The 288,358-nt window shown below is 47.0% G+C and overlaps 5 protein-coding genes, 1 long non-coding RNA gene and 2 pseudogenes across 9 annotated transcripts in view; 2 read left to right on the forward strand and 6 right to left on the reverse strand.

Moving 5' to 3' along the window:
* Positions 1 to 34,689: 34,689 nt before the first annotated feature.
* On the reverse strand, positions 34,690 to 39,297 carry LOC127233813 (uncharacterized). Its single transcript, XR_007835519.1, has 3 exons — positions 38,496 to 39,297; positions 36,877 to 37,641; positions 34,690 to 35,479 (listed from the first exon to the last, which is right to left on the reverse strand). It is a non-coding gene; the product is annotated as an uncharacterized LOC127233813 (long non-coding RNA).
* Positions 39,298 to 41,894: 2,597 nt separating this feature from the next.
* Positions 41,895 to 80,165, forward strand: Morc2 (MORC family CW-type zinc finger 2). The gene is made up of 26 exons (XM_051200430.1): positions 41,895 to 42,426; positions 49,247 to 49,300; positions 52,272 to 52,306; positions 56,464 to 56,532; positions 57,007 to 57,097; positions 62,824 to 62,932; positions 65,440 to 65,599; positions 65,709 to 65,820; positions 66,285 to 66,410; positions 66,912 to 66,991; positions 67,785 to 67,867; positions 68,058 to 68,143; positions 69,196 to 69,336; positions 69,423 to 69,577; positions 69,713 to 69,841; positions 70,438 to 70,543; positions 71,181 to 71,313; positions 72,945 to 73,019; positions 73,106 to 73,486; positions 74,016 to 74,147; positions 74,525 to 74,579; positions 75,096 to 75,237; positions 75,365 to 75,601; positions 75,697 to 75,790; positions 77,716 to 77,904; positions 78,651 to 80,165. Exons 1-26 carry the CDS (start codon positions 42,359 to 42,361, stop codon positions 78,717 to 78,719), a joined length of 3,111 nt encoding a protein of 1,036 aa, XP_051056387.1. The 5' UTR covers positions 41,895 to 42,358; the 3' UTR covers positions 78,720 to 80,165.
* A 5,609-nt stretch (positions 80,166 to 85,774) lies between these two features.
* Positions 85,775 to 91,016, reverse strand: LOC127233675 (nucleolar and spindle-associated protein 1-like; annotated as a pseudogene).
* A 1,252-nt stretch (positions 91,017 to 92,268) lies between these two features.
* Osbp2 (oxysterol binding protein 2) lies at positions 92,269 to 231,288 on the reverse strand. 4 transcript variants are annotated; one of them, XM_051200438.1, is made up of 14 exons: positions 230,632 to 231,288; positions 199,032 to 199,240; positions 115,093 to 115,349; positions 105,235 to 105,427; positions 104,554 to 104,671; positions 103,722 to 103,776; positions 103,411 to 103,557; positions 101,996 to 102,241; positions 99,652 to 99,772; positions 99,294 to 99,397; positions 99,127 to 99,222; positions 98,866 to 99,050; positions 92,904 to 93,130; positions 92,269 to 92,791 (listed from the first exon to the last, which is right to left on the reverse strand). In XM_051200438.1, the coding sequence occupies exons 1-14, from the start codon at positions 231,261 to 231,263 to the stop codon at positions 92,649 to 92,651; spliced, it is 2,733 nt and encodes a 910-aa protein (XP_051056395.1). In that variant the 5' UTR covers positions 231,264 to 231,288; the 3' UTR covers positions 92,269 to 92,648. The 4 variants fall into 4 exon arrangements, with proteins under 4 accessions (XP_051056395.1, XP_051056398.1, XP_051056397.1 ...); XM_051200441.1 differs by lacking the exons at positions 199,032 to 199,240; positions 230,632 to 231,288 and adding exons at positions 150,604 to 150,700; positions 187,418 to 187,545; XM_051200440.1 differs by lacking the exons at positions 199,032 to 199,240; positions 230,632 to 231,288 and adding an exon at positions 155,493 to 155,568.
* Positions 231,289 to 254,923: 23,635 nt separating this feature from the next.
* On the reverse strand, positions 254,924 to 261,075 carry LOC127233676 (uncharacterized protein C5orf52 homolog; annotated as a pseudogene).
* Positions 261,076 to 261,409: 334 nt separating this feature from the next.
* Dusp18 (dual specificity phosphatase 18) lies at positions 261,410 to 264,000 on the forward strand. The gene is made up of 2 exons (XM_051200327.1): positions 261,410 to 261,566; positions 263,058 to 264,000. The coding sequence occupies exon 2, from the start codon at positions 263,127 to 263,129 to the stop codon at positions 263,691 to 263,693; it is 567 nt and encodes a 188-aa protein (XP_051056284.1). The 5' UTR covers positions 261,410 to 261,566; positions 263,058 to 263,126; the 3' UTR covers positions 263,694 to 264,000.
* A 10,212-nt stretch (positions 264,001 to 274,212) lies between these two features.
* On the reverse strand, positions 274,213 to 280,692 carry Slc35e4 (solute carrier family 35 member E4). The gene is given in 3 exon segments (XM_051200263.1): positions 274,213 to 275,144; positions 279,481 to 279,825; positions 279,828 to 280,692. Coding segments are annotated over 3 exon segments (1,050 nt in total). The 5' UTR covers positions 280,099 to 280,692; the 3' UTR covers positions 274,213 to 274,710.
* Positions 280,693 to 283,583: 2,891 nt separating this feature from the next.
* The window catches only part of Tcn2 (transcobalamin 2), a 15,921-nt gene continuing 11,146 nt past the window's right edge, over positions 283,584 to 288,358 (reverse strand). The window contains exons 8-9 of the mRNA XM_051200193.1: positions 286,205 to 286,321; positions 283,584 to 283,930 (exon numbers count right to left, since the gene is read on the reverse strand). Of these exons, the coding sequence (XP_051056150.1) occupies positions 286,222 to 286,321 (100 nt within the window). The 3' untranslated portion in view covers positions 283,584 to 283,930; positions 286,205 to 286,221. The remainder of the gene's footprint in view (positions 283,931 to 286,204; positions 286,322 to 288,358) is intronic.

The raw sequence follows: 288,358 nt of genomic DNA on the forward strand, positions 1-288,358 counted from the left end.
ATATCTGTGTGTCATGTGTGTGCCTAATGACCTCAGAGGTCAGAAGAGGGCATTAGGTCCCCTCGAACTGGAATTACAGGCATTTGCATACTGCCCTGTGGATACTGGGAATTGAACCTGAGCCCTCTGCAAGAATGGTGAATGCTCTGAACTGCTGAGTCCCCTCTCCAAGTCCCGTTTTTCTTTTTCTTTTCTATTCTTCTTTTCCTTTAAGGAATGTCTCTCTACATATCCCTGGCTGTACTGGAACTCTGTAGACCAGGCTAGCTTCAAACTCACAGAGATTCACCTGCCTCTGCCTCCCTGGTGCTGGGGTTAAAGGTGTGCGCCACCATGCCTGGCCAGCTCCCCCGCCCCTCTCTGTTCGTTCAAGGCGTTTTCTTACTTCTTGTACCCTCAGTTGCTTCAGCCATTTCTCCAGGAAGTTGTGATTCTCTTCCCTAGAGAACAGCACCAGAGACCACCAGGAATTGTCGTGACTACTGGGGTGCTTTTTCTTTTAAGCCCCCTCAGTTTACAAATGAAAATAAAATGTCCCACTGACCCCTGCACAAACATGTACCTGAAAATATTTCTCTGTGTAGCCATCTACACCCGTGTTAGCTAGAAATGTGCTCATATTGGTCTAAACTGATTTATCAACTCTAGGTCACCTTGGCAACGCTGAACGTCTCCTCCAACAGAGAGAAAGCTCACTCCCACACATGCCACACGTTTACTTAATTATTCCACTCCATTGTACATGCATAGCTGAGTCTGAACCCACATAGCAAACAATTCCATCACCTCCAGTGGGCTGTGTGTGTCATCAGGACTTCCCAGAGTCTACTCATTCAAAGATAATTTTCCTTAGGTCAGCACACTGCCCTCATCCCAGTCTCCTCTAGTGAAGGGATTGCACACATTGATAAAAATTCTCTTGTTGCTATTTGAGTGCTTCATAGGATCCCCCAACCCATAGATGACTCTTGAATTTTTTTTTCTGAGACAGGATTTCTCTGTGCCTTTGGAGGCTGGTCTTCAACTCATGGAGATCCACCTGCCTCTGCCTCCCTGGTGCTAGGATTAAAGGTGTGTGCCACCATTGCCTGGCAACTCTTGAAATTTTTGTATATGATTAAGGTTGACTCTTCTTCATCGTATAGCTTTGAGAGTTTTAACAAGTACAATATCATACAGAATACTTTGCTGCCCCACACACCTCCCATACCTAATCCTTGAATCCCTGGCACCTATTAACCATTCTATTATCTCTGTAGTTTTGTGTTCAATTTTTTTTTATATTGGCTTCTCTTACTTAGCAATGAGACTTTTAGCTTCTCCCTTTTCTTATTATGATTAAATAGTTCATTTTTTTCTATTACTGAATCACATTCTACAGTTTGGTTCTGCTGTCTTAGTTCTCTTAGTCAGACCCAAAGATTGAGCATTCAAATATATGAGCCTCCAAGGGCCATTCTTAGTCAAACCACCACAGCCCCTGATAATTACTATTCCTTTTCTTCCAACTCTGCACTCATTGTCTCCTCCCCCAGACCTAGATCCTTTTCTTTTTATTTATGTGCAGCTGTATGAGTGTGAGCTTGCGTACCTGCATGTAGTGCCCACAGATACCAGGAGAGGGCATCGGATGCCCCATAACGAGAGTTACATACAGCTGTGACTCATCTGATGAGGAAGCTGGGAATCCAGCTCTGGTTGTCTGCAAGAACAGTTGGTGTTCCTAACCATAGAGCCAGCTCTCCAACCCTAGCACTCGACCCTTTATTTACTTGTTTGTTGAGGGCCATGACGTCATGTCCACCCTCCTACATGACATCACGTCAGTCACATAGTCTGGACTCACCTACATTCTCCACCTTTCCTACCCATTATCACAGAGGCTCCCCAAGAAAAGTCTCCCCTGCTCTTTGAAGTAGGTGCTTCAGACATATCGGGTGGCTTCATGTTTCCGGATCTTTGCATAAGCTAGAACACACCCCTCCTCTCACTAATTACCTAGGAAATGAAAAATTATCACCTGGAAGTGCAAAGCGTTCTGTGAGTTTTGTTTACTTCGGTCTACACTCTTGTTACTCAGAGTGTGGCCCACCGTCTGGAAGCTGATAGGAATGCAGACTCCTCACATGTATCTGCATTGTGTTGATTAATCAACTAATTAGAAATAGGGTCTCATGTAGCCCAGGCTGGCCTTGTATTCACTGTGTAGCTGAGCCTGGCTTTGAACCCTTGACCCTCCTGCCTGTACCTCCTGGGTGCTGGGATTATGGGGCTGTGTTGCTGGGCTCTAGACCTTTATTTTAAAAGGTTCCCCAGGAGATTCCTGTGCAGTTCAAGTTTGAGACGTCTTTCAACTGTAACACGAACAGATTGTGGTTCGTGTCTGTGTGTTCAAGACTGTCCCTGAGGTCAGGATCATGATGCATGCTAAAGGCTTGTGGAACAGAACAGAATTCAGCTGCTCATTCCACCCCAGGGTCCATCAGTCCTGGGGCCAACGGCAAGAACTAGGAGAAAAGTCACAGAAGGAAAAGCCCTTCCTCCCTTTTCTTTTACACCCCCAACCCACCCCATCCCAGCTTTGTTTGGTGTTTGCTTCCTTTCATTCCTTTTGTGTGTTTGTTGTTTTGAGACAGGGTTTCTCTGTGTAGCTTTGGGTGAGGCTGGCTTTGGGCTCAGAGTCTCATCACAGCCCAGCTTGAGACGGTCTCATTATGTGGAAAAGGCTGGCCTTGGACTCACAGAAAGTCACTTGTTTCTGCTTCTCAGATTCAGATTCTAGGGTTAAAGGTGTGTGTCACCATACATGGAAATTTTTTTTTTTTTTTTAAACCAAAGTCTCTTGTCAGTCCAGGCTGGCCTTGAATTCTGTGTGCTCTTGACTCAGCTTTCTGAGTACTCAAATTACAGGCAGCATCACTCTGTCTGGCTCAGGGAGGTTCTTTACAGATCTTTTACTTTAACCTTACAGAAATCATGTTTTGTTTTTTAAAACATTTTTCAAAATTAATTTTTATTTATTTTACTGTGGGGGGCATACACGGCGGGGGGGTGAGGGAGGGGAGAAGGGGGGAGTGCCACAGTGTGTGTGTGGAGGTTGGAGGACAGCTTGTGAGAGTTGGTTCTCTCTTTCCACCCTGTGAGTTTCTGATCAAACTTCCAATTCTGATCAAACACCAAGCCTGTTGACCAGGTGACAAGTGCCTCTACCTTCTGAGCACCCTCACCACCCGAGATTCTGTTACATAGTGTACACATCTCTGTTTCACTCAGGGTAAATGCTGATAAGAATCAAAATGAGAAAACGTTACATTGGTGTTGTTGTTGTTTTGTTTCTCAAGACAGGGTTGTGGCTCCTACAGTCAGTTCATAATGGAAACTTATTTTCTTGTCAAAATTACTTTTTTTAAATTGGTAATTAGCCTTTCTAGCTTTTTGAATGGTTTTTTTGGTCCCGTTTCCATGAATGGTTAATACCAAGGGGAAAGTGAAGGATGGTTCAGGGAGAGTCATTTCCACAACATGCCATTTACAGGAACAGGAGGGACACAGAGAGTGGGGTGCCATTAAAATCACACACAAGCAGTTATGGTGGTGAATGCCTTTACTCTCAGCAGGCAAAAGTAGATGCTACCTAGTGAGACCCTGCCTTAAAGAGCCAAAACAAACAAAGCAAATTTATACAGCCCCAGACCCAAACTGGACATGTTGTGTGGCTCTGTTCTTGGGGAACCATAAACAAACATCTCTTCAGCCAGATATAGAACTGTTGACAGACCCAAGTATGACTAGCACAAGACCGTCCTCCTGGGTGGACCAATGAGTCTTACTGGGGTCACAGGACAGGAATATTGGGGAGGGATAGCGAAAATAACCAAAGCCCACGCCCAGATGGGTGGCCGCTCACAAAAGCTGGAAGCCTGGGGCACATTGTGAGGCCTTGCAGTGTCCTTCACGGGTGGCTCAACCGGTTTGAGCATCCTTCAGGCAGCTCAGCTGGTCTGTTTTATCCGTGTGGTTCAGCCAGTCTCCACTTCTAGGCGGTTTGGCTGGCCTCTACTTTTTCCAGGCAGCTCAGGCTAAGACAGACTCTTAGTCCCTGTTGCTTATATGGACTTAAAGGAGGGGGAAGGGAAAGAGGGAGGGGGACTATGTGGCGATATTTTGTTTATGATCTAATAAAGCTTTCCTGAAGATCAGAGTACGAAGCTAGCCACAGCCATAGAGGCCAGGCAGTGGTGGTGTACATCCTTAATCCCAGCACTCAGGAGACAAGAGGCAGATGGATCTCTGTGAGTTCAAAGCCACTCTGGGCTATATGAGAGTGAACCAGTCTAAGAGAGAAACAGCTCATGCCTTTCATAGCAGCAATAGGGAGACAGGAGTGACATGGTTGGGCAGAGAGAGGAATATAAGGTGGGAGAGTATACAGGAACGCATTGCAGTCTGCACAGTCTGAGGAGCAGTGCAGTTTGGAGATGCAATCTGAGGACATGGTCACCCTTCTGTCTGAGCATTGGTAGAGGCCAGAACTCTATAAAAAGGTGGATTATTGAATCTACTTTTAAAAAGCAACTACTAGTTTCAAATATATTACATTGGATTGGACTTTTGTATATTGTATACAAATTTTGTATATTGATACAAATCTGAGATTGATTTTGTTAAAACATACTGTACATATATATGTGTCTAATCTTGTTCAAGGTATTGCACCTATACAGCTCATTTAACAATGTAATGCAAGTTTCTAGTCCTTGAAAGTCATTCTTACCAACTATATAGGATAATAAGGAAATGCAGGTTAGTAATTAGTTACCTATTACAATAGAATTTGTAGTCATACTAGGTATTTTCACAAGGTCAAACAGAGATATATTTTAGAAAGACAGATCATTTTCAAATACTTCAGAGAATATGGCTTTTAAGATGCTTTAATTAACATAGTTTTCTTTTCTTTCCTTCTTTTTTTTTTTTTTTTTAATGACAGTGAGACATGTTTGCTCCTGGCAGCACCAGTCTGCTTCAGAGAAGATGATGGACACTGAAGAAACTCCACATGGAGTTTACTTTATTTGTGGCAAAAGTAAGCCACTGGGTAAGAAAGTGCCCTTGCCTCAACTGCTGACAGTGTGCTGTCCAAACTGGACAAGCAGGACACAAAAGAGAGTGACTTCCAAACATTGTCAAGACAAGGGGGGGACAGTCCTTCAAAAATCCTGCTTCACAGAAAAGTCTGTCAGATATGCTAGGCCTATAGGTTGAAGATGGATGCCTCAACTTTGCAGAGGAACCTTGGGTGACTGTTCAGGCAGCCAGCTATCTCTGTCATTTCTCTCGTTTTTTGGAAGTCACTTGCTCACACTTCCTGCTTACTTGGCTAATGTTATTTCCTTCTCAGGTGTCTGAGGGAGTTGAAGACTAGATAGAGTTATAGTTTTTCTTGTTTACCAGATGCAGAAAAGAAACTCACTAAAGTGTAAAAGGTTGAAAGACATTAAAAGATAATTTGATAATGCAAATTAGAATAGGAAGTGAATTAGGTACAAACTTTTGGACTCACCAAGATAGGGTAGATATGGAATATTTTCTCAGAATTTGTCAAATGCAAATGGACTAGACATTGTTGATGTACTTATTGCTTGCATATATTGTATATAGTTATTGTGCTTATTGTATATAGTTTTTCTTATGTTAGTTATAACCTTTTTTATTTTAGACAAAGAAGGGGAAATGTGGGGATATTTAGTTTATGCTATAACAAATAAAACTTGTCTGAAGTGGCTGGCTGCTTTACTTCTCTGATCATGAGCTTTAACCCCAATATCTGCCTCTGAGTCTTTATTATCCATGCTACAGGGGCATCTTTGTTAGGTAGGGTTTCTATCGCTGTAAAGAAACACCATGATCCAAATCAAGTTAGGGAGGAGAAGGTTTGTTTGCCTTACTCTTCTTCCATATCACAGTTCATCATCAAAGGAAGTCAGGACAGGAACTCTAGCAGGGCAGGACTGCTGAAGTTCATAACCAAGAAGATACTAAAGCAAACTGTTATCAATGTCTAACACAGCATTAAAAGGTTTTGTTCATTTGTATTGATTTTCTGGTTGTCTCATCCTGGGGCACTTTAAGAAGGGCTCTGTATTTCCCTCACCCTTGATGAATTAGGGAACAGGGATGACCTGTAGCTGACAAGTCTAGCCGAAGGCCAATGAGAGAATAGTTGCTTGCCTCCTTGGCTAGGTAAAGGGACAGCTACACATCCCTCAGTCACACTTAATCCCTTTAATTTACCTTGTGTCATATCTATGCTTATCATCTATGCTTGTCACCCTTGATACTCCTGGGGGCCACCAGGAATTGAGGCTGCACGGCTTGTAGCATCTACCAAAGCCCACACATTTTCTGACATTAATATAGCACCGATACATCTACAACTCAACATGGGACTTTCTGCATAATGACTCTGCATAATTTTTACTTGCAGGTGCCCTGGCCACTCTGTTAGGGAAGTTGCTAAGACGGTTCCCATCTCTGAGGACCTCGTTTCTCCCGGGTGGGGATGGTAGGAATTAATTATCTCTCTCTTTCTCTCTTTCACTCTTTGTTTGTTTGTTTGTTTTTGAGACAGGGTTTCTCTGTGTAACAATCACAGCTGTCCTACTCACTCTGTAGACCATGCTGGCTTCGAACTCATAGACTTCTGCCTGCTCTGTCTCCCAAGTGCTGTTAAAGGTGCTGGAATCACCTCCTGGCTCTCCCTGCTACTTTCTACCATTGTGCTGAACTGCTGGTGAGTCCTCAAGGACTTCTAAAGCATCACCAGGACTGCATTTGATCTTCTTCCAATTTCCCCCCAGGGATTCCAGTTTAATATAAATCTACCAATATTTGTTTTCATGCAACGCAGACAGGACTCAGTTTACATTTTGGTCTAGGACATTTTACTTCATTAAAATCTCACTTTACAAAATTGTATCCCATGATGGCAAGACACACCAAAGTCACTGAGTCCCAGTCCTGAGGTTAGAGAATGTACTTTGATATTTCCCTGAACTCTCTTTTTTAAAAATGTATTTATTTTTTTATTTTATGTGCATTGATATTTTGCCTGCATGTATGTCTGTGTGAGGGTGTCAGATTTTGGAGTTAAGACAGTCATGAGCTGCCGTGCGGGTTTTGGGAATTGAACCCGGATCCAGCCCCCTTTTTCTCAACTCCTGAAGGAGCAGTTCCATCTGCTTCAGTGAACTGAGCACTAAACATTGATCTCAAGTGTCTTTAGTAATAGTTTTGACTGTTACTTCTATATTCATTTTCTTATTATTTGCAACCCAAATGTTCCCATGGGTTCCAAGTGTTTTGGATCCCAGGAAGGGTTCTTCAGCAGACCTAACTTTATTCTTGTTTCCTTGTATTCTATCAACCATAAAATTAGTAAGACATCATCTCTATCTCATGATCTCATACACAAGCCAATTCCCAACCAACAGTCATCTCCCCCTGAAACGTATTTTATAGTACAGATAATAGTGACTCTGTGGTAACCTAACACTCTTATTTTCTCTCCATATTACTCTCACAGGCCATAAAATCTGTTCTAACCTCCAGCCTTTAAAAAAAATTTTCAAATTTTATGTATATGAGTGTTTTACTTGTGTGTATTCCTCCATGACAGAAGAGAGCATCTGATTCTATTATAGATGGTTGTGAGCTACCATGTAGTTGCTGGAACTTGAACTCAGGACCTCTAGAGGAGGCTGGAAGCTTGTCATGGAGATAAAGCTCAACTGTGGACTCTGTCTAGTTCATTGAATCAGCTTCCCCAGTTGGTTTCTGCTTGTAAATCCTGATCAGATAATGTAATCTCTCTGCGTTGTTTCTTTGATTTGAAAGCCTAACCCTAGGGGATGCTTCACTGCCAGAACCTACACTGGCTGCCTATCAGGGCTTTCCCGGTCTACTCCCATGGGTGCCTGTGAGCCTCCATTTGATGATGGTTTTCTGTCATCTATTCCATCTGTGTACCTCCTCCTCTATCATTTGCTGCTTGTTCTTTTAGTTTAACTTGTTATATACTCAATAAACTCACTCATTTAAACCCAGTGTGTGGCTATTATAAATCACTCTTTGGCTGGGAGGTGGTGGAACACGCCTTGAATCCCAGCACTCCGGAGGCAGAAGCAGGCAGATCTCTGTGAGTTAGAGGCCAGCCTGATCTACAGAGTTCCAAGACAGCCAGAACTACAAAGAGAAACTTTGCATCAAAAAGACAAAAAACCAACCAAAAAACAAACAAAAAAACCCGAAACCAATCTCTGGATCAAATAGAACAGTCCTAATTTTCAAACATTAAAAAGAAATTGTGAACTAGTAAAAATATTAACATTTTTTGGTAATAGGTATATATTTAAATTTTTATGTAATAAAATCTTATCACCTGCCAAATGAAAGCCAGACACTTAAACAACCAAGCAGAGAACACCACACTCAACATACACACACATCCTCATACACACTGTCACACACATTCATACATACAGACATACACTCATACCCACACTCCCAGACTCATACACAGACTCACACACTCATCTCCCTACACTCACACCCATACTCACACACCCATATACACACACACATGCCTACACACTCTCATATGCACTCACACTCATACACACACCCATACACTCACACAATCACTCCTCTGAGAAGGGTTTGAGGACTGGTGATGGGCTTAGAGGCAGAGTGCTTACAAGCATGTATGAGCCCAGGCTTCAGTCTTCCCATTATACAAACAAATCAAAATAAACTAAGCCAAGCCCCAAGGCCCAACCTGGCTCTACTCTCCCAGGAGAAAGTGATAGAAAAAGGCTGATCGCCAATACAAATGTCTCACAAAACTGGCAGATTGCTTAGAGCAAAGAAAAAGATCCTAAGAAAACAAACCTATTTTTTTTATATAAATTTAGTGAAATTAGAATAATAATGGTTTTCCTTTTAAACTTTTTTGGTCCCTTAGGGACAGGGCACCATTTCATATTGAAAACTTAGAACGTGCATACTCCATCACTTCTGCTAAGACCTGAGGTCTGGTGAATTCTTTAGCCCTCATCAGGGACCCTGTGTAAGGGACACAGATCTGGAGACTGCTCTGGGAGTTCCCCAGGCACCACAATCAGGCCTGGGTCTGTATGCTGCTTTGCCCTCTATCAGCCTTTATCTACCGACTTTAATTTCTGTCCGGACACAGCTCTCCCTTGCCAAGAAGACAGTGTGGCAGCTTTGTTTTAGATTGCTCCATGGCTGTTTTTGCTTCTTATTCCCAGCTGTCTCACTCAAATCATGTGCATATCAGTTTGACCCTGACTTTCTATCAAAATTTTTTCATGGAGACTTTGCAACTTTGCTCTTTTCTGGTAGCAAAAGTTCCATCTTCTTGTCTTTAAGAATGGCTCGATGGGGAGTTGAAGAGATGGTTTAGCACTTAAGAGCACTGCCTACTCTTCCAGAGGTCCTGAATTCAATTCCCAGCAACCATATGGTGGCTCACAACCATCCATAGTGAGTTCTGGCAGGGAGAACATTGCATATGTAATAAAGAAATAAAAAAAAAAGAATGGCTCAATGTAAACTGAATTTGTATAATCCTATTTACCGCCTTGAGGCTTTTGTCCTAGACCCTTCTAATTTCCAGTTGTAGTTTTGATAGATGTTAGTTTGCGCCTGATGTACCACTGTCAGGATTTGTAGTTTAACAAAGGATGTCACTGTCCTGCCCGGTTAGCCTTGAACTCTTGCATCTCCCTTCCCAGATTCCTGAGGTTGTAAGCAGACACCACTGAGCCATCTATCCTCATCCTCACTGATTTAGTTTCGATGCTTTATATTTCCCGCATCTTTTTTTCTGACTGCTTTTTATCAGTTTGTTGGAGTACACATACCTCCCCCCTTTTGTTAGAGAAAATGCAGAGAGAAAGTTCTAGGGTCCCTGTTTACCTTTAAAATTCTTCTTTTACCCCCATAGCTGCTTGGCAGTATTTCTGGAGATGGAATTTTTATTCAAACCCACTTTGTCTGTAAAAAAAGTTTATGTGACTGTTCAAAACTAGGGAATTGTGTAAAGGATGAGGAGAGTGCATGGGCTTGCTCCCCTGGGCAGAGCAGCAGGAAGGAGATCAAGGGGGTGGGCTGGGGGAATCACATGGTTGAAGGAATAGAGGACTAGAAAAATAGATATTGTTCTACAAGAAGTAGATTATGTTGTTTTAAGTGTTTAAAAAAGTTCCCAAATTCTCTAACACTACTCTTCAAATTAGAGCTGAATTCCTCATTGTTTTGACTTAGACTTAGTGACCTATTTCTAATGAACAGAACAAAGCAGAATTAAAATGTGTGGTTTTGGTACAAAGGTACCATGGCTTCCCTCTTGGTTGCCTTTAAGAGGACTAATGGATAGTTTTATGTCAACTTGACAGAAACTAAAGTCAGCTAAGAAGAGGAAAGCTCATAAGAAAATATCTCCATTAGATGGGCTGCAGGCATGCCTGGAGGGCTTTTCTTAATAGTGATTGATGGAGTAGGATCCAGCCCATTGTGGGTGGTGCCAGCCTTGGGCTGGTGGTCCTGGGTTCATAAGAAAGCAGGCTGACTAAGCCACAGAAAGCAAGCCAGTAAGCAGCACCTTCCCATGTCCTCTTCATCAGCTCCTGCCTCCAAGCTCTTGCCCTGCTTGAGTTCCTGTCCTTACTTCTTTTGATGATGAAGTGTGATGTAGAAGCATAAATTGGATGAACCCTTTTTTCTCCAAGTTGCTTTGGTGTTTCATCGCAGCAATAGAAACCCTAACTAAGACAAGTTGGTACCAGGAGTGGGGTATTGCTATGACAGACCTGACTTTGTGTTTGAGGGTTGGGAAAGGTCTCTGGAACTTTGGGCTTTGGAACTTTGGAACTTTGAGTGTTGAGAGCTCAGCGGCTGTTCTGTAGGAATTTGAAAGATACCGCTGTTGAGGGCAATACAGATGATGGCAATTCTGACTTATGAAGTTTCAGAAGGAAATTAAAAATCATTTATTTTGAATTAAGATTCTCTGGTTCCGGCCAGCTGAGACTGAAGAATCAGCTATGATTAATAAGATACCAGAACTACTAAAGTGAACCGTGCTTTGTTGGGATACTTGACACTGGTCATAGATATCAGTTTCTATCTAGAGATACTAGCCAAGTGGGGGGTTCCAAAGACTTGTGGGACAGGTGGACAGGGAGTAGGTCAGATTATAATTATGCTATAAAAAAGACAGTTAAAGGAAATATCACAGAGCTCCAGACAGACACTGCGAAGCTGAGAAATTAGCAGTGATTTAGAAAAGACTAGTATCACGGAGGTGAAATCTTCCGGAAGTGTTTCCTGAGGGTACAGGGAAGCTGTGTTCCAGGGGCAACCAAGCTTGTGCCTCATGCTGGCAGCTGGACTTGGTAGCGTGTAATCGTCACCCAGATGTTACTGTTTTGAAGGCATGAAGGGGTCATAGAGAGCAGCTGATGCTTGGCATTGTGAGAGGCCAGGGGGTATCATTGGTGCAGGCGCAGCCTTAGTGGCAGTTGAGAATCCAGAATTGATGGGGACGGGAAGAGAAGTTGAGGCTTGGCACCATGAGGAGAGCCTAGGTGTGGCTGTTGGTGAAAGTGCAGCCCAGTTGCAGCAGAGGACCCCAGTATTTTGGAGAAGCCAGTACCACGGGACAATGGCTGAGAACTGCAGCAGCAGCAGCAGCAGCAGCAGCAGCAGCCGCGGAGAACACTCTACCCAGCTAAGAAGAGGGCAGAGCCAGAGAAGTGACCCTTTGCAATAGCGCAGAAGATTGTACATGAATCCTTGGTATTGGACATAGAGTTATTCACACTGTTGAAGTTTGGTTTTACTTTGTTCAGTTTGTGGCTGTATGGTGGTTTCCTCCTATAGAAGTAAGAAAATATTTAACTTAATTTTGACTTTTATGAGAGCCCACAGAGGAGAGACATTGAATTTGTAAGAGATTTTAAATTTTTAAATATATTTTTAAAAGACTAAACTTTTTTTTCTTAATTTTTTGTTTGTTGGTTTGTTTATGTTTTTTTTTTTTTTTGTGACAGGGTTTCTCTGTATTGTTTTGGAGCCTGTCCTGGAACTCAGTCTATAGACCAGGATGGCCTTGAACTCACAGAGATCCACGTGCCTCTGTCTCCCAAGTGCTGGAACTAAAAGTGTGTGCCAACAACTCCCAGCTTTTTGTTTTTATTTTTGTTTTGTTTTGTTTGAGACAGGGTTTCACTGTGTAGCTGTCTGTCCTAGAACTCTCTCTGTAGACTAGAACTCACAGAGATCCTCTTGCCTCTGCCTCCCAAGTGCTGGGATTGAACACATGCACCCCACCCCCAGCCAGGCTTGCAGGGCATTTTCTTAATTAGTGATTTATGAGGAAGGCTCAGCTCATCGTGAATGCTGCCATCCCTGGGCTGGAGGTCCTGGGAAGAAAGCAGACTGAGCAAGCCATGGAAAGCAAGCCAGTAAGCAGCACCCCTCCATGGCCTCTGCATCAGCTCCTGCCTCCAGGTCCCACCCTGCTTGAGTTCCTGTCCTGACTTCCTGTGATGATGAACTGCGATGTAGAAGCATGGGCTGAAGAAACCCTTTCCTCCCCAACCTGCTTTGGTCACAGTGTTTCATCACAGCTGTACTAACCCTAAGACAAAATGACGGCTTTGAGGGACAGTGCCTTATAGAAGTCTGACTTTTTATTTTCAACTGAAAAACAAAATAATTGTGTGTGTACAAGCATGGATATTGGCACTTGAGTGCAGTTGCTGTGGGACCCAAAGAGGGCATTGGATCTCCTAGAGCAGGGGTTAAGCTGGCTATGAGCTGTTTGGTGTGGGTGCTCAAACCAAGCCCACTCAGGTCATCTGTAAGAGCAACACAGACTCAAACACTGAGCCATCTCTCTAGCTCCAAAGTCTGGCTTTTTCGAAGAGATGGTGTTTACTAGGAAGCCCAAGCCAGCCATGTGGAAAAACAGAATCAGGCACACTCAGCCTGCATCTGTAAACAACAATACTAACTCTTCAGAGACGAGGTGCCAGACAAAGGCGTGAAGGAACTATCTTGGTCAGTCTGTCCCAGGATTCATACTGGGGAGACATACGGCTCTGGAGATGCTCCCCTCATCACTCTGATTGATGCCTTAATTGTCTAAGCATGGAGATGAGTAATCCACACTGTGCTGTAACCAATGTCTGACTCACAGAATCCTAAGTATACGCTACAGTTTTCATCTTGACTATCATCAAACGCTTGTGTTAAAGGCTTAGTACCTAACATGGCAATATAGGGAGGGGAGGAAATCCTTAAGAGATGGGGCCAGTGGGAGAACTTGGGCCAACTGTGGGATATGCCCTAGAAGTGGATAGTGGGGCTCTAGCCCCTCTCCCTTCCCTATTCCCTTTTATGAGGTGGACAGACCTCTGTTGCCCATTGCTCTTGCTGTGGTACACTATGCCACCATAGACCCAAGAAACAGAACCTTTAAGCTATGGACTGAAACCGTTAGAATGGTGAGCCAAACAGAACCTTTCCCGTGTGTAAGGTGATTTATCTCAGGTATCATCTGTTACAGTAAAGAAAGCTTACACAGTACACTAAATGGTTGTTACTTTATGCTAAGTTTTTTTGGAGTAGCTCTTTATGTAACTGTAAACCACTGTAACATACACACAGTTAAATGTTTAACTCAAACATCTTTATTGGTTTTATTTTAAAATCTTTATTAGCATGTACCTGCATATGTACACATGCATGTGCACGTACTATGGTGTTGTATATGGAGGTCAGAGGACAACTTTTGGAAGTTGGTTCTCTTCTTCTACCGTAGGTACTGGGGATTGAACTCAGTTGTAAAAAGCCCTTTGACATGCTGAACCATCTCTCCAACCCTCGAATATCTTTCAAAGGTCTTTGTTAGACATTTTTTTTTCATTGCAAAAATAACATCTGTATATTGTGTCTTATTCAGCATAGAAGTGTTGTCGGAATGTTTGAACTGGGGCCTTCCCTCCCTCTCTATGTCTGCCTGTCTCTCTTCTGAGACAAGGTTTCTCTGTGTAGCCCTCGCTGTCCTGGAACTCACTGCGGCCTCAAACTCAGAGATCTTCCTGCCTCTTGAGTCCTGAGATTAGAGGTGTATGCCACCACCACCTAGCACCACCCTTCCCTTTCTTTTTCCCCTTCTCCTCTCCTCTCCCCTACTCCCCGCCATGTGCCTGTCTCTCTCGTCTCACCCCATAGCCCACAGTAGCCTTGAACTCATGGCATTCCTTCTGCCTCAGCCTCAGAGTGCTGATTGTGAGCCAGCTATGCCCTGCTTATCTTTTGCTGCAGCTTCCTTAACAAGCAAGGCTGTTCACAGGCTTAGTGAGAATGCATTGAGTGATTCCTGCTGCCTTTCTTCCGTCTCTTCCCTGATTACCTATCCATTCACATTTCAACCCTAAAAGCGCTGGTATGATGCCGGAAGCCAGCAAACTTCTACTTCTCTGGAGGCCAGGGAGAACAGGGACTTGTGAATGGAGGGCTTGGCAGGTCTCAGGAAAAAGGTCACTGGCTTCCTCTGACCTCAAGGCCCTGGTTGAAATAAGGCTGTGGCTTAATAAAAACCAAACCCAGAGAATAGCTCCAAGGTCAACAGCTTCAGGGCACTGTGTGGGCTTTGGGAAAACAGCAGGTAAGCTACACTGTTAGGAGGAATTTGGAGAGGAAGAGATCTCTGGGTGCCAACAGGTTATCTAGCCTTATGCAAGTCCTCCCCCCTTCTTGCTCAGTGTCCTTATGAGTCTCCTTAGCCAAAGCCCAAAGTGGGAAAACCTGAGGTCATCAAAAGTGAGGTCTGGCAATGCCTCAAAATGTCAGGAGTAAATGTGGGCTGACATTATGGAAAGAGCAAGCTACAAAACAATCAGTACAGAGTGTTCCCTATGTAACCTTATCCTGCCTCTCTGCATGGAACCAAGTTGGGGAAGGCTACTTGCCAATGTGTTATCTGTGGTTATCTGAGGGGGCAGGAAGAAATTATTCCCAGTAATTTTAATTTTCTTTCTGGTATGTTTCCAAAGTTTCTACATTGAACAGCTATTACTTTTTATGAGCAAGAAATGAAGAAACCCTTTTTAAAAACAGGCAGTTTGACACATGCCCCTTGTCACGCTTGGTAAGCATGTAAGTTATTTCTAGAAAGTTTAAAAATCAGAACTCATCCATGCAGCTCTGTGAATGGTGGCTGTAGGGTTGTAGAACAAATCATAATTTATTAGCTTAAACGAGCAACTCATTATCTCACAGACTTAGTGCAATCTTCTGATTAGAATCTCACAGGGTACATCAAGGTGTTGGCCAGAATGTATTCACATCTGGATTTCTAATTGTGTTTTTGTTTCTGCGGTGTTTTGAATGGCCCCCATCTGCTTATACATTTGAGTGCTTAGTCACCAGGAGTGAGTGGCACTACTTGAGGAGGGTTTGGAGGTGTGGTCTTGTTGGAGTAAGCGTGTCCCTGAGACAGGCTTTGAGGTTTCAAAAGCCTAAGCCAAGCCCAGTGTTTCTCTTTTCCTCCTGCCTGCAGATCTAGATGTAGAACTCAGCTACGGTTCCAGCCTGGGTGCCACCATGCTCCCTGCCATGATGATAATGGAGTAAACCTCTTTAACTGTAAGCACGTCCCCACTAAATGCCTTCTTTAATGAGAGTTGCTGTCGTTCGTCATGGTGTCTTTCACATTAATAGAACAGTGACTAAGACAGAAGTTGGTTATCAGGGGTAGGGTATTGCTTTGACAGGCCTAACCATACCACTTGTGGCAGAATGTAGACTTTGGGATTTTGGGTTAGGAAATCAGTCGAACGTTTTAAGTGGGGTTTAATGGAGCATACTAGTAAGAGTGTGGAAGACAGTTCTGAGAGAAACATTGATGATGATGGCCCAGCTCAAGGTATTTCAGGCAGGAGGAATATTAGTATATCCTTCCTGTCTGGCCTAGGAACCATTCTTGTGATATTTTGGCAAAGAACGTGGCTGCCTTTTACCACTGTCTAAAAAAAAAAAAAAAAAAAAAAAAAAAAAAAAAAATGTCTACTTTAGGCTAAACTGAAGAGTTTTAGAATGATGGCATTGGCAGAGGGTATTTCAGAACAGCCTAGTGTTGACAATGTCTTGTGGTTATTAGTGGTCACTGTTATTCAGATGTATAATGAGAAGGAGCAAGCTGAGCAAAGAAAAATACAAAATGTACAGTTTGAGGAAGAAGAGAATGTCAGGAAATGTAAAGGAGCTAAACATGTGTTCAAGGAGATAAAAACCTTTACAGAAAAGCCTGATGCTAAATGGAAAAAAGGGAGTGGTGATTTCAGCTAAGCTTCCAACTTGTGAAAAGGAATAAAAGAAAGGCGTAAGCCATGAAAAAATCATCTAGAACAGAAAGCTGATATAAATGTTTTTGAACAAGGGGCCAAGTTTCAGTCTCAGCAAAGAGCAGAACCTTGTAGTTTGGCCATGTGGTTCTGGCTTTAGACTCAAGGATTCAAGAGAGGGGTTGTGGAATTTTTCTCAGTGGCTAAGGGAGGCCACTGAAGCCAGGTGTGTGTCGGGGTGTCCCTACATGGAGGTCTGGAGAGGTCATTGTGTGAAGCTGTGTTGTGGAAGCCTGGATTTCAGTGGAGATCCCAAAACATTGCAGATGCCTAAGCCACGAGACACCTGCTAAGAAGAGCTGCAGACAAGGTCAACAAAGCTAAAAGGAGTTGGCTTGGCCATCTGGAGTGCTTTGACAGCAGACATGGAGATTCAGAATTTGGAGTTTGCGCAGCTAGCTTTCAGTCTTGTTTTAATCTAGTATTTCCTCACTCTGCTCCCTGTCCTCCCCCTTTGGAATGGTAACGTATTTCCTGTGCCATTGTATGTTGAAGTATGTGATCTGTTTATTTTGATTTTGCAGAGGGTTGTAGTTAAGAGCACCCGGATGCTCAGAAGAGACTTTGAACTTTGGGCTTTTAAGAAGTGTTAAGATTGCTACAGACTATGTGGACATTGGAAGTTGAACTAAATATTTTGCATTGTAATATGGTTTACAATATGTAACGTGGAGGAATGTGGTGGCTTGAATAAGAATGGCCCCCATATTGGGGGCTGGAGAGATGGCTCAGCAGTTAAGAGCACTGACTGCTCTCCCAGAGGTCCTGGGTTCAATTCACAGAACCCACATGGCAGATCACAGCTGTCTTTAACTCCAGTTCCAGGGGAGTCAATACCCATGGCAAAACACTAATGCACATGCAATAAATAAATAAATAAATAAATAAATAAAGGCACCCACAGCCTCATGCTTAGTCATCAGGGAGTGACACTACTTAGAAAGATTAGGAAGTATGGCCTTGTTGGAATACTTGTGGCGTTGTGGATTAGGTGTGGCCTTGTAGGAGGAAGTATGTCACTGGGAGTGGGCTTTGAGGTTTCAGATGCTCAGTCTAGGGCCAGTATCTCTTTGTCTTCCTATTGCCTGCAGACCTGAATGTAGAACTCGCAGCTCCTCTCTACCACGTCTGCCTGTGTGCTGCCATGCTTCCTGCAATGATGATAATGAACTAAAAACCTCTGAAACTGTAAGCCAGTCCCCATTAAATGCTTTATTTTATAAGATTTGTCATGGTCACGGTGTCTCTTCACAGCAATAGGACACTAACTAATACAGTTTCCATGCACCCCTCAAAACAGCACACATTGGAAATTTGATTCACTAAGTCACAGGTTATTTAGAGATCATGCCTTTATAATGCAACTAAAATTATATGAGGTGGGGACCCTATGGTGTATTAGTGATTTTATGATCTGAGACAGTATGCTGTCCATGTAATATCCCCTGCTATATTATGATACATCCATTAGGTGCTGGCATGCTGCTCTTGGACTGTACAGCCTCAAGAACTACAAGAAATCTATTTTTTCTTATAGATTACCTAGTCTTAGGTGTTTTGTTATAGTCTATAGGCTAAGACAAATGGGGAAGAATCCACTTCCATGTTCAGTCATGCTGTTGGCAGAATTCAGTTCCCTGGCTGTAGGAGACTGCTCCACTTTCTTGATGTCCTTTGGTTGGTACTGTAAGCTTCTTGAAGCCACCCATTTCTTTTCCAACATGGCCACTTTCTTCAATAAACCATCAAAGAAAACTTCTAGAGCAAGTATGCTAGTAAGACATATGATTGCATGATTCACAAGAATGAACGGTTTATATAATCTGGCATACTCATAGGGTGACATCTGATCACCTTTGCCAGACATTATTGGGTAAGATCTTTTATCTCTGGCACAGAGCCTGCACCTGAATTCACTGCTGTTTTAGTCAGCAATTGTGGCTCCGTGGTCACTGGCCCACTTCTTCAGTAGTGACCCAGTAGGACTTTTATGACCTGCCAGATCTGCCTCCTGCCCTTGCCTCCAAATGTAGGTATAACTAAACCTCTATTGTTCTATTTATCAATAAGACTCAGGAGTGGCTAGTCGGTGGTGGCACAAACCTTTAATCCCAGCATTCAGGGAGGCAGAGATCAGGTGAATCTCTGTGAGTTTGAGGCCAGCCTGGTCTACAGAGTGAGTTCCAGGACAACCAGAGCTACACAGAGAAACCCTGTCTCAAAAACAAAACATAACAAAAAAAAAAAAAAAACAAACAAGCAAACAAACAAACAAAAGACTCAGTAGTCAGAGGCTGGGGTGAAACCCTGCTAGCTCAGAGAGGCTGAGGAGGAACTGGCTGACCTTCCCTCTTAGAGAGAGTGTCCTTCTGTTCTGCCAAACCAAAAATGACCACCACACTCCAAGTCCCTCCCTACTACTTCCTGTGTGTCTCTCTCTCTCTGCCTTCCAGACTCCCTCTGACTCTCTATGATTAGTTTCTGTCAACTAGTTGCTGGCTCCAACTCCTGGCCCAAAGTTGATTTTATTTAAAGCAAACACAAACTTAGGGTTCACAGTGTTATATATCCTGTAACATACCACTTCAACAGTACAAGGATATTGTAAACTGCATGATTCTTCACATTCATGTTGAAGGTCTAATCCAGACTGACTGGATTTGAGGATGGCGCTTCAAGGAAGTAATAAAGGTTAACTGAGGAAGCAAGAGTGAGGTCCTGATCCAATAAGATTAGTGTCACTTTAAAGAAAAGATGCCAAACAAGTTTTTCTTCATTTACATATACCAAGGAACATCACATTGAGATGGCAGTCATCCACAAGCCAGGAAAAACATTTCACCAGAAAGCCAAAATGGCTTGGTCATCATCATCACAGGAGTCCAGGCTCCAGAAATGTGAGAAATGATTTTCTGTTGTTTACACCACCCCGTGTGTATAATCTGTACCATGACAAATATGAACAACAGAAGACACAGATGACTGGAGAGGAGACAGAGCCTGTCTGCCACACTCAGTATTATGAGGTTGTTGGAGTTCCACACAGAAATTCTAGGAGCTTTTGTGTAACACGTACAATATTTGAAGTACACAGATGCTCTATCATTCTGTAGGTCAGTGTAGGCCTGGGAATTGTTAAATGTATTACCCAAAGTGATCCCAAAAATGGTGTCTGATATACATGGGGGAGGGCCTAGACCCTGCTCCAAATGGTGACAGACTTTGAAGATTCCCTATGGAAGGCCTCACTCTCCCTGGGGTGTAGAAAGGGGATAGGATGGGGGTTGATGAGGGGCAGGGGAGGAAGGAAGAAAGAGGGAACTGGGATTGATATGTAAAACAAGCTTGTTTCTAATTTAAATTAAAAAAGAAAAAAGAAAAAAAATGGTGTCTGATGGCCCATGAGAGAAGAATATGAGGTTAGACCAGGCAAATCTGAATCCTAACCTGGCCACTTCCTAGCTAGAAGACTTTAGGTTAGTGCCTCCTTTTTCCAGCCAGAATTTATTTAATGTAACAGAGCAAAGTATTAAAAGAAAATATAAGCCAGGAATGGTGGTATGTGCTTTTAATTCCAGTACTCAGAGGCAGGTGGATCTTTTTTTAGTTCAAGGCCAGCTAGCTCCAAGCCAGTCTTGGCTGGCTACACAGTGAGACCATGTGTCAATAAATAAATAAATAAATAAATAAACAAATAAACAAATAAATAAATACCCTCTGGCATTGGCAGCTTCTGTTTCCAGCCCCAGCAGAAGGAGGTCAATGCTGCTTACCATCCAGCCCAAGTCTTGAAGTGTTTAGTGTTTTAAGGCTGTGGAAAAGCCTTAGATAAGAAGGGGGTAGAGATTGGAAGATATTGAATATAAAGAGATTTGGGTCATGATTGTCTTTATGGCAAGAGAAGATGAGGGTTCAGGTATAGATCTCAGGTCAGTTGTAAGACTGAGGGAAGGGGACAGTAGCATTACATGACCTATAAATATAAATAGGAAGCTATGAGAAACTACCTATGAGGTGGAAGAAATCCACTCCAGAGACACAAGAATCAGTTGATGCATGGAAATTGCAGAGCACAGAGTGTGCACTGGAAAGATGCTCATCAGAATCTCCTACTCTGAGGGGCTAAAATTCCTTGTTCACTCATATTGGTGGGTCCATCAACTTCTAGGCTGAAAGAGATCAGTGGCTCATTGAGAAATTTTGGTTAGAATCCTGGGTGGACAAAACATAAGTCAAGGGACTCCTTGCTTTTTTTCCAGAAATACATTATTTTCATTTATATTTCCCCCCTCCAAACTCTCCCATATATTCCTCCTTACTCTACTTCAATTTCAACGCCTCTTTTTACATTAATAGTAAGAATAATTATTTTTTTGCTATTATTTTGGTTTTTAAAACAGAGTTTCTCTATGTAGCTCTGACTGTCCTGGAACTTGCTCTGTAGACCAGCCTGGCCTTGAACCCACAGAGATCCACCTGCCCCTGCTTCCCAAGAGTTAGAATTAAAGACATGCCACCACTGCCTGGTTCATCAATAATTATTACATGTAGTGTATATACATATACTCCTAAATATAACCTGCTCAGTCTGTATAATGGTACCTGTGTGTATGTTTTCAGGGCTGATCATTTGGAATCGAATAACCAATTGTGTGCTCTTCCTCAAGAAGGCTATTTCTCCTACTCTCAGCATTCTTAAGTTGCCTGTAGTTCTTTGGGCAGAGTTAGGCCTCATTGGGCTTCTGCCGTACACTTCCGCACATTTACTGGAATCACTCTTGTTAAGCTCATGGGTAGGCTGTCATGTTGCCGAGACTTTATGGGTGTAGCCTCTGACATAATTACAAGACAGTCTCACAGAAAACTACCTGATCTGGCTTTTACAATCTTTCTGCCACCTCTTCCACAGTGTTCCCTGAGCCTTAGGCAAAGGAATGTTTTGTAGATGGGACTTGGGGACTAATTTTCTCCCTCTAGAGTACTCTGAGTATTATGGGAGGTTAGCACACAGCCTTTGCCTAACTTCAACGAGGCTTATCTTATGACAGCAAATGCTGGCCAGAACCAAAAGACTGAACCTTATGAAGTTTCTAACCTTCAAGGGGTATCACAGCAAAACACATAACTAGGGTTTATTCCTGGCCATTGGACCTGTGCACCTAGACACAAGCCTTGTGTCTAGAAAGCACTTACATTTGGCTTAGTTAATAATTTTTGAACAAAAAAACTCTTAAGTTTTCAGTGGGCTTCCAAGTTTATGTATATGTCCAATACAGCTTATTTTTATTTCAATTCTTAGTAGCAATCTGCAAGTGAAGCCTTCAAATTCTTACAACCCTTTATCTTGTCTTTTCTTATTTTAATGTGTGTGTGTGTGTGTGTGTGTGTGTGTGTGTGTGTGTGTGTGTGTGCGTGTATACAGGTGAATGAGAGCTAGGACATATATGTGGAAGTCAGAGGACAACTTTTGGGGGTTCATCTTGTTGAAGCAAGGTCTCTCTTGTTATTGTTGTAGTGCATATTCCCAGCTGGCAAGAGATTCTCCTGTTTCTACCTCCCACCCTGCAATAGGGATGCAAGAGTGCTGATGTGTGCCCCACATTCAGCTTTTTATATGGTCCCAGTAGTCAATCTCAGGCGCTTTTATCTGCTGAGCCATATTACTGGCTTGTCTTTGGAGTTTTGATGGACCTTGAATGCTTTTCCTTCGTATGAAATTTCACTGGGCATGGGTATGGAGCAGTGGACACTATAGGATTTGAGAAAAGAGCCAACACAGGAGTACCCCCTCTGTGTAGACCTAGTACACAGACACATAGAAGTAGTTTCTTGTGCCATGTAGGAGGCACATGGATGCTTCGCCTCAGTTTTCTAAATGGAAGAAATAGAAGGGAATGAGAGGGGCAAACATTGTGGTATGGACAGAAATGGGCCCCAAAGCTTAAATCAGAAGACTGGTCCCCAGCTAATGATGCTTTTGAGAGGTATTGGCTCATCAATATTGCAACACCACTGATGAGCTCATAGCTCATGGGCTAATAGGAGATGGAGCTTAGCAGAAAGACACTCAGGGGTCTTCAGGCTCAGTATGAGGGGGGGGGCGTCAAGGGACTGTAGACTAAGACAATCATTTCTTCCTTTCAGATTGTTTTTCTCATATTTTGTCACAGGGACAGAGAGCTAACACAGAAGCCCAGGTGGATTCTGTCTGTCTCCTGCTTTCTCTTACTGGAAGTACAGTGTGTATCAGACACAGGTTCTCACATATGCTAGATTTTGCATATGCTCGGAAGTGTTCTCCTGAGCTGTATCCTTACTCTTTTATAACTCCTATTTTGTGACAGGGTCTCTCTAAGTTACCTGCCCAAGCTGGCCTTGAACTCATGATCCTCCAGCCTCAGCCTCCCTAGTCATGGGGTTTCAGGTCTGTCCTATTAGACTCTGCTTCTGAAAGTGAAGCAAGGGTATCCTGTTATCATGGAATAAACAGGTGCACACAGGTGAGATGAGGCTCTGGGAGGCTGTTGGACAGAATGCTATTTGACTGGAGTTTGCCGTAAAAGATGGATCTGGGAGAGGTCTCTAGTTTCCAGGCAGAGATAGAAACACAGCCTGAGTCCTTTTCCCTTTTTGGGTGCCCCAGGCATGAGGAAATAGCAGTGCATTTGGCAAGGAGCTAAGAACAACTTGGTATCAATTTACTTTTCAGCAGAAGCTGAAGTCACCCGCTATTACAGACTTGAGGTTTTGTGAGGCCTTTTCACATTCGTTTTGTATCATTGTAAGTTTCCCATAGTTAGATAGAATCCCAAAGTGCCTGGGGATTGTGGGTGGGAGTGAACACCACAAGCCAGGAAAAACTGAGAGGCCATGTGACTCAACCCATTTTCTCTGGAGTGTGTGCATGGTCTCTTCCTCTTACCATAGGCTGCCTCCTTCAAAACCCCAAGCTGATCCTGCAGCTGCATTAGATTAACGGTTTGTGACACGTGCATGCACGCATGCGCATATTTATACAGCACACCTTAAATGATCACATTGGAAAATGAATTATGTAGAGTCTACAGAGAATGTGCAGAAGTGTAATTATGCTCGTCACATGGCAATCTGATTGTAAATGCTAATTCAGTGTACCTCAGATGTGGGTCTAAAGACCATCATCATCTTTTGAGCATGTCAGCGAGTACTTGCAACTGAAGTCAATTTCCTCAGCATGGAGAAAATGAGCCTATATCTCTGTCCCCTCAATGTTTGACACTTGATGAGACCAATGGTGTGTCATCATCCCTTTTCCTGGTTCAATGGCTAGATCTAATTTCACCTACTGTAGTGGTTCTCAACTTGTGGACTGTAACCCCTCAACAAACCTCTGTCTTCAAAAAAAATTACATTATGATTCATAACAGTAGCAAAATTACAGTTATGAAGTAGCAACAAAAATAATTTTTATGGTTGGGGGTCACAACATGAAAAGCTGTAGTAAAGGGTCACAGCATTAGGAAGGTTGAAAACCACTGATCTGTGTCTAAAATGTGAGGCCTGATGGATCAGGATGACAAGTAGAGTTAAAGCTGTAGGTCTAGTGGGCTATTCTAATAGTTTAGAATTATAACTAAGCAATATATATATATATTTATACATATATATACATATAGACATATAGACATATATACATATATACATATATATATATATAGACAGGGTGTTGTGGGAACTCATTTAGCCAGTAGTCTTTGAGGACCCCTTTGGGGTCTCAGTTGCTACATGTGGACTGGAAACAAGCTCTCTCTCTGGTGATGGTCTTGGAGCAGATGGCAGCTTCCAGCACCAAAAGGCAGAAGACCTTGGTGGTTGTCTACTTTGCTTTGTCATTTGTGAGTGAGTCTCCAATAAATACCTGACTTCCTTTTATCTGGGCTTTTGTGGACTCTATTATAATCATCCATTACAACAGGGTTTCTCTGTTGTTATCCCTGGCTGTCTTGGAACTTGCTTTGTAGATCAGGCTGACAGAGAACTTAGAGATCCACCTGCCTCTGCCTTCCATATGCTAGGATCAAAGGTGTGTGCCACCAACACCCTGAAAAGATTTCCCCCCCTAACTTTATGTGCTTTGGTGTAAAGATGCCAGATCCCCTGGAACTGGAGTTACAGATAGGTGTGAGCTGCCATGTGGGTGCTGGGAATAGAACCCAAGGCCTCTGGAAGAGCAGCCAGTGCTCTTAACCACTGAGCCATCTCTCCAGCCCCCACTTAGTCTAGCTTTTAACTCAGAATCCTCTTTTAACTTTTTTCGTTTGTTTTGTTTTATTTGGTTTTGTTTTTTCCAGACAGGGTTTCTCTGCTTTGGATCTTTTAACTTTTTGAAACAAGCTTTATGTGCATGACTGTTTTACCTGCATGCATGTATGTGCACATGTGTGTGTGCCTGGTGTCATGGAGGTCAAAAGAGGGCCTACAAGGGTGCCAGGAACCGAACGTGCCAGTCCTCTGCAAGAACAACTAGTGCTCTTAATTTCTGAGCCCTATCTTCTTCACAATCCTCTTGCCTTAGTCTCCCAAGTACCTGGGATCACAGGTGTGTGCCAATGCAACAGATTCTACCTGTGGCTTTTTTTTTTTTTATTTGATAAGTCAGAGAAACTGGGAGTCATTTTTGTGTGGCATATGCCAGGCTGTTCTGATATAGAAGGGCACTGGGTCTCCTTAATCAAGGCCTCTTACCCCATTCACTAAAAGGTTAATAGCATTCCTGAGGGTAGCAGGGAGTTTAAACGATATCGAATGTGAAAGTGGGTGCATGTCACAGATCTTAATGATTGAGGTTAAAAAGGCAGCAAGGAGGGACTCGAGAGAGGGCTCAGTGTTGAAGAATGCTTGCTGCTCTGGCAGAGCACCCAGGTTCAGTTCCAGTACCCACAAGATTCACTTCGATAATTCCAGTTCCAGAAAACTTGATGTGCTTTTCTGGACTTTGCAAACACCAGGTATGAATGGGGTGCACATGCATATATGCAGGTGAAACACACACACACACACACACATACACACACACACACAAAACCTTAAACCAAAGACAAATAGCTACTGGCTATCCTGAGCCTTACACGATGTCACCTTAGTGACATTACCAACAGTTGCCATTTGCTTAATGCTTACTATGTACCAGTCACGGCATGTGCGTCCTCTATTCTGTTTTCTAACTGGCAGTGTTTGAGGGAGGGACCTGTTGGCTTTCAGGCATGGCTGGAACTAAGCTTAGCGCTCTGTCCATTTTCAGATGGACACTCTCTGTGTGGTGGCAAGATAATGGTCAGTAGTGTTAGATCTACTACCTGCTAATTCTAAACTCAAGGTATTAAAAAAAAGGAAATGGCCTTATTCACCCCCGGGAATAGCTCTATTTGTATAAAAATAGTTTGGCTTAGATATTATAGTCACCCCTTATCCAATTATCCTAATCAAGTTTCCCAAATGTTCGATTAGTCAGAGGTCTACCCTTATTTCTGGGGCCAGAGATAGATAGCATATGTTCAGATAGTGGAGAATTGGGAATAACCAAGCAACTGACATGTCCTGACTAAAACGGAGGCATGGATGGTGGGCAGATGGAAGCAGCAGATATCCATTTCCAGGGGTCTCTTGGAATAGAAAAGGGTCACCCAGATAATAAACAAAGGGACCAATGTGTTAATTTTCAATGGGAGATCAGTGCTTAATTCATGACTCAACTGGTCATCTACTTAGGGTGCAGTCCTGTCTTGTCTGTGAGTCTAGCTAAGGGCAGGTTGATTCTGTAGTACAACATTAGAACAAATGGAATGAGACGTTCCTAAGAAATATTTCCTTCAAACTATTTGTGGGCAGATTAAAGTTCACTCTGAGGGAGAGAAAAATATCAAATAGGAAAAGGACCGACAGTTCTCCCTTGTTGCTCTACCATCATTCACACAGAGGCCTCTCTTCCTCACTGTCCGGGAACAACATGGCTCAAGACTCAGGCACCGGATCCACCTTTCAACTGGCAAGTGGATGAAGAGGGGATGGGCACACTTTAAGTTGCTCCTTTCTGGCTACTTAGACCTAGTAATTAACCCAGTATGGGTTAATTTTGTGTCATCTGTACCAGATTGGGGAGAAAAAAGAAAAAAAGAAAAAAAAAAAAAAAACCAAAACAAAAACAAAAAAAACAAAGCAATGTTTTAGTGTCAAGATTAGTATCAGAGGGCCAAGTAGAGGAAGATCTACTTCCAGTGTGTGGAGTCCAGTTAGAACAAACACAGAGGTTATCAGACCTTTGTATCTGTAGTGAATTGCTCTCCCAGCAACCCAGCTTGTTGCTGGTCTACTGTGAGAATTTGGAGCCTCCATAATACATTCAATTTCAAGTCCCCACCACATATCTGTACCAGTATCTTATACAATCATACATATGAAGGCAGGTGATAATGAATTCAATAGACCCAAGATAAATGATAAATGGGTGTTTTATTGGGGAACAACATATACAGATAATAGTAAAGAATCGCCACAGCCTTTCTCTGTCTTTCTGATCCAATCTGCGACTGCAGAGAGAGAGCGCGTGCGAGAGGTCCTTCTGCACCTAAAGCCATGCCCAAAGGGGTGTGGCCACTAACAAATACGCTGGCAAGGATAGATGCTGATACATACATACATGCATATATACATGCATCCTGTTGGGTTTGCCTCTTTGGAGAACCTGATCTTAGTGGGGTTATTCTTGCCAAACAGTGGCTCTCACTATTCCTAATGCCGTGACTCTTAAATACAGTTAGTTCTTCATGTTGTGCTGACCCCAACCATAAAATTATTTCATTGTTACTTCATAACTGTAATTTTGCTTCTGTTATGAACCATAAATATCTGACATGTGACCCCTTTGGGGGTCATCACCCCCAGGTTGGGAACCAGTCTTCTGCTAGAATCTGGCACTCTAATGGTTAGCCCTTTCTTTGCTGTAGGAAAAGGTCTAGCAAAGGTTGAACATCTGCCATCAGGACTGCTAGCATCCTCAGAGACAGCTATGAAAGACTTCATCCTTATGCGGTTCTTTCTTTTAGAGATGGGGATGCAATCCAAGCCTTCAATATATAAGGCAGGTGCTCTACCATTACCTTCAGCTTGTTGCTTTTTTTCCTCCTTTAAAAAAGAAAAAAAAAAAAAAATCCCGAAACTAGCTGTGTGCCGGGCTGGCTTCAAACACACAGCAATCTTCCTGCCTCTGCCTCGCCAACACTGTGCTGCCTGTTTGGTCATTACATTCTGATTTGAAACAGTCTTAATTTAGAACCAGCATTCTTTTTGATATAAAGGGTATCTGCTTTGCATAACCACAAATCCATTCTAATAAATGTATTAAATACTGAGTTTCACTAAACTCAATTTTCAGTAATTGTTTCATTCATCTTCTGATTTTAATTGATCAAACCACCTTTGTGGTGATATTTTGTTTGTACTCTAACAAACAAAGCTTTCTTGACGATCAGAGGGCAGAGCTAGTCCCTAGCTAACCATCGAGGTCTGGAGGTCTGTACAGACAGACAGGAAGTGAGGTGGCTGGGTAGAGAGAGGAATATAGGTGGGAGGAGGCAGGAACTCAGTTTCCTTTTGGCTGGGAAGTTGAGGTAAGGTGTGTGTGGCTGTGGTTTGTTCCTTTATCTCTCTGATATTTCAGCATTTAACCCTATATCTAACTCATGGCTTCTATTATTAAGACCTATTAGAACTTGTGCTACATACCTCCTAGAAAGACTGGAACAATATACAACCCCACCAATAATATAAAACACAAACAAACAAATGTTCTCATTGATCCTAATTTTTACTACCACTATAGATAATTGATATTTTTGATTTTGTATCCTGCTTCTTTTCTGTAAAGTGTGAGCGTTTGCCTGCATGTATGTATACATGGGGTACTTGAGGTCAGAATAAGGCATCAGACCCACTGGAGTTAGGGATGAGTGTGAGCTGCCATGTGGGTACTGAAAACTGAACCTGGGTCCTCTACAAGAAAGAGCAACAAGTGCTCTTAACCTCTAAGACGGCTCTCTAACCTCCTTTTCTTTCATTTTCACTAGACACTTTTTTTCTTGTGTTCATCTAAGTGGCTGTTATAACTTTTTGTACTTTTTTTTTTTTTTTTTTTTGCTTAAAAAGTCCATTATGAACACAACAGAGTTGAATAAGAGATCTGACTTCTATGTTTAACTTTAACAATTTTTTTTTTTTTTTTACTTTTGAGTCAGGGTTTCTCTGTGTAATCCTGGCTGTCCTGGAATTTATTCTTTAAGAGTATGTTGGCCTCAAACTCACAGAGATCCACCTGCCTCTGTTTCCTGAGTGTTGGGATTAAAAGCAATGTGACAATACTGCCTAGTGTAAGTAAACTTCTTATACCAGTATCTTTATGTCTTACTATTTTTAGCTTTTTGAGTCAGTCTTCAAAGGGTTACTGCCTAAAAAAAACATACATTTCAAACTTTAATTTTGTCAAGTTACCTTTAAAAAGACAGATGCAATCTACATTCCAACCAAGAATATTAAAAAAAATAATTATGTATTCAAATTTCTGGTAGCACTGTAGGCAACTGCTGTTTTGCATTTGATCGATATGAATGGTACCTTCAGAGGATGCAAATGGTGCCTTTTTTGGCTGATTTATGTTTTACCAACTACTTTGGATACTGTCATGTTTACAGAGATACAGAAGAACAAATTCTCTCAAGCAGATTGAATTGGGCTCCTTGAGGGAGTCACAGCTCTATTAGCCTGTGACATGGGCAAGTTACTTTATTCTTTTAAAAGCTGTCTCTCTTGCAAGAGTATTTGCTTCTTAAGGCAGACTGTGAAGGCTTGAAGCAATACCTAGCATAAAACAGCACCAGATGACTAACAATTACCTGCATGTGCCACATTTTGACCAACAATGAATCCACCTATCCTACAGTGGTGCCTTGACAGATTCTGCCGTAGTGGCATTGTGTGTTTTAGTTTGTGTTAACTATACTGATGTTCACATAACAAAACCACCTAAATGGACTTCTCAGGATACATGCCTGTAGTTATGATACACAACTGTTAGTGTAAAATATAGGAATTCTGTGTATCTGAGATAGTAATCCTAAATTTGTTACTTATGTTGGAGATACTTTAGTCTAAAATATCTTTATACATTTGTCTTATATAGAAAAAACACATCTATCATTCTCTTTATGGCTTCTAGGGTCTGTTTTATGAGTATTTGTTTCTCTTTGGTCAATCATGTTATTTTTAGGAGATTTTAGTAATACTATAATTTTATCTCACCCTTCTATCTTAGCAATTTAGTGCTGGTTTGGACTCAAGCATTAATGACCAGAATTTTATTTCTTGCCTAAAGGTAAGCCTGAGGCTGTTCAACTTACTCTTGAACAAGTAACTATCTCTGTCTAGTAGTTTTGGTCTTGGACCCCCAATATTTGCTCTTATTATACATGATTCCAAACATCAAGGGAGGATACTGTTATTAATCCCCCTCCTTGCTGTGGAATATTCCTTTACACTGTATGAATATATGTCATTGTGATTGGTTTAATAAAGAAGTCGGCTGGCCAATAGCTAAACAGACTAAGGTTAGTCAGAAGAGCCAGAAAGAGAATGCTTCAAAAATGGAGTTTGGAGTCATCAAGCTAGACACAGAGGAAGCAGATGAATGTGCCATGCTAATAAGAGTACTTCTATGTGGCAGTGTAAATAAAGGAATATGATTTAATTAAAAAAATGTAAGAACTAGTTAGTAATAAGCCTGACCTATTTATTGGCTGAGCATTTGGAATTAACATAAGCCTCAGTGTCAGTTACTTGGCTACTGGCAGATAGGACAGAAACTTCCAACCACAACAGCAGGGAAAGGCGGGGGTTGGGAAGAGGCTTTCCCTCCAGGACTTTTGTTACCACTACCTTTTAACTCAGTTTCATGGGAATAATCTTTTCTTTTTCTTTCTTTCTTTCTTTTTTTTTCCCCCCATGAGGGTCTGAGGTTTACTATTTTATTCTCTGGTTCCTTCAAGTCACTTGGTTACCACCAATAGAAACCCATTTTAAGATTCCATTTATTTTTATGTATGTATCAGCACAAATGTTGATGGAGGTCAGAGGACAATTTACTGGAACTGGTTCTCTTCTAGTATGTGTACAGGGAACCTAAAACAGGTTGTCAGGCTTGGCAGCAAGTACATTCACTAACTAAGCCATTTTGCCAATCTGAGAATTTCATTTTTTTCCTTACAAAAGGTAAACTTGTACAGAGGATGCATGATAGTCTATAGTTAAAGGAAAAAAATGGCTAATAGGCCTTGAAACAGGTATGAGGATTCTTTAGGGTATTTTGTATCATTGCTTGTTTTGTTTCTTTGGGACACTTGCATCAGAATGATTCAACTTCTGACACTTCATTTTGCCTCTGTTCTCTTTAAAAACCAAAGTCCTGGTGGAAAAGAAATTTTGACAAGATATGATTGGATTGTTCAAATTTTGGCCAGGTGTATGAGGTCAGTGTATTGCCATGCACTGTTCTACAAAAACAACACAGAAAGGCAAGGAGTAGCTTTTCAAAGAGTGGAGGTGTTAAGTGAAGGAAGTGATTTGGGGCAGGCCAAAGCAATGGATGTCCATTATATCAATAGTTAGTGAAGAATCTTCAGTGGACCAGTAGCCAGGATGCAAATGTCACATTGTCATCACTCATGAGTGCTTCAAGACACTCATGGGAGTTTGTCTAAGCTGAAAATCCAAGGTGTATGTATAGTAGATTTAGTACTCTACTAAAGTGACTCATTTCCTTCTCTTTGCCTAATGTGAGCAATTCAATCAGGATTTAGTAGTTTAGCCATCACTTTCAAATCTGGAATCTTTCATGTAGAATGAAGAAGCTATCAAGTTATGGTAATTTTGATGACTCAAGATGTTTTAAAGGATGCTTTAAAAACTAAGGAACAATTACCAAACTCTAAGCTTCTTGAAGTGTAGCAGTCTGGCAGCTTGCATAATGTTAGAATGTGTGTTAGATTTGATATAGTGTTAGATTTTAATCATTTGACAACTAGGCTCAAGGTTAAGTAATTTGTCAAGGTCTAACAGTAGGCACTTAAAGTTCTTTAGTTTTTAAGTAAAGTTTAAAAGTAATGTGGTAGTGTAAAATAGTCAGATAAAGAAGGTAAATCTCATGTAATCTACACTGCTTAAAGAAAGCCAGTGATACACTTTGAATGAGTTCACACTATGCATTTCTATCAACTTGTTTCACAAGGCCTCATGACTATTTTTTGATATCCACTCATAATAAATTACCTTACTTATGTTAACAACTATGTAGACTTTCTTTTGTGGCTCAACCACATTGAATTCAACCAATCTTTGAAGTTTCTACCAGTAACTTTTATGTTTCTGTGAGTATATTGTTTTTCTTTTAGAAAATAATTTCAGTGTGGCCTTGATCTCTAGCTTAATAACTAATCTGAACGTGTCAAGTTTCATTGCTGGTAACTAGTAATTAGTCAGGACTCAATTTCAAGTAATAGAAACCCAACTCCAAAGTAACTTCAACAAAAAAGGTTATTTATTGGTTCACATAACTGCAAAGTCCAGGGGATATACCACTAGCTTCAGGCACGCTTGGATCCAGGGGCACAAATGTTGCCATCAGAACTCCAAGTCTTTTGGCTCTGTTTCCCTCTGCACTGGCTTCATTTTTCTGCCTGACTAATTCAACATAGTAGGCCCTGTTGGGTTGAGTTTTTCTCCTACAACGCTAAAGCATTTAAGTAAAGAGAACTTCTCCACAACTGAGTAAAACACCTAGGGTTGATTATCATTGGACAAACTTGAATCATGCATCCATTCTGGAACCAATCACTAGAGTCTTCGATGGACTGCTGATTGACGAGGTTGAAATAACATGTCCAGCACAAGATTCAACAAGACTGTCTAAATCACATGGGCTAAAAATTGGAAGAGACAGCTCCAAAAAACTTCTGGAAGTTGTTACAGTGAGATGGAATGGACATTGGGGGGAAAATCCAGGATAAGACCAGGTATAAAGAGCTTAATCTCTGCCCATAAATTTGATTTATAGTAGCTGGTATGTCTTCCTTGGCAATCAAATTCTAAAAATCACTAGGAGTAATGTCTGTCCTGTCATCAGGAAACCCACAATTCACTTGAATGAATAATAATCTCCATTAACATCATACTCTGGGATTCACCACAGCGTTTGTATTCAAGTCAGATTTATCAGCGCCTCACTATATTGGTGATGTGAAACAGGCAAACCAGCCTCCCAGTTGGCAAACAGGTCTGTGAGGCTATTTGAGTTAGTGTCAAATTAAGTTCAGTGGTAAATTTCTGATGTTGCTTAATGTCTTGTCAAGGTGAACTTATAATTTCTGAGTCCTGGTCAATCATATTCATTTCTGAGTTATCACAGGAGAAAAAAAAAAAAAAAAAAGCAACGTGCTTTGCTTTCAACCTGCTATACTCCTGTTAGAACAGATGATTTAGGTGTCGGAAATAAGCAGGTTATTCTCTACTTAAAGTTGCTGGTCTAGGAGTATGCAGCATGGTCCTTCCTTTTGGAATATTAAGTCCTGGCGGGGTAAGGTACAGGCTCCTTCTATTCAAAATTCCTTGGTGGAACTGGGCACGGGAGGCTGAAACTGTAGTCTTCCCAGGGACAGTTAGTGTGATTGCAGTAGCATGTCAAAATAGGCAGTTTAAGAGCTGAAGACAGGTAAATAGACGAGCAGGGCCAGCCATACCAATAGTTAAGCTATAAACTGGAAGAACAGGCAGATTAATAATGAAGCTCTATAAATTGTCTTGGGTACTCCAGAGTTAATCCACAGGGTTTACTCCAGACATAATTTTTTGGATCTTAAAGGGCTAGTTGGGTATAGCAGCTTTCATTTTCTTGCTCATATGTGCAAGAACTGTCAGCTTAGGTGGCTATATCCTCAATGCAGACTTGAGATTAGAGTTTATGCTACATCTAGGAGCAACAGGATTGTAGAGCCAGGTTTGTTGTAGTTGGCTCTACTTTCTTTGGTAATCAAGTCTTCAACTTCTGTAATACAGCCCATCTCCAAGAATCATCTTAAAGGCAAGTCAAGGCCTCAGACTACGTGGGTAGCACTGTTGTAAGATTTAGATGAGCTCCAAGGCAAGAAGACAGTAGACAAGGCCCGAGATTAAGGCATTTGCCTTAAGTTTTAGTTTTTTCTACTTAACCAATTACTTATTAGATTCTTGATTCCTCATTTTAACTGAGTATGGCAGGATCATAGGGAATGACTGGCAGTGTAGATTTTTAATTTTTTTTTCTGCAAATACAGTAAAAAGAAAAAGCTAATGTAGAGGTAATAGGAAAGTGAATCTGTAATTTCTTCTTTACAAATAAGTTGCATTTACAAGCAGAAGTCATCCAAATTGAATTGCTGTCTGTGAGCAGTTTAGAATAACCAGATCTGAATCTGATTTGCTGATTTGTGTTGAGAAGCACAAAATCATGATTAGAGGATAAGAAACAAGGATATAAAGAAGGCAGTTCCAACATTTACCCAATGCACTCAAGAGTAGCTGATGATAGTTGGCCCTTAAATTGACTATACTGTAGAGGGATCAAATTTTCTCACGCCACAAATTAAAGTCTTGTTCACTATATGATTTCAATATTCATGAATTTTATCCTTTCTGCAAAAAAAAAATTAATAATCTTAATGTCTTAAGAATACTTCATAGTAAGGAATAAAGTCAGCCATTCTGAACTAGTGTGAAGTGATAGTATGAGAAAGATGACAAAATATTCACAAGGACAGAAACTCAAGAACACTGAGAAAAATCCTTAGCTGCCATTTATAGATTTTTTTCCCCCCAAGTTAATCTACTTTTCCAACAAAAAGATTGATAATATGCCTAGCTAGCTATCATGGCCTAGAGTCAAAGAATTTGTGTCCATCTATGCCCATCACATACAGCTGATGGTACCAGGCATGAAGAATAACCATTAAAGAATAGCTCAATGAGTAGAGCTATTTTTTAAGTCACATATATGATAAAGGATGTTCAGAATGTGTCTTCAGGGTCATCTGTTCCATGTAGAGGTGAGTAGTTCAATTAATTTTGAAATAGGCAGAAATACAAGTGTTGGAGGAATTTAATATTTGTTTTTAACCCTTGGAAACAGTAGTTGTTACATAAAACCATGGTGCAGTTTAATTACTAGCTCAATCACATGACTTGGAATTTGAGACAATGAATGATAACCAGGTTGCAAGCCCCTTTAGGAAAAACTGTATTTGGATTTTGCTTCATAGTTAATGGTTATCCTTTATACATGGAGTACCATAGTTAATGAGGAGAGGCGAAACGAACAACTTGGTCTAAGATGGCCTTGATGAGGCATCAGCTTCAATACCAGCTTTCAGGCAATTCGCATATCCATGTTCCAAGATTTCTAAATCACATACTTTCACAGTTAATGATACATGAATTGTTCTCTGGCTATATCCAACTCCAGGAAGTCTACCTTGGATGGAATGCTATTAATAAAATTTCACTTGACAACGCTGTTTGATTGTTCTCTGGACAAAAGGCATACCCATCTCCAAACGTTCATCAGCATCAACTGAATATGTAGAGTTGAAAGTACATAAAAGGTCAGAATGTCCTCCAGATCAAACGTTGTCTAGGGCAGTGGTTTCAAGCAGTATTTTATGAAGAATTTTACATAAGGAAGTCCCTTTAGATGTTACCATGATGGTAAAGGAAGATAGCTGTGGCAGGCTGCAGACTCCCTACTTCTGCTTCACTACTTCATCCAGAGCAGCTTCACTTTACTCTGGACATCCACATAGCTTTCCTTCAAAGGCCTTTGTCAACATAAAGCCTTTGGAAAACCAGTGATAGGGTAAGTTGTTCACATAATGCTGAAATACAAAAAAATAGGTCATGGGAACCAGGATATAGGTAAACAAGTGCCATGCTAAGACAAAATAAACAAAGTGCTTATCCTTTCCCTAATGTGGACCATGTTACTGATTGATGGAATTAAAACTTTATTGTAAATTTTAATTACTTAAAAGTTAAGCTTTTAGTGAGTAAAATGACTAAAAAGATAGACCACACACTAGTGAATGGCCCCATGAGTATCTGGGCAGGGGATGAGGTGGGGAGACATGAAGTTGAAAGAGGGTAGGTAGTAGTTTTTGGGAAGTTGGAGTAAATAAATATGATGAAAATACATGACATTCCCAAAGAATTGATAAAAATAATTGTATTAAAAATGACTACTGGGGAATAAGACTATTGATTTTAAGTTGTAATAGCACTGGGAATTTGCAAGCATTATTTTTGAGAAGTCAAAGGTTGGATGACTTCACTTAAGCAGTAAGATCTCACTGGGCCACAACTCTAATTCTAAGAATACCTTTTCCTTTGTTAGTTAAAAACAAAATATGAGAAAGGGCAGTTTCAAAGACAGTGATTTATTATGGGGGTCTTCAGGCCAACCTGCTGATAATTAGCACTGGTAAGACAGCTCTTAACAGTTTCCCATTCTGCTAAAAAGAATACTGGAAAAACAAACAGAAACAAAACCCCCACAGCTATCTGCTTGGAATGATGTATAGCACGTTGGGCTAAAACAACTAAATAAAGCTTTGGTACATATTTTGAGACCCTAATCCAGTACACTGCACTGTTTGTGTGGGGACACATATTACATACAAAAATCTACCTAATAATTTGGGGACAGACCATAGGTAAGTTTCCTGTGTCCAGGAACACTGATAAAACTTAAAGTAGAAACAAAAACAAATACAGATCTGTAATTAATTAGGCTATTCTTGGGAAGACCATAAAAATGAGTAAGAAAAATCTAAAACTATTTGTTTTATATTGCATAGCCTTGTTTGCTAACAATTTCTCTTCCTTCCTTCCTAAAGCAAATCACCAACCACCATGGAGACTGTGTGTTCTTACACTTTAAGGACATCATTAAGGAATTCTGGTCTAAATACAGTTACCATGATTAAACTTCAAATATCTTGCTATAATAAGGGCCATATAAATTAGAAACATGAACATTTTCAGTCCCCAGCCATTTTAATACTGTAAATAAAGTGAAGGCTGAGATAATGCCAAGGCTAATACTGGACTGGGAGTCAGAAGGACTACCTTCTATTACTGTCACCTTGGAGAATTACTTAAATTCTTAAAAATTCTGTTCCTTCATTTCAAAAGGGACATCACTGTTTGTAATTAACATAAATGTACATGAAAGTGCTCTGAACCTGTAAAGTGCTATATAAACAGAGGAGATTACCATATAGTTTCTATCTTGATGTGTCAAGAGGTCTTTTCCGGAATCTGGTTGAAGCCTTATCAGATGGTTAGGTAAAGGGATTCCTTAGTAGAATTTCTTAAATTGGCATGAAAAGTTTTGGTTCCTGAGTAACCCAAAGATGGTACTATGCGGAATTCAATGTGCCTTGGTTTTGATCCCAGTGAGTCAGAATATCTGTTTTCTCATTCAGTAGACAGCTACAAATTTGAAGTAGGAAAAAAAACAAGAGTCCAGTGACCTTGACAGGATCCTAGGCAGTTCATTAAACTTCAGTCATTTGAGATTGTGGAGTATATGTTCCAATGCTGTTCTCAGAGATGATGCCATTTTCAGACAGTGTTGACAATTTAAGAACAAAACACAAAATCCCCCAGTCCAAGTTTACTATGTGTCTCTGAAGACTTTTAACTGCAGAAATGAACTGTACATATTTATGGAATAAACTTGGCCTTTGTTGTGATAAAATAGCTTCAGTTATTTGGCTTGAAGACTCTTGACTGCACTATAAAGGGCCGTGCTGAATCTGAGCAGAGTAGAACTGGAGTGGAGGTTAAAGGTCACATCATGATGGCTAAATGCTTCTTGGGTCACAGTGGTCCAATGGAATGGTGTCTTCTTCAGTAGTAAGGTGGTAGGAATCACCATGGACAAAAATCCAGGTACCAGGTCTGCAGGCTGATGGACTAGCCGAAGGAAGGTCATCAGAGGGTCCAGGTGAGCACTCAGCAATCAGGAGGCACAGGACTAGAAGGGGCAGGGAAAAACAGGTAAGGTAACAAGCACACAGAACTATAAATACAGGAGGCTAACACTGGGGTGTGGGGGCTACTGTCAGCACATCAACTGTCTGATAAGTAAGTATTCACAAGCCTGGCTTAGATGGTGATAGAGAAATTACTAGAGACAGGGTCAGCAAAATAAAAAAGCTAGATGCACAGATGCTGCTAGTTCTCCAACAAAGACATTTTTCTGACTGACTCAGGGATCAACAAATAGGAAGTGCCTTAAAACTCCTATTCTGGGGCAATAATTTGTTTCCAGGCTGCTGGGCATTAGGTGATAGGGAAGAAAAGTGGTTTCACAATTCGCACAAAATGAAATGAGAGTTTAGGTAACACACCAATTTTACCCCTACTTTTTCAGTATTGTCCCAATGTTGTCTTATGCTCCTGTCCTTTAAAATATGAAAGAAGTATGAAAGTATTCATTGTATCTAATAAACTCCTTAGTAGAATTAGATATAATAAACTCTTTTTATCAAGAGTAATGTTAGTTATAATGTAACAATTCCCTGCTTTTAAAAAAAGGTTTCATTTGAAGCGGTGGTATGTTTGGGCAAACATGCATAAAACTAAGGCTTTTACTTTCAGCATTTGTTATATGGAAAAAAGAACAAATGCATGCAAATACTTTTTATCAGATTTTACACATAATATTCAAGTTATCCTAAAGATACGCTCTAAGAGTCACAGGGAAGAGAGCATGTTAGTTGTAAATGAGGAAATGGCAGAGCTGTGCCAGGTGATGGACCACGTAATATGAACAACAAAACAAGTGTAGAGATGGAAAGTAAAAGCATTTTGGAAAATGGCAAGTACCGTAGTTCACTTTGGATGGAGTGTTGTCAGTTTGCACTGAGGGTCTGGACAGAAACTCAGGTCTTCAAGTTCCCCATAACAGTGCTGGTGGCAGTGCTTGGTGACTTGTTGCCTCTTTACTCACAGCAAGATCAACAGTTCCAAAACTGAAAACAAAAAACGTCTACCTCCAGAGTTGCTGCCACATCTTGACAAGCTCTTCCGGGTCACAGATCCAGTTCTTGAAAATCTGGAAACCTGGAGTCCACAGTGGCAGCTACACAGAAAAGTGTATCTGCTCCAACTACTGCAAACACTTCACGAACCTTCAATCCTGGACATCTGTGTTTTGTTGTGGAATTTCAAGCTTTTAAGTTCCAGTTGATTTTTTTTCTTCTCCTTTCTCCTCCTTTCTCCAGAGGAAAGCCTTTAACACCACAGTCTTAAAGAGTCTTTTGAGGTACATCCAGATTTAATTACAAAAGAACTAAGACCAACACATTTTTTCTCCAAACAGTCACTTCTCTTGAAAGGAAAGCATTGTCTCTGGCCCTTTGGTAAAGGGAATAGTCAACTTATTTTTTTTTTTTTTAGGCTTTTGAATAAAATATCAGAGTTGGTAACCTCTAATCATACAAAATACACTTAAATATGTATGTGTTCACTTGCTTCGAGAGCTGTACCACTTGATAAGCACCACTCCACAAAACGAAAATGTTTGAAATGCAAATGTCCAAACATTTTTATAGTGTTTGCTGGATAATGGCCTGGAATTTGAGAAAAGCAGCTGACAATGAACAGAGAAATAAACAAAAACAAAAACCAAAAACAAACAAACAAACAAAAAAAAAGGCATTTTGGCCATTTCAGTCTCACACTTGCAAGGAATTAGAATACAAGGTTAGCCAGGAAAACGTAAAACTCCAAATTACTTTCAAATATATCGATTTTGTGGTTCAGCCAGAGTCCAACAAAACTTTTCAGAGAATGTTAACCTTCAATTAATAATAAGAACCAAACCAAAAAATAACCCCAAACATCTTCAGGAATCCAATGCCTGGTTCAGTCTGTTCCAGGGAGCCCGCTTACTAAAAATTCACCCGCACCATTAGCTGGGTTTGGCAGCACCATTTAAAAATATGCCTGTTCCCTATTAACCTCGCAAACCAGGGATACAAAATAGGAGCAAACGATGGATGTCAATCACAGTCGGAGAAAATAGTCAATAAAGAAAAGTAGTCAGGCACCAGTACAAGCAGCAGGAAAACAATTGCTGGGCCAAAGATTACATTTCTTGATACTACAGAACACATTCACTCCTAATTGTAGCTGCTTTAGTTTATACTGGGTGCCATTGTACCATACGTATCAGCCACCCTTCAGGCACCCTATGGTGAAAGGAAAGGGCTTCGAATAGACGCCAAGCAGTGAAATGATGTTACCCAAAATAGCCATTATGCATTAAAAAGCAGCTCACATATACCAGGGACTCAGATGGGGGCTTCAAATAGGTTGTGAAGGGTCCCAAATGACATGTAGGCCTCAGTTTCCTCCCGGAGGCATAAAATTGTTTTAAACTCTTTCAGGTCATAGCCCCCCTTTGAAAACTTTGCTATCGATGGATACGCTCATTTCCCTAGAATGCACTTTCCCACATGTTTCTGCACACAAATTCAAGGAGCCCGCCGATCTCCAACGCCAATAAAGGTTCCCGGATTTAATTTCAGGGAATGAGCAATTGCTAAGTCTTCTTGCAACTCAAAGAAAAAAAATACAAACAATAATCACCCTTTATATAAACCGACGCTTTTGTAAAGCGATTTCAATCCCATACACACACTGATAGGCAGAGGAGGAAACTGAGGCGCAGATAAATTACAGAGTGACTTGCCTAAGGTCACTCACCAGCGGGTGGCTAGGCCCGGAAGCAAACCCAGATCTTCCGACTCCGGAGCTCGAATCCCCACCCCGGAGCTGCCGCCAGAGCTCCCGTCCCCCGACTAAGGAGGCATGAGTAGAAAAAGGCAAAGGAGAAAGCCCACCACCAACCATCCTCCAGCTCCCTCCTGCCCCTCCAACTGGGTCCTAGCAGGCCCGGAAGGGTGGCGCCAGGCCTCCAGGCCGGCCCCGGCCACCCCAGCCTCCCCCGCCGCCTCCCCGGGAGCGGGGCGGAGAAGCTGCCCGCCGCCGCCAACCACCCGGACGACTCCTCGTCGAATCGCAAAAGCATAGGCCGCCGCCCGAGTTCTGCGTACGAGAAGAAAGACGCGGCGCGAGCGCCAACGGCCACCGGGCGCGCGCCGCGGCGGCCGGGCCTGCGCCCCAAGAGCTGGATGCCAGAGCAGGAGAAAGAGCCGCCAACCGATCGCTCGATCGACCGCACGCCCGCTCCTTCGCCCTACCAGACCGGGGAGGGGGGGAGGGCGCGCCAGGGCTTCTTCGAGTTAGGGGCCTGACTCCCCGGCGACAAGACAAGATGGCTCCTCCGCTCTGCGCTGCAGCTACCGTCCCGGCTGCGTCGCTCGGCCCGCCCCCGGTACTGTTTCTTTAAATGGCGGAGAGGGTCAGGAAAGCAGGAAGAGAGGCGCGCGCCCTCACGTGACGGGGGCGGGCCGGCCCGAGCGAGATCCGGTCACGTGGGCCGGCGTCGGCCGCCAATCACAAGCTGGGGTCTCAGGGCGGGGGGCGGGAAGACTTGCGGCCCTGTGATTGGCCGAAGGCGCGGCGGAGGCCTTGGAGGCTCGGGCCGTCGGGACTGAGCGAGGTGACTCGCGCTGCGTGCGCTGACGGAGACAAAGCAGTGGCCGAGGCGGCGGCGGCGGCGGCGGCGGCGGTGGCGGCTGCGGCGGCGGCGAAGCCCCCAGCGCTGAGTTTCGTGACGCTAGCCCTGTCGTCATCTGCTCGGCACGGCGTGTCGCGCGCGGGCGGCGGCGGCAGCGGCAGCACATGGTTCCAAGAGCGCGCTGCGGTGGTTGAGTTCCAATTCCGCGGGGAGGGACAAAGGCATCTGCGAGCTGCAGGCAACGCCCGGTCGGGTCTGGCGGCGCGCTCGCCACTGTCCCCTGTTATCTGCCTTGGATCTAGGACTCGCCCGTCCGTCAGGAGCCAGGAGGCGGCCACAGGATCCGGGCCCGCGAAGGCCTGAGGGCCCGAGGCTGCCTGCTGACGGGAGTGGGGGAAGGGCGCGCCTGAGGCGCTTCGGGAGAGGGTGTGCTCCGAGGGGCTTGTGTGGGCCGCTGTGAGCGCCGTCACTCCCCCCCCCCCTGTGCTGATTGCGGCTTGCTAGCCAGCTGCGCTGGGACGGGGCGAGGGGAGAGAAATCGGTCAGCACCAAGGACCTCGTCTCTCAGTGGGGAAGCGGCGAAGCGGGGAAACAGCATCCCCCCTCCACCGCCCTGCCCACGGCAGCACCTGCTTGAGAAGCCTGCTGTCTTCGGTGCTGATGAAGTCCCCGGTGGTAATGACGTAGCTGAACCGTCAGCAGGCCCATTTCCGGATTCTTTTCAGGACATGTAGGAGAACAGAAAAGGACTCGAAGAACGGGAAGATGAAGCTGCAGTGAACTGCCACCTTTGAAGACCATTCGGAACCATTGGCTTCTGACGCTTCGGAATTGCATGAAGGAAGCTTGACCCTCTCCGCTCTCAAGGACTGTAGCTTTAGGATGTAGTTCTTTCCAAAATATTACACATAGTCATTGAAATATTTAAATCACTTCCAGTATCAAATATCTGACTATATTTTGGATAGCTACTAGGGCAGTTTTGTTTTATGTGTCACTAAGAAGCACAAATTGACCCATTACTGGACAGAACCCTGGGGAAATCTATTCTGATATATGTACTTCCCTGTTAACGGGTAAAGAGTGAAGACTCATTGCAGTCATGGCCTTCACCAATTACAGCAGTCTCAACCGAGCTCAACTAACCTTTGAATATCTGCACACAAATTCGTAAGTATCCTGTAGGTGCCACTGGGGCAACCAGTAACTCCTCCTTGATGTTAATAAGGAAATCCTTTCTCCAGAAACTTTTGCTTTTTTATTCTTTGGCATGTGTCATTCGAGTGAGATGCATCACTGGATGACTTGAGTGCTATTGAAGAACTGAGATCAGTGAAATAGTGAAATATTTGTTGCTAATCTAGAAGAAAATGATTTTCATTTACTGGATCAAAATTTTCTAGATGCAAACTTTATATGGAGCCAGTTTATAGAGTTGCTTCATCCAAGTGTTTAATAGGAATCCAACAAGGGATCGCCAAAATTTGGACCATCTGGTATCAACGGTTGCACATCTTTAGTGACAGCCTAGACAATTGGGTTTATAACAAGTGTTTCTAACAAGAAGAAGAAGATGATGATGACATGTAAATGACCAACTTGGAAGAAGAAAGCTGTTATTTTTTTCAGAAAACAATTGGCTTTATATTTTTGGCAAATTGTTAGTCTATCCAATAGTTTGCATATGCTAAGCAGGAGTAGAGATTTCTTTAAAGCCCTTGATTTAGGCGGTCTTTCTCCAAAATACGTGAAATCACAGAAACATGCTGTGTTCGTGGTTCATGAATAAGTGAAGAGATTAACATACTACAATTTAGGGCTGCTTTGTTTGTTAATTTATTTTGAAGACAGGGTCTCTCTACATAGCCCTGGCTATCCTGAAACTGACTGTTTAGACTACGTTGGCCTGGAACTCAACAGAGATCTGCCTGTCTGCCTCCCAAGTGCTGGGACTAAAGGGGTACTCCACCACACCCAGCTAGGGTCAATTCTTAAAACCCTTAATTAAATTACCTTGTGGAGCAAAAAATCTAGTCAAAAACATTCACCTGTCACTTTTGAGCTCAAAGTTAAGTATACTATTGGAGTATTGGGATGGGGAGTTAAAGAAGTCCTAAATGAATGAAGAGCAACCATCTGCAGGTTAGACAGCAGACTTCAGTTATCCTATAATATCGCAGTGATTTTAAACCTTTTGTGATTCCATAGAACTTTAAAAAAATCTTTTCTGAGCAGGGTGGTGGTGGTGCCTGCTTGTAGACCCAGCACTGGGGAGGCAGAGACAGAAGGATCTCTGAGTAAAAAGCCAGCCCAGTCTACAGCCTGAGTTCCAAAACACCCAAGGCTACAGCCTTGTCTCAAAAAACCAAAACCATCCCCCACCCCGGCGATCAACCAACCAAACCAAAACAAAACAGAAAAAGCAAAAAAAAAAAAACACTTCAGAAAAGGAAGTAATTTCTTTTTCTGAACAGTGATTTGTCTAATGCTGAGAGGTTTGATTTTGCGTTATTTAGGAAGTGTTTTTTTTTTGTTGTTGTTGTTATTTATTTTTTGTTGTTTTTTTATCGGAGTAGATCAGTTTACAGATAGAAATTACCTTGGACACAGATTGTGAATCTGGAACCTAGGCCACTAATCAAAGATGGAAGCACAGCCTTTGGCTATACCTTCATCGTTTTTTTTTTTTTTTTTTTTGTTTTGTTTTTTGTATTTGAGTTACATACTAAGAACAAACAGGTGGCTGGCACTTAAATTGTTCATGGCTGATTGTAAATGTTGGCACACATGTCAGATTTGAATTTTGAACTGACAAGGCAAATTTGGAATTACAGATTTTCTGAAACTTGAAGACTGCTTCAAAATCTTTCTTCCTGTTCCAAAATCACTACAGACTTATGCAGTAACAGTAGTATCAGCAATTCATTGCTTAAGCCTATACACTGACAGTTATGCATTTGAGAAAATTGAGGCTCTAAGAAATTAAATTGTTTTAAGGCTTACATTGAGGCTGCAAAGGCAAATTAGAGGTACTCAGATTTGGCTACAGTGCTTAGTATTTTTAACCATTACGAAATGCTGACTGTTGCCTTGAAGGGTTTATTTTTCTTGTCTGAAAGGCAGAGGACATAACTTCCTAATTTATAAGTCTTCCATTTTGGTTTATTTTATTAAGCGTCTGCAGATTATGGATTATTTCTCCTTTTGTTATTGTATGCGTTATTAACACTTTGTGGATACTGACAAAGCAAAGAAGTAAACCGAGTTGAATAAGGTGATGTTGGAGAATTTCCTATGAATTTTATCTGTGTTAAATTGGACCTTTGTGCTTGCTTGAGCATAGGATTGGCATATCATTTGGAAACTCTGGGATTTCTTATCTGGATACAGATAAGATCTTTGAAATGATTCTCCTTTGAATGTGTCAAGTCTTACCAGAAGAAAATATTAACTGTATAACACCATGCACGATGAAGATGTTTTTCCTTTTACTTAGGCCTTTACTGTGTAGCCCAGGCTGGCCTTTATCCTCATGCCTCAGCCTCTTGCGTGCTGGGATATCTGGTGTGAACCGCCACCATGCTGGGTCCTCAACTTCAGTTTTTTGTTTGTAACTAATTTTAAGAGGTTGGTTTTTTTCTCTTCTTTTTTTTGTCATTATGACTTGATTGGAAGTTCATTAGAGAAATTTAAAAAATTTTTACATGTAATAGTAGACTGGAGTGGTTCAATAAATCAACTTCAGAGAAGAAAAATTGATATTTGGTGCCTTCTGTTTAAATCTTAAAAAATGCCAATTTCAGATGTTATACTCAAAATAGTAGCTATATTTTGAATTGTGAAATAAATAACATTTTATTTATTTTTCTTTTTATGTAGACTTGCAAGCAGTGCCCAGCTAGAGGGGTAGAAATTTTTGTGGTTTTGTGAAAACCCTGTACTTAGAAACTCAAAAACTCTTATTTGAATGCTTCTTTCCTGTGTCCATGCACAGGGCAGCTTTTTTGAGCCTCAGTTTCTTCATTTGTAAGATGGAGCTAATACCATAGTGTTTAAAGATTATGCCAAATAACAGTCAAGTGATGTTTATTATTTTCTTTATACTGTTTTATCTAGACTAACACCTAATGCAGCCTGCTCATTGGTGTTAGACATTAGAGAAATTTTTAAAAATATTTTTTATATGTGTGAGTGTTTTACTGTATGCATGCTTATGTACCATGTGCATATTCCCTGGAACTGGAGATAGTGATGGTTGTGAGCCACCTTGTGGTAGCCGGTAATTGAACCTGAGTCCTCTGCAAAAGCAACATGTGCTCTAAACCGCAGAGCCAACTTCAGTCCCTAGGCAGATACATTCAGTATATGTTGGAAAGGGTAAATAGGTCTTAATTTTTGTGAGAATTAAATCCTATGATACTTACTATTGATGTATATTCTTGGTTATATCTACATCAAGGCTGGAAGCAAGCTTGCAAATTCTCATGATAACCTAAAAAAAAAAAAAAAACTAGTTTGTTTTAATAGTATATGTTGATTTTTATGGGTTTATACAGATTAGGGTTTTCACATTAAAGGAATTTTAAGTACTTTGGTGGTTAGTTTTGTGACTGCTATTGTTAGAGTGGTGGTTCTTTGGCATAAGATACATTTTTTTTTTTAAGATTTGTATCTTAAGTCACTTTATTTGTTATACTTTTATGTAGTCAGGTGATCATAATGTACCCTTGGAACATTCTGTGACTTATCTTTGGCATATGGTTATTTCTGGGTGGTTTTCTCCATATGAGAAATGAATGAATAGTGACCTATCAAGTCAGAAATTTGTGTTTCATGTCTTATAAGCCTGCTGAAATGTAGGGCGACCATATAATGTATATATGTTTGAATATGTATGTTCACACGTACTATTTGAGTGTAAAATGATTCCACAATTTCTCAGCTTTCTTTTTAACTCACAGAGATCCCTGTCTGCCTCTGCCTCCCCAATGCTAAGATTAAAGGCTTGTGCTGCTAGCTTTATTTTCTACCAATTATGGCAATTAACTATTGTCAGCATATTAAAAACTCAGCAAAGGCTTTCATCGCTGAGATTGTGGACAATTTTTTGGCTTAAATTCGGTTGGCTAAATAGAGAAACCATTTTCTTTACATAACAAGTAAATTTACATGTGATTTTGTTGCTGGAAATGCCAAACTACTAAACTGTTCTGGGTCATGTAGTAAAATCATGATTGAAAGTGTCAAAGTTTATAAAAAGCCTTTGTGTTTTACCGATTGATTGACTTTGGATAATGTGCAAATGATATTTAGGTCTGTGAAGAGTTTTTTGTTTTTTATTTTATTTTGAGACAGGGTCTTTCTCTATGTAATTCTGGCTGTCATAGAACTCACTATATAGAACAGGTTGGATTCAAACTTGGAGATCTACCTGCCTCTGCCTCCTGAGTGCCAGTATTAAAGGTGTACACCACCATGCCTTACTCAAGGAATATTTTTTTTAATATATCTCAAATGCTAGCCAGCAACAAGTGTAATATTTACCAAAAAAGGAACCTCATGCATTTTTTTTGAGTTTTTATGATTTTTAAGAAATATTTAGGACAATGATGTCAACATTTATAAGCCCCATCTATCATATGAGATCCTGAGTATTTTTTCTGACCTTACCAAGAACACAAAAGTCCCTTTAATGCGTGCTACCATACAAAAAGGCTCTCTAGTTACATTTAAATATCTACTGTCTGAAATAAGTATGATAAAATACTGCTAGCAATGAGATTTTTTTGCTTAGATGTTATATTTACAAAGCATATTCCTAAACCGTGCATAGAGTACAGTGAAATTTTAGCTAGAAGTGATTTGTGCTTGCCTTTTTAATAGCCTTTTAATAAATTCTAAATATTTTTTTATATGAAACAGTTGGAAGGACATGGTGATTTTGATAATTTTTTTTGTTCTTGTGGCAAAGGATGTTGTTATTGTCACCATAATTCTTATTCCAGACAGGGTTTCTTTATAACAGCTCTGACTGTCCTGGAACTCAGAGATCTGCCTGCCTCTGCCTCCCAAGTACAAGGATGAAAGGTGTTTGTCAACACTGTCTAGATTGACTTTTAATTCACATTATCTTTAACGGTTCACCTTAATTTTCCAACCTGTCTCTCACTATCTCTCTGTCTCCGGTGAGGATTAATCTAAGGCTATGTGTGCTAGACAAACTGTGCCACACACCTATACCAGTAGTTCTCAACTTTCCTAATGCTACGACTCTTTTATACAGTTCTTTGTGTTGTGATAACCCTCAACCATAAAATTATTTTTATTGCTATTCATAATTGTAATTTTGCTACTGTTTGGAATTATAACATAAATATTTTTGGAGATAGAGAGGCTTACCAAAGGAGTCGTGACCCACGGATTAAGAACCACTGCCCTATACAAATAGGGTGTGGAATACACAGGGCATTTTTTTATCCAACTGATAGTTTGGCAAATTTAAAGTAATAGTTTTGAAATTATTTTATTTTTATTTATTTATTTTTTTGATAGTATCTTGCTCCAGGCAGGGCTTGAGTTCTTCATCTTACTCCCTTTTGAATGATATCATTACAGGCTCCTGGAATTACAGGCATTGCTGCCATAATTGTGAACACTTAAATATTTATAATAAAGAGATGACTTTTTAAGGCAAGGTTTCTCTTAGAAGTTTGATTCTTCTATGTGTACTTAACATTTGGATTTTAGCCCAAAGAATTTAAGCTCCATTCCTTAAGTGAATTACATCTTGCTGCAACATATTTCTTGGTCCTACTGCCTTTGGATTAGCAACAGATATATTCACTGATCTCATGGGAGGAGAACATTTCTTCCTAAAATTCTAGGAAGAGTTTTATTAAAAGTAAAAAGAATTTTTTTTTTATGAGTAACTTTGAGGGAAATCTGTTTTCTTGGACAGTTCAGTTAGGAGTTTTTATAAACAAATGATTTACAGTTTGTTTAAAACAATATGGTAAGTGTCAGAGATCTATTTCAATCTAAATGTTTAGAAAATGTCCTTTTGATTATTGACTAAAACTGAAAAAGCAAGAATAATTTATGAAAGTTGTATAGTTTGTGTCTGTAACTTTGTATTTCCTTTAAAAAGTCAAACTGGTTTTCTGGATGGTTCTGTGTGGACCTATTCTACTTTATATTTAATGAAGACTGTTAAAGAAAATTGTGCAAATTAAGGTGTAAATTGAGCACACCTTGGCATTTTGCCTGTGTGTGATCTGTACCAGTGAAAAGAGGAAACTCAGGCTTTTGTGTAGCTCATAAACTACGTATTTTTAAAGACAGAGATATTACAGATAATTTTAACTTTTTCAGATGTTGCCTAAAACCGGGTCTTCGTCTAGGATCCTGTTTTAAAAGTCAAATTTTCCTGCAAGGTTAAGAATTTGTATGGTCTTCTAGGAATACAGGGCAAATTAACTTTTTAAGTAGAGGCTTCAGTGGTTATCTCCCAGAAGCTTCTGAAAGTTTGGGTTTAGTTAACATACCTGTTATATTATTTAGAACTCAAGATCTTTACTTGTTAAGATGTATGTTTAGTTCCTCCGGTGTAGAAACTAACAGCTGGTTAAATCAATGAATGAAAAATATAGGCATTACAACCCCCCCCACCCCATTCCCACCCCTGCTCCCCACCCCTCCCCGCAGGCAGGCTATCACTACTTTTAATAGTACATGTTATAGAAATTTAAAGATTCTTTAAGGTGGATTTTTCAATTACAAATAGGAAGAATAAACATTTCTGAGTAGGCCTTGATTTGTGGGGAATTAGCTCTAGAACAACTTGTGTTATGAAAACATTTACATTTAGTAGTCACATCAGTAATACGCATGAGGATTTTAGATGTTTTCTAAACCTCTTAATGTTTATAATCTTAAAACTCATAGTTCAGTTTATAATTCTTTTGTTGACTCTTAAAATTTATTATTTCAGAACTACTCATGAATTCTTGTTTGGTGCTCTTGCTGAACTGGTTGATAATGCAAGGTATGTAGTCTTCCAGTCTGTAATTGCTTGGAGTGTGAACTTTATGGATCATCATGACCTTTGCTCTCTGATGACTTGAGAGAAAGATGTTTTTGTTGCATTTGTTGCAACTCCTAAGAGACTTGTTAGCCAGAAATATTTTTTATTATCACAGTAATTGACACTTTTCTTGACTACCTTAAATTCATTCATTGCTCTTTGTGTTCCAGCCTAAAAATAGAAAACTTACCACTTCCAAACCACCTTCCCTTGAGTATCAGAGCATGATAATTGTGGAAAGTAGGGAATTAAGATAGGAACTTGAGAGTCAAACTAATGGGATACATAGGTTATAGTATTAATTTGTGCTGCAGAGGCACTGTACCACTGAATGTCTTTAAAACTAGACCAGGTATCTTCTCCCAAAAACATGTTTTATTGCAAGTGAATACTCATATTTCCATTATGGGTTTTTTTATTGGGAGGGGTTGTTCATTATTTTGAGACAGTACCTCACTGTGTAACTCTGGCTGAACAGATACTCACTGTGTAGAACAGGCTGGTGTTGGATTGACAGAGATCCACTGACCTCTGCTTCCTATGCTGTGTGCTATGTACTACTATGCCTAGTCTAGTATCTTCCATTGTTAGCAGCAATGTTTAGAAGTAATCATGTTTTAGCACTCTGGTGTTGTGTTTTTAGTGTTGGAAGAATATACATATTCCTGTGTAAGACCAAGTAAAGATAAAAATTCTATTTACAGTTTTATTAAGAAAATATTGTCTTGGTTTTATTCAGATATTTGTTGACAGGTGCTGATAACTAATGAAGCATGAAGAGGGTAAGAGTTGATAGTAGAATTTGAAACTTCCTCAGTTAGTGAATTTACTTGTAATTTCTAATGTTTGTACAGCTGACTTATACTGTTAGTACTTTTTGTTGGTGTTTTTGAGACAGGCCTTACTTTACAGCCCAAGATCTCTTGCCTCAATCTCTTGAGTGTTGGCATTATAGATGTATATTATCATACTTGACTTTTATTATTGCTTTTGTTACTATATGCTTGTTACCTGCTCATGGAAATGTGCTAGATGACACATTGTTTCACTACAGTATTCCCATTTTGTTTCAATCCTGATTAGTTCATAATTTTTTCATTCAATTAAAAAATGTAAGTTAATGAAATTATGTTTAAAATAGTCGTTTATTAACTTAGTGTGACCACAGTGTGCTGCAATGGCACATAATTTTTTGAAATAGGATCTCATGTTGCCCAGACTAGCTTCAAACTTCTTTTGTAGTTAAGTATAATCTTAAACTCCTGATTCTTCTGCTTCTACCTTCTGAGTATTGGGTTACTGACTTCTGAGGCTTGCTGCATCACTGTCTAGTTTTATGCTGGGGATTGAGCCAAGTGTTTTGTGCATGCTAAGCAAGCACTGTACTAACTGAATTACATCCTCAGCTCCATATTTTAAAAAAGCATGTTTAAACCTTTGAGACCAGGTACATATATAGGTATTCAGTTTTTGTGTGTGTGTGTTTGTTTTGATCTTTATGGCTTTGGTGCTAGGATTGAACCCAGGCCTTATATATGCTAAGCATGCACTCAACCACTGATCTACATCCCCAGCCTTGTATGAATTTTTAGTAGAATTTTTTTTTCATTTAAAACCAATGAAAGTATACCTCTGCCTTTTTGTAGTTGATTGAATTTGCTAATATAATTCCTGACCTTTAAAGAAGTTATTATTCGTGATCAAATTTGTATGATTTCAACTGATTGCTTAAATCTAAGGAGATTTCTTTCAAGATTAAGGAAGAAGAGATTGTGGAATTGATTTGTTCATTATGATGTTTGCCATGAGACCTAATTTTTTTTATAAGTTTATGGTGGATTTTACCTTTTCAAATGTTGCTAAGAAGGAAAAATAGACAGGTTGGAATACCTTTTTATGATTTCAATAAAGTGAGTGAAGAGACAGATATTTGATCTTTTTTGTGTGTATAAAGGGAAATGTTCTCTGCTTTGGGGGTGGTTGCCATTCAAGTATGAGAATCTGAGTCCCCAACACTCAGAGAAGCCTGGCCTGAGAGTGCATGCTTGTAACTTTGTCTGTTGTTGATAGAATTGATAGAATGCTGAGGATAGGAAAGGAGACAAGAAAATCCCTGGTATTTGTTGGGTAGCCAGTTTAGCTGAATCTTCAAGGTCCAGGTTCAGTAGGTAGAAGGTCCAGCCAGATGGCTCAGTGGTCTCCTGCTAAGCTGATGACCATTTTGAACGCACATAGTAGGAGAGAACCAACTCTTCCAAAATGTCCTCTGACCCCACATTCTTCATGACTATGCACACTGGTATACAGTACAGTAATAAATGTAAAAAGAAAAACTGGAGAGCAATGAAAGAGGATACCCACTGTCAGTCTTTGATTTCCGCATGCGTACTTGCCAGGTACACTCACACATAATATGCACATGTACACACACACACAAAAGTAATACTCTTATTGAACCTTGAGCAATTTTTATAGTGACATCAGCATTTAAAGGGAGGTTGAGCATGTAGCTCAGTTTGTAGAATATGTACCTGACACGCACAAATCCTACATTCTATCCCTAGCACTGTAAACTGAGCATGATGGTACACAGTTGTATTCTCAGTGTTTAGGAGGTGGAAGCAGGAGGATCTGAAGTTCAAGGTCATTATCCATGGCTACATAGAGAGTCTGGAGATAACAGGATGTATGAGACTCCTAGAATTATTATTCAGGTCCTATGTGTCATATATCTTAATAAATTTGGAGTACTTAAAATGTTCCATAGATATGTCAGGGAAATTGTGTGGTCAAGTATAAAAACAAAACTTCATAGTTTCATAGCTTGAACAATTCAAAATAATATGTATTACACTGAAAATACTATGTATTTTGCTGGTTGATACTTTATATTCTCATTGTATCTCAGATTTTTTTCCCTTTAATTTTGCAGAGATGCGGATGCTACCAGAATAGACATTTACGCTGGTAAGACAGACTTTAGCCCTTCTATTGTCTAAGAAGTGAGTGGGAGCCTGGAGATGGCAAGATTTTTTTCATGGTATAGGTAGAATTGGGGAAGCTCTGATCACTTAATGTCTTAGAACCCAGGAGTTTGGAGAGGGTGGTGGAACAGAGTAGTGTGAAGTAAAATGATCCAGTATTAGTCATCTTTTTGAGAAGGTAAGATCTTGTTGGAATTAATCCTTTCCTACTCCTGGTAGAGGTTCTACCCTGGAAAGTTGCAGAAAGTAGCTAGTTTATAGAGATGTTGAAGCTATGTGTTAATCAGGTTCTCAGAGTAACAGAAACTTATAGAATGAATATATATGTGTGTGTGTGTGTGTGTGTGTGTGTGTATTTAGAAAATGGATCTTTTAGAGTGACTTACAGGCTTCAGTCTAGCTAATCCAACAATGGCTGGCTGTGAATGGAAAATTCAAGAATCCATTAGTTGGTCAGTCCTCAAGGCTGGAGTCTCAGCTAGTCTTCAGTATATGCTAGAATCCCAAAGAGGTAGGCTCTAATGGCAGTAAAGGAATGCAATGCCAGCAAGGTGAGAGCTAGCAAAGAGCAAAAGCTTCCATCTTCCATGTCCTTAAATAAGCTACAGCAGAAGGTGTGGCCCAGATTAAAAATGTATCTTCCTACCTTGAGATCTAAGTCAAGGCATGTGCCTTCCTCAAAGGTCCAGACAAGAAATGAATCCATCCACTTCAAACGAAGCAGAAAATATTCTTACAGGTCTGACCTTCATTTTTGGATTCCAGTTAATTCCAGATAATAGTCGACTTGACAACCAATAATAGCTATCACAGACCATCTCTTTGAAATGTTAGGCTTAAGACTGGATGCTGTAGCAGCCTCTATTGTTTTGTTTAATTGGCTCTACTGCTGTATTGTAAGATCATCTTTGTCTTTGAGTTATGGTAACAGTGAGTTTTTAGTTGTTGTCATTGACCTTTTATTTCCTTTTAAAATAGTTTTTTTTTTCTGTTTGTTCAATATTTATAGCAACACCTTTTCATCATTTTGTTACTAAAAACTTGAACAATGGAATAGATGATCATTCTTAAACCCAGTTTGGTTAATGTGATATATTTTATTGATATTCTTTTCTGAAATCTGAAAGGTTTTTTTGGTCATATTTTGAGCAACATGCCTAGCTTTTGAAAATCTTATGTGGAATATACAGTTACCAGATAACCCTCTTCATGAAATCATTTGATAAATGGGAATAAACACAGAACCTTTAGTGTTACATTGTTAGGAAGACTCTAGATAAGATGAAATACTTAGGCTAAATTATTTTGTGGAAAAGAAAAGGAGGTATTCATAACCTCTACATATCAGCTATCTTGCCAAAATTCTGAAAGCTTTCTGTTGAAAAGGCTGCCAAAGTGGTAGAAATACTATGAAGTTATTGTTTTGGAGGTTTTAGACAGGGTCACACTATGTAACTTAGAGGAAATGAAAGTAGTATTGTGAGAGATTTCAAGATGATGATTGCTGAATCGCCTAGATGGTGCCACCTTTCCAAGCCATAGCTGAGTATGCATGCAGGGGTGCTGACAATTACCTCTCAAAGAAACCATTACCCAGAGAATAAAGAAAAATGAGTGTCTATTTCAAGAGGAATACATCCTCTTAGTTGAGTCTTTGTAAGAAGTTATAAAGAAAAGATCATCTTGGTTCCCTTCTACCATCTTCATTGGGTACATTTTAGCAAGGAAATTTAGGAAAATTAGATTATAAATGGAGTGCTCAGTGTGCTTTCTATTTGCTTTGGAGAAAGTCCAGAGGGTGAAATGAGTCCTTTGCTCTAAGAACCTTAAATCTAACTGAATAAATGGTGCACTACAAGTGGTTACAGATAGATAACTAGACTCTGAGACAGTCAAAAGACTGAGAAGCTGGATATTATAGTGCATGCTGTTAATCCTATCCCTCAGGAGATAAAGGAGAATCAAGTTCAATCATCTCTGCTGCTTGAAGAGTTCAAGGCCAACCTGGGCTCTATGGTTTTACAATATTTTAAACTGAATGAAGAAACTTAAAAAAAAAAAAAATCCCCCCATGGAGTGTGTGTGTGTGTGTGTGTGTGTGTGTGTGTGTGTGTGTGTGTGTATGTGCGCGTGCGCACACGCGCGCGCATGCACATACATGTGCCACATGTGGGAGTATACATGGAGGCAAGAAGAGAGCTTTAGATCCTCTGGACCTGAAGTGGTTATGGGCCACCCAATATGGTTCCTGGGAACTGAACTTGGGTCTTCTGCAAGAGCATTATTCTTAATCTCTGTCATCTCTCTAGCCCCATTTAAACAATAAAAAATAAAACAAACAAACAAACAAAAAAAAAAACCTTTGAGATAAACCCTTGACTTAAGAGAACTTGAACCCAAAATTGAAGTGATAACTGTGCTGAAATAGCCTGACAACCTTACCCTAACACAAAGGCCTAGAAAGTAATTTCTTGGGTATTATTCAATGAATTTCAGTGGTCTTGGGAACTTTTCAAAACAATTTTTAGATCCCAAATAAGTCTTCACATAATTTTATGGCATAGTCTATAGCAAATATCTCTAGGCAGGTGCTAGGACACTGCTGCATCATGCCCTCTACCTCACCCAATTTGCGTCTCCATGTGTTTCTTATAGATAGAAACTGGGAAAGCTTTTAAATACCTTAAAAACAAGAAGAAAAACCCCCTCATTCCTGCTTGCCACATTTCACTTGGATTACCTAGATCTTGATAAAGAGGTACTTCTTTAGGGAGAAGTGTTCTCATATACTAGGATCTTCCAGTAAGAACCGCACTCTGGAACTTTGAAGAGGCATTTGTAATGAGGGGTACACCTCCTGAACATTGAGAGATACTGTGGTTTATGGTCCATCTAAAATAGTATTTTAATTTGCATTAATTTGTCTATTTAGCAGAGGGCAGTCATGACTCACTTAGTTTTACCCTGAGGGAAAACAAAAGCATTTAAAACAGATTTGTCAGGATAGATAATTGTACAAAGGGAACTGAAGCTTGAATTTTCCTTTAGGGACTAGAGTCCTTTGGGCTTCACTTTAGATTATTGTACACAGACTTCCACCTTTTTAGTAGACAAGTTACTTTTTATTCTTGTGCTCAGCAGTGGACTATGACTAGCATCTATACTGGGATGGCTAATGTAAGTGGTTCTTTATGTGGTTTATTTGGGTCTGCTTCAGTTTCTGCCTCATTCCCTTCTCTGTTTTATGTCTACATACCTGATTTTAAGACTAACTTTGCCATTGTTTACATAGTCTTCATAGCCCTTTTCCTTATTTGATAATCTTTTCTGTTGTTACTGTCTGCTATGAGTTGTCATTTGGTACTGCATAAGACAGCTTACTAAGATAATTCTTCATGTACTTACTGGAATGGCAACCATAGTCTGTGTTGTATCCCCTTCCTGTTGACTAGGAAGCTCTGCCACAGCTGTGCTGTATCCTACTGCTAGAGAACTGTAATTCTGATCAGGCAGGTCTATCCCAGAACTAAGAACCTGTTGCTGCCTCTTGTGCCATTTCACTTTTTTTCAAGGGCCCATACCTAGGAGGGGATCTGACAGTGAGTACAGATAGCTCATAATTTCTAGTTAGTCTAGAGGTGATCATATATAAACATAGTTAATCTTTTAGGTGGCAGCTGCCACCATTGTGCTTATACTACATCTGACATCATCTGAATGATACCTCAGGTTAAATCACAAAGGAAGGTACTCTGTTGAGTTTGAACAGCTGATAAAGTATAGTACATAATAGACTACTTAAATGACTTGGGATCCATGGTGTTGGGCAAATGTAATAGTAAATCATAAGATATATATAAGAAAAAAGATTAGGATATGCATATTCAGTGGTCTTGAATGTTAAGTACTGATCTCGTCTAGTAGATAATCTAAAGAGTTGTTGTAAATTAAAAAGCACTAGAGAAGCTTCACATCTTCAAGGCCTCTGAAGTTTAACTCATACTAGCTTAGTACTGTTAGATGAATCTAGACTTGACCTAACCCTTTTGTACCAGGATTTACTTTGGTTCACCTTCTGTACCCAGGTTGCCACCCGTGTAAGTACTAACAGCCCAGTAATAGCAATTGTTTCTTTAACAGAGAGACGGGAGGACCTTCGAGGAGGATTTATGCTTTGCTTTTTGGATGATGGAGCAGGAATGGATCCAAGTAAGTGGTTCATGGCTGTTTCTTTTGCAGAGCTTAGCAATTTACTATTAAACTTGTTTTTCTGTGACCTCACTGTTGTGGCTAGAAGATCCACCTGGGGAATGAGAAGCCTGTTGCAACATCTCAGGCTTAATCACACTGTGTATGCTGGGTCTTGTCCTAGCATAGGAGATGTTTAGACAATTCGAATGTGAAGCTGGAATCAGATTACTTGTCTCCTGACAATGTATTTATCAGCTTGCACAACATCCTGGAGCCATTGAGGCTTCTTCCTCTGAGACTGTTTACAATGTTCTGGTAACAACACAGGGCACTGTGATGGTATTGATGGACTAAGCAAGGATTACCTTCCTATACCTCATGACTGAATTTCTTTGGAGAGAGGTTTTGCTGGCACAGAGCCATGCTTGTATTTAACATGACTCATATCTCTTAACTTTGCTAACTTTTTACTTTCTCTTGTCTATCCTTGAGGTGATGCTGCCAGTGTGATCCAGTTTGGGAAGTCAGCCAAACGAACTCCTGAGTCCACCCAAATTGGGCAGTATGGCAATGGATTAAAATCGTACGTATATTGAAAGCCTGTTGTAGGGCTAGACACAAAATCACATGATGTGCTCTTGTTGTTCATCTCTTTGTCCCTCCAGGGCTATAACTCTGGAGCAGTAGGAGAATCAGAAAGATATCATGATTAGACGTAGTTTACCAACTGCCTAGCTGAATTTTCTCAATAGATTGAGTAGTATAAATATCTAAAACATTGTTCTCTAGAACTGTCTCTCTCTTCTTATTGAATAATACTTTTATCTGATTTTAAGAATGTAGATGGTTCTTTTCTGGGCCTGGGGTGTATCTGAGATGGCAAGATAGTCACTCCACAATGTACCAGTATGCTTGTTTCAGACACTGGGGATCCAGAGTGAATAAAAGAAACACAGTTGTCCTGGAATGCCCTATGTGGGCATCCTATTTTGTAAGGCCATGTAGCAGGAGACCCATCTTATACCTTCAGTCTATTGGGATTGATCCCTCAGGCCTTGGTTACCACTTGTTTAGTGATTAGAATTTGTTCTGTTTCTGAGAAAAAGGTTTCTATTTCTGAAATTGTCACTTCCAGCTGTACATGCCTTTGGATGGAATAAGATTTAGTGGAATTGGAGTTTGTGCAAATGGAATTATGAGTCATGTTCCAGTCTTGCTGTGGAAATGTGTTGTTTTATTTGAGAAAGGGTGGTGGTTTGGTCTGTCAACAGCCTTGACTGGGCCTCATGTGCATTGTGCTTTGGGTGTGGAGAAGAGTGTGTTTCCAAAGAAACCAGAGGCCTGGTTCCTGGTCTTTGATTTCTTCTCAGGTCAGGAACTGAATATTAATAATAAACATTTCCCATGTGCCAAGAGGTACTGTGTGAAAAACTTTGTATAGATGATATAATTTAAATTACACTTTAGCTTATGGTAGGTAGGTTTTGTTAACATTCTCAAATGAAGAAGTTGAGATTTATAGGAGTGAAGTGACTTGCCTAATGGTATAAAGGTGTTTATGTGAAGAGTAAATATATGAACCAGGTCTTTCTAATTAGAAAATGCGGGTGACTGTCCATTGCACTTTGGTCTAAGGTTCAGATCTCAGTCCAGCCATTTAGTCACTAGAGTTGTGGCTTCTTGAAAATTGGTCCTATTTGGTATGGTCAAAGCTTTGGGATTCCGTAGTCTGTGATCACAGTGGGAACCTTCCGTAGAGGGTTGTGAAAAGGTAATCTAAGACCTGTAGACCTGTAAAAACTGAAGTCTTCAATAGAGTCAATTCCTATCTAGTCCTATCTGTTCTGCAGATTTAGCTTTACCTCTCTGATGCTTTCCTAACCTAGAAAATGAGGCCTAACATCTGATATTCTCCTCAGGAGCCAGTAAAATGTGACTCAGAAAGTACTTAGAAAACTGAGAAGAAAAGGGCATAGAGTTAGAATGTGGTTATCAACATGTTTGGGAGGCTTTTATGAAGATCCCATTGAACTGGAGCCATCTAGTGTTCAAAGTTCTGAAGTTATATGAGGTGATTTGTGGTGAGCATAGGGTTTAGCAAAGAAAATGGTGTTTTGGGGTTTCTGCTATAGTCAGGAACAAAAAAACAAACAAAAGAAGAGGTGTAAAGAAAATCTTACCAAATTTGAGTAAGGGCAATGCTGTCCATAAGCTTCAGGAAAAAGACAGAAAAGGAGCCCTGTATTCAGGAAAATGAGAATTGATAGCCCTCAGGGTATCTATATAGTGTCTTGGGAGTTTTCCCCAAGTGCTTGGGAAATGGGACATGGCATTTATTTGTGTTCCTGGTATGCCAGTTTAGATTATATATAGAAATTAATGAGGCTCCCTACCATTGTCTTCTCTCAGGGGTATGGTAAGGACTAATGAGATAATAGCTATAAAGCCAAGAAGCTACTCAGAAAAAAGGAGCTAAACAGCCTCATTGTTGAGTGGATAGTTGTAAGGAGTACGGTTTTTCCTCCCGCTGCCAGTTTTGTTCCACCGCTGTGCCAGCCCCAAATAATACACCGAGACTCTGTATTTGACATAATGCTGTTGGCCCATTATTTGTTTCTTATAGGCTAGCTCTGTCTTAAGTATTAACCCATTTCTATGTATTTCCACGTGGTCTCCTTACCGGGGAGTGAGGCAGGCATCTGGTCTCCCCGGTCTCTCCATGCTGACTCCTCCTTACTACTTCCTATTTCCTCCTTGTCTCCTAGTCCCTCCTATCTTCCTTTCCTATTGGCCAACAGTGCTTTATTATTAACCAGTATGAGAAACATATATACACCATGGCGTCTCCCATCATCTCCTCTTTTTTGTTTAAATAAAAAGAAGGGTTTTAACCTTAACATAGCAAAGTATATCACATAACAGTTATCAAATAAGAATCACAGTTAACACTATTTAGTCCATTAACATTTAGCAAGATTTAAGAAAGTATTTCATCATCTATTCTATCTTTGTGTGTTTAAAGTCTAAGTAACTTATTTTTAAGCCTAACTAAGGAAAACTATAACCATAACTATCTGTCTTCAACTCCTTCAAAGACCACAAAAGGATAATATATAAACTCTACAAATGACAGAGACATCTTGTCTTTGTCAGTCACCTGAAGTTCTTCTGTAATCTTCCATCTTTAGCCCATAGGCCATAATGTGTCTAGCAGACTCTTCAGCAAAGCAGGAAACTTTAAACTGTCTTCTTGTATTGGCAGTTTGTCAGTCACTTTTCTCTGTGTCCTGTAGCTTTCTCGCAGACTCTTCCATGAAGCAGGAACTCTGTAGCAATGTCCATCTTGAATCAGCAGTTACTTTTCTGTGGGTCCTGCATGTCCAGTTTATACAGCATAAAGTCAAACAGTCCAGACAAGAGCAGTACCTTGTCCAAATGGCTAGTCTTGCCATATTGGAAGTAACTTTATAACGCATTTCTTCGATGTCCATCTTCCATCTTTCTTTTTGGTTCAGGTGGTGTTGCCAGGAGCATTTATGTCTCACTGTCAAGAAAAACCCTAAACCATTTTAAATGCCATATTGTGTAGGTCTTTGAAAGGTTTGAAGAATGCCTATCCATTTCAAATACATGTCTGTATATCTAGAAATCCTAATTAACTTAACTATAAGTTCTGACTATCATAGGTAACTATCTATAATCTGTACTACATTATACATTTCTAACTGAGCTCAATAAACACTAGTTGGGAAAGGTATGGTTTAGATGGGATATAGGTAGATTAGCCTATTTTCTTGAAAATTTGAATAAGAATGAGATAGTATTTTACAACTTACATTGTTATGTATTCTTATGTGGTAAGCTATGTAAAATTAAGTTTATATTTTATTATATTGTGTTAAATCTTTCCACTTACAATGTTTTATGCACATTATTTTTTACCATATTCTATGTATGTATACTTTTCTTGTATTCAAGACATTTTGTATATTGATACAATTTGGGATATTTATTTTGCTGCCCTTTATAGTTCTACCTCTTGTCTTGACACTTATACTCTACCTCTATTTTAGGGATTTACATGTATGTATATGTATATAGTTATATTGTTTAAGTATTTGTTCCTACTTTACTCAGGGAAGTTTTAATCAGTCTTTTTAGCTAAGTTCCTGAGTATTACAGATTATCTTCACTCATATTTCCTGTACCTATGAGATTAGTCAGATATAGATGCTTAATCTTCAATCACTTCATAGACATGCAAAACATGGCATTTAAATGTTTTAATATTAGTACTCCATTGACATGAGACACTGTTGCTCCTGACAGCACCGTGCACTTTCCCGAAAATATGTTGGACACTGTTGTTGCTCCTGCTGGAGTTCAATCTCGCCTCAGCTAATGGCCTGTTGGGCAAAGAATTGCCCCCACCTTGACCACTGATTTGGACATGCAGTCCTATGTGCTTGCAGGAGACAAATATAGAAAACTGCTTGACCTTGCCAAGTCAGGGTAAGACAGCCTTTCTACCTCCCTGCTGTTGTTGTGGTCTGTCAAGTTCTCTTGGCCTTAGCCAAAACTGGGTGTACCAACGTTGCTGTGAGACCTAGGGTGACTGTTCAGGTGGCTTGCTGTTTCTCTCCTTGCACCAACGTTGCTCTGAGACCTAGGGTGACTGTTCAGGTGGCTTGCTGTTTCTCTCCTTGCACCAACGTTGCTGTGAGACCTAGGGTGACTGTTCAGGTGGCTTGCTGTTTCTGTCCTTGCTGCACCTTTTGGAAGTTGTCTATCCTCACTTCCTGTCTACTCTAGTATTGTTATTTTCCTTCTCAGGTCTTGATGAGGTTGAAGATTAAACTATCACAACTATTATTCTCTCTTCCTAGTTAGATATATTAGGTATTAGACTTACGTTTTCCAGCTTAGGACAACTCTATTGTAAACTCCATTATGCCTTCACCCTAGGACTAGATATGTAGGTCATTTTGTTCTCGATTTTCCTTTTCTTAGAGCACACTTGTTATTCACTGTTTTATATATAGTTTTGTATTAAGCCTAAATCTTTTCTTTAGACTAAAAGGGGAATTGTAGTGAGATAGTCCTTCTGTGGCACTGACCACACCCATTGGGGGTGGAGCCAAGGGAGGAAGTGACCTGTGGAAGGAAGTAGGAGGGAGAGCCGGAAAAAGCTCTCTTGCTGGCGTGACTCGGACAGGAGAGGATCGGGCAGAATTTCCTGGTGTTCATCTGTCTAGGTTGTAAGTTATTTCTCCCTGAATAAACATCTATTCGGCCTATTTGTTTAACCTGATCCTTATTTAACCGCGATAGATAGTTCTTGTACTGCTGCTTCATACTTCTGCCCTGTGCTATCTGGAAAAGCCTGTCTCTGCCTGTTCCATAGAGGATTAACATGGCCAAACAGGAAGGAAGCCATTGATTCCGTTTAGATGTTTGTCAGATCAGTTTTGTTTTCCACTGATTCTGGGGATTGAACCCAGGCCCTTGCATATGCTAGGCAAGTGCTCTACTTCTCTGTTATATGCCAAGCTCCAAACTGCCTTGTAGAAGACAAACTCAAGGCTATATCAGAATTAGCTCAAAGTACCAAAGCAATTCTGAGACTGAGAATGGTTAGAGTTACTGGGCATGGATACAGGCCTCCTTGAACTATTTTCAAAGATCAGATTTTGAGCTGGGCCTGATGGCTTGATCAAAAACAAGTTGTGTTTTAATAAATGTTGCATTCATGTTGGTTTTTAAAAGACTTGTGAGACTCCTCTTTTAACTCTTCTCTTGACAGTGGATAGGAGGAGGTGATTCTGTGTAAGTGAAAGGACAGGATAGAAACAGGATATTGCCCAAAAAAGAAGATGGCATGTTTAAGGTGTCCACTACTAGAGTTGAACTTCATGGTGTCCTTGAGGACCCCATGAACATAGAACTCAAGCGGGCTCATTTGTTAGGGTTGTGGCAGTAAGCTGTGAGGGAAACTAATCTGGGACTTGTGGTCTGAGCAAATATATTCTTGAAGGATGGTGAGAAACCCTTGCATGGAAGAGAAGTTTGCTCAAGTAGGTTATACATACAGGTTTTAGACTAAGGAACTAGAGACTATTAGGAATACACACTAAGGAGTGCTCCCTGAGTGGGAGGGGACAAGGGCTGTGGGACTCCCCAGGGACTGGGGTGTTGGTGGCCTTGAATAAAGCTCTCTGGTCATGCTCAGTTGTGCCCAGAACATGTTCTTCCTTTTCAGATGAGCTTTGAGTCCTTGGAAAAATAATCTGTTTCCTGTTTCCCTTTCAGGGGCTCAATGCGCATTGGGAAGGATTTTATCCTCTTCACTAAGAAGGAAGACACCATGACCTGCCTCTTCCTGTCTCGTACCTTTCATGAGGAAGAGGGCATTGATGAAGTAGGTTTTATCCTTGTGGTTTGAGTTGCCACATGGCATTTACTGGGTTTATCTATGGTTTTGAGCCCCTTGAAGTTGTAGAATTGGAGCACTTGCCTGCTCTTAAGGGATGAGATGGGTGGATGTATAGGTTGGAAGGTGGTAAGGCAGATAATACTTTTATGAGAGAGGAAATGAAATCTCAAGGTACTTCAGACAACAGCTGTTCTGTTTCTGAGAATGAGGCTAGAGCTTGGGGGGGGGGGGGAGATCCGGGATGTGTAGAAAGAAATTCATAGCTGTCCCATAAGTAGATAATCTAACTGAGAATTTCAATCTATTTCTTCTGTGTTGGTTAGCAGTGATTGAATTTGTAGTGATCCTGTTGAGATCTGAGCACAGAGCACCTTTTCTTACCATTTTTATTTATCCACTCAGTTGATTTGTTCGTCTACTAGATGTGGTTTGTTACCCTATTCAGCATATTTGAAGAGATAGGACAGGAAGACAGCCTGGGCTGAGGTATTCAGAAATGTTGCCTAGTGAAGGAGTCTTGAGTCAGTGAAAACATCCTTCTTAAGCTCCTGAGGTTGGTGCTGGGGAGAGAGTGGTCTTTGGAGAACAGGGCATGGCCAGGTTGGGCTAATGCTTAGGGCCTTGCTTGAATGAATGGGATTTTAATCAAGCAGTTCCTAGTATCAGAATCTCTTTAGAAAAGTCTGTGTGATTACTTTGAAGTGTTTAAATTAGAAAGATTTAGAGTGGACCACCTGAGAGGTCCTGACAAACTGGGAGGCGAAAGAAATAGTGTTTAGAGTGTGAGACACACTAGTGCAGTATTCGATTATTGTGGGAAAGGAAAGGGTTAAGGAGACTTGCAAACTCTGTATGGCAGTTGGAAGTAATGGACCATTACATGGGGAATGAATGGAAGAGGGGCAATATGGAGAGACCACAATGTAAACTAGTTTGGGGCATGCAAGTGAATTCTGTGCCTGGAGTTTGGGGACATTATCTTTTTCCTTTTTTTTTTTTTTTTTTTTTTTTTTTGGCTACATCCCCAGTCCTAGGCTCTGGGATTGTTGATAGCAGACAAGATCACTTGAAAAAGAAAGTAGAGCAAGAAAAGTACTTGAGACCCAAGCAGGCCAACGTTGAAAGGTGTGTGTGAGGAGAAAATCTAGGAAGAATACAGGGAAATTTGTGACATAAATGCTGAAGGAGAAATGCCAAGTAGGAGCCATAGTGAAAGTTAATGCCTACAATTGAAAGTGGTGCTGTCCTCACTCACCTGAGACTTTTAAAAATAGAAGATATAGATACATGTTCACAGAAAGCAAATGGAATTTGATTTCCTTGGTAGAAAAGCTAGATGAAATTTTTTCCTTACTTGGAGCTAGAAGGTCACTGTTTTGGATTGTACTCTAGGGAAGACTCTGCCAAGATTTCAAAATAAGATCATTTTAGCCAAGGAGGAATGTGTCCAAACCAGCCCCTGAGGCTGAATGATTTCAGCATGAAGCTCCTTAGAAAACCAGCAGTGTTGGCGCTCCTAACAAGTTATCACCCAGGCATGCGTTAGATACTGAATTCCTTTGTCTTAAATGGGGGCGGTTGACTTGAACCCCTGAGGTACTTCCATTTGGTGCTGCCCAGAGTGAGTCCCATCAGCCAACCCTCTGCTGGGCTCTTCAAGGCCTTCTAACTTTGAGTAAGCTGTGAGGACATGATGAAGCCACTAGAGAAAATTTTTGAAGAAAGGGGATTTTTTTTTTTTTAAGTTAGACATAAAATCAAATTCCATATATGTTGAGGAATTATTACAATAAAGCACACACCCATGTAGCCATAATTATAAACCAGAGTTCGAAGCTCCCATCAACACCTGACCTATGTAGTCCTCAGTGTGCCCCTGGGGGAAGTCACCTTCTGGTAACTTTTAGAGTGATCACTTCCTTTTTGGGGAGTGGAAGGCATTGTTTGTCATGAGTGTATGTGTATTAGTTTTTGTACATGTACATGTGGACTAACAATATAGAAATTCACTTGTATCTCTTTCAGGTAATACTGTGTTTGTGAGTTCCATCCATGTTGATGTTCGTGCTGTGCCTTTGTTCATTTTTATTACCATATAATATTTCAGTTTAGTCACTCTATAGTGAATATTTGGGTTATTCCTATATGTGTGTGCTGGTAAATATGCACAAAAGTTCCTTTGGAGGTATTTACCTGGAAGTAGAATTCTGAGTTGCAGGTTATATTTTGTATCTCTAGATTCACTAGATAATTGCAAATATATTTTCCTTTAATGCTTAAATTTGTACCAGATGAAGTGGCCAAAGATATCCCAGATAGGCACAAAGACCTTCAAGGTACAGACTAGCATAGTGATTGGAGTTAGGGGAAGGTCTGCAAGCTGCAGACTTGATGCCAGAATACATAACTGAAGAGACAAGAAAGCTGCATGTTTGGGAGAAGGAGTCTCTGGAGCCAATCACAGTGTTTATCTGTTCTCACCCGAAACAAAGGTGATAGTTCCATTGCCTACCTGGAATGCTCGAACACGGGAACCTGTCACAGACAATGTAGAGAAGTTTGCTATTGAGACAGAGCTCGTCTACAAGTACTCTCCCTTCCACACTGAGGAGCAAGTGATGGCCCAGTTCATGAAGATTCCCGGGAATAGTGGTGAGTAAGCTTTAAACATATAGCCCAGAGAACCCAGGAGTTCTGAGCTTCTAGTAGTGTAGGAATAAGCCCGGTGGGCTGGCAGAGAAAAAGGATTTCTGTTCCCCAGGAACACTGGTGATCATCTTTAATCTCAAGCTCATGGACAATGGAGAGCCGGAACTAGACATTATCTCAAATCCGAAAGATATCCAGATGGCAGAGACCTCCCCAGAGGGCACGTGAGTATGGCTGGAAGGGTGGCAGGCCCTGGAACTGGTCTTTACTCCTTTAGGAGATGACTTCGGGGAAAAATGGAAGAGTCCCTTTCCTGGTTTTCTCTTGGTGGCAGTATTGACACAGCTGAGAGCTCTAATAGCAGACAATGGCTCCTCAGTGAGACTAAAGCAAAGAGTAATGATTCCCTGTTCAACTGTTTCGTTTGACAGAAGAAACAGGCCTGGATCTAGTGGTGGTTAAGTTTCACAGGGTTCTCTGTAAGGACCAGGCGAGGTGTCTGTGAACAAGTACTAGGGATATGACAGGGCAGGAGCTATTACCTATGATGAGGGGCCATCCTGGTCAAAGTGTCAAGTGAAGCCAGGACATGAAATGAAAGGTGAGGTACTGCAGAGAGGCAGTCAGTCCATAGCTTTGGGCTTACTGTGGTGTGGAGACAGTACTTCTCAGTTTCTGCTATCTCCAGGAAGCCAGAGCGACGCTCCTTCCGAGCCTATGCTGCTGTGCTCTACATTGATCCGCGAATGAGGATCTTTATTCATGGACACAAGGTGCAGACCAAGAGACTCTCCTGCTGCCTGTATAAGCCCAGGTAAGAGCTTAGCTATTGTGATATGGGCTGGGAAATGGGGCCTGGACACAGTTCTCTGGGGTGATGTTAGAGTGGTGCAGTGAGAAGACTCTTAACACTGCTGATTGCACATATTTACCAGAGAGTCATCTCCCTGGGAAGGACAGAAGGCTGCTGTGTTGGTTGGCCAGACCTGTTGAGGGAAATGCCTTCTGAGATGTGGAGAGTGGCACAGGGAGCTGTCTTGTCTCAAGTTCAGGGACCTATAGATCCTTTACAGGAAAGGAAAAGCCACGGCTTATTACAAGGTTTGCTCCTGCTATAAGATTAGTGATGCCTGCTGAACTCTAAAGACACATCATCAGGAGACCCAGGGACAAATTGAGTAAGGAATTGAATCATTTTGCTAATGTGAGCTTGGATTTGTTTCATCAAGAGGAGGCTGGGTGCTTCCTGAGCTGGTCAAGTTATTTGCCTGCCCCACAGATGCTTGGTGCTCAGGTTGCTTTTTCTACTCTTTAGAATGTACAAGTATACTTCAAGCCGGTTCAAGACTCGGGCAGAACAGGAAGTGAAGAAAGCAGAACATGTAGCACGGATTGGTAATGCTACTCCCTGTGTTAGGAGGAGGGGTGGAGTTGGGGGCACTGTTCTACCTTGATCCAGTTCTTTTCCAACTCTCCCCGTATCTAATCCCACCTGCACTGTCTCTCAGTCTAGATGCCTCCCAGAACTTTTAGGACTTTATGCAGGGCTGTATGCCATTAAACACATCCATAGATTCTTATTTAAGTCAGATAGCTAAACCAGATATAGACTCAAGACCAGTTGAAATATCTCATATTGTGTACTGCTTCAGGTTGTCCTGACCCTAGGACAAAAGTCTCAAGGTTTCTCTCCAAGGTTTTTCTCAGCTGTTTGGTGGGGGTGATTGTCTAAAGCATTCTTCAGGTTCCAGTTCATGTTGAAGGTTGAGTTCCCATTGGGTAAATTTTTTTAACTATTATAATTCATTTGGTGCTTATAAAGTATGAAGTATAGGTAATGCTTTCTCTGGGGTTATGATTTTATTTGAGATAGGCTTACTTTATATTTCATGTTGACCTCAAACTCAATGACTCTTCTGCTTTAGCCTGCAGAGCGCTGGCATTATAAGCATGTACTACCATCTTGTCCATGACAGTTTTCAATGTCAGTTGGGTTATTTTTGTTTTGTTTTTGTTTTCCCTTTTCTGAAATAATTCTGTAGTTCAGACCCACAGGCTGCCCCTGTGGCCATTGCTCCTCTAGGTGGCCTTTTCCTTGTTAGTGCACACTTCTTGTGCAGCAGGGACTGCTCTGCGGATCAAGGAAAAATGACAAGAGTTCTGAACTTTTGATTTCTTCTGGGTTTAGCTGAAGAGAAGGCCCGGGAGGCAGAGAGTAAAGCTCGGACATTAGAAGTGCGTATGGGTGGAGACCTGACTCGGGACTCTAGGGTAAGTCCTGACGTATATGGCATTGGGGTATAGTGTCCTGACCTTAGTGAAATGAAAAACAGTGAGGTCACTTTTGTGTAGAAATAACCTTCAGGTGTGTTTTAGCATCCAGGTGATATGAGTGTAGAAATCTCATATTACTGTAGCATAGAGCACCTCTTCCCGTCTCTTGATGGTCATGTATTTGCAGGTGATGTTGCGGCAGGTTCAGAACACAGCCATCACCCTGCGTAGAGAAGCTGATGTCAAGAAGAGGATCAAGGATGCCAAGCAGCGGTGAGTACTGGTTCAGCCCTCTGGTCTTTTAAAATTGTGTAGCATTTGCATGGACAGGTTGCCATTTGATACCATTTATTTTGAGAAAACCATCATTGCTGTGATTACAAATGCTGGTCAAATGCTTCTGATCTCAGAAGGCAGGCAGAACCAACACTTCACTCACACTGCTGTCCTTTTCTTATCCTTTTCTGTTAATGTTGTACAAAATACCCATTGTGTAAAACTTGAAATATATAAAACATTTAAATAAAAAGTGTGAAACTCCCTTATTCTTCTGAAAACATGTGTTCTTATATGTTCATAATTCATTCTGACAGCTGGTTATGAATTTAGAATAACACTATAAATTGAGTTCTGTGCCTTTTCATTTAGAATGTATTGTTTTAGGTCTAAATCATCAGGTCTCTCACCTTAGAGCTCTTTGTAGAGCTTGTCAGGTTCTAGGGCATGGACTCCTAGCTAGACTACAGGTTGCTTCCTTGCCACAGGAGGAAGTTTCAGGTCACTTCACTCTAACTTGTCCCAAGATTTTCTTGACACATCATATGAATGTCTTCTCTCATGTGTTCTTGTTAATTTTTTGTCTTTAAAACTATTACTGCTATATAACTCAGGCATAGTGGTGAACATCTTTAATCCCAGCACTTGGGACATAGAGACAGGTGGCGCTCTCTGTGAGTTTGAGGCCAGCTGGTCTACAGAGTGAGTCCTGAGACTCTTGTCTTGAAAAACAAACTGAACTATTGTTACATAACTGGGATTTTAAGGAATTTATGATTATAATGTTATATTTATTCTATCCTACTCTCTCTGCAGAGATTTGCAGCAGTTTCACAATAACACATTGCTATTTAAATCTATCCATTTTGCTACATAAAAAAATAGAATTCTATGTTTATACAAAGGGTCACTGGACAGTATAGATACTTATCAAGTCTAACATCACACATTGAATGGAGATGGAAAATTTTAACATGTCTCAGAAAGCTTAACACACCTTTATCACCATGTTAATAAACTTAATATTTTTTTCTTCTTCTCTTTATTAGAGCACTCAAAGAACCCAAGGAACTGAATTTTGTTTTTGGGGTCAATATTGAACATCGGGACCTAGATGGCATGTTTATCTACAATTGTAGCCGTCTGATCAAGATGTATGAGAAAGTGGGCCCACAGCTGGAAGGGGGCATGTGAGTACTGCTTTAGGAGAGTTTTCCAGCCCCAGGTGAATGGCAGAAGAGTTTTGGTTACAGCTGTGACCTCTGTGTCCTTGCAGGGCCTGTGGTGGGGTTGTTGGGGTTGTTGATGTGCCCTACTTGGTTCTGGAGCCTACACATAACAAGCAGGACTTCGCTGATGCTAAGGAGTACCGGCATTTACTTCGAGCAATGGGGGACCACTTGGCACAGTACTGGAAGGACATCGCCATTGGTAATGGGAATGGCCACCAGACTCAGCCTGTTTTCTCTTGAGCCTTAAGATGCTTTTATTGCTTGGGAAGGTGAGTTTAGTTAGGAAGATGGTGAGGCTGTCTTCTAATGTAATGTGTGGGCATTTGCTTTCTAGCCCAGCGTGGAATTATTAAGTTTTGGGATGAGTTTGGCTACCTTTCTGCCAACTGGAACCAACCCCCATCCAGTGAGCTGCGTTTCAAACGACGGAGAGCTATGGAAATCCCAACCACTATCCAGTGTGGTAAGTTGAGTGGTGGGAATTCTCTAGATTGCTATCATGATACTCTTTTCAGCCTCATTCTGGCCGTCTGACTTGATTAATATTCATAAACTTGAGTTCTACCAGGAATAGGATCTGTTTGGCAGTGGCTCTGTGAGCACAATCTTGAGGCATACCTTAAATAGCTGGGCCAGGCTCAGTAGGTTTGGTACCATGTTATATCTAGTATGAATAAATGACTGAGCCTATAGAAAGAAAGGGCTGGTGGCATTTAAATTCCATGATATTTTTAATCCTTGCTGCAGTCTGTCCATAAAGTGAATGAATTAGTTTTGTAGTAATGGATTAAGTCGCTGGGTGTTGGTGGCGAATGCAATTAATCCCAGCACTCTGGAGACAGCGGTAGGCAGATCTCTGTGAGTTCGAGGGCAATCTGGTCTACAGAGCTAGTTCCAGGAGAAACCCTGCCTTGAAAAATAAAACAAAACAAAAAAACCTGTTGAAAGTCCAGGACATATTTACTGGGGGCCTAGCTGTGAAGAGCCTAGATTCCAGTAAGTATCAATAGGTGTGACTGACCTGTAGGGAGGGGTGTTTTGTCTTGTTTTTTCTTGCAGATCTGTGTCTGAAATGGAGGACCCTCCCCTTCCAGCTGAGTTCAGTAGAAAAAGATTATCCTGATACTTGGGTTTGTTCCATGAACCCTGATCCTGAGCAGGACCGGTGAGCCTTTCTTTAACAAGGATTGTGATTACTCTTTCCTCGCTGTAGTTTTCTTTCTGTTGGCTGTGATAGACATCAGGACTAGAAACAGTTTGGCTTATACTTCCAAGTCCAGTCCATCATTTAGAGAAGTCAGGCAGGAATTCAAGCAGAAACTTACAGTAGAACCATGAAGAAACACGTATGTACTGGCTCAGTAACTCAGGCTCAGGGTTAGCCAGCTTTCTTATACAGTCCAAGACTGCCTTGGGATAGTACCATCCATAGTGGTCTGCAACCCCCTATATCACTTAACAGGGCAGCCCCTGACAAACATGGCATGCCCACAGGCCAGTCTGATCTAGGTAATTCCTCAATCCCAGCTTTCTTCTCAGATGACTCTAGGCTGTCAAGTGGACAGTTGAAACTAACTCGACATTCACTAGGCTACCACTATCCCTCCACTCTTAGGGTATTTCTTGAGGTCAGTGTCTTCATAGCGTCACATTTCTCTGGTTGCTGCCCAAGAAGGAAGAATAAATGTTGCCCTGAAACACATACATACCATTTTTATACATTGGAAGCTCTATGGTGGTAGCAAGACAGCAAGTCTCTGTCCTCTTGGAACCTTGTTTTGCCACCAGTTTCCTCTTTACAGCTGTGAAGCTTCTGAACAGAAGCAGAAGGTTCCCTTGGGGACATTAAAAAAGGACCTAAAGACACAGGAAGAAAAGCAGAAGCAGCTGACAGAGAAAATTCGCCAGCAACAGGAAAAGCTAGAAGCTCTTCAGGTATATGGTCATGGGCAAGTTGGTGCCCTTGTCAGCAGCCTGTCCAGGATAGAAGCCTTCAGTGACTTTCTTGTCCCTTCCATTTACCATGTGTTCCCACCAAGGTTTTCCAGCCATGAATTCCAAACACTTTTCCAGTACACCTTGCTGATTATTTAGATAACTTAACTATTTTGTTTTTATATCCAAATTGGTCCGATGTATTTAGAATGTATAAGCATTCCAGGAAGTATCTTATCATAGAAGAAATCACTATTAACTCAATAGTTTTATTTTTTTTCCCTCCTCCTCCTATTGGGAATTAACTTTATATGTATTAGACAAGAGACAAGTTATGCCAATGAGCTACATACCTAACCTTTTCCTTGTTGGTTGGTTTTTTTTGGGGGCAGGGTTTCTTTGTATAACTCTGGCTGTCCTGGAACTCACTCTATAGACCAGGCTGACCCCAAAATCACAGAGATCCACCTGCCTCTGCCTCCTGGCCTATTTTATTTTATTTATTTTTATTTTACTTATTTTTATATTTTATTTATATTAAGTCTCACTGAGTTCAACTTAAGTTCAGGCTGGTCTTAGACTTAAGATTCTCTGGAGTAGCTCTTTCCAATCCCATGTATTTTAATATATGTATATATTATTTTAGAGCATAATACATTTCTTGGTAATTTGTGAAATTGGAAAAGAGTTTGCTAAATGTTAAAGCTTTAAAAAAATTCTCAAATTACCTTGCAGAAGATATATTGTTTTGCATTTTATTATTCTCTCATATATTACATCCCAACCACAATTGTCCATCCCTCATCTCCTCCCAGTCATGTCTTCTCTCTAACCCCCCATTTTGTACTTTTTACCAGTTATGTAGAGGAGTATTAGCTTTATATTACAAATTTGATAAGCAAAGATTAATTTTATTTTTATTTTTAAGGTTGATCAAATTTTCATGTGTACTTATTATTCCCAGTATTTCATGATTCATTTTTTAAAATGATACATTTTTATTATTTTAAAATTATGTCTGTCTGTATATGTATGAGTTTATGCATGGAATGTGTATAGGTGCTTGTGGATTCCAGAAGGGGGCATCAGTACTTGTGGTTGATGGGACCTGAACTCTGGTGCCCCAGAAGACCAATCTGCACTTTTAGCCAATAAGCCCTCTGTACAGCCCCCAATATCGTATTTGTTACAAAAGTATTCCCTTTCTCTATGTCTGTATAGTGCACCATACTTACTAACTGGAAATGTCTTAAGCATATTGAATAACACCTACTTCTCTGGCCTCATGTCAACTTCCCCTCACCAGTCCTTTCCCATCCTTTTTTTTAGGGGGGGTGTTTTTGTTTTTTTAGATTTCCCCATTCTTTCAGTTGCTAAATCAGTATATATCTGTTTGTGAATGTGTGTGTGTGTGTATGTATGTATGTATATATGTGTATGTATACATACATGTGTATACATATACATACATACACATATGTACAATAACATATACATATATACATACACACATATATTACCTTTCTAGTTACAATAGAAAGCTTTCAGAAATTGAACTGGTCACTGTCTCGGGCACACAATGAAGGTCAAAAAAGATTGCAAACAATTTCATCATTACATTTGTTTTGCAGAAAACCACACCCATCCGCTCACATGCTGACCTGAAGAAATTGCCCTTAGAAGTGACTACCAGACCTTCCACTGAAGTAAAGCCCAGGGACATAAGGGAGGCGGGGCTCTTCTGGTGTCTTAAGTAAGGATCAATGTTCCCACTGTCTGTGGGTTTTTTTAGGAATCTGTGAGGAGACCTCAGCGTCCTCGGTCACCTCCTTTACCCGCAGTGATCAAGAATGCTCCGAGCAGACCCCCTTCCATTCACACTCCCAGACCAACTAGCCAACACCGAAAAGCTTCAGTTATCAGCAGCCCCCCAAAGCTGCCTGCTCCAGCAGCCCGAGGAGAAACTAGTACTTCCAGAATGCTCCAGCCAGCTGAAGTACCCCGAAAGCCTGCAAACCCTCCCATCAAGACTGCACCCCGACCTACCCCTCTTGTGCAGCCTTCATCACCCCCTCTACTCCCTAACTCCAAGAACCTTCGGGAGGGCCCTGCTCAAAAAGCCATCAAGTCTTCAGTGGTCAAGAAGCCGGAGCCACCTGTTAAACATTCTGTGGTGAGACACTTTGCTTCCCTCATGTTCCAGCTCATTATGGGTGCTGTAGGAAAGAAAATTACACTAGGAAAATCTAGGATCACTGAATAAGCTTTTCTGATGCCTTTGAAGGGGAGGAGCCTACATTACAAGAGGCTTGCTAAGAACTTACATTGCGAGGTTTTTACTTAGCAGACCCAACCTTGGTCTGCTGTAAACAAACTTGAGTCAGCTCCACTGGCTTCGTATGGTATGGACATAATTTGTTAACTTAGTGACAAGGCTTTGGTAGATTATGGCAGTGGTCATTGTGTGTCAAGGAGGTCTCAGCTAGCTGACTAATAAGCAGGTTAAACTGAGAAGCTTCTCTTGTGACAATTATTGTCAAAAATCCACATAGTGTAAGGACCAGGATGTTGCTTCTGTATGTACTAATTCCAAGTAGGAGTTGACATAAACTCCTTCAAATACTTCCTTTAGATTACATAAAATCTTCCTGCATTTTGGAAGCTGAACATGGTCCCTTTATGCTTCTACCCTTCTGCTCTAGGCAACCTCAGGTCGGAAGCGGAGTCTTGCGGTCTCTGATGAGGAAGAGGCTGAAGAAGAAGCTGAGAAGAGGAAAGAGAGATGCAAACGGGGCAAGTTCGCTGTAAAGGAGGAAAAGAAGGAAGCAAGTGAGGTGGGTGGTCACATGAGGTTCACAGAGATTGCCTCCCTGGGCCTGTGCCAGTCCCCATGGTGTTCACGACTTGAGGCTTCGAGCCTAGTTGACCTCACGTTACCCAGATAATTAGAAACATGGGGCCAGGTAGGTTCTTGAGACTTGTTTTAATTATAGGCCAGTATATGTTGGTGTATGTATACCTTACAGATGTACACCTAGGGGCCTAGAATCACTTGAAATGTGTTTCTTTTTGCTGCTTTGTACATAAAGGGTAGATACCGGGACAGCATAAGAAGACATGTTATAGCTGATGGCCATGGGTGATCAATAACACAAAACACTACTTTTTAGAGGCCATTGAAGAAACTTCTAATAGACTGTTCTCCTTGCAGCTCTCAGACAGTGCTGGGGAAGATGACCCAGCTGAACTCAAGAAGGCTCAGAAAGGCAAGTTTGGGGAGGTCCCTGTCGGCCAGTGGGTGCAAATGGAAATAGAGCCTTCTCTGTCAGCAGCTTCCTCCTTGAGTTAGCAGCTTCCCGGGCTTGGTCTCTATCTATAGTTAGTCCAGCCATCCCTTCATGTTTTGTTTCATTTATAATGCTTGAGATTTTTGAATAGACATTCATTAAATAGTTCAGTTTGGCCTTGAACTTTTAATCCTCTGAGTTTGGATGGTTGGTTGTTGTTGTTTTTTTTTTTTTTTTTTTTTTTGCCTGTTTGGTTTTGTTTGTTTGTTTTTGGTTTTTGCTTGTTTTGTTTTGACACTAATTCTTTGGTGTTTGCCCTTGGTAAGTCAGTCATCCTTTGTCTTGGCTCTATGGCAGATGAAGAATCCCCATTGCTAAACTCCAGGGTGCATTCCTAGGAACCCCCACCTGGGGACTGCCTTTACAAATACAGCATTGGCTGAGTTGGGAGCATTGATGCAGTTCTCTGACTCTCACTTGTATTTGAATTCTCAGATAAAGGACTGCATGTAGAGGTACGTGTGAACCGGGAGTGGTACACAGGTCGCGTCACAGCTGTAGAGATGGGCAAGAACGTGGTTCGGTGGAAAGTGAAGTTTGACTATGTGCCCACAGACACAACGCCAAGAGATCGCTGGTAATGCCCTCTCCTAGGATATCAGAATAGCAGAAGTCAGCTAGAGTAAAGGGAGGAAGTACACTCATGTTCTTCTTAGCACCCTATTAGCTTAGGACAGACATGTTAAACGCTGTGTCCCCCATAGGGTGGAGAAAGGCAGTGAAGATGTACGACTGATGAAGCCACCTTCTCCAGAGCATCAGAGTCCTGACACGCAGCAAGAAGGTGGAGAGGAGGAGGAAGAGGAGGAGGAGGCTGTGGTGGCCCAGCAGGCTGTGGCCTTGCCAGAGCCCTCTACCTCTGATGGTCTCCCCATTGAACCTGACACCACTGCCCCAAGTACCAACCATGAGACTATTGACCTCCTGGTCCAGATTCTTCGGTTTGTGTTCTTTAGGCTTTTCCTTAGGGCTGATACTAGTTCTTCACTTTTGCATGCCATTCTGAGTTCCTGTCCCTCCCTTTTTTCCTACTTAGGAATTGCTTGCGATATTTCTTGCCTCCGAGTTTCCCCATCTCCAAGAAGGAGCTGAGTGTTATGAATTCAGAAGAACTAATATCTTTTCCTCTGGTGAGTGTGGCCTGAGTTACTCACTCATGCTAATTCTTACCATATCATCATCTTCCCATCTTACCAAGAGAAGATTTGAGTAGATAGGACTGGTGTAGAGAAAAGAAAGCCAGCTTCACCCCTTGAGGGTCCTTTACAGATTTAGGACAAGTGCATCTATTTTCTTTTGCTCAAACCTATCCTTGATAACATTTATGAGACTCAGTATACCTAGAACTTGAGACTTAGAGGAAGAGGGAAGCTGGTGGTGTCTTGAGATGAGCATGAGGATTCTTGTAGCCCAGGGGATTGTGCTGGCTTTCTGCTTCTGCCATCTTAAGATTTGCTAGAGGTGGAGTTGCTGCTGGCCTTAAGCCTGAGAGAAATGAACATTGTGGCAGTGGCCATGGAGACTTGGCACCTTGGTAGAGAAGGAAAACAACAACAGCAACCAAAAAAAAAAAAAAAAACAAAACAGCAAAACAAAAAAAAAAAAAAAACTCTAACCAAATAATCAATAAACAACTAGGGCTTCAATAAGTGCCTGCTTTTGTAAGTGCAGACAACTGTCTGAAGGGGAGGCAGTAGGCTTTTGTGAGCAGCAACAGGATAAAAAGGTTGGGGATATGATACATCTTTGGGTACTAGTCTTAGCCTCATTTTTATGTAAGAAATGGTTGGAGCTGAAGGAATTGTTGATCTGAACCATGCCCAGGGCCAGTTAGCAAATAATAATGAGTTTGTAGGCTGTATAGTGTCAGATAACTACTCAGTTCTTCAATTATAGCATGAAAATATCCAGAGGCAGTCCATCAGGAATAAAGCTGTATTTATAGAAACATACAAGTTGGTTTTTGTCTGCTGCCCTGCCCTTTATGGGGGCATCTTTAATAGCATGAGTCCTGTCTCGTTCTTATGTCACAGTAAGCCCAGCCCAGGCTTTGGCTTTTACCCTTGTTTAGACTGAGCTCTCCAGAGGTCCTAGGAGAACAAACATCTTCGACTCTTACTTTTGGCATCAACTTGTGAAATTCAAAGCGAAAGCCAGGGTACAGAAGGACCTTAGCAGTAAGCACTGCCACTCAGCCCAGAACAGAATCTGTGACTGCCGAGTCTAAAAATAACACCTAGCTTGTTTTTGTAAAAGTAATTACCAGTACTAGTATACAACTTTGATCTTCTGGTTGCAATTTCTAAAACCAAACTTTCAGTTTTGTTTATTTTTGTCCTGAGTGTGTAAATGGTGTTCTCTAGTACTTTGGCAATTAAAAGGTATTTGCATTTGATTTAAAATTTATCTTGTACAGCCAAGATATTTTTTTATGTAGAATGTGAAGTTTCTCTTGCCGTCCTGGTGTGAGATCATAGTGTAGATTGTAAAGCAAAACAGCAGCCAGAAGCCCCTCCTTGCAACAACTCGTGCAACCTTCGTGGAAGCAAGTGAGTGAGTGCTAGAGTTGTTCAGACTGCATTGGACAGCCAGGACCTGTGGTGGTTTTGCCCATGGTTTTTCCTCTTTCTCAGTGGCTGTTTCTGAGCAGATCACAGTGGGATACATCTTAAATTGTTTTTAAACTACTTCGTAAAAAAAGGTTCTGTTGCTGTACAACTATTTACAAATCTGGGGATAAATGCTATTGGTAGGTGCTTGGTAGATCTTTGATCCTAACACTGTGTTAGATATAGAAATCCTATTCTGGAGTTAGAAAGGTGTGATTGAGCTAGGAGAATGATCCCACAGGCCTTTTATTGCCATGTGGAAAGGTAAGACATCCTTCCAGGTTATTAAGCACTTGACTGAGTGCTTTGTGTCCTCGTCCTTTGTATCCCCAAAGGACTGCCACTAAGATCTTGTTACCCTGGTTTTAAAAGATTGTTTCCCTTGTATTGAAATAAAACCAAGGGTACTTATGAACTCTTAGCCCCTATCACATTTTCTTCCACAGAAAGAATACTTCAAGCAGTATGAGGTGGGGCTCCAGAACCTGTGCCATTCCTACCAAAGTCGTGCTGACTCACGGGCAAAAGCCTCAGAAGAGAGCTTGCGCACTTCTGAGAAGAAGCTTCGTGAGACGGAGGAGAAGTTACAGAAATTGAGGACCAATATTGTAGCTCTCCTGCAGAAAGTGCAGGAGGTAAGCCAGCAGCCCTCTCATAGAAGCTAGAACTGGTCTCAGGGATGAGGGCTGGACTTCTCACAGGACTCTGTCCATTCACAGGAGTCTGTTTCCAACCCTGTCTGCTCAGGGTCCTAATAGGAAGGCTGAAATGATAGAGCTGCCTGGGCCTCATTCCAGCCAGCCTCCATAGACCATATGGTTTGCTTTGAAAAATCTTTTAAAACCATAAGCAAAACGCTTACATTGGTGTCTTCAGGTGGACTTGAATAGTAGAAAAATGGGATATTGCCCTTTAGGGGTCTGGTATGTCTTTCTACACAGTAGAACCTGGGAGCCTGATCTCTGTAGACAGGCAGGTGGAGAAGCTAGAGCTACAAATGGGGTAGTACTGTGAAGTAAGTAATGAGAGACTGGGGAACCCACTTGACTAGGGTGCTCAGGGTGATGAGAATCGCGCTGAGACTGATAGTGGGAGAGCCAGAACTTCTGAGTGCATGGTTTGAACCCAAGAGCAGGGTGTCACTGGAGGGGTGTGGCACAGTCATTTTCAATATGAGACACTAGTTAGTTGGAGGGATGCAGTTAGAACCAGAGAACTTGATAAGAAAGTTCCTATTCTTTCCTAGACCTGCACAATGCGTGATGATAGAGGATAACAGATTTAGAAACAGAGCAGGAACAAGGAACAGACAGTGGGGTGAGAAATAGCAGGATAGAATTCCTGCCCAGTCCCAGCTGACCCCCACTCCACTCTGTTCTAGGACATAGACATCAACACAGATGATGAGCTGGATGCCTACATTGAGGACCTCATCACCAAAGGGGACTGAAGAGCTTGGAGGCAGTTAACTCCTCGGCACACCTGCCCCTCAGCACAGCAGCTTCTGGGGAGGGGGATTTCATTAGTGAGTTGGTGGACTTAATCTTGGTTTGACTCATGTGGGACATTTGTGCTTTGGGAAGGAGATTCCTTGAATCTTCCTCCCTAAGTTTACATAAATATTTATTTTTTAAAAGAGAAGATGTTAATGCCTGCTGTGAGACCATTCTTCTTTTGTGTGACTCTTGAGGAAAGGGCACAGAGTCTTGAGTCATTGAGCTCCTGGCACCTCAAGATAGGATGAAGCAAGCACCATCCTGAGTTGGAGAGGCTCTGGGGGCAGGGTGATTTTTCTCCTAGAGGATCAACAATGAGATATGAAAAATATATGACCCCAAGGACTCAGATCTACAAGACCTATAAAAGGGTCATCAAAGCAGACCCAGTACCAGAAAGACTCCCTGTAACAGATCTCCCAGTGTCCAGTCAGAGCTGTGAAGGTCTGTAGGCTCCTGAGCAGCTGTCATAGTCATCCTGGCTGTGGCAGTATCCAGACAGCTTGGAGATAATTCTTGATGCTCAGATTTCCCAACACACCACCCACTTTGTTGCTGAAGGAGCCATTGCCTGAGTCAACCACACTGTCCAAGCTCAAGCGTAGACAGCTCTGACTGGTCAGATTTTCTGGGCTGGATAGCTCTCTGAATGTTGAACTCCTAAGATTCTCAGGTTGTACAGGTGAAAAGAGCTCTCTGGAGGAGGAGGCTTCCTCAGTGGTGCTAGTTCCTGGAGAGCCTTTGCTGCTGCTTTTCTATTGCATCCTCTGTGGGTTCCAGAGAGCCCAGCACCTCCCATGCTCTGGAACATTGAGGAGGCGGGACCATGTGCTTCAGACAACTAACTACTCAGAGCCAGAAAGGCAAGAGCTTCATTTGATGGCCATTGGGAGAATTCTGGTTCCAGTCTTTCCAACTGTTCACTCCTGTTGAGGACCACTGAAGATAGAGCTGTGACTTTGTACTCTTGATCCAAATCGTGATGGGATTTGTTTCCTCCATCTACCCAAGTCCCATGGTGTTTGCAGAAGATGGGGAACTGTGCACATGTGGCTAGAAGTGCCTGCTTAGGTTCTAGGCTACCCCAGATTGTCTCATCAGGCAATCCCTGATGCAGGGTTATTTGTGGGGGAGTATCATTCAGAAGAGGTCCTCCGGAACATTTTCCAATAGATGGGTTTCCTGAGTTGGTGCACATAACCCCCCCCCCCCAATCCAACTTTCTGTTGACCCTATCCCCAGGCAGTGTGTTGTCCATTTTTGTCTGTAAACTCACTGTTTAAAAGAAAATTGGTCCTGCATTTTTATTGGCAGATAATGCTTTTTTCTTTTTCTTTTTTTTAAATCTACACATGTAATCATAATGTGTTACCATAAATTTCTACTGGTGAGACTCCTGACTCCAATACATTCTTATGTGAAATACAAGGCCTTTCTCTTCATTCTGTTGCTTCTCCACTGTCTTTGTTGTTAGTTTCACTTTCTTAATACCCACAGACACAGAACAACTTCATTTCCTAGATGTTTTAGCTTTAACTTTTTGGATGTACTAAATCCAACCTCAGCTTTTCTGAATGCTGCCTATTCAGACAGAGGTCATACTGTTCTGGTAGCAAGATAAAATGTAGGGTCTTTCCAGGGAATATCATGAAATAGCTGACCTTAGAACTGGTTCATAAGGCATCCACTGGCTCTAAAGGAGAGGGGTGAGGCTGAAGATACTAAGTTACCAGTGGACATGGTAAGAATCCAAATACTAGAAAGGGCTAAACATAAAAAGCAAGGTTTTCTGCCTGATCCCTAAGTTCTCCCTGGAGATAATGGTAGTCATCCTGGACACACAACAAATTTGTCCTCAAGTTCCCTTTTTTTGCCAAGTACATCATACATTGTTTTAGAATGAGTCTAGTATGAGTTTACTTTGTTCTGAACCATCACAGAACATTTCACTATCCTGGATGTGTTATGTAACAATCTGTAAACACTTCTTTTTGTTTGTTTGTTTTTTTTTTGTTTGTTTGTTTTTGTTTTCCAGACAGGGATTCTCTGTGTAACAGTCCTGGCTGTCCTGGAACTAGCTCTTGTAGAACAGGCTGGCCTTGAACTCACACAGATCCACCTGCCTCTGCTTCCCAAGTGCTGGGATTAAAGGTATGTGTCATCACTGCTCGGCTAATACTCATGTTTCTAATACCTGTGAAGAAAGCTGTGGAATGTGTGTGCCTTTATCTATTACATTGGTATAGAGGTTGAGTCCCAGAAAGGACTATTAGATATATTCATTCCCATTCTGCTCCCAGCAACTTTCATTTTCAACTCATTAATTGTGGGTATCTCCACAAGTGATTTTTTTTTTTTTTTTTTTTAATGTGACTGAGCATTTGGGTTGCCTTGCCCATGTTTTTTGGTGCAGAGGAATATAGTTCTGAATCTAAAACTAGGGATCTTTTTTTAATTATGAGTTTGCAAAATCCTCGGGAAAATGTCTTAGGATTTAGGATTTCCAACCCCATTTGAGAGTAAAATGCTGTCTACAACAAGGTCAAGACAAGGACATGATAATTGCTTTCCAAGAATTAGTACAAGCGGAGGAAGCTTCTGATTTCTTTTTTTCATCTGTCTGAGATACTGCTTTCTATCTTAAAGGCTCATGTTTCCCATGTTAGCCGCAGCTGGCTGATAGTTGGCACCTTTAGGGATCAGTAGTCAGTTAAGCTTGATAAGACTTCAAATTTGCTATTTATACAGAACTCAAGTTTGGCCTGAGTGGTTTGTGTAACCAAGGCTACTTGACCCCTATTTGGAAGGTCATCCAACTGGGTTGGATGAGCCTGAACCTTCCTGAGAATTCTACTGCAAGGTTCTGGACTTCACTGAAGATGGAACCTAGAAGGCTACATGTACAACAGTCACACTGTACCGGGTTTTTGGAGCAGCTGCAGGGCCAGCTTGACCCAGAAAGCAGGATTCCAACAGGTTCTGCCTTCAGACTGCCAGTTCCCCTGCACTATTCCAGGAACCCTCTCTATAATGATGGGTGGTGAGGCAAAGTGTTGCCAGACCTATTCTTCAGTGTTTCCATTTTCAGTAACCCGAGTCAGGTGCCAGGGCTACTGCTGGCTTCAGCAGAAACTCTTCTTGCAAGGTAAACAGGCCATTCTACTCTGGCCCCTTGTTCCCTCTTCATGCCAGATTTTCCAGTTTAATTAGTCACAAGAACAGGGTACCGCTTGAAATTTAGCCAGTGCTTCTAAAATGTCGAGCTGTAGGTTGAAGCTGGAATAGGGGCCTGGGGTCTCTTGGCTGTTTTGATCCTCCATTTTTGCTTGTAGGATTCTCTGCACTCTGCCTGCTGCCTGTAGGCCTTCAGCTGTTTACAGTGTGGCCCATATTAGGGGCATGCTTTTCCCAGGACTGTCATTATGGCCATCTATTTAATAAGCTTCATCAGTGTCCCAAAGGGGCTGGGCTTCCATGCAGCTTCAAGACAGGTGCCATTTCCTAGGGTGCTTATCTCCAGCAGTTGTCAGCTAATACCTGGAAGGTGGGGGGAGTCTACCTTTGAGAGGGCAAGAATCATGAAGATTCATGACTCATTTCCAGGATTCTCAGGGTCCCCTACAGCCCCCTTTTCTTCAAAAGCTATGGCCAGCTCTGCTCTGTAACTCTGTCCACCTGCCCCTCTTAAGCTCTAGGTTATAGCCACTAGGAGTGGCTTTTTTTTTTTTTTTTTTACTTATCTCCCTATAATGTTATTAGCATATATTAATTATACGTAATAAAATGGGTTTCATTATAAATCATATATATTTGATCATATTCACCCTATCACCCTCTCGTTCTAATTCACACTTGATAATCCTTTCCTCTTCCCAACTAGCCCTACTTCTGCGTTCATGTGCATGTATGTGTTCAGTGAGGTTCATTAGGGTTTACAGGAGCATGGACACCTTACCAATGGCTACAACCACTGAAGAAAATGTGTTTCTTCCCACCAGCCATTAACTGCCTGTAAGTCTTCAGAGAGCAGTGGACCCCCATAAGCTATTCTTCCCTTTCCAGGAGAGGATATTGACAACCCCAGTCTTGTGGAGATCATATGCAGGTCCTCATAGCTATTGTGAGTTCAAGTAAAACAGTCATGTGATGCCCAGAGACCAGTGTTTCACACTTCTCACCCCACCTTCCTGGCTCCAGATTTCTTTCAGATGTCCCATTTATGGCTGGGCATTCAAGAGTCATTTATTCTCAATACTTTGTCTTAGTCTCTACATCAGGGGTCAGTTATTGATGACCATAACAAAAATAATCTCTGACCATAGCTGATTACTTTAAAGGCAACTGGACAGTCAGTTACATCATGTCCATTTAGCAAGACAGTAACAGTTGCTTCCCACTGGGGCCTATGACTATTAGAGCTATGGTCTTTTGACTGGCTTTATAATACCAGATATAAATTCTCTTTTGTGGAGTGAGCCTCAAATCGGATCAGAAGGCAATTGGTTACTCCCATAACAGACTCACCACTATTGCACCTGTGGGCACATCTGGCCCGGCTGGTCAGTAGTGTTGCATACAGGGTCCATAGCTGAGTAAGATTATTGATGGAAATTCTTCAGCAGTCTATGCAGAGTATGGAAGGATTTTTTGAGGTACTGAAAACCTTTGGTTAGGCAACCTAGCTTAGTAACATGTCTGTGAAGTACAAATATCCCTTACCAGTCTTTTCATCTCATGGTTGTGTGTAAGACTTAATGCTTTGGGGCTGGAGAGATGGCCTAGTGGCTAAGAGCGTGGCTGCTCTCCCAGATGACCTGGGTTTGAGTCCCAGCATTCACGTGGCAGCTCATAATTGTCAATAACTCCAGTTCCAGTGGACCTGATGCTCTCTTTTGACGTTATGGGCACCAGGCCTGTATGTGGTGCACATGTACACGTTCAAGCAAACATCCATATACATAAAATAAAATCTTAGCAAAATATTTAAAAACCTTGTCCGGTACATCTAGTTTTCTATCTTTTTGTAAACCGATTTATGCATTTTAGAGCCCAATTGGCATGAATTTACCACCTAGCAGTAGTATGTCTTTTATAAGTGGCTACATTCTATTTGATAGTGTCTTATTTGTATTTGTGAAAAAAAAATGTTGATGAGGATGCAACACAAGACCTTGCACATGCTCTAAAGTGCTCTACTGAGAACCTGCTCAGGGTTGACTGTTTGCTCTCTTCCAGCTGTTTTTATTGGATTTTGTTGACATTATACATGCTAGTTTAATGGAAAAAGTAAGTCTAGGGCTGAACAGATGGTTCAGCAGTCAAGAGTACTGGCTGTTTTGCAGAGGACCCAGGTTTAATTCCCAGCACTCACATAACAGCTCACAACCTTGTAACTCCAGTTCCAGAAGGTGAGGATCTAACACCCTCTTCTGACCTGCATGGGCACTACATACATGCATACACACACATGCAGCAAAAGGTTCACACACACACACAAATCTTTTAAAAGGTGGCAATTCTTTATTGCTGTCACTCGGTGGGTTATGTGTTGGAAGTTGTCTCTCTGGTATAATCTCCTCCCCTCTCCTTGGACCCTCTAGTATCTTCTTTCCTGTACAGACAATTCTTTTAGAAGCAACAATTTGAGCTCAATAGTTTGGGGAAAATCGGGAGTGTCCTAGGTGCTCCCATGCAGCTCTTCCCAATTCATCTCTAGAGCCCCATCCCAAATTAATACTCAGATCCTCATGCCTGTGAGGCAAACATTTTATTGAGTTACCTCTCCAGGTTTTTTTTTTTTTTTTTTTTTTTTTTTTTTTTTCTAAACTTAGTTTTGGTTGTTTTTCTTTTGTTTTTTTGAGACAGGGTTTCTCTGGGTAGGTAGTCCTGGCTGTCCTGGAACTCATTCTGTAGACCAGGCTAGCATCTTACTCAAAGAGATCTGCTTGTTTCTGCCTCCTGAGTGCTAGATTAAAGGTGTGTGTCACCACCTTCTGGCTTTTTTTCTGAGTTTTAAAGAAGACATTTTAAATTAGTTATATGTGTATGTGTGTGGGGTTACATGTAGTGTGAGTGCAGTGGCCTATAGAAGCCGGAAGAGGGCATCAGATTCCACAGAACTGAAGTTACAGGTTGTGAGCTACCTGGCATGGGTGCTGGGCACTGAATTCAGGTCCTCAGCAAGAGCTGCTCTTAACTGTGGTCCCTCCAGCTCCTCCTCCTCCTAGTTTTTTTCTCTCACAGTTTAAAAAATGTATTTATGAAAAATCAAAAGCATTACAACTCACTCTATATGGCAAAAACCAAAAGGCTATGCTTAGCAGCTCTCCTCTCTTACAACTAGTGAAGTTTTCGTCTGAGAAGGCGACCCTTACAGCAGCGATTCTCAGTTTTGTTTCTGCTAGTACCGGGGATCAAATTCAGGGACTGGTATGTGGTAGACAGGTGCTGTGTAGCTGAGGCACACCTTCTGCCCTTGGCTTTTATTTAACAAGCCGCAAGAGCTGAGGAATTCTATTTTGAGGATATAATGAGTGACCGGTGGCAATTATGTGAAATGATCTGAACAAGGCTCTTATAGGCTAAAACACTTTTCACCTTGATCCATAACCCAACCAGTAAGCTTTCGATGAAGTTATTAGATTTTCTAGTTGATAAAACGTTGATCCATAACCCAACCAGTAAGCTTTCAATGAAGTTATTAGATTTTCTAGTTGATAAAACGTTGATCCATAACCCAACCAGTAAGCTTTCAATGAAGTTATTAGATTTTCTAGACTAGCAACAAAGAGGTGGCCTCTCCAGCCTCCCTGAGGACTTTACTTCACCAGCATTCTCATGCTAACTGAGCTCCTGCTGTGGCATGCTGCCTGGAGGGGAACTGCTCTTGTCCAGAAAAGGACACAGGTTGTCTCTGTTAGAACTAGCAGGACCTTGACATGAGAACCTACGCCTCTTAAAAAGCTGGGTCGTAGGGGACGTTATGTGAAAGCCACTTTGGTTATGAACCTTAAGGTGGTAGCGTGCTCTCAGAGCCAAAGCACACAAAGAACAGATTATGACGGAAAGCTAAGGGAGGTAGAGGGGTATAAAGACATCTGCAAGTGGGAAATGAGTTGGGAGTAAATGAATTGACAGGATTACTGGGCTCCAACCCTAACCAGGGTTCCAGTTTCCAAAACCTTTTGAGTTTTTCTCCTTGAGGTCTTGCTCCTGTTTCCTCCATACTTTCATGGTCTAGAGATGAGGGTTTGTAAGTGTTCCTGTGGAGGCTAACTCTTCTTACACATTCATTTAGAGAATTATTCTCTTTAGATTGCCCTAAAGGCCCCAGCTTTCCTTGGTGTGGCTCATAATTGCAGGGACGAGACAAACTAGCTTCCTGACCAGAGCCTGGAGTTTGCGTTGCTTGTAGAACTAACTCCTCAGGGTCTGCAACTTGGGTGTCCTGGACACAGCCTGGTCTTTTGAAGCACTCCCAGGTAGTGACCCTACCATGGGGAGACTTTCTGGCTGGGGCTTGGTCAGTGAACCCTTACATTCATTATCTTTAGTAGCAGCTGGAAACTTGGCATTCATTTTAGCTGCTCACAGTACAGAGTGTGTGTTTGACCCCTTGAGCCTTATAGTAGTGAGTGTTTCAGGGCCATGGGGCTGGCCTTGTGACAACTGCTGCCTGGTGGGAGTACAGGGTACAGTCTTCCTCTGGGTAGACTGGGTCACTGCCCTTTTTGTGTCAAGCTGCTTTGGCTCTTTAAGTGAGTTGTGTTCTTTAAAGCACCCCCCCCATAATAAATAATAAATAGGTATTGTTAAAATGAGCCCATGAAACATTTCAAAGTTTGGTGTAGCGACTGGAATCCTTTATTGTTCCCAACTTCAGAAAACCCGTCTGTGCATGCAGATCCTTTTGAATTTTTATTGTCATTTATTTCACCTTTGCCTGAGAAAGCCTTCTCGGCTCTGGTCTAGCAGAGAAAGAATTCTTGTAGGAGTTTCCAAGGTCTTGGTTTTCCTACTTTTCTCGATTCTGGAATGTAGTAGGATCACTTCTTTCTAGCTCAGAATGACCTGGGAGTTAGGAATTCCATGGCCTGTCTTGCACATCCTCTGCATTTCGATGGCTGGCCAACTGGTTCCCTCTCAGCTTATCATCTCAGTCACATCATGGCAGGAGAATGTTCATCCTGACTTTTCTTCTTGCCTTGTTTCTGGATTCTGAAGGGCTTCCAGGGACCTTAACTTGTCTGCCCTCAGGTTAGCCCGGAGACCCAGGCTTTTGGCTAAATTCCGAAGGTCACTGTATTTGAGGGAGAGGGGACATTCTGCAATCCTGAATACCTGGAAAACAGCCAGACAACTCAAGCAGCATGGTTCAGAACTGCCTGAGACATTGACAAGCCAACTTTTATATTATTTACATGAAGATGTCTCTGATTTCTTATGACTGCTTTCATTACATTCTATCGACTTTAGCACGTTGTATTTTCATTTTCATTCAGGTTTAGGTATGTTTTGAGTTTCTTCATGATTTCAGTGACCAATTAATTATTCAATAATACATTGTTTAATCTCCACCAGTTACAGTGTTTCTTGATTTGTCTTTATTTCATTGTGATTGAATACAATGGATTATTTCAACTTTGCTGTATTTGTTAAGATTTGCTCTGTGTCCTAACAGGATAACTAATTTTAGAGAAGGCTCCATGGGCTTCAAGGAATATGTATTTTCAAGTGTTTTGACAGAACGTCTGTAGATGTGTGTGAAGTCCATTTGCCCTGTGATGTCACTTACTTCAGATGTTTCTCCAGTGTCTGCAGGGAATCACCAGCTGTGAGTGAGCTGTTGGTCATCCAATGTTGTGCTGGAGTTAATCTGTGACTTTATACCTTGCTGTATTTGTTTAATGAAACCAGATGTTCCTGTGGTTGGTGCTTGTGTTTAGAACTGCAATGCCCTCTTAATGGACTGTCCCCTTGATCAGTAGGACATAACCTTTCTCTTTGTAAATGTTTACTGTTATTTATTTGTTTATTTTTGAGACAGGGCTTCTCTGTAGCAGCCCTGGCTGTCCTGGAACTCATTCTGTAAACCAGGCTGGTTTCAGACACGCACTCTGCCTTCCAAGTGCTGGGATTAAGGCGTGTCCCACCACTCTGGCACCTATTAGTTTAAACTTGAAGTCTACTTTGTCAGGTATTAAAATAGGGAGGCTTGCTTGCTTCTTTTTTTTCTATTTGTATGGAATATCTTTTCCATCCTTTCATGCCAAGGTAGCATCCATCTTTTATGGTGAGATTTTTTTGTGTGTGTGAAGATAATAGATGTATCCTGATTTTTAATTCACTAGCCTATGTCTTTTGAGTGTGGAATTGAGACTATTAATAATTTTTATTGAAATTCCTGTCATTTTGTTGATTCTGCAGTGTTTGTTTTCTTATTCCTTTCTTACTTAAATGTTGATAATTCTTTTCTGTGGTCTCATGTATGTACTTGTTTTTCTCTTCAAGTATCTTCTGTAGAGATGGTTTGCTGGTCATGAATTCCTTTAACCTGTTTAGTGTGGAAAGTTTTTATCTTTCAATTAAAACAGATAGCTTGGCTGGGTATAGTAGTCTGATTTGATGTTGAAAGACCCGTAGAGTGTGGACCCTCACACTCTGACTCAGGGTGACACTCCAAATCTAGAAGTGGTCTCGATGTAAAAGCATGAGGTCTTTTATATTTTCCTTACAATGGCTGTCTTTGAAGACTTGAAATAAATCATTCCAAGCCTTCCTGGTGGTGTGTGGGAGACTTTTCCTCTGGGGATGTAACATACACACATTTGTTTGTTGCAAAAGGGGAACTCATGGTAGACCAAAGTCTTGATTGCACTAAAGTCCAAGTTGGTAAGCCAATGACTTCTTCTTTGGGTATGCACGAGGGGTTACTTATAGGAACAAGGATGACTCAAGGATAATACATTACCAAAAAGTCTGTTTGGTAGGCTTAATTTGGTGAGGGCTCATGAAAGTTGCAACTCTGGAGATCTTCACATAAATTATAGGCAGCTCAACAAGTTCAAGAATCTCCTCTCTCCAGCTTAGTTGGCCAGTTGTTTACTGGGGGCCTTTAAGAAACCTTCTTCTGGAGTTAATGAATTTCTCTCTCCCTCCTGGAGGGATGTTTTAGTTTGGAGGAAACTGCTATATATAAAGCCTGGCTCTTAAAGTGTGTGTTGAGAAATCTGTCATTCTCATGGGTATGCCTTGATAAATAATTTGTCTGCTGTATAGCTATTTTCTCCGGGCCTTACATGATACCATCTTGAACTTGGTCTCCAGTAGCCATGGGAAGTAGAACAGAATAATACAGTAGTGCCCAAGTCTATGGTAAATGGTAATGGAGTTATGATACTTCCTAGTAGATGAAGGAGGTAAAGGTCACAAGACCCTCACTGAAATTCTCAATTATTCCTCCTTCTCTGCTCTAAGTTATCTTGGGAGATGATAAAGCAAATGGGAAGTTAACTGAACCCTAGCCTAGGATGAACGTTCCATGAAGTTCTCATCCATGACAGGGTGGGACTTTGTGATGATTCCATTGTTTGGGGGGTCACCCAACCTCCCACAATGAACTTCTCACCTATGCTCTGTATGTAAGCCTAATAAACTCATTGGTTCACCATGATGAACCTTGGGTCTGTCCTAAGTGCCCTTCAGGGGTGAGAGGTGTTCACATCTCCCCAGGAAAGGCCAATGTCACACTGTTTTTATGGTCCTACTGTTGGATGTTCTGAATGTCTCTCATGTATGGATTACAATAGTTTTTCCTGACTTTGGGAAAGCTTGTTTTATTGAAAATGTTTTTGATGCCTTTAGAAGTCTTGCCTGCATTCCTTTTAAAGTGTTGCATATACCTTGTTGCCTTTGTCCTTGCTGGGATGTTCCAAGTCTTCTTTGTCTTCACACTCAGATATTCTGTTCTTTCTTTGGATCCATTCTGTTGGTGAGCCTTTCCACTGAGCTTTATGCTTAACTTACTTTTCATTCCAGGACTTTTTTTTTTTTCATTGTTTGCATTTCTTGACTTCCTCTTTCAGATTTTGTATTGGCTTGCTTATTTCATGCAGCTGTCTGTACTCTCCTGGAATAGGAGTTTATTTTTCTTTGATTTCTTGGAGCATGCAGTCATTCTTTTGAGTTCTTTGTCTGGGATTTCATTTGATTCACTCTTGGTGGAGGCCACTGCTGTAGGATGATTACATTTGGGGGTGTGACATTGCCTTGGTTTTCATGTTACTTGTGGTTTTGCATTGGGCCTTGAGCAATTTTTTTTGTTTGTTTGTTATGTTTTTTTTTCAAGGCAGAGTTTCTCTGTGTAACTCTGGCTGTCCTGGAACTCTGTAGATCAGGCTGGCCTTGAACTTACAGAGATCCTCCTGGGATTACAGGTGACTGCTATACTTGTCTGGGTTTCATGGGTTCTGGGGACCCAAACTCTGATACTTTTGTGTGTATGGTGAGTGTTTTATCTACTGAGCCATCCTCCAGATCCCTTCATTTACTTTGCCACCCCAGGAAGGATTTGTGTCGTCTAGTGATTTTAAGTTTTGCTTGGGAGAATAAATCTGCCTGCTGCTGAGACCCTACCAAGCCCGCTTTCGTGGCAGCCCCTCTTTTTTCTTAGAAATGCATTTCCCATTCAGAGGAGCTGTCATACAGGGAATCAGAGTGTAGGTCAATCTTTCTAGAACATTGGGTTGCTATTACTCCCACTTCAGAGTTCTGCTGGTCCATTCCTGGCTCTTCGCGTCTCCCTGTTTCAGTGTGCAGGCCTTTGTCTTCTCTGATTGTGCCCAGTGTGGCTTGTCCCCTCCCTTGCCCTCTGACTTGGTCCATCCCAGGGTTGCCTCTGCTGTTCACAGTGACCACCTGTGCAGGGATGGAACAGGGTTGGAAAGCTCTTTCTGGGGCCTGGTTAGAGCCTGTGGTATACCTAGGCCTCGAGGCAGATGGGGAGCCTAGCCCCAACACTCCCCTCACGGGGAGACCCCTTTGGTCCATGGCTCTGAAGTCAGAGTTGCCTGGCAACAGGACAATACATGTTGCCTAGGCTACAGTTGTCAGGAAGCATGGAACTACTCACTGACCTTTACAGAGGGCTTGTGAGGCCCACGGCCAGGTGCTTCCACCTGAACACTTGTAGGAATGACGGACAGGAGGTGCTGCTGGCTTTTGTGTGACTTGTGAGGCACATCTGGGGCCATTCTGTACTGTGGCTGTGCTGGTACAGGAGTGTGTCTCCTCTGGTCAGTTGTGCCCCTCTGTCCATTGAGACCTGTCCCTTCAGGCCTCCTCCATCCCGCTCCAGACTCACCTCTTGCAGCTTAGGAGTCAAGCAGAGAGCCCCATGCCGCCATCCCTCACCCCCACACGGCTGTCACCTTCATTAGCCACACTTCATCTAGCCACAGACAGATTCTGGGACAGGGCTGTGGAAAACTCCAGAACCAAGGTTTTTATTATGGTCAGAAGGTGCTTGCTCAGCACGCTGGGGAGAGGTGCATCCCAGCTCTGAGGGAATGCGGTGCCTTCCCCTCCTCTCCCCATCCCCCCATTTCTGGAGCGGGCATTGGTAAGGCATTTCACACTTGGTGTTTCATTTTTTTTTTTTTTTTAATAAAAACCAGCCCTGGAGTAGAAAGAAAGGCCCTGCAGTGAACTTTCCAGACCAAACTGAAGTGGAACGGGTTGAAGTCAGAGATGTCTGAGGGACACGTTTCATTTCCAAGTTTGGCAGAAGCCACTAGAAGGGGTACAAGAACAGGGCCAGGGCACAGCTGGCAGGAGGCCAAATTCAGACAGGCACACGCTGTCTTCATCATTTTTCACTTTCACATACCATAGAAATTTAAGTAAAATAGCTATTTTATATATATTTATATAACATATATATATATATATATATATATATATATATATATATATATATATTAGGCAAATAAAGATGTCAGGAGTGCTGAGATGAGGCACCCGGATGCCGCCTAAGGACAAGACGGGAGGCCAGGAGTCTAGAGTCTGGGTCACCAGCCCAGGCTGAGTGAAGGGTTTGCTCCTTATTGCTGATTTGGGGGCCTGGTTCTTGGGCAGGAAGCACCTATAGGCCCCGCCTTCTCATCCGTCCCAGCATGGCCAAGGTCTGGCAGGGGCTGCTGCTGTCATCCTACATGGGGGCTGCCTTCAACTGCCTCCCTACTCCCACTATGGGCTGTCCCTCCAGGGACCCCACATGCCCTCGGGTCAGGCAGACTGTTGGGCTCCCGGAGCTTGGGCAGCAGGGATACAAAGCCCTGTGTGTTAGAGGTGCTTCCACTCAAAGGGGCCTGGCTTCCTTAAGTCTTCCAAAGAGCATTTCCTGCCAGGACAGTTGGTGGCAAGAACACATACTTGGAAGTCGAGTCTTCTAAGTGATGTGCTTAAAAATAGTTACTAAACCTCATCGTTAGAAAGAAATGGAGATTTCTTAAAAAAGTCAAAAGGGGCTCCCTTGGAGGGGGTAGTTCCTCCCTGGGTTGGGTTAGTGACCTTAGCAGCCCATAGCCCAGCCAGCCCGCCTGAGTTGTGGTAACTGGGAACAAGGGTGCCCATGGGGCCCAAGTCAATTGTAACGGGCTGGCGACCTGGGGGCTGGAGAAAACCCAGGTCAGCCCTTAACCTGGTGGGAGCTCCCGTTTAGGAAAAAAGCTGTGTGTGTGTATGTACGTGTGTGTGTGTGTGCGTGCGTGCGTGCGTGCGTGTGTGTGTGTGTGTGTGTGTGTGTGTTCAGTACTAAATTTGGTGCATTAAAAAGAAAAGGCTGAGGGGGCTGTGCAGGCGCCTGTATTTGCTGCAGGAGTGGCTCAGAAGATGTTGGGGCACATGTGCCAGTCCTTCTTCTCCTTGGCTTCCCAGTAGCCGCCCTTGTACATGCAGGCCATCTCCCCGGTCAGCGGGTCCAGCCTCTTCTCGAACCACAGGGGTGCGTAGTATTCTGACTCCTTTTCTGCTTGACAGACAGCGGGTGGGGTGAGCTGCACGCCGCCCTGGCCAAGCCCGGGGCTCGCCCCACCTCCTCACCCCCCACCCCGGTGCCCCATGCTCTGGTCTGGGCTCACCATCCTCGCCTCCGCAGCCCGCTGCGCACGTCTCCAGACGCCGTCGACGTGACAGGCGCTGCTTCTCCTCCAGCCGCTGCTTCTCGGTGTTGGCCTCGTCCCAGCGTCCTTTCTCCATCAGTCTCTGGTCGGGCCGCAGGCGGCTGTCGGTGGGCGCCACGCCGTCCTCCTGCTCGTTGAGGGTCAAGGCCAGCTCCGAGAAATAGTACATGTTCTCCGCGTTCTCCCTGCGACCGCGACGCGGCAGCGTGAGCGACCAGGGAGGACCTGTCCCTGGCGGGTGGGATCCTGCGCACCCCTCAGGAACCCAGCCTGCGCCCTCTACAGTGCTCACCTAGCATGCTCACACCCACCTGCAACTGCTTCGCTATGCTGGATTTCTCTGGGGATTTCTTCTTCTTTTTTATCTTTCTTTAAATGGTGTCTCATTTATCAGCCTAAGGTTCCCCCCATTATTCTGTTTCACTGAGCTCCAGGCACAGCTATGTCGGTTGTAGCGCCTTGGTGGTCTTGAATACCCAGTTTAGAGCTGCCTGTGTGTTCACTGTTTGGAGATAAAACTTTGTCGTCCCTCTCTGCTCTGCTCCTTTCTGCTTTATTTCGCATCATACTCCTTCCTGCACCATATTCCTTCCTAGTGGCTAGAGCTTCGTCTTCTGCTGGTTTTCTGCCTCGGGATGGATGCTTGTCTCATTGTTTTCATTCCCTGTTTTTCCGGCGTGATCCACATTTCAAAGCTGCCTGTCACTCACTCCAAGCAAGACTTTGGCTCAGTCCCAGCACTTATCAACCTTCTTGTAATCATTCCGGCTTTCATCGCATCTTCTCTGCCCTATGGATTAGTTTGGAGCATATTTCTTAAAGGTATAACCATGTCTGCTTGTTTTTTACTCTGTGTAATTGCTCTGGAGTCAAACGATACTCCCTAGTGCATCCTTGGTACTTGGAGCTGTGCTCAGTGGTCCAGTCCCTGGCCAAGTTGCCAATGCCCACGTGGGTTTGCAGCAGCTGGGTGACATGGTGCTCTATGGCTAGACAGTGATTTCCCTTTGCTTTTCTATCACCGGTGCTTTGCTATGTCATCTGTATTTCGAGGTTGCACTGTTAGGTGCAAGTTCTGTTCGAACTGAAAACTCAGTGCCTGGTGACCTATTTGGCCTCGTCACCAGGTGCTCCTGACCTCTGTCCTTAAGTAGTTTGCTCTGTGACTCCCTCCAGCTCTGGGGGAGTTTGCTTGGTTACTGTGTGGACATATTTTTTCATCCTTCATTCCTGTCTCTATTTTCTTCAAAATTAAAAAAGGATTTTATTTATTTTATGTGAATGGGTATTTTGTCTGCAAGCACCATGTACATGCCTGGTACCATGAATCCCCTGAAAGTTATGAGCAGTCGTGTGAGGGGTAGGACTTGAGCTGGGTCCTGTGGAGGGGCAGCCAGTGCTCCTAACATGGAGTCATCTCTCCAGCCCCTTTATTTTCTTACTCAAGCATATCTTTTGTAGATTAGCTGGGAGTTTTAAAAATTCGATCTTATACCCAGGCTGCATACTTTTCCAAAATGCTGAGGAGTTTGGAGTATGTGTAGACACAGAGTTATCTTGGGGCTGGGACTTAAGTGTGTGTTTCAATTGTATCATAAGCACAGCCTAAGGGTGATTTAACACCGTATTGTGAGTGTACTTTTGCTGTGACTGTGACCCTGCAAGAGACATCTGTTGTGGAATTTCCCACTCATGCTGGAGGATTCACATATTAGGGTTTAATTCCGAGATGCTGTACCGATGCCTCAGGCTTGACTCTAGGACCTTGGTTCCCATTGCTCTGTCCTTTGCACTGCAAACAAACATGCCTTTCTCTATCCACAAGAGATGGTGGTGGGGAGGACGGTTACAGAGCGTGATGGTTCTTTAGGACATGGGGTCTGGGTTGTCCCAGGGCAGTTCTTTCAGTGAACACCCTACTTGTCAGAAATACTGATGGTTTAAATCTTCAGGCCTGACCCCTTACTTCATTTTGCTAATCAAATGAACGTAAAATGGCTTCTTGTGGGGTTTGGGTTTGCATTTTCCCAGTTACTGTTGGGCTTTTTAAAAAAGCTATTTTGGTGTGGTTCTGGGAGCATGCCAGACAAGAGCTCTCCCTCTGAGCCATGTTCGCTGACCTGTGTGATGGTTTTTCTCACAACTAGTCTTGTGCGAAATTCTAATCACGACCCTGGCACATTTCTCTATTGAATTTTTTTTTTGCCATATTTTTTGAACACAAGTTATTTATGTGTTAATTTTAAATTATACTATTTCTGTTTTTCTATAAAATATATATGTGTGTGTGGGGGGGTTCCTGCATATTTGAGTGTGAGTGACATCAGAGTTTCAGGTGGTTGTGAGCCACTGGACATAGGTGCTGGAACTGAATCCAGGTTCTCTGCAAGAGCAGCAGTCACATCTAACCTCTGAGATACCTCTCCAGCCCCTATTTTTGGCTTTTTGAGACAGGGTCTCATTCTGTAGCTCAGGTTGGCTTGGAACCCCACAGTGCAGCCCAGACTTCTAACTTGTGGTGATCTTCCCACCTCAGCCTCCAGAATACTGGGATTAGTGTTGTGACTTAGCACTCCATCTCTTAAGTTGTTTTTTATAATAAAATACTCTTATTTATTCTTAGTGCTGGGGTTTGGCCTTGTGCATTCTAATCAGACTTTATCCCTGACTTGAGCTTTAACCCCAGCTTACTTTCCGCTTTCTGCATGTGTTTTTGAGACAGGGTCTTACCATGTATCCCAGGGTCCCCCTGAACTCAAGACCTTAATGCCTCAGCCTTCTCTGTGCTGAGACCATAAGTGAGCACCCTCTTCTTTTTTTTTTTTAAATATTTATTTATGGTTGGCTGGGGTTCTGGTGTTGATTTGTTTTGTTGTCTGTTTGCTGGTTTCTGAGATAGAATTGTGGTGGCTTGAGAGTAGCCCCCATGGGCTCACACTTGAATGCGTGGTCCTCAGGTGGTGGAACTGTCTGGGAAGGGCTAGGAGGTGTGGCCTTGTTGGAAGAGCTGTGTCACTGGGGGTGGACTCTGAGGTTTCCAAAGCTCAGGCTAGGCCCAGTCTCTCTAGTTCCCTCTCCCTCTCTTTTTCCTTTTCTTCCTCCCTCCCTGTCTTTTTCTGCTTGCTGCTGCCTGCAGATCAGGATGTGAACTCTTAATTTCTACTCCAGCCCCATGTCTGCCTGTGGCCACACTCCCCATCAGATGATAATGGACTAACCTTCTGGAACTGTAAGCCAGCCCCAATGAAATGCTTTCTTTTATATCCGTCTCTTTACAGAGGCACATCATGGTGTCTTTTCACAGCAATAAAACAAACAAACAGGATCTTACTATGTACTTCTAGCTGGTTAGGAACTTACTATGTAGACCAGACTGGCCTTGAGCTCACAGAGCTCTTCTGTGCTGGTGATTAAAGGTATATCACAATGGCTCTGTCTCTGTTCTTGGCAGTAACCCTCTGCCAAGTACAGGTGCTGTGGATGCATCTAACCTTTTCTTCATACTTTTTAGTTTTATTTATTTATTTATTTATTTATTTATTTATTTATTTATTTATTTTGAGTCAGGGTCTCTTATGTAGCTGAGGCTGGCCTCAAATTCACCATGTAGCAAGCTGGCCATAGATTTCCTATCACTTGTCTCTATTTTCAGGTGCTGGGAATGCAAGTATGAGCCACCACACCTGGCATAAAGGGTCTTTTCATTGGCAAAATTAATCATAATGAACAAAAGTACTCTGGTAGACTTAAGTGCATCAGCATTGCATATCTCTCTCTCTCTGTATGATGATACATTTTCATAGGAGTTAGAAGATAGCTGCTTATAGTTTTATATCTAGAGTGTTACTGCTTAACAGTCAGACTTGCTCTCACTGGGAGATGCTATCTGAGATTAAATTTTGTTGTAATGCAAGGTGTAGGGGAGAGGCTGGTCCTTTTCCTGGTGGGACTAATTCTGTCTGTCTCAGACTCTTTAAGTGAGTACACTCCCATCTTTCCAAAGGATCTGCTGTGCCTCTGCCATGTCTCAGAGGTGCATAAACCTGCAAGGACATTTCTGGGCACAGGATTCCATTCTATTACAACCTCAAAGACTCAGTAAGGCACAGCTTTCCTCTGGCCTTCAAAATGTTCTGTGGCCCCCATTATTTAAAATGAATTGAGGGACTGGAGCCATAATCCCATGGGTAAGAGCACTGGCTGCTCTTCCAGAGGACCTGAGTTCAATCCTCAGAACCCATATGGCAGCTTACAACTGCCAGTAACTTCCCAGTGCCAAGTGATCGGACGCCCTCTTCTGGCCTCTTAGGGCATTGCATGCAGGTGATCCATAAAACAATTAAGATAAATTGAAACACTGACTTTTTTTGAGGCAGGGTTTGTAGCCTAGGCTGACCTTAAACTGGTGATCCTCCTGACTTAGGCCATTTTGACTACAGCAGGTTCTAGATGGACATGTTCTTTATCTCTTACTTTGACCATTCTATGAGTTCTTTTGACCCAAGGCCTATTTTCATCTCTTTGTCTTTTTAAATCGGGGAACTTGTCCCCTGTGCTGGGACTGAATGAGGGTTTGTATATGCTGTGTCTACACCTTCAGGAAAGTGGTTTGGGTATTTTCTTAGTCTACCTCCTTCCCATTTTATGCTTCTTTACTTTCCTCGTGTGAATCCAGGAAAACATGTCAGCTTGGTGTTAACCAAAGGATGGAGATACCTGCCCCCTTCAGTTAGTCAGCACCTGTGTGATATCATCTGGCTGTCTTTAGGCTCCCGTTATTTCTGAAGACAGCTGTTGGAGTGCGGGATTCCAACAAGTGACATCTTTCTAAGAATCTGGCTGCTTGGGTACATGACTGAGATTCCAACACTTAGGAGGTTGAGGCAGGAGGAGTCCAAATTTGAACCTTGGGCTACCCAGCAAGTCCCAGGCCAACCTGAACTAAATAGTGACCTGAAAAAAACCAAACTAATCTGGCTGCTTTAATAGATGGGAGAGCTCTCTGCCATTGTCTCTCCAGTAGCACCTGCTGGGACTCTGGTTTAGAAGCACGCTCAATAGGACCTTATGTGGCTGAGGACTGTCCGGGGAGTCTGGGACATGAGTTCATGAGGTGCTCTGGGACTTCCTTGGGGGGACTGAGGACTGGGCCTTCAGTTTCTTGAGACAGTTCCACACTCACTATGCAGCTCAGGCTGGCTCACTATGCAGCTCAGGCTGGCTCACTATGCAGCCCAGGCTGGCTCACTATGCAGCTCAGGCTGGCTCACTATGCAGCTCAGGCTGGCTCACTATGCAGCCCAGGCTGGCTCACTATGCAGCTCAGGCTGGCTCACTATGCAGCCCAAGCTGGCTCACTATGCAGCTCAGGCTGGCCCCCGCAACTCTTCCCTCTCCGCCTTCCGAGTGCTGGAGTTGCAAGTGTCGCTCCACGTCTGGCTGCCAGCTTTTGCGTTTCTGCAGCAACACATTTCTGCCGACTATATCCCAAGGCCACGCACGTTTGCCCTACCCAACCCTGCTGAGGATTCTCCACTTCGGCTGTCTCCTTTGTAGATTTCTCTCTTTGGTTTTCACTGTGAGGTTCTCAGTCTGTTTCCTGTGAGCTATGTCGAGCTTGATTTTAACTTCCTGTGACATTGCAGGGAAGGCGTCTACCCTGGCACTTTACGCAAAGTGTCTGCATAGCACCACGTGCTGCCACTGGATATATCTTTATGCCCTCGTCCGGCTGGGCAGCCACTTTCTGACCTGGGATGAGGACCTCCTGGCCCTGATCTCTGCTGGACTGAAATCCCAGACCTCAATGCTCTCTGCCAGGTGGGACGGGGTGGCCCTATGCCTGTCTCCTCCTTGCCCTGTTTTCTCTGCCTCTGTCTTGGTCCCTAACCCCCAGAGCTGTTGCTCCGGCCTGACTCACGGCAGTGGGTATTTCCTCCACAGCAGCTTGGCGGGCAGCGTCTGGTACACGGTTTTCTGCTTCCCGTCAGAGCTGGGGATGCTGGGGCTGCTGTGCACGATCTTCGAGCATTCCATCTGCTGGTCCCACGAGCCTGACAGCACATAGTGGGCCTTGCCCTGGCTGTCACTCACCACTCCGGTCACCTGTGAACATTGGCAGGACACATAAGCACACACTCTGCTCTGGGCCCACGGAGGTTCCAGGCATGGTCCTAGTTACCTTTCGGGCCGCCTCTTTGGAGAAGTAACTGTAGGGCACGAACTTTAGCTGGCACCGGTCCTTGGTCTTGTGGTTCACAATCTCAATGTCCCCTGACTAGAGAGAGCAGGTGGTGTCAGTGGCCAGGCCCTAGGTCGTAGGCCCCGTCTCCCCAAGGACCCCCTGACCTGGTCAATCCAGAGCTTGCCCACGATGATGTTGTGTACAGTTGAGGTACTCTTCCTCCACACATAGTGATTGCCACTGGCCTGGAATTCTAGGTGGATGGCACCTGGAGGCCAGAAAGGTCAGAGGTCATGGGTTCCTTATTAGGCTCTGGCCAGACCCCCCCATAGGCCCAGGGTCAAGAGCCAGAGGAACATCTGGGAAGCTTTGAGGGGATGGAATATAGGCTAGAAGATCAATGGGCTGTGGACATGGGCAGTGCAGCCTTCCCCGGGGGCCACAGCCGGCTTTTAGATGTACAAAGCCCTCCCTCTGAAGCCAAACCTCTTCCCACCCTGGGAACCCCCGGCCCCAGCTCACCAAGTGGCATGATGGAGATGTATTTCCCCCGGAACTTGCTGGCGATGGTGATTTCCTGCCAGAGGCTCCAACCATGCTTAGAGAACACATGGTGGGCAGCAGATGGGGGGTGGTGACTCACCTGGGACGAGAGCAGCTGCATGTGAGCATAGCTAGACACAGAGCCGGCCAGGGAAGGACAGCCTGCCTTATGTCCAGGCTCCATCCCTTGGACTGCTCCTTGTAGGGACCCTGCTCCAAGGCAGGTCCCCAGGGAGCACAGTGGCCTGAGTGGAAGGTCAGCCTGTCACTCTCCACCCTGGGCTTGCCCAGCCCATGGGGATGGCATGGGTAAGCCCCGTCTGCTCTTGGGAAACAGCGGGGCAGGGAAAGCAGAGTTTGTGCCCGGGAAGTGGGAGGCGCTGCTTTCCTGGGGTTCTGTGCCCCCTCCTTTAACGCTTACCACACAGGTGATCTGAAGGGGAAGGACCCCCAGCCGCTCATGCTTGGAGCTATTGGGGAAGGACTGGGAGGTGAGGCCTGTGCAAGGAGGTGTGTCATGGGTGTGGACTCAGGTTTAAAAAGCCCATGTGTCCCTGGTTGGCGCTCCCTTTCCTCTCTCTCCTCTCGCTCTGCTTCTGCTCCCCTGTGTGGGTCACCATGTGAGCTCTCAGCTGCTGCTCTGGTCTGCCTCCCTGCCCTTGCTCCACCCCACAACTCTACGCCTCTGTTATATACACTCTCATCTGTAACTGCACGCTATATTAAACTTTTCTTCACAACGTTTTATCACAGCAATATGAAAGTAACTAAGATGCCACGTATCTGGCAGGTGCATGTAATTGGGGCTGGCTGCAGACAGATACACAGGTTGAGGACAGACTGGCAGAACCGAGGAAAAGAATCTGGTCTGACTTCAGAGTGAGGGCTGTATCAGGGTCCTGCCGTGGGCCTTGTGTGCCCCCTACACCAGGGCCCCCAACACCACAGAACTTCTCTCTCCCTCTTATGCCCCAGAACACACCTGACTGCTACCCGCCAGGGCACCTGTCTGCTGGTCATGTCCCTACATAGAGTGGCTGTGCCATTGACTCTTCATGGTGCCCCCTCCAGATTCCACAACAGCCAGGCTCTGTCTGGCCCAGCCTCCTTACCCTACAGAGTGCCTCACAGCCTCAGGGCGGAGCCGTGTACCTGCATTCCCCTCACGGATTCGGTGAGCCCAATGCTCCCCTGTGATTATTGTTTCTTTCCACGAATGGTACCTGTATGCCTCCTGTGCATTGGAAGTACACAGATACAGCCTGTGTGCTGCCCTGCACGATGGGTGTTACCCACGCTAGGGTGTTTACACATGCAACTAGAGCAAGCCTGATGAGCCAGTGCAGGGATTGAACCCAGGAGGAGGTCCTGGGGCCTGGGGCATTTCCCCTTCAGTCTCAGGGCCTGCTCCATCCTGCTGCTCACCCTGAATGCTGCCACTCTCCCTCGCCCCGCCCCTCCTCCTCGCCTTCCACATCGCTTCCTCTGCAAATGCTGTCTTTCCTTTCCAAAGGCATCCAGCAGCCCCACTCTCCCGACCCCATCCACACTCTCCCAGCTTTCCTGAGCAGAGCTCTCCCTGCCCAGCTCTCCCCTCTTTTCCATCGGTCCCTCCTTTCCAGGATGCTTTCCTGACTGCTCTGCCTAAGCCGCTAGAAGTACCGGGATAACAAGAGCTTTGTGTCTTCCAGTCCCAGCTGTGAACTCTGGGTTTCACTACAACTGACGCCCCCAGGGCACGCACCCCTGGCTGAATAAAGGAATGTGGGGTTCAGGTCAAGGGCTTTGGGAGCCCCAAACCCCGCATCTAAAGTGTCAGCACATTTTCTGGTTCTGTCTGAAACTCCGCCACGGAACCCTGGGGTGTCTCTAAAGTGGCAGCCACTGGGGCAACTTTCCAAGTTCCTGCCAATCGTGGAGGCAGAGCAGGGCCCGCTGCAGCACAAGGGTGCCCCGGTTCAGCCGGAGGCTGCCATGAGACCATGTGTCTCATTCATTCATCTTCATGGGGAAGCGGCAGAGGGCTCACTGCCCAGGAAAGTGTCCTTCCCAACTGCACTGCCACTTTTTAGTTCAGGGCCTGTCTGGGCTCCTCAGTGACCCTGCAGACTACCCTCTATACTTTGCCCCCTGTTCCCTGGCTGGGAGATTTGTCCTTCTCTACCAGCCCGGCTGTCACACCATGCTCTCCTCCCACACCCCCTGCTGTGGGGCCGAGCTGCCCAGTTAGACATGAACTGCACCCCACTAAGTCTCCCTGTGACCTTCAACCTGGCAAACACCTGGCCGGAGTGAACGAGCACCACCTGATGTCCGGCCTTACCTGCTCACAGAGAGAACGCAGGCCCATGTCCTCCAGGCGGTCCAACTCGAAGGTCTCCCCCAGCATAGGGTTGAAGGGCTTGGCGATGCGGTGTACGGTGGTGGAGTAGGAGGACACAGAAAAGGCGGCTACCAGGCACATCTGCTCCACCGAGCTGGTGCAGTTTACGGCCTTGTCCAGCAGGTGGTGGTACTCTAGGTCCTCTGTAAGTCGCTGGAGCATGGACAAGGGCTCATTGAAGTTCACCTGTGGGTGTTGCAAGGAGGTGACTATCAGAGCGCCCCTGCCTTTCTCTCAGTGAGGGACACCTCTGCTCTGGCGGCACCTTCCCTTCGCAGGGAGGTTCGTGTCCAGCACGTCCTGCCTTCCCTTTCCCCTCAGCACACGCCGCTTGCTGACGTGCCACTTGGTGCCACCCGGATGATCTATGTGCACTATCTCTTTCACAAAAGCCATGGCATCAGGCTACTTTGTGATCAGAGCTGGGGCATCAGGCTCAAAGCCAGAAACCATGAGTCCAGGGGTCCACGGTGGGCTAGGTGTTCTGGCACGGGCTCTTGTGCTATGCAGGCTGGGTGGGAATTGGTTCCACTGGGTTCAGACAAATCAGGGTTATGCTCCCTTGGAAAGTAAGCCTTCCCTGATAATATCCTACTCTACCCTCCAGATATACGGTGTGCATGCGCGTGTGTGTGCGTGTGTGTGCGCACGTGTGCTTGTGCCTGTGCGTGTGTGTGCACGTGTGCTGTGAGTATGCATGCGTGTGAGTGTGCGTGAGTGTGCGTGTGTGCCTGTGTGTGCATGTACGTGTGTGTGCGCGTGCGCATATGTGCTTGTGCCTGTGTGTGTGTGCACGTGTGCTGTGAGTGTGCATGCGTGTGAGTGTGCATGTGTGCGTGCGTGCGTGCGTGCATGTGTACGTACGTGTGCCTGTGTGTGCATGTGCGTGTGTGTGCTGTGATTCAGCTGTGTGGACACAGACCAGTGGTATGAAAGGACTCATATGTCACACAGTAGGGAGCCCCCAAGCTCTTCCTTGGAGAAGATACCACAGCCTAGTGACACAGGGACCCCAGATGTCTTTGGATGGCTGTGTGACCTTACTGAGTCTCCATTTGCCAACAGTTTACCAGGGACAGCCTCTGGCAGGAAGGGCTACACCTTCACCCCCCAAAGCCTACTTATCTCTGTCACCCCATTTACCACGTGAGGACAGTGGGGACACTATGGGTCTTTCTGGGTCCCCCAGCTATAATCACATAGAGCTCTGCCTCGGCTCCTTCCTTTGCAATTTGAAGGTCCACGTTCTCTGCGGGACCATCTAAGGAACAAGAAGATCCTGTCACACACCCCTCAGGTGCCATGAAGAAACACCACATCCCAGGAGCCCGTGGCCCCTGCCCAGAGGCGCCTACCGGCATGGGGATCCGGGAGAGCTCTCGGCCAATGCAGTTCTTCATGATGCTCCAGAGGTTAAGGCTGTAGTTGGGCTTGTCTGGGATGCGGACTCGCCTCTTGACTTTGCATGAATCCTTGGGCGCAAACGAGGCACCATCTAACACCTGCCAGAGAAGCAGGCATTCCGTCAGCAGACCCCCGAGCCCTCTGAGTCCACACACTTGCTCCTGACCCTCCAAGAACGGGTGGGGAGCCATATGCTGTTACACTGCTTGGTGATAAGGGCAGAGGCCACCTCTTGTCTCTTGTATGCTCCCGCCTCACGTACATTGTCTGCTGAGGTCCAGTCCACAGAGCTTGGCCCAGATCCTCCCTCGGCTCGTCTGCGGGTAATGGAGAAACAAGTTACAGACAGAGTCTGATATCTGCCTCTAACCCCGCCCACCTTCTATCTAGGCAGCACCGGGGTACGAGGGCAGTGATCTGCAGGGCTCCTACCCACCATGGTTGCTCGCAATTAAGTTCCGTTCATCAGTACTCGCTGCTAGCAAAGCCCTTGTCTAGAGGCCTTGAACCCAGGACCAAGAAGAGAGCAAGTGCTGAGTGCAGTGTCTGCGAGAGCCTGGTACAAACCCATGGGCCCCACTGTCCCACAGGCAAAGTGTGTCTTTATCTGCTTCCCACATTGGGGTCCGCAAGTGCTGGATGGATCTGATGCTCTCCTGCTCTCCTGTCACTTGTGGGATAGATTGCCACAGCAGGGACACCAAAGTGGAGGACCAGGCTCTAGGAGCCCACGGGCAGACACTGTGGGTCTGCCAGGCAGCTGGGGCCTCAGGAGACAGGCAGGAAGACCAGGCGGTTATAGGGAGCCCAACATCCTCAGAGTGAGGATAGCAGTACCACCCTGGCTGCAGAGTCATAACGGTCGGACTCTGCTGGTGTTAGGTCAGAAGTTCAGAAGACCAGGCGATGCCAGCTGTGGGTTAAAATGCTACTGAGATGTCTTTACCTGGAGCTAACCTGGAGCTCCCTGGCCTTGAACTCACAGAGATACACTGCCCCCTGCCTCCAGAGTACTGGGATTAAAGAGGCGAACCATCATACCTAGTTTCTCTCTCCCTCCCTCTCTCTCCATCTATGCTCAACAAGCATCCTACCTGTCTTCCTTGGGATCGGTGATTACGGTGATGAAAGATGCAGAGTCCTCCATGGCATCAAAGTACTCAGTATCTTCATCTTCCTCACTGTTCTCCCCTCTGGAAGTCAAGAAGCTTCCTAGACACACAGAGCCGCTCCGTTAGCAGCCTCACCCTGTCCTCGTCCCCTCTAACCCCACCGGCCTCGCCTGCCCACTTCAGACACCCAATCCTGGTTGTCTTGCACTCGGACCTCCATATTAGCTTTGCTGGGACAGGCATTTTCCTTCCAGAAGCTTCCTGATTTGTCCATGCTTGCTCAGACTGCCTGTGGCCCAAATCCCCTGCCCAGGGGACCTGTGATGGCCCCTAGCCTGATGTTAGGTAGGCAGCCACCTGACACCCGGGCAACCCTGCCCCAGACAGAACAGCTGGGCTCACTGAACATTTGGAACATGGTGGGTGGGGGCTGTTGCCAGTTGGTGGCAGGTGGGTAGGGGCTGTACCTGGTGGCAGGTACAGGACATACAGCACCACTGACGGCAGTCTGTCCTCCTTGGGATAAGCCCATGTGACATGAGGTCATTTAAGGGACAGATTTATGGGGCCCGAGAGGCACAGTAGAAAGAAGATGTGGTCAGCTGGGAAGAGGGGATGAGTGTGTGTGTGTGTGGCTGGCACCAGCCTGGCTTGCACACGCACCCTCGCTGAGGCTCTTGCTGGGGTTGGCCGGCCCTCCGGGGGTGTTGCAGAAGGCCCTCTCAAGGCTGTTGTGCTGTTTGGCCAGCTGTTCAATGGTTTCTTCCAGGTGGACGCGCTGCTCCTGCTCATAGTTCAGAGCCCGCTGCCATTTCCGGCTGTGAGTCTCTGCTAATTCCAGGAAGTCCTTGCAGGCCTGAGGAGGACCAATGGCCATGTCAGCCTTAGATAAGCATAGTCAGCTTGTCTCAGCCAGGTTCCATTTGGAGCACGCCTGGCCTATAGTTACTGCCTTCCCCTATTGCTCCTCGTGGCTAGGACCTCAGCTGTCTGCTGGAACATCCTCACTGGGCTAGGTCCCCAGTGGGATCCAAGGTAGCCTTAGTCTCTTTGGCTATCCCCTGGCTTTGGCCAAAAAGGACGATAAGCTACACAGTTCCTGGCTCAGAGCTAACAAGCCTTGTTTGAGAAGACTCAGAAGACTGGCTGGGCATGGTGGCACAGGCCTGGAACTCCATCCACGTGGGATGCTGAAGCAACATCATAAGCTCAAGGTCAGCCTGGGCTATAGAGCGATCAGGGACAGATGGGTGACTTAGCCTTAGTAGAAATAGGGCTGAGACTATAGCTTAGTGATAGGGCCCTCGGTTCACTTTCCAATGATACACACATAGAGAAAAGGGGGGGACTAACACTGGAACATTCCACCAAGTCACCTTATTGTCCCTATCACATGCTTCTGCCTTTTTTCTTTTTCTTCTTTTGCATGGGGTTATGTTTTGAGGTATTTAACTGTGCAGCTGAGACTGACCAAGAACTTACTACATAGCCCAGGATGATCTAGAACTCACAAACATCTTGTCTCTGCTTTTTTCTGTGTGCTGGAATGACAGGTGGGTGCCACTATTCTCTGCCATTAACACTGTTCTGGCCTCGGTTCTGGTATTGTGATAAAATTCCCAACAGAAAAAAGGACGGAGGGGAAATGGGGTTTGTTTGCCTTACACTCCAGGTTATGATTTATCCTAGCAGAGAAACCACAGTGGTGGGTCTTCTAGAAGCTAGTCATATATCCAGCCAAGAGCAGACAAGAAATGAATGCACGCACGGCTGCTTGCTTGCTTGGCTCAACCCCATTTCTCTGCTCTTACACAGTTCAGGAATCCCTGTCTAGAGAATGGTGCCACCCACACTGGGCTGGCATCTTCCCATATCAGTTAACTCAAGACAACCCCCACAGACATGCCCACAGGCCAGCCTAGCACAGACAACCCCCACAGACATGCCCACAGGCCAGCCTAGCACAGACAACCTCCACAGACATGCCCACAGGCCAGCCTAGCACAGACAACCCCCACAGACATGCCCACAGGCCAGCCTAGCACAGACAACCCCCACAGACATGCCCACAGGCCAGCCTAGCCCAGGCATTGAGACTCTCTTCTCGGCGGATTCTAGCTGTGTCAAGTTGACAAATGATTCATTACGCTGCCTTTAAGTTTCCTCAAGTCCGTGGCCTCTTACGATACGGAGTCTTTTTACATCCATAGGTGGTTCCACTACATTCCCATGCAGCAGGGCTGGCTCATCAGATCTGCTTTCAGCTATCTCTGCAGGGGGTGGTCTAAGGTAGCGACCACTAGACTTCCCTGTCATGGACCCTTTAACCCAGCAGAAGGGGCATGGCTCCCAGCCCGCACATAAGTGTTTGCAGTTGCCACTTCCCCAGCAATGTTTTCCCTCTGCCACTGCACTAAGCCACACACCACTGAGCGTCACGTGTGTCACACACTGTCACGGGGCATAGGAGCAATACATGCAGTGTCCTTTCAGAGGGCCGTCGGAACAGTGGTGACACAGAGCACGGAGGGCCACTCTCCAGATATGGCCTTGTAGGCCACCAGCCGCATCTGCCCAGACACCCAGTGCTCATGCCCTCAACCCTTGGGGTCCTCAGACCTTTCCTCTAACTCAGCCCAGGGATTCACCTAGCTCCTGCTAAGGTCAGCTGCTGGCCTCTGTGCAGTTGTATGCAGAGTTTGTTTCTGTCTCTACTGACCCTCTTCCCATGGGACTGCTGGATGGCAGTGAGTGTGCAGAATGCATGCCAGCCCAGTGGCTACTTCCATTGATGGAATTAGGTGAGAATCAGAGGCACCCTAGGGGGCCCCTCTGCACAGCAGGGATGGACCAATGACTAGCCTTCAGCTCTGCCTTCAGCTGTCTCTAACACTCCATGACCAGCCTAAGCCTTGGGGGCCTTCCTGGCTTCCGGATAGGGACCCAGTATGGTGCTTGAGGGCTGATTGCCTCTCTACTTCTTTAACGAACATGGTTCTAGACCACCTTCCTGCTGAGACCTACGGCGTGGGGTAGGGCGGGGTTCTTCCTTACTCCGTCTGAGGAGGTGAAGGCCAACCTGGGACAGCTTGAGCCACCCAGGGAAACCAGGAGAGAGGGTGGAAAATGCTAGGAGACCGGAGGGATGGAGTTCGGTGAAGCCACTCAGCCTGTGTCCTCCCTGGGAGACAGGCCAACAATGTCCACAGAGCCTGTGCTCACGTGGACCCTGACAACTGACAGAGTGGAGCTGGGCCCGGTGGCTTGACCAGAAGGTTCCCCTTTGCTCCTTCTGTTCCAGCAGTAAGCAGTAAGTAAGTGGGGGCAGAGTGTCCTTCTGGACAAACCAGCGACAGTCCAGCCTGTGGCCCTGTGAGGCCAGTGAGAAAAGACAGCCACCCTATTACAAACGGATAGGGCTGGGGCTCCGAGGCCACACGGCAAGGAGGTGACGGGGACAGATCTGGAAGATGTCTGCCTTGGCTGCTGCTCCCAGGGGACCCATGCTCTCCTGTCACTCACTCTTCGTAGCCTTAAGTTTGGCCCCAGCTGATATCAGGCCCTGCCACCTGGTTGCTGGCCATGGAGGGGGCCCTCACACTGTTGGGTTGGCATCACAGAAGGTGCAGATGGCTCTGGGGGAACCACAGCAGAGGGTTTTTGGGGGAAAGGCATGCTCATCTCCAAGGTGGGCCTGATGGGCTGATTCCTCACATTTTCCCATGATGCTCCTTGACTGAGGCCCAAGGCACTGCCCAGGAATTGGAATGTGTCCCCTTTACCCAGCTGAGCCAGACCCCATCAGGAGTGAATGTCCTGAGGCCTGTGAGATCCTCCCCTCCCCCGATCATTTCCCAGGTTCTTCCTAGTGTGGGAACCCTGGCAGCTCCGCAGAGGCCTCTGCCCCGGCCCTTGCTGTGCAGGGTCTGTTCTGGCATTCTCTGGCACCCCTCTAGAGCAGAGCGCCTGGCTCCCATCAACACAGAGGAGGATCTGTGAAGGAGGCACATGGCAAACATCAGTGTCATGGCAATAAACCCTGTAAGCCCCCGTCAGAGGCCCTGTGCAAAAGAAGCAAAAGAAGGCTCGCTCCCCAGGCATCTCCTGCGCTGCACTCTGCCCTAGCCCTCATGTGCGGCACCACATAGTTAGCCTTTCTGGCCGCCACGAACCCCTCCCACCCTGCTTATTCCCACAAGTTCCTGACCTGGCAGACCTTCCCCCGCTCAGAGATGGGCAGGGCATGCTCTCAAGCACTGAGGTAGCCATGTTTCTAGCATGCACAAGCAAGGGGAAAAACAAGGGCTTGTCCATAGCTATCGGGGTGTGTGTGCAGTCCCTGAGCATGTCACCTACGTGACTGCCAGGGCGCAGAGCCAGTGCTGCTAGCTTATGCTGTGAGGCTGAACCTTTATTGCTGTCCCCAAATCTCTTGACAGCACAGACCATGTGGGATCCACTGGTCATCCAAGGGTGGAACGGAGGAGCCCCTGGGAGATGCTCCCTCACAGATGCCCAGACCTCAGGGCTGCCTCAGCGGACTGTTTGGACACACGCTGGCTATATGTGACCTCAGTCTACCTTGAAGTTACCTCGGGGTCCACGAGTGCAGAGGGACAGAGAGACAGGGAGTCAGACACCCCACAGATAGCTGGGTCTCATTTGCACCACGTGTGGCTAGAATGAGACCATGTAGACCCCAGAGTGTCCCACGCTAAAACAAGCAGCTCACTTGACTGGACCAAGGTGAACCAGTGGGGCTCCTTGCCGTAGACGGGCTGTGCTGGCTGGTTGTGGACTCCAGATGCCCATCTGTCTCCCTCCCCCAGCACCAACACACCTACCTGAGATCCATCCCCAACTCCCAGGGTCTTCTCTGCTGCCACTGGCCTTCCGCAGGCCTCATCCTGGCCACACTGTAGAGACAGCCTGGCCCTGCTGCCCTGGAATGCTGAGCTGGGCAGTGCCCTAAGGGATGTGCTCACTAAGCTGGATTAAGCCTGGGGCCCATCAAGGGGGGGGGGGTGGTGAGGGAAAGGTGGGGGAGGAGTAGGGAAAGCTTGGCTGACCCTGCCAAGGCCGGACATGGTCACGTTTCCTGTGAGGTTCTACCACAACTATATCTAGGGCCAGAAAGTTCCTTTCCTCCCATCAGCAGGAGATGGCTGACCCAAAGTCCCCCCATTCCCGCCCATGGGCTCACATCCCGAGTCCATGGAGGTTAGGCGAACTGAGTCCATCTGGGAGCCAGAGCTGTCTGGGTCCCACATGGGCGCTGCCTTGCCTCTCCTCCTGTTTAGTTCCTCTGCCTCTGAGAACTCAGCATCCTTGTGAATAAAGGACCTGCCTCTGGGATGCCTACACAGTTATGGGTCAATTAGCCCTTGGGATTGGGATAAGGTCTCCATTCCCAGGTGCGGCTGCTTCCTCCAGTTCCCTAGGGTTGGGAAAGGGTGACGGGGAACATGGTTACTCCTTAGGGCCAGAGATGCAGGCCAGGCCTCTGGGCTCCCTGTGGGGAGGGCATGGGGCCTATTGAAATGCCCCAAATGCAGCTTGAGAACCTCACAAAGGAGGCCTGGCCCCACTTACCTCCAGGGTGGAAGGTCTGGGCTTTGCACCCCACCCCCACCCCACGGGGGACTCTTCCTTTCTTCTTAGCAGGTGGGATATAGAGTTTCTGACCTGGAACCCTCTGCCCCGCCGTACCCAGAAGGGCAAGCTCTAATCGCTTTTGCTGTCCCTAATCCTAATCTTGCCAGTGACCTCATGGTCCCTCACACAGGCAGGGGCAGCAGCTGTGGGGTCAGCCTGCCTGGGCCCTCTGCCTGGCCTGTGTGGGGCCCATGGCAGCTCTCGGGCTCCTGGGAGGGTCTGTGTAGTGAGAACCCTGCTGTGAACTAGCTATCAGTGTCCACTCTGACACCCAATCACCACGGTTACCTTTCTCCTCTATGATATGAAGAAGGTAGCGGAGGGAGGGTGCCTGGGACCTGGGATGAGCAGCCACTGGGCTCACACAGGAGGTGGGAGGTGGCCAATTGTCCAGAGGGACGGTTCAGTCTGTGTGGCTGGCTCTATCTTCAGCCATTAGTCCACAACAGAACCTGATAACCCCAGGGGAAGGGAGGGTGGGAGGGTCAGTTGTTTCCATTTGTGGCTAGGCCGGGGCCTGCTGGGACCTGCCATGCATCTGATAGATGTTCTATAGAGGTACTTGGTTGCCTCAGCTCCTGGGTAGATGGCTCCCCAAGATACCAGGGTTGAGGCTGCCTGGCTACCATGCTGATCCTCATGTGGTCCCAGATTCCTGGAGACATCCTTGCTTTTCAATGGCCTGGGAGCCCAAAGGGACGCACAGTCTCCCTGAGTGCCCCCCGTTGGCCAGAGCCAGTAGACACGCTTGGACCAAGATGGTCCTACCTTCCCACTGGGGAGAAGCTTGCTGGCCCTGTGCTTACAATTCTCAAGTTGAATATAACCTCACAGGTGGGAGGGAGTGGCGCTGCCCGAACCAGAGGCTACTATTTTGTGGCAGATGCCTGTCCATCAGGTCCAGAGTCAAGAGTGGGGTCCCCTAAACCTGTGGTGGGAGTACTGGGGTCACTTCAGAGCCACCGTGATCTGGTGAAGCCACAATGCTGTCGTCATTCCTTCCTAGTCCCCTCTAGGCCAAGGTCTACGGTAGTGAGGCCAGGCCCCCCTGGTCTGGACATCATGGTCTGGCTAACACCAAGGTTCCAGACCTCCCCTGACCTAGGTGGGCCTTCTTGGCTGTGACGCATGTTCAGCGTTGGGGAGGCAGCTCTATGCTCCAATTAAAACTCCAAAATAGCCTTTCCACATTCAAAATAGTTCACCCCTTGCAGGCAGGAACACGCACCATCTGGCTGCTGGTTTACCAGCTGATTTCAGACAATTCTGGAATCTATTTTTAATCTACCTCCCTAGACCCTAAGTGAGCAAGCTGTCAGGGACAGCATGCTGGTCAGCTAGCAAGAGCCTGCTCCATGATCCCAGAAGGACCAGGGCAATGGGCATCTCACACCCAAGGAGCCCCAAATGCCTCCAGGTTGGTGAACCAAATGAGGCTTTGGGAAAGTCCCAGCCATTCTCCATACCAAGTGGCCCCTTCGGTTACTTTCCTTCTATGTGTAATTGCCCCAAATAGAGACCCTCATGACTTGTTAATTTCTATGACGTTTCAGTACTATAAGGTGCGAAATATAAACATCTACCTGTCGAATGCCCCATCCCTAATTCCCTTAAGACCTCCTATACCTCCCTTACATTCTGTCATTGCAGCCTTCCCCAACAGGCTCATCCTTCCAAGTCATCCTACTCCATGGGATCTCCCAACATCCTTCGGTCAAGATTTCCCAGGTTCCCACTAACCCTCCTGCCAGCTCTTCTGGAGGGGCCTGGCTGTGTCCTGTGAGATGCTTGCTTCCTTGGCAACCCTAGGGACCCAGAGTTCAGGGTCAGTCCTGCCTCTCACTCCGTATCCCTACTGTGTACTTGGATGTTCCCCCTCGAGCCAGCTCTGCTCACTTGTTGTCTGCACAAGCCCTTTTCTGGGGAAAGATTCTGGGGAATCCCTCTGGAACTGGAGTAAGTGGTGGGTGTCAGAGAGCAGGCATCCTTATTCTCCGGGCTCGGGCTTGCATTTTAAGGCCATTCTCTTAGCCTTTGTTCCCACTCAAGAGGTATCTTGGCTGGCTCAGTCTTCAACTCAGAGTGGCACTGGGCATCCTTTCTGCCACCAGACTCCTTTTCTCTGTCCCCAGGGTGTATGAAATAGCTACAAATATTTGTCCATGTCTCACTGCCAGCCCATTCTCCACACAGGAAGATTTGCTCAAATGTAAGACATATTTTTCTCACTCCGAGAGGAAGACAGAGGCAAAAATGACCACTCTGGGCACCCAAATAACATGAAGGATGATGACGAAACTATAGTCGACACCAACTTCACACGGCTACAGTGAGGAACAAAGTCTTGGGCAGAAGAGGGAGGACTATTTCTGTCACCAAGCAAGCAGAGTGAAACACCCCCCACCCTCTCCACCCCCACCAGCCACCATACCATAGGCCTGTTCTCCAAAGTTGGCATCTGGCTCCATCACAGAGCTGAGCATCAGCAGAAACAAGGGAGCCTGACAGCTTTCTTCCCAAATGTGGGCTTGCAGTATGCTCAGATCCAGTCCTTAAACCAAATAGCAGACTCATGCTACACTGCTTGGAACGGGTCCCTGTACTGACTTGGCGAAGCACCTAGCCATGCTGCACAGAGGTTCAAGGGTCTTCCACAACCTTCAGCTAATCTATCAGTGCTGTGAGATTTTCCCTAAGCGGCAGGCTAATTCACAGCCACCCAAGCAGGATTTGCTGGGTTGGCTTTTATCAGCTGAAAAATTATCCGCTGGGGAAGTCTGCCAGACACCAAAGCAATCCATTCATTTGATCCCACTTTCTTTCACAATTTTCCCTTCGTTTTTTTTTTTTTTTTTTTTTTTTTTTAATTCTCTCTCTCTCTGGTTTGTTGAAGCCCTGTGTGCTGGGCCTGGAGCCAAGCATGGAGGTTACAGGGTCATGGGGCTGCCAAGGTCCTGTCCTTTCAAGGAGTAAGGGCCAAGTGCTGCAATGAGCGGTTTATGGAACACTGTGGGACCATGGATGCTGTCAGGAAAGGAAGCATGGGTGAGGTTTTCCTGCTTCCCATTTCCAGCCAGTGGGAGGTATGGGCTGATTTCCTCCCACGAGGCAGCAGGCAGTGGCTGCTCTGGAATCACAGAGACCTGGACTCACCTCTGCACTATGACCCTGAGCCTTACTTTCTCCTGCCAGGGCCTGTTCTGTGGCCATTACCTCTGTCCTCTGCTCTCAGGGAAAAGAGGTGTCCACAACTGGATCTCGAGAGTCATTCTTCTGTGAAGTATGACCAAATGTTGCATTCCTATCACCACAGAGACATTTTCCTAGCCCCTATTCCCAGAAACATGGATTCCAGGGCCCAGGAAGGATGGTGGGCTCCCAGAGCTGAGTGTTACAGTTTGTAGGTTTTGGTCACTTGCTCTATATGGATGGCATAACCCTCAGCAGGCCCAGCTCTAAGTACCCCCTGACTAGGGAAGTCCTATTCACCCCCTCCCCAAATCTCCTGTCCCTGTACTTTGGGATATACACAGGGAGGAAGCAGGAGCAGCTGTAAGGGTCAGGGTCACAGCAATGTCCCCATTATGTAGGCTGGGCAGGCCTGCAGAACTGGCTTTGCAACTTTAGGCCTTGGCTTTCTCCACCCATATGAGCCTTAAGCAGGTTCCACAGCAACTACCTTTTATCAGAAAAATTAAAGGAAGCCCCTGAAGGCCAATAGCTATGTCTCATTCCTCAGTGCTTTGGGAGGCTAAGGTAGAAAGGAGAATTGCAGTGAATTTGAGGTCAGTTGGCTGGAGTGGTTGCACACTATCCTGGCTGTCATGGCTAGTTTTATGTCAACTTGACACAAGCTAGAGTTATCTGAAAGGAGGGAACCTCAGTTAGAAAATGCCTCCGTAAAATCTGGTTCCAGGACATTTTCTTAATTAGTGACTGATGGGGGATGGCCCAGCCCACTGTGGGTGGTGCCATCCCTAGGCTGGTGGTCCTAGGTTCTATAAGAAAGCAGGCTGATGCCAAGTGATGGTGGCACACACCTTTAATCCCAGCACTAGGGAGGCAGAGGCAGGTGGATCTCTGTGAGTTTGAGGCCAGCCTGGTCTACAGAACTAGTTACAGGACAGGTTCCAAAGCAATACAGAGAACCCTGTCTCAAAAAAGAAAGAAAAAAAAAAAAAAAAAAAAAGCCATGATGAGCATGATGAGCAAGCCAATAAGCAGCACCCTCCATGGTCTCTACATCAGCTCCTGCCTGACTTCCTTTGATGGTGAACTGTGATATGAAAGTGTAAGCCAAATACACTTCCTCCCAACTTGCTTTTTGGTCATGGTGTTTTGCTGCAGCAACAGGAACCCTAAGACACTGGGTTAGACCTTGCTTCCACTGGGGCTGGTAAGATTCTCAGTAGTAAAGGCACTTGCCATTCACAAAGGCTGTCAACCCCCGGAATCTCCAGAGTAGCGCGCGCGCGTGCACACACACACACACACACACACACACACACACACAGAGAGAGAGAGAGAGAGAGAGAGAGAGAGAGAGAGAGAGAGAGAGAATACTTTGTCCCTGGGTGGAGGATTATACCCTAATGAAGGAGCACTTGGCTATCATGTGTGAGGCTCTAAGTTCTGTCCTTAGCTCCATGAATAAAGGAATAATAATATCTTCAGCAGTTAATGGCTGGATGGAGATGACATAAACAGAATGTTGGCACCGGTTGGAAGGAGTTGGCATTGGAAAGCCACCCAGGAAACAGTGGCCTTGTCTGCCAAGTACCCACCCATCAGGGACCTGCAGCTGGTGGGGGTGGCCCTTCCCCTTTGGGGAGTCTTTTGGTAGCTGGATCTGGTGGAAGCACTTACATTGATCATAGCATTTGACGTGATGCGGAAGAGAGTGGCCCGCTCGTTCACAACCTTTAGCTTCTCCCCACTTTCTGATGGGATCTTGAGGCTGTCCAGCTCGTTCAGGGAGCGCTGGAGAGCAGCGCCGTGCTTGGCAATGAGGTCATTGCATGTGCTGAGGTCATCTAACTTCAATGAGAGGTTCTTAAGGGTGTGGTGGAGTTCACTCTTGTCAGCTGGGGCAGCAGGCTCTTCGTCGTCGTCTTCAGAATCATCTAAAGAGAGAGGCAGAACTTCCGTAACCAAGTGAGTCTCTGTTGTCTGGGCTGCAGATGGCAGAACACCACAGCAGAGTAACCAGTGCCCTAGACAGTGCTCGGCAATGCTCCTGGCCAAGGCTGCTGCACCTTAGCCTAGCCCGCACACGTCCAGCTGAGTTAATGCGAGTGTGAGGGAAAGGAGGACTAACTGGAGAGATGGCCAGCTTGGACTCCAGGTGCCTGCCTACACAGAGGGTACCAGCTCTACTGGTCACAGCCAGAGGTCGCAGCAGGCCATGCTGGGTGGAGCACAGACACTTGAGGAGATGGCAGGACTCCCTTCTTTATCTTGCAGGCCTCCCTGGACAGTGAATACTTCCGGCTAACTCTATGCCCATCCTTAGCCATGACAACTGCCCCTTGCTCTGCAAACACGTGTGCACCCCTGCTTGGGGCCTTTCTTCCCATGTACATCCCCAATGCCTGGAATCATATACCCCCTCAAGGACTCACCCCACTTACCCTCTGAGGCCCCATCCAATACCATTCCCTCTCCAAAACCTGCCTGGAGACCCCCCCTGACACGGTCATGGACGCTAACCTGCCTGGAGACCCCCCTGACACGGTCAGGGACGCTAACCTGCCTGGAGACCCCCCTGACACGGTCATGGACGCTAACCTGCCTGGAGACCCCCTGACACGGTCATGGACGCTAACCTGCCTGGAGACCCCCCTGACACGGTCATGGACGCTAACCTGCCTGGAGACCCCCCTGACACAGTCATGGACGCTAACCTGCCTGGAGACCCCCCTGACACGGTCATGGACGCTAACCTGCCTGGAGACCCCCCTGACACGGTCATGGACGCTAACCTGCCTGGAGACCCCCCTGACACGGTCATGGATGCTAACTTGCCTGGAGACCCCCCCTGACACAGTCATGGACGCTAACCTGCCTGGAGACCCCCCTGACACAGTCATGGACGCTAACCTGCCTGGAGACCCCCCTGACACGGTCATGGACGCTAACCTGCCTGGAGACCCCCCTGACACGGTCAGGGACGCTAATCTGTCTGGAGACCCCCCTGACACAGTCATGGACGCTAACCTGCCTGGAGACCCCCCTGACACGGTCATGGACGCTAACCTGCCTGGAGACCCCCTGACACGGTCATGGACGCTAACCTGCCTGGAGACCCCCTGACACGGTCATGGACGCTAACCTGCCTGGAGACCCCCCTGACACGGTCATGGACGCTAACCTGCCTGGAGACCCCCTGACACGGTCATGGACGCTAACCTGCCTGGAGACCCCCCTGACACAGTCATGGACGCTAACCTGCCTGGAGACCCCCTGACACGGTCATGGACGCTAACCTGCCTGGAGACCCCCTGACACGGTCATGGACGCTAACCTGCCTGGAGACCCCCTGACACGGTCATGGATGCTAACTTGCCTGGAGACCCCCCCCTGACACAGTCATGGACGCTAACCTGCCTGGAGACCCCCTGACACAGTCATGGACGCTAACCTGCCTGGAGACCCCCTGACACGGTCATGGACGCTAACCTGCCTGGAGACCCCCTGACACGGTCATGGACGCTAACCTGCCTGGAGACCCCCCTGACACGGTCAGGGACGCTAACCTGTCTGGAGACCCCCCTGACACAGTCATGGACGCTAACCTGCCTGGAGACCCCCCTGACACGGTCATGGACGCTAACCTGCCTGGAGACCCCCCTGACACGGTCATGGATGCTAACTTGCCTGGAGACCCCCCCTGACACAGTCATGGACGCTAACCTGCCTGGAGACCCCCCTGACACGGTCATGGACGCTAACCTGCCTGGAGACCCCCCTGACACGGTCAGGGACGCTAACCTGCCTGGAGACCCCCCTGACACGGTCATGGACGCTAACCTGCCTGGAGACCCCCCTGACACGGTCATGGACGCTAACCTGCCTGGAGACCCCCCTGACACGGTCATGGACACTCTCTTGTCACCATACCTACACTCTAGACCCTCTTCACAGAACACTGCCCCGTCTACACACACACACACACACACACACACACACAGAGAGAGAGAGAGAGAGAGAGAGAGAGAGAGAGAGAGAGAGAGGGAGGGAGGGAGAGAACATGGCCACTCACAGAAAGCCCATGTGAGAAGACACCAGGGCACTGATGGCACAGCTCATGCTCCTCCAGGGGCACCTGGCCTGGGCCCCTGCAACTGCTTTAATGCTAGCATAGGGTAGCTAAGAAGCTGACACCAGCCTGTGGTTTTCCCAGTGCCGGTCGGCTAAAGTTTTCTGAAATGCCTTGTTTTAGAAATAATCACCAAAGACTTCTCTTAGAGGAAGGAAATATGCAACCCAAGATATAAAATTAAAAATAAGAAAAAAAGAATGCATATTTTGAGAGAACAGATTTCTCCCACAGCAGGCAAGGTGCATGTGGGTGGACATAACTTGGTCACTGTTCTGCGTGTGTCCTGAGCTCATAGCGGTGCCAGGCTGGCCAGCTGCACAAGACCAGAGCAATGGGGAAGCATCTATTGCGTCCCTGCCAGCTCCAGCTCCAGCTCCAGCTCCAGAGGCCTTGGGCTAATGTCCAGACCCCTCCCCAAGGGCCACAGCAACTGCAGCCCAGAGTGACTCAGTGTCTGGAGGCCACGGAACCACTGACAGGCAGCTCCCTGGAATGGCAGGAAGACAGCAGCCCTCATAAGTAATAGAAGCCTCTGTGTGGTAATTTGGGAGTGAGTGGCTCAGGGACAGGAAACGTCCATTCACACGCCTCTCTTTCACCGACTTCTGCAAGCACACTTCAAACCTGTGGTGCCGCCTACCTTCCTTCAGTGAGCCTGGGAAGCCATTCTGCCATATCTGGGGCACCACCTGGCTCTGTGCATGGCTGGCACTTTCTGAGAAATGTTGGGTGAAGTGCACCCAGACTCATCTCAGGTACCAGAAATTCGGGATGCCAGCTTGGAAGGGGCAGCTTGCCTGTGACAAATACCCTGCAGCACAGTGATGACAATGACTGTCTCAGAGGCAGCCGAAGTTTACACAAGGTGCCAGCTGAGTCTTAAAAAACAATCGTGGAACAAACAACTCACTCAGTTCATACACATTTTAAAAACTCATTTTTTTTTTTTTTTTTTTTTTTTTTTTTGAGCTAGGGTCTCTTGTATCCCAAGCTGGACTCGAACTTGCTATGTAGCTGGGGATGACTTTGAACATTTGATCTTCTTAATGCTACTTCCTAAGTGCTGGGATTACAGACCTGAATTTTCACTTCTGGGTTATGCGCTGCTAGGAATGGAACCCAGGGCTTTGTGCATAATAACCCAGCCCTCTGGTAACTGAGCTACGTCTCCAGTCCTGAGCAAACTCAGTTTTCAGGAGAGCAAGTCGGGAAACAAGCTTAGAGTGGCACATTCCCCACAGTGAGCAAGTCAGGGAGCTGGGGCCCATGCTCTGACATTCTACCCGTGTTAACAGGATCATCACAAATGGATCTGGGAGAGGCACACCTAGTCTGCTCAAGACTTGGCAAACTTCCAATCAGGGACCCTGCACAGTGAGTTACCTCTAGAAGGACTCCTGTGTCTCATCTTGCCGCAGTGGCCTGTCAGATTTCATTTCCCATCTCAGCTGCCAACATGGCCAAGAAGAGTGTGAGCTAGAATATCTACACTGCAGATGTCTGCAGGCCACGCCATCCTGCACCTTCACTCAGCAGGAAGCTGGCCTCAGCTCAGAGGGCGTCTGGGTAGATCAGAGTGGGAGCCTACATCCTCCTCACTGCCCAGTGGGATCCAGGGAACCAAACTGGAAAACTGATGGATTGAGGCCTTGAAACTTGGAAGAGGCAAAATGAAGTCTTTCAGGTGCCTGCCATAGTTCAGCTCCACATCTGCAAAACGGGGGAGAGGACCTCAAACCAGCTCATGGACAGAGATCAAGAGGCTGGCAAAAGCTGTGTGTGGCGCTGCAATACAAGCACCTGGGAGGCTAAGGCAGGAGAATCACCCCAAGTTTGATGCCTGCCTGCGAGACCCTATCTCACAGTCAGGGTGAGGCAGGAAGCCAGCACACACACACACACACACACACACACACACACACACACACACACACAACTGACTTTCTTCCCCCAATAGATCCCAAGGCTTTAGCAGGCATCACATGGCTTTATGCTTGTCTGTGCTGGACCCAGCATGCTACTAATGTTCAGATCAAACACTAATAGAGAAGCGACCAGCCAGGATCCCGGTGTGGCTCAGCAACCTTCAAAGCACATAGCTTCTGAGGCAAAGACATACAAGCTGGGAAGGTGGAGACAGCATCCTTCCCCACAGCCAACTTTCTGATGTCAGGGAGCGGGGCCTGAGACACTCTGTGCTTCCCTCTGCTGGTGCTGATCCCAGGCTACTGGCATAGCAGCCCCAGATTGACAACAAAATGATCTCAGCCTCTAAGACACACCCAGGACCAGGAATGAGGTGCAGGGCATCTCTCAGTGCAACAACTTGGAAAATGGCCATGAAAGACCATCCCGATCTGATGAAACTTGACCTTCAGGACAGCACTGATTCTTAAAATACCCACCAGGGTCACATGGAACAACGAATTCTTTTTGTTCAGAGGGAAGAAACTTAAGGAACTCAGGTCACCAATGCTACACACAGAGCAGCATTCAGAACGTGGCTTTCCCAGCCATGCCAAAGCCTTCTGCGGGGATGAGCTCCAACACTTAGTGGCTGTCCTGGGCCAGCTAGTAACATTTCCCTACCTGATCCCACATTCATGGCCTTTCTGAAACTTCTGAATGTAACTGCTTGGAGAGAATGTGCAGATACAGTTGGTCAAGATGAAGCCATACTGGAACATCCAATATGGCTGCTATCCATATAAGAACCCCAGATAATGAGCAGTGGCAGGCAGTGACCTCAGCACTTAGAGACCAAGGAAGGAGGATGCCGAGCTGTACGTCAGTCTGCACTACATAGAGAGACCCTATGTGTGTCACAGAGAGAAAGGGAGAAGAAGGAGGAAGGGAAGGAGTAGAAAGAAGATGGAGAAGAGGAGGAGAAAAAAGACTCGACGTAGGCCGGAGGCTGAAACTGGAATGGTGGAGATACCAACCAATGGACACCAAGGGTCACCAGCAACACAGGACCCAAGAGAAAAGGGCTTTCCCTTTGAGACTTCACAGGAGTCTGGCCCCACTAACACTGTGATTTTGAACGTGTAGCCTCTGGAACTTAGAAAAGAAATTCCAGTTGCCTTCACCCATCAATATGTGGTATCTGACCACATGCAGCAGCACCAGGGGACTTAAACTGGCTTAAAACAGAACACTTGCCACCACACAGATCTGAGAGTCTGGCGTCCTAGGCTGGGGCAGTGGAGCTGCGCCCCCAGGGTTGGGGTGGTGAGGTGCATTTGCCTCTCTCTCTCTTAGAGGCTGCTCTCCCTCCTTGGCGGTATTGTCTTCCTCTATCCTCAAGGCTGCCAGGCAGGTAGTTCCCATTCTCTCGGACTCTCCTCCCTCCCCGTTTAAGAAACTCTGAGATTAGGCTGGGTCCACCTGGGATGTGCATCTCAAGATCTGGAACCTAATCACATTTGCCGGGACCCTTTCGGCATGCACAGCAACAAACGAATGGGTTCTGGGAACTGGGACATGACATGTTGGAGCCGTGATTAGACAAGCATCGGGGACTGCTGTGGCTAACCCTGCCACATTCTTCCTCTATGGCTGCTCTCTGGGGTTTGACTCACTAACCCAGGTAGTGGTCTCTGGGTGGTTTAGCTGATCACCAAGACCTCTTCCTGGGCACAGGGGCCTCATGGGCCCTCTGGTCTCTCTGAAAAGCGAGGCACAGATGCCACCCTGGCTTGAACCTCTATAAGGAAATGGCAGACTGGTGCAGGGAGGAGCCTGGTGGTCCTATGTCCAGCTTCACGGGGCCTGTGTTAAGTGTGTCAGTCCCTATGCTAAGGTTATAGGAGGTAAATAGTCATAGTTTAAAATAATGCATATCATGTGCTTTGACCATTTCAACCCCATTACTCTCTCTTGTTGGATCCTTTTCTCTTTTGAAGCAGCCCCTTATTTTGACATCATACATATGCATGAGTATAAATAACGGTATTAGCTTAGAATCCACATATCAGAGAAAACAAATATTTGACCAAATCTGGCTTAATTCTCTTAACACGATGATCCGCAGTTCCACTCCTGTTCCTATGACATAATTTTGGTTTTAATGGCTAAATAATACTGCCTATAATAGCATATATTAACCCACTGATCGCATGACGTGGCTACAGTAATCTCAGATGTAAAGATACGACCCTCACACAGGGACACACTAATCTCCATAAAATGATACGGAGTTTTAGCACCTGTGCTGCAGCGGTGATGTAAATAAAGCCTTCTCTGGGGAAGACGGTAGAAGTACACAGTGCATGGCCAGCACAGAGCTGGCATGTAGTGTGTCCTGGGGCCCTAGGCCCTGGCCTGCTGAACTCCCCATCCATCCATCCATCCACCCATCCATCCATCCATCCATCCATCCATCCATCCACACAACTCACATTTGCACAGCACTGTCTGGTTTACTTCACATCAGAGGTCAGATCACAGGGAGCCCCTGTTCCCTGTGGCCCCGCTCCCCTCTGGTGGCTCTCCAAGCCTCTTTAATAGCAGGAGGTGGAAGTCTAGCTGAGGAGGTCCCTCTGCATGCACCACCAGGGCCAGAACCCTCTTTCCTAGGGAGGCTCCTAAGAAGGATGGGTTGCTATGGCAACTGTGGTGCCAGGTGAACTATTTTTAGAAGCAGAGCTTTATTTCATCTTTGGAAAAATGGGTATTGGTGGGGAATCCCTATATGTGTGGGGTGTGGAAGGTAGCTTTTAAACTAAGAACCAAGGCCGGTTCAATTGGGAGGGTTGTGACATGCTGAGTGGTGACATCCAGAGCACCTTTCCCCGCCCCTGATGCCTTTTCTGTGGGATTCCTTGGGGTCGAGTCACTGGAGGACCAGTGGAGAGCTCCACACAAGAGTGAGACTGGCCAGTGTCCTGAGAACTGTGACAGAGGAAAGCTCTTGGGGGTGGGGTGGGGTGGCTGGGAGCCACCAAGGGTTCCAGGGAACTGTGCAGACCCTCAAAGCCACAGCCTGACCCTCCTGGGTAAGCTTTTCCAAGGGCATCTCATGGGGTTCTAGTTCTGCGGGACATCCCAGAACAACAATAAACTATCCCATGGCAAACAGGAGGACACCTCGTCCCCCAAAGAGACAGGAGTCTTGAGGCTCTGCGAAGATTGGCCACCCAGACAGTGGAAAACATGGTAGGTTCTAATCTGATGGAAAATCAGGTGACAATAAATAATGAATTGTGCAACCCTGTTAGATGGAAACACCAGCCAGGGCTCCAGTGTGCTCCCCATCTTCTGGACCTTGCCAGGGCCCACCCCATGCCTTCTCCCACGTGAGGCAGAGGACACTACTGAGGGAGGAGGGACATGTTCTCCAGGATAAGGTGGGGGGCAGCCCCTTACCTCACCGGGGACCAGGAATCTCTCATCTTCCAGCCAGGAAATGCTCAAGGAAACTGCCTGGAGGCACAGGCCTATGACCCTGGCTACGCAGGAGTCTGAGGCAGGAGGACTGAAAGCTCGAAGCCTCCCTGGGCAACGTAGTGAGACTGCTCAAAACACAACACCGAAGTCTGGGCCAATGTGGTGTAGGCCTATATGGCCTGTTCCCTAAGTATGAGCCTTAAATACCAATCCCCAATGCCACAAGAAAAAAACAGCAAAAATAAAACTTGTTTCCTTCCTTTCACTGTCTCAGTGGAGGGAGCCAGAGCTCATGGCATCAGAGCCATGGGCAAGCTCAAAGAGGCACATGAGCACAGCAGCCTTTCCCCGGCAGAAGATGACCTGGGGCTGCACGCTGTCCTCCACGGGCCTCAGTATGACGGCAATTGCTGGCAGCCACCGCTCTCCTGGAAGTTAAGTGTGGAGCTAAGTGTGGAGGAGCATAAAGCAGTGACTTGTTCCCCTGAGGGCCCTTGCTGTTACACCGCTTTCAACCTGGTACCCACACCCTCCTCCTGTCAGATGACTCAATGGGGGTTCATGGGTCCAGCCCTGGGGAGAGCTGGCTCCTTCCAGGGTGTCTATGTCCCCTCACCCTCCCGTCCTGGTGAGTCTCACCCCAGGTGATGAGGATGTTGAGAAGATTGGGAGCTGGGGCAGGTGTGTCAGGGATGGACCGGTGCCAGATGCGCCTGGGAAGCTGGCTGTGAGCTGCCTGGCACGGGCTCCCTGGAGAGGATGCTCACCCCTCTCTCCGGTAAGCACAGCTGAGGGATCACGTGCTAGAGCTCCCTCCCTGCCCTTGCCATTCTGGGCCCAGAGCAAGGCCACAGATACCTCCCCAGGCACCAGCCTCTCAGGTTGATGGGCTTGGAGACAAAGTGAGCGTCTCCCAGGCCTGCCTCTCCTTTCCTCCAGCAGCCTCTACTGAGGGCTTTTGTCTGTGAATCTGTCAGAAGGTCCCACCGAGGGGCCCAGCCTGTTTCAGGGCAGTCTGGTAACTCTGGGCTGTGCAGGGCATCTATGTTTTCAGTTTCCCTGGCCGACTTCATGCCGCAGCCTGGACGAGAGCTACTCAATTGGAAGCTGCTTGAGGTCCTGTCAGCTTTGACATCCTAATGCTGGGTTCCTGCCCCAGACACCTCTGTCCATCTGTCCCCATGCTCCAGGTGCCCCCTCCCAGTTCTGCAGAGGTAGCAACCAAAGCTGAGGGAGGCTCGTGGGCTGCCTATCCTGGGGCATCCCTCCCATGCTCTGTGCTGCCCTTTGGGAAACCAAATACCAGGACAGGGCTTCTCCCATTATCCTGACATTTCAGTAAAGCCCAATATTTCCATATTTTCATGATGAAATCTGACTTTTTAGCCATACTATGTAGATTCCATTTTTGGCTTGCATTTTTATCTATCATCCCATGAGCCTTTGCTCCATCTCTACAACTTGGTTACCTGTGAGCGGTTCATCTGTATCCAGTTCATTTGTGGCTTGTGGCTTCCCCATAGCACCAGTATTTTTGGGCCAGGGCAGGCGGGCATCTTCTTGCTTTTACTGGCATAATGCAGTGGTGCCACCTTGGGCCGACCCCAAGCACAGGTCCTCTGAAGTCACTGATCTTACCCTGGGCAGATCCTGGACCAGGTTACTAGGCTGATTGCTGGGGATCGGCCCTCCTTGATGTCTGTTTGTTTGTTTTGAGACAAGGTCTCATTGTGTAGCCCTGGCTGGCCTACAACTTGTTATGCACACCAGGCTGGCCTTCAACTAAAAAAGTTGCCTCTGCCTCCTGAGTGCTAGGATTGAAGATGTGTACCATCAAGAATGGACAGCAAATACACACAAGAGCATCTCATTTGATGCAATGCCAGTGCCCATCTCAAGGTCAAAGCACAACTCAGTTCTAAAGCATCATGCATCCAGCAAGCCACACAGCAGCACTGAGCAGGTCACCAGAGACTCCCAGCTTAAATTTCCCTGGCCCAAACGCAGCCCCGTTAGCTTATCCTTGGAAACTATCTGACACTGGTGCCGTCACACTAGAATCTTCCATTTGCAGTGCCTCCAGGGACCAGTAATGGAGGCCAAGTGCAGACAAGGAAAAGGGCTACGCCTCTAGGAGCCTCAGGGTCCTGAGAGGGCAAGGGCTGCCTCTGTTCAGATCGCCAAGTGCCTGAGCGGGGCATAGACAGACACTTGCTAGATGAAGGGGTGATCCGAGACAGTGGGCTGGGAATGCCTTTCAGCAGCACCACCACCACGGCAGGGGCTGTCCGCTAGGGCTGAGGCTCTGAACTAGGAGAGGAATCAGAGAGACAAGGGAACATCTACAGTCCCATGATTCTTCTGGCCTGTGGAGGCCAGGCCTTGCTGTGTAGTCCCACGCCACAAACCCTGGCCACCTCCCACTCTCCTGGCTGCAGCACACATGGCCTGGGCTGTGTGTCATCGCTGCTGCAGACAGGTGGCCTCCAAGCTACCCCAGCAGTTCCTCAAGGAACGCTGCCATGGAAGGCGAGGCAAAGGAAGGTGGGAAAGGAGCCAGCCCCCTTTCTTCTTCGAGGAGGGAACTGCTCCAGCCTTCTTGAAGGCCCTTTTTTCAAGCCGCCCCCTTGCCTCCCATGAGGCTAGTGAGCTTCATTCTCAGGGGTCGGTTTTTTTTTTTTTTTTTTTAGCAATAGTTAAAGTGTCTTTATTTTCTTTTCTAGAAGAAACCCATTAGAATTTCTGAGAGGTGATGCTATTTGTCAAGGAATGAAAAGGTGACTGATTGTTTAAAGAAAAAAAAATGTAGAGAGTTGTGTCTAACTGCCAAGTCCCACTGACTGAGAATGGGCACTTGGGTAGGTCACACTGACTCACAGAGCCTTCTAGGTTGAGCCTGGTGGAGGGCCAGGAGGGAAAAGCAGCAGAAATGGAGAGGAGGGGAAGGAGAAGACGGGTATCTGAGTGCAGAGCCCGAGAGGAGAGGCCCGTGTCAGGGGGCTGTCAACCCCCTCTGGGGATTCTCATTTCTCAGCAGCTGACTCCCAAGTCTGTTGTACACTCCTCAACTCCTAAGCCATTCCAGGTCACCCAAACCTGGCTGAGACTCCTCCTTCACCTGCGCAGTAACCTCTCATGTAGGCTGAAGAAACCCCGACAGGCCAGTGATGCACCTACCATGTGTTCTATGAGTACAGCAAAACATGATCTAACTCCAGCCAGGCAGTTAAGTGTTACAGCAGTTGGCAGAGGTCCAAAATCTTTGGACCAAATTTCAACCAAATCTATTGTGCTCAATGGTGACCTTGATGGAGTTCTTCTAAATAGGTCACCTTACAGCTCGGACCTTTCAATGCTTGGCCAGGCAAGATCTAAAGAAATCTGTAGTGGAGAGCCTCCAACTTCTAGAGGGCTGTGGTAAGGATGCCAAAGGCTATTTAGGGTCATGGGGCACTGGAGTGTTGAGGTTCATCCTGTGTAAGGCTCCCTTTCTTAGTGCAGCCTCTGACTCACACAGAATCACTTCCCGCCATCCATTACACACTCCTAGGGCTACCATACTCTGCCGTGAGCTCTACTTCTGGCCACCATTAATGTCAAGAATGCTGTTACAGAGACCTACAAGATGGCTCAGCAGATAAAGGTACATGCCACCAAGCCCAAAGACTTAAGAACTCACTTGGTGAAAGAACCAATTTCTGCAAGTTGTCCTTTGACCTTTGCACACTGTGCGTACACACACACACACACACACACACACACACACACACACACACACTTTTAAAAAGAATGCTGCTGCTGTAGTTTCAATAAAGTTTGAATCAATACCCCCAAGGGTTCATGTGTCAAAATGTTTTAGCAGTGTTAACCTTGTATCAACTACCCAAGAGAGATCATATAGCTCATCAACTAAGGAAGAAGAGAAAGTCAAAGACTAAAAGTAGAGCATGGCAGAAGAGGGATAAAACAAGCAAAGCGGTCAATTTAAACCAAGTGTGTCAGCCAGATGTTGTGCCTGCAGCCACAGTTACTAAGGAGGTAAAGGAAGACCACTTAAGTCCAGCTGGGGGCACTGTGGGATCCGCCTCTGACTGTTAAACAAAACCAAATGGTGAACAAGCAGTGATTACACTAAAGTAAAATGGTTTCTGTGGTTCAATTAAAAGTCAGAGACTTCAGGGCTGGGCACATAGCGGAGTGGCAGAGCTCCCTAGAATAAGCAGAGACCCAGTGTACATCCCAGCACTGAAAAGAGGAAATCAGAGGCTTTGTCAGTGCATGCATTTCCAGAGTATGAGCCGTTCTAATGCCATCTATGCTGCAAATATAAAAGCACAGATAAAATATCCAGCCATAAGCTTTCCAGGAGACACACGTCAGACATAAAGAGACAGATGGGTTGGAAAGAGAAAAAGCAAGCAAGAATCCCAGGAGAGCTCGAGTGGCCTCCTCAGCTTTAGAGAACAGACTCTGGGCAGACACACACGTCAAAAGACTCGGGAGACTGAGATGATATGAATCCCAAAGGGGCAGATCTGCAGTCACTGCTGTCACACTGAGAGACTTCAGGGCTGCCCCAGCCCAGCCTCCTCATGAGTGCACACAAAGGCTTGGGTACAGAAGAGCTAGGGCTCTATGTTGGCATCTTCTTTATTCATTTTAAATTTCTGTGTTTGAATGTTTTGCCTGCGTGTATGTGTGTGTACCACATACAGGCCTAGTACTCACAGAGGCCAAAGGGAGGTAAATGCATCCCCTAGAACTGGAATTAAAGACCGCTCTGAGTTGCCATGTAGGTGCTGGGAACTGAACCCAGGTCCTCTGGAAGAGCAGCCGATGTTCTCAACCATAGAGTTCTTATATATTGTTAGGCCTCAAACCCAAGACAAACAGCTGAGATGCCTATTTAACATATTAAAGCCAGCTCTGGCCTCCAGGCTCTCCCAGCATCCCTCACTCCCTACTTCCTTGCTGGCATACCCACTCTCTAGCTCAGGGGCTGGGCTTCCCCCAATTCCTCTGGCCTCTACGTAACTCAGCCATTTTGGCGACACCAGTCTCTTGGCCCAGGCTGTCCCTCTTGATTAGTTCTCCTTTCTTGCTCTTGTTCCCCCCTCTCTCCTCACATGGTCCAGCACAGTCTAGGCCATGTTCACTCTGGACCCTTCCAGATGTCTCTATCTGTTTTCTCCCTTATAGATAAAAGATATTATTAATATAGATACAATTAAAACCTCAACACTTTAGGAGCAGTCATGTTGTTTTTACTCATATATATACAAACACTGTGTGTGTGTGTGTGTGTGTGTGTGTGTGTGTGTGTAGTATCTGATCTCCTAGGGATGGAATTATAGGCAGTTGTGAGCCACCAAGGTGTGTGTTGGGAGCTGATCTTAGGTCCTCTGCAAGAACAACATACGTTTTAACCACTGAGCCATCTCTACAGCCCCACATCTCCTTTTTCTGTTAAGCAAATGAAACTCCATCCTACAGCAGCAGAATAGATGTTCTTTTCACAAACACTAAGAGAGTGTGTGCCATAAAACCAATCTCAAATTCAAAATGACCAAAAGCTGTTATCTGGCTATTACAGAATTATATTTGAAACAAAAAGACATCTGGATTAAAGCACACACACAAATGTATGGAAATTAAACCATATACTTCTAAATCATCAATGGGTAAATAATATATCTCAAGGAAAGTAGAAAACATTCTGGAGTGAATAAAAACATCGAAATTTGTGAGATGCAGCTGAAGTAGTGCTTGGAGGGGAATTTTGGCTTTAAATGTTTATTCTACTTAACTTACACATTTAGATAATTCATTTTGTCTCTATTAAGTTAAGTAGTTAAAAAAAAAAAGCAGGGGAGGGACAGGAAGCTCAGCTGTGAGGGAAAATTAATAACTAAAAGAGACGGGACTCATGGCAAGAAGGGAAAACCAGAAAGAACAAGTGCTTCTGCCAATAGATACAGATAACTCCCTGGCTGGAGAGCACATTCTCCCTGCCCCCCATTACCTTGAGGACAAGGCCACTGAGCCCGCAGGTCCTAGAGAAAGAAACCCCCTAACCTCGCAGGTGCGCTAACCAATCCTGCCTTGTAAAAACTTTGTCCTCTATGAAATCTCTGTAACCTTGGAAGCCTATGGGCTGAGACTAGCAGTCTCAAACCTCCCTTTCCCTTTAAAAACGCTTCACAGTTGTAGGCGGGCACTTTACTCTTCTGACAGAGTGAGGTCCCAGCCAGTTCAGTTCTTAGCAATAAAAACCTTTTGCTTTTGCAGTCGGGAGTCACTTCCTTGGAGGTTGAGGGAACCAGGTAGGCACAACATAGCCATCTCCACTATGTGCTGGTCTTGCAGAGGACCCGGGTTGGGTTCCCAGCACCCACATCAGTTGCTCACAACAGCCAGTAACTCCAGCTCCAGGGGACTAATTTAACCCCTCTCCTATGTTCATACAGAGATCTCACAAACACACATAAATAAAAGGGCAACACACACACAAAAGAGCTGAAATGAATGAACCAGAGGAAGAAACACAATGAAAACAATTAACCTGAAAACCTTAAGAAACCCTGAGGGCAACGGAGTTGGTAATATTCCAGCAACATCAATTAGGACATAAAGACAGAACTGCTAGAAGGAGTGAGGAGGGACATGGCTGCAGATCTTGCTGACACTAAAGGACACTGAAATATGAAACACAGTATGCCATAAGTCCAACACCTCCATTAAACAGACACTTCCCCAGAGGAATAAACTGGAAATGACATTTAAAAACCTAGTTAAGCTCCTTACAAAGTAACTTGCCTTAAATTTAAACCTAAAGAAACCCAGGACTACATTTTGCGCTGAGTTCTACCAAATAGAAGAAATGTAGGCAGTTTAGAAGCACTCTATGAGGCCAGAGCTATACCAGCAGCAAAAGCAGAAAGACATTGCAAGAAAAGAAAATTACAGCCTAAGAACTCTCATCCCACAGAAACACAATTTTTAAAACAAAATATTAACAAATAAGATTCCACAAAAGGGGTAATATCACAAGCAAGAGGGGCTTATGTCAGGAAGGGAAAGTTTTACATTTTAAGTGGACACGATTCATATTAACAGTATAAATTAAGAATGTAACTAACTCGATAAATACTGAAAAATTTGACACTGACTCGAGATAAAAACAGAACACACTAAAGGAGGAACACACTCACAGATGTATGACAGCTGCAAAAATTCTTCACTTACCACCAGGCTTGATAAAAAGTGGATCCTAAGGAAGTGCACTCACACTGGAGAGCTCAGACAACACGGGAAGTCAAGAAACCAAAAGACAACACTCCGCTCTGGGCAATCTAGTGAGAGAACCTCCAAGACCGTAGAGGCAAAGTTAGCTACAAAGGGTTTTATTTCTCTAATACCAGCAGTGAGTGCCTAGAAAATAACATTTCAATAATACCTCTTGCTACAGCACCAGGTGCTAGCAGATAAAGATGTACTGAGTGTACCCAAGATAACACACAGCTAAGAGGCGGCTCAACAGATTGGGCACCTCAGCGGTGTTACTCCTAACCCATCTCACTAGCCTGTACAATCGTTTAAAATCTCGGAAAGGGTGTGTAGAAAACGGAAACCCTCACACTAGCAGGACACTAAGGGGCACAGCCACTTTAGAGAGCAGTTCAGGAAATATTATCACACAACCTAGGGATCTCACTCCTGGCCTCAGACCTGAGAAGATGAAAGACTATTTACTGTACTCACTCAAAAACTTTCATGTGAACATTCCAGTATTTTCCACAATGGTCCCCAAGCAAAAACAATTCAAAGTAGTATATCCATACGTGGAAACATTAATCAACAACAAAAAAAGAAACAAAGAACTAGCTGAGCATACACATGCTCTCCCTTGCTCACTCCCAGGCTCACTCATTCATTCTCTGTGGATACAATGCAAACAGCTACCTCACGCTCCTCCGCTGACTTCGCTGCTACGATGGGCTGAACCCTCAAACTGTGAGCCAAGATGAATCCTTCCTTCCTTTAGTGGCTTTGCCAGGGTGCTTCATCCCAGTAATGAGAAATGACCAATACAGGCAATGCCCTTCCACAGTGCACATATAAGCTGCAAAAAGTTCCACCCAGGAGAGCTACGGAGAGCTGCGTGGCCAGTGTGCAAGAGGTGACAGTTCAGAGCTACAGAGGAGGGCGGCAGTCAGTGGCTGTCAGCAGTTCAGCCCTGGTGACCGCCCCACGCCCCCACTGCACCTGCCACACCCTGGGCTTCACTGACAGCTGATTCCCTGTGGAACTCAGGCCCCAGCAGAGCGTGTTGTGAGTGTGCAGCTGACTAACAAGGGCAGGGCTCAGAGCCATCCAGGGTGACCCAGATTCCAGAACATGCCATTTAAAGTGGCATGGGCATCCTCTGTCCCTTCCAAGGGCACTGAAGAGGAAGTGGAGGCAGTTTTCTTTCGTGGCGCTCTGTTTTTCAGAGAGTGGGGCTTGGAAGGCACTCGCTCGTTCACCTGTGAAGTGCATGCTGCCAGTCCTGCTAACTGGTATGGGCCAGTGTTGACAGAGAGCCAGTGTGTGTCAGCTGCCACATCAGGGGCTGGCATTGAGCTTACCAAATCCCCAATTCTCTGCTTTCCCAGTTATCATCTCTTGGGGACGGTATGGCTGTACATAGGCCCTCTTACCTCTGTGTTCCCACTTGTGAAGTGAAGGATAAATACAGCAGCACCTTGATAAATGGAGAGACCTGCCTTACAAGACATGCACTATATTATTATATTCCAAAACAGGCTCCAATAGCAGATTTGCAGGGCAGCGGGGGAGGAAACATTCAATAAACACTGCTGGGCTGACAGAAATCAGCTATGCATTTTGCATCCTTAGTAAAAGAAACTTTACATCCTCTGCAAAAAACAAAACAACCCCCCCAAAAAAACCCAAAAAACAAAAAAGTATGTCAGATGCAATAAAGATGTCAGAGTGAACCTTTTAAAATGTTTTATGAGCAGGCCCTAAAGCTTCAGAGAAACCCTGTCTTGAACAAACAAAAACATTATGAGGAAATACAGGAAAAATATCTGGAATCTCCAAGCAGAATCATAAAGTGTTATCCGTAAAGTCTGATAAATCAGCCATTAAAATGAAGAATACCACTGACAGTGTGGTCATAGGGTATAAGATAGTCATGCAGCTCTATGGACAGAACTGGAGATACGGGCATAAGTCCGACTCCTATAGTCAGCTGATTTCTAGCATGGGCACAAAGACAGTCAAACAGGAGAAAAAAATTCTTTGAGGCAATGTTTCTAGGACAGAATGCACTAGAATAAAGCTGGACACCCGACTCCCGCCTCTCACAATACAGTTAACAGGACCCAGCAATCTAAGATTCAGAATTCCATCTATAAAGTTCTCAGAAGAAAGTCACACAGACTGAATTGGGATTAGACAAATAGGCAAGACAAATTCTTAGATGTTGCACCAAAAGCAGACCCCGAAGCTGGACACTATCAAAGGAAACCAAGACAGTGGAGAGAGCCCCCACCACATGATGGAAGCAAACATTTAGAATTCTTATAAAGGATTTGCACCCACAACATATGAACAACTCATGTAACAGAAAAAGGACAAACAGGCACAAACAAAAATAACAGGCGAAGGATTTGAACAAAGATTTCTCAAAGATATCCAAAGTCCAATAAGTACAAGGAAAGAGTTTATCCCTGGAGAACCATCACATTGGGATGCCGCACCACTGGAAGGGATAGTTTGGGAAATCACTAATGTCAGCAAGGGTATGGAGGCACCGTGACACCAATACATTACTTGTGGTCACGTGAAACTGTGCAGTCACTATTACAGATACTTTGGTAATTCATTGTCAGGACACAGTCCGAGAATGGAATCGTGAGAGAATTCTGAGTGCTTGGGAGAAGACTCCAAGAAAACGAGAGTCCTGTGATTTCCGTTTCCTCAGAACACACAACTGTCCTTGGAGATAGGAGTGAGTTTGCTTCAGCTGTTGTTATTCGCGTGCCTCTATGGGAAAACGTGTTTCTGCTGCATGTGACTTGTCCTTGTGATTGGACACCTTACTCATGGGATTCCACTTAACCCTCGGAGTATAAATCACCTGATGCTCTGAGCAAAGTTGGCTATTGCGTGAGACTTTAGTCTGCCTCATTTATTGACTCCATTTTCCCAGGTTCTCACAGCCATTAGAGTGGTAAACTGTCCACCAATTAAACTATGAACCAGCAGCAGAGTCGTATTACTCAAGGTTTACCCAATAAAAATAAAAACTCTTCACATAGAAACTTTTGTGTCTACAACCATCAATTGATTATTGGATAAACACACAATGTTGTATATTCACATAACAATATATGACAATACAAAGTATGGCCCTGCTACCTGCTGCAACATGGATGAACCTAGAAGACATCACACTAAATTAAACAAGACAAGCAGAAAAGATTCCACGTAGAGGAAGTATCCAAAATAGCCTGGAAGTTGCTGAGGGTTAGAGGTGGAGAGAGGCCATTAATGTATGGCTTTTTCAGGAGAGGCAAAGACATTCTACAGTTGGACTATGGCGATGGCTGTGTAATCCTGTAAATGTTTTTTTAAAAAACCCACTGAATTGCACAGATCCTTGTGGCATATGGATTATAACTCAATAACTATGAAACAGCTTATTAAAATGCCTGTTTAAAAGTGCAGGTGATGGGTTTACAGATGCTGGCAATACAAGCACTTCAGTTTTTCTGTGTCTGAAGATTTCCATGATAAATACGTGGGGTGTGTGCAGATAAGAGATGGCTATCCCTCACAGAAAGTATATTTTCCAACTATAGTAACTACAGCTATGCAGCTCAGGTTACCACCAGACAAAAGTAGTCACAGTTCTACAAGAGACTAACAAATAGATGAAAAAACAAACCAAAACTCTTCAATCTATTCAACATCGAGCTGCCTCTCCCAATCCTTTAAAAATTCCTTACATCTACTCATCTGTGTTCGTGTGTGCACACATGCAAGTGGATGTGTGTGTGGTAGCCAGAGGACAGCTTACAGAAGTCATTTATTGGGGGACTGCACTCAGACCATCAGGCCTGGCAGCCAGCACCTTTATCCACCGAGCCGAGCCGTCTTGCTGTTCATCAATTTCAGCTCAGCAATTAAACTGCTGCTCTTCCAGAGGACCTGGGTTCAATCACAGCACCCACATGACATTTCACAACTGTCTGTAACTCCAGTTGCAGAGGATCGGGCACACTTACTCAGACACACAGGCAGGCAAAACACCAATGCACATAAAATTTAAAAACAAGTCATTTGAAAAAGTGCTATTTAATTCTGTGCAGGATTCACAGTGAGATTAGCAGCAGGGTGCCAGTCCCTTTATTATGGGAGTGGTTTGCAAACTGTGTCTGCATAGTTTAGCTCCACAGCTGCAAAACGGGGGGGGGGGGGGGGGGGGGGGCTCAAACCAGCTCATGGACAGAGATCAAGAGGCTGGCAAAAGCTGTGTGTGGCACTGCAATACTAGCACCTGGGAGGCCAAGGCAGGAGAATCACCCCAAATTTGATGCCAGCCTGGGCCACACTGCGAGACCCTACCTCACAAAAGAGGCCATCACGTGAGGTGTCAGGGTGAGGCAGCCAGCACACACACACACACACACACACACACACACACACACACACGCAGGTGCATTCATGTACATGTGTGGAGGCCAGAGGTTGCTGCCATGTCTTCCTTGATCACTGAACTGGAGCTGACCCACTTGGCTCCTTTATCTAGTAAGGTTGTCCTGGGGGTGCCCTTGCCTCTGCTTCCCAGATACTGAGATCACCACAGCTGCTCATCACTGACATGGGTGCTGGGTAACTGAACTCCGGGCTTCACACTTGTGTGAGAAACAGTTTTCTTGCTGAGCCATCTTCCCAGCCCTCGACTAAATTTTCTATATTGAATATGCATTAGATTGGCAATCAAGAAAAAAAAAAATCTCAGCCAGTGGCAGTAATTTAGGATGGGCTGGGATTTTATGGCTACGTGATGATCCTTTATGTAGGAAGCCAAACCCATCTCAAATCTAATGAAAACTCGCACATCAATGCCTTCCTATCCCAAACACTGAAAATGTGAGGGAAATATGAAGCATGGGACCACATTTCCCCTGAGAGGAAGAGCAAAGGCAAGCCAGAGCCACTGAAGAAAGTTCCAAGCTCTGCAATTCATGGGAGGCCCCAGGGATCCTCGATAGTGCTGCTGGGCTAGGCCTCCAACTCCCTTACCCTCATGGTAACCCACTGAATGCAACCAGAATGCCACCTTGTTTCACAGGTCCTAGGAAATTTATCCCCAACCGTGGCCTCTGCTGCCTGGGAGGAGCCTGGTCAGTGTGGGAAGAGAGAACAGACAGAAGAAGTCCCCAAAGCCACCATTCATCAGTACAAGCAGCAAATGGCCCTTGTCCTGGCAGGGGGAGAGGAGATGGGAACAAATGGGTGAAGTGGGGCAAAGGACCAGTATTACTGGGGGAAAGGTGTCTAGAATGTCCCAGGCAAGTTGCTTTTGATCCCTTGTCCTGCTTGGCCAAAGCAGGTGAAGATGGACAGAAGGGCAAGATGGCCACCAGCACGCTCGCAGGGTAAGGTCAAAGCAGGTACAGAAGTAACTGAGGAGGGTGCCGGGCCCTGGAGGACAGGGGTCCCTGTGCGTGCTGGCCACTGTGCGGCAGAGATGCACAACCCCGCTCAGGTTGATCTCTGCATGAGGAGTGGCCTTGAGAAAGCTAAAGAGAAGTGATGGGGATGTTCTGTATACAAGTTTCTCTTATCGGTTGATGAATAACAACTGTTTGGCCAGTACCTAGGCAGGAAGTGCAGGCAAGGAGAAGCTGAGAGAGAGGGACACCATGTAGCTGTTGGGAAGATTGGATGCCGGCATTCTCCGCTAAGACAAGGCCATTTGGAAACACATAGAGTAATAGCAATGGGTTAATAGTTAAAAGAGAGCTAGCTAATAAGAAGCCTGAGCCATCGGCCAAACAGTTTATAAATAATGCAAGACTCTGTGTGTTTATTTGGGGCAAAGTGGCTGTGGGACCAGGTGGAACAGAAACTCTGACTACAAAGAAGGCGTGTGGTCCAGTTGGCCACTTCCAACTAGGCTATGTCATGGGCTGGCTCTCCATAAGCCCACATGAATGGGCCATCCACAGGGCTGCCATTCACAGAGCTGGACTAATGCCTGGATCAGTTTTCAGTTGTCACTGTCTTTAATTTTGTATGGGTCCCACAAGTTATGCAGCAGGGGTTGCTGGGAGGTGAGAGATCCGGGAACCACTTCCCTGAATCCCAGTTCCTCAAAAGAGTGAGCCAGCATCTTAGTGAAGAAACTTCATCTGCATAAGCCAGCTCTGTGTCTGGTCCTTCCTGTTGGGTTTCCAGGAAGGTGGGAGAAAAGGCAGCTGCCAAGCCAGGGTTGGGGACCACAGATGACCAACTAGTAAGGCCAAGTCAACCTCTGTTCTGTTTTATTCTATTGCTAGGAATCGATCCCAGAACTTCATACATGCTTACCAAGTTCTCTGCCACTGGACTACCACCTAATCCTTTGTTAATTAAACTCAAAGTCTTAACAAGGGGCATGCAGGCTATAAAGGGCATATGCCTATGAGCCTAGCACTCTAGAGGCTGGAGCAAGGGGATCCTGAGTTCCAGGCCACCATGGGCTCTATAGGGAGACCGTGTCTCAAAAGTAAAATGAGGGGCTGGGGAGATGGCTCAGTGGTTAGCATGCTTGCTGTGCAAACATGAGGCCCTGAGTTTGCATCTCAGCATCTATGTAAAACCAGGTGTGATCGCATTCAGGGGGCCAGGTGGGGAAGGGTAGCAACAGGCAGGTCCTGGGGACTTGCTGGCGGCCAGCCTAGCTGAATCAGTGAGCTCCAGGGTCAGGGAGAGGTGAAGGTGATGGGGGAAGGCACCCAGGCATCAACCTCTGGGGTCCACATGTGCACCTGCACACACATACACCCACCCACTTGCCCCTGCTTCAGCATCCTTTCAGAACACATGCAGTAGAAGATGGGGCATCAGCCATGAGCATCATGAATGAGCCAAGGAGGACTTCGACACCAGAGGAATGTTCACACCCTTGTATGCAGCCATCCCACTCCTGGGAATGTGTCCCAGAAATACACACAAATGAAGAACCCTTAGATGCCAAAGATGCTCAGGCAGCAGTTTGGCTGAGCTGACGATCTGAGCAGAGCACAAATGCCTAACAGGAGGAAAATCATTCCGTAGACATTTGATGCAATCAAGACTGCAGTCGTGTGGGAAAAGCTGCTTAAGATACGTGGCCAGGGGAAATGATGCAAAAAAGATGTTCACACAGAGGAAAAAAACAAACCAGAAATAGGGACCTTGCAAGAGCATCCTGAACTGTCACAGTGCCATAGAAAGTCACTCTGTGACCTTAAGCAACTGGGACTGCTGTCCTAACAGCAGCCTTAAAAGTTATGGCTGTCCAGGGACAGGGGAGTGGCCCTGCTAGACCTCAAGAGTCTGGCAAAGAACAAAGTATGTGAGCTGGAGGAGCTGGGAAGAAAGCTTGGGGATCTCCAAGCAAATGAAAAGTCGCCAAGGGATCCAGTGTGGACATGGTACCCTAGGTCCCATAGTGTCACTTCCCACGTAAAACCACACCAGGCATAGCACCAAGTTATTTCTCTCACTTCCCATGAAACACAATAGTAGCCCTTAGGGTACTGTCCAGGTGGGGTGCCAAACTCAAGTCCTCAGCTCCCTTCTGTCTTGGTAGCTACTGTTTCTTCATGCTTGTCAGAGAAAAGGGGCATAAAATGAAATTTATCTTTAGCAGCCTCTGAGGCCGCTGGCTTCATCCTTATTCATAGTGGTCATCTATTTGACCGCATGCATTGCTAGTGTGGGCCGACTGGCACTTTACAGAAAAACCGGGACTGGAGAATGAATCATGCCTACATGGGCAATGAGTGTAGGGAAGAGGTCAGAATTTTGCTCCAAGTTGGGGGGAGGGGGTGTCTGAGCTCAAGCTCAACTTTGTGTAACATAAGAGGCCAGCTTAGGCTGTATTCTTCTCAATCCTGGCCACCCTGATGCCTCCCTATTTGGTCTCACAGGGCTCTTGTGAGCCCTGCTATAAGTCTGGCATATATCTGGGCCCTTATGGGGTCATCTTTTTGGCTTGGCACCTGGGTGGCCCTCTCTTTTACTTAGAAGAGATCATGGTATTTATTCTGAAGGTCAGCTGAACACTGACTCTGGTAACTGTTGATAAGTGTTATTGACAGGGCTGTTACATATGGTTTGAACAAGTGGTATACTGCATAATTCTAGAGGAGAGGGGGCCAAGCACAGTAGATACTATAGATTCATTTTATTGTAACACATGTCCAATAATTGCAAGAAAAAAGTATTTTTTCCCCTGGCAAAATAATATAACTATCTTAGGATCTTGGAAAGAAGGGGTCTTGAGGAATCTGTCAAGGCTCCAAGTGGGCCCCCTGCAGCCCCTGAGCACCAAAAGAACCTGCTCCCAGGGAGCACACTGCATCCCCTAGACTCTTGAGGACCACTCACCAAAACAGACTCCAGACCGGGAAGCCTGATGCCTGTCAAAGCTCCATTGCCCCTGTTCACAGAGTACTGGGCCACGGTCCTTTTGTCTGGCAGGGTTACAATTTCCCCTCTATGATCCCGGAGCCTTCCCTCACAAGCCAGCACCTCAGGTTGCTTGACCCCAAGGAGGGCACAGAGCTGCCACCAGCGTGAGTGTGGCAATGAGGGTGAGGGCCGCCTGCTCTGCTGGTCTCTGCTAACAGTGCTCTGCTCTCCCACCCAATCATGCTCACAATATGCAGGGCTGGCAGCCTCTTCAGCACCTGTCCTCTGCTCCCGCACTGGGCATACCCTTCCCAGAGAGCCCTTGTCATGGGGTCCCCGGCGATGCCTTTCTCGGCTTGTGTGTTTGCCTCCCTGAGTATTCTTGAAACTTGTCCACTTGATGACCAGCTACACCCTCTGAGCTCCAAGTTTGGCCTCAGGGCCCTGTTCAGGCCTATGCTCTTTACTGGGGGGGGGGGCGGTGCGGTGCAGTGCAGGAGGGTCAGAATGAACCTGGCTTGTGATGAGGTGAATAGGGACCCTCTGAGCTGGACTCCAGTCACCTGGCTACGGTCAGTGTGTCCCACACAGCTTTGGTACTCAGAGAATAACAAGATTTTCTGGTATATGCAAAAGATAGCACACTCTGATCCCCCCCCCCCGTCACTCCCCACCCCTGAAGCATCACAATCCTCTAAACATCCCTTGCATTTAGCCTTTCTCACCTGTCAGGGATTCCCCCACAAGTCACCTGCTGCCTTCTCCGGGCACTGAGGTCCTGCCCCAGAAAACAATGAGCTCCATGCCTTGCGGCTTCCACCTGGGACCAGGCCCGTCCCTCGCCACCCCCCTTTGGCATGCAAGCACCCATCCTACTTCTGCCCTTGTGGTCTTGGGACAGTTGCTTTCCTCCTGGAGCCTGTTACCATGTCTGTAAAACGATAATGCCAATGGCCCTCCTGCTTGCCTTGTTAACTGGCTCTCTTATGGAGGTTATGGTCTAAAACTAAGCACGTCTTCCAAAGGCTCACACTGGAGGGCCTGGCTGCCAGTGGAGGGATTTGTGAGAGCAGTCAGAGCAAGAGGCCGAACCCTCCTCTCTCTGCTCCCCAACTCTGCCACCAACACCCAAGCCCTTCTACCTTGGTATTCTGCTCATCAGGCCCAGAAATGACATCAGCCAATTGTGTGCTGAAGCTGAGTCCAAACAAAGCCACACTCCTTGTTTAGTCACAGCAACAAAACATAAACACCAAGGGCACCACGGTTCTCCTTCCAAGCTCTGTGGTGGCTTCATTTTCCTCCCATACGAGGAAACCGGTGTGACCTTTACTATGGCACCTTCTGTACAGAACTTACACCACATGCAGCCACAGGTAACCTAGTCAGACTGCTGTCTCTAAACCACCTTTGTCCTTTGTGTATATGACGGCAGGGAACCACTGCTCCCTGACTACATTTAAGATCACTCGAGAGCCTAAAATCCACCAGCATCCTCATGTGCGCATCCTCACATGAGCAGGTACATATGACTGCATAGGTTCCCCTTCCCGTGGACCACACTGAGCAATAGTGACCACCGAGTTCAGGGGGGACCTTTAACAAGGACAGCCCTGTGGTGACACAGGTCACCTCCAGAGATGCCACGCCTCTGCCTTCATTCCCAGCTGTCACCTCACAAGGCCTGGTGTCATAGCCCCCATCTACCTGCTTGTCCTTTCTGCCCATCCCTCCCCCTTCCCGCCTGTCACAAGGCTCTGAGACTTCCCTCTGGCCTCCTGACCCCTCTCCTGTCCCTATTCCCATCTGTATCATCTCCTGTATCCTGTAACAGGAAGGGTTACTTCCACCACAAGTCCTCTGTGACTCTCCCTCCCTCCCCCTTTCTCTTTCCTTTCCCTCTCTTTTTCCATCCCCCTCTCCTGCCCTCTAGCACAGCCACTTGCCAAAGTACCACCACAAAATAAGAGGCGGTGCCATGATAGCTCCCTGGTGACTTGGTTCCTGCACTGGGGCAGCTCCCTCGAGCCAGCAGGGACCCAGAGTAAGAACAAAAGCATCTGGAACAGAGCCAGGCCCCTTGTTTCAGGCCTTATAGGAGCTCATGTGACATGTCAGAGCAAGCCCTTTGATGCTATCCCTAAGTCTTTCTGAAGGGCCCTATATCCTACATCACCTCTCTGGTGTTCTGGGGGACTCCTTCTCTGAGGATGGTTCCTGGTCTAGTCCTCAAAGATAACGGGGGTGGTGGCAGGCGTGTTCCAAAACAAGACAGAAACCACAGCAAAGCCTAGGCTGTGCACAGCGGCACACATCTGTAACCTCAGTATTACAGGGGAGGCACAGGCAGAAAGATTGTGAGTTTGAGGCCAGCCTGGACCACACAGTGAACACCTGTCTCAAAAGCACAAGCACAAGGGGCTTTTAGAGCATCCAAGTTGTCCTGCACTCACCTCACAGTCACACAGCCTCCAGGAAGCCTCGTCACCGTCACCAAGTCTGCTGGGAGCCTGAGCGATGACATCCACCCTCCCTGGCCTGTACCAGCTGCTATTACCCCAGCCTCTTCCTGTGTTGGCGACACATCACTCTGCCCTGCTCAAGGCCACCTGGCCTGGCCTATGGAAACACATTACACTGGGCTCAAGCTCCTGCACTGTGGTCTTCCAGATTTGCATTACAGTAAAAGAGATGAGTAGTCTAACACAGACACAGAGACAGACAGACAGACACACACACACACATACACACACACACACATATACACAAAGGCAGAAGGCTGTTCTGCTGAACCTGGAGCTGCCTAATCTCCCTCTCAGGTGTATTTAACTATAGCCTGCAGCCTGATAACCACCTGTGAATATGGCTCAACACAAAACTGTAAACTTACTTAAAACATGGAGGTTCTTTCTTTCAATTTGTTGTAACTCAGTCACACCGTTCTCAAGCCTGTTGTGAGGACAAACAGCTGAACAGGCCTGATGTCATCAGCTCTACATGCCCTTAGTTCATTCATCACCATCACAGATCCACGCTTCAGCTCGTGTTTGCCTGAGCCCTTCCTCAGAAGACAAATGTAGGTTTGCTCTCCCACCCCACCCATGGTTGCCTTAAATGAGCTTTCTTTTGCAAGACTCCTAGTTTCCAGAAACTGACATGCTGCATAGTGTACAGAGTGGGTCTGGCTAGGTAACACCAGGGATGAATGGAGCTTCCCAAGTCCCTACGTGGGCCTTTCCCCTTTGTGGCTCCTTAGGTTCTGTCTGAAATACAGAAATAGATTACACAAAATACACAATGTATCATCTTAATCTCACTGCTAGGTAGAGATTAAAATACAACCAACACTTATTTGTGTGTGCACATACAGTGTGTGTGTGTGTGTGTGTGTGTGTGTGTGTGTGTAGGTCAAAGGACAACTTAGGGGAATTGACTCTCTCCTCTCATCATGGGTTCTAGGAACTGAAATTAGACTGACTTCCTGGCTGGCCCTGGGAAGGTATGTTTAATGTCCCAGTCTTTTAAATGAGGGAAGCAAGGACTGAAAGAGCCAGCTAGGAAGCCAGCTGCAGGTCCTGGGGGCTGCTCCCCATGTGCTTAGGACTGGAGCTGAGCTGGAGACCACCCTTCTGGAGCCCCGATCATGCCACTCTTGGTGGGGTCAGGAATTGGCTGCTGTAGATGACACAAACAGTCTCAGGGGCATGTGACCTGGCAGTAGAGGAGAGCCTAGGCCTCCTGGCCCATGATACGAGTTCCAGAGTAGCTGCCATGGAACTTGATTCCCCAAGCCCGAAAGTTGTGTGGATGAGCCACTCACAGGCCAGATCACAGCTCCCGGTCTTCCAGGCAGGCAGCAAACCCAGGTCCCTCTCTAGCTTGACTAAAGTAAACTGAGGTGTGTGACACAAATCTCACTGGAACCTGTCTTCAAGGAAGAACTAGTCTAGGAACCTTTGATGTTGTCTGAGCTGAGGAGCCCAGGCTCTGGGAGGTGGCCTGGAGGTCTCTCCATGCACAGAGAAGAACCAATTACCCATAGCTGAAGCTAACCAGGACACTGTCAGCCTGGGCCTCCCTCGTTTTTTCTCCCCCTTTAGCAGGCATGGTCAGTGTTAAAAATGAGAGGTTGCCAGCTTGTCCTGAAAGTTCTAGTCAGGCCATCCAAAGCCCACCTTCCCAAAGAGAGCAGCTCGGGGACAACTCTGCTGGCCCCAAGGGATTCCAGGAGGCTGAGATCTGCCTGCTCTTGACTATGACAGTGACCACAGGGTCTCCTGCTGAAGCTGTAAGTTCTATTCCAGGCCCGATTCTAAACACTGAGTACGTCGTATACAACCTGAGTGCCCTTACTCCTGGCATGATCTTGACATGTAAGGGAACATGGGAACTGGACCTAAGGGGCCTGCCAGTCAGAGGTCACTCAGACACTGCTGTACCCATGCCTGTAATTCCATCACAAAGGTATGGGTTTCTATACAACCAAGCAGAGAGCAACAGCTTTATGGGCAAAGAAAGAAAAGCAACTTAACATCTGATGTGTATTTTCTTTTTTACTGACTCCAAAAACTCACCCCTGAATAAATCCATCTAAATCAATAACAGAATCATCATTTAACTTTGCATATGCATAAAGTTTATATCTGAAGTAAACACTGGAGATTAAAACCAATCTGTTACGAGCAGAAGACATACATTGAACAGAATGCATTCCTGTGAGGGGACTCAACTGTACCTTCTAAAATCCATACTCTCCATGACTTCCAAATTGAGTCTTGGTGTCCTGAAGCTCTGGGGAATGCAGGAGCTACCCAGACCCCATGAAGCCATTGCCATAGCCAGTCAACAAGGAAAATTAATCACAAGGTTTACTACAGGCCAAGGGGTGTTCATGGCGAAAAACTGTTTCTAATCAAGGCATGTTAAGTGAAGTTAACTGCCTCTGTGTCTGTTAGGGTTAAAGAATCCTGATTCCCCCAATGAACTGACATTAGAGATAAATACTCATCAAGGTAAACAGCAAGTTTCACTCCAAGTCTCCAAAAAGGGTTTCGAGCATCAAAAATGGCAGGCGAGAGACTAGGGGGACGAAAGGTTGCAGGAGCTTGGTTTCCCTTCACTGCAAAATCTGAACAACCGAAGGCTTCTGCGGGCACACTGGGGCAGTTAGTCGGGATCACCTTAGGACAGGAGCACTCTCTGACCCAGATGGCCACTCCAGGGTGGCGATCAGTGAGCTATGGTGACTTGAGGACTAGGCCCTGTGGATGGCGCTACAGTTTTGCCAGCACTCCACACGAGCTCCTGAAGGCCATGGTGTAGTGAGGCCCTCAGGTCCACTGGGGAAGAAATGAGCTAAATGTTGCAGGCCGGTAACGACTGACCCTCCCCAACCCCCTGTCCTTTCCATGAACAGCTGGATTGGATTTCTTTCCTTTTTTCCCCCCCAGAGATTAGTCGACCCCATGCATCTCTAGCCGCAGCCCTTTTCCCAAAAACTCGCCATGCACGAAGCCAAGCCATTGCTCAGCGTACTCCGGCGGCGGGGTGCGGGGAAAGGGGTTCCCCGGGGCTCCCCGCGATCCCCACGCCGCTAGTGAGTGACATCAGAGGCTCGCGTGGACCGGTCCTGCCGCAAAGCCCGGCGCGGGGCGTGCGTGCGTGCGTGCGTGCAAGGGGAGCCCAGCCTCACGAAGCCGGTGGCACTAACCCTTCTTAAATTTATTCAGGCAGCCGGAGCTGCAGAAGGAGCGCACGGAGGCCGTCTCCCAGCAGCCGCGTCCCTTCATCCCCGCGGCCCGCGGCCTCCGAGCGGCTGGGCGCTACATGGTGCGGGGTCCGGGGAGTGCAGCTCGGAGGGCCGCAGGGCGGAGGCGGCGGTGGCTGGCGCTCGTGGGTCCCGGCGTCGCGTCGCGTCGCACGGAGCACCGGGCAGCCCTGAGCGCGGTCCTTTAACCCCGTCGGCGCCGCGCGAGCCAAGCGGCCTCCCCCGCCCCCCGCCTCCTCCCCCGGAGCCTGCGCCGCCGCAGCCGTGCGACCCCGCGAGCTCCGGGGCGCGGGGTGTGGGGCGGGCTTCCCGCGGCCACGTCACGTCTGCACGCGAAAATCCGAGCGAAGGTGCCGCCCCCTGCAGCAGCAGGCTCGGGAGCTGCAGCATTTAAAAGGAAGGATGTCCTTGAGAAGCCGGGGCACGTGGGAAATGATGGAGCCTGATGGTGATTCCAGGAAACTGAGGTCACCGCTGAGACCCGTCACCTTCTAACCCCGCTTCCACAGCAGAGGTATCTGTGCCCGGCCACCTGCAGCTACCTGGCCACCTTCTGGGAGGAAGGCAACAGGAGAGGCCCCAGGGACATCAGCTTCTTTAGGCACTTCTGCCACAGGACCTAAGCATCTGGGGACATCTGCCTCTGCCCAGACTTCTGTGAATGCAAACCAGTTGCTCAGCTGAGAAAGCTCAGCCATACTTGACTGGTCTTCCTTAAGATCTCTGGGCTGGACATCCTGAGCACTGTGCTCATAGAATGCAGGGCCCCACTGTTCTCCATCACCCCGATCTCCCCGGGACCACACTCTTAGAAGGCATCACAGAAAACTCTGTTTCCACTCTGCTGCTCCCAGTCTACACTCGGTCCACACAACTGCCCAAAGGACCCAGTTCTACGACAGACTCAAGATCCCCACAGATGAACCCACATGACGACAGACAATTTACTAAGGGAGTCCTATCACGGTCCCCAATCTTCCTACTTTTAAGAGGCCTGGAACACTCACCTCAGCTTCTCCAGGAGCAGGACTACAGGATCTCCCAGCCTAAGTTTATTGTCAATTTCTATGGGATTTGTGTGTGCAGGAATCAATCCAATATGGGATATTTAGCCACGTGCTCTGAGTATTGTGGGAGTTGGAAGAATCTGACAAAAAGCAGTGTCCCTGCCCTGAGCCAGGAAGAGCAAAACAAGAGTACAACCCTGTGTGTCTTCTCACACAAAGTCATTCCTGGTGTCCCTGCCCATGTCCTACCATCTCTATCTAACCACTCCAACTTAAAGCCACTCTGAAAGAGCAGTAGTAACGAAAATAACCTCAAAGTCCTGGGAGAGCACATGCACACATACGTGCATACATGAACACACATATATACACAGGCATTCATACATTTACACACACATGAATAGATGAATTGGTGCATACTCACACTGTGCCACTTTTCTACAGAAGTATTTTACACAGTAAGCCACATGAAAACATTATCAGGTTCTGCTCTTCTAGAATGGTTAGGGTTCAGCCTGGAAGAGCAAGTAGCTAGATATGTTAGGTGAAGGGTCACAGGTGACCAAGCAGTAAGGTCAAGGGACCCAGCATCACACTCCCACCCACCATCAGGACACTGCTAACCAAGCTCTGATTGCACCAGGTTCCTTCATTGCTCAGGCTAGTGCATATACACGCTCTAAAATTCATGTGCATGTATTGGTATGTGCACCTGTGCATATGTGTGTGTGTTCATGCATGTGCACAGTATCCAATGTCCATTCCAGTGCCAGAGGCAAGAGAAAACAAGAAACTAACGGGAAGATTCTGGGGTGCAACCTGGCGGTACAGTGAGAATCACAAACATGCCCCCCACCCTGCAGCCCAGTGTGAGGAATAAGGTGCTTCCAGCAGGAGAGGAAGAAGCAAGACACTCTGTGCCTGTCACCTCTGTTGTAAAAACAGAAGCCACACAAGAGCCCAGCTGCAGAGGAATGTTGGGGCTATCAGCTTCCTGGATGCCACAGAGCCATCTATACTCACACAGGCAAAGACAGCACAGATAAAACATATTCAAAATGCTGGAAGAAAAGAAACTCACACAGCATGTTTGTAACCGAGTGGAAACTACACCTAAGCAGACCTATTACAGCTGCAGATTCAGGGGCCAGTTTCTACTGGGACTTTATTCACTTGGCCTTTCCTGCACAGGTTGGACTCCCTGAGGACAGAGACGGTGGCTTTCTCTTGTTCCCAGCCTCCGGTGGGACCCAGTACATGGTAGGTACTTACTCACTGGATGAGCCCTGGAGTGACTCACCCAGTAATGAGATCAATGAATCCCTTGCTGAAAGTGGCTTAGTCACTTACCACGGACCCCCCCCCCCCCCGGGCTGAGCCAGGCAAACCACCCCCACTTCCCCAGCTTTCCACTGCTGTCCCTCCAAGTTTGTGCTTCTGGTGCGCACATTGCTTCCTTTTTCCCTCTGCATTCCTTCCTCAGCCCCAAGTGGATAGCCCAGAGGTGAGGAAGGCATGGGTCCTGTGAAAGCAAGCTCTGTAGCACCATCCTGATCTGAGCTGGGCACAGCCCTCAAGGCTATTGCCCCTGGGGAACTGTGCTTCCCTCTGGGTCATTAAAAAGGGCTAGGGCCTATGCTCACCCAGGGTGCATTGCACATGCCTGGCCCGTGAGGCTGCCTTAAGAATGAAGCCTTTACAGGAGCAGTGTTCTAAGAATGGCCATACATAGCTGCTGACTGCCATTGTCATTAATGAATAAATGACTTTGTGCCAAAGCCAAAGAATTAAATCAAAAGCAATTTATGAGAATGGGTTGCTAGGCAATTAGCATACATTTCTAAGGGGGAAACTCTTCAATTTGTCATTGATTATGCTAGAATTTACATTATTATGGGGAAGAATGTACCACTCAAATCTGTTTCATGTAAAGGACAGTGCCTGGACCTCTTCTGTCCCGGGTGCCCTGTACTTCTGGGGCAGTAGAAGAGATAGACTCTAGACTCCACCTTGGGGGCCCAGCCTGGTGGGCAGCAATGGGTAACTGGGCCTGGAAGCCAGCTCTCTTGAGTAAAAGGAGGCACAGTTGGATTAGTGCCACCAGCTGGTTCCAAGGACACTGGCATCTTGGCAACCTCCAGTCAAGGCTCCTGTTGGTCAGTAACCAGAGTCTTTTGCTTGTTGGAGCCTAAATATTCCTTTTATTGATAAGCCCCTGAAGACTGTCCATTTGTTTAGTCGTCATTTTTTTTTTTTACTTAAAGTGACATTACAGAATATCCTCCTTGATAGATCATAAAGCAACACAAATTAGCAGCCTTGATAAGCTCTTTTAAGTATATTACGATTTAGTTATCTACAACCTAGCAATGTCACCGTTGAGATTCGTGGGAAGCCAGTGCGCTCCTGTTCTGGGGTGTGTCCACAGAGGGACAGGATAGCTCATTGAGGGCTGTGTTGCTGCTTTTGCCCTAAGCTGGATAACCCAACCCCTGGGATTTTCCCCGGGGGGAAATGAATCCAGAGAATCAAAAGATGCTCTGTGCAGAGACCTTCATTGCCTCACTCTCTGTCACAGCACGCAATGGCAAAGTCAAATGCTCACAACTGAAGGATGACCTACACATTTATGAGTGTCAGTTCTGTGGACTATTACACAGCCATTAACATGGCGATAAAGAGTGGGAAACTGTTAGTTATAATGTCAGGGTAAAGTAGCCTGTTAAATCAGATGCCTAAGACGGGAAACACGAGCAGAGAGGGGAAGGAAAAAGAAACCGACATAAAATGCGAAGGCGTGTCTGTGAGGATGTGAGGTCACTGGCAATTCTTTTTATATTCCAACCCTTTAATCTTTTAGCATGGCATTTCCCACAGTGACAAAATCACATTCAATCAACTGACCACAAATCCTTTCCCAGGCAGGAGGAGAAACGAGGAAGAATATTTAAAGGTCAGGTGCTTTGCTCAGGGATGGTGAGTTACCGTATTAAACCATGAGTAGCAGGATATGGACCAGTGACCTGAGAGCAGGGAGTCAGGACTGTAGATCCCCACTTTATGATGCTACTCAGCTCTCCCAGGGGGCTATGAGGCCTGGACTCAGATTTGCAACCCACCTTGCTGCATGGCATTACAAACACAGGAGCCTCTCTGAGCCTTGCTTGTCATATCCTTGGTCAAAAAATGGTGCACACTCACTGGCTTGCTGGCTTTCTTGCTTGCTCTGTTAGGAGCTAAACCAAACATATCCTAATGCTATGTTGAACTCTCACCCATGAGCCTAAGAAAGGGGCTATGCTTGGGTCTTTAAAGGGATACTTCTAATAAACTGAAGCCACAGAATGGGGTTAATGGACTCTAATGGGTGTCCTTCCACAAAAGGCAGATCAGGCTATGTACATACAGAGTCCACATGGACACAGGGACAAGGAGAGCTAAGGAGAGCGGCCTCAGAAGGAACTTAGCCTGCTGACCCTCTGACTCTGGGCTTCCAGTCTCCAGAAGTGAGAGAGTGGGTAAGCTGCCTAGACTGAGGTGTTTTGTGAGTCTGACTCAGTAATACAGTCCCTTATGCAAAACCCCCGTAGGAGCTCACTTGGGAAGCATGAGCCACAGCAGGGTCAGATGCTAGACACTTGGGATCACTTCCCTAAGCCTGGCTTATCTGTGACCTACAGAGGGGTTGCGATCCCCACGACATCTGGAATAAGGGACTGCAGTGTGGACAGCACGTGAAATCGATGCAGAGAAAGAGAGTCCCAGGTCTGTCCCTCCAGGGAGTGATGGGGTGCTGCAAATGGGTCCGCCAAGCCCCACTTCCCCTGGCACTTTCCAAACCTCTGATTGACAGATCCTCCAACACAAAGTCTTAGGGCCTCAATCACAAGTTTGAGGCCAGCCTGGTCTACAAAGAGTTCTAGGCCAGCCAAGGTTACACAGTGAGACCTTGCGTAGGAAAAGCAGCAACATGGAGAAAATACTAAAAAGTATGTAACAAAAGATTCACAAAGGAAAATGAGTTACTCCACAGCAGCATAAACTCCAAATATCCAAAGGGTACCATGGCAACAGAATGAATGCACATGATTGGTCAAGAAACAGACCAAGGCCTATCCATCTCAAAGACAAGGGAAATGCAAAACAGACTGAAGAAATGCCTTTTTGCTCACTGTTTATTCAGAAGAATGCCAACGAAGCTGACAGTACACACTGTTGGGAAATAAACATTTTCAATCCTCTCTCTCTGTGTGTGTGTGTGTTTTCATGCCACAGTGCTTGTGTGGAGGACGAAGGACACCCTTAAAGAGTCAGTTCTTCCCTTCCAACGCATGGGTCCTGAGGACCAAACTCAGGTCATCAGGCCCAGAGGCAGGCACCCCACCTGCTGAGCCATTCTGTCTGTCCTCTCTCTTATTTTGAGGCAGGGTCTCTCACTGAACTTGGAGCTCCATCAGCTAGACTGGCTAGCCGGCATCACCTAAGGATCTGTCTGTCTGTACCACCCATCATGCCCAGCCTTTATGAGGGTGCTAGGGATTAAACTCGGGGCTTTGTGCTTGCACAGTCAGCACTTGATCTGCTGAGCCACTTCCCCCGGCCCTTTTTGTATTCTGTCTGGCCAGCAATTTGGCAGTGCCAGCTGATATCCAACGTGCACCCTTGTCACCCAACAATTTCACTTCTTGGAAGCTGTGCTAAGTAAAGGCACACACCACAGCACTCTCTGGAATAGAAATAGAATGTAAAGAATCTTAACTAGCCATCAAAAGGGAAGCTAACGAAATTATGATAGCCTGTGAAATTCTACACCATTGTTTAAAAATGATATTCATCTATTTGAATCGGCACATTGGGATCTTCAAAATATAATGGGGCCAGAGAAAAAGCAAGGAGTGGTTTACTCTAATCTCACAGGTGCACAGGGAGGCGTGTGGGGGAGGGGCATCTGTCCTCCACTTTGGGAACGTTTTGCAGATGCATCCCTGTAACAAACTGTGTGGTGCTCTTGGCTCTCATCACCAGTGGAGGTGATGCGTCTTAGGATCATTTAAAAATTCTACAGTGTTGTTTCTTACATATATGTAATCCTCACAAACAGCCATGGGGACAGATGCACCCCAGGAATGCCTGCTCTTACTGAAACCTGTGGTTGGGGACAGAAGACACCAGGGGTCACATCAGAGAAGCCACCACATCAGTGCACACAGACCAACCTGGCAGGCAGCAATCAGAGAGGGACTGGATCATTTGGCGCATGCGTGGCACAATCCCCATGAATCGGAGGAGCAGAGCTGCCCATGGCGATGGGCCCTGCAAAGAAGGGACACAACTGCAACCAGTGTGGGGGGGGACCAGGGGCAAGGTGCCTGTCATCCAACCAGGCTGGAGGCCTCAACCCACCCTCAGCTTCTAGGCTACTGGTAGCAGCTCAGGCCACAGACACCAATGACCGCCCGGAGTATGGCTTGGGTTTGAGCAAAGGACATCCATGGGGGTGTCTAGCCATCCTGTTGCACTCACCTTCCAGGCCTGCTCTGAGCCATGTGGTCAGAGGGGTAACAGAACCCCCAAGAGGGTCTAATAGACAGTGAGGAGAGAAGGCACTGGAAACGGCAAACCATGACAGGTGCACCCCTGCTGGGTCACTGAGTCCGAGGGCCTTGCTGGAGACCTTGCAGGTCCCTCCTGCCGTGTCAAGCATGCCCTTGTGAAATCCCACCTCCCTGGTACTACCTTCCAACCTCCTTGCCTACCACTGTGGAGCAGTAAGCAACTGCTCATACTCTTTCCACTCTGTGGGACAACATCTACGCCCATGGCACACACCCCTCTCTGTGCTAGTGTCTCATCAGCAGTGTAAGTACGGTCTTCCCTCTGAGCTCCAGAACCACCCACACCGCACACCCTCTGCTCCACCCCCAACCCCAGCAGAGCCCAGCATCCCTCCTCTGTTTCCTAACGGCCACTGTGGTTTGAGGGAGAAAGGCCCCCATAGGCCCAGATGTTTGAAATGGTTGGTCCCCAGTTGGTGAAACTGCTTGGGAAGGCTTAGGAGATGTGGCCTTGTTGGAGGAGGTGTGTCACTGGGGGTGGGCCCACTCCAGACCCAGTCTCTCTCTGCCTACTACCTTCCATGGATTAGGATGTAAGCTCTCAGCTACCAATCTAGCGCCTGCCTGCCTGCCTGCCTGCCTGTTGCCACGCTCTCCATCAAGACAGTCATGGAGACAGTTTCACCCCCTGAAACTGCAAGCAAACTCCTGGTTAAATGCTCCCAGGGTAATGGTGTCTCGTCACAGTGATAAAACAGTAACCAAGACACTACCTTTCCCTCACTGAAAGTTCTGTCCCCAGGCACTGACTGCACACCTGAGGGTCAATGCCTTTGCTTTCTCCCTCAGGGCCTAAATGCAACAAATGGCAGAGTCCTTCAAAGTCATTTGCAATCCACCTGGATCATCTGCACCCTCCTGCTCGCTTCCATCTGAAAATTTAACTTCTCCCTGCTGCATCCCTGCCACGGCCCTTGGTGCCAACAGTACCAAGTTTAACTTCAAGCCCTTTTGTATATCCACTACACAGGCGCCGTGGGCATCAGTGCCCCGCACCTGCCTCTGCTCACCTGGTGACCTGCTTTTCTCTCTGAGTTCTGCTCAGCTCTGAGCACAAGGCCTCTCTCTATCCTCAGGAGCTTCAGTGGTGGCAGGAAGGTTCTCAACTAACTCAGGAGGATCTGATGGGGAGTCTGTCACCCAGCAAAACAGCCAGTATTTTGACGGCCTGGGAAGGTTGGCCCAGGGCTGCCAAAATCTAGGAGGTAAAGACCACATAAATTCATTCTCTGGATGCAAGAAATCTGAAACCAGTTGTCAGTAGGCTATGCTCTTCTCAAATGCTTGAGAGGTGGATTCTTTGCTTCTTCTAGGTTCTGGTGCCCTCAGTAATTCCTTGGCTTGTGATGCCATTCTAACCCTGCTTTGCTTCTGTGTCCTTAAATGGTGTTCTTATGTATGTATGTATGCACTTATATATGTGTGCATGTCTAGGTGTCTTTGGGTGTGTATATGCCTGTGTGTGTGTCCTTGTAGGGTGTTCTCCTGTGTGTGCACATGTATGTGCATGCATGTGCATGTGTCCTTGTATTCTGTCCTTGTATGCGTATTCATGTATATGTCTATGTGTGTGTCCGTCCCTGTGTTCTCATGTGTGTACATATATGTATACACACGCCTGCATTTGTACATGTGTGCACATTTCATATGTGTGTGTGTGTTTCTGTCAAACTGCAATGGGGATATGAATGAATTTGCCATAAAGATTACATTCACAGAGATCTTTTCCTCACAAGAATAGGGCATTAGGACATAATACAACCCATACGACTCTGGCATTACTGGTGTCTATACTGCACTTGACACATAGAAAGACTAGTTCCCGTGCATGCTCATCCAGCAAGAGTGATGAGATCTAAGCAGGGAGGAAAGAGGCTTGGAGAAGGCATTTGGACCTGGAGGAGCAGAAATGGAACAGCCACAGTTCAGCCCTGTACTTAGCAGTGTGGGTTCCAGAGCTGGCCTGCAGGGAGGTCCTTCCCAGCCAGGCTGAGGCCCCTTTCCTCTCCCCAGAGGCAGAAGCTGGCAAGGGAAGGCTCTTCAGGAGAGTGTGACAAGAACAGACTCTGTCCCTGAAGTATTACACGCAAGAAAAGTGTGAGGGGGTCCCACGTGGGAAGGTGGCCACGTGCAAAGATGTCAGCCTTCATGAGGAACTGAGTCGGGGCTGTGACAGCGTGGCCTGGCAGGAGAAAAGGAATTGGGCCTGGCTGCAGGCAGTAAGAGAAGGAAGGAACAAGGCTCACGGGAGGATGTGGGCGCTAGGGTTCAGGGCTGGACGCAGTAGAGGAGACCTGGTACCTAAAAATGCAGTCCAGGGAATGGGCCAAGTCCGAAAGGGAGGCGAGTGGTTTAAGATAAACACCACACAGTTAAGGAAGCAGGCTCATCAGTATGTTTGTTAAGTAGCCAGATTATATATGCAAAGGAGCTATACGAGGTCTACTACGTCAATAATTCATTCATCATGTCTTTTTAGGCGAATACCTGTTCTTAGCAGCAGGTAGGGTTAGAAAAGCGAGGTAGAAACACAACTGAACGATTTACATGACCTCATCACCCCTCAAACAAAATTCAATACCCACTGCAAATGGGTTCCGGGGCTGGGAGCCAGCAGAGGGAGCTGGCTGGTTCCAGAACATCTATGTAGAGGTTCCACACAGGTCCCTAGACTTAAGGAAGCTTCTGCCACAGAGCCACCAGCCTCGCCCAGGCTTGCTACAGAGGTGCTGTGGAACAGCACAGGAGGAGGAGGATAAGAACCTTGGCATCAGACAGCCTTCCCACTTGTCACCCAGCAGGGACACCGCTACCACTGAGTGAGGAGATGGGGTGTGACTTTGGTGTGCTCTTCCTCTTTTGGGACCATGAGTTTGTGTGAGGCCCTCTCATCATGCTGGAGAGGCAAGTGTGAGAGTTAGACCTTGGACATCTGTGACCAAGCCACTCCATTTCTTTCTTTGCATAATAAAGGTGGCAATGGTTCTCCACTCCTAGCTAGTTTATAACTGAGTTGCTTTCAGAATGCCTGGCACCCAGCTGCTATGCCTTGGGCCAGCATTCCTGGATGACAGCCAACTCAAGGGCAGTCCCCACATTGGGACTATCTCTTCCAGCTTGGACCAGGCCGTCCTGATCTTTCCATGGCCCTTGCAAATTTGAGAATAAACTTAAGTTTAACTGAACACACTTGAGCCCCTCTAATACCGGTGGGGGCAAGCTGGAAAGAGACGCTAAGAATAATATTAAACACCTGTGTGCCAAGCTGGTGCTGTGGCTTCACACTCCAGGTCAACATCGCTTTCTCTACTTTATAAACCATACAGAAGGGCAACCCAAGGTCAACCACTTTTGCCAAAATCAAGCTGGTTCAGTTACTAAGCAGTCACTACACCAGCAGGAAGATTCAACTCATATTCCTCATATACTTTGTCTAACTGTGTGACTTATCTATTATATAAACAAAAGAGTAAGTGTTTGCAAAACAGAAACTATATATCACTAAGTAACAGCTACGATTTAGTAACCCCGAAGTAGTTTAGTTACAGAGGAGATATGAGCCTGCTTCAATTATTAAGGAGGTTTTAAGTTGTTCAGAGTATGGGTAAAAATAGGTAGCCTGATTACATTACAGATACACAGCATGCTAAAAATAGACACACACCCCTCAACTTGATCTAACTGTGGAAAACTTTTTGGCTATGTAAAATTTCATTACAAATGACAGCAAAGCTCAATTACACTGTTTTCCTAACACCCACCCACCCCCAAATTGCCCACTGCTTAGCTAGCCTGCTGGTCTATTACTGAATTTATTTTATGAAACATGTCAGCAAGGACATCAGAGTACAGTCATGAGTCAGCCATTCTTCCAAAGAATCCTTCTTTAAAGGGGTTCATTCATACAGCCAAAATACAAGCTAGGGAAGAATGATACCCTGAGGGAGAAAGTGATAAAAAAAAAAAAAACAAAAAAAACAAACAGAGAACATATATGATCCTTCCTCCCTCATAAACAGGCAAATGGTGCCTGGTACCCAGCAGTCTGCTTTAAGTAAGCAATGCTACATTCTTGGCATGCATTTCCCACAGCACTGCAGCACTCCTGCAGCACACACTGACCCCCAAACCTGTCCATCACCTCAATATCTCCACCAGCACCCCTGAGCATCAGATGACCCAAGGCACATGCCCACCAGAGTCCTTTCTGAGATACAACAGCTTAGGCTAGACAGACAGAGCTAAACGCACACCCCAGTCCATCAGGCGAACCCACAAAGACCCAGAAGACTCATCTAGACCCATTGGGTTAGAATAGTCACCTCACATGGTTTGAGATTTAACATAGACCTCCAGGGCCTGGGGTAGGGTGCCTTTACCTCCACCCCCCATTCCTTTACCTCCTCAAACATACCAAAAGCCCTTTGTCTAGGCAATACCCCCCCAGCAGCCCACCCACCCAACTCAAGGAGTTACCAGATCTGTCTGACCTTGCCAGGTGATGGAGATGGGGACCGACTGCTGGTAGGAGCGAAGACAGAGGTGGCCCATCAAGTTTAAACACATCTCCCCCTTCAGCTGCTGGCTTAAGGCAGGAGGGGCGCAGCTTTAAGGGCTGAGGAGGCCCTAAGGCTCCTCTGGCTGGGGAGTTTCCCAGAGTGACCTCAAACTGCTTACTCAGAGGCACAGGCAGGCTGGAGAGGGCTTTTCCTGTGATAGCCACCACTGGAGTTTAAAACCCCCTCTTCGTGCTGTGAACACACACACACACACACACACACACACACACACACACACACACGAGTGCCTGCTCGCTATCCACTCCAGAGCACCTCTGCCTGAGTAAAGCTCTCAACTCTCTGCTGCATGGACACGATCCTCCTCACCCTTGTAGGGTGAAGCCCTGCATCTCGGGCGTCTAGGGAGAAGAGAGGGAGGTGTAGGGAAAGGGTTTTACTTCTCTCTTGCAGCCCCAGTGAAGGTTTGCCTTCCTCTACTAAAAGATGGCTGGCTTCTATCTAGGTTGAATTCTAGTACCTGGGCTTCCCAGGGCCAGTCTCCAGCAGAGTGGTGTCCCTTGGGACACCAGCCTGGGTAAGTCCTTCCTGCTGCTGAACTGCTGGCTACACACAGGGTGCCAAATGCCTCCTCCTGTCCGACTTCTGCTTAAATCCTTTGTCCTGTGTGTGAGGACAAGCGGGTCTCGACCCAAGACTGGGGCCAGTGGAGGGGCAGAGCTTCGAGCTCAGCCATCCAGGCAGCTCTCAGCTAGGCTGGAGGAAGGCAAATGTAGCTCAAGTGACGAGCCTCCCCGGGGGCCCTCCTGCCCAGCCCAGTCAGCCCGCCAACTCACCCCAGGGAGGGGCTCTCCGGAGTGGATGTCGATCCGGCCCCGGGGTCGCGTGGACTCAGCCAGCCGCCGCCTTCCCGCCGCGCTCTGAGAGCGTCCCGGTGCAGTGTCAGCTACTGCCTCGCTCAGCCCGCGAGGAGGGCGGTGCTGGGGTCGAAGATGCGCTGCGCCGGGGGCCCGCCTCCCCGCCGTGCCCGCCGCTTCAGCACCGCGGACAGCGGCCAGCCCCGCGCACGGGCGGCCTCGCCCGGAGGCCCGCGCCCCACACGCACCCCAGGCCCCTGCTGCGGGGCTCCAGCACTCGGCTGGACAAAGACGAGCTCTCGTGGAGGGACGTGCGAGGGTGGTGAAGGCGCAACTCAGCCTCTTAAAGCGCACCGGCGTGGTCGGGAACCGGACCCAGCACCCAGGGCGTCATCTGGGTCCAATCAAGGCCAAAGAAGGCTGGCCCCTCTTGTTGGTCCAGCATGGGAGGGGCCCGGAGAAGGTCGGTGCTCAAGCCTTCGTTTCTCCGCTATCATATATTCTGGATCTGTCTTGTGAATTATAGCTTGGGGTAGAGGGTGTTGGGGTTCCATCCGGCCCGCAATTTCATTTCCTCCCACCCACCACCCCATCCTGGTGTCAATCAACCAACAGATGGGACTGCTAGCGCTTGGTGACATCACCCAGAGCCACTTCCACGTTGTTTTCATTTGTTAAAATCCCTTCTGCTGCTCCTTGCTCCTAACCAGAAGTTCCCGGATGAGATGGAGGTGTCCTTGTTCTGACTTGGCTCTTGGCAAAGACCAGCAAAGTGACCCTCAGCTCGCTTCTCCTCTGGGATGGGTGGGGTGAGGGTGTTCTGGCTCCGGAGAACCCATAGTGGGTGGCCACCAGAGGCCCCACCTCCTCCTGGCTTCTCTTAATCCTTCCAGAATCCAGGTGAGGAGACCCCTTCCTTCCCTGAACTAAATTGGAAACTCCTGCCTAATTCTTTTTATAACACCGCAACTTTTGCCCTCATTAATTAAAATCCAGAAGCATTTTTAGGGCTTCCCTGCCCTTCATTTAAAGCTGGGGGGGTCATGAACAGAGCAATTTAAAAGTCTAGGTTCATAAGTCCTCTCCAAGCGCATGGATTCTGCACAAGCATTCAGACAGTGGCTTCTAAGAAAGAACATGGTCTGAAACATTCAACACAGCCTGACCAAGAAACAGGGTTCATAGAGAAGAATAACATAGAATAACATGCATGCTTTAAAACGATGGAACAACTAACTCTTTAAAAATTACTTCCCCTCCGTTTTTTCCCTTTTTTTAAAAAAATAGCATACTATCAAGACCGAGAGGAAGAAATGAAAATGTGCCCAGAGCACCAGGGTCCACAGGATTCTGGCTGCAGTCAGCACAGACCTTCAGAGGACAAGGCGCCAGGTGGACCATGGCATCCCAGTCTTTCCTTGTGTGCTTCCTTGTTTGGAATGGGTTGTCAGGAGGGCTCTGTGACAACCCTTGTCTAATTTATGGCAGGCTCAGCAATTCCTAGCATGTCTGCATCCTCACACCAGAGACCAGCCAGTGTCCCAGAAAGGCTCTCACATTCATACATGCTTGCGAGCATGTGTGTGCGTGATTGCATGTGTGCACGCACGCGCGCGGGCGCACACACACACACAAAACCACTAGAACAAAGCTAAAAATTTCCAGTCATACAGCTATATTTATACTGAGCTCCAAAAGATTCAAAGTTTGAAACAGAAACAATCCAAGCCATATAGCAAGATTTTAAAAACTGTCTGGTTAGTGCACTATTTTCTGGTTCTGGAATAGTTCAAAAACTAGAACACACATCACTGATTCCCACCCACAGAGGATGGGAGACACTGCTGTGCCAGGCCCTCTCCTTCCTTCAGTCCCTTGCATGGGGGAGGAGGGGGCCCTGTGACCTCTCCACAGGCTCTTAGCCTGGTGGGAAGACAGGGTTCACCAGTGATGCTGCCAAGCAGTAGACCACGCCCACCAGATCAACCTATCCACCATCTCTACCACAGATGTTGTGCTAAACCCAAGGCAATCCACAGCCAGCTGTTCCAGCCCAGCCCTAATGCTTCACTTCCTGTTATGCCCTGAGCCATAAACACATCCACAGTTCATTCTCTCCACCTGCTCTGTCCTGGTTGGTTTTATGTGTAACCCAAGTTACAGTCATCAGAGGGAAAAGCCTCAGTTGAGGAAATGCCTTCATGAGATCCAGCTGTAAGGCATTTCCTCAATTCGTGATAAATGGGGTAGAGCCCAGCCCATGGTGGGTGATGCCATCCCCAGGCTGCTTGTCCTGGGTTCTGTAAGAAAGCAGGCTGAGTAAGCAAGCCATGGGGAGCAAGCCAGTAAGCAGCTCCCCTCCATGGCCTCTGCATCAGCTCCTGCCTCCAGGACCCTGCCCTGCTTGAGTTCCTGTCCTGATTTCCTTCAGTGATGAACAGCAATGTGGAAGTGTGAGCTGAATAAACCCTTTCCTCCCCAACTTGTTTTTTGGTCATGGTGTTTTACTGTAGCAATAGCAACCCTGACTAGGACACCCTCACAGCCAAAGGTCCCTTGGACCATCCTTTCCTTCAGTTCCCAGACTCCCCCCCCCCTTTGAATCCCTACTTCCCATCTAATCCCCCTGGCATGTTTACAGGGGTCCAGATTGTCTGCTATGGTGGAGGCCTGTCAGTTCCCATCCAAGGGCAACATAGTAACACTGCGCAGAGCTCAGTACTTCTAGAATGAGCAAACCTCGTGCTGGGCAGACGGGGAATGGCAGGGTTTCAAATGTTCTTTGGGACTCCATCTAATTCCTATGTCTGGCCAGCACCACCCTCTCTCCACTCCCAGTTCACACCCTGTCAAGTCAACCTAGAGAAATCTGGAGCAGGTCTGTCTTCTTGATAGGCAGGGAACAAAGAGGCACTAGGGTTACAGAAACCACGTGCAACGTGGCACTCTCCGTGGTGCTGAAAGGTCCTGACTCTTCTAGGACCCCACACCACAGGCACAATGGCCTATTGCATCCTCAGAGCCGCAGCTGTGGTCAGTGGCTACAGCAGCAGTGAGAGGGACAGGGGAGCCACACCAACCTTCTGTGGAATTGAAAGAGCCTCCATGGCATTATTCAAAGCTGGAACTGAGGTGCTGCTATTCTAGGCACAGCTCTGCCAGCCCGAGCTCGAGAAGGGTCACGAGTGACGTGAACACTCGGTCACGGTATTCTCTGCACCTCAGTTTCCACACGTGTAATAAGACTGGCTGACTTCTGACATGCCTTTCTGCTTTTAAAAACCAGAGCCTTGAGGACTATGGAGATAACCTAGTCAGCACAGTGCCTGCTGTCAAAGCAGCAGGACCTGAACTCAATCCTTAACACCCATAGCTGGGTATGGGGTTTGCATTTATAATCCCAGCACCAGGCAGATTCCTGGGGCTCAATGGCCAGCCAGCCCAGCCTAGCCACGGGTCCCAGTAGGAGATTTTGTCTTAGAAAACAAGGTGGGTGGCACTCAAGGAACATCTGAGACTGACTTGTACACACACACAAGCAGGCACACATGCACACACATGCGTGTGCGTGTGTGCGCACACACACACAGACACACACATGCATGCGTGCACACACAAGCAGGCACACATGCACGTGCCCACACATGCACGTGCACACATACAAGCAGGCACACATGCACACACACATGCGCACACACAAGCAGGCACACATGCACGTGCCCACACACACACACACACACACACACACACACACACACGTTCTCTCTCTGTGAGAAAAGCCTTGGCAATGTTAAAGAGATAGGTGTTGTGTGGGAGGAAATCTATAAGATGGAACAGCCAGGAAATGAGTAGCTATTAGGGAGGTTTACAACACAGAAGAGTCCCAGAGCTAGTGTGGGGGCTGTAACATGCATTACAGGTAAGTGCTAATAGGGAACTAAATGCTCCATTCATCAGAGGCAGGTGCAGATAAGGGAGGTGGTGGATGTGGTGACTTGAATGAGCATGGCCCCACAGACGCATGCTTAGTCATCAGGGAGTGGCACAATTTGAAAAGATTAGGAGGTGTGGCTTGGGTGGAGGGAGTAGTTTACCACAGTATCTCCCTCTCAGGACATAGCTCTCAGCTACTTCCCCAGCACCATGGCCTCCAGCACCACGCATGCCATACCCGCTGCCAAGCTGCCTACCATGATAGCAATGAACTAAACCTCTGAAACTGTAAGCAGGCCCCAAGTAAATGCTTTCTTGTGTAAGAGTTGCCACGGTCATGGTGTCTCATTACAGCAATAGAACAGTGAATACAACAGAAGTTGGAAACAGGAAGCAGGGTATTGCTGTGACAGGCCTGACCATACTGGCTGTGGCAGGATGTGAACTCTGGATTAGGAAAACAGGTGAATGCTTTAATCAGGGCTTAATGGGCCATCCTACTAGAGAGTGGAAGATAGTGCTGAGGGCAATATGAACTGTGGGGTGCCCAGAGGAAGTTTCAGAGAAGAAGAACATTGGCACATGATATTTTCACCGCTTTTTTTGGGGGGGGGATATTTCTTGTGATATTTCACTGCTTTCTGCCTAAGGCTAAATTATAGAGTTTTGGGGTTAATGACATAGGCAGAGGATATTTCAAAACAGCCTAGTATTGACAACGTCGTGCAATTAGTGGTCACTGAAAAGGAGAAGGCTGAGAAAGGAAAAATACAAAATGTACAGTTTGAGGAGAAGAGGAGCAGCAGGACGCATAAAGGAGCTGAATCCTATGCTTAAGGAGATAAAACGTTTAAAGAAAAGCCCGATGTGACTCCACTCAGCTAAGCTTCCAACTTGTGACAAAGAATGAAAGAAAGGCTTAGGCTGTGAAGAAACCATCTAAAACAAAAAGCTGATGGAAATGTTCAAGATCCACCTGGTCTACAGAGCAAGTTCCAGGACAGGCTCCAAAGCAATACAGAGAAACCCTGTCTCAAAAAACAAAAACAAATAAAAAGAGAGACAAGGAGGAAGGATGGGAGGAAGGAAGCAAGGAAGAAAGAAGAAAAGAAAGAAAATGTATTTGAATGAAGGGGCCAAGTTCTAGCCCCAGCAAGCAGAACTTGGCAGCTTTGGCTACGTGGTTAGAGATCTGAAGAGCTGTTTGACAACAGATACAGAGATGCAGAATTTGGAGTTTATTCTGCTGGGTTTCAGTCTTGTTCTGGTCCGGTATTTCCTCACTTACTGCAGTTAAATAAGGATCAGGATAAACAAATAGGCTGAATAGATGTTTATTCAGGGAGAAGTAACTTACAACCTAGATAGATGAATGCCAGCAGGCTCCATCGGATACTCTCCTCAGACCTCCTTCCACCGGTCACTTCCGCCCCTGGCTCCACCCACCAATGGGCGTGGCCAGTGCCATAGAAGGAGACAACATGAACATCCCTCTACACTCACCATGCTCCTTTCCCTCCCTTTGGGGATGCTAATGTATATTCTGTGCCACTGTATATTGGAAGTGTGTGATCTGCTTTTTTATTTTGATTTTACAGGGGGTTACAGTTAAGAGACTGACATGAGTTTTAGAGGAGGCTTTGAACTTTTAAACTATGTTGAGACTATAGGGACTTTTGAAGTTAGACTCAGCGCTTTTTCTGCATGATGGCTACAAGCCTACGGGGGTGCGGGAAATGAAATGTGGTTTAAATAAGAATGGCCTCCATATGCTCATATATTTGAATGTTTAGTCAACAGGGAGTAATACTACTTGAGAAAGATTAGGAGGTGAGGCCTTGTTGGAGGAAGTATGTCACTGGAGGTGTGTGCTTAGACGTTTCAAAAACCTCTTCCTGCTGCCTGCAGATCTGGATGTAGAACTATTTCCCCAGCACCAAGTCTGCCTTGCCTGGTGCCATGCTCCTTGTCGGGATAGCAATGGACTAAACCTCTGAAACTGTAAGCAAGCCCTAGAGACATGCTTTCTTTTACAGGAGTTGCTGTGGACACGGTGTGTCTTCACAGCAACAGAACACTGACTAAGACGGTGGGTAAAGGTGTTTGCTAATAAACTTGACAAATTGAGTTCAATTCCCCCAGAACCCACATAATAGGACAGAACTGACCCCCAAACTTGTTCTTTGTACCTCCACATATGTACTGTGGCATGCTCGCATGCACACAAGAATGAACATGTGTAGCATGCTTGTGTGTGTACAACTTGAACAGGCAATATGCCAAACACATGAGTGGTTGATAAACATGTGGAACTTCACCGATGACAGGAATACAAATCAGAAGCACAGTGGGTTCCACAGACACCCATTACCATTGCTGCTAAGCAAGACAAGGGCCCTGGTGGGAATCTGGAGAATCTGGAACTCTTATGTTGGTGGGAATGGAAAATGGTGTAGCCATTAGTTAACCCTGTGACCTCGAAATGCCATGCCTGGGCAATTGCATAAATATATCCACGGGAACTGAAAGAGGGGGCTAGAAAAGTACCCGTTTACCAGTGTTCATGACAGCATGGTCCACAGAGCTGACATGCTGGTGAAACCAGTGTCCATTGCCAGATGAATGGGTGAAAGAAAGTGACATAGTCTACGATGGAACAAAGTTCTGACATGTGTTATAATGTGGATGAACCTTGCAGACATGATGCCAAGTGAAATAAATCAGTCACAAAATGACACCATAGGATTCACTCATATGAAATCCTAGAGAAGTCGAATCCACAAAGGTGGACAGTAGAATTATACACACATATACACACATACACACATACATACATATACATACACACATGCACAGGGCATGGTGGCTGTGGTGGCTTGAAAGAAAATGGCCCCCATAGGGAGTGGCATTATGAGGAGATATGGCTTTGATGGAGTAGCTGTGGCCTTGTTGGAGGAAGTGTGTCACTGTGGGGGTAGGCTTTGAGGTTTCCTGTGCTTAAGCTACCAATAGTGACACAGATGATTCTGCTGCCTGCAGCTCAAGAAGTAGAATTCTCAGCTCCTCTGGTATCATGTCTACTGCAAGTCACCATGTCCGGCCTGATGATGACAGACTAAACTGTAGGCTGCCACCTCAATTAAATGTTTTCCTCTATGGAGTTGCTGTGGTTATGGTGCCTCTTCACACAATAGAAACCCTGACTAAGACAATGGTATACACCTTTAATCCTAACACTCATGAGGCAGAGACTCGGTGACAGCCTGATCTGCATAGTGAGTTCCAGGCCAACAAGGGCTACATAGTGAGACCTTCTCTCAAAAACAACCCAAAGAGTTGAAGAGAATGTCAAATAACAGTAGGTGGTTGAGTTAAATATCAAAGGCATTTCCTTTGTAAATGAGCTTAAGCTTATACTGTTTCAAAACTTCTGATACATAACCCTAAGAACAGAGAAAAAAGATTCCACCTTCCACAAGATTCTGAGACCTGAGTGACATGAAACTGGCCCAGGAGACCAGCGTTTCCCTCCATACCCACCAGACAGCCAAAGTTCAGGAGCCGAGTCTTGTGTGACTATCTTCACAACCTCTGGGGAGAGCTTACAGTTCACCTCTCCAGCCTGCTCTAGAGCGGCAAAGAACATTCCATAGAAATGACACCAACTCAAGAGACCACAGATGGCTGAGGTGCCAAGAGCCCCAGATGAGTTAATTTACCAGAGCTGCTGATGGGCCTAAAGCTGATTTCAAAGGAACTGCAATCACAAAGTTAGAGGAAAAAGATGCAAGGAACAAAATTAAAGAACAGATGGAATGTTCCAGTGTAACCGGAAACAAAAATGACCAGAAATTCTAGGACATAAAAGGTTTGAACAAGTGCAACAGCAAAATGAACAGAGTTGAAACCAAATTTAGCAAACCCAGAGACAGGATAGCTAAGACTAAAAGGGGAACATTTGAATGGAAAATTCACAACAGTGTGAAGGAGACATGGGAGACAACAGGTGGTCCAACATCCGTATCAGAGCCCCGCCAGAGGAAGAGTGGAGAGAATTCACAAGCAGCTGTGGACAAAACAGTGGCCACAAATCCTTCTTGTGAAAGTCATTAACTTATGGATTCAAGATACCCAGAGAGCTCTAGGCAAAAAAACAAACAAACAAACAAACAAAAACCCCAAAACAACAATAAATCCTTACCAGTAACACACTCAACACATCACAGTCAAAAATAACACATAGAATAATTTAATATTTTCAGATAGAGCAAGATAAAAAGACTTCACTGCCAGTAGACAGGGATCACAAGAAATGATAAGAGCTCTTAGAATACTAAAAATTATCTCAGGTAATGTGTGAAGCAGTGTAAAAAGATTAACTAAAATGTCTAAAATACAACTAAATATAAGTAAATATTGATTCTATACAGATCAAATTTTGGGTTGGGATGTAGCCCAGTGGTAGAGAGCTTGCAATGCCCTAGATCCCATCCTCAACACCACCTAAAACAAAAGAAAAATTAAACAAGTAAATAACAGAAATAAGAGCCACCTGAGTTTTGTGGGACTCACACATAACAAAAGGAGAAGTGGGCACAGGAACTACACCTGCTGAGGCTGCTTTAAGTTGCTTGGAAAGAGAAAAGACAATAATTAAGGTAGACTAAAATATATCAAAGATTCATATTGAAGTATTCTTCAAACATAATTAAAATAATTTTAAAAGTTTGAAGGAAATTTTCATATTGAAGTAGCATTTCCTCCCTTTTTTAAGGCTGAATCTATTCCTCTATAATATATTCTCCTATAATATACCCCCTTCAATATATTCCTCTATGTCACCCTATAATATCTTCTTCTATAATATATTTCTCTATAATACATTCCTCTCTGCAGCCTCTATCAATGAGGGTTACTATCACCTCTGAGTGGTTGTAATGCCAAGCTGAATCGTTCCAGCTGTGGCCAACAGGCTCTATCACTTACAAGTTCAGGGCTTGGACAAGCCATAAAACACAGGACATGCAGGGCAAAGCAGGCTCCCACGATGGCCTCATTAGTGTGACTCCCATACATGCTTTTCCCGGCCTTTAGAGTTCTGGTGCAGAAGCCACCCAAGGCTTTTGTTCTCAGACTGTTCACTTCTACCTAGCATACAAGAAGACAACCTGAAAACCCCAGCAGCCACCGATCAATGTGCAACTTCATAAAAACACATCGTCAAACAATGGTAACTGGCTGGAGAGCATTTCACATTCCACTCAACAAACCTCTATCTGACACTAAAGCCCTGCACTGGGGGCAAGCAGGCTGGAAATGATTCACACCTAGAAGCAAAGGCTAATGAAGGCTCAGGGAGGATTCAGGAAGATGCACAACTGTAGACTTGTATGGACAGCTGAGTGCCAGTCAGCAGGCAGCTTCAGCAGGAAGGCAGACAAGCTCAGCTGCTTCCAGACAGTATTGAAGCTGGCAAGTCCAGCACCACTGCCTCAGTAGCTGCTTCCCACCAGCTGCTTCTCTACCAGCTGCTTCTCCTCTAGCTGCTTCCCCACCAGCTGCTTCTCCGCCAGCCGCTTCTCCACCAGTTGCTTCTTAGGGAAAACAGTGGCAGAAACCTGCATGTGGCTCTTGAATAGTTAACATCAAAGTGTTATCAGTTTTTAAAGAATGCCATTCTGAATTTGCCTCTGTTGGTGATATTCATGTATTTATCCACTGGTTTGGAGTCAGGGAGGAAAGCAAATGGGTTCTTAATCAAGGCATTTACTAAAGACTCCTCAAATGTCCACTGGTGGAGTCCCGTCCTTCTGATTGGCCTAGCCAAGGCTCCCAGCCATTCTGCAGCCCAGTGCTCCTTATCCACACAGAATGAAGGTTCACTGTACTTTTCAAGACTGTGGCCCTGGCATCATGGAGACCAGATGGAGCACACCTTGATCCCTGGTGGTCGAGCCGTTGCCCCTAGAGATGAGCAGCATATAAAACAGGGACCCTGGCCAGCATGTGAGATTCCTTTGAAGTAATGGATAGTTAAAAGCTTATCATGAAGAGGCTTTCCAGAAAATTCAGCGCAATAGCAATTTTAAAAATTTGGGGGTGAGCAGGCAAAAGTGTGGCCCTCCTTCCTGGAGCCCTAAAGTTAAAACAAACAAGCTTATCAAGCAGCTGGCTCAGAAATTAAGAGCAACTGCTGCTCTTTCATGGCCTACAGGGTGGCTCTTACAACCATTTGAAATCCCAGTATCAGGGGATCCAACACTTCTGGCCTCTAGGGCCACCAGGCATGCCCATACACATAAAAATGATCTGCCTTCAGGTGGCCTGTCACCATATTTGCCACACTCATCAGATTTCCACACCTCAAGAAAGGTTTTTTCAACTTAGTCTCCCCCCCCCTCTCTTGATGTAATTGACTGTACCTCTCTCTCTAAGGCTGTCTTTTGGATCTAGCTCACAGTGCTGCTGAAAAGCTGCCTGAAAGCTCCAGGCACACATTTATGAGAGCAAGCAAACACGTGCAAATGCATGCACACAGAGATGCATTCATATATACACACATGCACACACACAGATGCATGTATATGTACACATGTACATACACATGCACACAGATGCATACATGTATATACGTACATGCATGCACACATATATACACACATGCATGTATATATACTATAGCACAGATTCATATATTATATATATATATATATATATATATATAAAGTGCATGCAGCTACATACACATGAAAATGCACACAGTTCAAATTCCACCCCCTCTGAGGTCTACTGGAATTCTTGAGACCAATGTGGAGTCACCAGCCTTGTCTTCTTGTCTGTCTCCCTCAAAACCACCTTAGAGAATGCACACATGAATTGACATGTATCCAAATCTCTATACAACATGCACGCTATAGTTTCAACTTGTCAAACGTCTCCCAGGTCTTCTCTGACTCTCAAATATAAGTCATCAGCGATGCCATGTATTGGGTAATCAAAGTCTTTTTTACACCTGGGCATTCCTGTCAATGGTGGAGCTCAAGAAGGCACAAGAATAAGCATGTGTGCCTCCTACCACTACAGCCTAAGGCATGCACATCCAGTTGCCACCTGCCACCCAGTCTTCTTTCTGCAGCTCATCCTTTTGTTGCATAAACAGAGTCCCCCCACCCCCATGCTGGCCATGAGAAAGTGACACTCAACAGCACGTTCCCAAGGAGACACACCCCCTACCCTCAATAGTGCAGCACAAAACAGAGATGCTGTCTACATGAGAACCATTTGTCCTGGTGGAGGAGCACAGACTGTGCAATTATTTGTAGAGAGCATCCATCCCGCTCAGGGCTCTTGGGGCAGAATGTAAGCCACTGGCACTGCTGTCCATAAAGGCTATAACGTCCCTCTCAGCTAAGCCACTTCCTTCCCCAGTGCCTTATGGTGGAGTCAGCAGGACTGGCAAATGCTTGCTTGATGCTGACCCTTCCAGCTGTTTTGGGCTGGTCCAGGGCTCTTTGGGTCTTTGGTTTCTGAGAGCTCTGCATGTTGTCTTTTATTTCCCCCTGCTAGTATCTGGGCCGAATGGGCAGGGCTGATGCTGAGGAGAGCTCGCTCATGTGTGTTAGCAACTGGCACCTGGAAATAGTAGAAGAGATGCAGGTCTAGAGGAGAGGAGGCTGGCTGAGCCATGCACTAAAAGCACTCAGGATGTGGTCCCACCTCAATGGCTCTCTTCCTCCAGACAGGAAGGAGTTTTCTCCCACAGCCTCTCTCTCTGCACCCCCAGGATCCATTTCCAAGATGGCCCAGTAATTCCCCCCAAAAGCCCTCCCTGCTTCAAGTGAGCCAATGCAAAGATCAGTTGTTCTTACTGCTCAACCCCAGAAGCAAACATTACCTGCTCATCCTTCCACAGAGGGGCTCTGAGACAACCAACAGGTTAGTTGGGGGCACACTGCACATGGGCTAATGCCAAGCAATTTTGTGCCCATTTGTTGTGACTCATGTAGATTAGTTCCAAAGCTATTATAAAATAAACGATCTGCCCTCAGCGAAGCCTGGAAGCCAATACAACTTATTAATTAACACAGTTGCTGGCTCTCGAGACTCATCACACCAAAGCTCCTGTGATAATCTGATTTCCTGTGTAATTGCCACATCTCTGCAAGTTCTGAGCCACAGCAAAATCATCAGACTGAATTGCAGGAAAGGCCTTGGTTGGTTTGCCAGGTACCCCATTAACTCAAGGCCTTAATAAAAGGAGAGTTATGCAAGCCACTCGCCGCCCCCTGGTGGTTGGGCTGTATTTTCCTGATGGTTTCTCTCAGGAAAATCTTTCACCGGAAGAAAGGAGAACTTCGCATGCAACACTTCAGCAATGATGCTAAGGAATTCACATGGTACTGGGGAAGCAGGTGATGGGAGGCAGGTGCCAGGTGCAGTGTGGTGGAGGTTGCTCAGGGAGATTGAATTAGAGGAATTGCCCCTGTCCAGGATTCTGGGGCCAGCCTGTATATACATAAACACTAGTATTTTCCCTTTTGTGTGCCTGGTGTTCTACCTGCGTGTACTTCTGGCTGCCACAAGCATGCAGTGACTGTGGAGGCCAGAAGAGGGTGCCAGACCCCCTGGAACTAAAGCTACAGCCAGTTGAGAGCTGCTGTGCAGGTGTGGGGAATTGAACCCCAATCCTCTGGAAGAGCAGCAAGTGCTCTTAACTATGGGGCCCTCTCCAGCCCTAATAATACAAAATTTAAAAGAGATGGCATCACTCCCTACCTCCCCTTTCTCCTACCCCCTCCCTTTCCTGTGAGCTAATCATACATCCACCAATGCCATTGTCACTGTAATTTGCTATGGACACTGTAGGGGGCGGGCATGCTGCTGACACTTTACACAGCTCTTCAAATAAAGGAACGGAGACAGGTGAGCATGAGGAGGGGTAAACCCTTCTTCCAGGCCATGGGGCTGCAAAGTGACACAGCTAAGAGCTTCAGGAATTCCCGTGGGTTCTGGTACCACAGAACCACGAGGATCTACTCCCTGAAGCCGTCCCCCTCCAGTGTCATGAGCTGCTGACACCTCCATCCAGCATCAGGACCCACAGGCCCCTCCACCACCACCTCCTGCTTAGCTCTCATCAGCTCTCCCCGAGGGCCTTTGTTCCTGCACGATTCAGCCACTGCTGACAACTCTGGCCCCATCTTGAGGCATCAGCTTCCCACCCCACCCATCTCTGCTTCGCCTCCCTCCTTAGTCTCTGACGCTCCAAATGGCCACACTGGCGCCTCCCCAGGCCTGGCTGTCATAGTGTTCCCAACCCACCTCTTCCAGGACACCTTCCCCTTGCCCTTCAACTCTCTGGTTAAGTAAGCATCACTTCCTCCAAGCACGCTCCCCTGACATCAGCAGCTGCTGAAGTGTCTAGCATAGTGCAGCCTAGACACTTCCGGTGGCATGTCTGCCTCCTCACAGTTGTGGGGAGGTCCCTGCAAGTTGGCCGTGGGGTCTGTTTTCATTATCTGGCACAGAGAGAGATGTTCAGCAAATACTGATGACACATATTAACTGATCCCTGGAACGCAACCCGGTGGCAGATGCTTGCCTATTTGCTCTGAATGGGAATGTTGCTAAAGGCTAAGGTACTTGATCGTCGGTTGCTGCAGGAAGTACGTCACTAGGGGTGGGCTTTGAGGCTAGAGCCTCATCCAACCTCCCATTTGCTCTCTTTGCATGGTGCTTGAAGTTGAGAATACACTCTCCCAGCTTTCGACTCCTGTCATTTGCTGCCATGTGTTTCCTGCCAGGATGGACTCATCCTTCTGCAACCATAAGCCAAAAGCCACTCCCTCTCCTGCAGGTTGCTGCTGGGCATGGGTGCTGTATCAGAGCAACAGAAAACTACTGACACACTCAGCAAGCGCAAGGCCCTGGGTTCAATCCTCAAATGTGAGCCGTATTATATATATGAACTGACGTCAAGTATAGGAACCTCTATAGCAAATATATGACACTTGTTTCGCAGGTTCTCCAGGTCAGGAACATTGAGCACTGATGTGAGTGAGTCACAGGCACTCAAAGCACAGCCCGCCTTACAGGGCCCCACAGGGAACGTGAGTGGACATGCAAAGCCAAACACAACCCCAGAGCGCTGCTCAGTCAAACTTGGGAGAATGGATGGAACTACAAAGATCATCCTGAGTGAGGTAACCCAGATCCAGAAAGGCAAACATGATGTGTCCTCACCTTTAGGTGGACATTAGCTGTAATGTAAAGGATACCATGCTACAATCCACAGACCCAAAGGAGCTAAGTAAGTAGGGCTCAAGGGAGGACACATGAATCTCACTACGGAGGGCAAATGGAATAGACATCCCAGGAGGATGGGGAGGGCCTGAATGGGGGTGGGCATGGGAACAGGAAGGATCAGGTCAGGGGAGGATGGAGGGACAGAGTCTGGGAAAGACACCTGGAATCCAGGGCACTGCTGGGATGAGCTAAAACCTAATGCAATGGAAGACATGGGCCTGAGTCAGATATCTCCTGTAATCAGACGAGACTTCCGTGGAGGGATTGGTACCCCAGCCTAGCCACATAACCCCTGCTCGGACTACAATTTGCCTGCCTAAAAGATGCTAGGACAAAAGTCTTGCAGAAATTATGTGAGTGGTCAACCAATGACTGGTCCAGCTTGAGATCCATACCATGAGAGGGAGCCCACCCCAGACACTGCCTGGAGGGCCAGGACCCATAAGCTGGACAGTCCAGAGGCCTAGAGAGCCAGGATAGAACCAAACATGACTGGAAACCAAGAAAAAAAAGTCAATGAAATGATTCCTAATGGTACTCTATTATACTCATAGATCCCTGCCTAGCCCACTTGTCATCAGAGAGGCTTTACCTAGCAACAGGTGGAAACATGCAGAGATCCATAGTCAAACATTAGGTGGTCCTCAGGGAATCCTGTGAAAGAGGGAGAGGATTATGGGAGCCAGAGGAGTCATGGACACCACAAGAAAACCCAGAGAATTAACTGACCTGGGCTCATAGAGCTCACAGACACTGAACCGCCAACCAAAACTTTCATGGGACTGACCTGGGCCCTCTGCCCATATGTTACAGTGAGTGGCCTGGTCCTCTGTGGGACTCCAGGCAGAGGGAGTAGGGGCTGTCTCTGACTCTACTGCATGCTTTTGGGACCCTTTCCTCCCACTGGGTTGCCTCTTTCAGCCTTCATAGGACAGGAGGTGCCTAGTCTTACTGCAATTCCGTATGTCATGGCTGCCTGATATCCATGCCCTTGTCTGAAGGGAGAGGAGGAGGAGAGTGGGGAGATGGTGGGGGAGATGGGGGCAGGACTGGGAGGAGGGAGGGACGGAGGGAGGGAGGGGAAACTGATCAGGTTGGGGGAAAGTAATCAATTAATTTTTTTTTAACAAATTAAGAGGAGAGTTAGCGGCAACACACACAAAGTTGAAGAAGAGGAGGAGCCCTACCAGCCATTAAAATATACACACCCATGTGACCAAACTGTGGAGTTCAGGCCCAGGCATCCAAGCAGAGATCAATGGAAACGAGAGTGTTAGAAACAGAATAGAGCTGCTGGGGAAATCAGATGGTCTCATAACTACTAAAAATGTCAATTTCTGGAGAATATAATTAAGAACTTGGATGTTACCTTTCTCACCAGGTGAATTGCGGTTTACACACCAAAATCCAGCTTCAGAAATGCCATCTGGTTCTAAGAATGAAAGCCTAGGATTTTCACCTACAACCTCTTAGGGCATATTTTATAAATTTTCAGATTGGACTTAGGGCCTCACCCAGGCAAGCATTCCACCACACAGGCTTGTTAAAAGTTCTCAGACTGGCCTTGAACTCGCCATGTTTCTGCCTTGGCCTCTCAAGTAGCTGGCATTACAGGCCTGCATCCCGAGCCAGGGCACCCACAGCATTTGATAGCAACACACGTGCAACTTGCTGTGGAGCTGTGTGCATTCTGGCACAGCACCCATACTTCCAACACTTGTCAGGAAATTCTACAAACACTCACATGCTGAGGGCAGCTTCCAGTTAAACATGGTCACAAGTGACTCCAGTGTGGCAATTGAAGCCCAGGCTCTGACTGCCCCGCCCAGCTGCTTCACCCAACTAGGCCCTGCCCTGGGTACTTCTGGGACTGATCAGCACCATGCTGGGTAAATGGACATTTCACAATTAAAAGGCGCTGTGGGTTTTCTATTTCTAGCAAATCTTCACAGGCTGTATTCCCTTTTCTCTTTTTATGATTTAGATTATTTTTAAAATGAGAAATGTAATAGGTTTTATTACGACATTTTCACATATATATGACAATGTCAATATGTGCCTTCTCCTCCCCATGGCTGCCCTCCTTTGTCTCCTTTGCCCTCTCCTGGTCCCTCCCTCCTAACGGTGCCCTGTTGTCTAAAGGTTTCTTCACAGCTCAAGATATTTCATCTATGAGGGTAGCTTATTAAGATACAGGATGTAACAGGGGAGGTGAAGTAACAAGGTATTTTAAGACAGGATGCTTCACAGGGAGGTAAAACAAGAGAAGAGGATTTTCTAAATGAGTGATAAGATCCACCCTACACTGAAGCTCCTCAAGCTTAGGAAGTAAACAACTTAGTGGCTACAGGAAGTTCCCGGGACCGACTAGATCCGCTAGCCCCTCTCCCAAGTAAGCATATATACGAAGTAGGCCTGCTGACGGTTACTCTCAGACCAGCAAGCTGCAAGGAAGAGGAAGATGGGTCAAACAGCCTCGAAGCAGGTATCAGCCAGTCTGCCTGGAAGGGACTCAGACCAGTTGAGTCACCTGCAAAGGACACTTCTCAACCTTTTCAGCCTCCTGAATGCTGAGCAGTGAGCTCCAAGTCTCCAGCTTTGGAGAACTGTCACACATGCTGGAGTGGGCTTTGGTGATGCAGCTGTCTTGAATTATTTCAGCTCCTATAAGAAACCCCTTGCCCATAGTCCTATAAGTAACCCCAATAAAACTCCTTGGTTTACCTTGATGGACTTTTGTGGTGTCTATCCTTTGGTCTGTCATTGGTTCTCAGTCAGGAGTGAGTAGACATTTGTTCACATGTCCCAGGTATGGTATGAGAGCTCATGATGCACATACAGAATTTATATGAACACACAGTTCATACACACAGTTCATGATGCACGCATACAAAGCTAGAGACACATACATATATTTAAATCCAGATCCACACATTGAGTCTAGCTTATTTTGCATAGCATGACTTCCATTCTTTACAGCTGAGTAAAAGACCTCCATTATGTATATACAGCACACATCAACCTGTGTGTTGACAGACATCTAAGATGGTCCCACCTTCTCACTGTTCTGAGTGGAGCAGGAAGAAACGTGGGTATGCAAGTGTCTCTGTGGGAGGGCCAGCCACCCTGTATACCGGGAGTGGTTGCAGCTGGGTCATGTGGTGTCTCTGTGCTTTCCCGAGGAAGCACATTGATTTCCATGGCGACTCTGCACCAGCTCTCACTTAAACCAGCAGTGTAGTGACTTCCTCTTTCGCCATGTCCCCACTGGCAGTCATTCTGACTAGGATGACGCCCAGTGTCAAACCAGCTTTAATTTTCAGGTCCCTGGTGACTAAAGATGTTGATTTACTGGCTGTGTGTTTTCCTCTTTTAAAATGTTTAATTTTGTATGATGGTGTGTGTTTTATTTTATGAGAGGGCATGCAGAGACAGAGAGCAGAAGACAGCTTGGTAGAATTGATTCTTCCTTCCGTCTGTAGGTGGGGTCTGAGGATCACATCAGGTTGTGAGGCCTGTGCGGTCACTGACCCTCCTGCCGGCCCCTCTCTGTCCCCTTCCGAGAACAGTCTGGCTAGCTCACTAGTCCACCCGCGATGGGATGGTTTGTTCCAGGCACTCACTACTCACTTTTCCACTGCAGGCCGCAAGTGTGTATGCCATGGCTGTCTTTGCTCTGGTGAGCATTTCCTTTGTTTGGAGGGAGCTTCTCAGAGTCATGGAATCCCATCTGTCAATTATTGGGATCTTCTTTCTTCTTCCTCTTCCTCTTCTTTCTTCTTCTTTCTTTCTCCTTTTCTTCTTCCTCTTCCTCCTCATCTTCCTCTTCCGCTTCTTTTTCTTCTTCTTCCTCCTCCTCTTCCTCCTCTTCTTTTTCTCCCTCTTCCTCTTCCTCCTCATCTTCCTCTTCTTCCTCTTCATTTTCTCCTTTTCTTCTTCCTCTTCCTCTTCTTTTTCTCCTTTTCTTCTTCCTCTTCCTCTTCCTCTTCTTCTTGTCCCTTTCAGAAAGGGACATGTCTACATCTTCAAGTGTTTTTTTTTTCTTTTCTTTTAGCAGTTTTAAAGTTTCAGGCATTGCTCCTTTTAGAAGTTTGGAGTGAGAGACAGGGAACCAGTTTCATTCATCCACAGGAGCACACCCTCTTTCCTGCATGCTTTGTTTATTCAGTGTATTGGTGGGGAGCCGTAGCTTATGAGCTTGTTTCTGAATCCTCTGCTCATGTCTATTGGTCTCCATGTCTGTTTCTGTTCCAATGCCTTGTGGCCGTTGTTAGCATGTATAATTTGAGGTAAGGCTGCTCTTCTTGTTTGGAATTGTTTTAAAATGAAAGAACATGGGAAGATTTATCCTATCAGCTGCATTACAGCAGCTTTGGCTATTTGGGGACATTTTATCTTTCTGTGAGTTTTAAGATTTTTTTTCCCTAGTTTTTGTGGACAATGTCATCAGAATTTTGATGATGAGAAAACTGAATCTGTAGGTTGCCTTAGGTAATATGGCCACTGTGAAATACTCATTCTGCCAACTCATCAACATGGAACATCCTTCCATGTTCTAGTGCCATCTTCTTTTCCAATGTTTTAAAGTTTTCACGTAGCGGTCTTTTACTCCACCCCACATCATGGTTAAGTCTACTTCTAGGAACTTTTAAAGAGACATCATGAAGGGGCTCTTTCCCTTGATTTATCAGCAAAATTCACTTAAAAAATTATTTAGTTTTATTTTTATGTGTGTGTCTTGCCTTCATATATGTCTGTACACCACATGCATTCAGTGCTCACAGAAGCCAGAAGAGGGTGTGGGTCCTCTGGAAGTGAAGTTACAGATGGTTGTGGGCTGCCATGTGGATGCTGAGAATCGAACCCAGGCCCTGTGGAAGAGCAGCCAGTGCTCTTAACGGCTGAGCCATTGCTCCTGTCCAGGAGATTAATTCTTGTTATATGGAAAGGTTACTGAGTCTTTACATGGCCTTTGCATATGGCTAGTTTTCAGAAAGTGCTTATCAGGCCTAAGACTTTTCTGATGGGATTTTGTGAGGATCTTTTAAACATAGGATTATGTCATCTGCAAAAAGGGGTAATTTGACTTTTCACATTTGCATCCATTTTCTTTCTCTTATCTAATTGCTCTAGCTAAGACTCTGAGTGCTGTGTCTCAATGTTGAATAAGAGTAGAGAGAACATTCTTATCTCGGTCCTGAGTTTAGAGAAAACACTTGATTTTTCTCCATTAGTGGTAGTGACTGTTCATGAGTCATATGTAACATTTATTATGTCAAGATGTGTTCCTCCCATCCCTAGTTTCTTCGGGGATTTTATCATGAACTGTTCGACCTTTTCTTCATCTATTGAGATGATCATGTGATTTCTGTTCTTAGGTTTTTGTTTCGTTTTCTGCTTTTGTTTTGGAGACATGTCTTTGTAAATAGCCCAGACTGACACTGTTGGAATTACAGTTGTGCACCTCTTAGCTGGCTCATAAATTGCCTTCTTATACAGACATTCCTAATGGCAAGATTTTACATGACCAGTCAGACTTTGGAGCAAATGACTTACCAGCACAGAAGCCATTCACCTGTAGACAATGGCTCTCTGAATGTGGCCAGAAATTTCGGGCAAGATTCCCAACGTCAGGAATGCTAGGCTACCTGTCCCGTCATGCTAGCTAAAGAGGAGAGTGGAGAGCAGAGAAAGGAGACTGAATCAAGGCAGCCATGCTGGAAGCGGCAGTGAAGTGGATCAGTGATCAGTGGACCAGTCTGGGCAGACACGATCTCTAGGTCGGGGCAGGAGCTACACCTGTAAAAGCCCGTGCTCTCTGGCTGATCGATACTCAGATCCAGTAGTACAAAACGTTTCAAAGATGCCCTTATTCACTGAGGGGATATTCCAGCTCCCATATGTTATCCTTTTGGGGGTGATTTCACAAGGTCTGTGACCTGAAAAGCTCTGCTGTCCCCAAGTCTAAGGTGACTTCAAGGTTTAGAGCAATGACTGAAGACATCCCAGGACCTTTAGAGGAAGGGCAGTCTGGAGCAGGGCATTCTAAAATCTGAGAGTCAGATTATAAAAGCTGTGCATTCGGGACTGAATGGATGAGACAGCTGTGTACCAACAGCTTTCAGACAGGTGCTCCCTTGAGTGATCACTGGGCCTGGGGTGGGGGTTAAGCCAGTGATCAGCCCAAAGTGAAGGAGACAGAGGTGAAGGCAGTGACATCAAAGCAATACTAAGGGGCTGGAGAGACGGAAAGCACTTGCTGCTCTTTCAAAAAGCCAGAGTTTGGTTCCCAGCACCCACGTCGGGCAGCTCACAACAGCCTGTGGAGGATCTGTGCTCCTCTCTGGCCTCCAAGGCCACTCCCACACTTGTGCACATATGCACATACTGTGGGTCCCATAAAGATGGCGGCACTCCTTCTTGGCACAAGGACAGAGTTCGAAGCTGCCAGCAAGTCACAAAGACCTAAAGGTCAAAGGTATGGCTACAGAAGGATGCTTCGGTTGTTTTAGTCTAAACAACAACTCCTGACCTCAAGGCTAGGGAACAAGAAGTTTAGAGCTAAGGGGTGGTTACTGAACCCTTAGAATAAGGGAGGAAGAAAAGTCCGTTTGTTCCATATATATGATACTGTGTTCCACTTTTTTGTCATGGTGTATAAGAGTGTTGAAAAATAAGCCTGTGGCATTTCAGTATTGACTGATCTGCCCCCTGACCTTTATTCTGTTTTTCTCTCTTTATTGTCTATAGCTGGCCTTTCCCTCATCCACACTCCCCCACTCTGGTACGGACTTGGGGCCTCTCGGCTGGCTCCGATTGCAGCCCCGCAAAGAACACTCCCAACAACATACAAATAGAGAAATAATAAAAGTATTATCTTGGATAAGAGGAAAGCTACGCAGAGAACACGCTCCTTATCTGTGTTTTTCTTTCCAGTTTGTTGTTCAAAGTCAACTGAAGTTTGAAAATACTGTAAAGGATGGAAAAATACAACCTAACTCTCCAATGACCCCAGGAAGCTAGAAGCTTAAAAATACGAAATACATTAAACTCCAGACCCTGTCCTCAGCCAGTAAATAGGCAAAAGGTCACACTCCTTGCTGCTTATCTGACTTCATGAAACTGCTTGTGAAACCCCCACCCCAGTAACCTAACCTGCCATTTGTCACCTCACTTAGGAGCCCGTGAAAATGCAGACCTCTGGGGCTATAGAAAACTGATTGGTCTATAAAGTGCGGGCTTGGATGGTTTAAATTGATTGGGCCACACGGCTTGGGCTCTTGATGCTATGAGATGATTGGTTTACGATGTGCGGGCTTTGTTGTAACCCTATAAAAGCTGTCTCGATTCTGTACTCGGGGTCCTCGGTCCTCTACCCCTGCGTGGCGCATGACTGTGGACCCCAGTGCACTTGGAATAAAAATTCCTCATGCTGTTACATCAAGACTGCTTCTCATGAGTGATTTGGGGTGTTGCCTTTCCTGAGTCAGAGCGTGAAGGTCCACGCTCTGCGGGTCTTTCAGTACACTAAATACATTAAACGGCAATGTGCAGAAATAAAAGTATTCCTACATTAGCACACCACTCTGAGTAGAAAGATGATATACTAGACTTGCTTGAATGTAAACTACCCTGTGTCCTAGGTGTCCGTGCTGTATGTTCTACCCTCCTTATCCCTTAGCAGGCCCCTCAGTCACCAGGCTGTCTCCCTCTGTACCACTGTACCTGGGTTCAGGTTGCACTTATTTTACTTAATAGCATTCCCAAAGCATGGGAGAAGTGATGCTGGCAACTGGGGTAGGCTGAGGGGAAGCTGTCAAGGCCTTCTTTTAAGAGAGAAAGTGAAATTTACTATAGGTATGTGTTGCCAGGATCCACCACCCAACTCCCAAAAAAAATCACATACAGAGGCTTGACTTGTTTCTTGCCAGCTTTTCTTAACCTAAATTATCCCATCTTCTTCATCTTCATCTTTGGCCTCTGGTTTGGTTTTTTTTTTTTTTTTTTTCTGTTTTGTTTTGTTTTTGAGACAGGATTTCTCTGTAGTTTTGGAGTTTGTCCTGGAACTCACTCTGTAGACCAGGCTGGCCTTGAACTCACAGAGATCCGCCTGCCTCTGCCTTCCGAGTGCTGGGACTAAAGGTGTGTGCCACCAAGGTCCCACTCGGACTTTGGGCTTTTATCCTTGTCTATTCCTGTATACCTTTTCTTTCCTTCTTACTTCGTGTCTGGCTGGGTGGCTGGGTGGCTGGGTGGCTGGGGGGGGCTGGGGGCTGGGTGGCTGGGGGCTGGGGGGGCTGGGGGCTGGGGGCTGGGTGGCTGGGCGGCTGGGGGCTGGGTGGTTAGGGGGCTGGGGGCTGGGGGCTGGGTGGTTAGGGGGCTGGGGGCTGGGGGCTGGGGGTTGGGGGTTGGGGGCTGGGGGTCTGGGGCTGGGGGCTGGGTGGCTGGGTGGCTGGGTGGCTGGGGGCTGGGGGGCTGGGGGCTGGGCGGCTGGGGGGCTGGGGGCTGGGGGCTGGGGGGCTGGGTGGCTGGAGGCCTGGGGGCTGGGGGACTGGGAGGCTGGGGGGCTGGGTGGCTGGGGGGCTGGGTGGCTGGGGGGCTGGGTGGTTGGGGGGTTGGGGGCTGGGGGTCTGGGGCTGGGGGCTGGGTGGCTGGGTGGCTGGGTGGCTGGGCGGCTGGGGGGCTGGGTGGCTGGGGGCTGGGGGGGGGGCTGGGGGGCTGGGTGGCTGGGTGGCTGGGTGGTTGGGGGGCTGGGTGGCTGGAGGCCTGGGGGGCTGGGGGACTGGGAGGCTGGGGGGCTGGGTGGCTGGGGGGCTGGGTGGCTGGGGGGCTGGGTGGCTGGGGGGCTGGGTGGTTGGGGGGCTGGGGGGCTGGGTGGATAGGTGGCTGGGTGGCTGGGTGGCTGGGGGGCTGGGTGGCTGGGGGGCTGGGTGGCTGGGGGGCTGGGTGGCTGGGGGGCTGGGTGGTTGGGGGGCTGGGGGGCTGGGTGGATAGGTGGCTGGGTGGCTGGGTGGCTGGGTGGCTGGGGGGCTGGGCGGCTGGGGGGCTGGGGGGCTGGGGGCTGGGTGGGTAGTCCCTGAAGTCCTCTCCTTTCTCTTTTCCAGATCCTTACTCTCCCAGATTTCTCCTCATAGTCATTCTCTTTGCCTGCCAAACCAATCTATTACTCTCTCCTGCCTTGCTATTAGCTGTATTAGACCATCAAGTGTTTTATACAGGCCAAAAAAAAAAAAAAAAAAAAAAAAAAATCACAGCTTCACAGACTTAAACGAAGTATAAACAAAACAAACACACCTTAAACTAATATTCCTCAACAGGTACAGGTACCATCTGCAATTTCAGCATTCACTGTGTGTGTTGGGGGACACTTGTCTAGTGGTGTGATAGTTTGAATGTAATGGGCTCTCCTAAGCTCATAGGGAGCGGCAGGACCAGGAGGTGTGGCTTTGTTGCAATAGGTGTGGCCTCGTTGGAGGAAGTGTGTCACGGTGGAGGTGGGCTTTGAGGTTTCCTATGCTCAAGATACCGCCCAGTGCACAGACCATTTCCTGTTGACTTCTGATCAAGATGTAACCATGTCTACCTGCACACTGCCATGCTCCCCGCCATAATAATGAGCTAAAGTTCTGAAACTGTAAGAGGCCACCTCAATTAAATGATTTCCTTTATAAGAGTTGCAATAGAAACCCTAACTAAGACAAGTGGAAGTTTTGTAATATGCTTTGAGACAGAAGGAGCAGGGGCCACACAGGCAGCTGGGTGGGCACCAGCAATGACCATGGACAAAGAACCCCATGGTACCTCACGGTTGTGATCACACAGCTCGGGCATGAGACGGAAGGAAGGCCTCTGTTTTCTCACTGGCTCTATTTCTATGTCAAAGGAAGTCCCTTTCTTTCTGGAGCCTTCCCGGTGAAACTGGGCAACAGCTTCAAAGGAAGAACATTCCCGAAGGTAGAGTCACCCCTGACAGCATCAGAAGCAGCGGTTGTCAGCAGGAGGCTTGCTCTCAGCAGTGGGTCTTTTAGTAAGCACACCACACGTTTGAGGGCAGCTTCCCCAGCCACGCACTTTGTGGCAGGCATGGAGCATGGGTTGAAGGTGCTCGGCCTCTGGCCAGGCTAACCTGTTGCTCAAACTCCCACGAACAACTTCATAATTAACCCCAGAGCAGAAAGTATTATTTATAGGTTATATATGCTGTACTGTTTAATTTAAACTTTACACTATACAACAAGTAAAACTATAGAGAACATTACAACGATCTGGCTAAGACTTTTAAGAATATTTCATGGGGATGGGGGGTGCACATTGTGGCACACATCTTTAATCCCAGTATTCTGGAGGCAGAGGAAGGTGTGAGTTTATGGCCAGCCAAGGCTACACGGTGAGACCCTGTCTCTTAAGCTGGGTGGTGATAGATGCCATTCTGTAAATATGTTTCTCTTATTGGTTAATGAATAAAGCCCTGTTGGCCAATAGGAAAGCAAGATAGGTGGGACTAGGAGACAAGGAGAATTACGGGAGATGTAGTAGAGGAGAGTTCAAGATGTAGGGACTTGAGAGGAAGAGGTCCTGACCCTCTCTCTGGTAAGATAAGACCATGTGGAAACAGTTAAGATTAATAGAAATGAATTAATATTTAAGACAGCGCTAAGCAATTAGAAACGCTAGTAACAGGCTAACAGTTTCATATCTAATACAGCATCTCTGTGTGTTTTTTGGGGGCTGATGCAGCTCTGGGACCAGGCTGGCGGGAAACTGCTCATAACAAAAGTGTGGGTGGGCACATGGTGCTCAGGAAGCAGGAGCAGGTTCATTTTTGTGCATTTCAGACCAGGTGGGACTACACAGTGGGACTCTGTTTCAGAAGCAAGCAAACAAAAATGTTTCTTAGGACATTCATACTCATTTCTTAGACAACGGGGTGACAGGACAATGGAATCTAGACCCATGATCCCATTCATAACACCCACCCAAAATTATTACTTTTTCCTAGAAAAGAATTGTACACGAAGGAAGCTGCACCCAGAAATGTAGTTGGTGGGGGTGATGGAGGCAGGATTTTTACAGCAGGTTCAGCCATGGGAAGAAAACTGCAGGAACGCCATGCACCCGACTTAGTGAATGTCATCTTGTCGTCAGTGCCCAGGTGCACACACCTGTGCATGCACCCAAGGTGGCTCAACTTGGGGCCTGGCTGTCCAGGCTGCACTACCTACTGACCCTGCTTCTTGGCTCTCACTTGGACATCTTACAGATGTGTGACAATGTACACACCCAACATCTGGGGCTTCTGTGCCTCAAGTGAAGGCCTGTGCACAGACACAGCCCTGGTCTTTTCCACCTAAGAAGAACGGGCCCTACAATGTGGTGTGCTCTGGAGAACAGTATCAAAGACAGAGCTTCAAAAGGGAACAAAGCTAGGCCGAGGCCTGGAGTTCTCAAAGCATCCAGGCTGTGCAGGATTCCTGTAGTGTGACTGGTTGCTATAATTTAAATATTCCCATCCAAGTTCAGTCTCTGTTGTGAGCTATTAAGAGAGCAGACATGTGATCTCCCTGGATTTGGAAATGTTTGAGAGGTGTTTAAAATTAAGTAAGGACAGGAGGGTAAAGGTGGTGCAATTCCATTACATTCGACTTACTTTTCTTCTGTTGGTTTTGCTTTTTGTGACAGGACCTTGCTACGTACCCCAGCCTAACCTCAAACTCACATCAATCCCCCTGCCTCAACATCTTGAGTATTGAGATTAAAGGTGCATGCTGCCACATCTGGCTGGGAGTGCAGCCTTGTGAGCGACCTTGGATTTCATTTTGGCTCACACAATGCAAGGATTGACAGCCCGTCCTCTTCCACGGTGTGTGGGGAATGTTTGGGCGTAATACCCCACCCCCACCCTGTGCCCCAAGTCCCAGAAGTGTTTGGAGATGGAGCCGGTGTTTCCAGCAGCTGCTTTACCAGACAACAGACTTGGGTGGGAGAAGTTCATGGATGAACCTGGCCAGAGCTGTACAAATTCACACACACAGAAATTTACCAGGATGGCCTCACTCTTAAATCACACAACTCAATTCCAGGATCAGTGTTATACCAACAAAATTCATTTGTTATTCCAATACAGCTTTTGAGGTTATCTCTCTCCTCTACACTATGTTTACTTCAGTGCTCATTCTGAAATATGTTAAGGCAGCTTAAGACCTCTAGTTAGAAAGAATCTGGTTCCTGGCTGCCGCAAGAAGTCAGTCTGCTCTGTGTGTGTCAGAGTACAGAATGCTCACTGATACACCTTGATTTCAGTAAGGGTTTGAGCCGGTCAAAAACGGCAATTATAGGTGCATGCGTGATAGTAACCATGAATGCCAAGGACCGTGTTGGGTTTTTGTTTTGTCTTGTTTGTTTTGTTTTTGATAACAAGAGTGAAGGTGCTATGAGACTCAAAGAGGTGGGAAAGGAGGAAGGAGGGAGGATCTGAACTGGAACCTCTGTCTTGCCATGTGATGCTCTCAGTCACCTCGGGACTGTGAAAAAGTCCTGGCCAGCAAGAAACCCTGGCTGACCTTGACCCCAAACCTCCAGAAAAACAAGCAGAGCAACCTTCACTCTTTGAAAATTAGCCTCCCACACTCAGTTACAGCAACAGAAAGAGACGAAGAATGTGTGAATGGAAGAGAGTCAGTTATGTTTACCACAAAATGGCCCAGCCCTCCACTTAACTCTTGGCCTTGGTTTCTGAAGTTAATTCCAACCACAGGGAAAAGCTCTGCACGGTGTCTCTCTGCTAATTTGAGGAAGGACCCCATTTTTGAAACAGATATCTGTCCTGGTTAACCTTAAGTGTCAACTTGACGGAGCTTAGTCACCTGAGAGAAGAACCCTCCACTGAGGAATTGCCCATAGCAGACTGGCCTTGTGGACATGCCCATGGGAGACTGCCTTGACTGCTGTTAATTGATGTGGAAGGACCCAGGCCACTGTGGGTGGCACCATCCCTAGACAGGCAGGCCTGGAATATCTATAAAGCAAGCTAGCTGACACAAGCTTATAACTGAGCCAGCCCCCCCTCCCCCACCAACCAATCCTCCATGGTTTCTGCCCTGACTTCCTTCAATAAGTATATATAAGTATATACTGGATGTGTAAGCCAAATAAACCCTTTGCTTCCCAAAGCTGTTTTTTAGTTCTATCACAGCAACAGTGAGGAAACTAGAATAACATCCATCACCCAAGACTACCAAACATGAAATAAAGGACGCTGCCTTAGCTGGTGGAGTGAGGTAGCCTTGGTGGAAGGTGGCCCCCAGAGAGGGCAGCAGTTTGCCCCAGCTTGAAGCTCTATGCCACACTGAAGCCCTGCCCCTGGCAATGTGTCTGAGTAAGCTTTGGGTACACAAGGGCAGCTACTGCGCCACACACGCAAGGCCTGTGTGCGACCTTGGGTGTCCTCTGAGCATCCTGCCGGTGTCTCCAAACACTCGCCTCCCAGGATGCTTTTCCACACAATGGCTGCAGCACCCACCTGCCAGCTAGACTTGTCTTCCTCTCAAACTGGATCTGAGCTGACAATTCTCTGACTGGGCTGGGAAAGGAGCTGCTTGGATCATCCGGGCTCACGGAGCAGCTGCCTGCCTCATGCTCTGGCTCTCTGGGTATTGGGGAAGGTTCTTTGGACCCCCTCAGGCATAATCTCATTTCGTTTTGGCCACACCTGCTCAGATCAAAGCTGGCAACTTGCTTGGAGCTATGCTGACAGGTGTTGTGGGTGAATCTGAGGCTGGGCACAGTATTCAAAAACCCAGGTGCAGCCAGGGCCAGCCAGGCCACCCTGTACAACAAAGCTATCCTAGAACAAAGAAACTAGTCTGCAGATGGCAAAGACACAGAGGGACTCGGGGTTGGACCAGAAAACAGAAGCAGATTGAGAAGCACTGTCCATACATAACTTCTCTGGCCTTTAAACCAGCTTTCCTGGGGTATTGCTCCCCAACGTCAACAGGCCCTGTATATAAACACACACACACACACACACACAAATGTTCACACACATACACAATGCATGCATGCACTCACACACACACATATGCATGCATTCATGCACACACACACGTGCACGCATGCACATATGCAGACATCCCTCTCTCTGAAGGCAACCCCAGTCAGCTATCCCACATCTTCATGGGATGAGCATACATAGATCTATGATCAGCCAAGGAGCCAAGGACGGTGGGGACATTGACTTTTCCGGCTGCTCCTCCTCGAGGCCCCTCTCACCTCGTTGTTTTGTGTGGCTCTGTCCTACCAATTTGTTGCTGCCATTCACCCTCTTAATCATCTTGAGCTGCAGATGTTTTTCTTGCCATTGATGGAAACAATGACTCAGCTTAAGGAGCTGAGGGCCTCATCCAAGGTCTCATAGAGACCCAAGGGCAAAGTCTGGATCCCAAATTTTACACATTTTAGTCAGGCCACACCTGTTCAGACCATGGGCAACTGAGACTCTGTATCCAGCTTCGTTCTGTGATGAAGAAGGGTAGCTGTGACCTTTGAGGGTTTATCCCTCGGCCATGCAGACAAAGTGGGTACAGAAGGCACCCAGGAAAACACTGCAGCCCACGCATCACGCGCCTCAGGCTAAGGTCAAGTGTGTCAACCTGACATCTGAACGATAACAGTGTACAATCTGCCCCGTGTTTGCATGCGTCCATGCTACAAGTAAGCAATTGGTAATCACGGCAATTGGCCTGGCAGGAATAGGATGCTCACTCAGCAGTTAACGGTGACAAGGTCTCAGCAGTGGCAGTGGCTTCCCTCACACTCAGCCTCTTTGACTAATATCACCAACTTAAACTCCCCTCGATGCCTGATGGGCTCGGCTGAGGCCCTAAGTGGACAGCCCAGGCCAGAACGCTGTTTCCCGCCACTCCCCCTGGGAAAAGCCAACTCCGTTTCTCTGAGAACAGACCATCCACCTTGGCTGCCACACATTCATTTGAGCTGTGGTGATGAATTCACCTGAACCTCTTTCAGCCAGCACTGGTTTATGTGGGTCCCTCAGCAAGACGCAGGCATCTGTGTGGCCACAGGGTCACATCCACAGCCAGGCCATTCCCATCCCTGCAGATCCCAGGGTGTTCTGTGTGGCTTCCCGCCAGCAAATCCCCACTCAGCCCCACACCCTGCCCCTATGAATTCATCTATACCCACCAAGGCCAATCCTCAGAAGACAGGCCAGCCTCCCTTCTCAGGGAAGAGCCAAATATCCCAAGCAAGATTCCTTAACTTCCTTTATGATTTCCTAGGACTGCTCAGAAGTCAGCACCGGGCCCTTTCTCAGCCCTCTGAATGAATCCCCCTTTCTACCTTCCTCACATTCTTCGGGACACAGGACAGAACATGGCTCCTTTAAGCAAGCCTCAATCCATGTAGATTTCATGGGGATGGGTGTCATGTTTTGATTAAACAAAATAAAACAAAACAGAACCACCCCCCAAAGATAGAATAAGAGATCTGGTGCCCTCATCTGGTGTGCAGGAAGAACACTGTATACATAATAAATACACACATCTTTAAGCCAGGTGTTGGTGGTACACACCTTTAAGCCCAGTACTCTGGAGGCAGTCAGGTGGATCTGTGAGTTCAAGACCAGCCTGGTCTACAGAGTGAGTTCCAGGACAGTCTCCAAAAGGAATACAGAGAAACAAACAAACAAAACAACAAAAGACAAAAAACCTTTTTAAAAGATGCATGGATGAGCTGGGCCTAGTTTCACAGACCCGCAATCCCAGCCACCTCAGGGATGAAGTGGAAGGATGCTGGGTTCAAGGCTACCTGGCTACAGAGAAGTTCAAAGCCAGCCTGCACTACATAGCAAAACCTTGTCTCAAAATTAAAAAAAAAAAAAAAATAGGAGGGGGCGGGGTGGAGGCAGAGAGGGGCCGGGGAACGGAGTGACCAGTGTGTGCCCTGAACCAGCAGGGCTTCCAGACAAGACCAGTTTGAGCTGCTACCTGTGACACAAACACACAGGTTCCTTCTGGTCAGTTTATGTCCGAACTTTTCCACAACAATTAAACAGAAGGCTTTAAAATCCCTCTCCCCAAGGTTTCACTGCCTCCTGATGCCCGTACCTTTCAAGCCGGAGACACCTCCACACAAGATGCTGCTGAAGGTCCTACCTGCTAGGAGCTCTCCAGAAGTAGATCTGTCACCAGCCTGTCCTGTCCTTGATTCCAGTAAAACCCAGACACTTTCATTTCTCCAACCATACAGAACCATCCCTTTCTTGGAACACATAACTCCCAGCCCTCAGGAAACTGAGGTAGCAGGATTCTGAAGCCAGTCTGAGATATCACACACGGCAAGTCCCAGACCAGCATGTGCTACACAGCCAGCCCCTGGCTACAAAGAGATGGAAGAGGCTGGAGATCTGGCTTAGTACTGGTTGCTCTTCCAGAAGACTCCAGGTCCTAGACCCACATGGTCGCTCATAACCATCTGTAACTCCATTCCCAGGGGATCTGGTGCCCTGTTCTGGCCACTGTGGGTACTGCATGCACATGGTACACATAGTCAAAACACCATACACACAAAATAAAAGCAACAATAGATGGAGGGAAGGAGACATCGCATTTCAGAAAGCCATTCCTTCATATAAGGGAGAACTGTTGCGTGTTCAAGCCACTTGGGACGCAGACAGAAAGTTCCAGAGTGGTGTTTACAAAGCCATTGCCAACCCCACACTCCCCAGGAGTTATTTCCACCTCCGGTACCATGGCCAACAGGATGGACGCTTTCAAGCCTTACCTTTCAGAGGATGTTCATCTTGGAGTGATAGGCTGGTGGGCTGCCCAGATGTTCTTTAGGGTAGGCCCCCAGGGCCACCAGCCACCCACACCCCAGCCCTGCTCAGCTGCCTGTATAGTTGCTCTAAGGGCAGAATCTGGGCTTGTGAGAAGATTCTGACACTGGATTATGATGTCAGAATAGGCTGTGGCAAACAGAGTGGTGGCAGGGGAGTGAAGGGGACAGGACGGGAGATGGGGGCCCCTGAGCCTGACTGGTTAGTGAAAGGGACATCCCAGGTGAGCAGGTGGCGGGCTCCTGCTCAGCTCGTACAGCTTTCCAGACTTTCCGTAACCCTGTGAGACAGATAGAAAGATGGACTAAAAACGGTTCACATGTTCTGAAATGTTACCTTGGGCATCCCTTTAGAAGCAGGGCAAGTGTAGGAGCCGTCCTCTAGTGCCCCCTTGTGCTAATTTAAAGAACATTTTTATTTGCTTATAAATAAAGGTGTTTTGCCCACAGACCAAGAGGAGGTCTATAGGGTAAAAGGACTAGCTAGTCAAAGCAATACACTGAAACCAGAGCCAAAGAGACACCACACGCTACCCCCTGACCAATTCAGCACACACATAAAAAAACAACAAAAAACAAACAAAAACAAAAAAATCAATCCCTGAGCAGGAAATGCAGCCAATACCTGAACTTGTCCAATCTCAAAGATTAAAATCTGACCAAGTCCCACCCTGAAAATCTTCACCCTGGAAAAATTCCACCCCTAAGTAGCCCTATATAAGCCCTGTGCTTATTACATTTGCAGCTGCCTAACCCTTTTTATAATTGCAGCTGCCTTTTCCACCCTGGCAGAGGCAGCCACCCTCCTGGATTCCTCCCTGCCCCAGGGATCACAGTTCCCCAGGACAGGATTAAGTGTGGGCTGATAAAATATAAGGGGTCCAGTTAATATAAGCCATAGTTGTAAGGATTCAGGCATTATGCTGGCCTGCCCCTGTCACCTGGCAGAATGCACTCAGGCAGTACCCTGGTCAGCCTAGGTGCCAAGGACCCCTTTAAAAGAAAGGCCTCTGCCCACTTAACACTCTCTTACCTGCTGCTCCCCTGGGGCAGACAGGGCTTTTCCTGTCTCCCTCTTCTCTTCTGTCCTCTCTCTGTTTCTGTGTCTCTGCATCTCTTTACCTCTTTTCTCTTTCCTCCCCCTCCTTCCCTTTCTAATAAAACTTCTCACTTAAATTCTGTCTGCCTGGAGTGTTTGTCCTCGGTCACCCTCACCTGCCATGGGATCGGCCAATGTTGCCCTCTCACATTATTCATAACAATAGTCAGGAGGTGAGCCTAGGAGTATGTGGTACCCAAGGCTGCCATGGTTAGGAGACAGCCAGGTGGTGTGGTGAAAGCTAAACACCTGGGCAAGCCAACAAGAACCACCCCAAGCAGGCGCTGAGGGCACAACCACAGGGCCAGACCCAGCAAGGAAGAAAAGAAAGCTACTTCAAGGCCAGGTGTGGGGGCACACTTCTTTAATCCTAGCAGTCAAGAGACAGAGGCAGGTGGATCGCTGTGCATTCAAGGCTAGCCTGGTCTACACGGTAGGTTCTAGGCAGCCAGGATTACTCACACTGAGACACTGTCTTAAAAAGGGGGGGGTTCATTAGAGTCAAGGGGTATAAGGAGGGTAACTGCCACGGGCCATAAGTGACATTGAAGTAATTAAGTTGGGGTCACAGGTGGGGTCAGGCCAAGTGTGTCGCACCGAGGCACGGCTGAAGTTGCTAAGGGTGTGTTGACAGTGGGGCACGGCACTGGGTTTGAGGACAGTGGATGGACTGGAAGGCTGACGAGTGGGGAGTATAAACCCAGCAGAGGCACCGAGAGGCCGGAATTTGGAAGAAAGAGTGACAAGAGCTAGGAAGTGCCGGCAGCGTGCACAGCTGACCCTTCGATGGCCTGGTTAGCCCTTCTCTGAAGGGATGGGCTACCTGGACAGGAGTCCATCTTCTGACTGGAATCTTCTCCTGCATCCCGATGACCCCACAGGACCATAAAATGTAGCTGAGTAAGAACAGCTGTGCAAAGTCCATCCCACCACCAGGGGGCAGCTGTGGACACCATGTAAAGCTTTTCCACATGGAAGAATGATCCTTGGTGAGCAAGTCCTGGGGTTGCCCATTCCTCCTCAAATGCCAGAAAATCATGCACCCCTTCATCTACTGTCTTCTAGATAGGCAAAGAAAGAGTGCTTTGGCAGGACCCAGATGTGAACTCTGGTCTCTCGTGACAAGTGACCTAGTCCATCTCCAGCTGTCCCTGGAGACGTCATGCGAGGCCATGGGCCAGCTGCCCATTGCCCTGCGTGCTCTCTGCTCCCAGACCTGTGGGTCTGGCATTGCCAAGATGTGTGGGAGTGGGAATGTCTGGGCCCAGGCATTGTAACCCTTGGCCCCAGGACCAAACACATCTCATGAAAAGCTATGAACTCAGCCTGGCGCATTTGTAGATGGCCACATAATGCCGCAGTGTCAAGAAGTTGGATGTTCCAGGTTAGGTCATGACCCACCTGCCCTGGTACAGATGCTTATCCCGCAGTGGAGTAGACCTCCACGGGAGGTCATAAGGGGCTGCTCCCGGGTGGGGGTCTGGCAAGTGGATGTGCCGAGAGGTCAAGAGACTAAGAGATGTGTGGGTCCTGGCTAGACAGCCATGCACCAAGGGGTGAGGTAGCCCAGCAGCATTTATCATCCAACAAATAAAAGAAAGAGAACTCAGTGTCAAACCGACAAAAGCGTAAGTGCGAGCCTGGCATCGTGGCAAACACCTGCAATTCCAGCACTTGGAAAGAAGGCAGCAGGGTGAGGGGACACAGGTCCTCATGCCCCTGAAGGCAGAAGAAGGAAACAGGTGACATCTGGAGAATGCAGGCAGCAAATGGCTGCGTCTCAAAGGGCGCTTTCAGAGTGCGGCTGGTGCTGCTCCAAGAAAGGAGGCCATGGGGGCAGCCAGGAGCAAGACAGTGGGGGAATGAGCAGCCAGGAGCTGCCCCTCAGCCGGAGCAAGACAGTGGGGGAATGACACAGGGCCCCCAGGGCAGGGGAAGAGTCCTTGGGGGATGTCCACAGAGCAGGGTGGTTAGGTAGCCTCAGGCAGGGCAGAAGGACGCAAGGATGGTTTGGCACTGTAAACAGTAAATAAGGATAACAGATGGGTCCATTCTTTTTCCTTAGAAGCAATGTTTGTCATCATCATCATCATCATCAAAAAAAGAAAAAGAGAACCCATTGTCAAACCAATAAAAAACATGATTGTTGCTACAAACCAGGCAGGGTGGCAAACACCTGTAATTCCTAGCACTCAAGAGGTAGGGCAAGAGGATCATGGGTTCAAGGCACAGCATGAAGCTAGGCTCCAGCAGGAGGACAGAGGTAAGAGAGGATATGGACATTTGTCCTGGGCTCAGTGAGGAGCAGGGCAAAGAAAATGCCACCAGGTGGACCTAGGTCTACCCCAGTAAGCAGGCAGTCAGTGGCAGGATCTGGACCCGGCATGAGTGGCCCTCCTGGGTTTCCTGCAGGTGGGCAAGCCCAGCTGGCTTATAGGTTGGCTTGTAAAGGGTTTCTAGATCCTGTGTGCTCAAATGCAACTTACCATAACCTACAGATCCCTTGGGCACATACGGGAGAAGACAACAGCTTCCCAGAAGACACTGAGAGAGCAGACCTTTGCCCCCTCGACCTTTGGTTGAAGAGGGATGAACAGATTCTGAAGACTAGAAGTGCTGGCCTCCCCAGAGCTAACCTGGAGGCACAGCCAGGGTCAGCCGTGCTCAGGTCAAGGGGAGATGGATGAGTGGGTTCAGCTCTCTGGGTCCCTGCTCCCAGAACCCACAACTGAGGAGAAGGAGGTTGCTTTCCAGAGAGGCCCAGAGGAAAAACGGTGTGAATGCGCGACACCCTCTGTCACCGTTGGCTGTGGTCTTTAGGAGGCAGGACCTGCCTAGCAGAGTAGGTCACTAGCAAAGAGCCTTGGATGTGTGTCTACCTGCCCAGGGTTCCTGGGTAATCACGTATGAAGATCTGCTGCCATGTCCTGACGTGGACTGAGCCAGCTTACCAGATGCCTTCCCTGCCATAGAAATCTCTGTGAAGCCATGAGCCAAAATAAGTCCTCTCCCTCAGGTAACAAGCCACGGAGACAAGTGACAAGTACTGTCAGTAGCAGTGGCACACATGCAAGACTCCAACCCCCAGAGAGTTCAGACTTCAACACATTGGGTGTCTTGCTAAAACAGACCACAACCGAACTGCCAAACTCTTATTCTTCTAGCAGAATCGAGTAGAATACACACTACCATTTCATAAATGAAAGACACCACACTCTATAAGAAGGCCGTAATTTTGTAGTGGGGGGGGCGTATTACCTCAGTTGGAATTCTTGAGTCTTCAGAAGAGCCATTGCCTTAGATGTGGGCCATCTTGCCTGTAGCCTGACATATGACTCTTCCCTTGTGGAAGACCCCTTATCCTCTCTCATCCACTCTTGCCCTGCTGCAGGGCCCAGCCATCCCCCTCCCCTCAACACTCCATCTTCCTCAGGGAAGAAACTGCCTGAGCCTCTGCTCAGGCCATGACTAGCTCTTTCCCAAGGGTCCTTCTGGACCAGGGGACTATAGGTAACATTTTCTTCCTAGATAAGACCTTCCATCCTGCAGAGAAGCTCCTTAAACTCAGGAAGTACACAACTCAGGACATTCCTGAAACAGACCAGATACTCTAGGCCCCTCCCTTTCCAGGTGTATCTGCACTGTAAGGGCAGTTGAGAGGCACTCTCAGACCAACCGGGCTGCCTAGAAGAGGCTCAGACCAGCCACGCTTCCTGGAAGAGACCCAGACTAGCTGAGCCACACGGAAAGGACACTCTTATCTGCTGAGCCTCCTGCAGCTAAGCAGTGTGCTCCAGGTCCCAGCTTTGTGAGCTGTCACTCATGCTGGGGTGGGCTTGCTGATGCAGCTGTCTTTGAGTCATTTCTACTCCTGTAAATAACCCTTCACCCATACTTCTGTACTAACCCCAATCAATAAAACTCATTGGTTCATCAAGATAGACTGATGGCATCTATACCTTGGTCTGCCATGGGTTCCCTGTCTGAAGTGAGGACATGCTTGCTCATGTCTTCCTCCAGACAGTGGCACATAACAGGGTCCCTGGTCCCCTGGCTTCTTACTCCATTACAGGGCTCACTGGAGTCCATCTGCACATCTCACCCCTAGAGAGTGAGTTCCTCACTTCAGGCTTATCCCTGGACACAAAAGGACACCGATGAAGGTTGTTCTAATGACATGTGGGCATGAGTGCACATGGAACATTTTACCTTTGTAATGTGTTGTATTCATTTGTAAAGAAGGAGCTTCAAACACATGCCACAGGGCTATCAAGAGGGAAAATTAAAGCAGAGAGCGCCAGAGTCCAGGCCTCTCAGACCCACTTGCAAATGTCTGAACGAACTCCAATTTCCTTTGTGAATTTAAAAACACATTAAAAGAAAATTCACTGTTTTCTTTTTTCCCCCTCACGTAGCAGAAGGATTGGTTCGGTTTTGCTTTTGTAGGTGCTATGAACTTCTGGTTTCTTGGAGCTTAGTGATTGTGACATGAGATTTATGCACAACTGAAGACCAGCTCTACACCAGGGAAAACATTCCCTCCACAGCCCAAACACACAGGTGGAAGAAGAGGCTACAAGAGCCACCATCAAGCAAAGCAGAAGGGACATACAGAGCAGGAGGAAGGACCAGAATCATGAGATACTACAGAGCCAGCTGCCTCTCTGCTTCCAAAGCCCGATTATATTAAGTCCTCACTGCAGGCTGCAGGCACATCTGCCCTTCCTAAGCACAGCCCAGGGGTAGCCATTACTCAAACCCACTTTTCAACCTGTATTCAAACAATCAGATGTAAAACTCCAGGAGAAAGAGGTCACATCGCTAGGGGTTGTGGAGCAGGGAGTGCCCACTGAAAATAGTGGGGCCTCCTGGGATGGAAGTGGCTTCAGGGCTCTCACTGACCCTGCCCAGCTGTCCTGTCCATCCTTCTCCTGGCCAAAGGCCTGAGTCCTGTGCTCTCCTCAGGCTGCTGTCTGTCAACTGCCCTTGACGTCCCTGGTTCCGGCTCATATCCACAGCCCTTTGCTCCAACCCCTGCCATGACCCTCAGAGAGGCAGCCACACCCCCACTGCCCATCGTGGGTCTGTGCATCTGTGTGTTGCTCATTCCTGCTTAGATAATGGTTAAAGTGTGAGAGCCCTAAACGGCGTGGTCAGCTGGGGCTTCTAACATGATCAGAATGACCGCAGAGCAGACTGGCTCTTCCCACAGCCGATGGGCAGCTGGCAAAGTCCAGGACACAATTATACAATGGAGAGGTCCATAGGGGTAAATTTCAGGTGCCCGAGTGGGCAATCGCCTCTACAGTGTGCAGATGTCTGGGCGTCCTGGAAGCGTGGGGTCTAGACAGGCCCTGCTGCAACAGGGCTGGAGAAGGCCCACAGATGGAGCAGAGCTAGCAGAGAAAACCATTCTCCCAATCAGCCAGCTGTTGCCTGACTGACACGTGCACTTCCTCAAGAAGTACGCCATGGCTGAGCCCCTGCAGCCACCAAGAATAAGTCAGCATTAGTTGCTTTCCTTGAAGTTGGCCCAGGCTGCTTGGTCTCCTGAACATGGACAGAACATCACAGTGACGTGAGCTTGAAGCAGAGGAGTTTCTTCAACTCATGACAGATCAGCAGCAGAGAAAGGAACAGGAGGGGACCAGGGACAGGATTCCCCTCTCTGTGTCCTGGCTCACACACCTTGTGTGCTCTGCATTGTCTCTCAGGCTGAGTAGAAAACAGGCCTGGTTCCCTTTGCACCATAGAAACTGGGTCTGCACCCTCGTCTGCCTTCATCCACATGTCCTGGCTCTTCTGACTTTTGTTTTTCTTCCTTGGTGTTTAGAGTCTGCATGTCACCATATAATCCAACTGGCCCAGAACTCATGATCACCTTTCCCAGTGGTAACAGACAGAGAGAAACCATACCTCAGTGCTTCGCCGAAAGGAGTTTAGCAGATCTGAAGGTGCCATGGAACACAGGCCCCACAACGGACCCCTGGTTGGGCTCTGACCCCACTGATAAGCTTATTACTAGGCCCCAAGTTCACCACGGGCATTAAATGCACAGGCTCTCCTTGCTCTGGATGTATGTATGTGAACCAAGTCCATGCCTGGTGCATGGAGGTCAGAGAAGGCATTAGATTCCATGGAATTGGAATTATTGATGGCTGTGAACCAACACGTGGATGCTGGGAAGCAAACCCGGGTCCTCCAAAAAAGCAGCCAGTGTTCTTAACCACTGAGCCATCTCTCCAGCGCTTACTGAGTTACTGTATTGTGAAAGAGTGATGGTATTTGTCAGATCCTTTCTGTGCATTACTGAGATGAGATGACTGTGTGGCCCCTCTTCAGTCAATCTGAAGTCAATTCTTTTGAATCTCCTTGAATTTGTGGAATTAATCCTACTTGATCGTGGAGCACAATCCTTTATAGCACACTGTTGGATTTTGTTTACATCTATGCTCATGTAGGAGGACGGGTCAAGTATTCTGCCTGTGTAGCATTTGGTGGCTTTGCAGAATAAGAAGCATTTCTTCCTATTCAGCTTTTTTGATACGATTGGTACATGTGCTTCTTTAAGTTCTTGGTAGAACTCATCAGCACCGCCATCTGGTCTGGGTTTTTTTTTTTTTTTTTTTTTTTTTCTTTCTGTGAGATCTCTGATTCCTGTGTGACATTCCTTTGTAAATGTTAAGATTTTTGCAGTTAGTCATGGGGATTCTTGTTTAGACACTTTCCTACTTCATCTGGTCTAGGTTACCCAAAATATACGTGTGTGCGTGTGTGTGTGTGTGTGTGTGTGTGTGTGTGTGTGTGTGTGTGTTCCTCTTTATTCCTGCAAGGTCAGTAGTAATAACTGTTAGAAATAAGAAAGAGGCAAAAGTTGGTTTGGAAAAGAAGCTGACACAAAATTAATTCCCAAAGCCAGCCGGTGGTGGTGGCACACGCCTTTAGCACCTGCAATCGAAAGGCAGACGCAGGGGGACCTCTGTGAGTTCGAGGCCACCCTGGTCTACAGAACAAGCAGGACAGCCATGGCAACACAGAGAAACCCTGTCTCAAAATTAAAAAAAAAAAAAAGCTCCCAGAACCCCAGGAAAGAGAGCAGCAGCAGCAGCAGCAGGGTGTGGCCTGGTTTCTTCCTGTGATGGGTCTGACTGGCACCTTAAAGGGCGGGCTGAGAGCTGTCAAGGTGGCTCCATCTCCATGTCTGGCTCTCGTGACTCGCGCCTGCTCTCTTCCTGCTTTGAGGCTCCCATTTCAGCACAGGCCTGACAATGTGTGTCTGTACAGCCATACACCTCCGAGAGCTGCTCTTGCTGTACCCCAGCCATTTGTCTGTGCTGTGTTCTCATTCTCATCCAGCTTAACGTATTTTCTAGTTTCCCTTTGTGGTGGTTTGAAAGAGAATGGCCCCCACCGGCTCATGTATTTGAGTGTGATGGACCAAAACTTAAAATTAATAAATGTTTAAAAACTTGGGCCCTAAATCTATACAGAGAAAGGGAACTCCTAATGGTAAAGGAAAATTTAACTCCTTAAATCTGGAGTGCCATGGCTGGCGCCTGAGCCCCCTCTCAGAGAAGGGGAGGTGACTGTCCACCACTTATGTCAAACATTCCTATGTCTGCTAACTGCTGGTCATAAAGGTCCCCTGCCGGTTGTAAAGATCCCTCAGCCCAGGGGATAACTGACAGACCCTGTGACCCTGTGACCCTGCAACCCTGTGCCTTGTCTTATCTTAATCAAGTGTATCTTGCTTAAAAGATACAGTTATTGCTTTACTCTGTATTTTGTATGACCTTAAGTAGCCATGGAAACTCTGGAATTTGTGACCTTCAACCTTATGGTCTTCCCCTTTAAAAGCTCCCTTTATGGCATCTCATTCCCCCACCATGGAGCAAGACCCAAGCTGGCCAGCTTGAACAATATGGATAAACCTTTGCATTTGCATTGGAACTGTCTGGCTCCTTGGGTTGGTCTGGGGCTCTGCAAACCTAGCACAACAAGTGCTTGGTTCCAGTCGGTGGAACTGGGAAGGACTGGCCTTGTTGGAGGAGGTGTGTCACCGTGGGATTGCCTTTGAGGTCTCAAAAACCTGTGCCATTCTTGTTCGCTTTCTCTCTCTCTCTCTCTCTCTCTCTCTCTCTCTCTCTCTCTCTCTCTCTCTCTGTCTTGTGTCTATGGATCAGATGTAAGCCCTCAGCTACTGCTCCGGCACCATGCCTGCCTGCTGCTGGCGTGTCCCCTGCATGGATGGTCATGGACTCCAACCCCCTGAAACCATGAGCTCCCAGAAAACTGTTTTTTCTATTGGTTGCTTTGGTCTCTTCACAGCAATAGAAAACTAAGACGGGAGTTGGTGTGAGGGAGTGGGGTTTTGCTGTGACAGGCCTGGCCATGTTATTTTTGGAAGAATAAGGAAGACCTTAGGAGTTTGGACTAGGACAGCAATGGGCCACCCTGGAAGGAGCCTGGGAGACAGACGTGCTGGGAGCAATGTGGACAATGGAGGCCCAGCTCAGGAGGTTTCAGAGGGGAGCAATGTTAGCAGCTGGGCTAACGATCTTATGATATTTTGGCAAAGGATGTGGCTGCTTTTTAGCCTGTGACTTAAGAACATGCCCGGAGGTGGGAGAGCTGGCCCTGAGGCCAAAAAGGCAGGAGAGCTGTCCCTGTCCCCAACCTGCTCAGCACAACAGAGCCAACCCCATTGGCGGAGTGTGGGTGAGCCAGCCCTGATGTTGTGAGTGGGGGAGAGCTGTCCCCATTTCTCATCTGTCTGTGGCAGCATAAGGGAAGGCACCCATCGATGCCTGAGACAGGTGGAGAGCTGGCCCTGGGGTCATAAGAGCGGGAGAACTAACTGTCCCTGCCGCTCATCAGCTGCCCCTACACCTTGCCCGGGGAACACAGCAGAGCTGGCCATGAATGTGTAGGTGTGGAAGAACTGACCCTGAGGACATGAAGGAAGGAGAACTGGCCCCACCCCTTGGTCATGACTGCAAGAGGTGAACTAGCCGGGTGATGCTCACCGTGGTGATGAAGACGGGAGAATTGATGGGCTGACCAACCCTGCAACTACCCAGGCCCGGAACCAGGGATGTGTGTTGGTTCACCCCAACATCCACCCCATCTGAGATCTTCTGAGCACATGAAGGAACCAGACCTGCAGACCCAAAGCTGCAGGGTAACATCCAAAACACAGGGTAACACGGTATAACAAGAGGAGCCCCAGTGAGGGCCCAGCATCGATGTAGCAGAAACCAAAACCTTGCATTAGGATTCAGGCATTATGCTGGCCAGCCTCCTATTACCTGGCAGGATGCACTCGGGCAGTACCCTGGCCAGCCCAGGGTCCTATGGCTGCTCCTCCACTGCTGTGCCAAATCTTTACATGTTTATGGCTGAAATAAAACACCAGCAGGCTACTCCCTTCTGTGCATCACAGAAGAATAAGGAAATAGCCTCAGGCTAGAGACATGGCTCAGAAGTCAAGAGCAACTGCTGCTCTTTCAGAAGACCGGAGCTCAATTTCTAGCACCCACATAAAGGCTTACAGTTGCCCATAACTCCCGCCCCAGAGGATCTGGTGCCCTCCTCTGGATGCTGAGAGAAACACACACATACAATGAATAGGAATAGACATATGTGTAGACAAAACATTCATACCCATAAAATAAATAAATCTTAAGAAAACAGCCTAATGACTCATCCACAGACGACAGGTTAAATGAACTATGGTACCTCCACACAATGAAAAACCATACTGCAAAGCAAAGGCAATGCTTTGTGTACTAACAGGGAAAGGCAGTGGGGTGTTGCCATTTAAATGGGTACCTATGGGGCATATTGTGAAGTGATCACCTCTAGCACCTCTGATGGCCTCCAGTGAGAGACCAAGGTAGGCAGCTCTGGGCAGGAGTCAAATATGAGTTTTACTCACAGGGTTTTAGAACTATTAGATGATAAACCATGTAAGACATTGTATGTTTAAATATTAATTTTTAAGAAGGTAAAATGCTTTACTTGGGCCATTGAAGTTGATGTCCTACCCGGCCAAGCTAGGAAAATTGTCCTCGGTATTCACAATGTGGACTGGGGAAAATCAAGTCTGAGGCATAGGTACACCATCCTGGACCCCACCCAATAGCACTGCTTCTGGGCCTGGATTACCTCAATATCTGAAGCATCTACTAAAGTACTCATAACCATTCTTATTAAAAATGAGGCACACGCAGCCCTTGGCACTGCAAACATTTCCATCCCCAGGACTGCCAGCCTCCCACAAACACCTTGGCAGAACAGATCCCTCAGTGCCCAGGGAATTCCCGACCAAGTGGGAAGGGCCCACACGGGCCTTGGGCCTTCTGAATCGGACCAGACTCCCTTGGGTTTCCCGATTCCCACTTCCTCTAATGGGACACCGTGACACCGCTCAAACACACCCCTGTGCTGAGTGATCACTACCTGACTGAGTTTTCATCACACAGATCGCCTTGGCCTTGGCCAGCTCTAGAACGGTGATCCATTGCTGCCGGTCCACCTCTGAGCCTGCCTTGAGGTGGTAGGTCCTTGCCCCGTTGCACAGCAAGATTCCACAAGAGTCCTCTGTGTCGATGTGTGCGGAGGCCAGGTTGATGGTTCCACGGCAGGTGTGGGCCATTTCACCCTGGTTTCTGTGGAATTCAAGAGAAGGCATAATAAGGTGAGACTCCCAAACCCACAGCTCCAGACTGAAGAAACGCTCAGTGTAAATCTTCATCTCAGGCCCTGAGAGCTGGGATATGCCCAGGGGTCAGCAGTGGGAGAGAATGCCTTATTGGAACCAGCCTGTTATGGGTTGGTCAAGGAGGACATTCAGGCCATGTCTTCCTACCACGCGGAGTGGTAGAAGGCTGTGATGTGCCATGCCCACCATGGTCCGAACCCTCGAGGACACCAGGAAATGGAGAAGAATTCCAACAGGCAGAGCAGGTCTGCTGCTTCACGCCAGGTCCTTCCCACTAAATCTTGGAAGCAGAGTAAGTTACCGCCACTAGAGCAGAGATTGGAGGCCCGGAGCTCAAAGGGGAGGACCCAGGGGTATCTTCTGCTTTGAAGTAACCTGGGAAAGGTATTGTCCTCTTCCACCATGAAAGCCACAGAACAAAGATGCTGACACTGTTGCTCAAGGCAATGACAAGGCTAACATGATGCCACCTCGTGTCAAAGGAACAACCCCCCATGCTAGTGACAAGACCGGGGCACTGACAGAACCTGAGGTACAGTAGTTGTGACTGAAGCATATGTTATTTCCTCCTGGGCCCTGTGTCTAAAACCTGCGACCCAACTGTCATGAGTGGATTTACCTATTCTTGGTTGTTTGCCAACTTGACTACATCTGGAATTAATTAAAACCCAAGTGGTGGGTACACCTGTGAGGCATTTTTCTTAACTAAATTAAGTATGGGGAAAGACCCACTTAACCCAGATCTTTTGTGGTAAAAAAAGATACACCTCTAACCTGGGCCCCACGTTCTGGTGGCAGCCTCTGTAAAGGACATGGAAGAAGGAAGCGCTTGTTCTTTGCCTGTTTAAGGGGAAAGGTTGATTTAGGCTCACAATGTAATCAGGCGGGCTCTGGACGTCTCAGAAGCGCCACCGCTCCAGCTCTGCTGCCCATGGCACACACAGATTCTATCAGGAGCCGGGGCTGCAGCCTATGCCAGCAGTTTTCCTTGGCAGATGTCCTATGGGGCTTTCTTCATGGACACCACACGGAGTACCTGCCCTCTGCTGCACTTCATGACCCCCTTAATCCTCCATGCCTTCATAAACAGCAATCACGTGGACTATGCCAACAAGCTCTCCCACTGGCTCAGGTCACTGATGCCGGGGACACTTTCTCAGGCAGCTGCTTCTGAGAAGCAGGGAACCCCTTCAGCTTAGGCTGCCTTTATTTAAATGACTTTAAACCCACCCCAGGCACCTTCCCTATTGCCCCAGTGCAGCACAGGAGGCTTCTCCTGATTGGGATCTTTAACAGAGAGAGCGGCTGGTATCTGCTCCAGCACAAATGCTCTTCTGTCCTGAAGTTTCCTCTGACAAACAAAGTAGCCCATTCTTTGTTGATTTATCCCATGTCTTAAGACATGGACAGAATAAAAACAGATTCCTGGCAAAAGTACACTTATGGCCCCTGGAGGATCTTTACTCTCAAACCTCCATCTACATTACTCCCAGTGCTCTTATCATCTAAGCACCACCAGAACGGCCCATCTCCCTCTGCTCACAGCATTCACTGGCTTTTCCAAACCAAAGGCCCAAGCTCTTCCACACTCCTCCTACAAAACAGTTCCAAAGGCCCGAGAGCCACGCGGTGAGGCTCATACAGTAACGGCCTCACTTCCAGTACCAGCTCCCATCTTCGCATCTTCTGTTTCACTGTGATAAAACACCCTGATGAAGACAACGTACGGTGTATTGTGGCTCAGGGTTCGAGGTACAGTCCATCACAGTGCAGAGGTCAATGCAGCAGCGGTTTGAAGCAGCTGGCCACTTCACACCCACATCAAAAAGCAGAAAGCAACTAACAAATGCATGCATGCTACTTAAAGCCCGGCAAATGATGCTGCCCACATAACTAATGTGATTGTTTCCCACAGCAATGAATGTAATTAAGATACCCTTTCATGGGAATTTTCAGAGCCCTTCTCCAGGTAATCCTGTATTGTGCCAAGTTGATGTTAGAATAGCCATCACATCACCCAACAAAACAATCCCCTTCTGTTTGAAGAAGGCCCTTCTGCTTTGACCACACCCCTTGGAGAAAGTGGATTTGAAGGAAGGCCCTGTTCTCCCATGCTGGCACCAGAGGCAAGGGGCTCCATTTGCAGACTTGGCAGAGCTGGGGTGTCTGTCGCAAACCTCCTGGATTTAATTTTAGGCTGGAGACTGTTTGGGTGTTAGATGTTATAGTGACTAACCAACAGCTCTGGGTGTGGTGCAGAAAGAGAAGGGACACAGTTGTGTTCTGGGCACAAACCAAGCTTGTAAGAGCAGGAGAGTTCACCCAGCTTTCAGACCTGGAAGGGCCCCAGCATCACAACACAGGAGGGGGGGAGGGGCAGGGGGAGGGGCAGGGGGAACGGGCAGGGAGGAGGGGGCAGGGGGCAGGGGGAGGGGGAGGGGGAATGGGGAGGGGGCAGGGGGCAGGGGGAGGGGGCAGGGGGAGGGGCAGGGGAGGGACAGGGGGAGGGAGCAGGGGGGCAGGGGGAGGGACGGGGGGAGGGGGCAGGGAGCAGGGGGAGGGGGAGGGACAGGGGGGAGGGGGCAGGGAGCAGGGGGGCAGAGGGAAGGGGGGCAGGGGGCAGAGGGGCAGCAGGCAAAGGCCAAATGGGGCCGCTGGCAGGCACATTAAGGAGTTAGACTCTTATACCCAAAGTCAAAACAGGGAGCCCATGGGCCCAATATCAGAAAAGAGAGAGGATCAACAGCTCCAGCAGTTTCTGTGGAAACACAGCCAACACAAGTGTCTCATGCATGGTGGGAGATGGAAGAAGTCAGGCCATTGTGTGAAATGGGGGTTACACGAGGGTTACACTGTAGGTTCTACTGGGCATAGTATCACAAATACACACGCGCACACACGCGCACACACACGCACACACACACTCACACACACGCACACGTCCTGCTGCATATGTAATAAATACCCAGCGGTCTGTGCAGTCACAAGCAGAGGACTGGAGAGTAAATGGTTTGAGAAGTGAGATACTTATCAGAAGAAGCGTAGCCACCATTACAGACTGTGACGGCTAATCCTGTCAGCTTGCTTGGGATCGGTGAAGACACACACCTCTGGTGGTCTGTGAAAGTAACTCCTGGAAGGATCAATGGGGTGGGCTCCCCAGAGTGAGCAGAACCTTCCCTGCAGCCCAGATATGAAAATGCTGCTGTTGCCTACCCTCCTTTATACCCTGCTGGTGAGTACATCTATCCTGTTGCTGCTGTGGCGGCTGTCACTCTTTACTGACATCAGAACCCAGCTTCTTCCGCTTCCCAACAAGAAATGAAAAGACAGCGCCTCTCCAGGAACTCCCCAGGTCGGGACTACTGAGGCATCCCGCCCTGGGGACTGAGCAGACACTGGGACCTCGGTGTCTAGTGCACAGACAGACGATGTTAGACTACCTCTTAGATCCTGCCTTTGTAGATATATTCGTATGCTATCAGTCCTGTTCCTCTAGAGAACCAGCTAATACATGCACATAGAGAATCGCTAAATACAGTATGGAATTCTTGACTGCATTCTAAAATAGAGGAAAAGGACCCTGGTCAAATAAAGCCGGGCACCTGGGTGATAACCTTATCTTGTTGTTGTCCTAGCTTTGGTGAGCGGCTGACACTCCTGAAAATAACCCCTCATCTCCCATGTGAGCGGCTCCAGTTGAACTCCTGGAGCCACCGACACAAACAGAAACAGACCTGAGGGTAGAAGAATCTGGTTGAAGAGAGGAGGGAGATGGGCAGGAGGGAGGGGCAGGAAGGGCAACAGGGTGAATATGACCAGATAAATTACATACATATTGAGAGTGTCATTATGAAACCCATCACTATGTGTAAATAATGATGCTAGTAGAATATTTTTTTTATTTAAAATGACAAGACCACCTGATGAAGTGAAAAGAGGGCAGATTAGCTTTTGTAGTTACCTAGCACCCAAATAAACTGAATCTTAACTCGCAATAAATGCTTTCTTTTAAATCAAGGTCTTCAGTTTTTTGGTTTTTTTTTTTTGTTTGTTTGTTTGTTTGTTTTGTTTTGCTTTTTTGGTTTTTTGGTTTTTTTGTTTTGTTTTGTTTTTTGTTTTTGTTTTATTTTTTATTTGCACTGTTTGGAAGAAATCATTAGAGGGCTGCATGAACCTGGGGCTAACGGCCTTTCAGTGTCGTAGCCCAGTGACATTCCTGGCCTTGGAGTCCGGCTCTCCTCTTCTTCAGTCTAGATGCTTCACGCTCAGTCCATTCTGTGCCAGCAGCAAGGGTTTATTTTTATCCTGTTTATCACATTTGTTTTGTTTCCATCTCAGAGGACTCAAATGCAGTCCTGAAAAAAGCCTAGAGTTCAGGGACACACCCTAAAACTCAGATTGCTATTTGGGGTGCTGCTCCTGCCCGTGGTGTTTATAAAATGCTTTGTTTCTCTCTTAAAATTTCTGGTTGAGAGCCATAAGATGTCTCATTGATGAAGGCTTCTACTGCTAAGCCTGAAGACCTGAGTTCAATCCCCAACACCTACATGTTAGAAGGAGAGAAGTGACTCCTGCAAATTGTCCTCCAAGAATTCCATAGAAGACACACACAGAGGGACAGGGAGAGAGAAAGACAGACAGACAGGCAGGTAGGCAGGCAGGCAGGCAGACGAACACACACACTAAATAAATGTAATTTTTAAAGACCTAAAGGCTCGTGGTTGAAGGCTGGGTGTGCTGACACACAGCTGTAATCCTAGCATTTGGGAGGCCTGGGCAGATTTGTTCACAGCATGTCTAGGCTACACCATGAGTTTGGGGCCATTCTGAGCTACATGAGACTTGGCCTCTGACAAACAATAAATACATTCTCAAAATCCTGGATGAGGTCTACAAGAGCTAGTTCCAGGACAGCTCCCAAAGTCACAGAGAAACCCCGTCTCCAAAAAAGAAAAGAATCCTGGTTGAGGTGATGTTAAGGACAGACATTCCAGAGTCTCTCAAAAGTCCAGACACTGAAATAATGCTCTACTCAGCTGGCTGGAACTGGCAAGCCTCTTGACGACTTCCCTCCCTTTCACTGAGGGTTCATGGAGGGGTGAGATAGCCAAGAGCTGTCATTCTTACCAACACTGGGCAGCTGCAGTGGCCTGGTTTCCACAGGCCATGGCACGGCCACCAGTCACATCAGAACACTCAGCAACTGATGCAGAATGCTCCTACCTATGCACTGACTATGTATTATTACTACTGGTTATAAAGAAGCTGAGTTGGCCAATGGCCAGGCAGAATAGAGCCAGGTGGGAAGTCCAAACAGATGTGGAGAGAAAGGAGGCAGAGTCTGGGAGACACCTGCAGCCGCCCAAGGAGCAAGATGTGAGGTAACAAGCCTCAAGCCTTGTGGTAAAACATAGAATAATAGAAATGGTTTAATTTAAGTTATAAGAGCTAGTCAGTAATAAGCCTGAGCTAATAGGTTACACAGTTTGTAATTAATATTAAGCCTCAGAGTGGTTACTTGGGAACTGGCGGGTGAGAAACTTTCAGCTATAAGCAACACTCATGATAAGGGAGCTGTGCACCTTTAACAGGCAGTTTCTGTCAAGGTTTCAGTTCACTATCTGATAAACTCAGAGCAAACAGACAGTATCAGCAGGTGACATAACCATGAGACAATCTACTGTACCCTTTGGTGACTCAAAGCCAAACAACTGTCAGCAATGACCTTGCCAAGACAGCAGCTGCTGGAGCTCTGAAGCCTTTTCTGAGCCATGGCGACCACCTGAGGTTAGTGTAATAGTTACTGCTCTTGGAGTTGTCGGCATAGCCAAGATAAACTTGACAGAAGGGAAACACCTGTTATTCGTTGCTTTAGAACTGTCAGTCCATCACGGAAGATGGCTTCAGAGAGCAGGGCATTCGCAAGCAGGGAAGGGCTGGGATCTAGAGATCTGATGGATCCTTCAAGGTGTGCCCCGTTACCCACTTCCTCCAGTTAAGTGGGACCCCCAAAATAGCACCACCAGCCAGGACCAAGCATTCAAAACGTAGGCCTATGGGGGCATTTCATACTTAAACCACAACATTCCACCCCAGTTCCCAAGGTTCATTGAGCATCTCATAATGCAAAATGCATTTAATCTCTCTCCGATTCTCCCATAGTATTCAGGAGTCTACGTTCAAAGTCTTCTCTGAGACAAAGACAAACTCTTAGCTGTGTGGCTTTGTAAAATGTCAAGATAACCTGTGCAGAGGAAGCAAACCCATTCCAAGGGATGAAATCAGGGCACAAGAAATACAACTAAGAACAAAGCAAGACCAAAACACAGCAGGGCAGACATAATATCCTATAGAACCACGGGGAATCTGAACGCATCTTTCTGGTTGTTCCAGTGCAAGATGCTTGCTTTCCTTTTAATGACACAAATCTGAACTACCAAGCCTGCCTTCCTCCCTTGTCTATATAAAATGTGCTCCTTTTCTGGATGAACTGAACGTTTTCCCAACCTTTCCATCCTGCTTTCTGATCCTGATTCTCACTGTAAGCTTGGCTAAAAGCAGCCGACAATAACCATACCGTGGCCTGAAGGCTATCCTGACTTGAAGTTTTTTATTCCGTTATAAATTTAGCTTTACTCCAGGTTTCAGGACATGGCCGAGAGATAAATTATTTGCAAGACTGAAACATGAATGGCTTCAGGTCTCATTCCCACTGGAATTCTCATTGCCATCTGGAACCTCGCTTGCATGACCATCACTGTGCACCTTTCTGTGGGTGCCCTGGTGTTCCAAGCCCCCACAGTTATTCATTAAACTCTGCTCACAGTACCCTCAGTTCCCTTTGCTTCTCCACTCGGCCAGGGTTAGTCACAGGAGCTCCACTCCACACTTGTCTAACAACACTTTCCTCTTTAGGTATTTCCCCTTCACGTAACTAAACAAGTGGAGAGGAAGGATTCATTTCTGCCGGTGGTTTCAGAGGTGTTGGTCCACCATTGCGGGGAGGGTGTGACTGGACAGAACAGCTTACTTCCTGACAGCCAGAAGCAGCAAAAGGGAGAGGACTCAGGGACCCGGTAAGGATGTCAAAGTCCCTCCTCCAGTGACCTACTTCCTCTGGTTAGGTCCCATCCCCAAAACAGTGCCACTCTCTGGAGTCAAGTCCACGTTCAAACATAAGCCTGTGGGATATTTCATATGCAAAGTGTAACGCTTACAGCTTTGTCTATGTGTGAGGGACACAGACCTTCTCTGCTACCTCAAAGAGCTTTTGCTATCTCCTCGGCTCCTTCCTGAGTGTCCTGTCCAGGCTGTCTTTCCTTGGGTCACACCGTAACCCCTAACAGGGAGTGATGGGTATGATGACTGTAAACTTGACAGTACCCAGAATCAAACGCCTGCGGCGTTCATCTCAGTCTGCTTCCTGGCTACAGATGTCATGTGCCACGCTGCCTCCCACTCTTGCTGCCGCACCTTCCCTGGCGTGAAGACTCCCTCAGATCTAGGCCAAACGGAACCTTTCCCCTCTAAGTTGCTTTTGTCACCGAACCCAAACAAACAGCTAAGACACAGGGTTTCCACTGCACACCTCCAGATTCTTGCACCCTCGTGGGTGAGTGGTTTTATTTCCAAGGCCAGACATCATAGGACACAATAAGGGCTCCACCGAGCCAGAGCTGAGCTTCCACCTGACCACTTTTCACAGCTTGCACCAGTGACCAACAAGGAAGTCGCTTTACTGCTAGGGGTTCTCTAAATACTTCAATGGCTGGTCATGACAGGACACCTCACTGAGCACCTGAAGCGCTGGCAGAGCAGGTTGGTTCTACAATGGGTACGGAGGAAGATTGCGAGGATGAACAAACGGCTGTGCCACCATCACCATGGAAATGCTTCCTCCTCAAACTTCTTCCTTTCTGACTTCCAGGAAACTGGCCACCAAGAGGAAGTGGCCTGTATCACCGCAGGACTGTTTTTACTTCCTACGGAAGGGATGGCGGTCCTTAGTTCTCTCGGGAAAACGGAAGCCCCTGTGGTCTGATAGAGCTGAGACAATGGGGAAGATACCTGAGCAGCATGAGATGAGGTTGTACTGGACAGGCAAACGGCTCAGACTCCTAAGCGTTCTTCAGCCAACCCTTTGTGCCTCTTGGGTGATGCCCTAATCCACACCAAGTTCTTCCATTTATGAAATGTCGCAGTGGACCAGGAGACAAAAGGGAACAAGACACAAAGCTCTCCCTTGGTGGGCTGCTCAATAGCATGTTCCCTCCTTGTGCATCTTCTAGAAAAGTCCATGTGGCAGGCAGACACACTAACCAAGGCGTCTACAGCTGGTTATGAAGTAGCCCCTCTTGCATACAGCCTTGTGCTGCAGCTCCCAACAGTGTCTAACTTCACAAGTCCAGGGCAAGAGAAGAAAATCGACAAGTAGCCAATTCAAATCCAGACTGTGACATCCTGACATATGTTCTTCTTTCTGTGCTGGCTGGAGGGAGCTGTGACTCATTTGGTTAATTCCCATTCAGCCTGCCAAGTTGCGATTCAGCAATGTCATCCTGAATGCACCTACAGAAAGGAAATATGCTAGAAAACACATGGGCCTCAAGGAGCATTCTATCCTGTAAGGAGGTAGGTTCACAGACTGCACACTACTGTTAAAGTAAGAAGAAAAAGGTAAAGCATTTGCCCAGCTTATGTGAAATCCTGGGTTTGATCGGCAGTGTCCAAAAAAATGAATAAATACTAATTGATGGGAGATGCCATTATGTATATATGTTTCTCATACTGGTTAATAATAAAGCACTGTTGGCCAATAGGAAAGGAAGATAGGAGGGACTAGGAGACAAGGAGGAAATAGGAAGTAGTAAGGAGGAGTCAAGATGGAGAGACTGGAGAGACCAGAACCGCCATTCCTCCGCTCTCCGTAAGACCACGTGGAAATACATAGAAATGGGTTAATAATTAAGACAGAGCTAGCCGATAAGAAACTAGCACCTGGCCAACAGCATAATATCAAATACAGAGTCTCTGTGCGTTATTTGGGGCTGGCGCGGCGGCGGGAAGAAAAACCGTACTCCTTACAACTAATAATATTGGTTAACTAAGCAAGCATTGTTTTTAGGGGCTAGAAAGATGGCCTGGCAGTTAAGAGCACTTGCTGTCCTTACAGATAGCATTGGGTGGGTTCCCAGCTCCCACGTGAAGACTCGCAACTGTCTGTAACTCTGAATCCAAGAGATCCAATTCCTTCAGCCTCCTCAGGTACTAGGTACATACATGGTATAAAAAACATACATGCAGGCAAACACCCATATGCTTTTCTTTAATCCAAAAAGTTTGATCTATCCAGTAATGAGTTAGTATGAAAGTCTTTTAAAAATAAAGTATCTAGGGGTGTGGCTCAGTGGTAGAGCTTTTGTCTAGCATGTGCAAGACCCCAGGTTCAATCCCCAGAACTGGCAAGAAGAAGAAACCTCCCCAAACATATATTGTATATGTAGTATTTAAAAGATAACTAAACAAAGGGAAATGAGTTCAGAACTAAGGGGGCCTCCACTTATGAAAATTAATTGAGTATAAAGTAAAGCTTTATACTTTACCTATTTCACAGCCTACATGTTACACTTCAATTAAAAAAAAAAAAAAAAAAAGCACCTTGTAAACTCTCAGCAGGTAAGGCGAGCACAGTGCCAGTGCTTGGCGAGAGCAGCGGAGGGGAGAGGCTTGGCTTTGGCTCCGTTTGAGGGCATGGGGGCAGCAGGAGCCCAAGGCAGCTGTCACACTGTATCTGCAAGCAAAGGGCAGTCACCCTCATGACCTGCTGCTTTCCTCCTTCTTCCTCAGCCCAGGACCCCAGTCCACTGACCGGTGCTGCCCACTTTTAGGGTGAGCCTTCCTGCCTCAACTGACCTACTCACGGTACTCTGTCACGTCTCCTCAGTGACCCTCCATCCTGCCCAGCTGACAATCCTAACCATCACACCTCTATCCCCTGTCAACTTGACGTTCAAGCAAACCACTTTTAAACCACAGCATCCCTCCTTTCCCCCAAAGACTCACTGCCATCCCATAATACAAAATACAATCAGTCCAACTTCAAAAGTCCTCACAACCTAGCAATTGCAACACATTTAGAGGACTCATCTGAGGTTCGCAGCATCCTATAAAAATCAAATGCGAGTGACATACCTGCCCAGTGGTGCAGGATGAACAGTCCCGCTCCAGAGGGGAAGAATGGGGACACGGCAGGAGCGAACACCCTAAAGCCAGGCTGAACCCCTTGATTCTGCAGCACTATGCCTGGCATCTTCAGGGTAGGATCATCTGGGCTCCAAAGGGTTTGGGTAGCCCTCCCTTTCCTGCTCTGCTGCGTGTGACACACACAGCCTCACTCTTGGGTCAACTCCATCCTGTGTCTGTGGCTTTGCTCGGTAGACATCCATGGTTCTATCATCACAACTTAGGCATCATCCTCACAGCTTCACAAAACGCCCCTCGGTGGCTTGTCCCATGGAATCGAACCCTAGCATGCACTGCCTGTCCTCAGAGTCTCTCTGGAAGCGTGGCACAGCTCTAAGACACCCAACATTTGCAGCTTTCATGCACACAAAACCTGTGCCATGTGGATAATACTGCCAAGTTCTGCGGCCAGGCTGAAAGGTAACTAACAGCACACAGCCTCAAAAGGCCCAGTGCTTGCTGTTCTACATCTTGGCCACCTGGCAGGCAGGTACAGACCAACACATTTGCAGAGGTGTCTTAATCTCAAGCTAGAGACAAAAATATGCTTGGGAAACAGAGGCCACCAGCTGAGGGGCACAGTTACAATGAGCGGATCAAACAAAGGATGCCAAGGACTTGAGACAAAAAAGAAAAGAAAGAGAAACAGGAGCCGGCAAAGGCAGGAGGGGCTGGTGGAGTTCAGAGTTGCAGGAGTTCCAGCCTAGCCTGGGCTACTTGAAGCCCTGTCTCACAAAAAGAAAATAAAAGGAATGGAGGAATAAAATCAGTAAGAGGCAAATCTCCCACTTCAAGGTTTTAACGGTGTGTGTGTGTGTGTGTGTGTGTGTGTGTGTGTGTGTGTGTGTGAGCGCACGCACGTGTGTGTACACGAATCTATGTCTGTTCTCCATGTGTATGCCTTATGCCTACAGAGGCCTGACGAAGGTGTTGGGGTCTCTGGAACTGGAGTCATGGATGGTTGTGAACCACCATGTGGGTGCTGCTAACGGAACCCAGGTCCTCTGGAAGAGCAGTCAGTGCTCTTAACTGCTGAGCCACCTCTCCAGCCACGCCATTGAAATGTTTAATATGAGGACCTAACATGGGCTCTATCCTCGGGGCATAGCACAGCATTATCACCGCCCAGCAGGGCTGTGCAGCAGGCGTCCAGCACTCATTCTCCCAAGCCTGAGATTTTAAACCTGTTGATTAATGACTGTCCCCCAGTCCCCAGCAACCAAAGTTACCATCTTTGCTTCAGTTAGTTTTACTACCTCAGTGGAGTTATGCAGTGCATGTCTTCCTGTAACTGGTTTGTTTCACTCCAGGGTTAGCTACGGCTGTCACAAATGTCAGGGTTCCCTGCCTTTGTGAGGCTGAATGATAATCCATCATATGTGTACACCCTCCTTTTAACCCTTCGTCTGCTGACGGACAGGCGTTACTTCCTGTGTTCTGGCTACTGTGAATATTGTTGAACAGGGGAGTCCTGACATCATTTTGAGGTCCTAACTTCAATTCTTTTGGATAAATAATCATTTTTCTTCCATTTTTGAGGAACCTCTATACTGGAAAGAAGCTTTTTTAAGGTCCCGATTTAAAAGTGGCCAAAAGCCAGAGTCAGTGAGATAGCTCAGTGGGTTAAAGGCATTTACCACGCTGACCTGGCGGCTGGAATTGGATCCCTGGATTTCATCACAGAAGATGAAAACTGATTCCTGAGATTCTGTGTTATGATATCTGCATGCATGCTTCCATTCACACACACACACACACACACACACACACACACACACACACGGCAAGAATGTTCTTCCCTGTCCTCATACACAAGGACAGAACCTGTCAGCTTGTCTCACTGGGATCCACAGACCTGCCTCCCCACAGCCTGCATGTATATTCCCCAGAGCCATGAGTAGCCTGGTCATCAGCTCTGTAATTGCCACATGGTGCCAGCAAAGTGAAGCCTCCACTTAAGCTTGCTCCAGAAAGGGGAGGGACACTGTGAGACCTGACCCAGTTCATTTTGCCTGGCCTCATTTTTTGTCATCTAAAGTCTCCCTTGGGAAACGCTAAATAAGAGCCCCAGCTACAAGGACATCCTCAATTCATGCATCTTTTAATGACAGTATAAAAGGAGCCTTGCAAAACAGTCTCCTGCTCCTGAAGCTCACCATGTGAAATTAGTACCCCGGTTGTGACGGACAGCAACGTATAAGGCACAGCATTTCATCAGTGTAACTAACATCCACACAGTGCCTCCATTTCCACGGGGACTGACACCAACATGACTCTTGGTCCTCACACTACCCTCGAGGTGGGCGGTGCAGACACTGTTTAACATGTATTTATCATGTATGCCAATATGGAAGATTGAGCTCTGGGTTTGGTCAAGAGGCCATGCTCAAGTTATACGGTAGAAGAGAGACCAGAGCTGGCTCCTGACATCAGCTGTTGCACACATGTGCATGAACATCCACAAATACACATGTGACACACACATGCAAATGTGCATATACCCACACATGCACACGCACACATGCACACGCACACATACACACATGCACACACAAAAGTGGGAAGAGTAAAAATTAAAACCCATGGTGAAATTTTAATATTAATGGGATATGTGGTGACATTTCAGAATTATTGTTATGTGTTAAATATAAAATTCATGCATACACCACACACACACACACACACACACACACACACACACACACACACGGCTGGTAAGGACGGCTCAGGAAGTAAAAATGCCTTCCATGGAGCCTCCTGACCTGAATTTAATGCTTGGAACAAAGATGGAAGGAGAAAGCCCACTCCCAAAAGTTTTCATCTGACCCCTAAGTGTACCCCAACCCCCAAAATAAATAAATGTAATTTAAAATAAAAAATAACAGAGACATAAGGAAAAGTAAAGATGTCCGAGATTTGCTTCAAATCACACGGGGCATGGATGCCACAGCTCGGAACCACGAGTGAGGCCTGCTGTTGGTAAGTGATGGAAACAGGCATCCATTATATAACATATCCACTTTTATCTCCATAATCAAAAGTAACTTTAATATTTTAAACCTCCCTGCAGGAAGAAGAGTGGTACTGGGTGGCTTGGTGACAATGGGGACCTCCGAGTCCCAGGCTCAGGGATGAGACTGCGCACTAGCATCTAAGGGTAAGAAATAAGGCGACAGCAAGGTCCCCAGGGCACGGGGCTGGCTCTATTTTGAGCGCAGCCGTGGGCCTGTGACTCTGGGCTCTCCTACACGGAACATTTCAGGATACTTGAACAGACTTTCTTTTTTAAGTTATCATAAAACCCTGGCTTCGGCTGCCACCACTTCCAGGCTGCCCTGAAGCTCTCTCCGCTCTTTCTTGTGTCCTTTCGTGTAAGACTCGAGCAGTGTGAAAACAGACCAGAGAAGATACTATACTAAGCAAAAGTGTGGAGGAAAAAATCAGTTACCCAGCCAAAGAAGGGTGGAGATGCCACAAATCAGGGATCAATCAAGGTCAGGAGGCAATGGTGCACACCTGTAATCCCGGCACTCAGGAGGCAGAGGCAGGTGGGTCTCTGAGTTTGAGGCCAGCCTGGTCTACAGAGTGAGTTCCAGGACAGCCAGGGCCACACAGAGAAACCCTGTTGTGGGCAGGTGGGGAGGGGGCACACACAGAGATCAATCAAGGAAATGCTTGATTCTAAATTTAACACACCAAGGTCGATCACATTTAAATGTACAGATTACAGCCCGAGTTTATGGATAATTTATCCAGGAATTTATACACACCCATGGCCTCTAGTACCGCAGGCACTGACATTAATAATCTCATGTAAAGGTGACTCCCATCGGGCTTTTAATCAAGCACAAATGACAGTTAAACTGTCAAAACACAGAAGTGTCAAACCAAAGGCCCCACCGCGAGGATGGGCAGGCGCAGGGTGCGCTTGAAACCATATGCACCCAGTCGGCATGGCATTTCTGAGGGCTGCCCGGGCCCAGGCTCGGCCCTGCGTCTAGAGCGATGAACAAGGCTCTGGGGAGGCCACTATGTTGTTCCCACGACACTGAACACCTGTGTGAACTCCCACCTCCCTCCATCATGTGGACTGCTTGAGGGAGGAACGGGATCGCCTGTCACAGAGAAGGGCCTCCCCATGACAAGATCCCTGGAAGCAACAGGACAGAGCACAGTCTGGCCACTCCCCCGAGAAGCCTCAACTGTGCCTGCATCATCCTTCAACTCTGTCTCCCAGATTGTGGCAGCTAAGGGGACTGAGGGTGGTGGTTAGGCTCTCACAAGGCAGGCGTTCATTTCTAGCAACACCCTGGCACTCCGAAGCATCCCTTTCACTCATAAGACAGTTTACTGAGTACCGATTTCACGGGGTTGGGGGGGGGGGCTCTTCTCAGCTCAGCCGAGGAGGAGGAGACTGTGGAGGCATGGCGTCTTCCTTTCTCCCGGAGCCTTGAGGAAGGCCCCTGGTGTGAGCCGGAGGGCACTCACACACTGGGTAAGCTCCTCCTGTCTTGCTCTTGAGTGTGCCCTTGCCCTAGGAAAGCTGGTGGTCATATTGTACGGACTCAAGCAGCCCTTTGGAGACTACAGGACAAGAGCCAGAGGCCTCCTGCCTGCCACCCACACTCTCTGCCAGCCATGTAAGTTCACTGCTTTTAGAAGTGGAACCCCCTCCAAGGGCCAGACTGGGTCCGCGGTCCTACAACAGCTGGGATCTGTGTTGAAGTCTGAGACCTGCGTCGCCACCAAAGTTTACACAGAAGCTTGAGGTCAAGGCTGCAACCTGTGGCCTTGGTGTCTGAGAGCTGTGCCACCACCAGAGCCACCCTGATCTGAGTGGCCTGTGCTCCTACTCAGAGCTAGGATGTCATCCTGGCCCAAGCTGCTGCCCAAGGGCCATATCTGGGTCCTGGTCTGTGCTGATATCTTTGACCCATGTCCCCTCAAGGGGTCATATAAAATCAGAAGGCCATGCTGAGGCAGCCCCATAATTCACTAACCCTGGGATAGCTGGTCCTGCCCCTCGATGGACACTGCGGCAAGCCCTCGGGAGATCTGTTCCCACCTCCTGCGCTCGGGAGGCCCCAAGCCTCACCACAGGAGGAGAACCACTGGCATGGGCATAGGAGAGCTCTGTCCGTCTGTCCCTCACCCAGGGGAGCAGCCCCGGTGGCCTAGACTGACCTGCTCAACTACTGCCGAGAGCCACAGCGGGTCCTTGGGTTGACCCTCTCTAACATCTACCCCATCTAGGACCTGCTGGGGTGCGTGCAGGGACTTCTGGTCTGTAGAACATACATGATCTCCATGACTGGAGGAGGGGAGCACAGTGTAGCCGAGAGGAATTTCAGTGAAGACCCAGTGTTGATGGTGTACAAGAAACCAGAGACCTTGAACCAGACCAGCGACTCACCGCAATGACATTTCCAAGAAAAGCCCATTGGACAAAAGGGTGTACCCTGTGACACACCGAGGCTCCCAATGCCACCAGGACCAACGACGAAGTTTTAGAGAGGCAGGAAAGATGGAGGAGCAAAGAGGGGGTTTTGTTGTGTTCTTCTTGTTTTTGTTTGTTCACTGGCTTGTTTTGGTTTAGTTTTCTTGTCTTTTGGGAGATGCTGCAGGGGCAAGGGGAGAGACTGGGAAGAAGGCAGAATTGGGGTGCATGATGTGAAATTCCCAAAGATTCAATAAAGAAATTACGTTTTTAAAAAGTGTGGAGCCTGAAGCCCCAGGCGAGCCTGGGTGAAGCAGCCTTATGACCACCCATGCCAGAGGCCGCCAAGTGCTCCCCGAACCGTGAATGTCTGACTCGCAGGGAATGGTAAACAATGCTGTTTGTCTGCAGCTTCTAGATTTGGAGGTGACTTATCCGTACGAGGCAATGGATCATTCACAAGGACACTGAAGCAGCCTCTCTGAAGACGACAGGTCCAGCCTTGTGACAGGAGAGCAACACCCTGGGACAGGTTCCTGGATCCGTTCAACACACTGACTGTTCTAACATGCGCACTGCGGAGGAACACTGGGCTTCCCTGGTGTCCATGGGGCTCAGAAGCCAACGAGCATCGGTTGGTTTGATGACTTCCAAGATCTCTTCCAGGAAAGAGGTATAGCTCAAGGGAACAGTGGGTGCCTAGTATGCAAGAAGCTCTGGGTTTGGTCTGCAGTACAGACACAATGAAAAACAACAACAACAACAAAACTTTCCTACCAAAACATTCCTGTGTACCTTGCCATGGCCCATACCACGGACCTAGAAAATCTCATCAGCTTCCCAAGGCTGGTGACACATCTGTGCGGTGTGTGGCTAACGACGTGAGGTGGCTTGGAGCACATGTGGTTGGAAGCTAGAAAGGGGTCCTGGGGGAGGTGCCCTAAGAGAGGAGGAGGGTAGGATATGGGTAGAATGAAAGTAGGGAGGGTTACACTGGGGTAGGAAGATCCACACAGGGAGGGGAGAAGGATGAAGGGAAGAGGAAGAGGAGGAGATGTGTGTTAACCCAAAACTAAGGATTATAAAAAAAGTCTTATGGAAACACAATGCTTTGAAGAAAATTAACAATATAATTTAAGATAGGTATGGCAATGTGCACCTTTGGTCTCAGCGTCTGGGAGGCAGAGGCAGGAAGCGCTCTACGAATCTGAGGCTAGCCTGGTCTAACAAAGAAAGCTCTAGGCCTCTCCCCTTCTCCCTGCCTCTGATTGAGGGCTTTGAACAAAGATATCCTGCATAGGCACAAAACATGGGCTATTAAAGAAAATCTGTGGCTGAAGAGATGGCTCAGAGGTTAAGATCACTTGTTGCTCTTGCAGAGGGCCCAGGTTCAATTCCCAGTGCCCACGGGGTTCCAGAGGATCAGATACCCTCTTCTGGCTTCTGTGGGCACATGGTGCACAGCCACACATGCAGGGGAAACACTAATACATATAAAACCAAAGTAGATAAATCTTAAAATTTAAATGAGTCTCAGTGCCAGATGTAACATATTCCCCTGTGAGTTATAGGGCAGGGAGGCCCCCAAAACAACACAGGATGTCGCCACTGCCCTTGATTTCCCCCATAAGTAGACAGTAAGACTCTATTTCTAAAGACACAACACATGTTGGTTGCAGAGCATAGACTAAGACATCGCTGCTATAAATGTGAGTTTAAATCATCTCCAGTAGTCTGTGGAGGTAAAGCTGTCCGATCAGGGAACACAGCAAGCTGAGGGTTCAGTCTCTTCTGTCTACTGTGTTGTTGGGGTGCATACAGAGTCCATTGTCACTGGAGTGTGGTGGTAGAGGAAAAGGTTCACAGCACATTGATGCTGGACAGACAGACATGAGGCTTATGGCAAGCCATGGTTATATACGCAGATGAACAGGAGACAAAAGGAAGTCGCTAAGCTCCAGAGTCTACCTCTAACGTCACCCAGCTTCTCACAGGCTGCCGCCGCATGTAGTTCTCAGAAAGGGTACAGATGTGGCGGACTGGAGAAAAGTTGCCAATCAAATGAATGGCCCTGGATTTGGTTCCCAGCACTTCAAAAAGTGGGAGGGGGGATCTCATGAAGAAAGATTGGGGGGTGGTAAAGTTCCTGCTGCACAGCGCCTGGGCCAGAGTTCAGATCCTGCCAGCACCCACTTACATGCAAGGTGGGCATGGTGGCCAGAATGGACACAGGGGCCCCTTAGAGCAAGCAAGCTGACTTGCTAGATGGCGTAGATGAAGTCTGGGTTCAGTGACACTTAAGATCAACCTCAGGCCTCTACATGCACAAGCGCACACCCACACATGCATGAGAGAGACTAAGATTTGAGAAGGGACCTTAGAGATCTGTCTCCTTGGATTTACAGCCACCCCCACATCACCACCTCCACAGATGACAAAGGCCGGGCCCTGACGTCAGCAGTGCCCAGTTCTAACCAGTGCAGTGCTTTTCAGGAGGCTTGTCTTTCTACCCCATGTATGTGGTCAAAGGGCCTCTGATGTGAGAGCTCCCGGAACACTAAACAAGGAAAAGAGGAGGTCATCAACCAATAGCGCTGGGACCCTGGACACCCCCGCAGCGGGGGTGGGGGTCTAGAGCCTTATCTCATCACCTGCAGGGTGTGGCTCAGGGGGACAGCATAAGCTTAAAGCCTGCACTCCAGTCCTAAGGCTTCCAAAAACGTGTTGTCAACTCCAACTGGAGTCAAAACCTAAATTTAAGATCTAAAACTCTAAATTTCTTAGAAGGAAATGCAGGGGGAAAGGGCTGGCTTGGGACTTGGCTTTTCCAGGATGCAACGCAGAAGCAGCAAAGGGAGGCCGACGGATGGACCACAGTGCAGGAAAACAGTGCAGACACCAACACCAAAGAGGGAGGGAAGCATCCCCAGACGGCACACCCAATAGAGGCTGCCATTGCACACACCAACAGTTACAAACACCGATTTTAAGGGTGAGCAAAAAGGCTGCCCTGGTGGCACAGGCTTGCAATCCCAGCTGCTCAGAAGGACGAGGCGAGAGGCTGATAAGTCAAGGTCTGCCTGGCTGTACATCAAGTGCAAGGCCAGGCCGGGCGACTTAGTGAGACTCTGTCCCTTGACTTAAAAAGCATTGTGTGTGCGTGCGTGCATGCGTGTGTGCCTATTTAAGAGGCTAAGGAGGTAGATCCATGGTAGAGCATTGCCCTGAGTTCAAGAGCCACACATAAATAAAAAAGTTACAAGATATATATTTCTAAAATTACATAGACATTATCAGTAAGTGTATGAAAGGTCCCCAGTGTCACTGATCATCATAGATTGCAAATTAAAACCAGAGTAACCTATCACCCCACACTGACATCAGAAACAGGCAAGCTGGGGCTGGAGAGGTGGCTCAGCAGTTACGAGCATTTGCAGAGTTCAGTTCCCAGCACCAGCATCAAGCAGCTCACAACCACCTACAACTCCAGCTCCAGGGGTCGAGCTATGGGAACCAGCACATATGAGCACATACTTACACACAGAGATAACAATCACAGATAGTTACAAACTAAAAACAGGGAGGGAGGGAGAGAGAGAAGCAAATGGGGGCCCTGCAAACAAGCGTTGGCAAGGACGTAGAAAAGTCAGAGGCTTTGGGCAGGAACACAACATGGAGCAATTGTTGTGGAAACCAGTATAAATGGAGGTTCCTCAAAAATAAAAAATGGGCTGGGCAGTGGTAGCACACGCCTTTAATCCCAGCATCAGGAGGCAGAGCAGGAGGATCGCGGTGAGTTCAAAGCCAGTCTGGTCTACTGAGAGAGTTCCAGGACGATCAGGACCCTTACACAGAGAAACCCTGTCTAGGAAAAAACAGAAAAGGAAGGAAGAGAAAAATGGAACAACCATACAATCCAGAAATCTTGCTTCTGGTACGTGTACAAGAACCAAAGGGCTTGAACACTGGTCTTGGGATAGCTTTACAGCTGCCCATCGCAACACGTCCACAGTACCCAAGAGAGGAGAGCAGCCCGTGTGTCCTCACCAGGTCCCTGGTGCTGTGATAAACCATGACTAAAGCAACTTAGCCAGAAACAGGTTTGTTTCAGCTCACAGCCTGTCAGGAAGTCAGGGCAGGGACATGAAAGCAGGAATGATGAAGAACCTTGGAGGGACGCTGCTTACCAGCCTGGCCCACAACCACCTGCCCAGGGGTGGCACCCTCCACAGAGGGCAGGTCCCTTCCCTATCAATTATTAATCAAAAAAAGCCACACCCACTCCCTCAGGCCAATCTGATGGAAGCATTTTCTCATTGAAGTCCCTTCCCTCTTCCCAGATAACCCTAGCTTATGTCAAGTTAACCAAATAAACAAACACTAACCATTACACCATGTGTCCATGACCGAACTACGAACAAATGTGGTGCATTCTTTTGTTGTTGTTGTTGTTTTGTTTTTTGAGACAGGGTTTCTCTGTGGCTTTGGAGCCTGTTCTGTAACTAGCTCTTTGTAGGCCATGCTGGCCTCGAACTCACAGAGATCCATCTGCTTCTGCCTCCCAAGCGCTGGGATTAAAGGCATGAGCCACCAACGCCCGGCAATGTGGTGCATTCTTACAATGGAGTATTTATTACTCAGCCTCATAAAAAGATAGGAAGCTTGTCATATGCTACAAGGATGAATCTCAAAACTGTGCTGAGTAAAATAAGCCGCAAAGAGACAAGTGCTTTATGATTCTGTTCTTACAAAACAGCCAAAGCAGTCAGATCTGTGAAACCCACAGGGCCTGAGGGCCAGGGAACGGGAGGAGCTGTTCAGTGAGCCCACACTTCAGACTTGCAAGACAAGAAAACTTGGGGCATCATGTCACCGCAGTGTGGTGGCAGTCAGCACCACTGATCTGCATGCTTCAAAATAACAAAGATAAAGAGGGCTGGAGAGATGGCTCAGAGCTTAAGAGCACTGGCTGCTCTCCCAGAGGTCCTGGCTTTGGCTCCCAGCACTCTCTTGATAGTTCACAACCATCTGTAACTCCAGTTCCAGGGGAACCGACACCCTCGTGTGGCCTCTACGAGCACTGCATGCACATGTGCACAGACAAACATGCAGGCAGAACACGTGTACAGATAAAATAACCTAATAATGACTGATATAAAGCTGAGAACACAGGCAGTCATAGCCTCTTGGGAGACTGAGGCAGGGGAATTGCTTCCACCCTGGCATACAAGACCAGCTTTGAGAACATGGCAAGACCTCTTCTCTTTAAAAATAAGATAAAAATAGAATGAACTGAAACAGTTTTACGTTGTGGTGCTGAAGACTGGGCCCAGGGAAGCAAGCGCCTTATACTGAGCCACAACCTGGACCCTTTTATTTTTGAGGCAACCTCATGGTTCCATTCTCTCTGCCTCCATGTGATAAGATTACAGGTATGCTGGCTGCACCAGCTGCTGTTCTAGACAATGGACAACAGATAAGACTGCCATTGCCCACTGCAGTATTTGGTGGGTGTCTGAGCACAGAGGAGCAGCAAGTCTCCCGTGAGGCCTCCGGGACCAGCTTCCCACTATCAGTTACACAGAGCCCAGCCCTGAAGGGAACCCGTGAAGCTGGGTTTGAAAGCTCCTGAGTAAAGGGGACACACAGGAGCAAAGAGAGAAGGGAGGGTCCCCAAGGCTCCTGGGCCACCTTGAGCTGTGCACACAGATCTCCAAGACAAACAGGGCAGTACCTAAACCAAGGGAGTTAGGCTTGGCTGTGGGTGGAAACGTGCTGCCTCCAATTCTGAGGGGAGGCTCCTCGGTACTGGGCACCGCAGAGCACAGGGGTCAGATCTCAGCTCAGACACCCACTTACAGGCCAGGCCTTTGCACTGGGACCAGCTTTCTCATCTGTAACCATAGGTTACACCTCCTTTCTCTCTGGGTTGTGACGCATGTGTAAGCACCGTGGACACCGTTATGACGGCGGCTCAACCGCGGTCCTTACTGAAATCTAATGTAGGGCAAGGAGGCAAGTACAGGGGGAGGGGCTGGTTCCGTCCACACTTTTGTGTAATGCATTGACGTTTTCTTTGAAAAGCCTCAAGTTCAGTCAGGACGGATTTTCCTCGACCCCTAAAGAAAGAGCGAAGATTTGGAACTTGTGCTTCTCCACTTTTCAAAGGTTCTTACAAGCCACGAAATACAAAATCAAAGCAAAACCTCACCGCCACAGGCGTCACCTGGATACTCACAGTGGAGTTCCGCGATGCAGCATACATGGTGGCTTTACTGGGATGTGACTGAACCCTGTGGAGGAGGAAGGTCACCCGGGAAGCCCTTCTTCTCTACTTCCTGTCTCCCATGATGTGAACTGCTCTCCTCCTCCATGCCCTATCATTCACTGATAACCAAACCTTGAGCAAAAGAACATTCCTCCTCCTCTCTGTCAAGGGTTTGGCCTTACTGACAAGGAAGCAGGAAGACTCAGGTGCCCTTCTATACAATAAACACATCCTGGACCTTCTCCTCCACTCCTGCTGGACCCTCCCCCATCCAGGACCCCACCCCTCCACCCTGCACCCCTCCCCCTCCACCCTGCACCCCTCCCCCATCCAGGACCCCACCCCCTCCACCCAGCACCCCTCCCCCATCCAGGACCCCACCCCCTCCCCTGTGCCCCTCCCCCATCCAGGACCCCACCCCCTCCACCCTGCACCCCTCCCCCATCCAGGACCCCACCCCCTCCCCTGTGCCCCTCCCCCATCCAGGACCCCACCCCTCCACCCTGCATCCCTCCCCTCCCCCTGCACCCCTTCCCCTATCCAGGACCCCACCCACACCACCCTGCACCCCTCCCCCCTACACCCCTCCCCCATCCAGGACCCCACCCCTCCACCCTGCACCCCCTCCCCCCATCCAGGACCCCACCCCCTCCCCCCTACACCCCTCCCCCCACCCAGGACCCCACCCCACCACCCTGCACCCCTCCCCCTCCACTCTGCACCCCTCCACTTCATACAGAACCCCACACCCTGCACCCCTCCCCCATCCAGGACCCCACCCCCCTCCCCCTGCACCCCTCCCCCATCCAGAACCCCATACCCCACACCCTGCACCTTCCCCCATCCAGAACCCCATACCCTCCACCTGCACCCCTCCCCCATCCAGAACCCCATATCCTCCACTCTGGACCCCTCCCCCATCCAGGACCCTGCCCCTCCACCCTGGACCTCTATCCCTCCATCCTGGACCCCTCTCTTACATCCTGGACCCTTATTGACTCTGAACCTCTCCCAGATGATGTACCTTATTCTCCCGGAAACTCTGTAACTCCCCCAGACTACTGCAGTGGTGGCCCTGGGCCCCAGCAATGGTTCAGGCTGAATGTTGAGTCTTTTCCTCTTTTCTTCCAACACCCTCCCCTTTTCCTCCCCCACTGCTAGTATAACTGCACACATATGCAGACGGATGTATGTAGATGTGTGTACACATGAATGTAGAAGCAAGAGTCAGCTTTAGGTGTCATTCCTTAGGTGCCGTCATCTGATCTTGGGGGTTGACCTAAGTTCACCAAACAGCCTGGTGCGGGATTACAAGCCTGTGTCTCCATGTCAAGATGTTTTAAGTGGGAATCCTGGGGAGCCAAACTCAGATCCTCATGCTTACAAAAGAGTACTTTGCTGACTGAGCCACCTCCCCATCTCCTCGGCCCCTTACGTTGGGTCTTTATAGTGTAAGAGATCAATATTACAAGACACAATCAAGCAATTTTGCTTGATTGCTTTCTTATGCTGGAGATAACCCAGGGCATCACACATGCTAAGCACACACACTCTATTGTTAAGTGGTTTGCTAGCCCAAAAGTGTTTCTCTATAAAACACTTCTGACATTCGAGAGCCCACTCAGTATGATTCCAGAGGCCCCTACACAGTGAAGGTACGGCCTTGGCTCTGGTGGGGAGGAGGAAACCCACACCTACCTAGCAGTGTGCATGGCCAAATGCCACTACATGGAAGGACATCCAGGGCATGGTTCCTCCAGATCATTGCTGAGTAACCAGGTATATCCAACCCAATTACATCCAGATGACCCTGGTGTTACTGTCAGATTTTGTTGCCAATGACTGAGCACCCTCCATCTTAGGCAATGGTTTCTGTGAAGTTCCTAGGAGAACAATAAAAGGCATGTGGTTTTCTTTTGGGGGGTGGGGGGATAGCGCAGCAAGGCAGGTCCAGGAGGAGTTGGAGAGGAGCAGTGAGTGCACCTGATGAGCTCAGGGAAGCCATACCCTGCATCAGAGCAGCACCCACAGCTCCATCAAAGGATAACACAATGTGGCTGTATCCGATGCCAGCTCTGCCAGGCCATCTGCCCCTTTCTTGGTTTCAGGCAGTGACCCAGCAGTGTAGTCAAAGGGTAGGAGTCAATTGGTGTGAAACCCGCAGGGCTGCTGTGGCCCAGGGGGAGCCAGGAGCAAAGCTTTACTAAGACATCAGAATTCACAAAGGTGTTTTGTTGTTTTGACTTTGTTTTTTAATGGAGACACGGGGAAGCATCACGTATAAAAGAAAAAGAGCCCGTGTGACCCTGAGACTCCTGAAGCCACGTCTTTGTGTGGTGACATATGGTGTCTGATCTGGGGTACGCCAAGCTGCCAGTTTAGTTTAGGTCTGTTTCCTCACTTGTCAGTTTCCAGCACAGCCCATTTTCCCTGCTCTTTTTTTCCTTGAGGTCAACAAGCACTGACCTTGATCTAGGGACCTCCCAGTCTTTACTCCCTCTTTCTCTCCCCTCTCCTTCATCTTTCCCTCCTGCCTTGTATCCTTCCTTGGTTTTTGCCTTTGTTTTTGGGGTAGGGGGAGGGACAGGCAGAGAGCTACAGACTAGACCATGCACGGATCCTGGAAGGTTGGTGTCCGGGAGAAATGCCCCCCAAAGGCACGTGTATTTCAACACTGGGCCCCCAATTGGTGATGCTGCTTGGGGAAGTTATGGGATTTTTAGGATGAGGAGCCTTGCCGAAGGAGCACATCACTTGAAAGTTTATAGCCTCCAGTTTGTCCTTTCCATTTCCTGTGTGTAAATAAAGATGTGACCATAGCCTGGTCCTGGTGCCATGCTGTCCCCATGTGTACACACACACACACACACACACACACACACACACACACACACACACACACACACGTATGGACTCTCTTTCTGGAACCATAAGCCGAAATAAACTCTTCCTTCTGTAAGTTGCTTTTGGTCATATAAATAGAAGAGTCACTAATACAGCTGGCATGTGGCTTGATCTGGTCAGAAACAAGAGCACATCCCATTACTCAAGCCAAGCATTCCCTGTCCTGGAAGCAGAGTGAGGGTTAACAGTCACCATGACCAGCATCACTGAGGTCTGCATGGAGGACAGAGATTCACACACAAACTGGAGACTCCTCATCCTTCCAAGGACCTGCTTCTAAGACAAGCCCTGGATTAGAGTCTGGGAGCTTTGGATTTTGGGGTGCTTCCTGCCATTCCTTAGTTGACAATGATACTCAGGCTGTGTACACAATGTGGTCTGTGTTGACAATGATGCTCACACTGTACAATGTGATGTGTATTGATGATGCTCACAAGGTCTGTACAATGTGGTGTATGATGTTGGAGATATGTTCTCCTTACAGGCACATTCTGGACAGGGGGCTTCCATATGATCAGCCCACAGCAAAACCTTGGGCTAAGAAATGAGCCTCCTGTGGTGGCAGCATTTCACACATGTCACTATCACTGAAGAATTGGCTGTGTCTTCTGTGACTCTACCAAGTCCCCAGAAGCCTGCACCACAGGCGTGCATTCCTTAACTTCAGTCCATGTGTCCTTCCTTCCCCTGTTCTTTTCTGACAGGCATCCTTCCAATGCATGGTTTTATTGTAAGGCTAACCGTATGCTCCGTCTTACTAAATCCTAACGATTCATCAAACCTGGAGTTAGACTTGGACACAAGAACCCAGTGAGGCTGGGAGTCGGGAAGACATCTGCAGGGTTGGGTCCTGGCGCTACTCCTGAGGAAGGCAAAGCCACACACCTTTACTGAAAACACAGATGAAAGGAAGGTCCGATTATCTGAGAGAAATGGAGAGTAGAGGCCTCATCCCTGCCTGTGGTCTGCTTCTCAGGCTCTCTCATATGTAGAACATGGAAGGCAAACAAGCCCACATAGCTAGTCCAAAGAGCTATAGGCTTGTGAGAAACATCCTTTATAAAACTTTATTTTTGCTTTCATTCCTTTATTCATGGCCAAACTCACAAAGCGACACATCACCCTTATGTGTACAGACTACATACACATATAAACACAACTCTACAGAAATGCCAATGGGCCAGGGACTGCAGAGAGGGTCCCGTGGTTAAGAGCATGTGCTACTCTTGAAGAGGACCAGAGTTCAGTTCCCAGCACCCACGTCAGGCTCACAAATGTCTGTAACTTCTGCTCCAGGTGATCTGATACCTCTTCTGGCCCCCACAAGCACATGCCATGCGCACGTGCGCGCGCACACACACACACACACACAAAATAAAATATTCTCTGAAACAATGGACCATACAAAAATAAGCTGTAAGTTCATTGAGCCACCCATTATAACACATTTGAGCCTGTTGACATATTGTGTCCATGTTTCCTGTCATTTTTTCCAACACTCTTGGCTTAAGCTTGCATTCTCCACTGTATCTGCTCAACCTTATTTCAATAAACCAGGTTTTACATAGAAAACAATTTAAGAAACTCACTTGCTTTTTTTAAACCCATCAATTCGCAGGCAACTCTCCTTCATCCATTTATTCCCTCAGCCACTCATAGACTAACCAAGCTACAGTACAGTCATGGTGGCCAAGCACCACCCCAGAAAGAAGATGCTGAGCTTGCCCACCGCATCCTCCTGCCACAGTTGTCTTGAGATGCCCAGACACACCCTGTGAGTTCTTAAAGAGGAAGACTCATTCCTTGGTGTTGCCCGAAGCCATCACAGGCATTTCAGAGAGGTTCAATGCAGGGCTGTGCTTCCTTCTACAACCCCAGGGCCACTGGGTCGGGGGAACCGACCAGAACAGTGTCTGGGAGCCAGGGCACTAGCTGGGCAGAAAGCAGACTAAAGCCACGATGCGGCATCAGGGACTATGGGAGAGACACATAGGCTTGGAAACTCCATCTGGCATAGAATGAAGAGGGAGGAGGCAACAGGCATGACTCAGGTTTTCAGCTATTCATGGAAAGAGGAAAGTTCAAAGGAGGTTTCATGGGGAAAGCTACAGTCCACGTCACCAGAACTGATTAAATACATTGGCATGCCCAGCAAACCTCCAAAACCCTCCTGGTCCATTTATCAGTCTTTGCAACAGTCCTCATTGTCATTACCACACACACATGTCTGTGTTTTCCCTTTCAGCCTCTTAACACATAAAATGCTGAGCATTTCAAACTCAAGGCCAATCTAACATGGTCGGCATACCTCCTGGAGGGGCCTCGACACCTCGCCCCCAGACGTGCGTGCAGGCCCCCCTTCACGTTTTGGAGGCATTTTGCTGTGGATGGGCTTTTGCTTCCCCACCTTCCATCGATTAAGTATTGATGAAGTGACACCCAGAGTTGGCTTGGAGCTGAGCTCACAGGAGGGATAAAACCTATCTGGGGGCCAAGACACCCAGTGAGCCACTTTTGTTACCTGGCCCCCACTCTGAATGGGCCCAGCTCCTCCAATGTGCAGTGGTCTTCATCCGAGGATTTTAAGTTTTGCTCTGGCTTGGCCACTGCCTTTTTTCTCCAAGATCTAGACTAAGGTCTTCCTTGATAACTGATTTACCCATTACTGAGCATAGATGAGAATGGGCAATAAAAACATTTTTAAAGTGCTTCTGTCTGAAATCATCCCCTGAGAGACAAATGTCATTTGTGGGACCAAACAAGCCATTAGTAGACAACACAGAATTCTGCCTCACCTCATCAATTTCCTTGATGTGAGAAAGGTTGCATTGGGAATTTTATTTCTCTATGATGACTTATTGGGATAAATACCTTTGAAAATTCTGTGTCGTTATGAATTCTTCCCTAATTTCGTGTAATTAAATGTTCCCTGTGAGATGAGAACTAGGAATGAAATGCTTAAAATGGTAACTAAGAGCACAAACACGATATGAAACTGAATCCCCGGTGGCATCTGAACAGACACATAGTTAAGGGTGCCCAGCAATAGAGACTACCTCCTCCCCATCTTACTGTGTCTTACCACATTGTTAAAAAAGGACTGTGGCCAGTGACCCATACCTCCCAGAAATGCTGCTTACATGTGACAGTGTTTACAAGCAGCATCCTGTGACCCTGATTGCAGGAATGTCACTGATGTCACTGCACCCATCTGTTGGCCGAGGCACTGTGAGGCAAAAAACAGACTGGCAGGAAGGCCAGGCTGCCTCATAGACCCATGGGGGAAGCCAACATTTGCTGGCATTAAAGCCAAGCCCAGTGAGAGCAGCACCTTATTTTCATGTGGTCATTGCTGGCCTCCAGGATTCCCTCTTTGGGGAGGAGGCTTTTGAAGTTGAGCTCTTCCTTCCAGAATACCCAATAGAGGTACCTGAAGTATATTTTGTGGCCACAAATTAGCATACTAATTTAGTTAAGTTGGAAAGAATACATTTAGAGGTTTTGAAAGGTAAGCAATCCGAGCCCTGAAGATCTACACGATTCTGCTATTGGTCCCTTTGTTAAATGCTCCTAAAACAGATGATTGATTAGTCAGCAGGTGATGGAGAAGAGCTGTGGAAGACAGACAAAACTCAAACCGTAGAAGCAGGAGCACGGACCAGGATCCACACTATGAGTAACGAGTAAGTCAATCTGACCAAGCGTCCTGCAGTCTGTCCTGCCAAGACTGCCTTTCTCTTTGTTTGCAATTAGTAAACACTGTCTTAGAAACAGTTCAAAATAAAAGACGAGGCATCTTCGGTTCTTTGGTGATGAAATGCACATTAGTAAATCCGTCTTGCCCTGATTCACTACTAGAAGCATGAGCAAAGGCTAGCTCATCATCTGGATTGCTGTGAAGTGTTTGAAAGCTCTGTTTGTGTTTGTTTTTGCATCATGATTTAGGTGTAAAGTACTAAGAAGAAAGGTAGCCATCAGGGTTAACTGCAGGAATAGGAGTATTTTTATTTTACATTTTTAGAGGGAAATTGATTTTACCTTGATTTTTTGGGATGCTTCCCCTCCCCCTTTAAATGAGGATTTAATTGCAGTGTTAAGAGCAGTGGCTGTACCAGCAGCTCTTGCAGAGGACAGGGTTTCAATTCCAAGCACCCATATGGTGATTCATAACCACCCATCACTCCAGTTCCAGGGGCTCCAATGCCCTCTTCTGACCTCCAAGGGTACCAGGCAAGAATGTGGTGAATAGACAAATATACAAGTAAAACACTCATACATAAAATCAAATTAAGTATGTAATTTTTTAAAAGTCGCTAAAACAGGACAGACAAGATGGCTCAGTTGGTGAAAGTACCCACTGCCAAGCCTGGTGTCTGAGGCCAGTCCCCTGAACCCATATGATGGATGGAAAGGACTGTCTCCCGACAGTCACCTCTGACCTCCACACAGGTGTCAGAGCAGGCATACATTCCCCCTCACCAAATAGATAAATGAACAGCAGGTAACTAATTCTTTAGAATCTGTTCTTTAGCCAAGTCTAACTTTATTTAGACACTAGATGGGCAAGCTTGTCTGTATGAACCAGAACGGTAAAGTTAAACACCACAGCCCTCACTGCTAACATGATTTGTGATGCCCAGGGTACATTTCCTGATTTCAAACAAACATCCATTATGGCCATTTTGCATGGCTCAGAGAATCGAATCCTAAGATTACCTTCGAATGCCAAGGGGACTATACAAAGTCATGGCAAGAAGCAAGAATGAGAAACCTTCCCTCTTTGCTTGCAGACAAAACAAACGAGCATGAGGCGAGGTCAGACAGCCTACCTTGACCTTTACAGTTTAGCACACCTGCCAAACACAGACAATAGTGCCGGCTGGAATCCAGGGTGGCTGGGCATTGACACAATCGTGGAACAAGCACTTGAGTCTTGTGTGTTCAACTTCACATTTCAGGACAGTTTTCTAAAAACTAACATTTCTTAGTGTGTAAGCTTCCAGACCAGTGGGTTTTCAGGGGTGAGATCACTGAAGAGCTCTGAGTCCAAGCAGCCTGAGGAAGAATCTCCGGGCAGGTGACCAGATGACAAAGCTACGTCCTTCTCTGGGGCCTCAGAATGTGCACCTGTGCAATGTGATGCTGTTAAAAATCTACCCCCCACCATGGCTAGAGAGAAGAAATTAATGAATGCACCATAAATTGTAGTGTGTGGTCTGCAACTGGCATTAAGGCTCTTGTGCCGAACGAAAAGTAATTCAGCAATTCACTGAAGGCCCTGCCATTGGTCTGGGTTGCATAGCTGAAGTGTACGTTACGATAGATTAAAAATAGCATCTGGAAAGGAGATCCTATTGGTTGGTATGCTAACTCTAAGGACAGTGTGTTCTAGGTCACTGCCGAGGAGGGTCAAAGGATACCAAGACACTATGAGAAGGACACATTCAGACACATCTTGGTTGGCTTTTTCCTCCAACCAGTGATGCCAAAATTCTCAGCCATAGCATACTTAGCTGTCTCTTATCTAGGCACTTTGTCTCCAAAGGGCTGGGAAGAACAGTCTAAACCCGTGCGGCAGGCACCTGAAGTATTGGCAGCGCAAAGTGACTCAGGGTGACTCAAGCTCCAACAAACAGCATGGCGGCAACTCTGTCCACAACAGTGAAGAAAGGCTCCTCAGAGTGTGACCCTGGGCCAGCATCACAGTCCTTACTCGGGAGCTTTTGGAGAAGCCATCCCTTTCCTCGGGCCCACTGCAGGAGGGATTCAGTGACATTGCTGCAGCAACCCCATTAAGTTCAGAGTGGTCTAGAGTGACCTGAGATCTCAAAGCTTAAACTCCCAGGAAACAGCTAGTGTGAAAGGGAAGGAAGCCGTGGGGAGGGTCGGCTTCCAACCAGCATTGGTGGGAGGTAGTGGTAGCTACGTCTCCGCTGACTGCAACTCTGAAACCCAGGCTGCTTCTGGAATGAGGAAGGTGACAGTAAAATTGTCCACCTGCACAGGACGCCAGCTTGGGTTCCCAAAGGGCACACGCTGTATCTGATATACCTGTGGGTCTGCTTGTCCCAGTCCAAGCCCTGAAGACAAGCAGGTGTCAGCAAAGGTAGACAACAAACTGAAAACTGCCTGAGGAGGGAACAACCCTTCCCAAGAGTATGGGGTTCAGTAACTGTCTCCCTCCATTCCTAAGGCAATGAACCAGAAACAGTAAGACTTCACAGGGCTGGCTAAGGCTGTCCTCCTAGGCACCACAGCAAGAAGGGAACTGAGGACCTAGTTCACATCTCCACATTCACTCTTTAAAGCCAGGCTTGCCAGAGGCCAGTTCCACAGGACACATCTACCCTTGGCAGTCACCAGGCGTTACTTCTACAGGAGTTCATGATTCCAAATATCTCAGAAGAATTGTGATACACCACAATCGAGACCCGCCACCGCCACCCTCCAACCTCAGATTTCCCAGTCCCCGGCACTTCTGTACCTGTAGTAGGACAGCAGGCCATTGCCCAGCACGAACCAGCGGCGCTGATAGCCCTTCAGGTAGTTAGTCCACTTGAGGAGCCAGCCCTTGTAGCTGTCCAGAGGTGGTGAGACCATCGGGGCTCCAGTCCCTGGCACTGGAGTCCCCACAGAAGTCTTCGCTTGTCCTGGTCGCTGAAGGGGCTGAGGCTTTGGCCCCGACCTGTACTCCGGTTTTGCCAGGGGCACGATCCCTCCTGTTGACCCCAGAGACAGCTGCTCCGATGTGATTTTGGTGAAGGGCCCAACCCCTACTCTTGGGCCCGCCTCTGACCCCTGCCACAAGCCCTGTAGCTCAGATTCCTGCCCAGCCCCTGAGGGCCTAGGCACAGACGTCGTCTGGGACCCAGGTTCGGATCTCGGCACCGGCTCAAAAACTGGCTTGCACACCTGTTCGGCTAGCAACTCCCGCTCTGGTGCCTGCACAGGCTGGAGCTGAGGCTTGGGCTCCGGCCCTGAGCCTGACGTGGACGAGTTCATGCCCGGCGCCGCCGTGTGGCAGGACAGGCAGGGGACAACCGTGAACAGCGATGAGAGCCCGCGGGAGCGGCCAGCGCAGCCGCTGCCTCGGCTCGGAGCGGCCGCTTTCCCCATAGAGCTGTGGACCCGAGCGCGGCCAAGAACGGAGTGGGGGCGGGGCGGGAAGGGGAGTGGGCGGGGCCTGATCTGAGGGCGGGGCTGGCGGGGCGGGGAGGGGCGGGGTCGGTGGGAGAGTGGGCGGGACGGGTGGGGCCCTCACGTGATCGGGGGCAGACCCAGGGCGCGCGTGGGTCCGCGTGGGGTTCTTCCACTGCTCAGGCTCAGATGGATCCCCGTGGGCCAAGAACTGGGCAGGCAATGTGGAAGGCACCTCTCGCTTCAGGCTCCCACCCAGGGCTGTTGCCCAGCCTGTGCCAGGCACTCGCGGAACAATGGTGAAAGAAAGCCACGAGGTGCACTTGTTGCGCAGCTGTGGAGAGCGGTGGGTTTTGGACAGCAAATCTCAGGCTCTGGGAGTCAGATCTAGGGAAACCCAGCCAGGGCCCAATCCCTAGCTGTACCAACTGTAGCCACTCCATGAGCTTCCTTTTACTCATCTGTATAATGAAGACACCGCCTCCTTCCGAGGATGTAATAAGATGGTGCACATGAGGCACATTTGGCACTCAGTGAGCATCACTGAGTTATTAGCTAGAGAGCTCTGTGGTACATTTTGTCGGGGACCAGAGCAGGAGATGAGAGCAAGGTTGACAAGCTTGGGAAGCAGCCCCTAGGCATGCATGTGTCAGATGTCTGTGCAGCCCTCAGGGAGGGAAGCTAACTAATAAATTCTTAACAATGTGTTTTGACTCCTGCAACAAATTGCCAAGCTCCCCCAAGATGACAGACCTGTCATTAGTTCTATCAAAGAGACAAGGTTTTCAGAGTTAGAGGGACAAGAAAGCCATTCAAGTAGAAACGGGTGTGTTCAAAGCCCCAAATCAGGGGAGAGCAGCTTGTCTGGCAAATGGTTCTGACAAGAGTAGGGCGAGACACAGAACAGCTGGCCCACACCCCTCCACGAGAAATGCTCCCCGTCCTACAGAAACCGGGGCTGCTGGGAATAGAGAATATTTTTCCCACTTTGTTAATTTATTGGGGGTTTTGTTGTTGTTGTTTTGGGGTTTTTTGTTTTGTTTGTTTGTTGCTTTGTTTTGTTTTTGGTGTTTTGAGACAGGGTCTTTATATGTATTCCAGGCTAGTCTCCACCTCCAAATGTTTGTTTCTCCGCCAAATTTCTGGCATTACAGATGTGAGCCATCACATCTGGCCCAGAGCTTTCATTTTTAAAATGCCAAACAAAAAGGAAAAGGAAAAACTTGAAGATCTCTGATCTTTCCTAGAAAAAAAAATTGTAATTCCAAATCTGGAGCTGGAGCTTGGCTGATCTTGCCCAAGGACCTGGGATCTGGTTCCCAACACTCAAGTGGTGGCTTACAACAACCACCTGCAATTCCAGTCCCAGGGCATCAAACACCCTCTTATGTGGACACACATATGGTGCACAAGTACATGTAGGCAAAGCACTCAGGCACATTTTAAAAAAAGAAAGAAAGATGAACTAACCTGGGAACTGTGGTGGTTCGAATGAAAACGGCCCCGAAGGCTCATAGGGAAAAGCACTATTGGAGATGTCACCTTGTGGGCAGGTGGGCAGGCTTTGAAGTTGGGATGCTCAAGCCAGTGTCTCTCTCTCTCTTCCTGCTACCTGCCAATCCAGATATAGAACTCTTGGCTCTTTCTTCAGCACCATGCTTCCTGCCATGACAATAATGGACAAAACCTCTGAACTGTAAGCCAGCCCCAATTAAATGTTTTCGTTTGTAAGAGTTGCTGTGGTCCTGGTATCTCTTCACAGAAATAGAATCTGACTAAGACAGTGCGTTTAAAAACAAAAAATGTTTTATACTAAACATTTTGCTACCTGACAGACTGAGTTTAATTCCCCCAGTCTAGCTAATCCAACAATGGCTGGCTGTGAACAAAAGGCCCAAAAATCCAATGGTTGCATGGATCAGCTAGTCTTCAGTATATGCTGGGATCCCTTACATAAAGATTTCTGCAATGCCCTGGATCCAACCTTAGACTGGCACCAGCTTTATTGATTATTCTAGCCAAGGTTAATTGCTGTTCCATTTTTCAAAACATATATAACCTCTATTTTCCCTTTACATACTCTCCATTCAACTGAGCATGGTAGCACACTCCTGTATCCCTAGTACTTGGGAGGCAGAGGCAGGAAGATAGTGTGTTCAAGGCCAGCCTAGGGTTATACAACTAGTCTTGACATAAACGAATAGAAAACACAAGTCATTCCTCACCTCAGCCTCCCCACACAAAACACCACACCGCACAGGGCTCAATTACAACCCTCTGTTTAACTTACTTTCATTAATTTATTTATTTATTGTGTTTTGCCTGTATGTATTGTCTGTGTGAGGGTGTCAGATTCCCCTGGAACTGGAGCCATAGACAGTTGTGAGTTGCTATGTGGGTACTGGGAATTGAACCTGGGTCCTCTGGGTCTGAGCTGTCTCTCCAGCCCTCATAAAATACTTTTCTAAAGAAACTGAATTATGGCCTGAGATAGCTCAATATGTTTACCTGACTCATAGGCACAAAGATTTGATTTGAAGATGCTTGATATTTCTTGGTTTAGTGTTGATTAAGAGATTTTTAAGCCTCAGAAACTGGGATTGCAAGTGCGGGCCACCACACCCAGCTCCCTTTACACCAGCTCTGATACTCTGTGTAACCACAATGGGAAGGCCTAGAACTCATGCCTTATCACTAATCCTATAAAACACAAAATGGTGAGAGGGTCACCAGCTCACTTGAAGAGTCTTGTTGTCACCATTTTCCTTGTGCCAGACCTGAGGGTTGGAGTTCCTGCTGTTTAATTGGATGAATTAAATGCAGTGGGTTTAGTTTGGCCTTGAGGTAACAGGGCCCCAGTAGCAACACTGAGTAGTCAAAGGCAAGGTAGTTATAGTTATTGTAGTGGGCAGCATAGACAAAGTGTTTGTAATGGCCTCACCCATAATGGGCAGCCCAGGCAAAGTGAATTTTATGGTGGCATGACTTGTGTGGACATTTGGTTCTGGCTAATCAATTATGGTGTTTCCAGACATGAAATAGATAAGAAGTCTACTGTGCTTTTGTTTGATCCGTAGTAATGGGAAAATTCTCAACCAAATGAAAGAAAGACTACATTGGATCATGGCAAAAGGGAATCTCAGCCTGTGAGTCAATTCCCAGACTTTAGCCAGTTTGCAGACCCGGAACCCAGTGAATGAAAGGACAGCCAGGTTCTCCTGAGGTAGGACTTGATAAGATACCTCCAAGTTTTACTATTAGCCTTCTCCAGTCTTTCCCTACAGCCTTTCAGGAGGTGGCTTGTACACTGTGGGAAAGGAAACAATGAGACTCTCTGAGATCTAGTGGATACTGATTCTGAATTGACACTGATTCCTCAAGATCCCAAGGAACATTGTGGCCCTCAGTTAAAGCGGGCACTTGTGAAAGCCAAGTGATTAATGGAGTTTTGGCTGATGTGCCACTCACAGTAGGTCCAGTAGGTCCCTGAACGCGACTTGTGGTCATTTCCCCAGTTCCAGAGTCTATAATTGCGATAGATACATTTAGAAGTTGGCAGAATTCTCACATTGGTTCTCTGACCTGTGAAGTGAGGGCTATTGTGGCTGGAAAGGCTAAATGGAAGCCTTTAGAGTTGCCTCTACCAAAGAAAATAGTGAATCAAAAACAGTATCATGTCCCTGGGGGAACTGCAGAAATTAGTGCTGCCATCAAGGACTTGGAAGATGCGGGGATGGTGGTTCCCACAGTACTTTCATCTTACTCCTCTTTCTGGCCAGTGCAGAAGACAGCTGGATCGTGGAGAATGACAGTCGATGATCAAAACTCAACCAGGTACAGCAACTGCTGTGGTGTCCTTACTTGAGCAAAGTAGCACATCTCCTGGTACATGGTATGCAGTATTGATTTAGCAAATGCCTTTTTCTGGGTAACTGTCCATAAGGACAGTTGGCAAGGCCAGCACTATACCTATGGTGATATGAAAGGAAATGGCCCCAAGAGGGAGTAATATAATTAGGAAGTGTGGCTTTGTTGAGGTAAGTGTGACCTTGCTGAAGGACTTGTGTCACTGGGGAGGGGGTGGGCTTTGAGGTCTTCTAGCCTCAAGACACCACCCAGTGTGATGGTTTACTTCCTTTATCCTACAAGATGTAGGACTCTCGGCTCCTTCTCCAGCACCATGTCTGCCTGCATGCCGCCATGGCCCACCATGAAGATAATGGACTGAACCTCTGAAACTGTAAGCCAGCCCCAATTAAATGTTTCATTTATAATGGTGTCTCTTTACAGCAATAGAAACCCCAACTAAGACAATACCTTTACAGTTTTACCTCCTCCAAGGTATTTTAACTCTCTGGCCCTGTGTCATTACTTAGTTAGAAGGGATCTTTGTCATCTGTCTCTTCCACAAAATATCACACTGGTACACTATAATGTCAACATTATTCTAACTAGACCAAGGAAGAGGAAGTAGCAACCACTTTGAACTCATTGGTAACACATGTGTGCATCAGAGGATGGGAAATAAATCCAGCTAAAATTCAGGGGCCTTCTACCTGAGTCAAATTCTTAGGAATTTGCTGGGGAGTGGTGGCATATGCCTTTAATCCCAGCACTTAGGAAGCAGAGGCAGGAGGATCTCTGTGAGTTCAAGGCCAGCCTGGTCTACAGAGTGTGTTCCAGGACAGATAGAACTGATGTGCTGAGAAACCTTGGCTTGAAAAGAAAAATTCTTAGGAGTTCAGTGGTATGGGGCATGACACATTCCTTCCAAGGTGAAGGATAAGTTATTGTACCTGCCCCTCCCACCACCAAGAAACACAACTTTTAGTGGCCTATTTGGATTCTGGAGACAACACATTCCTCCCTTGGGTGTGTTACTCTGGTACTCTGGCCCATATACAGAGTGACTCAGAAAGCTGCTAGCTTTGTACGTGGCCTAGAACAGGAGAAGGCTCTTCAATAGGTCTAGGCTGCTGGCTGCTCTGCCACTTGAACCATGTGATCCAGCAGACCCAGTGGTGTCTGTGTAGGTGTAGGTGTAGGTGTAGGTGGCAGACAGGGAGGCTGATTGGAACCTTTTTCAGGCCCTGAGAATCATAGAAGAGACCTTTGGGATTTTGGAGCAAGGCTGTACCATCAGATGTTGTTGAATTAGCTTGACTGCGGCCTGAAAGTTATTCCAGTAAAATCACACACACACACACACACACACACACACACACACACACACACACACAATGGGAGATGTAATTCTATAAATATGTTTCTCTTATTGGTTAATGAGTAAAGCACCATTGGCAAATAGGAAGGAGGAGTCTGGGAGATGTAGTAAGGAAAGTCAAGATGTAGGAACTTGAGAAGAGGTCCAGACCCTCTCTCTAGTAAGATAAGACCAGGTGGAAACACTTAGATTAATAAAAATGGATTAATATTTAAGACAGAGCTAGCCAATAAGAAACGCTAGTAACAGGCCAACAGCTTTATATCTAATACAGCATCTCTGTGTGTTATTTGGGGCTGATGTGGCAGTGAGACCAGGCTGGTGGGAAAACTGTAGTTAACACACACACACACATATATATATATATAATATATATATACATCATATATATATAGAGAGAGAGATCCATTTTATATATATAATATATACACCATATATATATATATGTACATATATATATAGAGAGAGAGAGATCAATTTTATAAATTCTGTTACTCTAGAGAACCTTGACTAATAACACTTGTAATCTTTGCACTCTAAAAACTGAGACAGGAGGATTGTTGTGAGTTTGAGGGCATTATAATAAGTTCAGGACTACCTTAGATCATGTAGCAGAATCCTGTTACAATCCTCCCCCAAAGAAAAGTACAAAAGAAGAAAGATAGAAACAAGGGAATTAAATTGCGTATGTGAAGTCAGGCTTGTAGCATGGGTTTTGGTGCTCTACACTAGAGCCACTGGCATCTCTCTCTGATGGCCATGTGAGACTTCCTAACTGGATGAGATGACACACTCAGTTTACAGACACCATCATGAGTTGGGTCTACTTGCGTAACCATCAGAGAAACCCACCCCAGCTCATTCTATAAGATATTTGATAAGGGGCAGAGGGGCAGGAAGCTGCAAACCTGAGATCTGAACATGCTGCCCTGATGCTCACTTAGTTCCTAAATCTTACAGTGCAAAACCTGCAGGGAGGCTCGTCTTAACCTTTCAGACCTTTCCAGGGTGAAATACAGCACAAACCAGCATCCACATCGGCATCTATGGCTGCCTCAATCTCACAAGAGAACCCACTGGGACTTTAGAATAAAGATGGATGGCTGCTTAGGCTCCTGGTTCTTTGCCCATGTCTGGGTGACTTGGGGATAATGGTCCCAACTGTGTCACCAGGCTGGTGGGAGTGCTAAGCGTGAACAGTGCTTCAGAGCAAGAATGTGTTAGCCTGCTACTCTTCCAACCTACCGGAGCCTCTGCCAGTCATGGCTCTCTTTGGCTTTTCCTGTGCCTAAGTGGCACAGGCTTGTGTAGCAGGACTTGCTTGGGGTGTACAGGCATCCAGGGACTGGACACTGGGGGATTTGTGTCTGTATTCTCTTTCTGCACAAGTAAATGGGCTCGAGATCTAAAGAACCACCTGTTTGCACTTTGACTTTTCACTAATTATGTCTCTTTAACTCTGTGAATCTTAATTTCTCCAAAACTGGCCCTATGGAACTTTTATGAAGGTAGGAAATGATGCATATAAAAGGCTCAACATTTGTAAAAAACAAAACAAAACAAAAACAAAAACAAAAAACGAAAGCATCTTTAACTTTCAAACACACAGCAGGGTGTGGGAAAACAATAGACTGTACACATTCCTTATCTTAGTGTTCCATTGCTGTGAAGAGACACCATGACCAAGGCAAGTCTTATAAGAGAGGGCATTTAATTGGGCTGGCTTACAGTTTCAGGGATTTAGTTCAGTATCCTTATGGCAGGGAGCATGAAGGAAGGAACGGCAGGCACCGTGCTGGGCAGTAACTGAGAGCTCCATCCTGATCCACAGAGAGATAGGGAGAAACACTCGGCCCTGTGTGGGCTTTTGAAAACCTCAAAGCCCATTTCCTGTGTCACACTTCCTCAACAAAGCCACACCTCTCAATCCTTCTAATCCTGTCGAAGAGTTCTACTCCACAGTGACTGAGCATTCCATAGATGAGCCTATGGGGGCCATTCTCTTCTGTTTTGTTTGTTGAGATAGGGTTTCTCCCTGTAGCTCTGGCTGTCCTAGAATTTGCTCTGTAAACCAGGCTGTCCTCGAACTCAGAGATCTCCCTGCCTCTGCCTGCAGAGTGCTGGGAATAAAGGTGTGTGCTAGCACACCTGGCTGGGGAACCATTCTTAAACCCTAATATTACTCATCTCCCAGCTTCAATACTGTCCACATCGGCCCACAGCTTCTGTTTTGTTTTGTTTTTTTTAATAATTACCTTTTAGTTAAGAGTGTGAACATTGAGTGCAGACACATTTATGCCGTAGCATGTGTGTGTTGGGATGGGGGGAGCTCAAGGGCAACTTTCAGGGGTCAGGTTTTTCTCCCCACCTGCTGTGGTGGGTTCTCTCTTATTGCTGTGGAGCGTATTCCAGGCTAACTGCCCTTCAAGTGTATGGATGATTATCTGGTCTGCGCCTGCCATCTTAATGCCAGATACACAGTATCACATGGGGCCTTTTCTGTGGGTTCTGGAGATGGAAATCCGGTTGGTTGTCAGGTTTGCGTGGTCAGCAATTTCACTTCCTGAGGAATCTCCCCCGCCCGATGCGTTCTTCTTTTATCTATTCCCCAGACTTCTCCTTTGTGTTAGGCTGATTGGATAATTATTAGTTTTTAATTTGTGTGTGAGTATGTGTGTACGATGTGTGCATATGCACAGTCACATGGTCACTGGTGACCATGACACATCATGGTCAGAGACCACCTTGGGTGTCAGCCTTTGTCTTTTACCTATGTGCTGGACTAGCTGGCTTGCAAGCTTCCGGGATTGTCTGGTCTCTGCTTCCCATCTCCCCTGCTCTCAAGAGTGCTAGAATTACAGGTGTCCACATTTACACAGCCAGCTTGTATTTTACATGGGTTCTGGGTATTCGAAATAAGATCCTAAGGCTTCCACAGCAAGCATTTTATGCCCTAAGTCATTCCCCAGTCTCAACTATGTAATGTCATTCATAAATATAGCAGTAAATCTCTGTCTTCGCTACTTTTCTGATGCTGTGCTAAGACATCATGACCAAAGCAACTTATAAAAGAAAGTGTTTAATTGGGGGCTTACAGTTCCATAGGATTATTGTCCATGTGGGAGCTGGGCAGTAGACTGGTTTCAATTTCCAGCCCCCACTCAGTGGTTTGCAACCTTCTGTAACTCCAGTTCAGGGAATCTGATGCCCTCTTCTGGTCTCACAGGCACCAGGCACCAGGCAAGACATCCGCATATATAAAATTAAAATAAAAATTGAAAATATTTTAAAAGAAACCTGTTTTACTAGTGTTTGCCCGAGAAGAAATATTACCTGTATTTTACGTTTGTGTAGAAAGAGACAGACAACAGTCTGGAGCAGATATTCCCCTGCTGGATTGTAGGTGTGTGTGTGTGTGTGTGTGTGTGTGTGTGTGTGTGTGTGTGTGTGAAGAGTAAAGCTCTGGCTTGTCTATGAATCTACAGCAAAGGCCTGAGCGTTACTGTCTGGTTCCTCAGCTTGATGTTATTAGGAAGCAGTGGCATCTCTAGGCCTAGTTGGAGGTTTGCAGTCACTGGGGACCGTCTCTCGAGTAGGTGAAGATCCAGCCCCCTCCACTCTCTTCCCAGCCACCATACGATGAGTAACTTAGCTCCACCGTGCCATCACCACCGTATGCTGCCTTGAAATAAACCCCCAGGATGGTTCTGCCCAATGATAGATTGAGCCAAAGGAAACGTATCTTCATAAATAGCATATGTCTGATATTTTATTACAGAGATGGAACATAATAAATAAATAAGTGCACATATAGGCTTACAGCCAGTTTAAGTAATAAACTCTGTTAGGTGTGGTGGCCCATGCCTGTGCTCCTAGCACTTTGGAGACTGAGGCAGGAGGATTGGCGTAAGTTTTTGGCCAATCTGAATTACATAGTACCAGACCAATCAGAGCTACACAGCAAATTCCATCTCAAAACATAAAGATGAACAGTGACAAAAAGGTGATGGAGTCCTCCTGCACTTATTTTTTATCTTCTCACTGTCCCTTAGCCTTCTATAGTCCTTCTTGTTGTGGAATGCTTAGAGTTACACTTTTTTCCATGTTTTCATTTCAGCGGGAGACTCAGGAAGATGGGAGACAAACATGGATGCTTGTCAAATGCCTTGAGTTCTAGTTTTAGAACTTCCAAATCTCAAAGCCAGTGGCTGGAAATATGTGGGAAGATCCTGGCTCCTCGAAGCCTGTGATGATGCCCACAGAATATACCAAAAGGTGTGCATATTGAAGCTTGACACACAGTTCATGAAGACGGTGACCACCTTAGAGAAGAAGCACTGAAATGAGTGATATGGTGGCCTCAGAGCAGAGGGGGGACAGTTTCTGTGTTATAGGATCTGTAACTTAAAACTTGGTATATATTGCATACATTACAACTGACAGATTAAGACAGAAAGATTTATTCAGAGAGGTTTTGTCCATTGTCAGGAAAGCAGAGCTGTGCAGAGCAGGTCACAGCAGGAGGGGTTCAAACAGTGCACAGCAGAAGACCAGGAAGCAGAGAGCATCCGGAGCAAGCGACTGGCCTTAACCCTCAAAAGCTCATCCTCAAGGAAGACCCAAAGGGACCCAAAATTCCTGAAATCTAGTCGAAAAATTAAAAGCCGCTCTTAGCATCAATAAGTTCCTTAAATTCACACTTGTAAGCACCTCTGATGTCCATGTTTTGTGCAAACAAGCAATGATGGGGAGGAATGGGGAAACTGAACTTCCTAATTACCCAAGCAGGCAGCCAGGCCACTCTTATGGCAACACCACCCATCTTAAACAATGCTCAGAGCCCGAAGGCATAGCCTCAGGCAGGCCGTGTGTGTGTGTGTGTGTGTGTGTGTGTGTGTGTGTGTGTGTGTGTGTATAGCAGCATTTTTGTTGTCACTACGCTACACTCTAGATGACTCTGAAACTGCTTCCACCTAGAGGAATGGGGGCCTAGCAGAGAGACTGGTACAAAGAGGCAAGGCTGCGATTGGTCCAGACACCCCTGTGCTGGCTATACAAGCCCGATGGGTGATCAGTCCCATTTAGTGAGTCAGCTGGAAGACATCTCCTCTAACACTGCATTGTTAGGGCCAATAAAGGCCTTCTCTGGCATGGTCTTTTCTTGCATACTTCCAGTAGCATGTGCCACGCTGCTTGTGAAGAGGAAGACGGGATTAGCAACAGCAGAAGCAGCAGAGCAGCAGTGACAGCTAAGCAATTGCCAGGCCAAACGGAGTTGCCAGAGGGGACAGCAGCCAGGTAGTTGTCTGATGGCTGAAGAAAAAGAAAGCGAACAGTTCCAAAGCAACCAGAAGGGCATAGGGAGAGAAAGGGCAAGAGAAGGCAGAGAGCCAAACTGAAGAAAAAATAAAAGCCATTAGGAGCCAGAGAAGACAAACTACAGGTTCCTGTCACTGGCAGATTCCCAGAGAGCTAGCAAATGTTTAGGGCCAAGGGCAAAGAGCAGTTGACACTGATCAGGGAAAAGGGCTAATGTTGTGTGATATGTGTACACTATGCGATGATGTGCCATTGTGGTCGGCTTAATAAGAAGCTGAACGACCAATAGCTAGTCAGGAGAGGCTGGGTGGGACTTCCGGGCAGAGAGAAACTCAGGGTTAGAATCTGGTGCAGCAGGAGATACCAGTGAGACACTGAGAAAATCAGGTACACAGAATGGAAGAGAGGTAAAAAGCCTGGGCTAGAATGTAGATTAATAAGAGCTATGCAGTGAGATACTCAACTTTGTCTGCTTCTGTGGCACTGACCACGCCCATTGGGGGTGGAGCCAGGGAAGGAAGTGACCTGTGGAACTAGGTGTGAGGAGGAGCCCGGGAATGCTCTCTTGATGGCGGGATGCAGAGAAGAGAGCATCCTGTGGATCCTGCTGGCGTTCATCTGTCTAGGTTGTAAGTTATTTCTCCCTGAATAAACATCTGTTCGGCCTATTTGTTTATCCTGATCCTTATTAAACCGCAATAGAGCTAATTTGGAACAAGCCTAAGCTAAAGGCCAAGCTTCCATAATTAATAATAAGTCTGAATGTCATTATTGGGGAGCTGGTGGTCCCCAAAGAAAGTCTGACAATAAAAGACCTGCTATGGGCTAATGAATTCTGACTTCTTAGAGCTCTATCACCAGCTGTCCAGGGCTGAGGAATCCTGGTGCCTAGGACTGCCTGAAGGTTGAGGTGGCTGCTATGACAGCCTGAGAAGCCTCAATTTCCTAGGCCTCTACAGAACAAAACACATAGGGCTAAGAGCCCAGTACCCGAGGACTGCAATTCTAGAGGGGCACCACCTACGGCTGCCCCCATCCACCTGCTGAGCACCGAGGGAAGCAAGGCTACCACAGACCAGCATGTGAAGAGCTTTCCTCCTCCAGACACAATTTGCATCTGGCTGATGACATTCCTAATGACCTATTTCCACCAACTAGACCCCACCTCCCACATGCCCCACAGCCTCCAAGGGTAGTTCCACCAGGTGGGGAGCAGATTGCTCACTTCAGCCTGGGGGATGGGGTACATTTCCAATTCAGGTATAACAGTTATCATTTATGTATTGAAGAGATAGGATCTCGCCAGGCAGTGCTGGCACACACCTTTAATCCCAGCACTCGTGAAGCAGAGGCAGGTGATCTCTGTGAGTTCAGGGCCAGCCTGGTCTACAGAGTAAGTGCCAGTACACAGAAAAACTCTGAGGAGAGAGAGGGGGGTGGAGAGAGAATCTCAAGCTGGCCTCAGACTCCTTGCTCTAAGCAACAATCCTGCTTCAGTCTTGTGAGTATCTAGAACTGCAGACACACACATGCCTGTACCAGGCTTTTAGTTTTAAAGGAATTTCTATGTCAACCCTATTAGGAGTAGGTTTTCCCATCAGCCTGGTCCCACACTAGCCCCAAATAACACACAGAGATGCTGTATTAGATATAATGCTGTTGGCTTGTTACTAGCATTTCTTATTGGCTAGCTCTCTCTTAAATAATAACCCATTTCTATTAATCTAAGTATTTCCACATGGTCTTATCTTACCGGAGAGAGTGCCCAGACCTCTGCTCTCCTTGTCTTACATATTGATTCTTCTCCTACCTCTCCCTGAATTCTCCTTGTCTCCTAGTCCTGCCTATCTTGCTTTCCTATTGGCCAACAGTGCTTTCTTCATTAACCAATATGAGAAACATATTTACAGAATGACATCTCCCATCACAACCCCTTGGGATAATTGCCTTCTCATACGCCTTTGGTTTAACTGTACTGGGTGTAAGATGACACCAGCGGTGGCAGCTGGGGACAAACTAAGGTTAAATTCTGTAAGTTTTCATAGCCCCCCAAAAGTGCTCGGGCCCAATACCATGGAGAGCAATGCTTTGATCAAGCCAGTGTCCGTAGGCTGCAGGACTGTAGCAGCCTACGTGTAGCGTGGCTAGACGCCATGAGTTTGTAAAGCTGCCTGGGGAGTCAGTGAGGCCTCATGAGTGCAGCAGTGCCAAATGTCTGAGGTAGCAGAGGTAGAAAGAGCTGAGTGCTGCTGAGGGCAGTGAGGTCTGCACGATGCCATTTCTCAAAGGGAGGAGGATCTGGCCTTCCTTCTGGCATGTCCAGCCCCTGCCTGGGAGATGGGAGGACTAAGGCAGGTTCACACTGGAGCATGATGAACAGAGCGAGGCGGGGGGCAGCAAAGAAGTGCTTTTACTAGGGATGGTGTCATGCAGAGTACAGGCAAGGGTTCCAAACCGCATGAACAGCATGGGATTGGCTGGAGAGATGGCTCAGTGGTGAAGATCACTGGCTGCTCGTGCAAAGGCCGCGGCTGGGCTCCAGCACCCACACAGCACCACAACTGCTTGTATCTTCAGTTCCAGCAGATCTGATCCCTCTTTCTGGCTTCCATGTGGTACTTGTCTTATGTACAGGTATACACTAAATTAATTTTTTGAGTGTTTCAAAGTGGAAAATCAAGAAGCTCCTTGCCCTGATAATGGGAGTCTGCCTGCTTGATGGGAGGGGGATATGAGCACTAAGGTTGGCTCACTCCCCACCCCATCTTACTACCTTTGGAACAGAGCGGAGGCATGGTTCTGCCTATGGCTGGCTAAGTTTGTGGAGTCAATGCTCTCAGCCACTACAGCGTCCTGAGAAAAGCTTGGCTGGGATCCCAGACCCCATTATTGCTTCCCAGGACATCAGTAGTCATCACTGGCTTATGATAGGGACATACCTTAAAAAGTTACGTGGACATGAGGAGAGAAATCTGCCGAGGCCCAGGAAGAATGTGCATGCCACTCAGTGACTCAGAGGACTCGTCTGTGTGTTCAACCAACTGTAGACTGAAAATACTTTTAAAAGCTTGCTCAGCTGGGGCTGGAGAGGTGGATTGGCAGCTGAGAACACGGACTGCTCAGCCGTGAGGACTAGCAGGCGAGTAATGTGACCAGTGTCTCACAAATACCCACAGCTCCAGTTCCTCTCACGGCCTGGGCATCCATATATACTTGGACAGGCCCACATCCACAAATAGATAAATTAAAATGTTGAAATATTTGGTTAAGCTCCAACATAGAAAAAATAGTACATTTTTGTCTACCAGCAATGCCTGTAGCAACTGTTCATGACATTTACACTGAATTGGGTTTGATAAGTCATCTAAAAAGGATTTGAAGGATGGGGGGGGGGTCAGGTGTTGTGGGTTGAGCTCAGAGGTGAAATTCTTGATGATGGTGCTTGAGGCTCTGAGTTTGATTTCTGTAGACACACACACACACAAGGAACTGCAAAGTTTATCTTTGCCAATGACATTTTTATTAGGGATTTGAGGGCACATGGGTTTTTATATTGATGGAACTAAACACTGAAGATGCTAAAGGGTAATTACACTATAATTATTCTCAATTTCCAGACAAAGATGAAGCTCTGAGGGGTGAAATCTCCTTGTACAAGTCAGAGCTGGGATTCCTCCTCAGAATCATCCACACAGATGGCTGCAGAGCCCACACACATCAGATACACCAAGTTCCCTAACACAGCAACAGGCAGCGCTTCCAGCAGCCGGTGGGTTGACAGGAGCAAATGGTACATAGATACTCTTTACAGCACCCCAAACATTCAAATACAGGACCCTGGACACCGCCAGCCAAGGGTTTTGACCTGGTTCATTTCCTCTGGGGACTGCCCAGTAAACTCCCAAGAGCAAAGAATGTGAGTTCATTTTGTCCACTGACCTTGAATAGCTACAACATCTAGTACATATATTTTTTTAATTTGTTAATATTATTTTAAGTTATATGTGTGGGAGGATGGGTGTGTGCACACAAATGCAGTTGCCCATGCAAGTCAGAGGCATTGGATCCCCGGATAGATGTGGGTGCTGGGAACTCAACGCCCAGTCCTCTGGAATAGTAGCAAGTGCTTTTAACCACTGAACCATCTCTCCCGCCTCCCATGATCATAGTTGAGCAAATAGAAGAGTCCACCTCAATGAAAATCTTCTACATACAAACAAGAGTTCTAGTTGAAGAGTCAGTTGGAGATTGACCATAAGGCAGGCAGAATACAGCAGGTTCTCCAAGAAACGGCACCAACAGAGCACAGATAGAATTCTGTGACTGCCGAAGATCTGGATTTCTGGCATACCTTCCCTTTATTCTAGAGGCAATTGTGAAGGGCCTTGTTGCCAGGGAAGGGCTCCACACACGCCCTTTGCCTCCACATTTCATAAAGGGCCAAGGATGCCTACAGCAGGATCCCAAAGACTCATCAAAGCCCGTGTGTTGCAAAAGATTGGTCCACAAAGCAAGGTGCAGTTGAGGGGTAGTGAAGTCTGCACAATGCTAGGGAGGTCTTAGGACACAAAAGGCACACCCCCCCCCCCAAGCAGCTGGTGACACCTTTTCCACTTAATTCTCTTCCCTTTGGCCCCCGGCCATGAGCTGAGTGTTGCTCTGCTGTGTGTGTAAGATGTGTAGCTGCCCTGCCACTCCCATCCTTCCCGCCCTGGTGGCCTGCCTGGTGCAGTATGGCAGCCAATGGAAGAAACTGCTTGATGGCTGAATGTTGTGTCCCATCCCCCCATTCCCGCTTTCTCTCTCTCTCTCTCTCTCTCTCTCTCTCTCTCTCTCTCTCTCTCTCTCTCTCTCTCTCTCTCTCTCTCTCTCTTCCATTTCCTACTTAGCCTGGGCTGACCTAGAACTTGCTCTATAGCCCACACTGGCTCCTACTTCCCTCCAGCTTCAGCCTCCTGAACATCAGCATTAGGGTATCACTACCACACACCCCTACTTGCTTACCTGTCTGTGCAAAGACCCTGCAAAAGGGTGGGTTTGCTTTCTCTGGGAATTTTGACACACTTATGATGATTTAGATTTCTAAAACCTTATATTAAGTCAGGCATGAGGTTTGAGCACTCAATCCTGGTATTCAGGAAGCCGACCCAGAAGGATTGCTTTGTGTTTGAGGCATTCCTGGGTTACCTGGAGAGTTCTCAACTAGCTGGGGCATCAGTGTGGGTCTACTTCTCTCTCTCTCTCACACACACACACACACATACACACACACACACACACACACACACACACACACCATACATACACATACACACATGCACGCATGCTCACACACAGCCTCACTTTCTTAGCTCCTGGGAAGAAGTGGATGAAGCAGATGAAGATGCCTGAGCCAGCTGTTCCGTCACCTTGCCTGAGTAAAGGGCAGAGTTTAGATTCACTGGTAGTCTCTGACCCTCTTGGCTCATCTGACTTGAGCTGCCTGGCTTCATTAGGACCCAATTTCTATCACTTCTTCCAGGAGGAATTTTCTGAGAAGTTAAAAAAGATGACTGCTACCTAGGCTTCCATTAAAAGCATCTCTGCAGAGCCAGGTCTAGTGGCACACACCTTTAATCCCAGTGTTTAGGAAGCAGAGGCAGATAAATCTTTGTGAGTTCGAGGCCAGCCTGTTCTACATAGGGAGATTCAGGACAATCAAGGCTACACAGAGAGACCCCCATCTCAAAAAAAATGAAAATAAAAAGCATCTCTGGGGAGGGAATCCTCACATTGACTCTGCCATGATTCTGGAGGCAGCCGGGTATAGATGCATCAGCAGATAAATATAGAACCAGTGCATGGATTGAGGTTACTAAAGTCAAAGCCTGCTGGACGGGAAAGCCAGGAAGCCGCACTTTCTTTATGATCTAATAGGAGAGAGGGTGCGGGGATTCCACAGCCTACATGGCTGTCCCCTCAGCAACACCCTGGCTATTGTATTCAATCTCCCTGATGGAGACAGCCGCATTTCCTCTGCGAAGTGTCTATCAAGAACCACCATTGGGTGTCACAAGCACTGTTAGCGCCTGGCATCACATTAGCTGGCATGTCACTGACCTCCCCGACGTCCTCCTTGGTAGACAGCACTTGAACAACCCACACACCCATGTGAGGCAACAGTTTCTCCAGAGTGGGGCTGTCCCTCCAAGGGGATGTAGGTGGGCTGTGGCTGCTGAAGCCTGCAGTCTCTGTCCCCACAGTGAAGCACTTTGGACGACCACCCAAAATTTTTATGAGAGTGACTCACAGGATCTTTGGAAATGCTCCAGGTGAGCAGCCCAGCCCAAGAACCCCCACCGAAAGTCGCCATAGGAAGTGATGAAGGGAAACTCACCCCACATGCCGCTGTATAAATTTGGGGCTTCTGTCTGTGAAAAGCGGGTTCTGCAGCCTGACACTCTGTTGGCATTTATGGACTTAATGTGTGCAAAGCCCATGCCACTGCCCAGGCCCTGAGAAATGAAAGGAAGTGCAAAGACCAGCCTCCTACTCTCTCCGTTGCTATGGGAATAAGGAGCAGAAAGGTTGTTAGAAGTACAGCAGGTCCCAGGCCTCATTCTACCCTGGCTCTGTGGGTTCTACCCTCACATTGCTGCTGATTTCCAAAGTCAGCAGCTGGATCAGGCTCTGGACGGTGAAGCTGTGTAACATTTTCTTCTCAGCTAAGGGCTGGGCCAGGGGATGGGGCTGGAGTCCCACTGGTACAGCACATGCCTAGCATGCATGAAACTTTGTGTGTGATCCCAAATCACACATAAATAATAAACATGTTTTAAAAAATTAAAGGAGGGGGGAAAAGAAAGGCTTGCATAAGCTATACCAGTCTCCTTTTCCTACTAGAAGACCCAGGGCATTAAGTGACTTGACCTCCATCACCACACTCCCAGATCCCTGAATATAGCAGAGCAAGTGCTTTGAATGGAATATAAACATCTGCTGCCCCCTGGTGGACACTATAGGATCTGTTCCAACCTAGAGCCTGGGCCCTTGGTCATATCTATTGTAGCTTGTGACCTCTCTTTTCAAGTTAACTCTGCACAATTTACTGCATGGAGCCCTCTCTACCATTATGAGAGACGAGAATAGCAGATTATATCATTCTCATTTTACAAGTAGTAGCATCCAGGATGCTCAAATCCACCCCTTATCTGAGTGTGGCAGGTCAACTTCCAACTGGCAGCCTCAGCTACCTTTCTGTTCAAGAGAAATGCACAAGAGAGCAGAATGGGCTCTTCTGTATGCCCAGATTCTCAGAGTGGAGAGCTCCATTGCACAAGAACAGAGTAGTTGGATAGATTGGAAGGTGGGTAATTGGATAGGTAAGTGGATGGATAGGCAGATGCATGGATAGGTGGGTGGATGGACAGTTGGATAGTAAGATGGATCAATGGATGGATGGATGGATGGATGATGGATGGATGGGAGGATGGGAGGATGGATGGATGGAAGGATGGATGGATGGATGGGAGGATGGATGGATGGATGGGAGGATGGGAGGATGGGAGGATGGATGGATGGATGGGAGGATGGAGAGATAGACGGATGGACAGATGAATGGATGGACAGATGGGTGTGTGAATAGGTGAGGGACCGGTGAATAGGTTGGTAGGTAGATGTATATTTTAGTGGGCATATGGATACGAGGGTGGGCGGATCACTCTTAGTGACTGGAGCAGCTTCGCTCCCTGTTGTACAGACTGCTCTGATTCCAGTCACCTTGTCTCGTTTCCACCAAGCTGGAGTCCTGAAACTACTGCCCCTAACTGGCAGCTGTGGAGACAGGGGTGGGACTGAAGAAAGCAGTGACACCCCTGCCTTTGCTGTTGTCTACCACTGTGCTCAACAGCTATAGCCAGGGGCCTTGGGGATCCAAACAGGAGCTGCAAATGGGCCTTCATCAGAAAGCAGCTTCTTCGGCTAACCATGGCTGGGGTAAACTCTGCTGGCAAGGAAGTTCAGGGCCTGAGGGTGTGGGCTGGCATGTGAAGAGCATGCACTGTGCTGGCAAGCTCCGTTAGCTCTGTCTGGGTTTCCCACCTGCAAATGGGTGACACAAGGCAAGTGTGTGAGGAATGAAGGAGGTAAATATAAAACAGCCTGCCTGTCGTGGGTCATGATGAAATTCTGGAGTGGGAAGGAACAGGATCACTGCACATATGACAAGTTATTGTTTTAATTGAGAATTTGTCCCAAGTCCTTTGAGGTAATGGAGTGCATTTGAGGGCAGTTGTGGAGAGGACTGAATGGATTCATGGTAGGGGCTTTGGGCACACGGATGTTCTGCCGAGTGGTGATGCTCAGAACACCTCTAACAGTTCCAGGATAGTAATCAGAACTACTGTGCCCCTGGACTTTGGACACACACCCACCATCACCCACATCTCCCTAGCCTAACCTAACTTCTCTTGATACCCAATCCATGCCAGAATGGTTGACAAGGTCTTCAGCCACCTGGTAGAAGAGACTGGGTTTAGTTCAGGTCTGTTAACAAGACATTGCAGCAGAGGCTGTAAAATCATGGAGACTAGATCAAGGATGAGCTGTGCTTGAGACCTTCAGCTTTCTGCCTTCCGTATCCACCTGCAGTGACAAGCCAAGGAGCCACAGACTATCTGTGCTTAGCTTCCTTGACTATGCAGTGAAGGTGAGCTGGAGGTGACAGGCATAGGTTTGTCTTCAAGGCCTGTTAAATCAGTGTCTTTGGACAGAATTCTTAGTCTCTGAGCTTCAGTTCTCGCCCATAAGAGGGGCCATAAAATCACTGTTGCAAGTGTTCAGTGAGGTCATGTTTTAAACAAGGAGAGCCTGGTTCAGTAAGAGTTTAGTTTACAGTGCTGAGGATGGAACCCAGGGACTTGCACATGCTAGTCAAGTGCTCTATCATGAAGCTACATCCACAGCCCAAGATACGCTGTTTGTTGCTGAAAGGGGGTTTCTAGGTAATATTTCACTTGATCTGAGTATCATGGAATAATAAGAATAGGGGGAAAACAGGCTGAATGGATGTTTATTCAGGGAGAAATAACTTACAACAGAGACAAATGAATGCCAGCAGGTTCCCATCCCAAAGATGCCTCTGGATGCTGTCTGTCTCCATCCAGCAAGTGAGAAAGCACTCTGGGGTCCCCTACCTCAGACCTAGTTCCCCCAGATCACATCCACACCTGTCTCCACCCCCAATGGGAGTGGTCAGTGCAAAAGGTGCAGACAGAGTGAATCTCACTACATTCCCCTTTTAGTCTAAAGAAAAGATTTAGGCTTGATGCAAAACTATATACAGAAACAGTGAATAACAAGTATGATCTAAGAAAAGGACCATCAAGAACATACAAGCTTAAGACTTACATATCTAGTTCTAGGGTGAAGGCATAACAGAGATTTACAATAGAGTTGTCCTACGCTGGAAAGCTTAAGTCTAGTACCTAATATATCTAACTAGGAAGAGAGAATAATAATTGTGAGAATCTAATCTTCAACCTCATCAAAGATCTGAGAAGGAAAATAACGATACTAGGGTAGGCAGGAAGTGCGGATGGACAACTTCCAAATGGTGCAGTGAGAACAGAAACAGCATGCTACCTGGACAGTCACGCAAGGTCTCACAGCAATGTTGGTGCAACCAGTTTTGGCTAAGGCCTGGAGTATCTGACAGACCACAACAACAGCAGGGAGGTAGAAAGGCTGTCTTACCCTGACTTGACAAGGTTCGGCAGTCTTGTGTGTTTGTCTCGTGCAAGCACATAGGATCGCATGTCCAAATCAGTGGTCAAGGTGGGGGGCAGTTCTTTGCCCGGACATATAAGAATCTATAACGATGTAAGCTGTATATGCAGATGTGTGTATCCACTGGACTAAGGACTCTTTGAGCCCTTCCTATTCCCTCAAGTCCTTCCTATTCAATACCTCTCCAGTCTTCCATCGTACTTTCCTGACACCTCCTCTCCCCAGTGCCCATGCAGCCTCTCCTGAATATGACCCATCATTGCCCCATGTAAATGCAGTAACCTCTGCTTAGTTTTGAAAACTGGAAAGGCACTCAGATGGTCAGAGGCGGCTTGTTAAAAGCCTCACTAGGTTGACATCCAGGTTCTTCCCGTACCCCAGTTCTGGAGCCTCTTAATCTTGAGTGCCCGTGTTGGTGTGTCACCAGAGGCAGGCTCCAAGATTTCCAAAGATTGTGTCCCTCCCAGTGTCTGTCTTCCTCTCATCCCTCCCCACCCCCAGCACCACCTCCCTCCCCCGCCTCCTCATCGTTGTGCATCAGGAATGTCAGCTCTCAGCTGTCCCTTTGCTAGGCTGTCATGGACTCTAACCCTCTGAAACCATAAGCCAAACTAAATGTCCTGTTTTATAACTTGCCTTTATAACAAAAAGCAACAAGACATTGCTTATTTTGTGTATGTGTATGCATACATGTGCCACAGTATGTCGGTGGAGGTCAGAGGATAATTTGTGGGAGCTGGTTCTCTCATTCCACTGTATGAGTCCCAAGGCTTAAATGCACGTGATCAGCATGGCAAACAGTGCCTTAACCCACTGGGTGGTCTGTCTGGCCCCATTTTGCTGACTATTCTCTGTGTTGCTGGCTCTTCAAGTCCTCATGAGGTCACTGGTCAGTTTTGCTTGCATCCCCTTGAGAGCATTTGACCCATTTCAGTAAATACCTCCAAATGCAGTAATCGAGTTGTGATCTTTTAGAGGAATCCCACTGCCTTGTTCTCTCATGGTTCTTGGGTTTCTGTGCTGGGGTTTGTGCACTGGCTGGTTTGACTAGCTCTTCTGATTTTATCAAGACATCTTAGTGAGCAGCTCACTCTTAAGAGCTAAATCACCACTACCACTCATAGGGAAGCAAACTACTACAGCAACGTCACATACATACATATATACACACATACATACATACACACACATCACCAATTGCCACGAAACAGAAAGTGCTGAAACCAATAGAGGCTGCACTCTGAAGTTAAAAATTAAGAAGCCAGGTGGTGGTGGCGGCACACTCCTTTAATCCCAGTACTTGGGAGGCAGAGGCAGGAGGATCTCTGTGACTTCAAGGCCAGCCTGATCTACAAGTCAAGTTTTGAGACAGCTGTTACACTGAGAAACACTGTCTTGAAAAACCAAAGCAACACATAATAATAATTATTATTATAAGAAGAATAATAATAATAATTATAAGAAGAAAAAGAAGCTATAGTAAAAGAGTCAAAGACATAAACAAAGGGAGCTCACCCACAAAGACTGCATGTAAATGGCTTCCCTTGTCCCTAAAATTGGAAGCTTCTGGGTACAAATACTATAGAGTTGATACCTTGAATATTAATTGCTACTTCTGTATGTATCCTGTGTGTGTGTGTGTGATTGTGTGTGTGTGCATGTCTGTGTGTGTCTGTATGTGTGTCTGTGTGTGTGTATGTCTGTGTGTGTGTGTCTGTGTGTGTGCATGTCTGTGTGTGTGCATGTCTGTGTGTGTGTGTGTGTGTGTGTGCGTGTCGTGTGTGTGCATGTCTGTGTGTGTGTGTGTGTGTGTGTGTGCGTGCGCGCGCGTGTATACACACACCATGGTGCACATATGGAAGTCAGAAGACAGCTTGTGGGAGTTACTTCTCCCATTCCTCCATGTGGGGCCCAGATATCAAACTCACTTCATAAGGCACCAAGCACCCACCCACTAAACTACCGCACTGGCCCCCCAGGAGAGATAAAAGCAAATCTATACCAATAAAGGGAATAATCATTCAAAAAGATACAATTGTTAATCTAGGTATGGTAGCACACACTATTTCAGAGAAAGTAGGAGATGGCAATGGCAATTCCATAACAATTGTAAGAATACACACCATGTGTGAGCACAAAATTTGGGGTTCCTGATTTTATGAAATACTAGAGGGCATAACAGGTCAGATAGGTCCCGACAGAGTAACAATGGGTGGCTTCAATCACCACTCATCCTTAGATAGGTTTTTCAAACGAAAATCAACAAAAACTGCAGAGTTAATCTACACCATTGGTCAAGTGGACTCAACAGATCCCTACTGGATATTCTACCCAAAAGATAGACTGTGCTTTCTTCTCAGAAGCCCGTGAAGCCTTCTCTAAGATAGATCACATTCTAGGTTACAAAGCAAGTCTAACAAACATAAAATAATCAAAATAACTATTTTATATTATGAAATCATAGTGGAATAAAACTAGATATCAACAGCAAGAGACTACATGAATACATGTAGACTAAACATACACACCTGAATGAACAGTGACTCAAGAAGAAATCAGAAAGAAAGGTAAAATATTTGCTTACTTCCTGCTCTCAATCTAATCAGGGCTAAGGATCAAGACTTGAGCTGCTATACTGCAGGCAGAATGACGCTACCAGGAGAAGCCAAGGTCAACCAGAAAGGCAAGCAGGGGACTTAAGCAGGCTCTTAGGCCTTAGGCAGAAGGGGGCAGCAGGAGGGTCAGCCGTTGGAAAGGAGGAGCTGTGGGCCAGGCGCTTGCCCTCTGCCAGCTCCTGGAGGCAGGTTATCTTCCTCTTTCAGAAGAGGAAACAGGGACCCAGAGAGGTTCCAAGGTCATACAAATAGGTAGGTGTCAGAAATCGCACTGGAGTGTCACACAGTGTCATTCTTGGTCCCTTGTATCTAAGATGTCAACAGCTTCCGGGGCAGAGCTGCAGCTGGCTGATGTGTTCCCTAGGGCTATATGCATCCGGGGCTGGGAAGAGCATGTGCTGAGGATTTGCAAAGCCCTGGAGTATCTCCACACTAAAATGAGGAAGGAAGGAAGGAAGGACAGACACGAAGGAGAGAAAGAGTTTCCATGTTTACACAAACCAGGGGGACTGGCTTGACCCTGCCCCTCCCACTGAGCACAAGAAGCTGATGGATAGCAGAGCAAAGCAAATTAGATCCGAGAACGTGTTGCGCTGCTTTCCCTTTATTGCTTTACCGTGGTGGAGGCCACGTGTTCGTCCTTTAGCTCTCGCCACAGTGGTTCCCTGTTTCTGAGGCAGATCATTGTGTCACTGCTAAGCCGGCTGGCTTGCTGTCTAAGTTGAGTGTCTGTAGACCCGTTGCCTCTCCAAGTACTGCTGGGTGTTCAGTGACTCCCGCCTCCAGCGCAACATCTTTCTCAGCTGGTCTGTCATGAACTTTTTTTTTCAGGTGATCGTACAAGTGGCTCATTTTTCTCTTGGTCTTGTCGGAAGCTTTCATCTTACAAAAAACAGGGATGAATTTAGGATAAACAAGTCACTCGGTAGTAAGAGACATCTGAGGCAGCTGACCTAGAAGTGGCAAGATGCCAGTTAGACCCAATATTCATTCCATGAAATAGTTTTGACCACACGGGTCCTCGGTTTCTCTATTTGTAAAGTGGGCATTGCGCAGAATAGAGTACTGTGGCGCCCTCTGGTGGTCTGCAGCTGTGGAGCCTGATTTCAACTGGACAATCTGAAGATAAAGCTAAGGAAATGGGTATTTGCAGGGCTGGGAATGCAGGTCAATAGAGAACTGGCGTAGAGTGTGCGAGGCCGTAGGTCCAATTCTCAACACCACGTAAAAAATAATAGATAAGTGGAAATTGTAAGGGAATAAGGAAATGGAGTTTGCAGGAGCAAGGAGGTCCATCTTGTTTCTCCTTCCACAAATCCTATAACCCTGTCCCTACTTATCACTGTGCTGTGTGCATATTATCTGTGACTTATATCTGCATATGTCTAATATATGTCTACTTCCCTGGGACAGCTCTTATATCACATGGGAATTCTAATTTCATACAATCCCTAATCCCTGTCCTGTCTCAATAAGACTCTAAGGCTGGGAGGACGAATCCTCCCTTACTCATTCAGTCTTGCTCTACAATGCACTGCTGCACAAGGGGATTCAGGGAGTCAATGCAGGGATCCCCTCACTACAGCGTAATCAGGATGTGAGACACATCATCTGCCATGGAAGCTAGGAAGCATCGATCGACCTGTCCTATCCATCCTTGCTCGTGTGAAGTCAAGTTCCCTATTCTGCTTAAACTAATTCGAATCCATTTTACGGAACCTGTAACTAAAAGTTTCAGATCCTAGTTTAATATAGGAAGCGTGACTCACCCCAGAACCTATAATACTGACCTATTTCTGAGTCCAGCCTATTTCTACTGGACCATAGCATGGCAAGTTTAACACGGGGGGACATGCATGGGGCCCTACTCACTTTGTCATACTGTGGGTTTGTTGCTGTTGGTGCTAGCCTCAGTTCTCCTCTGGAAATGGGACAAGTTTTCAAAAGAAAAAAAAAAAACTAGTCAGATAGTGTTGATGCCAGCTGAAGCCATAAAGCCTGAGGTTCTGCACGGGAGATAATGTATTTTGAGGAAACAAAACAAGATACAAGCCAAGAGGTAAGATCTTTTTCTGTCTCTTTAGCCCATGGAGAGCAAGTATGTGGCACCTTGGGCAAGACACTAACCCCAAGTGTCATCTGTCTCCTCCATAAAGACAGGACCTGCCTTAAAATACTTTCATGGCCTCCTATTGGCTCTAGGAGCTGAGAGTCCCACCTCCACCCTGGACTTCACAGGCAGCTATCTTAGGAAAGAGTATAGAATGGCCAGGCCACTAATGTGCTCCCCTACCTCCATCTCATAGATGCGCTGTGCGTTGAGGGTTGTCCCGAATAATCACCCGAGATAAATGGCTCTTGGGCAAAAGTTTCCTCACATTTGCATCATTGGAATTCATTATGCTAGAGAGGGCGGGGAAGATGGAACAGGTTAGGAACAACTGGTCAAGGCTGATTTGATAGGTGCTGGGATAGTGGAAGATACCTCTGTGCGTTTATTTTGTGTTGTTGTTGAGACAGGTTCTTGCTCTGGCTGGCTGGTCCAGGACTCACTCTGTAGACTAAACTGGCCTGGAACTCACAGAGATCCACCTGCTTTTGCTTCCCAAGTGCTGGGACTAAAGCTATGTGACACCACACCTGGCTCCTCGCTGGATTTCAAATGGTTTTCTCATTTTCTGAGAAAGGAAACCACTCCAAGTTTTGCCTGCAGACCATGTATGCCACGAGGCTGCTTCCTGAACAGGGAGGAAAAACATCTGGGGTCCAGAGCAGGCCACAAGAGAGCATCCAAAGAGTCCTCAAGAATTGTTTCTGTCATTGTCATTACTGTTGTTACTCTGTGGTGGCCCTGGGGTGGAACCTAGGGCTTCACATGTAAGTCAAGCACTCTCTCCGCGCTCTAGCCACAGGGCTGAGAGTGGTCATCTTATGAGGAATTGCAGGGTTAGAGCAAAGGTGGAGGTCTTAGATGATATAAGTTGGAAGGCAGAGGCAAAAGATGAATTTGAGAGAGGTTGAGGTGGGGGAGTTCTTCCTTCACAGCCTAGATCTCAGTGAATCTGGGAGATGGGGGTAGACAAGAACAGGATACGGAAAAAGGAGAAAGGAAAGCTGTTTGTGTTGGTGAATGCCTGTGGTCTCAGCACTGGTGGAGTGAAAGCAGAAAGATGGCAAACTCTAGGCCAGCCTGGGCTACATAGACAACTGTCTTGTCTTATAGGGAGGTGTAGTGAGATAGTCCTTCTGTGGCACTGACCACGCCCATTGGGGGTGGAGCCATGGGCGGAAGTGACCTGTGGAAGGAGGTCAGAGGGGGCCAGGAAAGGCGCACTCTTTCTGGCGTGACTTGGACAGGAGAGGATCGGGTTGAATTTCCTGGTGTTCATCTGTCTAGGTTGTAAGTTATTTCTCCCTGAATAAACATCTATTTGGCCTATTTGTTTATCCTGATCCTTATTTACCGCGATAGGGAGGGAGGAAGGGAAGGAAGGAGGAGGGAAGGAAGGAGGGGAAGTTTGGGTGGATACAAGGTTAGTTAATAAGGGAAGTCTAGTGAAAAAGTCTGGGGAGTGAGGGAAGTTTGGGAGTCACAGGACTATTGGAGACTCTATCAAGTGTGTTCCCCCTTTTGACATAGCAAGATAACAATGTCATTGACAAAGTCCACACTCAGGAACCACACAATTAAGCTGCTGAAAAAAACCACTCCCAATGTTTTAAGTGTGTTGTCTTGTGTTAGATGTTGGTATTCATGGGATCCTGGGCCTCATATGCATCAGTGGGTAAGAAGTACCCATATGAGAATAGGGAACTAGGGATGATTGTGGGTTAAGCCAACCTGGGCTACATGTCTCAACAAATAAATGACATCAAAGGATGTTGCTAGCTTCTGAGTTTTCATTTTCTAATAATTTAGTTACACTATGAAGCTTTTGTTCATATGTTCTAAAATTTGGAAGCCAAGGATTCATCAAGAAAGCAAATAGATAATTGTGTTAAATCATCAGATAAAATACATGTAATCAAGTATAACTATCTTGGCGTGATAACTAGATAGAAAAAAAGCAGAATTCTAAAGTGATTTTTTGTGCTATGTTTTTTAAAAAATATAACACACATACATGAATTATCTTAGCCTCTTAGATGCTGTGATAAAACAATAACCCAAAATAACCTGAGAAGGAGAGTGTTTTGTTCATCTTACAGGCTACAGTCACTCATCAAATGAAGCTGAGATGGGACTCAAGGCAGTAACTGAAGCAGGAAGGCTGCTTACTGGCTTGTTCTTCAGACTCTTACACAACCCAACCACCTGCCCAGGGGCTGCACCAGACACAGTGGTGGCTTCCTCCCAGGCGGTCATTAGGAAAGAGTCCCACAGACATGCACACAGGTCAATCTGTAGGCAATTTCCCAACTGAGGTTCCATCATCCCACGTAACTCTAGTCTGTTGCCAAAACCTAACCAGCAGAGAACCTTAAATATGAACAGTGATTGTTTCTGGCCGCTCCTTTTTCTGGCCTGTCTTCAGGTTTTTGTTGTTCCTGCTGAAGTTTTAATTAGTGCACGTTACCTTTGCAATGGTTGACAAGCCATTTTAAAGGCAACCAGAGAAACGATAGGTATGCTGGTGAAGTGTTCCCTGAATACAGATTCCCAAACAAACAAGAACAAAAACGGAAGAACTAGATACACATTTTTACAAACTGAAATAGAAATGGCTGGCTGGCTGACACACAGAGAAACAGAGGGAACAACAACATGACCGATTATATTATATTCAGAAATTCTATTGGTTAGTACATCAGAATAATAACATCATCAGAAAATAAACTACTTTTATAATTAGGACAAAAAAAAAAAGCATGTATTTTTTGAGACAGGCTGGCCTGGAACTTGAATTTCCCACCCCAGGGCTGGGATTATAAGAATGGGCAACCACACCCAGTTTAAGAAAGGGGAAAGAACATGGTCCCCTGGAGAAGGGGAAAGAGACAAGATCTCCTGAGCAAATTGGGAGCCTGGGGGGGGGGAGGAAGTTAGGAGAAAGAGAAGGGGGAAAGAGGAGGGGGGAGGAGGACATGAGGGAGCAGGAAGATTGAGTAAGGGGGAGAATAGAGGAGACAAGAGATAGCATAATAGAGGGCTATTATAGATATAAAGAGAAATCTGGCACTGGAGAAATGGCCAGAGATCTATAAGGATGACCCCAACTAACAATCTAAGCAATAGTGGAGAGGCTACTTTAAATATCCTTCCCTGATAATGAGGTTGATGACTACCTTATATATCATCCTAGAGCCCTCATCAAGTAGCTGATGGAAGCAGAAGCAGACACCCACAGCCAAGCACTGAGCCAAACTCCTGCAATCCAGCTGCAGAGATGGAGGAGTGATAAGAAAATGGGGTCAAGACCACGATAAGAAAATGGAGTCAAGACCACGCAGGGGAAACCCACAGAAACAGCTGACCTGAACAAGGGGGAGCTCATGGGAAACCAGCATAGGACTGACCCAGACCCCCTGAATGTGGGTGTTAGGACTGGGCAGTCTATGGGGTATTTATCCCTAGTATACGAACGGACTTTGGGAGCCCATTCCACATAGAGGAATACTCTCTCAGCCTAGACACATTGGGTAGAGCCTAGGTCCTGCCCCAAATGATATGACAGACTTTGAAGATTCCCCATGGAAGGCCTCACCTTCCCTGGGGAGCAGAAAGGGGATGGGATAAGGAGTTAGGGGGCAGGGGAGAAGGGGAGGGAGAGGTAACTGTGATTGACTGGTAAAACAAGCTTGTTTCTAATTTAAATTTTTAAAAAGGAAAAACAGAAAGGGGAAACAAAGAATAAAACCTTTCAAGGGATTAGAAAATGTTTTCCAATTCGTTTTTCTATCCGTAGGTATTAACTGTCTTCTAGGTGTGCTTACATTAACACATACAAAGAAACCAACATCCAAACTTCCTATTTTCCTTTTTCTGACTTCTATGAAGGGCTTTACATACTCAGGTGCTGGTGGGAAAATCTTCAAGAAAAAAAAAAAGAGCCTAAATATTTAAAGATCCTCTTTACTCAGTGATGCGCCTAATTTATGAATATTGGAAATAAAAAAGGAGACAGATTGAAAACTCTATCAAGAAATAAATGGTCATTTTGAACCCAATTGCTTTCCCATAATAAATCCTCTGTAGGAATTTGGCTGGTGCAGGGGGAAGTAAGGTTAAGGGGGTCAGTAGTGAGGCTTGGGGCAAAACAACGGGAGCTGGAGGCTTTTCCAGAACCACTAGAGAATGGAGAGGCTTGAAGGCGTGTTGTCACATAAATTTGTTCTTGAGACCAGAGCCTCACCAGGTGTGCGCTCGGACCGCACGATGTCAAACCTACAGAAGTTAGTGCCAGGATTCATTCCGAGGGCTGGAAATGGGACTGCGCCTTCCGAGCATCCTACGGGTAGGCCTGGGTCTGAAAAATCCCGACATTCCTGGGGTCTGAGAAACTCGGATCGGCGGGAAGGGGATGAGGTGGGGTAGGGGGACACGGCTGGGGCAATGTGGATCTGAAATCTCGCATTCCCTTAGAGGCCCCGGTTCTGAGGACCGATCTGTACACCAGAGCCACACCTGAATAACTTCGGGATTGCGGGCCGCGGCCGCAGGAAGTAGATCTGCGGTTGGATACCGAGGCCAAGATCCGGCAGGCTGCCTAGTCTCTCGCGCCGGATGTCCGAGCCAGGGGGTGGTCTCCTTGGCAACGGACTCGAAATTCGAGCCCAGATCCCATTTGACCGAAGGTCTTTTGGGCTGTGAGGCGGACTCAGCCGGGGTGGAGGACGACTCGGGAATCGTAGCTAAGCCTAAAGCCATGAGGAAGGGAGTGCGGACGCGGAGCGACTATCTATGCTGAAGTCATGGGCGGAGCTCTGCGCGTTGCCCTGGAGACAACAAGGAGGCGGAGCCTGCAGACTATCGCCCTCAAGACCTTTTGGCGCTTTGTGACTCTCGTCTAGGGTGTTGCCTAGGAAACGCGCGAGGGGGCGGGGCCGCGTGCCGAACTGCAGGCGGTCCTTCCGGGATCTCTGAGACTCGGCTACGCGCGTTTCCGTGGAGACGGGCGGGTAGGCTCTGCTGCCGCCCACCGCGTTTCTCGGAGAGGTCCGCTAACTGCGCGAGTCCTACGAGGCTGCGTCCGGGTGCAGAGCAGGCCGTGCCTGACCCCTAGGAACTACCCATTGTTGCGCGAGGAGAAGCCGTTGCTGCCCAGATCAGGATCATGACGGGCCCTCTCGGAGACCGTTGCCCGCGGCTCCGCCCTGCAGTCGCTTCCTGAAAGACTCCCGCGGTGCTGCGGGAAAGAGGTAAGATCGTCTTGTCACCTCGTAGTGAGCCATTCTTAGACCAACTCCCTAGGAAGCTTCCCTAGGCTTGGTGGCACCTCCCACTCATAAACCTGTGGACTCTGGTTCTCGTTTATAACTCAGAATTTAACCAACGCCCCACCTATATTTGCCAACTTTCTCCAGAAAGTACAATTCACCAGAACTACCAGACTTCAGAACTTGCTGTCTGACGAAGAACAAAACTATTTACCCTCAAGGCTCACTTGCCAACGGGTGACAAATCAACTAGATGCTTCATTGGCCACAAAGTGTGAAAACAGTCGCGACCAAATTTCTTTCTTCTTCCTCCTCAATCCAAACTGCCCATGTTTGTGGGGAATGGTACTGGGTTTGTTCTTTTGTTGTGGGTTGTTTTGATTTGTTTTTTAAAAGAATTTCAGCAGTCCAGTTTGGTCTAGAACTCCCCCATCTTCTTGCCTCAGCTTCCAGTCTGCTCTGCGGTCTGATTGCTTCAGACCGTTTCTGCAACTCTGATTAACCCACCCCCATCCCCCACCCCTGCCTGAAACACTTGCCTTTATTTGTCATTCCCACGAGGCATTGCGTTTTAATTTTCCTACAAGTCCTTGGATTACCTCATTTCATCACATCTTTATAAGGTAGGCGTGTTGCCCATTGATCAACAGTTTAAAGATCTTATTTGGCTTTATTTTCTATTCTAAAGTTGCACAACACTTCTATACAATAGAATGTTCCAGGGTGCCAAGCAGAGGTGATTTTATGGATAGGAATGGGCTGGGAATCAGAAACAAAAACATGTCACATTCCTTGGAAGGCAGGAACAGAGACAGAACTGTAGAAAAATTACTGCTTGGCCCAAGATTACTTTGGATGACCTTTTGTTATGAGAGGATTAAGATAGATGTCCCTATGCTAGCTGAAACTGGCCTGCTTGGGAAATCTACTTGTTCTCTGTGTAATCCCAATTTCTCAAAGGTTAACTTCAAGTAAAAGGCTTGTGTTTTCAAATAGGAAAGAAACTAAAGAAGCCCTGTAGTTTGTTTCCCCGGGTTCTCTATTGGGGGAGGGGGACACAGGGCCCCTCTGGAGCCCTCCACTTTCCTCTTCTGCCTCCTGAGTGCTGTGCTCCAGGTGAGTACCATCAGGCTTCACTCTCACTGGATCTCAGTTGACTTAGAGGTTGAGCAAGATACGTGATGAGTTTCCCATTAGCTTTTCTAAAGGTGGCACCAGTTGTGTGTCTACTTGTGTGGGTACTCTTTAGGGACCAAGGCCCTGCTGAGCACCACCCTGTTTCTCCTGGAGCTCTGCATGACCTGACCTGAACCCACCCCGTGTGGAAAGACCCCCCAACCCTCCGATAACAGTCTCAGTGACACAGAACTCCATAATGAGTCCCCTGAATGCTGCCTTGGCTGGCCTCAGAGGTCCACTTCCCAGAAGCCTTCTGACTTCTTAGCCTTCTCAACTCCGCCCTCCTTCCTGCAGTGTTCGTGGCCACAGCCCAGCTGAAAGATGGAAGTTTAACGCATCACCAGCTGTTGACCGGTCACCTTGATGACCTCACCGTTGGGTGCCTTCCCAGTTCAGTTCCCACAGCCTTCCATCAGTGGCCTCTCACAGATCACCCAGAGCCTATTTATCAGCAATGGTGTGGCTGCCAACAACAAGCTCCTACTGTCCAGCAATCAGATCACCACGGTCATCAACGTCTCAGTAGAGGTGGAAAACACCGTGTATGAGAATATCCAGTATGTGCAGGTTCCTGTGGTTGATGCGCCCATCGCACGTCTCTGTGACTTCTTCGACCCAATCGCCGACCACATCCATTCCGTGGAGATGAAGCAGGGACGCACACTGCTGCACTGTGCAGCTGGTGTGAGCCGCTCAGCTGCCCTGTGCCTCGCCTACCTCATGAAGTACCATGCCATGACCCTTCTGGATGCCCACACTTGGACCAAATCGTGCCGGCCCATCATTCGACCCAACAGTGGCTTTTGGGAACAGCTTATCCATTATGAGTTCCAGCTGTTTGGCAAGAACACAATGCACATGATTAACTCTCCGATGGGACTGATCCCAGACATCTATGAGAAGGAGATCCGTTTGATGATTCCACTATAAGCCAATCTAAGCAGCTCCTGTGTTAGGGTCAGCAGTTTGTCAGTTAACACTACCTCAAGGTCTAAACTTAACATCCCCCTTGTGTTGCTACAGGAGCACACCACATGGTGCTTTTTATAAGAGCAAGAAATAAGAGTTGCCATAACTTTTAACTTCATAATCCACAGGTTTGGTAGTACATGCCTATAACCTCAGAATGCTGAAGCAGGAAGATTGCAAGGTGAGTTTGAGGCCAGCCTGGGCTACATAGTGAGACCCTGTCTCAACACACACACACACACACACACACACACACACACACACACACACACACGTAACTCTCTTGTAATATGTGTCTTTAGATATTAAATTCATTCATTATAGCATGGTGAAGGTAACTTTTCTGTGAGCAGTAGGTCACAGCTCCTGTCTGGAGGATGGGGGAGGCAGGTGATGGCCAAGCCAGAGAGGCCAGTGCACAGTGCATATGGCAGCCTTGGATCCTGCACCTCTCCCTAGATGACCAGCCCAGAGAAGACTGCCAAATCCCACCTCATTCATTCAAAGACAGAGCCTTACGCCTCCTGGAGCTCTCCAGTGGCACAGTAAGTGCCAACCCACTAGACAAGGGGCCTCCCCTCTACCTCCACTGCAGTGACCCAACTCTGGTCTTCTAGGGCAGGTTTACACAGGGCTTGGATCACAGTGGTGCCCCGGGTCATCAGTAATCATCATATCTACACACATCCCTTTGTTCATACGTGTTCTCAGAAACTTTGTGTGAGAGCAGAATTGGCTTCATCTTGCTAGGCCTTTTCTAGAGTGTCCACTGTGCATCCTAGGATGTGTGTCCCCCTTTCTCCTAAAGGCCGTATGCAGAGTTGCAGACCATGAGATCCAGTGTCCCAGGCTGGCTAACTTTTCAGGAGTTGTAGAGACAGAGGTCAGATCAAGTGAGTTGACTCCAGCAGCCCTAAAATTCAGGGCTGCGCAGAATCCCTTGGTGTCAGGATCCAACTCAAGAAGGCTTGGTTTGGTTTAAGACATGGTCCCATGTAGCCTTGTGGTCTTACCTCCCTGCCTGTACTTTAGGAATCTGGACTCACAGGTGCGTGCCACCATGCCCAGCCGAGACCAGCGCCCCAGTTTGCTTTCTTGTGATGTAACACCATAAGCATCGTGGGGAAGGAAAGGGTTTATCTGACTTACAGTCTGTCATGAAAAGATGTCAGGACGGGAACTCAAGGCAGGAATTGAAGCACAAGCAAGGAGGAGCTGTTTTCTGGCTGGCTTGCTCCCCATGGCTTGCTCACCCCAATTTCTATGTAACCCTGGACCACCTGCCTGGTGTAATCAGGCACTGCCCTCTCACATCAGTTATTAGTTCAGAAGCCCCACAGATATGCTGACCTCAGTGAAGGGTCCCTTTCCCAGGTGACTCTAGTTGTATGTCGCTTTGACAAACACCAGTTATCTAATCTAGAGCTTTGCAAACCATTTCTGAGGCAAACAACAGCAAACTGCCCTGTTGAATGGCTTGATGGGCTGCTGTGCATCTGGATCTTGTAGAGACGAAGATCCCCACCCCCATCTTAGACGGGGAGGCACAGAACTGTGTAGTGTGAAAATAAAAGAACTCAACAACTTAGCAGATGGTAAATAGTTGTCTTATACCTGAGAGACTGAGTCTCGGCCCTTGAGGCTGGACGCTGAGCAGTGGGAGCAGTACCAACCACAGCAACTGTCTTTCACTAGAGAGGTCACAGTCAATGAGTCTGGGACCCCAGCGGACCCAACGTGGCCCCCAAAATCTGGAGAGTTCCCAGAGAGCCTGGACACGCTGGTTCTGATGTCTGCAAGGAGGCAGCACCAACAGGGTCAATCAACTCGGCTGCTGGTGGGGCTGCCCAGTACTCAGGTGACAGGTCTTCCTGGCCGCCATGCCCTCCTTGAGGGAGCTGCTTCCAGAAGGTGCCGCCCACACCTTGGGCCGGTCTTTCCACATCCATTGTAGGCAACCAGGACAATTCTCCAGGTGTGGATCCCTACAGGTGATTCTGATTTAGGGCAAAATAACATTTAAACCAACCACCACACTCTGCAACCTACCTGTGCCCCATTTTCACAAAGGGACTGCCCAGGAGTTTGGTATGAAGCAGCGGAGGGAGGGCTAATCTCAACACACACACACACACACACACACACACACACACACACACACAGGAGCAGGCAGGTGTGGCCAAACCCCTACCATGCAATTCTCATGCAGAAGTACAAAAATTTTCTGTGGCGCACGCCTTTAATCTCAGCACCTGGGAGGCAGAGGCAGGCGGATCTCTGTGTGTTCTAAGCCAGCCTGGTCTACATACCGAGTTCTAGGACAGGCTCCAAAGCTAAACAGAGAAACCCTGTCTCGAAAACAAAACAAAAAACAAACAAACAAAAAAGGAACTTTATTTGAATCTTTAGTCATTAAAAAAAAAAAAAAAATCTGGGGGTAGAGAGATGGCTCAGTGATTATGAGCATTTATTGCTCTTGCAGAGGACCTGGGTTGATCATCCCCATCCATCAGTACCTCTCCAGTTCCTCCTCCCTCCCAATATCTTGTCCTCCTTTTTGTTGTTATTAATAACGCTGAAACCAGTTAGTGTTGCCCATATGCTCCTGGGTGTGGGATCATCCAGTAGGGTGTGCTGCAGGAGAGTGACCCTCCCTCCCTTTGTAGCCATCAATTGCCCATAGATAACTCCTCCACAGGGGTGGGGCTTGATCTTACGTAGGTAACAATGGTGCTATGAGTTAATGTTACAACAGCCATGTGACTCAGTCCAGCAGCCAGCATGTCTCTCCTCATTCTCCAGCTCTTACAGTCTTTCCATTATGGGGATATGGAAAGGAACAGACTATTGATGCTTCCTACAGAATCCTACCACAATTATTTGTTTAAAGGTTGCCAGCTAGGAGGTACTTTTTTTTTGGGGGGGGGGGTTGGCCTCGAACTCAGAGATCCGCCTTTGTCTCCTGAGTGCTAGGATTAAAGGCGTGTGCCAACGTTGCCTTGTTTTAAAATAACAGTGAATCGTGCTTAAAGTCTAAACCTATAAGACCTTCAAGTGTGACCTTACTCCTTTCCTGGATATTTTCTGGGAGTCTCAAAAAAGAAAACCAACCCCTTTTCCCCCTTTTTTAAAAACAATAAAAATGTCTTAACTTCCCACGCAAACCTTTGGTCTAGGGCTTTACCTTAATGTGACCCTATCCAATACATAGAAACTAGCCAAGACCACATTAGGCTCAAGTCCAAAACCAACAGAAACAGTGTAGATGGCTGCTGTAAAGACACTGACTGAGACACCCAGACACATACTCTCAGGATGTTGACTTTCATCCCTTCCTCTTCTTCCGAACCCTTGTGCTTAAAATGTTTGTGCTTTTAAATAAACTCTGACTCTGCCTCAGACTGGCTCTTGCTGAAGTTCTTTTCTACTGGGAAGTCTAAAATCCAGCTCTGCTTGAATGGAGATCCCTAAAACTGAGGGAACTCCACAGGCTGCCAATGGGAGACGAGTGTTTCTACACTAACACTCCTGACACTCAACAAAGCAGCCATGGAGATTATATTCAGGGAGTCCTGAACATAATGTTCAGGAGCTGGCCCATTCCTGAATATGCTCAGTTGGACTTCACAATTGAAGGAGGAAAGGGTAGACACATTTGGGGGCTGCTGAGCTAAGGGTCAGGGAGCATATATGTAAAGATGGAAGACAGGGACGCCTCAGCTAGCCTCATACAGAATTAGCTGAAAATGATTGGAAGAGCACTTTGGGAGTAATTAATATAGGGTTCTGTCTGTAAAGGCGCCTGCTTAGACTAGTGGTTAACAGAGGCAAGGAAGGTTTTGAGGGGTTCCTGAAAAGATGGTTGGGCCGAGTGTCCTTGCCCTCAGGCTCAGCTGCTGGGCTTTTCTCTGGACACAGCCTGGGTAGACAACCCTCTGGGTGCGCTTCTTTAAGCCCCACCTCCTAGGTTGAATGTTAAAACCTGTGTCAGTAGGAAAGAGACCTCCAGATACCTCCCTTTAGACTTTCTTTTGGTGTTTTGAGACAGGTTCTCAAATGTGTAGCCCAGGCTGATGTGAGATTTACTTACTGTGTAGCCTAGGTTGGCCTCAGATTCAAACACATAACAATCCTGCCTAAGCCTCTCAAGCCCTGTGATTGTAAGTGTAAGACACAATGTTTCTAGAAAAGGGCCAGACTTGGTTGTGTAAAGTAGAGGACGTGTTTAAATGAGCAGAATAATTTTGAAGTTAATAGGAAATGAGTGACAAACGCAGAGAGGTATATTTGAGGACAAAACCTTGAAATAGGTTATTAAAGCCACAAGAGCTGCTTGTTTCAAAGTTTATGTGTCGGGGGCTAGGGGAGTAAGAAGGGAGGGTGTGCGTGTGTGTGTGCGTGTGTGTGTGTGTGTGTGTGTGCGCTAGGGAGTAAGGTGCGTGTGTGTGTGTGTGTGTGTGCGCTAGGGGAGTAAGGTGAGTGTGTGTGTGTGTGTGTGTGTGCTAGAGGAGTAAGGGTGTGTGTGTGTGTGTGTGTGTGTGTGTGCTAGAGGAGTAAGGTGGTGTGTGTGTGTGTGTGTGTGTGCTAGGGGGAGTAAGGTGAGTGAGTGTGTGTGTGTGTGTGTGTGCTAGAGGAGTAAGGTGGTGAGGGTGTGTGTGTGTGTGTGTGTGTGCGCTAGAGGAGTAAGGTGAGTGTGTGTGTGTGTGTGTGTGTGTGTGCGCTAGGGGAGTAAGGTGTGGGTGGGGGTGGTGTGTGTGTGTGTGTGTGTGCGCTAGGGGAGTAAGGTGAGTGTGTGTGTGTGTGTGTGTGCGCTAGGGGAGTAAGGTGAGTGTGTGTGTGTGTGTGTGTGCGCTAGGGGAGTAAGGTGAGTGTGTGTGTGTGTGGGTGTGTGTGCGCTAGGGAGTAAGGTGAGTGTGTGTGTGTGTGTGTGTGTGTGTGCTAGAGGAGTAAGGTGAGTGTGTGTGTGTGTGTGTGTGTGTGCGCTAGGGGAGTAAGGTGAGTGTGTGTGTGTGTGTGTGTGCTAGAGGAGTAAGGTGGTGTGTGTGTGTGTGTGTGTGCGCTAGGGAGTAAGGTGGGTGTGAGTGTGTGTGTGCGCTAGGGAGTAAGGTGAGTGTGTGTGTGTGTGTGTGTGTGCTAGAGGAGTAAGGTGTGTGTGTGTGTGTGTGTGTGTGCTAGAGGAGTAAGGTGAGTGTGTGTGTGTGTGTGTGTGTGTGCTAGAGGAGTAAGAAGGTGAGAGAGTGTGTGTGTGTGTGTGTGTGGGGGGGGGGGGGGGGGCGCGCGGGGGGGGGGGAGTGTGGGTGTCGCTCTAGAGGAGTAAGAAGGTGAGAGAGTGTGTGTGTGTGTGTGCACGCGCGCGCGCGCGGTGTAGCCCAGGACTAGCAATTCTCTTGACCCTTCAGAGTGCTGATTACTGATGTGTGCCGCCTGCCAGGCAGAGGGACAAGTCAGGTTACTGGATTAAAGGATTAAAAGCCCAGGCAACCTCATTGTGGTGCCAGTCACAGTTGCCTGTTTGGGAACCTGGGCTGTCCTTTCCTCCTGGATTTCTACTGAATAACAACTTAGTTTCAGTTTGTCGTTGGAACTCCAGCACTTCTGGTTTGTAATCTGGGCCTATTGAGGCCTAGTTCAAAAGCTAATTCAAAATAGTAAACTTCCAGAGATTGTTTTTCTTGTTTCAAAACAGGGTTCAGGGTTTCTCTGTGTAGTCCTAGCTGTCCTAGACCTCTATAGAGGTCTTCTATAGACCAGGCTGGCCTCATAATCCGAGATCACCGGCCTCTGCCTCCCGAGGGCTGGGAATAAAGGTGTGTGCCACCACACAAACCTCCAGAATTTTTAAAGTCTACTCCTTTGCTCTGCTCTGCTCCTGGCTCTTTCTCCATTGTCATCTGGCCCTGGGCCTTCTGGGATCAATTCCTCCAGTGTTTCCTTCACCTAAGCTTAAAGTGCACTGGAGGTCTAATTACTCAGCAAAGAAGTGGACAGGCGGGCAAGATGGCTCAGTAGGGCAAGAGGCTGGAGGTGTGGGGCGGGGCAAGGAGGATGGAAGGATGCATGGGACCAGGCAGGGACAGGAAGAACACAGCAAGAAGAGTCCTTGCTTTGTTTTGTTCTTACTGTTGGTTTGATTTAGGGTTTCGTTCCCATGTAGCCCATCTTTATTAGTGTAGCTAAAGATGTCTAAATTTCTGAACCTCCTGAGTGCTCAACTTACAGATGTGAGCCACCATGGTACTAGCAGATTGGACCGAGTATTATGTGCATTCTACCGATGGAACCATATCCCCAATCTCCTTCTAGGACTAGAGGGAGAGAGCTTACCTAACATGCACAACCCTTGTTCAGTCCCTAGCACTGAAAAAAGGAGTCTTTGTTTGCCCTGGCTTTCTAGAATGACAAACCCACGGGTACCAGAGCAGGATGGGAGGGGAACCTTGGTACCTAAGGCTGAGACAAGGCTTTGCCTGGAGTCCACAATGGCAGGATGCCCAGCACAGCTTCAGCTTCCTGGCTTCCCCCTAAGACCTGGCCAGAAGCCTAAAGGCCAGAACCACACCATTTTCTGTCCAGCAGGAGCATGCACTGAGGTTTGTCAGTGTGCAGGTGGCCACAGAGGAGGGGTGGAGAGAAGGCCAAATTCCTGGGGAAGGAAGGAAACTCTGGAGAGTCTGTGACAGTGACTCAGGACACTTGGGCTAAGCGTTTCCCAGGCAGCTTCTGAGAGCTGCAGAGTTCAGTTTCACTGCCCCATTTACAGAAAACAGAGAGGCACGGGGACTGAAGGCCGCAGCGTGCCAGAGCCAGGACTCAAACCCAGTTCTGACTCTAGGACTCCTCAGTAGTTCAAATAGCACACGGCTGTCTCCACTTTAACTCCACCATTTCTGTTACTGATCTTTGTGAAGGGTGGTCTCAATTGTCACCCTAGGAAGACCTACCATTACCCAGGAGCCTCTGGGCTTGCCTGTATCTTGGATGGGCTAGCTGAGGTGGGAAGCTCTGTCCAATGTGAGCGGCACCTGAGTAAGGCCCTGGGCTGTTTTCAAAAGGGGGAACCGACCAGAGCACAGGGGTCCACCGCTCCCTGACTCTTGCTGTTGGATGTGAGGGAACCAGTTGCTTCAGGCTCCTACATTTGACTTGCCTGACTTGAGAGACTGTAACCTCAAACTCTGAACTGAAGGAACCCTTTCTTCCTTCAGTATTGCTTTTGTCAGGGTGTTAGCAACAGATAAGGTGACTAATGCAACTGTCAACTACAGTCTGAAAATATCAAGTGGTACATTCCAGAAATAACCCTCTGCACTTTAAATTGTGCACCATTCTGAATAGCAATTTGATATCACACCTGTCCTCCTACTGCCCACCCAAGTCATGGCATTGTCTTCACAGTCTGCCCCATCAGTCACACAGTTGGTGTCTTTTGGTTTTGTTTTGTTTTTTGTTGTTGTTGTGTTTTTGTAGCTGTTTGGTTGGTTTTGTTTTTGTTTTTGTTTTTTGTTTGTTTGTTTTTGTTTGTTTTGAGACAGAGTTTCTCTGTGTAACAGCCCTTGCTGCCCTAGAACTCAGTCTGTAGACCAGGCTGGTCTTGAACTCACAGAAATTCACCTGTCTAGTGCTGGGATTAAAGCCTGGCAGTTGGTATCTTAGTATGGTTATCACATGTGGTGTCACCATGGCTGTGTGTAGGTAACTGTTACTTTACTTAGTAATAGCTCCCAAGCACAAGAATAGCAGAGTGAAGTTTGCATTTTGGATATGCCAAAAGGAAGCTTTGTTTGTTTGTTTTGAGGCAGGGTTTCCTCTGTGTAGCCTTATCTGTTCTTGGCTGTCCTGGAACTTGCTCTGTAGACCAGCCTGGCCTCGAACTGCCCACCTGCCTCTGCCTCCCCAGTGCTGGAATAAAGGTGTGTGCTGCCACCACCTGGCCTGCCAAAAGGAAGTGCTTACTCTAAGTGAAAAGGTGAATGCCATTGCCTTACTAAGAAAGGCATTGAACTCTTAATTGCTAAGGTCAAGATTTGTAAGGACAAGTCTGTGACATTGTGAAAAGGAAAAAAAGTTATTTGTGCTGTTTGCTGTTGTACTTCAGACCACAGAAGTTAAGGCCAAATGTGTGATAAGGGTTCAGTTAAGATAGAAATCACATGAAACGCTCTCATAAAAAGAACATGGCCAGTATAGAGCTGTTTCCGTCATCCCTGGTGGCCTTGCAATGCATCTGGCTGTTACATCTGCTGGCTGGCACATCCTATCCCCATGCTGGAGGCAGGGGTCTGGGTGGCAAGTCTAGTGAGGAAGAGGAGAAAGGCTGAGCTAGCTCTCAGATGGAGTGTGACTGAGTGATCAGGGCCCCACGTGGAATGGTCACATTCAGCTGGGGCTTCAGACTTGCTGTGGCACTGGGGGTAGGGGAGTGGGGGTGGAGAGGATCTTATCCAGGAAGACAACATTTGTTATCCTGGGCAAACCAGCAGTGGCTGGATACAAAGATCATGAAACCTCAGAGAGGTGGGACCACTTGTCTAAGGCTACAGTCCCAAAGGAATGTGACCTGGCAAAGGGGTTCTTCCTACTGGTTAGCCTGTGCTTCCTTCCTTCCTTCCTTCCTTCCTTCCTTCCTTCCTTCCTTCCTTCCTTTCTTTCTTCCTTTTTCTTTTTTGGAGACAGGGTTTCTCTGTATTGCTTTGGAGCCTGTCCTGGAACTAGCTCTGTAGACTAAGCTGGCCTTGAACTCACAAAGATCCGCCTGTCTCTGCCTCCCGAGTGCTGAGATTAAAGGCACCACTGCCTGGATCCTGTGATCTTCACTGGCAGTGACACTGTAGGGCCAGGCAAGACTAGCCTAGCATCCTGCTGTGAGTAGAAAGATGTAGTACATAGACCCTGGCTTTCTGCTCGCTGTTGGTCTCTGCTCCTGCTGGAAACTGATTGGAGGGCCTTGGGGACATCAATTCAGTGACTGGTGACAGGCCAGCACCTAAGTCAAGCACAGATCCATCTAACTCACCCCTATCCTGTCCCCCCATCTCCTGAGGCCGAAGAGCCTGGGTGAGGGCCAGGCAAGGATGCTCCTAGAGTGGTATGGAGTCCCTCCAATACGACAAGTGTCACCAAGGAGGCTCTCCCCAGCCAAAGCATCTCTTCTGTCCTGCCCAGCCAAGCCTGAAAGTGGAATCCAGAGATGGGTGAGCTTCGGAAGGGTGGGACAGACCAAGCAAATGGCAGCTCTGAGTCATGGAGAGGTGGGTGGCAGTGAGTCAGCAAGGCCCTCTGTAAGGCCAGCCTGGGTGGAGGCTGAGGCTAGAAAACCCAGGCTCAGGCTACCCTCCTCCACATGGTCTGGACGGGAGTGTGAACGAATATGTAGTTACTCTCTTGATCCCAGTCCCCACCTGCTCTAACTATCCTCACTCTAAAGGAACCAATTTCCAGGTGGATCTGCGGCCGTGGTGGGGAGCAGGGTGTGTGAGTAGCCACCGGAAATAATGACAGTCATCTGGTCACCTCTCCTTCCTTGCCCCTGGGCTCCTCATTCAAATCCTCCCCTACAGGGACCATTACAACCCTGAGCATCATTGACTGATGCTCAGAAAGGGGAGGGGAGGAGCTAGCTAGCTGGCAGGATGATGCTTGCCTGGCACGCTTGAAACCCCAGTACCACATAAACCTGAGTGTTGTGATGAACGTGGCTGGAATCCTGGCTCTCTGGAGGTAGAGGCTGGAGGATCAGGAGTCTAAAGTCACCCTTAGCTACATAGGGGCTTTGAAGCCCGCCTAGGCTACATAAAACCCTATCTCAAACTAAACAGAGAGAGCAGTTAGGTTGACCTAGCATAGCAGGTTTAGGTCCCAGGCCTTTGTGCCCCAGGCTAAGTTTTTATCCATTTTAATAGGTACAGAGACTTAGCTGTTATCACCGAAGGCTGGGGTGGGGAGGGGAGCAGACAAAGTTGGGCCCAGCCAATTGGGGAGCTCTGGGCTCGCTCTAAAGTAGGGATCTCTCCCTCAGTCCACTGCATGAAAGGCCTGCTCGCTAGGGCCCTCGGTTAGCCTGAGTGCTTCCTTGGTGCCCGCCTCCCCATGAAGTTGCTCTTCTGACTGATCCCATTTGCCTACAACCTAGACTCAGCCCCTGATAAACAGGGAGTCTGGCAAGGACACAGAATAAGGGGACGTGTGGCATACAGCAGAAAGCCCTGTCCTCAGAGCAGAGCGGAACTCCAGCGCATGTGTGTTTTAGGGAGATCTCTCCAAGAGAAGAGTACCTGGAAGATGGCATGGGTGGGTATGGCAGGGCGGGGCCACTACCGCCACCCTGAAGCTGCCTGATGGTAGCCTAGCCAGTAGAGGGTCTTGTAGAGAACAGTGTTAGGCTGGAAGCCAACACAGGGTCAGGGAGCCCGGGAGAACCACGTGGCAGCCAACCAGCCACTCTATGTTCCCTTGACTGTAGCCCCAAGGAATGACACAGATGTCCAAGCAAAAATAGTTTATTTAAGGATGGAAGATCCAAACCCAGGGGAGGCGGCACCGGAGCGAGGCCGAAGTAGCTGCCTGAAGCTGGCACAGACTACCCTCTGGTGCTCCTCACGGCCTCCCCCAACTGGGGGAAAGATTGCGCAGCCGCTGAGCATCATCTTCATCCTAACACACTGAGATTTTCTAAGTTTGCCCAGCAATTCTCACTGTTGCCCTTGACATTAACCATAATGAACCATTTGACAGGCACACATGCCAGACTTGGACCCACCATCCAGTGGCAGGCCTTGCTGTAACAGGTGAGGCCAGCAGGGACGGACGGGATGGGTCTCTCTGAAGGTCCCTGGCCTCTCAGACAGCCCTTCCAGAAGCCACCTCCTTTCCTTTCCCTGGCCTGGCGGACATAGCACCTCTCCACTTTCCTCATGGCCACTGTCCATGGTTAGATTCAGGCTAGGGCTGTCCAGGTATGGCTCATGCCCTCCACCAGCTCTCAAAGACCTTTGCCAGGCTGGTCCCTGTGCCACAGCCCCCGACGGGTAGCCCAGGAGGCCACAAACTCGCAGTTGTGGTAAAGAAACATTCCTGAAAGGGTAAGAGCGATGCCCACATAGCTGAGAGCGCTGAGGTGGCTGCCAAACAGGAGCCTGGACAGGACGAGATTGCCCACCACTGTGAGGTTGCCCAGTACGTGGACGGTGAGGGCGGATGTGAGGGCCAGCAAGGAAAAGCTGGCCAGGTTGTAGACCACAGACAAGCAGCAGCTGAGCAGCACACAGGCCCAGAGGCGAGAGTCGGTGGGAGCCAGGGGTGGGGCTGCTCCAGCCTCCATCACCAGCGCAGCGCCTGCCAGCAGGCAGAAGCTGGGCAGAGAGGTGGCATAGAGCAGAGTCACCGCATCCAGCCTCTCTTCCTGCAGCAGAGCACCTGTAACCAAGAGAGTGACTGTCATCACCTGGGATAAGGCGGTGCCCACTGAGCCAGCCCTGTACAGCCCCATCCATCCTCATGAGCAGCTCCTGGAAGCCAAGCCTGACTCTGAGCAGGGTTAGTGGCTCCTGTTATAAAGTACCACTTTCAAGTGAGGAGGACTTAGGTCAGCTGGGCTTGTGGCCTGTGCCCACTCCTCTCTTACAGGAAACATTTCACAAAGGTAACATGTACAAAAGCCTTAATGTGGTGAATGCTCAGAAATGTAAACAAACAAAACATCCCTACAGCTCCAGCCAGGAAGCAGGGACTGAGCAGAGAGGACCCAGCTCAGCTCTACCACTTACCAGATGTAACCAAAGGGTGAAGGAGCTGGGGAATGAGGGAAGGAGAGTGTGAGGAGGGGGAGGGGGAGGGGGAAGGAAAATAGGTTTGAGTCAAAACAGTGAGACAGGCATTACCCCATTCACTATGACCACCAGTGACAAAGGACCAACAAGGCAGTCATTGTTGGCTCTTGGCAGCCACTCACTGTTTATGACTTCAAATCAGGGTGTTTGACTGCTTTTTGTTTTCTTTTTTTAAGACAAGATTTCATGCAGCCAAGGCCGGCCATGAGCTCTCCTTGTAGCTGGGGCTTGCCTTGTATTCTTTTGTCCTGACACGGTGTTGGTGTTGTCACCCACCACTTGCAAATGCTGGGATTACAGGTGTGCACCACCATGTCTGTGTATAGTCTAAACAAAACATAGCAAACAAGAAACTACCAACAGTGGGGCTTGTCAAGATGAACCCGGAATGAAAGGAAAACCTTTTACGTTTTCAAGCAAAGAAAGGGATCCTGCTGCCTGCACAAATGTGGCTGTATGTGCCATGCGTCCTATCACTGCGACCATCAAAGGCCAATATGGTCTGGGGAGAAATGGCAGCGTGTGCCCAAGTCTTAGGAGAGGAGAGACAAGTGGTACCGGTGTCCTCCTGGGCCCCGGGATCGCAGTTTCCTGACACACACTGCTTACTCACAGCCCATGCTTAGAACAGGAAATGGTATTTATTCCTCTCAGTTCATTCTGCTGTTTGGGCTTGCTCCTCTAGGCAACAGTCTCCAGCTCAAGCATTTCTAGAAGTGAACAGATAATCAGAATGCCTCCTGCTCATTCGCTCCTAAGTTAGTACCTGAGGAGCTATGCGAGGCCTGAGCCTTAAAGACACCAATACAGGAAGAGTCTGGTTTCAGGTGGGTTTCACCCTCAGGGGTAGTTAATGCACCTGCCCTGCATCCTGCCCAACCTGCCCCTGCCCCCCTCAGGCCCATGAAAGGGCAGTGATGCCCATGGCAGCAGTGACTAACTCCCCAGATGTTAGTGCTGACTCCTCTGTAACCCACCCTTGCCAGACCATGCACATCATTGCTCTGTTTCCGTCTGGTGCTCAGGGTCCAGCCCAGGACCTCCCCTAACTAAGAAAACTCTCTATCGCTGAACTACACAGTCCCAGCCCCCCCCACCCAAGGCATTTTATTTAGGTTCTTTGTGTGTGGGGGGGGGGTTGAGATATGTATATCATCACATGTGTGCGATTTGGTGTATGTAGGTGTATGTGTGGAATATGTGGAGGCCACAGGACAACTTTCTGGAGTTGGTTCTTCCCTTCCACTGTGGGTTCTAAACATCAAACTCAGGTGCTCTGTGTAGCAAATGCTTTCACCCACTAACACGGGCCCTGAGACAAGGGCTCTCTGTGTAGTCATGCTGACCCAGAACACTCTGCAGATCCCAGGTTGGCCTATACTAGCCTAGCTGTGTGACACTCCTACCTCACTTTGTAAAGTGATGGGATTACAGGCGTGCCCCACCATGCCAGGCTGAAAGGGTATTTTATTTTTCTGCTTATAGACAGAGTCTGACTTTGCAGCCCCAGTTGGCTTTGAGCTCATGATCTTCCCAGGGTTCTGGGATTGCACATACACCTGCACGCCCACTTCAAAGGCACTTTCAAGTCAGCATCTGGACACACTTTCCTGCAGAGACAGCAGTGACATATTCATAAACCCTTGCCTCCTGGCCTACCCCCACTTTGTCCCTTCCCTGGATGTGTGACAGTCACCTCTCTGTCTCCGACTCCTTGTGGATAGCATGGGGAAGAACACTCAGTGTACATCCTCAGCACCCAAGCGGACCCCCAAGCTCTCCCGATGATGAACGGGGCTCTGCCTGTATCCCAGCCCAGGATGTCCCTTTCTGCTCTGTTGCCATCATTGTGGCTGCACAGCTCCCTCAGCAGCCTTGTCCAGCCCACACCACACCTGCGCGGCCCACCTTGGATGAGGACCAAATGAGGCTCTGAAACATGGGTGGACAGATGACAACAGACTCGGCACAGAGAGGCCTCTCACTCCCTTGCCTCTCTGGGTATGAGGGTGGCATTGCTCCACTCCACATAGCCCCAAGGCTACAGCTGGCCGATGCAGGACAGAAGAGGCTGGCCGTGTCTGCCTGAGTCCTTCTGGACTCCTACCCCCTGCTCTAGGGAAGGAGCTAGCACGATCATAAAGTATGCACACTCTAGTCTGAATCTGGCCCAAGAGCCTCCAGCAAAAAGGAACTTCCTCTTTAAAAGATCCATTCCAAACCCTTGATGTACTCCCTCATCTCAGCGAGGCTCCCACTTGTGTTAGAACTTCTGGCTTCCTAAGCAGCCTCTTTAGCAATCCATGCAGCCTAATCAGTTTACCAACCTGATGTCAACAGATATCAAAACCATCAATTAAAGACATTTGAATTTGTTCCCTATGCCAGGCCCCAGGCCAGGTGCTGAGGACACAGAGATGTCCCAAAGCCTGTTGGATTGGGAAGCAGATGGGTGAATAGCTGTGACTACCCCACAGCTGGCAAAGCAGAGGGTACCCAACACACTCAGTGTAAGAAGCTGAGTCTTGAGAGGGAAGAAGGAAGCTGGCTCAAGCCAAGAGTGGCTGGATGTCAATATCACGCCTGATTTCCGTGATGCCTGGCTAGTTGCAAGCCCTCCTACAGACAGGAGCTGCCCAGAGCCCAGTATGTGAGTACTTGGCTCTGGCAGGTGCAGTGTGGACCTGGAAGCTGGAGCCTTCTCTGCTTGGTGTCCCTGCTCAAGAAGGCCCTACAGGGTCGGGTTTCCCCTGAGCCAACTCAAGTCCCAGCTCAGGCCTCAGCTCATGTAACCTGAGGGCTAAAATAGACTGGGCTTTCACCCTGCCTGTGGCCGGGGAAGATGGGGACAGGACCTTTGGGTCCCAGTCGATGATGCCAGGCAGGGGGAAGTCCTCACTTCACCACTCCTCAGCTGCAAGCCGCCTCAACCATAGGTCATCATCATCCCTGGGAACCCCTCACTTCCCACCCTCGACTCTCCTACTTCTTCCCTGCATTAAGGTGGAGGGAGGGTAGGGCTATGACTCAAATGCCCCTCAACTGCCCAGACAGGAAGTCAGCCTCCACTCTAGGCATACTGGAACTGGGCGGGGAATCATACCTACTTCTGCTCTGAGTCCTGCTGCCCACTCCCAACAGAGCCAGCAGCGCCCAGTCACACAGACCAGACTTGGGAGTTCTTGGGAGCCAATCATAAACCTCTTTGGTAGCAGTAGGGAGGCTCAGACAGGAGGATCACAAGTTCAAGTCCAGCCTGAACTAAACAGCAAGACAGCCCCTGACCCACCATAAAACTCTTATCAGTGCTATCACCTGTAATGTGGTAACGTGAGGATGACGTGGAAATGGCAACGACAACACACAGCATCAGGCCTGTCACTCCATAGCTCCTCGTAATCGCTTCCCTGGCTTAGATAAACCATTCCTGACTGCTTTCCCTTTTCTTCCCTCATTCTCTTCTGGCCTTCTGGGTTCATAATCTTAGGACTCATAGCTTGGGCAGCCTGGAGTCTGTTCAAACATTGCCTCTGCTGTTCACTGGCCCAAGGCCCAGGCTGGGACAGTACATCTGTCACCTGGGGACAATAAAGTACCTGACTGACTCAGGGAGAGGCCATATGAGATCTAGTGGGACAAAGGCTTCTCAAGTATAGAACACTTCACCAACAGGGTTTCTCTGTGTAGCCTTGGCTGTCCTGGAACTCACTCTGTAGACCAGGCTGCCTGGAACTCAGAGATCCACCTGCCTCTGCTACCGAGTGCTAGGATTAAAGGCCTGTGCATATTAACTACGTCTCTAAGGCTTTAGGCTGAAGCCTGCACTCCCTGACTTCTCTGAGCCTTATCTGTCCAAGAAGGTCCTTTCACAGAAATATCCTAGCCATACACCCCACCCCCTCAGACAGAGACCAGGCACTCACTCTGTTGAACGGACTTGAAGCCTCGGAGACAGGTGGCTACTATCAAGAAGCCACAGCCAGCTGAGGGTGCCCGGAGCTCTCCAGCAAGGCTGCATGCAGCTCCCAGGCAGAGTGGGCCCATGGCAGCAAACTGCAGCGGATGATGTCTTCGTCCAAGCAGCAGTGCAGACAAGGCCAGTGTGAACAATGGCGTGGTGGTGGTGGCCAGTTGTGCTAGGTCCAAGGGTACAGTGCTCAGGCCCACGCTGCCGCAGGCCATGGAGGTGCCAAAGGTGAGGCTGAGCAGGAGCACTCTGCCTTGGATGCTGCGGGGCATGTGCCGCCGGGCCCCCCAGTGGCATGCCAGGCAGCTGCCAGCATGTGTAGTGCTGAGAGTAATAGGGGCCTTCCGAAGCCATGCACTGTGAAGATCCACTTGTTGAGGCTTGACATGCTGGCTCCTGCCAACAGCCACACCAGGGCTGCCACAACCACTCTGGCTCGAGCAGGCTGCCCAAGGACCTGAGAGTTGTCAGGAGGCCACTTGAGGCGGCCATGCTCCTGGGCACTTCCAGCCACAGCCGCTGCTTCGGCTGAGGTCATCCTGCCTTCATGGCGCTCCAGTGGGCAGCGGCACATCCGCACCAGAAAGACCGGGGCAGAAGGCAGGCTTTCCACGGATTTGCTGGGTCAGATCCTGATTCCTCAGACAAGAGAGGGCACCGCTTTAAGTGCTACACCCGAGCCACCCGATTATTCTAGCTTCCTCAGGGAAGAAGGGAGGTCGTGGCTGCTGGGATGCTGGACTGCCTGGTACTCACCCAGGCCTCGTAAACCCTGGTACCTCCAGGGGAAATCTTCACTCTCCTCCACGCCCCATGCTCACGCCATGCTTTTACACGGAATCCTCTTGGCTTTTTTCCTCTTTGGTCCCCAGACCGTCAGGGTGGGGACACTAATCCAGACCTCCTGCGTATTTGGTGCTCAGGCCGTGAGCAGACAGGGCAGGGGTGATAGCGTTCCGAGCGTGGGAGCGAAGGTTGCAGCTGTCTCTCTCCCAGTCCCCTTCGCCTCCGACAGCGCGGGGAATAGAGGTGGACAGGTGCGGATCTGCGAGCTCGGCCTGGCTGCTGCTGCTCGGCTGCTCTGGCTGCGGCTCCGCTCCGGCGGTGAATCTGGAAGCGTCGAGCGCGGGGCTCTAGTCCGGCCCAGCGCGCTCTCGCCGCTCCGCTCTCCCGACCCCGCCCTCTCCGCGGCTACAGAAGCTGCGCTCCACCCGGAAAGTTGGGCTCAACCTGGGCCCCGCCCCCACGAGGCCCCGCCCCGGAGCCTCGAGGACGTCTAGCCCCTCCCACAGCCTTTGCGCCTTTTGGCTCGGTTTGCGCAGCTGCGGGCTAAGTCCCTTAGTTGGAAGTATTGGCCTTACCAGCTACCAGCCAGAATCCAGGCTGTCTCCAGCACCAAGAAGAGCTTCCCTTAAAGTCCACTATCCGGCTTTGGGATCCCTGGGGTATCCTGCAGAGATGTCCCAAAGCAGTGATCAAGAAGCAGGGCGTTGGCCAGGCGGTGGTGGCACACGCCTTTAATCCCAGCACTGGGGGAGGCAGAGACAGGTGTATCTGTGTGAGTTCGAAGCCAGCCTGGTCTACTGAGTTCCAAGCAGCCTCCAAAGCCACAGAGAAACCTTGTCTCGAAAAACGAGGAGGAGGAGGAGGAGGAGGAAGGGCATTTGAAGAACCACCTGATCCTAAACCACAAATGTCTTCTGATCAGAGCTGGGCCATGTGGTCCCTTAAGACTGCCTCATCTTGTTTCCCACTCTATTCCCCTCCAAATCTTTTCTCCCCTGCCAGACCAGGGGCGGCGCCCCCTCTTGGACCAGCAGAAGGGGAAATGAATCACCAGGGCTAACCACAGCTGCGAGAAGCAGGGTACCGCGGGCTGGCATCCAGCTCGGGCTAGCTGACCCCGTGTGCTGCTCCCTGAGCACTCTGAGGTGACAAATCAGCTGCCACTAAGACTGTGCTCCTGGATGGTTCTTGGATTCCCCATCCAAAAAATAGATGTTCTCTGAATTCAGGATAGGGTAAGCAGCTCATCCCAGAGGCCTCTTCCAAGCCCAGCTTGCTCCAGGCGATCAAGAATCAAGCCCCATCCAGGAACTTAGCTTCTTTTCAGGCATTGGATTTCTGGGGAAGCTCCCACCCACCTGGACAGATATCACCTGTCTGTCATCTGACTAATCAGGATGACAACCGGCCTAGAACAACATCTCAAATCAAAACTGTGTAGCTCGGCCCGCAGCACCCTCTGGTGGTCATAACCTCACATGGCCGTTCGTGTTCCAAATCCCTTCACAACCATCAAAGGTGAAAATTTCCACTGGAGACCTGAATTAGACCTATGTCCTGGATAAACCAGGAATCTACATTGTCACACCTGTCTCTGATGATTCTAATACCCTTTGGAGCCCGTAGATCGCTGCTGAGTAGCCCAAGTTGAAAAACAGGAGGACTTCTAGGCAGAGGACCAACATCTGGGGACATTTCGTTTCTCCAGGGTTAGGGAAACTGAGTCACACACACACACACACACACACACACACACACATTTTTGAAGAGGAGGAATCTGGGCTTCCTGCGAGCTACATTCCTCTGGGATTTTTAATCCATTATCCACTAAGTGTCTTTTCATTTAAAAAGTATTACTTCCAATTTAAATTTTCTGTTTATTGTTGTGGAATAGTCTTTTTATACACTGTAAAGATGTGTCTCTGCCTAAGGCACCTTCTGATTGGTTTAATAAAAAGCTCAATGGCCAATAGCTGGCCAGGAGAGACTAGGTGGGGCTTCCAGGCAGAGAGGGAGGAGGAAGAGTAAAGGCCCACAGATTTTGCCAGCAGAATCACAGCGAATCTGGCATGCAGTACCGAGGAAAAGTAAAGAGCCTCAAGGCAGAATGTAGATTTAAAAAAATGGGTTTGCTGGGCAGTGGTGGCACATGCCTTTAATCCCAGCACTCGGGAGGCAGAGGCAGGCGGATCTCTGTGAGTTCAAGGCCAGCCTGGGGTCTACAAGAGCTAGTTCCAGGACAGCTTCCAAAGCCACAGAGAAACCCTGTCTCAAAAAAACAAAAACAAAACAAAACAAAGAAGAAAAACAAAATAAATAAACAAAAACCCCATATATATGTATATACATATATGCATACATACATATATATGTTAGTTACGTTATAAGATCTAGTTGGAAACAAGCCTGAAGCTAAAAGCCAAGCTTTCACAATAAGAAGTCTCTGTGTAGTTATTTGGGAGGGGAGGTCCTGATGAAAAAGCATGACAACAGTCTATTGGTGGTGTGTGTTCATGTACGGGACACTGAGATTACAAGCGTGTGTCACTGCCCATTTTAACCTGTCTCAACTGCACAAACAACAGGGTTGGGGACTTAGCTTGGTGGTAGAGCACTTGCCTAGCAAGCACAAGGCTCTGGGTTTGGTCCTTGCTCACGAGCTTGCACACACGCGCATGCACACACACACACACACACACAGGTGTGCATGCGCAAGCATACATGTATATATCTTTGTTCTAGTTTTTTGTTGTGGACAGGGTTATATCCCTGGCTGGCCTCCCAGTGTGGTGGGGCCACACTGGGAACCCTAGGAGGCTGAGACACGAGCACGAGCACGGTGAGTTCAAAGCCAGCCTCGGCTACAGGCTTTGTGTATGCTAGGCAAGTGCTGCATTGCTCAGCTACAGCCCAGTCCGCAGCAAGCATCTTCAATCCATCAGGCATCAGTAGCTGCACCCGTCCGCTGAGTCACATCTCCTGCCTGACATTGCCTCCTACAGTGTTACCGCCTAGCTGTGACCTAGGGCGAATCACTTTTTTTTTTTTTTTTTAACCGCTGGTTCCCTCGTCTCTACAGTGAGAGATGAAAATGCTGAACAAACCCCACAGGGCTGTACTGTACGGTATTTTAGAAAGGTGTAGTCAGCTCTGTCCATGCCAGTTCACTGTCGGATACTCAGGAGAGTACTCACAAGACCTGCTGGATTCCCCAAACATCTCTGCTCCTTGCCCCCCAGGCAATGATCATGAGACACCAGAACATGGCAGCCATGCAAGGGAAATCAAGGCTTTAATTATGTTGGAAGGCCCTGCTGAGGCCCACAGACTTCTTATCAGAGGGGGTCAAGGGCAGCCTGTTGATGAAAGACGCCTGGGGTCAGGCAGGACTAGACTTAAACTAGCAGCTGCCTAGGGGAGGTTTTTTCCTTCCTGCTTCCAAGTAGGCAGTGGCTCAGGATCCTCTTTGTGGAGATAGTTGAGGTGATCTGGGGGACATTGCTCCAAGTACGGCTGAGGTGGCAGCAGGGTCCAAGGACATCAGGAGGGAGCCCAGGGCTACCAACTAACTAGCCGAAGCTCAATGGTTTCCCCATCCTGGGGTTTGTAGTCAGCAATGCCTGCAGAAACCAATGCAACAAAGGGGGTTAGCAAGGCGCTGTCCCACCCCAACCACATCAAGTGACCACTACCCTGAAGCCACATCTGTAGGAGCCACTCCAGGTTTGGTGTTGGGAATCAGGGAGCTGTGCAGAGCCAGCTGGAGACTCTGATCCAACCTAGGCAGGATCCCTCAAGCCACAGGCTCATACAGCAGAGATCACCCCCAGTGGATAGACATGGGACTAACAGGCTCATACTGCAGAGAGAGTGCCCCTAGTGGGTAGACGTGGGACTAACAGGCTCATTCAACAGAGAGCACCCCCAGTGGGCAGACATGGGACTAACAGGCTCATTCAACAGAGAGCACCCCCAGTGGGTAGACGTGGGACTAACAGGCTCATACTGCAGAGAGCAACCCCAGTGGGTAGACGTGGGACTAACAGGCTCATACTGCAGAGAGAGTGCCCCTAGTGGGCAGACATGGGACTAACAGGCTCATTCAACAGAGAGCACCCCCAGTGGGCAGACATGGGACTAACAGGCTCATTCAACAGAGAGCACCCCCAGTGGGTAGACGTGGGACTAACAGGCTCATATAGCAGAGAGAGTGCCCCTAGTGGGTAGATGTAGGACTAACAGGCACATAACAGAGAGAACACTCCCAGTGAGTGGGTAGATGTGGGACTAACAGATACATGACAGATGAAAGAAACTGGGGCAGTCCCTGCTTGGGAGGGTTACCATCTTCAAAATAGAATTGTCAGACAGAGGGACTGTCTCAGTGTGGTCCAGGGATTGTCATTAATGAATGTCCCAGAACTGACCGTTCAGTCCAGCAGATACCTGGCTTTAAGTCCCAGCTGTCACTCACTAGCATGGTGAATACCACATTCTCATTGGAAAAAAAAATGGGAGGATAATAAAATCAGCATCCAGGCTGGGTGTGGCTCAGTGAAAGATTGCCTGCCTAGTGAAAGACCAACAGGTCTGATGCCCGAGTTCATGCCTAGCTCCACAGAATTAGCAACTTAGAAACGATGTCAACAGACTTGGAAGAATTAGAAGGGTCCCAGGGAGAACCCAGGTGTCCAGAGACAGTTCTGTTTGCTGACTCATTTTTATTTGGTAGGGACAGTGGTTGAGACAGGATCTGACCATATTGACCAGGCTAGCCTCAAACTCACAGCAATCCTCCTGCCCCAATATCCTGAGGGCTGGGTACACAGGTGTGTACCACCAAGGGAGATTTCCTTTTTAAACAAGTAAGCTTTCATATGATTATCTGTATCCCCCCCCAAATCCATGTGCTTAAATCTAACCCAAAAGTGATATTGTCAGAAGGTGACTGGGAGGTGATTAGGTGGAGAAGTGGGACCTTCAAAACCAGGAATGGCGAGGACACACTGTTAATCCCAGGAGGCTGAGACGTGAAGATTTTGAGTTCAAGGCTAGCTAGGTTACATGTTAAAAAAATTAAACAAAAACCAAAACCCAACAACCACAACCACAAAGAAATAAAAGCCGGTAAATATGTCATTAGTGATTTTACATTCTTGAGTGACAATACCTGAGATATATTGGGCTAAATAATCTATCGTGTAATATTAGTTTTATTAACTAGAAAAAATTACACATATATCTGAAATTTTATATCTGTTGGCTAGTGTTGATAGAATAAAATTCCATTTTTAAATGAAAATGAGCATTGTATGTATTTCTTATAGAGATAAGAAAATCTATCAACAGTTAAAAAGACTTGAGCTGGAGAGATGGCTCAATGGTTAAGAGCACTACCTGCTCTTCTAGAGGACCAGAGTTTAGTTCTCATCACCCACATCAGGCAGCTCACAGCCACCAAGGATTCAACCCTGCACTCATGTGCACCAACCCCCCCACACACACATTCTCTCTCTCTCTCTCTCTCTCTCTCTCTCTCTCTCTCACACACACACACACACACACACACACACACACACACACACACACACGATCAAAAATAAAGTTTCCAAAAATCTCTTTTAAAATTTAGGACTTAATTTCTAGGTAGTGGAACAGGTTATTCTTTCCTGTTTCTTGGACTTTCCATAACTACTTCCATAAGAATTCCAAGAATTCAATCAAATACTTTGGATCCATCTTTGGGATGTTTTGCCCCATTTGGGTGGGTTTCTGAGCTGTGCCCAAGGCAGGCTCAGAGGAAAGGCTGGGCTGGGCTGGGTTGATGCAGCCTCACCTCACTGTGGGTCAGGACTGGGGCAGGAAGTTTCCAGGGCGCAGGCCCCCAGACTCACCTTGCAGCAGAGGGGTGTCAGGGTCCCCGGAGGAGCTGCCAGAATTCTCGATCCCCAACTTCTTTCCCCAGTACAGATGTCAGGTAGGGGCCTGACAAGGAGGACTGTGTCCCATACCTACAAAATATAAAAGGAGATGAAGTGGCTGCTGTTCCCAAGAAGGCTAGCAGGGGGTTCGCCCACACCAGCAGAAACCTGCCTCCCTCAGGCTGCCATTCTCCTAGCCCTTCTGTGCTGGCTAGTTTGAGTCAGCTTGAAACAAACTAGACACTGCCTACCACTACTCCATGGATTGAGTACTCTGTCCCTCCAAAGGGCTCATCAGTGGTTTTCATCTTAGACAAGCGGGGATTGCCTCCATTTCAAGAAATATAAGCCAGCCAGGTTTGGTGGCTCCGGCCTGCCAGCCACACTACATGGGAGGTTGAGGACAGAGCACTGAGAGCTCGAGGCTTGAACTATAGAACAAGACCAGCCTGGGCAATTTATAAAATCCTGTCTCAATTTTAAAAACACAATAAAACAACAAAATACCTCTGTCTCAGATTTTTTTTTTTTTTTTAAATGTGGAGACTGGAGATGTAGCTCAATTGGCCAAGAGCTAACCGAGCATGCACGAAGCCCTTAGTTTGATTCCACACCACTGCATAAACTGATTGTGGTAACACACACTCATAATCTCAGCAGCTGGGAAGTAGAGGCAAAAGGACTAGATGGTTCAGATCACCCTCAGCTACACAGCAAGTTCAAGGGGAAAACATTTAAAAGTCAAATGAGAGGGCTCGGGGTGCGGCTTAGTGATTGATGCCTGCCCACCTCCAGCACCACAAGTGCACACAAACACCAGAAACCTACTTTGGTGATTTAGGTGAAGAGAAAGTACAATCACCCCCTTCACATCTCTAGAAGATTGGTTTGAGGCTCCAGACAAACACTGAAATCCAAGAATATGCAAGTCTGTCATAGGATATTCACACAAACACCTGTGTGCATAGGATAGTCACACAAACACCTGTGTGCATATTCCTGCATACTCCATGACCATTAATTAGGTCATTTACAACATCTAATACAATGTAGTTTGTTGTGGAATATTTGTTTACTCTGTAAAGATGTGTCTCTGCCTAAGGTGCCTTCTGATTGGTTTAATAAAGAGTTAAATGGCCCATAAAACAGCTAGGCAAGAGAGACTAGGTGGGACTTGCCAGCAGCAGAGAGAGACAAACTGGGAGGATGAATTGGACTTGAGATTTCCCCAGCAGACTTGGATCAAGTCTGGTGTGCCATACTGAGAAGAGGCAACCGAGCCACTTGACATAATGTAGATTTAAAAAACTAGTTGGGAACAAGACTAAGTTAAGGCCAAGCTTTCATAATTAATAAATCTTCCTGTCATCATTTGTGGGGTGGCAGTCCAAAGATAGTTGAACAAGAAAGCTTGCGTAGATGCTATGGAAAAGTGTTTGGCCAAGATCAATACAAATCAGTTGAATTTGTGAGTTGTGGAAGCTGTGGACTTAGTAGAAATGGATTGTTTAGGGAATGTCACACAACAGCCCTTTTATAATGCAGATGCCTATGGGGGGGTCAGAAGAGGCCTTGGATCCCCTGAATCTTGAGTGACAGGCAATTGTGAGTCCTCTATGCGAGTGCTGGGAACTGATTAAAAGTTAGCCATTGAAAATTTAAAAGGTTAAACGTCCTTAACCCTGAGGCCCTCCTTAGCTGCTTTGGGCCACTTCTTTCCATGTCTGTCTGTCTGTCTGCTGTGAAAGCCTGTGCCTCTCATGTAGTCCCCCTGTCTGGCCCTTGAACTCATCTCAGGCAGCCACCCACTCTAACAAAAGAACTTGACTGATGTCCACAATGGCCTCTCAGAGGTCCTCAATGACCTAAGAAGCCTCGAATTCTATCTTTCCTTCACTTGGGTTTGGTTTCCAAACACAAATCCTGGCAGTGCAGGGTAATCTCCACACCTGCTTACAGAGCCCCACCAGGAGCACACAGCACACATGTGTTCACGTGTGATTATACCAACACCTTGAAACAACTCTCAGAGCACTGCAAGGGAGCTGACTAGAAAGGAAACAGAGGGATCTTAGTGATAAATAAACTTGGGGGGGGGTGGCTTACACCTCTAATCCCACTACTTGG

This window comes from Phodopus roborovskii, unplaced genomic scaffold (assembly GCF_943737965.1).
Source record: "Phodopus roborovskii unplaced genomic scaffold, PHOROB, whole genome shotgun sequence".
In the NCBI taxonomy this organism is placed as follows: domain Eukaryota; kingdom Metazoa; phylum Chordata; class Mammalia; order Rodentia; family Cricetidae; genus Phodopus; species Phodopus roborovskii.

Coding starts and splice junctions, on each gene's coding strand:
- Osbp2 (XM_051200438.1), bottom strand. CDS start 231,263: ATGGGGAAAGCGGCCGCTCCGAGCCGAGGCAGCGGCTGCGCTGGCCGC. Junction 115,350..199,031: donor TGTGATGAAAACTCAGTCAG/GTAGTGATCACT, acceptor CTCTCTCTTTAG/ATGATTCTGAAGACGACGAC. Junction 104,672..105,234: donor CAGCAAGAGCCTCAGCGAGG/GTGCGTGTGCAA, acceptor CTGTGTGTCTAG/GAAGCTTCTTGACTTCCAGA.
- Dusp18 (XM_051200327.1), top strand. CDS start 263,127: ATGACCTCACCGTTGGGTGCCTTCCCAGTTCAGTTCCCACAGCCTTCC.
- Morc2 (XM_051200430.1), top strand. CDS start 42,359: ATGGCCTTCACCAATTACAGCAGTCTCAACCGAGCTCAACTAACCTTT. Junction 65,821..66,284: donor GAGACCTCCCCAGAGGGCAC/GTGAGTATGGCT, acceptor TGCTATCTCCAG/GAAGCCAGAGCGACGCTCCT. Junction 77,905..78,650: donor TCCTGCAGAAAGTGCAGGAG/GTAAGCCAGCAG, acceptor ACTCTGTTCTAG/GACATAGACATCAACACAGA.